At 48.2% G+C, this 249101-nt stretch overlaps 5 protein-coding genes and 1 non-coding gene across 9 annotated transcripts in view; 2 read left to right on the forward strand and 4 right to left on the reverse strand.

Annotated features, from left to right (window-relative positions):
- Positions 1-773: 773 nt before the first annotated feature.
- FTSJ3 (FtsJ RNA 2'-O-methyltransferase 3) lies at positions 774-49521 on the reverse strand. The gene is made up of 21 exons (XM_060256119.1): positions 49365-49521; positions 46902-47007; positions 45820-45866; positions 42396-42475; positions 41870-41969; positions 39214-39408; positions 36767-36882; positions 36286-36390; positions 36021-36121; positions 32053-32133; positions 30704-30859; positions 29564-29699; positions 28666-28865; positions 25245-25356; positions 23903-23996; positions 22166-22337; positions 17062-17144; positions 16837-16939; positions 14587-14770; positions 11945-12039; positions 774-1251 (listed from the first exon to the last, which is right to left on the reverse strand). Exons 1-21 carry the CDS (start codon positions 49429-49431, stop codon positions 1056-1058), a joined length of 2529 nt encoding a protein of 842 aa, XP_060112102.1. The 5' UTR covers positions 49432-49521; the 3' UTR covers positions 774-1055.
- Positions 41575-41649, reverse strand: TRNAP-AGG (transfer RNA proline (anticodon AGG)). Its single transcript has one exon. It is a non-coding gene; the product is annotated as a tRNA-Pro (tRNA).
- Positions 49522-54224: 4703 nt separating the features above from the next.
- PSMC5 (proteasome 26S subunit, ATPase 5) lies at positions 54225-71874 on the forward strand. The gene is made up of 11 exons (XM_060256116.1): positions 54225-54310; positions 58714-58783; positions 61604-61701; positions 64893-64949; positions 65076-65306; positions 67552-67678; positions 68979-69169; positions 70245-70343; positions 70432-70542; positions 70745-70831; positions 71714-71874. Exons 1-11 carry the CDS (start codon positions 54239-54241, stop codon positions 71765-71767), a joined length of 1197 nt encoding a protein of 398 aa, XP_060112099.1. The 5' UTR covers positions 54225-54238; the 3' UTR covers positions 71768-71874.
- Positions 71875-73043: 1169 nt separating this feature from the next.
- Positions 73044-130710, reverse strand: SMARCD2 (SWI/SNF related, matrix associated, actin dependent regulator of chromatin, subfamily d, member 2). Its single transcript, XM_060256114.1, has 13 exons — positions 130556-130710; positions 109688-109875; positions 96396-96438; positions 95347-95469; positions 94678-94797; positions 93763-93858; positions 88610-88711; positions 87229-87390; positions 86507-86604; positions 82447-82582; positions 79839-79961; positions 77873-77974; positions 73044-74295 (listed from the first exon to the last, which is right to left on the reverse strand). Exons 1-13 carry the CDS (start codon positions 130577-130579, stop codon positions 74242-74244), a joined length of 1371 nt encoding a protein of 456 aa, XP_060112097.1. The 5' UTR covers positions 130580-130710; the 3' UTR covers positions 73044-74241.
- A 16575-nt stretch (positions 130711-147285) lies between these two features.
- LOC132584361 (zinc finger protein GLI4-like) lies at positions 147286-160059 on the forward strand. Of its 3 annotated transcripts, none has more exons than XM_060256227.1 (4): positions 147286-147405; positions 151299-151373; positions 154144-154392; positions 157040-160059. In XM_060256227.1, exons 1-4 carry the CDS (start codon positions 147372-147374, stop codon positions 158536-158538), a joined length of 1857 nt encoding a protein of 618 aa, XP_060112210.1. In that variant the 5' UTR covers positions 147286-147371; the 3' UTR covers positions 158539-160059. The 3 variants fall into 3 exon arrangements, with proteins under 3 accessions (XP_060112210.1, XP_060112211.1, XP_060112212.1); XM_060256228.1 differs by having other exon boundaries at positions 157043-160059; XM_060256229.1 differs by having other exon boundaries at positions 147293-147405; positions 151302-151373.
- Positions 160060-164579: 4520 nt separating this feature from the next.
- Positions 164580-249101, reverse strand: part of CRHR1 (corticotropin releasing hormone receptor 1) — a 146335-nt gene continuing 61813 nt past the window's right edge. Inside the window, exons 3-13 of one of the 2 annotated variants that reach the window (XM_060256115.1) lie at positions 212925-213044; positions 206408-206493; positions 198830-198936; positions 197733-197853; positions 195581-195734; positions 193776-193836; positions 187088-187160; positions 171734-171819; positions 171069-171204; positions 169523-169564; positions 164580-165675 (exon numbers count right to left, since the gene is read on the reverse strand). In XM_060256115.1, the coding sequence (XP_060112098.1) occupies positions 165535-165675; positions 169523-169564; positions 171069-171204; positions 171734-171819; positions 187088-187160; positions 193776-193836; positions 195581-195734; positions 197733-197853; positions 198830-198936; positions 206408-206493; positions 212925-213044 (1127 nt within the window). In that variant the 3' untranslated portion in view covers positions 164580-165534. The remainder of the gene's footprint in view (positions 165676-169522; positions 169565-171068; positions 171205-171733; positions 171820-187087; positions 187161-193775; positions 193837-195580; positions 195735-197732; positions 197854-198829; positions 198937-206407; positions 206494-212924; positions 213045-249101) is intronic. The other variant, XR_009556242.1, reaches the window with a different exon arrangement.

The following is a 249101-nucleotide window of genomic DNA, read 5'->3' on the forward strand; positions in this document are numbered from 1 at the left end:
GGTTCTCAGACTACAGGAAATCCTTCTCATCTCTCCTGTCATGGTCCCCAAGATTTTGTCAGGCACTAGCCCATGTACTGAAAACTCATCTTTGTAGGTCTAGAACAAGGGTGTCAAACATGCATTTCGGGGTCCGAATCAGGCCCCTGAAGAGCTCCTATCAGGCTCCCGAGCAACTGGCTGTCATTTGCTTCCTTCTCCCTATATCTTGCTTCTTTCTGCATAACAGCTTGCTTTTGATCGTCTCTTGACCTGAAAACCACATGGGTTCATCATAGGTCAGCTCTGACTTGACAGCAAAACACCAAAACAAACTTTTATTCATCCAAAAATAATTTTGTCATATGTGACACACAATGAAAGACTTACACACAATTGTCTACAAAATCTTCTCTCCTACAGTTTCCCGCTATCATATAGCCTGGATGGCCTCATTCTGAACTATCAAGGAAACAGAGTTCATAAAGAAGATGATACTGGATTTATATCCCACCCTATACTCTGAATTTTAGAGTGGTCACAATCTCTTTACTTCCCCCCCCCGCCAACAGACACCCTGTGAGGTAAGTGGGGCTGAGAAAGCTCTTATAGCAGCTGCCCTTTCAAGAACAACTCCTATGAGAGCTATGGCTGACCCAAGGCCATTCCAGCAGGTGCAAGTGGAGGAGTGGGGAATCAAACCCAGTTCTCTCAGATAAGAGTCTGCACACTTAACCACTACACCAAACTGACCAAGCTAAAGAAGATACAGAGAGTCAGACATACACTTCATGTGGAAATAAAAACAATTTAATGACAAAGAGCACAACCTCTGAAGGGAAGGCACCTAAGAGGTGAAACTGCCACATTTACACACTTCATACCTGCCATCACCTCAAGCGATCCAAATACCAAACCCACCACATCTGTGAATGTCTTCTCTTGGTTCACCTAAAGCACAAGGCAGGGACTAGTCCTTTTATTGCTGCTGGGCAAGTTCAGCATGTTCTACCGTTTTGAAGCATCTGAGGCCTGCAGAAGAGGCACTCACGACATCGTGGTACCACAACGGTCCTTTACTTCTGCCGCCGGCGCTTTGGCTTCTGTTCCTTCTTCTTCTGGGCTCTCATGTCCTTCTTCAGACGGCTATCGACCACCTTGAACTCGCCTTTCACTCCTGCAGGGCGGCGGACCTTCCGGCCTGCACCTTTCTTGGCCACAACATAGGTTACCTTCCGTTTTTCCTTGCCTAATTTTGCCTTCTTGTAGAGGCTGCAGGTATGGGGAGAGGAAAGAAACAGGCATGAGTGTCTTTTCTCCTCAGAAATGGTACTCAACTCTCACCCCCGAGGAAGCCTTGGGAGCCCTGGCCCTAGTGTGGGCCAGAATTCCCTATTTATTCACATAGAATATATTTGTGCCAAGAAACCTGTTTGAGGTGGCTCACAAAGTTAATATGACAAAACAGCATACACACGTGCGCGCACACACACACAAAATAAGTGAGCCACATGATGGAACACCCAGCAACAGCATAAAAATACCACATATAAGCATCCTAAAATGGCCCTCATAAAAAATAGTAATCATAGTAACGTAATTGATATTTTTATATGTATCTTTACATATATTTACAGCCCCGTGGCACAGAGTGGTAAAGCAGCAGTAGTGCAGTACTGTGGTCTGAACTATCTGCTCATGACCTGAGTTCGATTCCAGCGGAAGTTGGATTCAGGTAGCCGGCCCCAAGGTTGACTCAGTCTTCCATCCATCCGAGGTCAGTAAAATGAGTACCCAGCTTACTGGGGGGAAAGTGTAGATGACTGGGGAAGGCAATGGCAAACCACGCCGTAAAAAGTCTGCCGTGAAAACGTTGTGAAAGCAACGTCACCCCAGAGTCGGAAACGACTGGTGCTTGCACAGGGGACCTTTCCTTTCCTTACATATATTTTAATCTTGTACTCAATATGTTCATAGTTTTTCCTTGCTTTTATAAATTGCTTGGTGCCATAATTAATCTTACTACTACTACTTATACTACTACTAATAATAATCATGGTAGAAGCAGACTGACATTAGCACATCACTTCCGCATGATGTCAGTGCATTGGTGATGTCACTGTCTGGGGGTCGGGTTCCCCCACTAGCTGGCAGAAGCCCCCAAACCTGGGGGATCAACCATGGGGAACTGGGGAATTGCAATCCTAGAGGAGCCACTGGTGAAAAAGCCAAGTCTCTAGCCTTGCTTCTGCAGAGAGGATGGGAGGCAAGCCACTTTGTGAGAAGCATAGCCAGCTTCAAGAGGGGATTGGATAAATATATGGAGCAGAGGTCCATCAGTGGCTATTAGCCACAGCGTATTGTTGGAACTCTCTGTCTGGGGCAAGTGATGCTCTGTATTCTGAGTGCTTGGGAGGGGCACAGTGGGAAGGCTTCTAGTGTCCTGGCCCCACTGATGGACCGCACCTGGTTTTTTTTTTTGGGCCACTGTGTGACACAGAGATCAAGTTACAGAAAGAGATCAAGTTACAGAATACCCGAGCACGGGCCTTTTCAATAGCGGCCCCCACCCTATGGAATCAGCTTCCTGAGGAGGTGCGGGCCCTGTGGAACCTTGATCAGTTCCGCAGGGCCTGCAAGACTGCCCTCTTTAAACAAGCATACACCGACTGCTGAGTTGCTGTTAATTTAAGGATCCGCCAACATGGTCCTGTCCAAGGACCTATGTCATTATGGAATTAATTACACTGGCAGAAATTAGCGTCAGAATGCCATCATTGCTGCCAGATTAGACTAATTTATGAATTTTAATGCATTAACGGGTTTTTATGATGTTAAATTTAAGTTTTATTGTTAAATTTAAAGTTTTTGTATTTATTATTGTATATATATAATATGTTGTTAGCCGCCCTGAGCCTGCCTAGGCGGGGAGGGCGGGATATAAATAAAATTTTACCTTTTACCTTACCTTACAGAGCGTTGGACTGGATGGGCCACTGGCCTGATCCAACATAGCTTCTCTTATGTTCTCTTAAGAATCTTAAAATGGTAGGCTGAACAAAAGGGGAGGAGGCAGTTCTAACGTGCCCCGACCCCAATCCATTTGAAGGGTCTCCTCTCACTCTCACATTATGGTGCCTCAGCTGACCACTTAGGGACCCACTTCTGTCCGTCCAAACTCAGGCCCGTAAATATGACCCACCAAACAACGTTTTAAAAACATCATTGGCCATAGCTGAGGAAGAGCATGCTTTTGCTCTAATTCATCTCAGAGGGTTATGAGGAGGATAAAATGAGGGTGGGGAGAACCATATATATACCACCCTTGGTTCCTTTGGGAGAAAGTGAGATGGGAATGCAACAGATAATAGAAGAAGATAGAAGATATTGGATTTATATGAACATATGAAGCTGCCTTATACTGACTCAGACACTTGGTCCATCAAAGTCAGTATTGTCTTCTCAGACTGGCAGCGGCTCTCCAGGGTCTCAAGCTGAGGTTTTTCACACCTATTTGCCTGGACCCTTTTTTGGAGATGCCAGGGATTGAACCTGGGACCTTCTGCTTCCCAAGCAGATGCTCTACCACTGAACCACTGTCCCTCCCCTTCTATCCTGCCCTCCACTCCGAATCTCAGAGCAGCTCACAATCTCCTTTATCTTCCTCCGTCACGACAGAAGTGGGTGGGGCTGAGAGAGCTCTCCCAGAAGCTGCCCTTTCAAGGACAACTCCTGCTAGAGCTAAGGCTGACCCAAGGCCATTCCAGCAGCTGCAAGTGGAAGAGTAGTGAATCAAACCTGGTTCTCCCAGATAAGAGTCCGAAAACACTTAACTACTACACCAAACTGGCTCTCACAATGGATCACAAGTTCAAGCAGACAATGAACCAGAAGAACTATGAGTTGAAATCAGAGATATTATCAGGGAAGAATGAGCAAAGATATCCTGCAGCCAAAAGAAGTGAAAAAGCCTTGATGGATGATTCATGAAACTCTCAAAATTGCTAAAGGCAGATGAGAAGAAAAAGTAAAATGTGACAGAAATATAATCAGAAGTCTAAATGCAGTGTTCCAGCGACTTGGACATTGAGACAAAGAGATGTATTATAATAATCAGTGTAAAGAAATAGAAGAGAGCAACAAAAGGAAAAACAAGAGATCTGTTGTACAAGATCCAAGAAATGAAAGGCTCCTTTACCTTCCTCCCCCACAACAGACACCCTGTGAGGTGGGTGGAGCTAAGAGAGCTCTCTCAGAAGTTGCCCTTTCAAGGACAAGCTCTGTGATAGCGATGGCTGACCCAAGGCCATTCCAGCAGCTGCAAGTGGAGGAGTGGGGAATCAAACTCAGTTCTCCCAGATAAGAGTCCGCACACTTACCCACTATACCAAATTGGCTTGCTAATTTAAACCATGCTTAGGTGCGCTGAAAGATCAACATGGAGAAACATTAACTGAACAGCACAAAATGAAGACAAGATAGGAACAATACACTGAAGAGCTATACAGAAGAGATGAATGGCTGACAGATTCCTTCAAAGAAGAAACTTTTGAAATAAAGCCTACAGGTTCAGAAAGTCAAATAATAGCTGCAGTAAGAGTAATTGGGTGAACTGAAATTACCACAAGTAGCTGGGTATCAACAGAACTATTCCAAGCCACAGAAACAGAATTCATCAAAATCTTAACAAGAATATGAAAAACAAAACATTGGCTTACAGTTCAGAAACGATCACTTCACATTCCGTTCCGCAAAAAGGAGACATTAAAGACTGCAGCAACTATTGGACGTTGCATTAATTTCTCAGACAGTGAGTAAAGCGATCCTCAGAATCTTACAACAAACACTGTTACAATTTATGGGGTGAGAAATGCCAGATGATCAAGGTGGATTCAGAAAAAAAAAGAGGCACTGGAGAGCATACTGCAAATTTACAGTGGCTGCTGGGACCAATGAGATAATTTCAGAAGAAAATCAGCTTGTGGTTCACAGATTCCAGCAAAGCTTTTGACTATGTGGATCATGAAAAGGTTTTTAAAGAAATGGGGGTGCCACAACATCTGATTGTTTTGATGTGCAACCTGTACTTTGGACAAGAGGCTACTATTAGGATATACTATGGCGAAACAATGGTTTGTGGTTGGCAATGTGTCAGACAAGGATGTATCTTATGCTGTCTGTATGCAGAACATATAAGGAAAGATGGACTAGATTAGGTGAAGGATAAGCAACAACTGGTGGAAAGAACAATAACAATTTTATTCAAGTTGGGTAGCCATATCGGTCTGAAGCAGCAGAACAACGTTTGGGTCCAGTGCACCTTTAGGGCCAACAAAATTTTATTCCGGGTATTAAGCTTTCGTGTGTGTGCACACTTCTTCAGATACAGTGGAACAGAATTTCCTCAACCATTACATACAGGAGGAGAGGGAATGGGAGGGGTTGGTTGTCAGGAAGGGCCACAGAGTCAAAATGCGTAATAATGGGAGATTATAGAAGATATTGGATTTATATCCTGCCCTACACTCTCAGAGTGTAGGGCAGGATATAAACTCAGAGCGGCTTACAATCTCCTATCTCCCCCCACAACAGGCACCCTGTGAGGTGGGTGGGGCTGAGAGAGCTCTCCCAGAAGCTGCCTTTTCAAGGACAGCTCTGCAAGAGCTACAGTTGACCCAAGGCCATTCCAGCAGGTGCAAGTGGAGGAGAGGGGAATCAAACCTGGTTCGCCCAGATAAAAGTCCGCACACTTAACCACTACACCAAACAGGCTCTCCAGCTGAGACTGGATCAAGGGTTAACTTTTTGAGCTATGCAGATGACACCACATTGCTTACAGAAAACAGTGAAGACTTGAAATGACTATGGATGAAGGTCAAATGAGAAAGCACCAAAGCAGGAGGTCTCAGCCAAGCATGTCTGTGCTAACCTGCCTCAGGCTCTTTGGGGTAAAAAATGTGATTATATCCTACTTCAATAGCATTTTCATCTAATCTGACAAGTTGGTGCATGTTAGAAAGTTGGTGAATCTGGACTGGGAACGGGTCGTGGATTCTACTACAAAATGGCTGCCATGGGGCCAGTCATGGCTTTTTTTGTAGCAGGAACTCTTTTGCATATTAGACCACACCCCTCTGATGTAGCCAATCCTCCTGGAGCTTACAGTAGGCCCTGTGATAAGAGCCCTGTAAGTTCTACATCAGGGGTGCGTGGCCTAACATGCAAAATTGGCTACATCAGGGGTGTGTGGCCTAACTCCTCCACTTGCTCCTGCTGAAATGGCCTTGGGTCAGCCATAGCTCTGACAGAGGTTGTCCTTGAAAGGGCAGCTTCACCCACCTCACAGGGTGTCTGTTGTCGGGGAGGAAGATAAAGGAGATTGTGAGCCGCTCTGAGACTCGGAGTAGAGAGTGGGATATAAATCTAATATCATCTTCTTCTTCTTCAAAGGAGTTTCTGCTACAAAAACGGGCTCTGGTTGCAGAGTTCTGGAAGGTTCTAAACTAAGGGCCTTCCTGTGACAGAGGCACAGCATATGCAAAGGTGATGCCTCCTGGAAGTTTTTGAAGGACCTCCTTTTCTGGTGAGATGGAGGAAAGTCAGATGGGCTCTATGACATAGCGAAGAAGGAAACGGGCATCAGGGAACACATCAGCAGCCACTGTGGTGTCTGTGGGCACCAGGCTGAGGATCACTGGTCTACAGTCTGTTACAGTGGTGGCCAAACTGTGGCTCGAGAGCCACATGTGGCTCTTTCACATATATTGCCTGCAACGTTCCCTCTAAGGTGCAGAGTCTTGTGAGCAAAAATTCTACTTTGTGAGCTACTGGTATTAAAGTTGTGAGCTACTGCACAAATTATTGTGCTCTGGGATCATCCTTCCTGAGCTAAGTCAAAAATGTGTGAGCTGGAGGCTAAAAATCTGTGAGCTAGCTCACACTAACTCAGCGTAGTGGGAACACTGATTGTCTGATATATCATCAGCCTGTTTGGAGAAAGATTTGTCTCTTTAAATCACTTCTCCAAGCCAAACCAGCCAGCGGCTTGGAAAATTCACTTACAGTTAAAGTTGCTTTCTTTTCACCTCCCCCTCCATCTTCCTTCCTGTCTTGCAGCTCTCAAACATCTGATGATCATGCCTTGTGGCTCTCAAACATCTGACATTTATTCTGTGTGTCTCTTACATTAAGCAAGTTTGGCCACCCCTGGTCTGTTGTCATGGGTACGCTTAGCTGTGAGATACAGTTTGTCAAAAACCTAAGTCGGCTTATGAGCTAAGGGCAACTAAACGTCCTGGCTACAGGTGATGAAAAGGACGAGCAGAGAAACAAACATTTCCTGGAAAACCACTTATCCTAAATAGGATTAATTGGGTTTGGCGATAAAGTAGCTTCCTACAGCAGTCTTTGAACTGTGATTTAAATTAAAGGCTTAAATTAAAGGTCAACACAGAGCGTGTGCATACCTTGCTCAAGAGCCTGGGAGCCAGCGGTGACTGCTTATCACTGCACTCACAGGTTCAGCACTTGCTATTTTGCAAATATGCTATTGTAATTTGCAGCTTGAAAGCTGACTCATGTATGACAAGCTGATACAATGAGCCCAGCGTGAGGGTGAAGGAGAGCCCCTGAATAATTAATTAATACCCCCAATAATAATAATATTTGTCATATTGAGTAAAAATATGCTTTGTCTTCAAACAAAGGGGTCTGTTGTAAAACTGCCGTTAGAAACTGACTCTACTGCCCAGTGGGTGTGAGCTCCAGCTGTAAGATTAGATAAGGGAACAGCGACTTGCTGTGACAGATAAGTAAAGAAACTTAGTGGAGACGGGGCCTTTGAAATCAGATAAGCCCGTGTGCCTGCCTGCTTGTTTTCTGTGTGAATAAAACTGTCTGTATGTAGAATGATTTTAACTCAGTCATTCTGGGGACCCATGCCCGACTGGGTTCTGCTTATGGTACCATAAAGTAAACCTCGCTTCAAACCAGTAAGTCTGTGTGGACCTCGTTATTTCTCTGCTTCAAGGGCTCCACGGCTGTCCGAAGAGAAGGAGAAGAAGGAGAGCTGGTTTTATATCCCTCCCTCCACTTGGAGTCTCAGAGTGGCTTACCATCGCCTTCCCTTCCTCCTCTCACAACAGACACCCTGTGAGGTAGGTGGGGGTGAGAGAGCTCTGAGAGAACTGCTTGAAAGAACAGCTCTGAGAGAACTGTGACTGACCCGAGGTCACCCAGCTGGCTGTACTTAGAGGAGTGGGGAATCTAATCTGTTTCTCCAGATCAGAGTCCACCATTGTCATGATCCTGGGCCTAGTGAGGCCTACAGGCTCCAGAGTTATTACTGAAAACCTACATTTCCCAGGATCCCTCCTGTCCCTCTGATTGGGTGGCAAGGTTTTGGAGGGAAACTAGCCCAGAGAGGGGTGGAATCTGGGAAGAGAGCATAAAAGAGCCAAGCCCAAACAGGGTGTGTTCTTTCCTGGAAAGGCTGCAGGCAGAGAAGGGAGGGCTCTCTCACCAAAGGGATCCCTTACCAAAGGGAAGTGTGGTGAATTCTGGTATTAGAGTAGGCACTGTATAGCTAAACACGTCAGGGCTTTTTGTTTATTTGCACCAACCTTTACTGTTTCATATTCACTATAGCACTAAACCTTTGTTACCCACTTATTGTTTTAGAGCACTAATAATAATAAACTTCTTTTTGTTGTTATACTGCCTGGTTCTCAGGTCTCCTTGGTCATAATTAGGAGGTATTTATTAATAAGGAAGACAAGGCTGGTTGGGTGCTCTGGATCCTCCATACAGGCCCTTACCAGAGTGGTGTCAGCCAAAAGAAAGCCCTGCTATAGGCCCCTGCTATGTGACAGCCACTCTTAACCACTACGCCACACTGGCTCTCAACACAAACTGAGGGAGGAAGGGAGATCTGACCCAGGGCGGCTGAGATGGAAGGAGGAGGGAGAACCATAAAGGATGAGATAAGAACGAGTTTTTGTTTTTGTTTTTTTTAAAAAAAGTGATCAGCTGAGGTGAAGGAAGAAGACAGAGCAGAAGAGACGAGTGCGATCAAACTGACACTGTAGCGCGGAAGGAGGTTACAGCTGGACCAAAAAAAAAAAGACAAGACAAGCTAAAGAGGGAACTTCCGGTGTGAGTTTTCAACAGAGCTGCAGCCCTCTGAATAAGGGGGGAGGGGGACGGGACTTAATCCTTTGTTCAGGGTAGTAAAGAGCCTTTTTGGGGTTCTCTGCCTGCATCTCTCAGTTAAGAGATTTGCCCAAGATGACGCCAGACTTGGGGCCGTTGATCTCAGCTAAAGATTGATAACGAAGGTTGTCTTTCTGAGGCTTCGTAGAGCCGGCAAGGAAGGGGAGCGTCGTTCAGCATCCACAAGCTAAAGAGGATGCTTCTGGAGAGGACAAAACAGACAACGTAGAAGATGGGGGTGGGAGGAGGTTTCCTCAGCTGGGAGCACACGAGAGGCCATTCAGCAAGACACTGATCAGTTAGTGCAACTTTTCCTCTCCGGCTCAGGGTTCCCCAACATGGTGCCCGCGGACACTACCCAGCTCTAGCTTGCCAGGTGTTTTTTTACAAAATGCAAGGAGCCAACTGGGGATCTGCCCAGCAAGGCTTCTGACTGGCCTTTGGAAATCTGATTGGCGGTGTAGATGCTTTAACACGTTATGTTGGCAGCAGCTGCCACCACAGCACAAGGAACTTCACTGTGACCCAAGGTAAGCTGTGGCACCCATTTTATGGCTTGCGCCACCTCCAGCGGCAGCTATTTTTTTTTTTGCATTTTGTGGCTCCACCTGCTGGGCTGAGTCAGAATTCCAAAGATGCCCACAGGCTCAAAAAGGCTGGGGACCTCGCTGTTTTGGCCTGTCTAGAAGACTCTTGCCTTTAGCTTGGAGCACTTTCACTTTCCCACTGTCTCTGCTTTGCACCGCTGCTCTCTCTAGGTAACAGTTGAAGCATTCCTTTCTGCCCAGTCTCAAGAGTTACCAAGGCTGCTCTTGCCTGATCATGTCTGCACCTGCGAGGGACCTGGGAAGAACTTTGGGGGGAAGGACTGCTTGCTTCCCGCTTTGCTTTGAATGTGTAAAGATCTAGGCCAGGGCTATAAGAGAAGGGCAAAAGCCCGCCAAAGCCAGTTTTCGCAAGGACCGTCTTGCTCTAACATGTCATGTATCAATAAACAGCTATTCTTATAATGGACTGTCTCTGAACTGCCGGAGTCTTGACATGGCCCATCTCCTCAAACACACGAGGACATCTGGCTCAAGATTAATACTGCTCTGGTGAACGATATTTTCCAAGCCTGGACTTTGGGGATTGCGTTTGCTGCCCTTACACACATTTTTAAACTTCTTTCTCCCTTTTTAAAAAAATTAATCTTGAAGTACTACATTATTTCAATTCACTTGTGTGATCCAGACAAACTGTTGCTCAAAATATGCAAAGCAGCCCATAGCCCTTCTGGGTAATGCAACCCTTGAATAAAGACTTCTGCTGTAAGTGTATCAAGGGCCTGCCCAGTCACAGGTCCTCGGAATAAAACAGCCATGGACCTCAGGTAATAAGAGAACGTACGGCTATTTTTTCTGTTTCTTTTTTCATAGCTACAGAGCAGGGTTTTTGTTTTACTGCAGATCTGCCGGTTTATTTTTGGAAAAAAAATTTTTTTAATTAAATGTAACATATGAAATTTAAAATAATAGTTTGTGTGCGTAACCACACTGATACAACAGCAAAAGAAAAACTGCAAATATAATTATTAAAGTTATATACAGAGAGTATTAAAAAAATCTAACATAAATCTATCTGCTTAATGGTAAATCCGATTACCGACAAAGATACCATTAACGATGTCAGGAATCTCACCTTGAGAGATTAAATATTCTAACACGGACTCAAAATTTGCATTCTGAGGTTTATTTAATGAGCAGCTAAGATTGTCAGAGATTTTACTCCTTGTGTAAATGCGTCAGAGTTTTTAATGCCATAAATCTAAGGAGGGTTTCTTTTTTTATTCTTCCATTTTAAAACTACTGTCGCCTTGGCTGCATTGTTACAGACCTTTTCACACTAGAAGGGAACCTGTCATCTTTCCTTAAATTAAGTAATACAGATTCCAGGCAGACTTCAATACAATATCCAGTAATATCTCTTGTACGTTAAGAACATATGAGAAGCCATGTTGGATCAGGCCAATGGCCCATCCAGTCCAACACTCTGTGTCACAGAAGAACATAAGAGAAGCCATGTTGGATCAGGCCAATGGCCCATCCAGTCCAACACTCTGTGTCACAGAAGAACATAAGAGAAGCCATGTTGGATCAGGCCAATGGCCCATCCAGTCCAACACTCTGTGTCACAGAAGAACATAAGAGAAGCCACGTTGGATCAGGCCAATGGCCCCTGCAGTCCAACACTCTGTGTCACAGAAGAACATAAGAGAAGCCGTGTTGGATCAGGCCAATGGCCCATCCAGTCCAACACTCTGTGTCACAGAAGAACATAAGAGAAGCCGTGTTGGATCAGGCCAATGGCCCATCCAGTCCAACACTCTGTGTCACAGAAGAACATAAGAGAAGCCATGTTGGATCAGGCCAATGGCCCATCCAGTCCAACACTCTGTCACTCAGTGGCAAAAAAAAACAGGAGCCACCAGGAGGTCCATCACTGGGGCCAGGACACCAGAAGCCCTCCCACTGTTGCCCGCCCCCACCCAAAGCACCAAGAATACGTAGCATCACTGCCCCAGACAGAGAGTTCCATCAATATCCGGTGGCTAATAGCCACTGATGGACTTCTGTCTAGTTAGTAGGTTTTAATAGGGCAATATTTCTTCTGATGGTGCAGGTGAGGTGACTCATGCTCATATTTCTCAGGGCACCCTTCTGAGTTGTTACATGAGGACCCCCCCCCACCCCGCAATTGAAGTCAAAAGACCCACCTGCGCAGCTGGGCAGCCTTTTCCCGCTCCGAGATGTCTACAGTATTCACCACAGACTCCGCCTTCTTCCTCAACTGCTCCATTTTTTTAAGCATCTGTGGATAGAAGGCAGCGTGTTCAGTGCACCAGAAGATGCCCCGGAAGAGAGTGAAAGGGGTGTGCACGCGTGGAGGGGTCTGTGGTTCAGAGGCAGGGCATTTGATTGGCGTGCAGAAGGCCCCAGGTTCAATTCCCAGCATCTCCAGTTAAAAGTTAGAACGTGATGCGAATGACCTGCACCTCAGACCCCGGAAAGCTGCTATCAGCCTGAGTAGACAAGACTGATTTTGATGGACTGAGAGCCTGATTCAGTACAAGGCCAGCTTCAAGTGAACAAATCTACCCCAGGTCCTTTCCCATTGCGAGGATGGATTTTGGCTCTCAACCACCCTGGAACAGGAACTGATAGCTTAGAACATAAAAGAAGCCATATTGGATCAGGCCAGTTGCCCATCTAGTCCAACACTCTGTGTCACACAGTGGCCTAAAAAACCAGGTGCCACCAAGAGGTCCACCAGTGGGGCCAGGACACCAGAAGCTCCCCCACTGCTGCCCCAGGCACCAAGAATACAGAGCATTACTTGCCCCAGGCAGAGAGTTTCATCCAGGGATTTTTTTGTAGCAAGAACTCCTTTGTATTTTAGGCCACACACCCTGATGTAGCCAATCCTTGAAGAGCTGACAGCAGGCCTTGTAATAAGAGCCTGTAAGCTCTTGGAGGACTGGCTACATCAGGGGTGTGTGGCCTAATATGCAAAGGAGATCCTGCTACAAAAAAAGCCCTGGTTCCATCTATACCTTATGGCTAATAGCCACTCATGGACCTCTGCTCCATATGTTTATCTTGAAGCTGTCTATGCTTGCAGCCGCCACAACCTCCTGCGGCAGTGAATTCCATGCGTTAAGCACCCTTTGGGTGAAGCAGTACTTCCTTTTATCCACTTTAACCTGACCGCTAAGCAATTCCATTGAGTGTTCATGAGGGAGAAAAATACTTCTTTGTCTACCTTCTCTATTCCATGCATAATCTTGTAAACCTCTCTCACGTCACCCCTCAGTCGATGTTTCTCCAAGCTAAAGAGCCCCAAGCATTTTAACCTTTTTTCATAGGGAAAGTGTTCCAACCTTCTAATCATTCTAGCTGCCCTTTTCTGGACATTTTCCAATGCTATAATATCTTTTTTGAGGTGTGATGACCAGACTGTACACAGTACTCCAAAGGAGGCCGCACCATCCAATTTATACAGGGGCATTATGATACCGGCTGATTTGTTTTCAGTTCCCTTCCTAATAATCCCCAGCATAGCGTTGGCCTTTTTAAATTGCAGTCGCACACCGTCTCGACATTTTCAGTGAGTTATTTACCATGAAAGCTTCCCCACGTTTCTCTCCATTCCTGCAACCCCTTTCGACCACCAGAAAGACCATTCCCGGGGGTCATAGGACTCGCACTGAGAACTAGCCACAAAGGGCTGGGGCGGGAGGGCTCGAACAAGAGCAATCGAGGCGGGGGAGTGAAACTGCTCCTCTTCCGCACGGGCTGCTCCGCCCACCTTTCTGGGGCTGGAAACAGCAGCCGAAATGGAGAGGGACGCTGGAAAAATTCCAAATGCTTTCCATGCCTGGATGCGGGCCCCATTTTGGGCAGGGGCTCACAGGAGTGGCGTTCCAGAATTTCTAAATTTTATTGTGCTCTTTCTTTCTTACTCACACCCTGCAAAAAAAATACTTGCTTCTGGACTCCACTGTTCAAGCCCCCTGGGAGAATTTTGCTGAACTCTTAAGATTTGACAAACTTTCTAATATTTCCCCCCACAATAAATGGGGAAATAACTAAAACATATAAAACAGACAGATGGAAATCTTCATCGTGCCACTGTGGCCACATTAGGAGAAAGTAATTTTAAAAGCATGGGAAGAAGGTTTTCTTATGACCAGTGTTCCCTCTAAGCTGAGTTAGTGTGAGCTAGCTAACAGATATTTAGCCTCCAGCTCACACACTTTCATCTTAGCTCAGAAAGGATGACCCCAGAGGGCAATAATCTATGCAGTAACTCACAACTTTAATGTCAGTAGCTCACAACTTTAATGCCAGGAGCTCACAAAGTAGAATTTTTGCTCACAAGACTCTGCAGCTTAGAGGGAATACTGCTTATGACAATTAGATATAGAAGAAGATATCCTGCCCTCCACTCCGAAGAGTCTCAGAGCGGCTCACAATCTCCTTTACCTTCCTCCCCCACAACAGACACCCTGTGAGGTGGGTGGGGCTGGAGAGGGCTCTCACAGCAGCTGCCCTTTCAAGGACAACCCCTGCAAGAGCTCTGGCTGACCCAAGGCCATGCTAGCAGGTGCAAGTGGAGGAGTGGGGAATCAAACCCGGTTCTCCCAGATAAGAGTTCGCACACTTAACCACTACACCAAACTGGCTCTCCAATTAGAATTCAAGAAGCATTTTAACGTAGCTGCTGAGCTGATATAATTTAGCATACTTTCTGGTGATGTCATCTGCAAATGTGTTATGCAAATGAGCTGTGCTAATGAGCCTCAGCACCTCTCTTTCTACGCAATGACCCCTGCCTGGATGGATGTGAGCTGCTTACCCGGCGCTTTTTGCGGGCTTTGGCTTCGGCTACTTTCTTGATGGGCCGGGCGTTGATCTCCCGCCAGCGCTGGCGATACTCTTCCACGGCCTGCTTGTCCAGCGGCAAGGGTTTGCGCCGGTACTGCTGCTCATTCTGGACAAACCATTCGGGGAGCTCGCCTTCCTCCTCGTTAAATGTGTATCTGGAGGGGGCGGCAGGGGGAACACATACTCAGAAGGCAGATTAGGGCAACCTCCTCATAATTCTGATGCGGAAGCAGCACTCCCTCACCCCCGAATTAAAATAGAGAAGCAGACCTGCCCTGACTTTTTGGCAAGCCTGATCTCATCAGATCTCAGAAGCTAAGCAGGGTCAACCCTGGCAACTGCTTGGGTGGGAGACCTCCCAGGAATACCAGGGCTGGGAGGCAGAGGCAGGATGAATCAAGTCACTTCTCTGAATGTTCTCCATGCCCCAGTAGGGGTTGCCAGAGGTCGCCATGAGTTCCAGGCATGCATGCACTCACAGACTCACAACGTACAAAAATACCAACAACACCACACCACTACCAACAACAACAAAATTGGGAAGCAGTCCTGATTCTTGCGCACACACACACACACACACACACAAATGGCTGATTCTTAGCCCCCCTGATCTGAAGGAGGCAAGTCCAGAGATGTGATTATACAGAGATGTAACAGGTAACTCTGAGGGTGGGTAACCTGGCTGTGTTTCTGCAATGGGAATGTCCGAATGACCTACTAACTTCGGATGCAACTGCTGCTCTGAACAGAGGCAAGCTGGAAGGAGCCCTTAAGTCAGAACAGAAAGTGATTCAGAGAAGCAAGAGGCAGCCTCTTCTATTTATTTATTTATTTAGTTTTCTATCCCCACCCTCTCCAGATGCGGACTCAGGGTGGCTAACAATTTGCACTTAGGGGTTGTAGGAGCAGCTGCTGGTACCTCCTTCAGGTCTCTCATAGCATATAAGCTGGTCATTATTAAATTATTTATTTGGTTATGTTATTTCTAGTCTGCCTTTCTCATTGGGACCCAAGACAGATTACACAAAACAAGTCAATAGGATTGGCAAGATGTGACATTTGATAAACAATGAAGTGGAATAGGGCAGGGGTGGCCAACGGTACCTCTCCAAATGTTTTTTTGCCTACAACTCCCATCAGCCCCAGCCATTGGCCATGTTGGCTCGGGCTGATGGGAGTTGTAGGCAAAAAAAACACATCTGGACAGCTACCGTTGGCCACCCCTGGAATATGGTTTGGGTTGTAGATGCAACCAGAAGTTTAAAAAACAGAACCAAAGGTTAGAGACGAACATGCTGTCCCAGACATCCTTTGAAATCATAATGTTACACACAGGTAATCTGATGAGAGACGAATTTGCTTCTGGGAAAATGTTAGTCTAAGAGTAACCTTTAAACGAATTCTCTCTCTCCAAGCTCAACCCACACGGGAACACTGGCTTCCATGCTTAAAATTCCACACCGATGCAATTCAAACTCGGCGTCAAGGAAGTAGAACCTGGCAGCCTTCCAAAACTCTGCACACTGAAGCAATCTGCAGTTTTGCAAATCACAAGGCAGGGCGAGAACTTGCGCAAGGTACGGAAGCACCAGGAAATCTCGCCACCCACTTTGGAGGTTTCAGTGATGCTGCCGTCCTAATTGTAACGGCTAGAAGCTTGGGGGTTTTGTGTGCTTTCTTAAAAAGGAAAACCCCAAATGTAATATTGTAAATGTAATGTAAGTTGCTTTCTTTCCACCTCTCCCCCTCCCCCATCTATTTTCCATCCTTTCTTCCTTTCTTCCATCCATCCAACCACCCACTTGGTGAAGAAGTGATTTAAAGAGACAAATGCCTTCTCTAAGCTGGCCAAAAGGATAATGGGGGCTTCGAGAGCCACACGATGTGTGTGAAAGAGCCACATGTGGCTCCCGAGTGCAGTCTGGCCACCCTTGGACTAACATTTTCCCAGAAGCAAATTCCTCTTATCAGATTAATGAGGTTAGAGTCTGCTCCTAATGCTATACTTTGTGCTACTTCTGTGTGACCGCATCCTCGAGTGTCTCCATTGAACTTCGTTAGTTTCCAATGTTTCACATTAAAGATGACTTCTGTGGCCCCAGTATCTCTGGAACAGACCATTCCCATATCACCAGTGTCCCCAGAAGCCCCTGGCAATTTCCTCCAGTCCTCCCACTTCACGAAGGACTTTTCTGGATTCTCCCCCATCCCCCAAAGTTACCTGTTGAAAGAACCGTCGATCAAATCTCTCTTGGCCTTGCGGGATGTGGCAATGACCGCCCCCAGCGCCAGTCCTTCGGCATCCAGAACCCGAGCTCGTTTCACTGGGGAAAGAGATGAAAGTTTCAGTTGGCTTCCAGGCTAGTGCCCAGCTGTGCTCATGAGGAAGCAGAAAGAAGCATGAATAATGGGAAGGTGGGAACCTGCTTCTTCTCTTTTGGCTCACCTGGATCTTCAATAGGAACCACCTCAATATCGCCGGTCTCTGCCAAAGAATGCTTTGCTCCTGCACGTGGAGCTGACGGCACCCTGAATGGGGAAACAGAAGGAGATGAGTTGGTTTTTACACCCCACTCTTTTCACCCCTCTCAAAGCCGCCTGCAATCTCCTTTCCTTCCTCTCCCCACAACAGACATCCTGTGAGGCAGGTGAGGTGGAGAGAGCTCTTTTGAGAACTGCTCTTGAGAGAAAGCTCTGAAAGAACTGTGACTGACCGAAGGTCACCCAGCTGGCTGCGTGTGAAGAAGTGGGGAATCAAACCTGGTTCTCCAGGGTAGTGTTTGCTGCTCTTAACCGCTACACCAAACTGGCTCTCTAGGGAGCCAGTGGTCCTTCTCCCAGTGGCTCACAGAACTCAAAGGGTGCAATATATGGACAGAATCGTGTGTAAACAGGACATACAAGAGCAATAACTACCCAAAGATGACAGGGTAGGGAAAATTAGGGGAAAGATCAGACTGAAAATATACCAGGAATCTCCAACATTTTTTGAGCCTGCAGTCATCTTTGGAATTCTGACACAGTCTGGCAGACACATCTACAAAATGGCCGCCACAAAATAGCCACCGTTTACTTTGGCACCTGTTTGTGTGGGTTTTTGGGTTTTTTTGCCATTGTGTGACACAGAGTGTTGGACTGGATGGGCCATTGGCCTGATCCAAAATGTTCTTACTTTCTGTCGCACAGTGAAGATCCCTGCCTGGTGGCGGCAGCTGCTACAAAAGCAACATTTAAAACGGTTCTTACAATCTCCAGTGGCCAACTGAATCTTCAATGGCCAATCAGAAGCCTTGCTGGGCAAATGCCCCACCTTGCCCCATCCATTTTCTAAAAACACCTGGCGGGCCACAGGAAAGGTGTCAGCAGGTGCCCTGACACCCACAGGCACCCTGTTGGGGACCCCTGATCTATAGGCTGACTCCTGCCCTACACCGATGACCAAGAACAGGGATCTGTTTTTTAAATTTCCCTGACCTGGAGAGCCCAGGCAAGCCTGATCTTATCAGATCTCAGAAGCTAAGCAGGGTAGACTCTGACAAGCACTTGGATAGGAGACCTCCTTGGAAAACCAGCAGCTGGGAGGCAGAGGCAGGTTTTGTTCAGCCGCCTGCCTGAATATCCTCCAGGCCCCCGTAGGTGTCAGTCACCACGACTTCCAGGTGGACATGTCAAGGCTAACTCATGGCAAACCAGTGGTTTTCAAAGCAAGAGACATTCAGAGGTGTTTTGCCACTGCCAGCCTCCGTGCCACGATCCTAGTATTCCTTGGTGTTCTCGCACCCAAATACTGACCAGGGCTGACTCTGTTTACGTTCTGAGATCTGATGAGTTTGGTCTAGCCAGTTTGGTGTGGAGAGCCAGTTTGGTGTCGTGGTTAAGTATGCTGACTCTTATCCGAGAGAACTGGGTTTGATTCCCCACTCCTCCACCTGTACCTGCTGGAATGGCCTTGGGTCAGCCATAGCTCTGGCAGAGGTTGTTCTTGAAAGGGCAGCTGCTGTGAGAGCCCTCTCAGCCCCACCCACCTCACAGGGTGTCTGTTGTGGGGGTGGAAGGTAAAGGAGATTGTAGGCCGATCTGAGCCTCTGTCCTTGAAAGGGCAGCTGCTGTGAGAGCCCTCTCAGCCCCACCCACCTCACAGGGTGTCTGTTGTGGGGGAGGAAGGTAAAGGAGATTGTAGGCCGCTCTGAGCCTCTGTCCTTGAAAGAGCAGCTGCTGTGAGAGCCCTCTCAGCCCCACCTACCTCACAGGGTGTCTGTTGTGGGGGAGGAAGGTAAAGGAGATTGTGAGCCGCTCTGAGCCTCTGTCCTTGAAAGGGCAGCTGCTGTGAGAGCCCTCTCAGCCCCACCCACCTCACAGGGTGTCTGTTGTGGGGGAGGAAGGTAAAGGAGATTGTAGGCCGCTCTGAGCCTCTGTCCTTGAAAGGGCAGCTGCTGTGAGAGCCCTCTCAGCCCCACCCACCTCACAGGGACTGTTGTTGAGGAGAAAGGTAAAGGAGATTGTGAGCTGCTCTGAGACTCTTCGGAGTGGAGGGCGGGATATAAATCCAATATCTTCATCTACCTCACAGGGTGTCTGTTGTGGGGGAGGAAGGTAAAGGAGATTGTGAGCCACTCTGAGACTCTTCGGAGTGGAGGGCGGGATATAAATCCAATATCTTCTTCTTCTTCTAGCCCAGGCTTTCCATGTCAGGCCGAGTAACAGACAGCTTTCTCTGTTTTTCTACCTGCAAAGCCTTCCTTTGAACTGACCAGAAAAGTCCCACGGCTCACTTCCAGATAGAGCACTGGCCACTCGTACTGCGGAGGGTAAGGACGCCCCTGCTGACACAGAGCATCTTCTACCCACTCTCAAAATTCCTCAGAGTCCTCCAGAGGTTCCAGCAGGTTGGGAGACCGGGCCAAGTATTTCTGCCCCAGGGCCATTTCCGCACTGCACACCCAAGGACTGCTCTGAATTTCAAAGTCATCTCTCAGCAAGAGTCAGTGTAGATTCTGCCCCCCTGTTGTCGCGAGAGCCTTTTCAGTTTATACAAAGAACGAGCCCGTGCCTTGTTACGGAACTGATGGGGAAGGACTGGTTCCACTTTAAGCCACAAGTCTTGACAAAGGCAACGAAACATATCACATTGGTTTTACGTGGACTGACTGGCTTTATACGAATCGACTTTACTTCTCACACATCTGTGCCACACCGGAAGACTGACTTGTGAAATATCTGCTTTAAGGATTCTGTAAAATTCTTTGTAGCACCTTTCAAGAAATGCCAGTTTGAGCAAGTTTTGTAAGAGTTATCTTATGGACTCCCTTGTATGTTTTTTGTGCCTGTGATTTATAGTGTATGTTTGTGATGAACTGTTGACTTTTTAAATAACCTTTTGTGATTGATGAAATGGAATAGACTTAACTTGTCCTCATTGGGAAGGATAGCTGCAATTAAGATGAATATTCTGCCAAGAATAATGTATTTGTTCCAAACTATCCCGATTGTGAAGGATACAAAACAATTTAACAAATGGCAAAGGAAGATTTCTGATTTTATATGGGCTGGAAAGAAACCAAGGATTAAGACGAAGATTTTAATAGATGCCAAAGAAAGAGGTGGTTTCCAGCTCCCGGATTTAAGATTGTATCATGATGCGGTTTGTTTGACATGGATTAAAGATTGGATAATACTGTTAGATAAAAAACCTTTACGGTTAGAAACTCATGGGAATAAATTCGGCTGGCACGCGTATTTGTATTATGGAAAGAAGAAGATGGATGGTTTTTTCTCTCACCATTATGTCAGAAATAGTTTGTTAAACACTTGGGTAAAATATAAGAAATATGGTGATGAGAGAAAACCGCTTTGGATAGTGCCAGCAGAAGTAATAAAAATAACAGCTGAATCTGATGAAGAAAGAGCGATGTCATATAATCAACTGTTCAAGATACAAGGGGACAAAATTGAATTAAAATCTGCAGAAGAGTTAAATAACAAGTGTGACTGGTTTCAAATGCAACAAATTAAAAGCTTAATGGAAAATGATATTAAATCGGATGGAATTAGACGTGAGCAAACAGAACTGGAAAGGGGTCCTGCTTGGGGATAATGAAAAATTAATATCGAAAGTATATAAATTATTATTGAAATGGTCTACAGAAGAAGTCTCAAATGGTAAAATGGGCAATTAATGTGAAGAGAGAAATACAAATGGATACATGGGAGCACCTTTGGAAGAACTCGATGAAGATCTCAACTTGTCAGAGTATTAAGGAGAACTGTTTTAAGATGATGTATAGGTGGTATATGACTCCGAAAAAGCTGGCTAGGATGAGTAAAAAGATGTCGGATAGATGTTGGAAATGTAGAAAACACGAAGGTTCTTTCTTTCACATGTGGTGGACTTGTGAAAAAGCGAAAGAGTACTGGAAGATGATACAACAAGAAATCTCCAAAATTTTGGGCTATGACTTTAAGAAAACTGCAGAGACTTTTTTGCTTGGATTACAATTAGAAAAATTTCCAAAGGAAGATAGGACTTTAATCTGGTACTTGCTCTCAGCTGCTAGAACACTGTATGCGCAGCTGTGGAAACAAGGGAAAATACCAGAGAAATGGGATTGGATTGTGAACGTTTTATCGTGGCGTGAGATGGACAAATCAACTAAAACTTTAAGAGACTATGACATAGACATATTCAAAAAGGAGTGGAAGAAATTTAAAGGATATATGGAGAAAGAGTGGAAAGCAAAACGATATTGGACAATTTTTTAGTATTAGTGAGAAAAGAAAAGCATTGAACTTTGAGAGATTAGTGGTACCTTTATAATGGAACTCAAATTAATAACTTCGGGGAAGTCAAATATTGGAGGGAGCGGGGGGTAGAAATATCATATGGGTTAGTATAGAAAATGACAATTAAATATTGTAACCATATGTTATTCATAAATTGTTAAAACACAAAAAGCAGCCGTTTCCTCCAGGGGAACTGATCTCTGTCATCTCTGTAATACCAGGAGAGCTCCAGGTCCTACTTGGAGGTTGAACTAAGAGAGAAGTCACTATGGAGATAATCAAAAACACAAAAAATTTGAAAATCCACAGATTTTCTAAAAACATGAAAAGAGATCTCATGCTACCTGATAAATAATTAAGGTCTCTTTTCGTGTTTTTAGAAAATTTGTGGAATATCCCCTGTTGAAAAAGAATTGGAAACAGGTGGGGCAGAAGTGGATGACCTGTCCAGGGATTTCCAAGCAACATTTGGAAATCCATATTTCATTGAAGAAAATTTCACTGAAGAAATCACTACGTGAAGATGTTCTCATGTTGGACTTTTCCCATGTGTATCTACTCTAAGGACTTTATTAGGGACTTATGTTTCTTTGTGTTTAGGGTTAATAATACATTTGTTAGTTAATTGTCAAAAAAAAAAATAACCTTTTGTGATAAACTTTCAGGCTTAGTAGTAAGCGGTATCTCCCAGTGTTTCTTTTTTGGAATCCCCGTTATCTCAGCAGCCAAAAAAAACGCTCACACAACCCCGCACAGCATAATTCCTTCACCTTTCCTCATCGCTGTCGCTGCTGTCGCTGCTGTCGCTCTCGTCTGTGTCAGAGTCCTTTGCTTCCAATGGGGTTCTGGTTTCTCCAGAATCCTGGCCTCCTTCGGGGGTTGGCTCTGGCACGGCCTCCTGCTTCGGCGCTTGTTTTGGCTTCTTTTTCGTCTTTCGGGAAACTAGGTAAGAGAAGGGTGCGGGTCAAGAGAGGGACCTCCCCTCCCTCAAAGCACCCTGTACTCACGAGTGAAGACCTTCACTGTGGAAATTCAGACAAGGCACCTGCCCCAATTCCCAGCCCCTGTAGACATTTTAGCTACGGGAGGGGGGCTTGAAACAGAAGGAACACCCCAGGGTCAGTGAAACCTCCTGTCCCACAAACAAAGGGAGGTGCCTCAAGGACCCTTCAACAGAGTAGGGGGAGTATACATTAATAAGTCTTTGGCCTGGTGTTTTACCACAGTGGTCTCCCAACCTTCCTTGACCCAGGACCCACCTTTACCCTGCAGTGGCAGCATAAAGAAAAAGAAGAGATTGGATTTATACCCCGCCTTTCTTTACCTGAAGGAGTCTCAGAGCAGCTTCCAATCTCCTTTCCCCTCCCCTCCCCACAACAGACACCCTGTGAGGTAGGTGGGGCTGAGAGAGCTCTGACAGAAACTGCTCTTGAGAGAACAACTCTGAGAGAGTTATAACTGACCCAAGGTCACTCCAGCAGGTGCAAGTGGAGGAGTGAGGAATCAAACCCAAAATTCTAGGCTCTTGGAAGAGGGAGAAAAATTTCTCTTTGTCAACTATCTCCATTCCATGCATAATTTTAACTGAGGGCCTTTCCCTTGGAAGGAGTGGCACAGTATCTCGTCAAGCAACCAGCCATCAAGCAATGAGCAAGTTTTTGGAGAGCTCTCAACGAACCGCTGTGGTGCAGTGATTAGAGCGCAGGACCAGGATCTGTGAGATTCAGGTTCAAATCCCACAGGGCATCTGTGAGGATAAAATGGAGGATGGTGATATAAAGCACTCTGGGTCCCCTACTACATACAGTCAGACTCTTGATTCCCCACTCCTCCACATGCAGCTGCTGGGTGACCTTGGGCCAGTCACAAGTTCTCTCAGAGCTGTTCACTCAAGAGCAAATCTCTCAGAGTTCTCTCAGCTCCACCTACCTCACAGGGCATCTGTTGTGGGGAGAGGAAGGGAAAGGAGATTGTAAATTGCTGTGAGACTCTGAAATCTAATCTCTTCTATGTAATCTCTATGGTTATATTCCACTTCTGGCTTCTTCTGTTCCTGATTTTTATTATCCTGTTGGCTTTTTTTAACGTATTACCTGAGAGTCAGTTTGGTGTGGTGAGGTGTGCGGACTCTTATCTGGGAGAAATGAGTTTGATTCCCCATTCCTCCACTTGCAGCTGCTGGAATGGCCTTGGGTCAGCCATAGCTCTCACAGAGTTGTCCTTGAAAAGGCAGCTTCTGGGAGAACTCTCTTAGCCCCACCTACCTCACAGGGTATTTGTTGTGGGGGAGGAAGGTGAGCCGTTCTGAGACTCTGAGATTCAGAGTGAAGGGAGGGATATAAATCCAGTATCATATTATTATTATTATTGTACGTGTGCTGTGGTTTTAAAAACATTGCTGGACACTTTGAATAATCAAGAGGGTCAGGAGAGATCTCCTTCCTCCCCTCTTTATATTTTCATCTCCATCACCAGGCCCAACAATCCCCGGGAACAAAGGGGCTCACCTGTAGCAGGCGCCACCTGGCTCTGGGACAGCATCTGGGCCTGCCCAATCTCCAGATCTTCATCGCTGTCATCATCGATCCCAGCAAAAGCTTCCTGAACAGCAGGAAAGAAAAGTGCACAAAACAAAAGGGTAAGAACGTAAGAAAAGCTACGTTGGGTCAGGCCAATGGCCCATCCAGTCCAACACTCTGTGTCACATAAGAACATAAGAGAAGCCATGTTGGATCAGGCCAATGGCCCATCCAGTCCAAAACTCTGTGTCACATAAGAACATAAGAGAAGCCATGTTGGATCAGGCCAGTGGCCCATCCAGTCCAACACTCCGTGTCACATAAGAACATAAGAGAAGCCATGTTGGATCAGGCCACTGGCCCATCCAGTCCAACACTCTGTGTCACAGAAGAACATAAGAGAAGCCATGTTGGGTCAGGCCAATGGCCCATCCAGTCCAACACTCTGTGTCACATAAGAACATAAGAGAAGCCATGTTGGATCAGGCCAATGGCCCATCCAGTCCAACACTCTGTGTCACATAAGAACATAAGAGAAGCCATGTTGGATCAGGCCAATGGCCCATCCAGTCCAACACTCTGTGTCACATAAGAACATAAGAGAAGCCATGTTGGATCAGGCCAATGGCCCATCCAGTCCAACACTCTGTGTCACATAAGAACATAAGAGAAGCCATTTTGGATCAGGCCAATGGCCCATCCAGTCCAACACTCTGTGTCACATAAGAACATAAGAGAAGCCATGTTGGATCAGGCCAATGGCCCATCCAATCCAACACTCTGTGTCACATAAGAACATAAGAGAAGCCATGTTGGATCAGGCCAATGGCCCATCCAGTCCAACACTCTGTGTCACAGAAGAACATAAGAGAAGCCATGTTGGATCAGGCCAATGGCCCATCCAGTCCAACACTCTGTGTCACATAAGAACATAAGAGAAGCCATGTTGGATCAGGCCAATGGCCCATCCAGTCCAACACTCTGTGTCACATAAGAACATAAGAGAAGCCATTTTGGATCAGGCCAATGGCCCATCCAGTCCAACACTCTGTGTCACACCGTGGCAAAACCCCCCCAACAAAACAGGTGCCATCAGGAGGTCCATCAGTGGGCCAGGTCACTAGAAGCCCTCCCACTGTTGCCCCCCAAGCACATGGCCAAGAATACAGAGCATCACTGCCCCAGGCAGAGAGTTCCACCCTGTGGCTAATAGCCACTGATGGACCTCATGGAGGGAGAACCATTCCTCCCTGCATGTCTCCAGGATGCACGGTATCCATTCCACTGGCAGAGAACCCCCCTATACGCTTATCGGGGAAAAGACACCCACCTTCCCAAACCACAGGTGGGCCTGATGTTTCTCACGCTCCTCCTTGTCCTCCAGAGGCACCAGCAGGGGATTCCCGGCCTCTGCATCCTCCTCCTCCTCTTCCTCAGCAGCCCTATAATGAATAATCAGAACCCTGGTGAAGCACAAATCACATCCCCACCCCCTCTGTCCTTCAGGCTGCAGCCGGCTCTCCCCCTGCACAGGTGAGAGAGGCTCAACATGGCAAAGGGAGAAGAATTCTCCCTTGCAAGCACGTTCTTGCTGCCCTCCAGAGGCCAGAAACTTTACTACAAGATGCAATGCGAGCCCACGATAAGATACGCAGAGGGAAACGCGTTAATGCAGGAGTGTCAAATGTAAGGCATATGGGTTGGAGGAACCCTCCATCCAGGGCTCTGATCCAGCTCGCAAGCAACTGGTCATTACCATGGAGGAGCTGGAACCAAAAAAAGAGTGGTGTGTATTGCCAGATGACAGCGGCTATGCGTGATGTCCCTGTATACCAGGTGTGGCCAAACTATGGCTTGGGAGTCACATGTGGCTCTTTCACACATATTGTGTGGCTCTTAAAGCCCATTGGCCAGCAGCTTGGAGAATGCATTTAAAGTTGCATTCTTTCCACCTCTCCCTCCCCCCCCCAATCTATTTCCTTCCTTCCTTCCTTGTGGCTCTCAAACATCTGACATTCACGTCTTGTGACTCCCAAACATCTGACGTTTATTCTATGTGGCTCTTACGTTAAGCAAGTTTGGTCACCCCTGCTGTATACTGTCCAAGTGCTAATGACTTAACAGGCATACCCTAACACAAGAAGCCTTCCTTCAGTGATGAGGGCGAGCAGGATACAGCTTTCAGACCAGCTATTCATATTTTAACTCGTTCTAAGCATTGTATTATTACTTTGCAGGGTGCATGAGCATAGGCCCCCGATTAATACCCACCCTAAGATAACATCAAAAAAACTAAGACCATGGTATCCGGCCCCATTACTCCTTGGCAAATAGAAGGGGAAGACATGGAAGCAGTGACAGACTTCACATTTCTGGGATCCAAGGTCACTGCAGATGGTGACTGTAGTAATGAAATAAAAAGACGTTTGCTCCTTGGGAGGACAGCTATGGCAAACCTGGGCAATATAATAAAAAGCAGAGACATCACCCTGCCAACAAAAGTCCGTATCGTCAAAGCGATGGTATTCCCAGTAGCAATGTATGGCTGAATGTATGTAGTAATGATTTCCAGAGAACAGCAAGGAGAGATAAGGAGACCTTCCTGAAGGAACAATGCATAGCAATAGAGGAAAATAACAGAATGGGAAGGACAAGAGATCTCGTCAAGAAAATTGGAGAAATCAAGGGAACGTTTCATAGTTCATATTCCAATCCCAAAGTAGGGTAATGCCAAGGAATGTTCAAACTATCGCACCACTGCACTCATTTCACATGCCAGCAAGGTCATGTTAAAGATCCTACAAGCTAGGCTTCAGCAGTATGTCGATTGGGAACTACCAGAAGTTCAAGCTGGGTTTCGGAGAGGTAGAGGAACTAGAGATCAAATTGCCAACATTCGCTGGATTATGGAGAAAGCATGGGAGTATCAGAAAAACGTCTATTTCTGTTTCATTGACTACGCTAAAGCCTTTGATTGTGTGGATCACAACAAACTGTAGCAAGACCACCTCACATGTCTCCTGAGAAACCTGTATAAGGGTCAAGAAGCAACTGTCAGAACAGGATATGGAACAACCGATTGGTTTAGAAAAGGAAAAGGAGTTCGACAAGGATGTATATTGTCACCCTGCTTATTTACTTTATATGCAGAGTACATCATGTGGAGTGCTGGCCTGGATGAAGCAGAAGCCAGAATTAAGATTGATGGGAAAAACATCAACAACCTTAGATATGCAGATGGCAGAAAGTGAGGAAGACCTAAAGAACCTCTTGTTGAGGGTGAAAGAGGAGAGCACAAAAGTAGGCTTGAAACTCAACATAAAAAAACTAAGATCATGGCATCTGGCCCCATCACACCTTGGCAAATAGAAGGGAAAGATATGGAAGTAGTGACAGACTTCACATTTCTGGGGTCCAAGATCACTGCAGATGGCGACTTTAGCCATGAAACTAAAAGACGTTTGCTCCTTGGGAGGACAGCTATGGCGAACCTGGGCAGTATAATAAAAAGTAAAGACATCACCCTGCCAACAAAAGTCCGTATAGTCAAAGCGATGGTATTCCCAGTAGTAATGTATAGCTGTGAGAGCTGGACCATAAGGAAGGCTGAGCGCAGAAGAATAGATGCTTTCGAACTGTGGTGCTGGAGAAGACTCTTGAGAGTCCCTTGGACTGCAGGAAGATCAAATCAGTCAGTCCTAAGGGAAATCAACCATGACTGTTCCCTGGAAGGTCAGATGCTGAAGCTGAAGCTCAAATACTTCGGCCACCAAATGAGAAGGGAGCACTCACTGGAGAAGACCCTGATGCTGGGAAAGACAGAAGGCAAAAGAAGAAGGAGATGGCAAAAGATGAGATGGCTGGACAGCATTACTGATGTAACATACACGAATTTGAGCAGACTTCGGAGGATGGTGGAAGACAGGAGGGCCTGGCGTGACTTGGTCCATGGGGTCACAAAGAGGCTGACTCGACTGCGCGACTGAACAACAAGATATTCTAGCACCAAGACCTCTGGTCTCCTAAAGTTTCTGGCCTCTCAATGCCTTGTTCCTCTCTCCAGGTCAACACTCACAATACACCTGAGTGAACTGATGGTCTGCTGAGGGTGATGGAAGAAGAAGAGTAGGATTTTATACTCCATTTTTCTCTACCTTACAATCGTCTTCCTTTCCTCTCCCTACAACAGGCACCTTGTGAGGCAAGTGGAGCTGAGAGAGCTCCGAGAGAACTGTGACTGGCCCAAGGTCGCCCAGCGGTTTCCATGTGGAGGAGTGGGGAATCAAACCCCGAGACCACTGCCGCTCACCACTACACCACACTGGCTTATGACTGGGAATGCAAAAATCATTTCAGACCACAGCACATACACACAATTCCTGATTTTCCTCCCTTTTTTATGGAAGGATAACTGCAATTGTGCACAGTGTTTGTATGGCTCTCCCCCCCCCCTTGTATGATGCCAGGGGAGGGACGGTGGCTCAGTGGTAGAGCATCTGCTTGGTAAGCAGAAGGTCCCAGGTTCAATCCCCGGCATCTCCAACTAAAAAGGGTCCAGGCAAGTAGGTGTGAAAAACCTCAGCTTGAGACCCTGGAGAGCCGCTGCCAGTCTGAGTAGACAAGACTGACTTTGATGGACCCAGGGTCTGATTCAGTATAAGGCAGCTTCATGTGTTCATATATTTTCCTCAAGTTTGTCACATCAATGGAAGTGACTGTGCCTCGTGTCTGTATCCCCTTGTCCCACTCACCTCACAGGGGCACAAGGTGGCTTCAGCTGGCTCGCCCGCTCTTCGACCTCAGCCAGTTCCTCGTCGTCCAGTTCGCTGGCTAGAGAGACGTCATCACCGGATTCTTCCCCCTCGGAGAGGGACAGGTCATCTACGCCTGTGGTGGTCTCCACAAAGGAGTCTGCTGCCGCCATATCACCCTGGACCATCTCATGGAGTAGCTGGAATTAAAAAAAAAAAGGGTGGTGTGTATGCAGGGCTTTTTGCACATTAGACCACACTGTTAAGCGCCTTGCCATTTTTTTCTGTTTTGCTGAAAAGTTTTCACTTTTGTCTCCTTGCTTCTGCTGCACCTATCCCTTTTGTAACAGTTATCAAATTCCTGCACACTGGTCTGAGGGGTTACTAGGGAAACCAAGGTCGTTCCCCCAGACCAGGAGCACCTGCAAAAGGGGCCTGGGAATGACTTGGGGGGAGGGGTTGCTGCTTCCCGCTTTCCTTTGAAAATGTAACGGCATCAACGAAATCTATATAAGGGGGCAGAAAGCCCGCCAAGTCAGTCTTTGCGAAGTCTGTCCTGCCTATAGTCAGGAGTCAATAAATAACCACTGATCAAGTGGATTGTTTGTGCTCTTTGAACTACTGAGGTCTTGACAACCACACACCCCTCCAACATCACCATTGTGTCACACAGGGCTTTGGGGTAGAAAAAGCCAGCAGGAACTCATTTGCATATTAGACCATACCCCGACACCAAGCCAGTTGGAACTGCATTCCTGCTAAAAAAAAAAAAAGCCCTGTGTGTATGCATGACAGGAAAGCACGATCTGTTCCATTGGGTTTCTTTCCAGGAGTTAGATCAGCAGCCCCCCACTCACCATCCAAACTCACGTTTGCTGCTGGCTCCCTCTGTCCTCACCTGACTTTTCCCAATGGCCCGGAGGGAGAACATCCCCGTATCGCCATCATCAGCAACAGAAACACCCGGAAGGTCCATCTTGAGCTCGACGCGCTCTCGTTGCCGTCGTCGCTCACGTAGGATTTTGCGTTTCTTCCTGAGGAGGAACAAAAAAAGCAAGGTTGCAGCAGTTAGATGCCATAACACCCCCAGGCAGCCAGGGCCGTTTTAAAGAGGCTTCTGCTTGTCCTGCCCTCCCAAGAAACCAGCCCTGAAAAAGAGTTCTTCGAAAGGGCTAAAAGGATTTCTCCACAATTCTTGCAAATACAAGCATCTTGTGCATTCTTAGGAACGTAAGAGAAGCCATGTTGGATCAGGCCAGTGGCCCATCCAGTCCCACACTCTTTGTCCCACAGTAGCCAAAACCCAGGGGCCAACAGGAGGTCCACTAACAGGGCCAGAACTCCAGAAGCCCTCCCACTGTTGCCCCCCTCAAACACCAAGAACACAGAGGATCACTGTCCCAGACACAGGACTCCATCTATAAAAAAAAAAGGTAAAGGTAGTCCCCTGTGCAAGCACCAGTCACTTATGTCTCTGGGGTGATATTGCTTCACGACGTTTTCATGGCAGCCTTTTTTACGGGGTGGTTTGCCATTGCCTTCCCAAGTCATCTACACTTCCCGCCCCCCCCCCCCAGCAAGTTGGGTACTCATTTTACCGACCTCGGAAGGATGGAAGGCTGAGTCAACCTGGAGCCGGCTACCTGAACCCAGCTTCCACCGGGATCGAACTCAGGTCGTGAGCAGAGAGCTCAGACTGCAGTACTGCAGCTTTACCACCCTGTGCCACGGGGCTCTATACCTTGTGCCTAATAGCCACTGATGGACTTCTGCTCCATGTATTCAGTCCCCTCTTGAATCTGTCTGTGCTTCCTGCAGCAGTGAACGCCACAGGTTTTGTGGCCAAGCTACTAAGTCTAACGTTAGGTTTCTATTCACGCGGGTGAAATATGCCCCACCACTCATCTTGGATGCCCTCGTGTGGATGTCCTAGCGTACAACTCTCCTTTCCCCTCTTCCGCGCTGCAGCTCCTTGCCGCCAGATCCAAGCCGAGGAGGCGGGCCGCAAACCTCCCCTCCGGTCTCCTCCCAGACTTACCGCTTGAGTTCCGCCATCTCCTGAGCCTTGAGGTCGGCCAGCTGCCTCTCCAGTTGCTCCTCCTCTGCTTTCTCTTCTCGCTCCTCAACGGCACCCTGCGGCTCTGGAGCCGCTCGCCCAGCTTGTGTCGCTTCCTCTTCTTCGCCGGAGCTCAAGCTGACAAGTGGGGGGAAAGAGATCCTGGGAAAATCCGGGTGGTTTCCTCTCTCCCCCCCCCCTCACCGGTAGTGCTAGGCGGGGGGGCCGTCACTCAGCAGCAGAGAACGTCCTTTCCATGCAAAAGGAATTGCCCAGCTCAAGGACTTGGGTGGCAGCAGCTGGGAAAGATCCGCACCTAAGAGCCTGCAAAGCTACTTCTGACCAAAGCGCTGTTGGTCAACAGTGCAGAGCCCACATGGTGCAGTGGGTAAGAGCATCAGACTGCGACTGGAGAGACATGGCTTTGGATCCCCACGCTGCCCTAAGCCTTGCCTAAGGTAAGCACTCTCTCTTGGCTTAGCCAACCCTGCAAAGCCATTGGGAGGATGAAAGAAAGGGGGAGACTGCATTCACTGCCCTGAGTTGAACCAGGGGTGGCCAACGGTAGCTCTCCAGATGTTTTTTTGCCTACAACTACATTAGCCATGGCCAATGGCCGGGGCTGATGGAAGTTGGAGGCAAAAAACATCTGGAGAGCTACCGTTGGCCAACCCTGCAAGGAAGGGCAAAATAAAAGGAGCAACTGGGCTAGATGCCTTGTCTGGCTCAGCCAAAGGCAGCTTAGAAGAAGAAAGAAGAAAAGGGAAGGAGAAGGAGAAGAAAAAGCAGGAAGGAGGAGAACAAGGGAAAGAAGGAGGGAGGGGAGGAGGAAGAAGAGTTGGATTTATACCTTGCCCTTCATTCAGGGTCTCATAGCAGCTTACAATCTCCTTTCCGTTCCCCTCCCCACAACAGACACCCTGGGAGGTAGGTGGGGCTGAGAGAGCTCTGACAGAAACTGCTCTTAAGCAGAACAGCTCTGAGAGAACTGTGAGTGACTCAAAGTCACCCACCTGGCTGCATGTGGAGGAGGAGTGGGGAATCAAACCCGGTTCTCCCAGCTTAGAGTCCGCACACTTAACAACTACACCAAACTGGCTCTCATACCCTGCAATGGGGACCCAAGGAGCTTACATTGTTCTTCTCTCCTCCATTTCACGACAACCCTGTGAGGCAGCTCAGGCTGAACTGACACACCGCCACCCCTTCGAGTTCACCCATCAGCCTGGGGACTCCAACCTAACTTTCCCAAGTCCTGGTTTGACAATCTCACCACCATGCAGGCCATCCCCACACGGAAAACACCCAAGGCAGCGCCTCCTCCTTCTTACTCGAGATTCATTTCCTTGGCTTGTTCTTTCAACTTCTTGGCAAGGAATCGCCGGAGCTTTGCCCTCCAGTTCAACAGAGTCCTGAGAAGGAAAGAGGACAGTTAGACTCCGACCGTCCCCTCTCCCCACCCAAGCAGCCTCCCCGTGCAGGAACCGCAGCCTGGAAGAGGCACCAAGTCCCACCATCAGTGGACAGCGACCACGAGGTTGCCGCCAGCTTGTCACGGCAGGGCCGGCCACGAGACATGCGCAAGCACCTTCCGAGATCTCCATCCCCGTAGACGCAGGAGCAGAGTCCAAAAGACTGTCTGTAGAATCCCCATTTCGAAAACCAAACCAAACCCAACAAACAAGTTTCTGGTCCTTAAGAACGAAGAGCAGAACGAGGGAAAGAAGAAGAAGATGATATTGGATTTATATCCCGCCCTCCACTCCAAAGAGTCTCAGAGCGGCTCACAATCTCCTTTATCTCCCTCCCCCACAACAGACACCCTGTGAGGTGGGTGGGGCTGAGAGGGCTCTCACAGCAGCTGCCCTTTCAAGGACAACCTCTGCCAGAGCTATGGCTGACCCAAGGCCATTCCAGCAGGTGCAAGTGGAGGAGTGGGGAATCAAACCCGGTTCTCCCAGATAAGAGTCCGCGCACTTAACCACTACACCAAACTGGCTCTCTTTTTTTTGCCTACAACTTCAGAGAACGTCCCTGAAGCAACCCACACCGAGTGGACCCTTGTGGAGCAACGGAGGCGTTGCTGCAGGGGCCGGTCTGCCCAGCGGTTCCAGCAACGGGCATTAGCTTACCCGCTGCTTTCCGTCACAAACTGAGAACAGTGGGAGAGGAAGCCACCAGTGAGCTGATGCCAACTCTCCCTGCCGATGAAGGGTGTGTGCCAAGCGGGCCTCGAAGCAGTGGCAGAGCTGCTGGGGCTCGGCTGTGCTTGTTCCTGGCTACCGGTGGCCCCTTCAGGCAATGTTCCCCGTAAGTTAAGCAGCTATCCTGCCCCAGCGAAGGTGTGTTTTGGAGGTGCATGAGCAAGCAATGCTCTCTCTGAGCGGTGGAGTCTTGTGAGCAAAAATTCCACTTTGTGAGCGACTGCCATTAAAGCGGTGAGCTACGGCATACATTCATTTGCTCTGGGGCCATCTTTCCTGAGCTAAGACGCAAACGTGGGAGCTGGAGGCGAAAAAATTCGCCTGGGGGAGGGACAGTGGCTCAGTGGCAGAGCATCTGCTTGGGAAGCAGAAGGTCCCAGGTTCAATCCCCGGCATCTCCAACTAAAAAGGGTTCAGGCAAAAAGGCATGAAAAAGCTCAGCTTGAGACCCTGGAGAGCCGCTGCCAGTCTGAGTAGACAATACTGACTTTGATGGACCGAGGGTCTGATTCAGTATAAGGCAGCTTCATATGTTCATATATGTTCATATGTTCAAAAATTGTGAGCTGCCTCACACTAGCTCAGCTTAGAGGGAACCAGGGGTGGAATTCTAGCAGGTGCTCCTTTGCCAATCCTCCAAGAGCTTACAAGGCTTTTTTTTTTGTAAGCTCTTGGAGGATTGGCTACATCAGAAGGGTGTGGCTTAATATGCAAAGGAGCTCCTGCTAGAATTCCACCCCTGGAGGGAAAACTGTGAGCAAGACCTGTTGGATTCTCAGAAGTGGGAGAGGCGGGGCACCTTTTGGGGGGGCTACCTCTGCCCCAGATTTGTAAGGTAACAGAAAAGGAAAACACAGTATATTGAAGGGCAAGATCAAGACAAAACCACCGTTGACTCTTGGCTGATAAACGAATGAAATGTATCTTAAACAGTGTTTCCTGACCTCTTGTTCAATAACTCGTTGCATTAATTGTATAAAGTCTTTAAAAGTTAGAAGAACTGCAAAATTAATTAACACCGAATATAGACGTAACTGTCACAGAACACCACAATGCGGTCAAAAAAAATAAATAAATCACCATGCAAATCAATTTTGCAATTCTTCCGGCTCATAAAGGCTTTATACAATCAGTGGAATTATCAGTCAAGAGCTGCAGCGGTTTGGTTTTTGTCTTGTCTCTGCTGCGGATTTAAGCAAAGACAGGATGACAAGAGTTAAACAGGGGCAAAGCTACACTAAGAGAACCTACAGATCGATTTACAGAACTGATGCGGGTCACAACTGTCCCTGGTGCAGAGGTTTCTTTTGCTTGTTGTTTTAAGCATGAAATGCCCATGGCGGCAGCTGCAAGTTGTAACTATGTGCTCTCAGAGCTAAATAAAAATAATATTAAAAAATTGACGTCGAGAAAAGGTATGGGTAAAAAAAGGCCTACAGCTCTGAGGCTAGAGGACCTGCTTTACTGGTAGAGGGAGGGACGGTGGCTCAGTGGTAGAGCATCTGCTTGGGAAGCAGAAGGTCCCAGGTTCAATCCCTGGCATCTCCAAAAAAGGGTCCAGGCAAATAGGTGTGAAAAACCTCAGCTTGAGACCCTGGAGAGCTGCTGCCAGTCTGAGAAGACAATACTGACTTCGATGGACCAAAGGTCTGATTCAGTATAAGGCAGCTTCATATGTTCAAAGTCCTGGAAGCAGCCTTTGCCGTCTCTTGCTGGAAGGGTCAGCAGGGCCAGAAATGACCTTCCCTCCTTGGAGAACTACGGCAAGTCGGAGCAGACTGTAATGGGTTGGTGACATCCAACTGCTTACCCTGCGAGAGAAAAGGACGAGCTGGGTCAGGGATCCCTGACCTTTTTGCACCGGCAGGCTCATTTGGAACTGTGACTCGGCATGGTGAGAGCAGCAACAAAATGGCCGCCGCAGGAGGCGGAGCCAGCCATAAAATAATTGCTGCAGTTTAACTATAACGGGTGGCCAAATTTGCTTAACATTAAGAACCATGTCGAATAAAAGTCAGATGCGGGAGGGAGGGAAGAATATATTTATATCCTGCCCTATACTCAGGCACTGTCTCAGAGCGGTCACAACCTTTCCCCCCCCACAACAGACACCCTGTGAGGTAGGTGTGGCTGAGAGAGCTTGCATGGCATCTGCCCTTTCAAGGACAACTCCTACGAAAGCTATGGCTGACCCAAGACCATTCCAGAAGGTGCAAGTGGAGGAGTGGGGGAGAAACCTGGTTCTCCCACATAAGAATCCGCACACTTAATCATTACACCAAACTGGGAGGGAGGCAAACATGTGGGGGAGGAGAGGTGGAAAGAAAGCAACTTTAAATATATTTTTCCAAGCTGCCGGATGGCTTGGCTTGGAGAAGTGATTTAAAGACAAATGCCTTCTCCAAGCTGGCTGATGGGATGGTGGGGGCTTTGAGAGTCACACAATATGCATGAAAGAGCCCCATGTGGCCCCCGAGCCACAGTCTGGCCACTCCTGAACGACAGTAACACAGTGCAGAACCTTGTGCTGTGGTGGCTGCCATTAAAAAAACAAATCTGCACAGCTGAACAAGTCTCCTGAAGCCACACCAAGCAAAAGCCCTACCTGGCCCCGCCCACTTCCTAAAACACCTGGAAAAGGTGACGGCCACAAGCACCATGCTGTGGGTCAGGGGTAGCCAAACTGTGGCTCGGGAGCCACATGTGGCTCTGTCACACACCTTGTGTGGCTCTTGAAGCCCCCACTTCCATGACAGCCAACTTGGAGAAGGCATTTGTCTCTTTAAATCACTTCAAGCCAAGCCAGTCAGCAGCTTGGGGAATGCATTTAAAGTTAAAGTTGCTTTCTTTCCAGCTCTCCCTCCCTCCCTCCCTCCATCCTCCTTCCTTCCTTCCTTCCTTCGGCACTCAAGCATCAGATGCTCATGACTTAGAGCTCTCAAACATCTGACGTCTATTCTGTGTGGCTCTTGCGTTAAGCAAGTTTGGCCATCCCTGCTGTGGACCCTTGATTTAGGTAGATCGCTGACGCAATGCGGCGTGGCAGCTCTTATATTCTTGCCACACGCAGTGAAAGGCTGGCATCGGTCCCATACCGGAGCTCCTTGCGGCCCAGAACGCGGATATCCTGGCAACAGTGGCACAACTCCTCGGTTGTTGTGCTGTGACGTCGTAGGTCTTCATTGTCTATGATGATCTAGGCAGGGAGGAGAGCAGAGAAAAGCGGTCCGATCCTTCTGTCCGTCTGTGTGGCTTCAGCCCCATCCAAGCCATCCCATGCCTAATGCTGCCACCATCTTGATAAGCCAGCAGCTTCCAAAGCTCAGCCCAGTGTCACGGAACCCGCTGCCCTGCCCTCACCTCGCTGGCCTTGGACAAGAAGTCCACGGGATTGGAGGCCTTGAGAAAGTCTGTCAGCGTGCAGCGGTTGTAGAGAACCGTGGCTCCGTCTTCGTAGCCCTCCGCCTTTTTGAAGTAAAGAGAGACACAGTGAGGAAGAAGCTAAGCACAGCACTGAACCGTCTCCAACAGCCTATTTCCACGCTGCTGGTTTCTAAAGAACAAGATTCAGATCTTTGCAGTTGCAGGCAAAAAACACAACATTTTTCCCCCTCAGGTTGTATCTACAAAACTTTACAAGGCAGTCAGGTGAGAAGGCAGATTCTTCAGGTCACAGCGCAAAGGTCTGGTTCTGTGTGTATCTTGCTGGGGGATGCAAGGGCACTCGGTGAGCTTCGTGGCCACACTGGGGATTGAACTGGGGTCCCCCCAGATCCCAGCCCCAACGCACTAATCGCTGCACCCCACTGGCTCTTTGCAAAATGTCCTCGCGCGCACTGACCTTGGGCTTTTTCTGGGACACCAGCTCACTCACGGACTTGGCCTGGACCTCCACTTCCTTGAAAGCAAACTTGGGGTCAAAGAACTTGCTGTCAATTTTTTCTGGGGCTAAGTAGCCTGCGGAGGACAAAGAGAAGAAGGTCATTAAGAGCAAGACCAGCTGAGACACATGAGAAACTGAGACCATTCCGGACTAGTATTAACCAGTGTTCCCTCTAAGCTGAGTCAGCTAGCTCGCAGTTTTTTAACCTCCAGCTCACACATTTTTGTCTCAGCTCAGGAAAAAAAATGGCTCCAGAGAAAACTAATTTATGCAGCAGCTTTATAAGAACACCCTTATGGACATTTATGTTTTGCACATTTTGCATAATGACGGAAGTGTGTTTTGAGGGTGTTTTCTTGGTAGCCTCAGGCAGACTATTTATATAAATACGGGATCCACCACAGAGACCGTTCAGGTGAAAACTGAGACCATTCCGGACTAGTATTAACCAGTGTTCCCTCTAAGCTGAGTTAGCATGAGCTACCTCACAGTTTTTTAACCTCCATAAGAACATAAGAGAAGCCATGTTGGTTCAGGCCAATGGCCCATCCAGTTCAACACTCTGTGTCACACATGGGCAAAAAATTTTATACATACACACACACTGTGGCTAATAGCCACTGATGGACCTCTGCTCCATATTTTTATCTAAACACCTCTTGAAGGTGGCTATGCTTGTTGCCGTCACCACCTCCTGTGGCAGTGAATTCCACATGTTAATCACCCTTTGGGTGAAGAAGTACTTCCTTTTATCCGTTTTAACCTGGCTGCTCAGCAATTTCATCGAATGCCCACGAGTTCTTGTATTGTGAGAAAGGGAGAAAAGTACTTCTTTCTCTACTTTCTCCATCCCATGCATTATCTTGTAAACCTCTATCATGTCACCCCGCAGTCGACGTTTCTCCAAGCTAAAGAGTCCCAAGCGTTTCAACCTTTCTTCATAGGGAAAGTGTTCCAGCCCTTTAATCATTCTAGTTGCCCTTTTCTGGACTTTCTCCAATGCTATAATATCCTTTTTGAGGTGCGGCGACCAGAACTACACACAGTACTCCAAATGAGACCGCACCATCGATTTATACAGGGGCATTATGATACTAATAGTGATACTCCAGCTCACACATTTTTGTCTTAGCTCAGGGAAAATGGCTCCAAAGAAAACAAATTTATGCAGCAGCTTTATAATACCCTTTATAAAGGGTATTATCAGTTTCCCCCTGAACGGCCTCAGATCCACCACTTTAATGCCAGTAGCTCACAAAGTAGAATTTTTTGCTCACGAGACTCCGCAGCTTAGAGGGAGCATTGGTACTAGCAGCTAACTAATCCGGTTTTACAATTCAATTCATTCTCCCAACGCTTCCAGCTACATCTTGTGAAAACTTTAGATGCCTTTTTTTTTTTTTAGGGCATCAGATGCTACTTTACTGATGCTAAACAGGCATAAGCCTGACCAAGGCCCAGATGGGATGCGACTGTGACGTGCTCCCCTCCCCAATCAGTCGGCAAAGGGAAGATAAAGAAATAACAATGTCGGGAACATTCCTAGGCATCACCTGAACATATACATATGAACATATGAAGTTGCCTTCTACTGAATCAGACCCTGGGTCCATCAAAGTCAGTATTGCCTACTCAGACTGGCAGCGGCTCTCCAGGGTCTCAAGCTGTGGTTTTTCACACCTACTTACCTTTTTTCATGCCTACTTGCCTTTCACGCCTATTTCCCTTTTTAGTTGGAGATGCCGGGGATTGAACCTGGGACCTTCTGCTTACCAAGCAGATGCTCCACCTCTGAGCCACAGTCTCTCCCCTAACCTGGATGAAAAGACAAATGGTGCAAGGAAAGGATCTTTAATGATTGCATAACCCCTATGGGTTTTGCATACAGGTTCACCATGGGGGATCTTTCAGACTCTCAAAGTTCCGCTCCTGAAATACACTAAAGTTAATAATCTGAGCGATTCCCCTGATTGAAGTTGCACGCAAAATCCATAGGGGTTATGCAATCATTAAAGATTCTTTCCTCGCACCATCCATCTTTGCATCTTTGTTTTGCCTTGATGTGGCCCCCTTTTTTCTTCACTGATTAAAGGCAACACCTTGCCATTTTGATAAACATCTCTGCAAGGGGAAAAAAGAATATTTAGCATTTTCCATCTCAAACTGTAGAAATTGGAAGGGAGTTTCTGTAATCCACCTTGAGTCTCAACAAGAAAGGTGGACTACAAAGGAACGAACAAATAACATTCTCACATCATATTAGGGCACCGAGGCAGACACTGCAATTTCTAATCCCCAGATCGTCCACCGTGCTGTTCCCTTGAGTTCAACCAGTAACAGCCAGCCTCCCGCTCACCTTCTTCTGTTCACACCCAAACCGCCCTCGACCCTTCCCGCCGACTCACCCTGGCAGACCACAAAGATTTCCGCCGACTCGTTGCGCGAGGCCTGTGGCTTTGTGGCTTGCACCTTGTGGAAGAGCTGCTGGAAGATCCACAGGAGGGGCTGGTAATCCCGGGAACGGAAAACCTTGGTGATGAACCAGCCGCCCTTGGACAGGAAGTCGCAGGCCAGTTTGAGTGCAGACAAGGTAAGGGTGGCTGCGGGGAGCAGAGCACAGCACAGGAGCAGGGGAAGTGAGAGGAGGCCAAGGGAAAGTCAACTGGGACTGCTGCCCCACAGTTCCTTGCAAGCCACTCTTACACACACAAAGTACCTGTTTAGTGCTTTCTGCCCATGAGGCACCTCCCTGCCCAAAACGGGGAGTTTTGAAATCACTAGGTGGGCTTAAGGAAACAGATCCTATCCCTCTACAATAATAATGCTGCCCTCCCTCACAGGGCTGTGCTAATGTGAAGTGCTCTGAATGCTCGGAAGTGCCACATTAGCACTAAGCAGCAATATTTCATGAAAAGGAAGAGCCACGCACCATCCTCTATCTGGAAGCGACGGGTGGCTCTCCAACACATCGGTTACAAAATCCACAAAAAGGGAAGAAAACAGGATTAGTATGTGTGTTTCTGCAAAGAAGGAATAACTGCACTTTCCAATTTGCCAAACTGGGAGACAAATAAGAAATGGAAGATTAACCCAGGGGTGGAATTCTAGCAGGGCCTCCTTTGCATATTAGGCCACACACCCCTGATGTAGCCAATCCTCCAAGAACTTACAGGGCTCTTTTTTGTAAGCTCTTGGAGGATTGGCTACATCAGGGGTGTGTGGCCTAGTATGCAAAGGAGCTCCTGCTAGAGTTCCACCCCTGGGTTAACCCCCTAACAAAGCAACAAATGACATGCACGAGCCCACGCGGTGCACTGCTTACGATGGTCGGGCTAGGATTGGGTTAAGTTTGCCGGCCTCCTGGTGGTAGCTGGTGATCTCCTGGGATTGTGGCTGATCTCCAGGCAATAGAGATCAGGTCCTCTGGAGAAAATGGCCGCTTTGGAAAGTGGGCTCTGTGGCATTGGAGCCTGTTGAAGTCCCTCCCCCAGCCCCAATCTCCAGGGGTTTTCCAACTTGGGGCTGGCAACCTTAGATCTGGTAGACTCAGGTCCAAATCCCCACTCTGCCACAGAAGCTTGCAGGAAGACCCCAGGCCAGTCATAGTCTCTCAGCCTACCCCACAGGGTTGCTGTTGGAAGGAAAGAACGGAGGAGGGGGAAACAGTGCTTGCAAGCTGCTTTGGGTTCCCATTTGGAAGAAAAACAGGGTCAAAATATCTATCATCTATCAATCATCAATCAACCATCGACCATAAGAGAAACCATGTTGGATTAGGCCAGTGGCCCATCCAGTCCAACACTCTGTGTCACACAGTGGCCAAAAAAATCAAGTGCCATCAGAAGGTCCACCAGTGGGGCCAGGACACCAGAAGCCCTTCCACTGTGCCCCCCCCCCCACAAGCACCCAGAATACAGAGCATCACTGCCCCAGACAGAGAGTTCCAACAATATGCTGTGGCTAATAGCCACTGATGGACCTCTGCTCCGTGTGTTTATCCAACCGCCTCTTGAAGCTGTCTATGCTTGCAGCAGCAGCCGCCATCTCCTGCGGCAGTGAATTCTACGTGTTAATCACCCTTTGGGTGAAGAAGTACTTCCTTTTATCCATTCTATCCTGACTGCTTGGCAATTTCACTGAATGTCCACGAGTTCTTGTATTGTGAGAAAGGGAGAAAAGTACCTCTTTCTCTACTTTCTCCATCCCATGCATTATCTTGTAAACCTCTATCATGTCACCCCTCAGTCGACATTTCTGCAAGCTAAAGAGTCCCAAGTGTTTCAGCCTTTCTTCAACCATCAATCATCTCTCTATGTTAAAAACTCCAAAAGTGCAGAAACGTGTGGGTTTGGGAAGTAGATAGTAAGCCCTGGGGTGGAAACTGGGAGACTGAGTGAGTGTGGTGAATAGCGGACAACCGGGAAAGAAAGAGCCAGACCCAGAGCAAGAGTGGAGGAAGTGAAGGCTGATGGAGAGGATGTGATCCCCCCCATCCTGATGCCCTCATGGGTCCCCTTCTTATTATCACCTATAGGCTAAGAGCTGCAAGCTTAGCAGTTTTTCTGAGGGGAAAATTTAAGAGGCCCAGAAATGAAAATGCAGGTGAAACACAGCAGTACAGTTCATAGTAATTGAACATATGAAGCTGCCTTATACTGAATCAGACCCTTGGTCCATCAAAGTCAGTATTGTCTTCTCAGACTGGCAGCGGCTCTCCAGCGTCTCAAGCTGAGGTTTTTCACACCTATTTGTCTGGACCCTTTTTTTGGAGATGCCAGGGATTGAACCTGGGACCTTCTGCTTCCTAAGCAGATGCTCTACCACTGAGCCACCATCCCTCCCCTGCTCTCCAGGGTCTCAAGCTGAGGTTTTTCACACCTATTTGCCTGGACCCTTTTTTGGAGATGCCAGGGATTGAACCTGGGACCTTCTGCTTCCCAAGCAGATGCTCTACCACTGAGCCACCATCCCTCCCCTAATTGTCCAATGTCAGCTAGAAAACCCACCCCTTCCATAGCACACACACACATGCACAGGCGCGGTGCATTACAGACCCCATACCTTGCGAAAAGGCATCATGCACCCAGCTGGCTCCCACATTGGGGGCCCCGTCGTTCAGCACCACATCCACTTTCCACGTCTTCAACTCTTTGCGCAGGGCCTATGGAGAAGCAAAAGAGACACACCTTGAGCATGGGCCCCCGCTTTCCCTCCATCCAACAGAGTGCCTGCCACCTGTGGAGCAAGGCCAGAAAATCTCACTGACCAGAGCAAAGCGGTCTGGGACAGGAATAGGGGAGAGAAAAGATTCCCAATTTGCGACAGGCACAGATGAGGTGGAGAGCCATCCCTAAAATGTGGAGGCAACCAGGGCTCTTTCTGCAGCAGGAACTCCTTTGCATATTAGGCCACGCCCCCCTGATGTAGCCAACCCTCCAAGAGCTTACAGGGCTCTTCGTACAGGGCCTCCTGTAAGCTCCAGGGGGATTGGCTACATCAAAGGGCGTGGCCTAATATGCAAAGGAGTTTCTGCTACAAAAAGAGCCCTGGAGGCAACAGTAGGCAGTTCTAGAAAAAGATCCATTACCTGGCGACACTTTTCAGTGGTGATGTCTTCCTGCAGGGTGACCACGTTGGGGATGGGCTTGATGGGAACCAGGTCAACCCCTGAAGATAGAGAAGACGGGAGATGTGAAAAGACAGGAGAATGAGTGAAATACAGGAGAGAAGAAGAAGAAGATATTGGATTTATATCCCGCCCTATACTCTGAATTTCAGAGTCTCATAGCAGTCACAATCTCCTTTACCTCCCCCCCACACAACAGACACCCTGTGATGTGGGTGGGGCTGAGAGACCTCTCCCCAGAAGCTGCCCTTTCAAGGACAACTCCTGCCAGAGCTATGGCTGACCCAAGGCCATTCCAGCAGCTGCAGGTGGAGGAGTGGGGCATCAAACCCGGTTCTCCCAGATAAGAGTCCGTGCTTACTACACCACCACACCAAACTGGCTGGGGAGGGGGAGCAGTATGAGGAACAGCTCTCATTTGCAATGCAGCCACAAAGCTAGCCCAATGGCCCACCAAGCTAGTGCCGTCTACTCTGACCAGTGGTGGTTAAGCAAGGTCTCAGGCTGACCTGGTTCTTTTACCTGAGACTTTCTTAACTCCCTTGGGCCAAAAAGAAGCACAACCACCCATGAAGATGTTGCAAAAGGAGATGGAGGAGAGATGCATGTGTGTTCTTATAAACTTCTACTAACTTTTGTAGAAGGTTCGATCAGGGGAAGCACAAGATCTCTTTTTGGCAGCCAATTAATGCAGTTGAGGGAAAAGTAGAATCGCAGCTTTTTAATTACTAGCAAGTGTTACATTTAGCCTTTGAAATCTGGCTGCTGAAAGTTAATGAGCCTTATGAGATCCAGGGCTTCTTTTTTTTGGAGAAAAGGCCCAGCAGGAACTCATTTGCATATCAGGTCACACCCCCTGGTGTCACCATTGTTTTGCATGGGGCTTTTGAGTTGAGAAAGCCCAGCAGGAACTCATTTGCATATTAGGCCACGCACCCTGCCACCAAGCCAGCCGGAACTGCGTTCTTGTGCGTTCCTGCACCAAAAAAAAAAAAGCCCTTATGAGATCTATTTCAACACACCTGTGCATGACCTCATGATTATTTTGAGAACCATCACGTAATAAACGTATAGAGCAGGGGTCCTCAAACTACGGCCCGCGGAGGACGTTTATGTGGCCCGCCGGGTTATGGCAAAATCAGACCGGAAGTGACGTTCAACCTAAACTCGCGTTAGCAACGCACACTTCCGGCACTGGGCTGAGGCGGCGGAGACAGAGTGTGAGGTGATACCGAGGTGAGGCGAGTTCCCAGGCTGGGGTGTGTGGTGTGGGGAAGGGAGAGAGATGCAGAAGACGGAGAACTGACGGCCCGCGGCCTTGTACAGTAACGGCAGTCCGGCCCTCCAACAGTCTGAGGGACAGTGAACTGGCCCCCTATTTAAAAAGTTTGAGGACCCCTGGTATAGAGACTGATCCAAGTTGGTGGCTGTCGTACCAGGGGTTCTCTAGATACCAAGGACAGGACCGACCTGCATGCAAAACTATGCACAAAGTAGCCAGAGGCTCACCTTCTTGCCCTTCACTCCCACCCTTCCAACATCCATGCCCAACCCCTCCTCTGCAGCTTCCAAGCTATTGAGAGGAAACCCGTGTGGCATAGTGGCTGAGCCACAATTTAGAATGTTGTTAAGCAAATTTAAGAGCACCAAACTAGAATCTTGGAGACCCAACTGCAAACGCCCATCCTGTCCTGGAAGCTCGCTGGGTGACCTCGGCCCAGGCACAGCCAACCCGACCCCACAGGATAAAACGGAGAGGACGCTGATAGTGGCCTTGAGTCCCCGCAGGGCAGAAAAGTGGGATATAAAATAAGTAAACAAATTTGATTTGTAGTCCACGCTCCATTGTACATAGGGCTCAGGGCAGTGAACAACAGCTTGGTAAAACACATTTATTTAGTACATTTATAGCCCGCCCTTTCCCATGAAGGGCTCAGGGCGGATTCCAACAAGCTAAAACATTAAAACCAACAATAAAACATCAAAGTAGTTAAAACAATTAAACCAATACATTAAGTCAATCGGTTAAAACAATTAAACCAATACACTAAGTCAATCATTTAAGATGGCATGGATGGCATAAGAACTTGAGGCGTAATTATTGTGGGCAGCCTAAGTTGCCCCAAGAGGTCAACAGTATTGGCCCCAAATGAAGTGGCAGTCATTGCTGGGAGGCCAGTTGGATGGTGTAGTAGGGTAAGGAGGTCCGCTTGCCTCAACCATAGACATGGCAGAACAACTCCGTTTTACAGGCCCTCCGGAATTGTAACAAATTTACAAAACAGAATTTAAAATAGTTAAAACAGTAAGACAATTCTATGACCATTTCTGACGGTGCTTAAAGGATCAAATCGCGTCTTTACCCCATGGGGAGGAGAGAGGAGGAAGCCAAGCTCAATGGAAAACTATTGCTGTCCTCAACCATAGCCAATGGAGTGTTTTGCCTGCTACAGACAATTGTGGAGACCTTTTGGTCCCATGGGAATAGTGCAAATTTGTGTCTTCACTGACATTTGGATTTTCTAATAATCCCAGGCCTGAGGAAATTATTGAAATGGGAAGTGAAAGCTGACAGTCCTGTCGCATATTGTCATTCAAGGAATCAATGGCAGTCGTGGGGTTTTTTCCATGTAGCAGGAACTCCCCTGATGTAGCCTAATATGCAAAGGAGTTCCTGCTACAAAAAAAAAAAAAGCCCTGATGGAGATGAACTCCCTCCTGTGAATTTCATTTGTGGACAACATTGTTGAAACTGTATATTAGATATTGTACGAAATTGTGCATCGGATGTTGAAGGCTACGTATTTTTAACCATACACCCGTTCCATCCAATGGTATTAAATTGTATTTCTTGTTTTGTTCAAATTGTCATTCATAGTAATTTTGAGTCACAGCAGCCTTTTTTAGGCCAGTGGTTGCCTCGTCCTCAACCACAGGCCTGGAGGAACATTTCCACCTTACAGGCCCTATGGAATTGCACGAGGTCCCATGGGCCGTGGATGTCATTTGACAGAGTTCCACCAAGCCCAAAAAGGCCCTGGCTCTGGTTGAGAACAGCAGGATATCTTTCAGGCCAGGGATCACCTGAAGGTTCTTTTTCCCAGAGTGCAATGCTCTTGGCGTATATCAGGAGAGGTGGTCCCGTAGATATGTGGCCTTGGGCCAGCCATTCTTTCTCTTTCTCAGCCTTACCTCCCAGTTGCCATACGGGAATAATACCCACCAAAAAGATAATGGATGAGATTGCTTTTTCCTGTGCTTGGTCATCAAACCTCCCCCGCCCCCCCCATTCCACCTCTCCCTACACCTTCACTTTGGCACTATACTTGTCCAAAGTTGGCGTCTCGCCCAGCACTCATTCTCTTTGCCACCACCGGTTACTCACCAACAATCAGACTGGAAACCGGCATGAACTTGGAAGCCACCTGGAGCCTGCGGGAGGTACAATCAGAATCAACACCAGAGTCAAACCACCACAGCCGAGGGACGCAAACAAAACACCTCCTCGGTGTAGGCAACAATTCAGAGTATGTTGCCTGCTTAGAAACTTTGTGGAGACCTTCAGTCCCAAACGAGCCTTTACTATTGTATGGATTCATGATTAATCCTTTGCCTGATGAAGAATTTGGAAACAGAAAGATATCTGGCTCGCCTGTTGCATTATTTTCACGCTCTTTCCTGAATTGGAGAATTGAGAAGTACACATCCTATCCTCGACTGATTTTCTTTAATACTGAAGGCTTTCAACAGCAGCTGCACCACAACGTATGCCTTTCTTTGATGCTTACGGCATGTTATTTATCTGTTGATGACTTTGAAAAGGAATTGTATGTCTAATATCCTGCAAGGAGCTTTGGTTATATTAATCATAGTAAAGGCTGTTGCATTTTTTTTTCATTTAAAGCTGCATATCGAGTATTCGTAGTAATAAGAGATCACAATTTTTCGCTTTCATTATTCTCTCGTGACTGCTCTCATTTTTTGCAGCCTTCAGATCTCCCGTTTTTACAACTGATCACCAGCTGGCAGAGATCAGTTCCCCTGGAGAAAATGGCTGCTTGGAAGAGTGGCTTCCAAGGCAGTGTCCCATGCTAAGGCCCCTCCCCTCCCCTCCCCAAGCCCTGCCCCCTTCCGGATCCACCCCCAAAGTCTCCAGGTATTTTCCAACACAGACCTAGCAACCCAACCTTGCCCTGCTGCTGGAACCAGCACACAGTCCCGTGTTTACAACCTTCAGTGTGCAGCAAGACTGCTATGCCCCTTGAAAACAAAACAGGCATCCAGCAGCACCTTAAAGGCCAACAACATTTAATCCAACATGAGCTTTTGTGAATCAGAGCCTCGCATGTCATTTTTACCCCTGGTGCTACCGGGCATCTCTTTATTTTGCTGCAACAGACCAACACGGCCACCCCCTGGAAGCACCCCTAAAAAGCATCCTCCGTTCACCCGACGCTTATCACTGACCATCCTCCAGGGGCGGCACACAGATCCAAGAGAGCCCGTGACTTTGGGAGGAACTGGAATTTACGGTTCAACTGGATGAGCTTGAAGGATGAACGAGAGCGGAACCCTAGAAAAAGAGACAGATTCTCAGTATAATAATAGCTAGAATCCAGGCCTTTTTTGTAGCAGGAACTCCTTTGCATATTAGGCCACACACCCCGATGTAGCCAATCTTCCAAGAGTTTACAGGGCTCTTAGTACAGGGCCTACTGTAAGCGCCAGGAGGATTGATTACATCAGGGGTGTGTGGCCTAATATGCAAAGGAGTTCCTGCTACAAAAAAAGCCCTGGCTAGAATAATTGAACCCAAAGCTAGGAAGGGCCCAGGAAGTGGTTATCTTAACCTAGCCATTTCCAAATGGTGTGACCAGAAGCATTTCTATATAACAAAATGGCTAAAGTAGGACTTAAATATTAAGCTATCGTATTGGATGTACATACCAACCTGTGCAGCATTTATCTCCTCCGTTCCCAACCTGAGCAGTTATTGTTCTGAGACACAGAATGGACACACTGGGATTCTGTGATGCAGCTCAAGGCATGGAGAAATCCCAGAAATGTCATCATGAAATGCAAAGTACAGCTGCATTCCTGAGCCACAGTGCTTTCACACATACCATTCCAATCTACTTCAGCGAACATTTGCAAGTGAATTTTGCCATTTCACACAGTAAAACCCAGTTGCAAAATGCACTGAAAGTGTATTGAAAGTGTGTTATTTAGTGTGTGTGAAAACACCAATGGTTGTCAAAGAGGAAAGAGAGACACTGGGGTGGGCAGGAGGGCAATACTAACTGATCTGTCACAGAGACACAAGAAGGGGGCCTGCCCCTCATTCACACAGTTGATCAAGTATAATTTTTACTGTATAGATCAGAGGTAGCCAAACTTGCTTAATGTAACAGCAACACAGAAGAAATGCCAGATGTTTGAGAGCTGCAAGAGAGGAGGGAGGGAGAAAGGGAAATGGAATGAGAGGTAGAAACAATGCAACTTTAACTTTAAATGCATTCTCTAAGCCTTTGGGCTGGCTTGTTTAAATAGAAATGCCTTTTCCAAATTGGCTGATGGGACGGCAGGGGCTTCAAAAGCCACACAATATGTGTGAAAGAACCACATGTGGCTCTCAAGCCACAGTTTGGCCGCCCTTGTATAGACTGAGGTGTGTCTCCAATTTTTATCCAGAAAAGGCTGCTATTATAGTTTGCTTCTAGCCTAAGAACATTTTAGGCTGCTGAATACTGTTTCAACGATCCTGGGCTTCGCTTTATGGCTGGTTTCATTACTGATTGTTCTTATACTGCCACTCTTATTATTATGCTGTATTTTTATTATTGTATAGCACTGTATGTATTTTGTGAGCTACCTCAAGAAGGTCTCTGGAGAGGCAGCACAAGCCATTTCTAAAGAAACAGAAAGGGGTTAGATTTATTTTTTAGGTCACTCCACCAGGGCTCAACCAAGGGCCCATTACGAATGTTTTTTGCAAAACATGATCTAAAAAAGATGTGGCAACCTTTTTACAAACGGGTTGAAAACTGTAAACTGGAAGAGCTATAAGTATATGAATGGTATATTTAACGATGGTATTGAGTCTATAATGTTTACACTATGATAGCCATTATTAATTGGATCAAGGATTAAGCTATGTGTAAAACAGATATTTTGGTGGAGAAACAAAACACTGAAATGTATATTTTTTATTTCTTTTCCCCTTAGCCTTTTCCCTCCTCCATTACTCCCTTTCCTCCCTAAATCCCCCCCTGAATGAAACTTAATAAAAATGTTAAACCAGAAGAATGCTTGTTGCACATAGCAGATTTATGGCGGTCGTAGTAGTGGAAAGTGCCACCAAGTCACATTTGACTTATGGCAGCCCCATAAGGTTCTTAAGAGATTAGGAGGTGGTTTCTCATTGCCTGCCTATGCAAAGTAACCCTGAACTTCCTTGGTGATCTCCCAAGTCATACAAGGGGTCGACCCTGCTTAGATCTAACGAGACTAGCCTGACCTATTCCAGGCAGGGCCGAAGCTGATTTATAGGAGGACCTTGATACGAAGAAAAAGAGCCCCGTGGCGCAGAGTGTTAAAGCTGCAGTACTGCAGTCCTAAGCTCTGCTCACGACCTGAGTTCGATCCCTGGTGGAAGCTGGGTTTTCAGGTAGCCGGCTCGAGGTTGACTCAGCCTCCCATCCTTCTGAGGTCGGTAAAATGAGTCCCCAGCTTGCTGGGGGGAAAGTGGAGATGACTGGGGAAGGCAATGGCAAACCACCCCGTAAAAAGTCTGCCGTGAAAACGTTGTGAAAGCAACGTCACCCCAGAGTCGGAAATGACTGGTGCTCGCACAGGGGACCTTTCCTTGGTACGAAGAACTGCACAGAGTAGCACATCAAACATGGTTAATGGAATCAGGATTTTTCTCACCAGTCTCCTTGGCCAAGTGATAGAACTTGTCCCTTCGGCTCTTCCCCACTTTCCCCTTCTTTCCCATCTTGAACGGGAAATCGCCGCTGCGGCTCGACGCCAAACACCAACCGCGCACGTGCGCAAAGCTCGCTAAGTCCCTTGCTTTCCCCTTTCCTGGTTCTCCGCCGGATGTACAATGTCCGGCTTCCTGCCACCATCTTGAGTGTGGCGGAAACCAAAATTTACAGACTACATGGTACGTTCTTTCCTCTCTGAAGTCAGAGAGCTGTGCCTTCTCGACCACCTTACTTTAACTTCCGAATGGCTCGTGGTTGGAGCCAGTGCAACCCTTTTACAATCTGTGGTCCAGAAAGGCAAAGACCCTACCAAGATGGTGAGTGACTCTTTACCTGGGCTTCCGTCGCGTGAAAAAGACCTCCGAGGGAGGCGGGACGAAGAGGAACCAAGTCAATATATGCTTTAAAGTTTCACTGAGCATTCCTTCCGGTTGCTATTTGGAGAGGGAGGAAATTCTTTCTAGGCGGAGTAAGAGGGGTGGAAAGGATCGAAAATAGGGTTGCCAAGTCCAATTTAAGAAATATCTGGGGACTTTGGGGGTGGAGCCAGGAGACATTAGGGGTGGAGCCAATATCAAAGCTGTGGCAAGCATCATTGAACTCCAAAGGGAGTTCTGGCCATCACATTTAAAGGGACCACACACCTTTTCAATGCCTTCCTTCCATAGGAAATAATGAAGGATAGGGGCACCTTCTTTGGGGGCTCACAGAATTGGACCCCCTGGTCCAATCGTTTTGAAACTTGGGGGATATTTTGGGGAGAGGCACTAGATGCTGTGCTGAAAATTTGGTGCCTCTACCTTAAGAAACAGCCCCCCCCCAGAGCCCCAGATATCCGCGGATCAATTCTGCATGATTTTCTATGGGAATAAATCTCCATAGGGAATAACAGAGTTCCCAGCAGACATTTTCCTCCCCTCCCCCCGCTTTCTGACGACCCTGAAGTGGGGGGAGGGCCTCCAAACCGGGGGATCTCCTGCTCCCACCTGGGGATTGGCAACCCTAATCGAAAAAGCCCTTGAAGGCTGGTTCGTTTGCTGTAGAACAGGGGTGGCCAAACTGTGGCTCAGGAGCTACATGTGGCTCTCGAAGCCCCACTGCCCTGTCAGCAGGCTTGGGGAAGGCATTTGTCTCTTTAAATCACTTCTCCAAGCCAAGCCAGCCAGTGGCTTGGAGAATGAGTTTAAAGATGCTTTCTTTCCACCTCTCCCCCCAATCTATTTGCCTTCCTGCTCTAAAACATCTGATGTTCATGTCTTGTGGCTCTCAAACATCTGTCGTTTATTCTATGTGGCTCTTCCATTAAGTAAGTTTGGCCACCCCTGCTGTAGAAAAAGCGTCTTACACGAGGGTGCTTTAGGCCGGCAAGCTGGAATGCTAAATACTGGTTCTTAAATTTTACTTCTTCAGCAACAATGTACGCAAGACTGGAAACAGCCGTACGGAACAGACTTATACATTTTAAATAAATGGGCATCTGGTACCTTTTGAAAAGACTAACGTAATTCTATTGCGTAACAAAGTTTTCTTATACCTTGAATAAAACTTGGTGCCACTGGACTCAAACTTTGTTCTGGAATTATTACAGTTTGTTAAAATCCCCATGTGCCATCAACGAACAACAATTTGTTGTTGAAGAAAGGTGACGCTCAGATCTGTTAATCAGGGCCTGGCAGATTTGAGTGCAATTCTAAGCAAAGCTACACATCTCAAAGCTCATTGACTTGAACTTGCAAGGGCAGAACTGAATTGTACTGTAAACATTTATCCTCTGGATTTTACTTTTTTTTTTAATTATCCTTTTTGGCCTATTTAATAAGCCCATTTATTTATTTGGTTCACTTATACACCGCCTTTCTGCTTTAAGAAGTGTGTATGAGACGGCCCACAGATTAAATACAGACAGAAATATAGCAAAAGGATTTAAAAAAAAAAAAATAATGCAAAACTGTAAACAGATGCCTGAGCAAAACAATACTCTGGAGAACGAGTCTAATAATGGCAAACAAGAACATATATCGCAGTTCATTGAATCAAAGGTTACCATATTTGGAAAACAAAAAAAGAGGACAGATTTCTGGACTGACTCCTCCAAACAAGTGATCCCTATTGACAAATCTTTTAAATATCCCTTCTATTTAAACTGTGATAATTGCTTCTGAGAATACTCCTAACTTTCCCACCCCAAGAGAGACCATTTTCATCAGCTTAAAAAAAAAAAAAAAGCTCCAAATTGGACGGACACCATAAAACACCATATCTGGTAACCATCCTGTTCTCTCAGCATCAAAACAACAATGCCTTAATGGGCGTTCCATAGCAACCTTCTTACTCAGGAAGCAACTTCGGCCATATTGGCTAAGGGCAAGGAAGAGGAAAAGGAAATACACTCTTTCCGGCTTCCCTATGAGGCATGCGCACCGGCTATACCGGTGAGAGGGTAAAATGGCGGCCGAAGTGCTGGAACAGGTAGGAATCTGGCTCAGATTGCTGAGTCACTTTGGGATCCCCTTTCCCCGGGGGAAAGGCAGTTCTGGGGCTGGGATGTCATTGAAAGGAGCTTTTAAAAAGCGGAGCAAAAGGAAGGGGCGTGGCGCGGGGTTTAATTGGACAGGGGCGCTTGTTGGCATGTAGGGTTCGAATCAAACCTATTGGGAACGATGCAGTTATGGTTGACAAGGGGAGAAAGGAAGGAAGAGGAAGCGGCTCGACGGTAGAGCATCTGCTTTAGTGGGAAAAGCCTTAGATTCTGTAGCCTGCAACTCCATTTAAAAGAGCCCTGTATGTGAAATATAGGACTGCCAAGTCCAGGTGGTAGAATTGCTGGAGATTTTGGAGGTGGAACTTGGGGAGGGGTCGCAGCAGAGTATCATGCCATAAAGTGCACTGTATAAAGCAGCCATTTTCTGCAGACCCTGTTCTGTTGTTTGGAGATGAGTCCTAATTCCAGGAGATCTCCAGGCCCCTTCTGTACGTTGCCAGCCGTAGTGCAGCCGTAGTGAAAGATCTTGAGTTGAGAGCCTGGAGGACCACTGCCAATCAGAGTTGATAGTGCTAACCTTGATAGACCAGTGGTTTGACTCTGTGAAAGGCTACAGAATGAAAAGGTCAAGGAAGTAATCTTAAACCAGGGGTGTCAAATGTGCAGCCTGAGGGACGGATCAGGCCCAGAAGGCCTCGAATCAGGCCAGTGAGCAACACTGTCATCTGCTTCCCTCTTTCTCTTGTTTCCATTGGCATCACAGCTTACTTTGCCAGGCACGCTCAGTCACACAGGAGCTGCAGAGCAAAGCCTCTTATATTGTCCACTGGTTGACTAGTACATGAAGCAGCTTATGTACAAATGCCCAGCTGTTTCATGTTTTCCTCTGGGTCTTAGGTTCAAAGCATTGACCATGAGATTTCTGTAATGAATGTCAATAAATCAAAAGTAGGCTGGCAACTTGCAGACACACACCTAAACACCTGAACAGCATACTCAAGATTGCTACAGCACAGACACAGTCTCAAGATTTTGATGCAGTAATTCAGAGCTAGAGGTGTTACTTTACTTTGCTTTGCTTTATTTGATTTATATCCTGCCCTCCCCGCCAAGGTAGGCTCTGGGCGGCTCACAGCATGTTAGTTACCAGAAACTGTTCAATAAACAAAATATTACAAGAGTGCTAATCTTTTAAGTATATTTCATTTTAAGTTTTAAAAACATATTGAAATGTGTTTGTGTCCTTTATAAAGTTTATATCTTTACCACCTGGCATTACATTTTCTGACGCACATGGCCTGGCCTGACAAGGTTTCATTTATATCAGATCTGGCCCTTGTAAGAAATGAGTTTGATACCCCTGTCTTAAACAATCACAAAGTTAGTAAAACCAAAAGTTTAGTACTGTACTTACATAAGTAAATGTATGAGCTTTGAAATTAGAGACCACTCGACACCAGCCTCTTCATCAGTGGTCTGTTGAATATGAATACCTGTGTAATACAGAATTGAGACTTCCATTGGATGTTTATGAACAATTTACAAGGCTATTTCAACACACACAGAGCAAGCTATAAATAATTCAGACCATGCCCAGCTTGTGTTCCATCAGAAACTTGTTTGCAGTAACCTAGAAATACAAACAGATCAAGATGGGTAGCTGTGTTAGTCTCTCTGTAGCAGTAAAAAGAGTAGGAGTCCCGTAACACCTTGAAGGACTAATAAAATGTGTGATAGGTTATAAGCTTTCATGAGTTCAAAAATACTTCAGGTATTTTTTTCTACTGCGAGAAATACAAATGACTTTTTAATAAAAACTTATGCGCAAAACATTATCCCTAATGAATATATCAAATCTTTTATTGACATCATAAAACACAATGTAGGTATTCAATGTAGTAAAATTAGGTACTTGTGATATTATTAAAAAATACCATGGGGGACCAGGTTTGGGGGTTTGTTCCACAATAACAATGCAGTCCTATGTGGAGTTATTGGACTTAGACTGGCGTAACTTTGCGTAGTACTGTGTTGTAAATTTTAAAAATGCTACAAGATTGTGTTTTTTAAAAAAAGAGAGAGAACACATTACTCATACAGTGGGAGAAAACTGACAGAGTGAGGGGATTGAATCTCAACGACATTTTATTTGAAAGATTTATTATCATGCAGACTGGATTATAATCGTATTACTAACTGTAACTTCAACTTTGTATTTCCAACTTCCCTCTCCCCTTTTCTTCTTTGGAAAGTTAATGAAAACTTTAAACCTGAGTCTCACTCGTTCGAGCTGACCAACCTTTTTTGTCCCTCCTTGTTTCTCTCTTGGATAGATGGAGCTTGAAGAGGGCAAGGGGGGAACAGGGCTGCGCCAGTATTACTTGTCCAAGATCGAAGAGTTACAGGTAAGATTATCCTACCCTTTGGGGAGCGTTATGAGTAGGGATTGCCGTGTTTTCATCTTTTCCCCTGCAGGCCAAGCAATATAATTGTTACCCTCTTCTGGGAAGCAGTTGAATTAATTAAGATGGTTTCGATTTTTTAAACGATGATTTTAATTAAGATGATTTTTTTTAAAAAGCCAACTGCAAAAGTATCTTTGAGGTGAGTTCCAACTCATCAGTTCGTTGCTTTTCTTGGTGTTAGGCCAACAGTGCCCAAGATGCATTTTGTGGCGTGGTGGTTGTGGGCCTGAGACCCATTCTCTGCATGTCAAAGATTCTGTCTTCAAAATATATCCGCCAGGCTTAAGAATGTATCTTCGTTTACCCTAACCCCCTCCCCCAGAACAAAAAACCCTAATGAAAGAGAGGCAGGGAGGTCATTATGACTAGTTATTAACAGGCTTTACATCCTTCCTCATTATTTCATATTATATATTCATATTTATTTATTTATGATTTGTATCCCGCCCTTCCCACAAGTGGCTCAGGGCGGCTCCCAACAGTTAATCAAACATGGAATTAAACAATTATTTGAATAAATAAACAATTAAAACAGATAAAACCTTAAAACCATTAAACATTCCAAAGCTATGTAAACAGGAGTCTGGCAAGCTACATTGAGTTTCTCGTCTCAGCTAGGTATAAGCTAGCCGGAAGAGGGTCGTCTTACAGGCCCTGCGGAACTGAACAAGGTCCCGCAGGGCCCTCACCACCTCCGGCAGCTGATTCCACCATGTAGGGGCCATAACAGGCCCCTGTTATGTAGGCCCTGTCTCTAGTGGATTTTATTATATGTACATTTATAAATGTTTGCAATTGTGCATTATGCTTATATGGTGTTACCCACCCTGAGCCTCTTTGTGGGGGAGGACAAACTATTAAGTCCAGTGGAATAAATAAATAAATAATTTAGGGCTGAGGTGATCTTTATCTGACTGGGAGCTGCCCTGTTGTCTTTGGTCCCATGGCTGGTGCCAGAGCAGCCTCTTCCCTGCCTCTGCGGTCACGTGACAAGGAAACTTTACGTTAGGGATTATTAGGACAGGGATTGAAAAGAAAATGGCCAATATAACGCCCTTGTATAGATCTATGGTATGTCCTCATTTGGAATATTGTGTATGGTTCTGGTCACCGTATCTCCAAAAGGACACTGCAGAGTTGGAAAAAGTACAGAGGAGGACAACCAAGATGATTAGGGGCCTGGAGCATTTTCCCTATGAGGAAAGGCTGAAGAGTCTGGGACTTTTCAGTTGCGAAAGGAGACAGCTAAGGAGGGAGGGATATGATGGAGGTTTATAAAATTATGCATGGGATGGAGTCTGTTGACAAAGAGAACTTTTTCTCCCTCTCCCAAAATACTAGAACTTGAGGGCATCCAATGAAGCTGATGGGCAGTAGGTTCCGACGGACAAGAGGAAACACTACTTTCCACAGAGAGTGATTACAGTGTGGGATTTGCTGCTAGAGGATGTAGCAATGGCCACAGGAATAAATAGCTTGAAAAGGGGGTTAGAAAGATTCATAAGAACATAAGAGAAGCCATGTTGGATCAGGCCAACGGCCCATCCAGTCCAACACTCTGTGTCACACAGTGGCAAAAAATTTTATATACACACACACTGTGGCTAATAGCCACTGATGGACCTCTGCTCCATATTTTTATCTAACTCCCTATTGAAGCTGGCTATGCTTGTGGCCGCCACCACCTCCTGTGGCAGTGAATTCCACATGTTAATCACCCTTTGGGTGAAGAAGGACTTCCTTTTATCCGTTTTAACCTGTCTGCTCAGCAATTTCATCAAATGCCCACGAGTTCTTGTATTGTGAGAAAGGGAGAAAAGCGCTTCTTTCTCTACCTTCTCCATCCCATGCATAACCTTGTAAACCTCTATCATGTCACCCCGCAGTCGACGTTTCTCCAAGCTAAAGAGTCCCAAGTGTTTCAACCTTTCTTCATAGGGAGGATCGGTCTGTCAGTGGCTGCTAGCCATGGTGACTGAGGGGAACCTCCACATTTAGAGGCACTGAGCTTCTGAATCCCAGAGCCAGGAGGCAACATTGGGGAAGGCCTCATCCTCTGTGTCCTGTTGTTGGCCCTCCAGATGAACTGGTTGGCACCTGTGTGAGACAGGATGCTGGACTAGATGGACTGTTGGTCTGATGCAATGAAATTGCTGAGCAAGTTGCGTTAGAACTCATAAAAGGAAGTCCTTCACCCAAAGGGTGATTAGCACGTGGAAGTCACTGCCACATGAGGTGGTGACAGCTGCCAGCATAGACAGCTTCAAGAGGGGATTGGAGAAACATACGGAGCAGAGGTCCATCAGTGGCTATTAGCCAGAAGGTATAGATCAGGGGTGTCGAACTAATTTGTTATGAGGGCCGGATTTGACATAAATGAGACCTTGTCGGGGTGGGCCATGTGTGTCATAAAATGTAATGCTAGGTAGTGGACATATAAACTGAATAAAGGGGGCGCAGACAAACACATTTTTTTCCTTAAAACATTAGCACTCTTGAAATATTTTGTTTTACAATCCGATAAATGTCATTTGCTGCTATGAATTATTGCATCAAAAAACGGCAGACAATGTCTGTGCTGTGCCAACCTTGAATATGCTGTTCAAGTGTTGTTCAAGTGGGCACATCTATAAGTTGGAAACCTACTTTTGATTTATTGACATTCGTTACAAAGATCTCAGAGTCAATGCTTTGAGCCTCAGACCCAGAGGAAAAGATGAAGCAGCTGGGCATTGGGAGCTTTTGTATGTAAATTGCTTCATATGTTGGTCAAGATTATGTGAAGGCGCCATGGCACAGACTGAGGGCTATGTGCTTGTCTGCAAAACTATAGTCTTCTCCAGAAAAATAACTACAACTCCTGTGTGGCAGTACAAGAACAGAGACAGCCATGTACAATGATTAATATCGGCCTATTATCTGGGAAGTCTAAATTCAAGATTCCCAATCAAAGGAAAATGTGAAAGAAAAAGCAATGGAAATTTCCTGGGTAAACCTGGGCTAGACACACACACACACTCAGCCTAATGCTAGCTTGTTATTTCTTTTCTAAATAGTTCACATACTTTCCTATTGAGAAAGACTGGAGGGCATAAATACAGTGAAAAAGATGACAGGAACCCAGCTGCACCCATAACAAGCCCAACAAATCTCTCTCCCTCTTTCTCTGTAGCAAGGCAAAAAGCTCATACCTTCAATAAAACATTGCTAGTCTTAAAAGTACTGTTTGTATTTCTTCTGATGATGAGGACTGGGCAAAGGAAGCTGGAGCTCTTTCCTTCCTTTCCCCAGGGCACAAGGAGAGGGAGGAGCCTCAGCCAGGAAGGAAGATAGAAATAAAAATTATTATAAGAGAGACTGGGCTCAGTAGCTCTGCAGGGTGATTAGTTGAGTCTGGCAAACTTAATCACCCAGCAGAGCTATAGAGCCAGGCTCTTTCATTGGCTAAAGCTCCTCCTCTCTCCTCCTCCCTTTGGGAAAAGAGAGAGGGGAGAGAGAAGGAGCAAATAAAGGCTGCTTTGCTGGCAGGCTGATCGCTGGGGAGAAATACAAAATGGCGACTGAACACAGCAGGGAAGGGAGAATGAAGCAGACAACAGCCAGTTGTTTGAGGGCCTAATTGGAGCCTTCTGCGGGCCGGATACGGCCCACGGGCCACAGGCTTAACACTTCTGGTATAGATGGATCTCTCTGCCTGGGACAGTGATGCTCTGTATTCTTGGTACTTGTGGGGGGCATAGTGGCAGGGCTCCACTGGCTCCACTGATGGACCTCCTGATGGCACCTGTTTTTGGGGGGGTTTTTTGACCACTGCGTGACAGAATGTTGGACTGGATGGGCCATTGGCCTGATCCAACATGGTTTCTCTTATGTTCTCTTCTTACACTCTTATGACAGGTGGGTTATTTCTCTGCTTTCCTCTTCCAAGCCAGTTGTTGGAGGGCCTAATTGGAGCCTTCTGCGGGCCAGATACAGCCTGTGGGCCACAGGTTTAACACCTCTGGTATAGATGGATCTCTCTGCCTGGGGCAGTGATGCTCTGTATTCTTGGTACTTGTGGGGGGGATAGTGGCAGGACTTCACTGGCTCCACTGATGGACCTCCTGATGGCACCTGTTTTTTTTGGGGGGGGGGCCCACTGCGTGATACAGAATGTTGGCAGAGAGGGATGAAGCAAGCTGTCTGGAGTGGCTCATTTTCTGACTGGTGGCTGCAGCCCAGCTGGCCTTCCGCTTCGCTGGGGTGCTCTTCCTGGAAGGGAATGGGTGCCAAGTTCCTAACGGCCGTTAGGTAGCCCTGTGGTTTTGGGATGATTTGTCATTTCTCTGCTTTCCTCTTCCAAGCTGATAGTCAATGAGAAGAGCCAGAACCTCCGGAGGCTGCAGGCTCAGCGGAACGAACTGAACGCCAAGGGTAAGCTGCAAGATAGTTCTGCGCTCTTCCACATAGCCCATGCGGATGGGTAGCAGGAAGGCAAATTGGGGAGTGGTTTGGCATGCATCAGTGCCCCACAAGCTGAACAAGTCCTTGAAGTGCAACTGTAGGAGAGGAAGAACATATAAAATGAGCCCTGCTGGCTCAGACCAGCGGTCTGTCTAGTCCAGCATCCCATTTCACGCAGACGTCAACCAGTTGCCTCTGCGGATTGCTGAACATGGCGTAGAAGTCAAACACTTGATGGGCTGTCACACAGAAGATGGTGCGGAGTTGTTCTCCTGTGGCCCTAGAACGTCAGACCAGAACCAGTGGGTTCAAATTAAATCAGAAGAGTTTTTGACTAAGCATTAGGAAGAACTTCAGTGGAACAGGTTTCCTCGGGAGGTGGTGAGCTCTCCTGTGGAGGTTTTTAAACAAAGGCTAGATGGCCATCTGACAGCAATGCTGATTCAGTGAACTGGGAAGATCATGAGAGGGAAGATGATGATACTGGATTTATATCCCGCCCTCCACTCCAAAGAGTCTCAGAGCGGCTCACAATCTCCTTTCCCTTCCTCCCCCACAACAGACACCCTGTGAGGTAGATGAAGATATTGGATTTATATCCCGCCCTCCACTCCGAAGAGTCTCAGAGCGGCTCACAATCTCCTTTCCCTTCCTCCCCCACAACAGACACCCTGTGAGGTAGATGAAGATATTGGATTTATATCCCACCCTCCACTCCAAAGAGTCTCAGAGCGGCTCACAATCTCCTTTCCCTTCCTCCCCCACAACAGACATCCTGTGAGGTAGATGAAGACATTGGATTTTTATCCCACCCTCCACTCCGAAGAGTCTCAGAGCGGCTCACAATCTCCTTTCCCTTCCTCCCCCACAACAGACACCCTGTGAGGTGGGTGGGGCTGAGAGGGCTCTCGCAGCAGCTGCCCTTTCAAGGACAACCTCTGCCAGAGCTATGGCTGACCCAAGGCCATTCCAGCAGCTGCAAGTGGAGGAGTGGGGAATCAAACCCGGTTCTCCCAGATAAGAGTCCGCACACTTAACCACTACACCAAACTGGAGGGCAGGAAGGGTTGCATCAGGGCTTAGTTCTTGTGGCCGTTTCTTACATGCCCAAGGAAATACTAATCACCACTTTGGGGTCTGGAAGCAAATTTTCTACAGGCCAGTTTTGGCCAGGGATCCTAGAGGATTTTTTTGGCTGTGTGTTGGGGGGGGGGAGGGGGAGGTATTGGTGAATTTCCTGCATTGTGCAGGGGGTTGGGCTAGATGACCCTGGGGGTCCCTTCCAGCTCTATGTTTCTAAGCCCTTGTCCGATGTTGTCTCCTAGTGCTAGTATTCAGAGGATTCCTGCCTTTGAGTATGGAGCAGTAGAAACGAGCAAGAGTCCAGAAGCACCTTCAAAACTAACAACGTTTGTGGCAGGGGAGGAGCTTTCGTGAGTCACGGCTCACTTCTTCAGATACGGAGTACGAAGGTTCCCTCTAGTCATCATGGCTAGTAGCCACTGATGGACCAGAGAGCCAGTTTGGTGTAGTGGTTAAGTGTGCGGACTCTTATCTGGGAGAACCGGGTTTGATTCCCCACTCCTCCACTTGCACCTGCTGGCCTGGCCTTGGGTCAGCCATAGTTCTTGCAGAGTTGTCCTTGAAAGGGGAGCTTCTGGGAGAGCCCTCTCAGCCCCATCCACCTCACAGGGTGTCTGTTGTGGGGGAGGAAGGGAAAGGAGATTGTGAGCCGCTCTGAGACTCTTCGGAGTGGAGGGCGGGATATAAATCCAATATCTTCATCTACCTCACAGGGTGTCTGTTGTGGGGGAGGAAGGTAAAGGAGATTGTGAGCCGCTCTGAGACTCTTCGGAGTGGAAGGCGGGATATAAATCCAATATCTTCATCTACCTCACAGGGTGTCTGTTGTGGGGGAGGAAGGTAAAGGAGCTTATGAGCCGCTCTGAGACTCTTCGGAGTGGAGGGCGGGATATAAATCCAATATCTTCATCTACCTCACAGGGTGTCTGTTGTGGGGGAGGAAGGGAAAGGAGATTGTGAGCCGCTCTGAGACTCTTTGGAGTGGAGGGCGGGATATAAATCCAATATCTTCATCTACCTCACAGGGTGTCTGTTGTGGGGGAGGAAGGTAAAGGAGATTGTGAGCCGCTCTGAGACTCTTCGGAGTGGAGGGCGGGATATAAATCCAATATCTTCATCTACCTCACAGGGTGTCTGTTGTGGGGGAGGAAGGTAAAGGAGATTGTGAGCCGCTCTGAGACTCTTTGGAGTGGATGGCGGGATATAAATCCAATATCTTCATCTACCTCACAGGGTGTCTGTTGTGGGGGAGGAAGGTAAAGGAGATTGTGAGCCGCTCTGAGACTCTTTGGAGTGGAGGGCGGGATATAAATCCAATATCTTCATTTACCTCACAGGGTGTCTGTTGTGGGGAGGAAGGTAAAGGAGATTGTGAGCCGCTCTGAGACTCTTCGGAGTGGAGGGAGGGATATAAATCCAATATCTTCTTCTACCTCACAGGGTGTCTGTTGTGGGGGAGGAAGGTAAAGGAGCTCGTGAGCCGCTCTGAGACTCTTCGGAGTGGAGGGCGGGATATAAATCCAATATCGTCTTCTTCCTCCATTCAACTTTTTAATCTCCTTTTAAAGCCGTTTACGCTTGCGCTCACGAACTACATCAACAGGCAGCAGACTGCACAAAGCTGAGTGAAGAAGCTGCACGTGTCCCGGTGGGTGAATCTGGAGATAGTCCCTTTCTGAGGCTGTCCTGTCTTTTCTCCCTGCCTAGTTCGCTTGCTGCGTGAAGAGCTCCAGCTTCTGCAGGAACAAGGTTCCTACGTGGGTGAGGTGGTGAGAGCTATGGATAAGAAGAAAGTTCTAGTCAAGGTGAGGTCTTCCTCCAGTAGGGTTGCCAGCTCCCAGTGGGCCTGACCCCCAAACAGTGAAATTGTCACACAATGTCCCCAATGCAGTGACGTCACTTCCGGGTGACATCATCATGCCGGGGACATCATGTGGTAATGCTCTGGTTTTGGGGCAAATTCTATGATTTTGAAGTTAAAAAAACCGTGGAGCTTTGCCCAAAAGTCTGTGTTATCTTTGACATAGCCAATGCAATGATGTCACTTCCAGGCTCCACCGTTCTCCAGTTTGACAAAAGGGATTGTCCTTGATCAAGGAGTGTAGGTAGAGAATCATAATTCGTTAGCATTTCCTCAGTGCTCGTGAATGTTCAAAGCGCAGCACTGCCCGTATTTCATTAACTCTTAAAGCTTTCCAGTAGTATTCTTCCTACATTTATTAGGATGCTCATAGGCTGTGCTTTCCCCCAAGGCAGCCTGCATTTTAATATGTAAAAAAATAAATAAATCCCAAACCAATCAATCAAAGAATCAATTAACAGAAATTGAAAAACAGCCGATAAAACACCGTTACTGTATGAAAAAAAGATGAATATTAGCCTGGAAAAATGGCTCAGTAAATAATCACACACTAGGCTCCTGAGGACTAATGAATTCAGTCAGGGCTTTTTTTTTTTTTGTAGCTGGGGCTCCTTTGCATATTAGGCCACACACCCCTGATGTAGCCAATCCTCCTGGAGCTTACAGTAGGCCCTGTACGAAGAGCCCTGTAAGCTCTTGGAGGATTGGCTACATCAGGCGTGTGTGACCTAATATGCAAAGGAACCCCTGCTAGAATTCTATCTCTGGACTCTGTACGAAGAGCCCTGTAAGCTCTTGGAGGATTGGCTACATCAGGCGTGTGTGGCCTAATATGCAAAGGAACCCCTGCTAGAATTCTATCTCTGGCCCCTCTACTAAGAGCCCTGTAAGCTCTTGGAGGATTGGCTACATCAGGGGTGTGTGGCCTAATATGCAAAGGAACCCCTGCTAGAATTCTATCTCTGGACTCTGTACTAAGAGCCCTGTAAGCTCTTGGAGGATTGGCTACATCAGGGGTGTGTGGCCTAATATGCAAAGGAACCCCTGCTAGAATTCTATCTCTGGCCCCTCTACTAAGAGCCCTGTAAGCTCTTGGAGGATTGGCTACATCAGGGGTGTGTGGCCTAATATGCAAAGGAACCCCTGCTAGAATTCTATCTCTGGACTCTGTACTAAGAGCCCTGTAAGCTCTTAGAGGACTGGCTACATCAGGGGTGTGTGGCCTAATATGCAAAGGAACCCCTGCTAGAATTCTATCTCTGGACTCTGTACTAAGAGCCCTGTAAGCTCTTAGAGGACTGGCTACATCAGGGGTGTGTGGCCTAATATGCAAAGGAGCCCTTGCTACTGAATTCAGTGCAAACTACTGTGTAGAGGGCATTCCATCATCGGGACTCTGCCATGGGCCCTTTTGCAAAACGTTGCATTAAAGAATCCAGTTTCATACAACAGCCAAATATTTGCCCTGAAGGACCAAACAACAGGACGTGGAGGCCTTTCCACTGATGCTGCCTTTCGGCAATGACATTCAGACATAAACAGAGGCTCCCTTTGGTCACCATGGCTAGTAGCCATTAATGGACTGCTCTTTCAGCAATCTGTGGCATTCTACAGACTAAGATCTCTGATGCTGATTGTAGCTGGCAAACAGATTTCTGTCGGGGTTGGCGGTCTTTCCAGATCCACGCCCCAGGCCGTTGAGCACTTTCGCTGTAAATTGTGCTTGGAAACTAATTGGAAGCAAGCCCAGGTTTCTGAACAGTCGTCAAAGACAGCCCCATGTGGAGTGCGTTGCAGTGGCCTGACTTGGATAAGATCAGATCCTGAATAATTATGCCGGATCTCGCCTCTTAAGGATACGTGGTATGCCAGCCAAACTTGGTGAAACAGGCTAAGCGTCACAGAAGAACGTGAGCGTCCATCTTTATATAAGGCCAGGGTCTAATGTCTGCTCAGAGCTTTCAGCCTGCTCCTTTTAAAGGAATGCGACCCCATCCAAAACAGGCTGGCTTTTTAATTCTGAATTGCCAGTGCTGTGCACCTGAATGTTACCTGGAGTTAGCTTCAGCATTGGAGAGTGGGGGGCTTGCCCAAGGCCACCTAGTGAGTTCGTGGCAGAGGCCATATTTGAGTTGGAGACTTCCTGCTTTACAGCTCACGTTCTTACCTGCTGTTCTAGCTCTGAGCTGCAGGAGCAGCAAAGGGGACTCTGCTGCGAGGTGCTGAGCAACTCCAGCTTTTGACCCAGCCTGTAAAATCCATAGGGTTCTGCTGTATGTTCAAAGTTTCTGTTGCTACCAATAGGTGCTTTTGTTCAGAAATGGTGTTTTCAGGGCATTTTATACCATAAACTAGATGTTTGTTTGTTTGTTTTACTTGGCTTATACGTCGCCTTTTCCCGCAAGCGGGCTCAGAGTGCAGAACAACATAATTTGAACCGCATGCATACATACTAAAACAACATAATAAAACCATTAAAACAGTAATGTGACAGCAGAGGCGGCACTTCCAATTGGGTACGCTTGGCGAATCAATGTAGCCGTAGGCTTGAAGAGAACTAAAAGGATGGTATTACTAGAAAAATATCACAGCAAGGGAAGGGGCAAGTAGATGGAATATGGATGCCCGCTGCCTCAACTGAAGGCCTGGTGGAATAGCTCCATCTTACAGGCCCTACGGAAAGGTAGTAAGTCAGGTAGGGCCCGGATCTCTACAGAGAGCTGGTTCCACCAGGCCAAGGCCAAAAAAGGCCTGGCTCTGGTTGAGCCAAAAAAGGGCATCGTACATAACAGCAAGAAGGGATTAAGTGATTGGGGAGGGACGGTGGCTCAGTGGTAGAGCATCTGCTTGGTAAGCAGAAGGTCCCAGGTTCAATCCCCGGCATCTCCAAAAAAGGGTCCAGGCAAATAGGTGTGAAAAACCTCCGCTTGAGACCCTGGAGAGCCGCTGCCAGTCTGAGAAGACAATACTGACTTTGATGGACCCAGGGTCTGGTTCAGTATAAGGCAGCGTCATATGTTCATAGGATGCGTGTCACAGCGAGGTACCCTTCCCGCTTATTTCGTGCACTCGACGCACGCGTTGTCGAGGACGTGTTTGGTTCTCCCTCTGATGACCGGGCTTCCTCCTTTCCAGGTTCACCCAGAAGGCAAGTTTGTGGTCGACGTAGATAAAAACATAGACATCAACGACGTGAGTATTACAGGCTGGTTCTAGCCTTCTCGTGTCAGGGAGGGGTTTTTTTCGCTTTCCTGCTTCATACTTCCTTTGTCGGATGGGGCGGTGCTTCATCTCCCGCCGCCGTTCTTTGCCAACCAGGTGACCCCAAACTGCCGGGTCGCTCTGAGGAACGACAGCTACACCCTCCACAAGATCCTGCCAAACAAGGTAGACCCCCTGGTCTCACTGATGATGGTCGAGAAGGTGCCCGACTCTACCTACGAGATGATCGGCGGCCTCGACAAGCAGATCAAAGAGATCAAGGAGGTGATCGAGCTGCCCGTCAAACACCCGGAGCTTTTCGAGGCTCTGGGGATCGCTCAGCCCAAGGCAAGTATGAGGGGGGGTTTCCACCGAGGGTGCGATTCAAGACGTCTGTTCCTCCTTATCTTCCACCGCAAACAAAATGGGAATGCTAGAACTCTGGCTCAGACCAGCTTTAGGACGGGTAAAGGTGTGACCGTCACAGAGAAGCCGCCGTTTGACACTGCCTCGGGGGGGGGGGCTAGCAGAACACTAATGGTGAGAAATGAGACTAATACTAATGGTGAGAAATGCATGGGATGGAGAAAGCAGAGAAAGAAGTCCTTTTCTCCCTTTCTCACAATACAAGAACTCGTGGGCATTCGATGAAATTGCTGAGCAGCCGGGTTAAAACGGATAAAAGGAGGTACTTCTTCACCCAAAGGGTGATTAACATGTGGAATTCACTGCCACAGGAGGTGGTGGCGGCCACAAGCATAGCCACCTTCAAGAGGGGTTTAGATAAAAATATGGAGCACAGGTCCATCAGTGGCTATTAGCCACAGTGTATGTGTGTATATAAAAATTTTTGCCACTGTGTGGCACAGAGTGTTGGACTTGATGGGCCGTTGGCCTGATCCAACATGGCTTCTCTTATGTTCTTATGAGACACATACTGTTCATACTCTTCGGGGCCCTTTCTTGTCGAAGGGTGTATCTCAAAGCTGAGCGGGGTCAAAGCTCAGTGGAGACCATCGCAGGCGGCTTTCCTTCATGGCATCGCCAATAAACTAGAGTAAGACCCTTCTAGAGACTTTGAAGAGTCGATGTCTGTCAGACCTGGATTAACCACTATAGGGCAGTTTCCTGGTAGTTTCATCTGCTTTTCTTCCTATTCCCTTCCCCCACAAAGGCAGTAGACAACTCCTCAAGCATGGTGCTTGATGAGGCAAAATCGCATCTTCACGTTTGAGTACCCTGCTCCTTCTCTGTCTCGCACGGGTGGGGCTATCTTTACGGTTGGTCAACAAGATTTATACATCTTCCCTCACAGTCTAGTCTTCGTCTATTTCATGGCCTGGGGTTCTAAGCCGACAGTTGGTTAAGCCCCAAGGATCCCCAACTTTTCTGAGCCTGGGGGTACCTTTGGAATTCTAACAGCGTGATGAACATAGCCACGAAATGGTTGTTGCAGGAAGTGGAACCAGCTACAAAACAGTTGCTTCAGCGTACCTTCAAGTTATGCAGTGAAGATTCTGGCAGCTGGTTTTTAAAAATTCTGCATAGTCAAATCTCCAGTGGCCAATGGGTGGCCAGTTTGGTGCAGTGGTTAAAGTGTGCAGACTCTTATCTGGGAGAACCGGGTTTGATTCCCCACTCCTCCACTTGTACCTGCTGGGATGGCCTTGGGTCAGCCATAGCTCTCATAGACCTTCTTCCCCTGTAGTGGTTAAGTGTGCGGACTCTTATCTGGGAGAACCGGGTTTGATTCCCCGCTCCTCCACTTTCAGCTGTTGGAATGGCCTTGGGTCAGCCATAGCTCTCATAGAACTTCTTCCCCTGTAGTGGTTAAGTGTGCGGACTCTTATCTGGGAGAACCGGGTTTGATTCCCCACTCCTCCACTTGCACCTGCTGGAATGGCCTTGGGTCACCCATAGCTCTCATAGACCTTCTTCCCCTGTAGTGGTTAAGTGTGCGGACTCTTATCTGGGAGAACCGGGTTTGATTCCCCACTCCTCCGCTTGCACCTGCTGGAATGGCCTTGGGTCAGCCATAGCTCTCATAGACCTTCTTCCCCTGTAGTGGTTAAGTGTGCGGACTCTTATCTGGGAGAACCGGGTTTGATTCCCCACTCCTCCACTTTCAGCTGTTGGAATGGCCTTGGGTCAGCCGTAGCTCTCGTAATTGTCGTCCTTGAAAGGGCAGCTGCTGTGAGAGCCCTCTCAGCCCCACCCACCTCACAGGGTATCTGTTGTCGGGGAGGAAGGTTGTAAGCCGCTCTGAGACTGATTCAGAGAGAAGGGTGGTCTTCAAATCAGAAGCCATGCTGGACAAAGACTCTGCCTGGCATCACCAACTTTCTAAAAATATATGGCAGCCGCCATAGGCCCCACATTGGAGACCCAATTTAGTGGATTCCGTGCTTACTCCCTCTGCCTCCTGACCTCCTCTGGCACATGCCGCCCCCATTTCATTTCCCCAGCTGGCAGTTGAGGAAGGGTAGAGATAGGACTGGACGTTGCAGGAAACTGCCGTGAATTTCTGTCTTCCCTGAAGCTGCCTCCTCTCCCTGCCTGCCTCTCTTTAATCTTGTACTGCTGCCGTTTCCAGGGCGTGTTGCTGTACGGACCCCCTGGCACTGGGAAGACTTTGTTGGCCCGAGCAGTGGCGCATCACACCGACTGCACCTTCATCCGCGTCTCAGGCTCTGAGCTCGTGCAGAAATTCATTGGAGAGGGTGAGTGAGGAAGACAGGTGGGGAAGGCCGCTCAAAACACAGATGTTTTCCTAACTGTTCGCTGGCAGCCTCGGAAGGCAGCTAACAGTTTCAAAATGCTGAGAGGGGTTCTCACGGCTTGGGCAGCAGCTTCCAGCACCTGGGGCCATGCATTCCCGCCATCTTCTGTCCTGGCAGCGCCCCTTAAATAAGCACTGTATTTAGGTTTGGCGAACTGTTTGGGAAATCCCTGGCAATTTGGGAGTGATGCTTGGGAGGACAGGGAGCTTAGCAGGGATGCGATGGCATCCTCCCAAAGCTGCCATTCTCCTCCAAGAGGACCCAGTTTGGAGTAGTGGTTAAGTGCGGAGACTCTTATCTGGGAGAACAGGAGTTTGCTTCCCCACTCCTCCACTTCCAGCTGCTGGAATGGCCTTGGGTCAGTCATAGCTCTCGCAGAGCTGTCCTTGAAAGGGCAGCTTCTGTTAGAGCTCTCTCAGAGGATAAAAATTTAGGTGCGGGGGCACTGGGTGAGGGAGCTAGGAAAGTGGTGGGCGAGGAAGGGAGGCGAGGGCAGTGGGCGACTGAGAAAGGCGGTGGGTGGGCGAGGAAGGTGGCGGGAAGGAGAGAGGCAGGCGAGAAAGGCGGTGGGTGGGCGAGGAAGGCGGCGGGAAGGAGAGAGGCAGGCGAGAAAGGCGGTGGGTGGACGAGAAAGGCGGCGGGAAGGAGAGAGGCAGGCGAGAAAGGAGGTGGGTGGGCGAGGAAGGCGACGGGCTGCCAAGAAAGGCAGCAGGAGACCGAGGAAGGCAGGGGGCGAGCGAGAAAGGCAGTCGTGGAAGGTGGCGGGCGACTGAGAAAGGTGGCAGACGGGCAAGAAAGGCGGCAGGTGACAGAATGGCCATGGATGGGCAAGGAAAGCAGCAGGCAAGGAAGGTGACGGGAGGGTGAGAAAAGCAGCAGGGGAATAGTGGAGGGGCCAGAGAGGTAAAGCAGGGGGAAGATTAGTGGGGTCTGCCCCCCCCGTAGCTACGGGCCTGTCCACCCACCTCACAGGGTACCTGTTGTGGGGGAGGAAGGTAAAGGAGATGGCGAGCCAGTCTGAGATTCAGAGTGGAGGGTGGGATATAAATCCAATATCTTCTTCCAAGAGACCAATTATAATTCCAGGAAGAACTCCAGGTCTTACCCGGAGGTGGGCAACCATAAGCTTTTAAAAACGCAGTTCTAAACTGCAGTTTGGGGCTAGCAGGGTACAAACGAGGGGACAGAACAGGACGGAGGCATGCTTTCTGTTGCAGTTGTCGCCATTTCACCGTAACAGGTGCACGGATGGTGCGTGAGCTCTTCGTCATGGCCCGAGAACATGCCCCCTCCATCATCTTCATGGACGAGATCGATTCCATCGGCTCCTCCCGCCTGGAGGGCGGCTCTGGTGGGGACAGCGAGGTGCAGCGCACCATGTTGGAGCTGCTGAACCAGTTGGACGGTTTCGAGGCCACCAAGAACATCAAGGTATATTGAGAGGAGGGGAAGCTGTGATACCTCCCAGCAGTTTTAAATTCTATGAAATAAACTAGTTTGCTTAATTTTATAGAGGGCGGAGATTCTAACTCTTCCCGGCATAATGGATTTTGGGGGCGAGACAAAGCACCTACTGTATTTTTGTGGGATAAGGCTCTCAGCTATTATATGACAAAGTACGCAGTGTCAAGTAGCTGCAAAACAAACTGCAAAAGTGTACTTGGCTAAGAAGTATTGAACATATGAAGCTGCCTTCTACTGAATCAGACCCTGGGTCCATCAGAGTCAGTATTGTCTACTCAGACTGGCAGCGGCTCTCCAGGGTCTCAAGCTAAGGTTTTTCACACCTATTTGCCTGGACCCTTTTTAGTTGGAGATGCTGGGGATTGAGCCTGGGACCTTCTGCTTACCAAACAGATGCTCTGCCACTGAGCCACCGTCCCTCCCCTGCTCTCCAGGGTTTCAAGCGGAGGTTTTTCACACCTATTTGCCTGGACCCATTTTAGTTGGAGATGCCGGGGATTGAGCCTGGGACCTTCTGCTTACCAAGCAGATGCTCTACCACTGAGCCACCGTCCCTCCCCTGCTCTTCAGGGTCTCAAGCGGAGGTTTTTCACGCCTATTTGCCTGGACCCATTTTAGTTGGAGATGCCGGGGATTGAACCGGGGACCTTCTGCTTACCAAGCAGATGCTCTACCACCGAGCCACCGTCCCTCCCTACAAAATATATTACAAAATATACATTCTCTCTTTAAAGTTCCACATCAAATAATTAGGACAAGCAGCACAACATTCCATGTAGCTAGGTGAGCATAATAAATATCAGAGCTTGCAAGTCCATACGTAGACACAAGAACAGATCCCCACGTCTGAGAGATTATCAGCCTGTGCCACAAACTGATCATCTTTCAGACACAGGGATTTGTTCTCGGCTATTATCAGGAGCAGCACCAGGGAAGAGGATAATGTCAGGAGAGAAAAAAGGTGATCCACGGATGGCATATGTGGGGGTGTGGAGAATAATTCTCTTCGAAGGCTTGCGGTCAGACAATCTGTTCCTTGCAGGTGATCATGGCCACTAACCGGATCGACATCTTGGATTCTGCCCTGCTTCGCCCCGGCCGCATTGACAGGAAGATCGAGTTCCCTCCCCCCAATGAAGAGGTGACGGAGAGCTGGCGGGAGGCGAGCGGTCCTCGCCTACCATCCTCTTAGCATCAGTTCATTCTACCTCGTTGTCCCCCTCCCATAGGCCCGCCTGGACATCTTGAAGATCCACTCTCGCAAGATGAACCTGACCCGGGGGATCAATTTGCGGAAGATTGCTGAGCTGATGCCAGGGGCTTCCGGTGCCGAGGTCAAGGTGAGAAGCCCAGTGTGGGCGGTGGAATTCTACTCCTGACTACCCCTTGTGGTCATGACAGTGTATTTGACCGTCATGGTCAACCAGCAGTCCTGGGGGTAACACTTTCTGCTGTTCAGACTTACGTAGCAGAGGCCTGCACATTTTTGGGGGGGTTTGTGGACTGGCTCAAGGGAGTTTCCTTACAGCCGTGTGTTTGCAGGGAGTGTGCACAGAAGCAGGAATGTACGCCCTGAGGGAAAGGAGGGTACACGTGACACAAGAAGACTTCGAAATGGCAGTCGCAAAGGTACAGCCGGTTACGGGCAGGGGAGGGGGGAAGCTGCCGCCAGGAGTGAAGGGAGGACAAAAAAAAGATCTAGGGCCTAAGAGCAAGGCCCCCCCCCCAACCTTTTTGAGCTTGTGGGCACAGCAACAACACGGGAGGTGCCGCCGGAGGTGGAGTCGCCCACAAAACGATTGCAGCGGTTTAACTTCAGTAATGCAGCGCAGCTCCATAGGCTGTGGTGGCAGATGTTGCCAAGACATATAAGAAGAAGACCACAAATTTATACCCTGCCCTTCTCTCTGAATCAGTCCCAGAGCGGCTTACAAGCTCCTTTATCTTTCCTGTGAGGCAGATGGGGCTGAGAGGGCTCTCACAGCAGCTGCCCTTTCAAGGACAACTCCTACAAGAGCTATGGCTGACCCAAGGCCATTCCAGCAGCTGCATGTGGAGGAGTGGGGAATCAAACCCGGTTCTCCCAGATAGGAGTCCACGCACTTAACCATTACACCAAACTGTTCCTGCTGGGCAAAAACCCTACCTGGCCCCACCCACCCGCTTCCTAAAAACACTTGGCAGGCAGGCACCCAGGGGCTGCACGTTGGGGACCCCACCTGTTCCGTAGTTCCAAAGCATTTGAAAAGAATCTTTTCTGCTGCGGCGGCTGGGACAGATCGCTGCTTCTAGTGGGAAATGTGGCATAGGTGGGGTACGCTTTACTGGAGCTTTGGTGGGGGGGGGCGGTAGCTCAGTCTTCTGTGAGAATGCCTTGTCTTCAGGGCACAGCATCTCAAAGTAGCCAAGACCAGCTTTCAGAAGCTACAAAGCTACTCCAGCAGCCCGGTGATAAGACAGTTCCTCTCCCCGCCTTTTCTGTTTCAGTGACAGTATTCTCTTCTTGCACAGGTAATGCAAAAGGACAGTGAGAAGAATATGTCCATCAAGAAACTCTGGAAGTAAAAGTCCCGTCTGTGTGGCATCTGCGCTTTCTTACACGCTGCGGGCACGTTACACTGTTAATTCCCTGTTACTTTTTTCCCCGTTAATAAAGTTAAGTGTTAACAGTCCCGAGTCTTATAGAAAACTGAGGGGGAAGAACACGGTCACGTCGTAACACACATACCTTTAGTTCTTAGAATGGATTGCGCTGCAAACTGCTTTTGGCACAGGAGGTTCAGGCCAAGCTAATGGGCAGAGCTGGCCTCAGCAGAAGAGTCCTTTCAGGTCATTGCAAGAAGGCGACAAAGACTGATTTATACCCCGCCCTTGTCTCTGAATCAGAGACTCAGAGCAGCTTACAATCTCCTATATCTTCTCCCCCCACAACAGACACCCTGTGAAGTGGGTGGGGCTTAGAGGGCTCTCCCAGAAGCTGCCCTTTCAAGGACAACTCCTACGAGAGCTATGGCTGACCCAAGGCCATTCCAGCAGCTGTAAGTGGGAAGAGTGCGGAATCAAACCCGGTTCTCCCAGATAAGAGTCCGCACACTTAACCACTACACCAAAATAGCTCTCTGAAAGCGCCAGAAAGTCATGTTGGATTGCTAATGAACCTATCCTGGAAGATAGGCTTGTGTTCCCTCTAAGCTGAGTTAGCATAAGCTAGTTCACGGATTTTTAGTCTCCAGCTCACAGATTTTTGTCTCAGCTCAGGAAAATGGCCCCAGAGCACAATTGATGCAGCAGCTCACAGCTTTAATGCCAGTAGCTCACAAAGTAGAATTTTTGCTCACAAGACTCTGCAGCTTAGAGGGAACATTGCTAGGCCCCACAAGTGAGATAACTCTGCCACTGACAGTCTGGTGCAAAAGCATCCTTTCTAGGTTTGCTTGGGGGGGGGGGGGGGAAGAAAGGTTGCTTACCTGTAACTGATGATCTTCAAGTGGTCATCTGTGCAGTCACACACATGGGTCTCCGAGGTACGGATCCATTGCCTGCTGCAAGACCCATGTGTGGGACTGCACAGAGACCACGAAGAAGATCTGAGAAATGTTCTAGTGAATGGGGTGGGGGGAAGAGCCTGACTCACATTCGCTCTCCCCTCTCGCCAACTTGCTAAGGTGTAAGACCTTCCAGTGGCAACCAAACGCAAGCCACACCTTTCGCAAGGCGTCGTTTCAGTCAAGGACAGCTGTCTGTTACACTCAATGTTTTTTCCAAGCGGTGGCTCAGCTTTGGAACGGATCCTCGGCTCGCTCGGCGCTAGACCAAAATCATCTGACTCGGCGCAAGCTGCTGCTTGAGAATGTGTTTTTTATTAGAAAACATTCAACATGGAAACCGATCACAACATCTTCACTGGAACGTTCCCGTCCCCCCCCCCCCCCAGTGCCCGCTCGGCCAGCTGTACATCTCAAGAGGCGGACCCCCAGAAAGGGCATTTTTCCCGATTTAAGTGCTGAGGGGGGGGGGGACCTTGGGGGAGCAAAGGCACTTGAGAAGACTGGGAAGGCTGAGACAGAGGTTACCCCATCTCCCCACCCCACCCCCCCGCTTGGCTGACGGCCCAGGGAATGTTTTCGAGAGCGAGGCCTCTGCAGGAAAAACAAAACCGGTCCCCCCACCCCGCCTTCCGAAAAAAAAAACCTTGCACGCTTCGGGGAGCCAACAAACAGCGACTGATTGTCAAAACAGGAGCGCAAAAGGCCTGAGCAAAACCCCTCCCCGCGCAACACCGGGGTGTCTTAAATTGGGAGGGAAACAAAACCTCGCACCTTTAACAAATCTTTCCCTCTGTATAAAACCCCCACAAAATTATAGTAAGAGAAAAAAACTGCCCCCCCCCCCGCCCCCAAAAAGAAAGATAGTGCAAAAGAGCCAGGGCTCCTTCTAGCAGGAGCTCCTCTGCATATTAGGCCATGCCCCCCCCCCCGATGTAGCCAATCCTGGAGCTTACAGTAGGCCCTGTAAGAAGAGCCCTCTAAGCTCCAGGAGGATTGGCTACATCGGGGGGGGGCGTGGCTTCATATGCCGAAGAGCTCCTGCTAGAAAAAGCCCTGCAAAAGACTTAAGAGGCCAGCAAGGCTGGCGGATTGGAATGGACAAAGCTTTGGTTAGAAGTGAGCAGCGGCAGCCACCGCCTCGCCAAGGAGGCTGCTGAGACCTTAGCCAAGAGGTAGAAGGTAAAAAACAACAGAACAACATTTCCTCGTGTCCCAGAGGCAAAGCACAGAGGGGAGGCGTGGTGGGGGTGGGGTCTAGTGAGGGGAGCTCGCTGCCGCCTTCTGCAAAAAGAGCTTTTTCGCCTTGCATATTTCCGGGAGGTTAGCGATTAACCCACTCCTTGACCTCCCTTTAAAAAAAGAAGAAGTGCTCCCAAGAGCAACGGGCAGCCAGCAGAACTCCTCCCAGCCCCAGCAGGGACCGAAGCTTCCAGACAAGCGCCTGTCCAGTTCGAAGTACCACGAGGTGCGGGAGAGCTGGAGGCGAGGGCACTAAGTGAGACGGACGCCGAGCACTTGTTCCAGTTCTTGCCTGCGCTGCTGAACCTGGAAGAGAGGGAGCAGTTACCAGGATGGAGGGGGAGAAACCTCCACATGCTCGTCTACCATCGACAGCAAAACACACCCTGCTTTCTAAGGCAGTGGTGTCAAACATGCGGCCCGGAGGCTGAATCAGGCCCCCGGAAGGCTCCTATCAGGCCCCTGAGCAACTGCTTTCCTTCTCCCTCTCTTGCTTCCTTCTGCATCACAGCTTGCCTTGCCAGGCTCGCTCAATCGCACAGGAGCTACAGAGCAAAAGCTCTTTTTCCATTGGCTGAGGCTGCTCCCTTGGAAAGAAGTGGGGAGGCAGAGCTTGCTTTGCCCAGGTCTCTGGATTACACAGGAGAGATACCTTTAAGACCCGAGTGCTAATGTTTTAAGCATGTTTTAATTGTGTTTAAAATCTTTAATTGTGTTTATATCTCTGCTGCCTAATCTTAAATAGGTACACACGGCCCAGCACAACACGGCCTGGCCCAACACAGTCTCATTTATTTCAGATTCGGCCCTCATGACAAATGAGTTTGCGCATCAGTTTCGTAACACCACCTGCTTGGGGTGGAAGTCGTAACCTGGGGCAAGGTAGGGAACGAATAAACCCTTATACCAGGGGTGGCCAACAGTAGCTCTCCAGATGTTTTTTTGCCTACAACTCCCATCCGCCTCAGCCAGCATGGCCAATGGCTGGGGCTGATGGGAGCTGTAGGCAAAAAAAACCATCTGGAGAACTATCATTGGCCACGCCTGCCTTATTCAAAAGTCGACACCCAGAATACCCAAATGGAGGAAGTCAATTTACTTTGCAGATTTTACTCTGCCTCCAAAACCTAAAGAGTTAGGAAGCTTCTGGGTGGTAGAAGAGGGAATGGAGTGGCAGCATGGGACGCATTTGCTGTGGGATATATCTGAAGAACGGTGCCTCTTGCTGAGCAGACTTCCAAGCCGAACACCTGTTTGATTCTACAAACCCAAACACCTGTTTCATTGGCATTTTCAGAAACAGAGCTGGACCGTCCACTCACAACATATGTAACATAAGAACATAAGAGAAGCCATGTTGGATCAGGCCAATGGCCCATCCAGTCCAACACTCTGTGTCACACAGTGGCAAGAAAATTTTATACATACACACACACTGTGGCTAATAGCCACTGATGGACCTCTGCTCCATATTTTTATCTAAACCCCTCTTGAAGGTGGCTATGCTTGTGGCCGCCACCACCTCCTATGTGTTAGGGATTATTAAGAAAGAGATTGAGAACACGACGCCAACACTGTAATGCCCCCTGTAGAGATCGGTGTGCCTGCCCTGAGCCCATTTTTTGAGAAGGGCGGGATAGAAATCTAAAATAAATAAATCCACGGCGCAGCCTCATTCAGAATGCTGCATACAGTTCTGGTCGCTGCACCTCAAAAAGGACATTGCAGAGCTGGGGAAAAAAACCAGGAGGGCGACCAAGACAATGAGGGGGTCGGAGCACGTTCCCTGCGTGGAAAGTCTTTGATTGTTCAGTTTACAAAGGAGACAACCAGCGTTCCCTCTAAGCTGCAGAGTCTTGCGAGTAAAATATTCTACTTTGTGAGCTACCGGCATTGACGTTGTGAGCGACTGCATCCATTAGTGTGCTCTGGGGTCATCCTTCCTGAGCGAAGACAAAAATGTGTGAGCTGGAAGCTAAACATTTGTGAGCTGGCTCACGCTAACTCAGCTTAGAGGGAACGCTGGAGACAACGAAGGGGAGATGCGATAAAGCGGTAAAGAGAGGACCCAGCTTGCTGGGGGGGGAAAGTGCAGACGACTGGGGAAGGCAATGGCAAACCACCCCGTAAAAAAGCCTGCCGTGAAAACGTCGACGTCACCCCAGAGTCGAAAACGACAGGCACTCGCACAGGGGACTACCTTTACCTTTAGAAAGAATAGACAAAGGGAACTTTTTCTCCCTCTCTCCAAATCTTAGGGCATCCAGTGAAGCTGATGGGCTGTAGGGTAGATTCAGGATGGACAAAAATAAATTTTGTTTTCTCTGCTTTTATGCTGGGGGTGATTGAAATCTGGGATTTGCTGGCAGAGGACTGAGCGATGGCCATAGGAATAAAAAGCATGAAAAGGGGATTAGATCGATTCATGGGGGATAAGCCTATCAGTGGCTCCTAACCATGGCAGCTGAGGGAACCTCCACATTCAGAGGCACTGAGCCTCTGAAGCCCAGAGCCAAGAAGCAGCACCAGGGGAAGGCCTTGGCCTCTGTGACCTCTTGCTGGCCCTCCAGAGGAACTGGTTGGCCCCGTGTGAGACAGGATGCTGGACTAGATGGACCCTCATTGGTCGGATCCAGCAGGGCTCTTATCAGGGGAAGGCCTTGGCCTCTGTGACCTTTTGCTGGCCCTCCAGAGGAACTGGTTGGCCCGTGTGAGACAGGATGCTGGACTAGATGGACCCTCATTGGTCGGATCCAGCAGGGCTCTTATCAGGGGAAGGCCTTGGCCTCTGTGACCTGTTGCTGGCCCTCCGAGGAACTGGTTGGCCCGTGTGAGACAGGATGCTGGACTAGATGGACCCTCATTGGTCGGATCCAGCAGGGCTCTTATCAGGGGAAGGCCTTGGCCTCTGTGACCTTTTGCTGGCCCTCCGAGGAACTGGTTGGCCCGTGTGAGACAGGATGCTGGACTAGATGGACCCTCATTGGTCGGATCCAGCAGGGCTCTTATCAGGGGAAGGCCTTGGCCTCTATGCCCTGTTGTTGGCCCTCCAGAGGAACTGGTTGGCCACTGTGTGAGACAGGAAGCTGACCTAGGTGTACCCTCATGGTCTGATCCAGCAGGGCTCTTCTTATGTTCTTATGGAGGCCTCGGCCTCTCTGCCCTGTTGTCAGTCCTCCAGAGGAACTGGTTGGCCCCTGTGTGAGACAGGATGCTGGACTAAATGGACCCCTGGTCTGATCCAGCAGGGCTCTTCTTATGTTCTTATGAAGGCCTCGGCCTCTATGCCCTGTTGTTGGCCCTCCAGAGGAACTGGTTGGCCCCGTGTGAGACAGGATGCTGGACTAGATGGACCCTCATTGGTCGGATCCAGCAGGGCTCTTATCAGGGGAAGGCCTTGGCCTCTATGCCCTGTTGTTGGCCCTCCAGAGGAACTGGTTGGCCCCTGTGTGAGACAGGATGCTGGACTAAATGGACCCCTGGTCTGATCCAGCAGGGCTCTTCTTATGTTCTTATGGAGGCCTCGGCCTCTCTGCCCTGTTGTTGGCCCTCCAAAGGAACTGGTTGGCCCCTGCGTGAGACAGGATGCTGGACTAGATGGACCACTACTCTGATCCAGCAGGGCTCTTAATATCTGGGCTCTCTGAGTGGCTGAGAGCAGCTGCTAAGAACCAATACAAGGGGACCTGATGAGAGGGGCAAGCAACGGGGAAGAAGCCAGATCCAAGCAGCCCCTCCTCTAGTAGCCAGATAGGCTAATATACTTGAAACACAACTCTCTCGCCCTCCCTCCCTGCAACTGTCAGGGTGCAACGATGCTGCGCCACCCGGAATTCCAGGAAAAATCTCGGACCGGGGTAGTGTCAGGTCAGTCTCTCCAAACCTTGGCAAAGATGTGTCTCCCAACAGCCTCCTGCATCCAGGGTTGCTGGTAGAACTCGGCCCGTCTCTCCTCTTCGGGGTTCCCGACCACGTCTGTGATGATCTACGGCAGAACAGGGATAGGACACGCTCAGGGGAAGTGAAACGTCTTGGCTGCTGGTGTCCACAGGGCAGGGGACGGCAGCAAGGACGAACTGGAGGGTGGGTGAGGACAGGGAGAAGAGTCAAAGTCACCAGTCAAGCCAAGGTCAGTCTAGCCCAGGGGTAGCCAAACTGCAGCTCAGCAGCCACATGGGGGAGGGACGGTGGCTCAGTGGTAGAGCATCTGCTTGGGAAGCAGAAGGTCCCAGGTTCAATCCCCGGCATCTCCAAAAAAGGGTCCAGGCAAATAGGTGTGAAAAACCTCAGCTTGAGACCCTGGAGAGCCGCTGCCAGTCTGAGAAGACAATACTGACTTTGATGGACCAAAGGTCTGATTCAGTATAAGGCAGCTTCATATGTTCACACACGGCTGTTTCACACTTATTGTATGGTTCTTGAAGCCCCCGCTGCCCCGTTGGCTGGCTTGCAGAAGGAATGTCTCTCTTTAAATCCAGCAGCTTGGAGAATGCATTTAAAGTTGCTTTCTTTCCCCTCTCCCTCCATCCCCCTTCTAACCTTCCTTCCTTCCTTCTCCCAAACATCTGACATTCATGTCTCGCGGCTCTCAAACATCTGATGTTTATTCCACGTGGCTCTTACGCTAAGCAAGTTTGGCCACCCCTGGCCTACCCCGGTTAGGCGCATCTTAACAGTGGTTTGCCACAGGCCTGGCAGAGGCTCCCAGACAGGTCCGTGTGCGGCACCGCCTGCCTCTCACCCTTATTCAAAAGTTGACACCCAGAATAAAATAATGCAAGTGGAGGAAGTCAATTTACTTTTGCAGATTTCACTCCGCCTCCAAAAGCGAAAGAGAAGCAGAAGAAGGAGAAGAAGGAGAAGGAGAAGAAGAAGGAGAAGGAGAAGAAGAAGGAGAAGATGATGATGATATTGGATTTATATCCCGCCCTCCACTCCGAAGAGTCTCAGAGCGGCTCACAATCTCCTTTCCCTTCCTCCCCCACAACAGACACCCTGTGAGGTGGGTGGGGCTGAGAGGGCTCTCACAGCAGCTGCCCTTTCAAGGACAACCTCTGCCAGAGCTATGGCTGACCCAAGGCCATTCCAGCAGCTGCAAGTGGAGGAGTGGGGAATCAAACCTGGTTCTCCCAGATAAGAGTCTGCACACTTAACCACTACAGGGGAAGAAGGTCTATGAGAGCTATGGCTGACCCAAGGCCATTCCAGCAGCTGCAAGTGGAGGAGTGGGGAATCAAACCTGGTTCTCCCAGATAAGAGTCTGCACACTTAACCACTACAGGGGAAGAAGGTCTATGAGAGCTACGGCTGACCCAAGGCCATTCCAGCAGGTGCAAGTGGAGGAGTGGGGAATCAAACCCGGGTCTCCCAGATAAGAGTCTGCACACTTAACCACTACAGGGGAAGAAGGTCTATGAGAGCTATGGCTGACCCAAGGCCATTCCAGCAGGTGCAAGTGGAGGAGTGGGGAATCAAACCCGGTTCTCCCAGATAAGAGTCTGCACACTTAACCACTACACCAAAGTGGCTTATGGGTGGCAGAAGAGGAAAGGGAGCGGCAGCATGGGACGCATTTGCTGGGGGATGTCTCTGAAAAACTGTGCCCGTCACTGAGCAGACGTCCAATCCAAAGACCTGTTTGACTGGCGTTTTCAGAAACAGAGCTGGACTGTCCACTCACAACCTACACAGGCCGCCCCTCTTTTGATTCTCAGTTCTGAAAGGGAACTGGATACCTCAGCCCGCCTTTGGAGGAGCTGCTGGACAAGGAGAGGAGGGACACCAGACAATCCAGCTGTGTCCTCCCCCCCGGCATGGTTCCTCCACGGTCCGCTCTTAGCAGACGTTACCTTCAAGTCCCTCTGCTGAGATCGGATCCATTCCTGGATGAAATCCTGGGGGCTGTTGCTGAAACTCAGCATGAAATCTCTCTGGGTCTTGAGCTGGTTGATGGACTCGATGGTTTCATGGATCTGAAAGGAAAAGTACGCTTTGGGGGAGGGGATGGAAAAGGGTACCAGGAGAGCCCGCCTGGCAATTTGGTCCTGCCCCAGCTGCCTACTGCTGAGATGGTGCTATCACTCGGGGGGGGGGGGGTTCATCCTTCTAGATCAGTGCACACTCTGCCCAAAGCCACAAAGCAAAGGCTGCAAAGAAGCCTAGACCTTGCATTCTGGACAAACCAGTGGTTTTTCTACTGGAATACTCTGGGAGCAGACGACTGGGGGTTACGGAAGGCATGGAACCTCTGCTGCAAAGCATCCGCTTCAACCAGAGGATCGGTGGTCAGGGAAGGAGGAAAAACCCCCGGAGTCCAGTGACTTCTTAAAGACTGCTGACATTTATTAAAGTATGAACTTCCCTAAGCTGCCTCCTAGAAAGAGGCGGCACCTCGCTTAAGCTCGTGTTTAAAGAAACGGCAGTGGTCTTTCTAGTGCCGCTAGACTTTTCTTATTTCGCTACAACAGACTAGCACGCCAATCCTTTGCAATCAATCAGAGGAGGAGAAGCTGTAGAAAGAATGATAACAGGCCTTGCTTTTGTAGACTTCTTCAACTCTGACCCGCCCTGCTCCACAGTGGGAACTATCTCTTTAGATACACTGTTAACACCACCACCCCACAGACAACACATGCAGCCACTGTTTAATAACATGGCCCGGCTCTTTGGAGATACGGCAAACTGCATGACACAATTACGTCCAGAGATTCAGGGATGCGCGTCTCTTTTCTTTTTCTCCAGCATAAATCCTTGATTATGCAGTAGGTTTGCCTGGCCTCCCCGCCTTTTTGGCAGGAATCAGCACGCAGGGGAAGAGAGAGGAGTGAGGGAAAGTGTGGAAGGAGCGGCAGCATCTCATTTTCCGACTTCTCTCTACAAACGGGAAGTCTAGACGCTAATTTTATTTTCCTTTGTCAGAAGATCATCGTGATCCTGTCTAGGCTAATTCCAACCTGACGCTACAAAGCTGAAGTCTGTGCCTAGACCTTCCGTTCAGCAAAGCAAGCCACCCAGGGTGGGGTTTTCCCCCCCCCTGCCGGAGCACACAAGAGCAGAGCTCCACCAGGGCTGGCCTGACCCGCCATGCAGCAGCCACGTGCTCCCAGACCTGGGGGTGTGGCCTAATATGCAAATAAGCTCTTGCTGGGCTTTTGCTACGAAAACAAGCCCCATTGAAGCCACCCGGTCCCCTGCTCTCACATAACAAAAGCCCATCCAGTTTTCAAGAAAAAAGGATCCATACTCTTCCAGTCTCTAACAACCATTACTTGAACACACAGGCGCAATTGATACAAAATTGGTTCGAGGGAGAATATGGACGCACGGCACACACGCAATGTGATCTGCACCATTTGCCATTGATCTTGCTTCATTTGCTCAGTCACATTACAATTTTAAAAATTTAGGTTTCTGTACCATAGGACTGCATAACTCCGTTCCATGCTGGATAGGTAGCTCCATCTCTGCTTGCAAGATCTAAGGGAGTAAAATTTCCCAGTCTCGGATGCCTGCTCTGCTATCTGAGATTCTCAGGAGACCCCTAACACCAGCCTGAATTTGGAAGACTTTCATCCTCTCAGTTGCAGGACCATAGAAGTTTGCTTTGGAAGCCATGACTGATGAAGACATTAGGGCCAACTTTTTCAAGCCTGTGGGCAACTTTGGAAATCTGACACTGCATGGTGGGTGCAACCACAAAACTGCAGCCGCGAGAGGCTTAGCCAACTACAAAATGGCTGCCACAAGAGACTTGGCCAACTACAAAATGGCTGCCACAAGAGGGTTAGCCAACTACAAAATGGCAGCCTCCAGAGGCTTAGGCAACTACAAAATGGCAGCCACCAGAAGCTAAGGCAACTACAAAATGGCAGCCACCAGAGGCTAAGGCAGCTACAAAATGGCAGCCACCAGAGACTTAGCCAACTACAAAATGGCAGCCACAAGAGGCTTAGCCAACTACAAAATGGCAGCCACAAGAGGCTTGGCCAGCCCCAAAATCTCAGAGAGTGAGGTCATGTATATTTCAGGCAGGAACTCTTGTTTAACAGGATGCCTTTTAAAATGAATGTATTGTTTCAATTATTCTTGCACTCACCCAGCCTATTTTTAGCCATGCAGTGAAGATCCATGTGGTGGCAGCTGCTGCTGAAGCAACTCTAAAAAAAACTGCACAGCAAATCAGACCTCCAATGGCTGGTCAGAGGCCCCAGCTGGCCCCGCCCACTTTCTACAAAACTTGGCCGGTGCCAGGAAAGCGTCCGCGGACATCGTGTTGGGGAACTCTGCTCTAGTGCTAAGCAGCGTGGCTCCCGAAAGGACAAGGAGAACTGCGTACCCAAAGGAAAGCCGCAATCATAATCGCTGAATGAGGCACCTCCCACCCCACATCGTCCACCGAACTGTGAAAGGTCACGTGCTCGGTTCTCATCCTTGCTCCACGATTGGTGGGGGCCCTACCTTGACGTCCAAGGAGGCAATCTCCTGCTGGTTGGTGGTGGAGGCCAAGAAGTTGCTCATTTGGGCCTTCAAGGGGTCGTCCACTTCCACATCGATGTCGTAGCAAGCTGTCTTCTTCTGATCATTGGGATCCACACTGGAGAGTTTGGGGACAGGAGGCTGGGGTGAGGGCCAAGAGCACATACCTCACTACGAGCTGCTCCTTCACTGCTAGCCCACAAGCAGCAGGAGCAGGATTAGAGTCTTACTTCTCTACCCTGAATGGATTCAACAGAACTTCCTTTATTTTGCACATTTTTATCCCGCCGTTCCTCCAAAGAGCTCGGGACTGTATAAATCATTCTCCCCTCTTCCATTTCATCCCAATAACCAGGTGGGAGCCGGGGGATCCCCCAATTTAGCAGGCTCCAATCCTCTGCTGGTCACCTGGCTGGTGGGGGAAGCCTTGCCCCTCCTCCTGCTGCAACATCCCCAGGGTGATGACGTCACATGGAAGTGATGTCGTCACGCTGGGGATGCCATGCAGCAGCACTCTAGTACAGGGGTGCTGACCATGCGGCCCAGGGGCCGAATCAGGCCTCCAGAGGCCTCCTATCAGGCCCCCGAGCAACTGGCTGTCATCTGCTTCCTTCTCCCTCTCTCTCGCTTTCTGCATCACAGCTTGCTTTGTCAGGCTTGCTCAACAGCACAGGAGCTACAGAGCAAAGCTTCTATTTTTTTCCATTAGGTGAGGGTCCTCCCCCACTTGCTCCCATGGGGAAGGAAGAGCCAGAGCTTCTTCCGAAGAAGAAGATGACTGCAGATTTATACCCTGCCCTTGTCTCTGAATCAGAGACTCAGAGCAGCTTACAATCTCCTATATCTTCTCCCCCCACAACAGACACCCTGTGAGGTAGGTGAGGCTGAGAGGGCTCTCACAGCAGCTGCCCTTTCAAGGTCAACTCCTACGAGAGCTATGGCTGACCCAAGGCCATTCCAGCAAGTGCAAGTGGAGGAGTGGGGAATCAAACCCGGTTCTCCCAGATAAGAGTCCACGAACTAAACCACGACACCAAACTGGCTCTGCCCAGTTCCCTGGATTGCATGGGAGAGATACAAAGAAAGCACCTTTAAGACCAACAAGGGCTAATGTTTTAAGCATGTTTTAAGTTTTTTTAAATTTTTACTAGTGTGTCTGTGTCCTTTATAAAGTTTATATCTCTGCTACCTAATCTTAAACAGGTACACACATGGCCCGGCCAGACACATACCATTTTCGCACACAGTTTACCTCACAGTCACAATCCTGTTCCCTCTGCAGCATCTGTCGGATTTCCCACCATCTGCGCTGGAGTTACAGGAAGTGCCGCAGCTTTTGCGTAGCAAACGTAAACTGGGTTTTAGCGGTTTACACAAAAGCTGCGGCACTTCCTGTAACTTCGGCGCAGATGGTGGGAAATCCGACCAGACGCTGCGCAGGGAACAGGATTGTGACTGCGAGGTGAGCTGTGTGCGAAAACGGTCAATGTCTCATTTATGTCAGATCCGGCCCTTAACAAATGAGTTTGACAACCCTGCTCTAGTATTCTAGTCAAAACCCTATGGAAACCATAGAGTTTTGCCCAAAATACTAGAGCGTCATCGCATAGCATCCTCATCATGATGATGTCACTTCTGTGTGATGTCATCGTGTCAGGGGCGTTGTGCGCAGCATGAGGGAATATAAAGAGGACCTGGCAACCATATCAGTGATTCAGGTTAAGCTGATGAAAATAACTGGCCCAAGATCATCCAGTGAGCTTTATAGCCAGTTAGAGATGGGAAGGCCCGGAAAAAATACACAGAAAAAGATCTGACCAAAAGTATGTACATACTGCTGAAGACAGGCTTCCGAGATACAGCAGCAGCAGCATCACCTACAAGTTCAGGGGTCCTCAACCTTGCTGGATTATTAGGCAGTTTTGGAATTTGGGTAAATGATATTGGGTGCCACAATGAAATCATAGAATCACAGAGTTGGAAGGGACATCCAGGGTCATCTAGTCCAACCCCAAATGACTGCCACAGGAAGGCTGGGGGAGAGCACAGTGTGCAATCACAAAATGCTGCGAGCTTCTGCAATGGAGGCAGCTGTTTCTATACTACTGCTTCCTGAAGGCCAGGTGGAATGGCTGTTCTGTGAATTACCCCCTGGCTCCAACTAAAGGGAGAAAAGTCTGGACTGGTGCTTAGCTTTAGGGGGAAGAGATGCTTGGACGGGAAACCAGGGGGGCACCAGCAAATACATCAGCAGGTGCTGTGATACATCTGGCTGCCACACTGAGGGCCGCTGTCTAGATCAGAGGTCCCCAACCTTTCTGAGCCTGTGACCGTATCTGGAAATCTAACACTGGTTGCGGGGCACAACCACAAAATGGCCGTTGCGGAAGACAGGGCCACGGGCATGGTGGGAAGCCCAAGGGCAGGAGAGAATAGGGGCAATTAAAAACACACTGGACAAGAGAGATGGTCAAACCAACATGGAAGTGGCAGTTGCCACTGAGATAATGCTGTTTTAATCTGCACAGTCGATCAGATTGTCAGGGGCAATCAGAAGCCCAACTGGGTAAAAGACCCAGCTGGCCCCACCCACTTTCTAAGGCCACTTGTTGGGCACCAAGAAAGGTGTCAGTGGGCTCCACTGTGCGAGGTGACCAGGAAGAAGACCCACCTCACCCTGATGCTATTTCTTTTTTAAAAAATTATTATTTATAAATTTTCAGTTACAATACAACAAACTTCAATACTTACAACCAGGGCTTTTTTTGTAGCAGGGACTCCTTTGCATATTATGTCACATCCCCCTATGTAGCCAATCCTCTAAGAGCTTACAGGGCTCTTCTTACAGGGCCTACTGTAAGCTCCAGGAGGATTGGCTACATCAGGGGTGGAATTCTAGCAGCAGCTCCTTTGCATATTAGGCCACACCCCTCTTTTGTAGCCAATCCTCCAAGAGCTTACAGGGCTCTTCTTACAGGGCCTACTGTAAGTTCCAGGAGGATTGGCTACATCAGGGATATGTCGCCTAACAAGCAAAGGAGTTCCTGCTCCCAAAAAAGGCCCTGCTTACAACAGTAATAAAAGTACAAGACATATTACTCAAACATCAACATTTACAATGATAAATTGTGTTAAACATCTACATTCTTAAAGCCAACCTATACTAGTGCTAGAATAATGCTATGCATTTGTAATGATCTGGGATGGGTATGTCTTGTGATTCTGTTTCCAATACATGATCTAGGGAAGGGGACCTTTTCTCCAAAAAAATTAAATGGGAAAGAGATTGTGATATATGGATTTTTTCCCCAGGTATCTTATCCAAAATGATATGGTTACCCATACCACTGAGCTATTGTTGGAGTTGTACTATTCTTCCAGTATAAAGCAATCAAAGATGTAACTGCTGTAAGACCGCTATGAGGTCTTTCCTTATTATTGGAATGTTCCAGTTCTCTCACAAATTTAACAGTCCTGAAAAATTTGGGAGTTTTATAGTTTGTGATTAGCTCAATCTGTATCAAAAAATTTCCCCCCCCAAAACGTTACAATTATTGGGCAATCCTACCAACTGTGTAAGAAGGTACCCTTATTTCCACATCTCTTCCACTAATGCTATTTCTTACAGGTCTTTTAACTGGCTTTCATAGTTTTCTATCAAGCGATCCAACGTCATTCCCACTTCACCGATGAGACACCGGCAAGCATGAAGGTCGGGAAGACCAATTAAAAGGAAACAATCACTGGGCAATCCTGCCAGCTGTGTAGGAAGGTACCCTTATTCCTACATCCCTCCCACTGAGACTATTTCTTACAGGTCTTTTAATTGGCTTTCGCGGTTTTCTATCAAGCGATCCAACGTCATTCCCACTTCACAGATGAGATACTGGTAAGCACGGAGGCTGCGGAAGACCAATTAAGGACCATGCTGGCTCTTAGTTCCTTCATGCAATGCAGGATTCGAGGGGAAAGCTGTGTGCGCGCGGGCAAGGACAGAAAGACATGAGTTGCTCCCGCGCAAGCCTTGCGTTGCCAGCCCTACCTGATGATATGGTTGATGACGATGGGATCTGGGTGCTGCAGCAGCCCCGCCAACTTCATGGGGATCTCAGAGAATCGCATGCGGATGCAATTGAAGATCTGCGGGGGAGGAGTCAAGGGGCAAAGCCATTAGTGACGGTGCGCAGTATCACTGGCCGTTTGGAAAAAGAGGCCCAAAGAATCTGAACTAAAAGAAGAAGAAGACTGCAGATTTATTCCCCGCCCTTCTCTCTGAATCAGAGACTCAGTGGCTTACAATCTCCTATATCTTCTCCCCCCACAACAGACACCCTGTGAGGTGGGTGGGGCTGAGAGAGCTCTCCCAGAAGCTCCCCTTTCAAGGACAATCTCTTGCCAGAGCTATGGCTAACTCAAGGCCCTTCCAGCAGCTGCAAGCGGAGGAGTGGGGAATCAAACCCGGTTCTTCCAGATAAGAGTCTGCACACACTTAACCACTATAGGGGAAGAAGGTCTATGAGACCTGTGGCTGACCCAAGGCCATTCCAGCAGCTGCAAGTAGAGGAGTAGGGAATCAAACCCGTTTCTCTCAAATAAGAGTCTACACACTTACCCACTGCACCAAACTGGCTCTCCCTCAAAGCACCTCAAAGGGGAGGCGGGTAAGGTTTCTTCCTCCTCAGAGGCATGTGACTGGAATGCACTGACTGGTAAAGCGTCCGACAGGACAGCGGTTACTCACCCAAGGCCGTGTGGCCTACTGACCTGGCGGAAGTAGCGGTTGCAGTTGATGTACTCCTTCTCGTGGCTGTCCTGAAGTTTGTTGTGTTTGATGTACAGCCAGAGGGCCTGCATGATGCTGGCACGAGTCTGGGTATGGACGCCCAGCAGGCGAGCCAGGCGAGGGTCCAGCTTGTATTGGGGGGGCTGCAAGGGCAACGCTGCCTGATTACATTTCTGTTCAAGCCAAACGCTGCAACCCACTCCCACCCTTCAAAACGAAAACGACTCAAGGCGGGGACCTTTTTCAGCAGCTAACAAGGGAAGGATTGTCTCTATAAACTGTGGAGGCTGTTGGGACACACATCTCGGGTGGACAATGGTCAGACTTCAAAACTCCCCTCCAGTTCTAATCTGTAGGCCTTGAAGGTCAGGGACCAATGTATTTACGGAACAGTCTCCTCCAAGATGTCCCCGGGAGGGCACTGAGCTCTTCAGGCAGAAACCTGCTGACGGTCCCTGGCCCGAAAGACATCAGGCTATCCTCAACTAGGGCTAGGGCCTTTTCAGTCGTAGCCCCAACCTGGTGGAACTCTCTGCTGAATTCCATCAGGGCCCTGAGGGGCGTTAAGCAATTCTGCAGGGCCTTCAAGGCAGAGATGTTCTGCCAGGCTTTTGGCTGAGGACAGCGATGGTTTCCATCTTGGCTAGCACTCTCCCCCTGTTTTTCAAGCTCGCTTTGCCCCCCGCCGTCTGCAGAACGGCTGGCAGCCTGTGGATGCGGATAATTAATGCATCAGCAGTCGCCATCTGCTTTTGTAATATCATGTTTAATGTTTTATCAGGCAAATCTTTGAATGTTACTGCCCGCTGCCCAGAGCTCTGTGGCAGCAGGGATTGGGCAATTCACAAATCAATTTATGGTTGATGTTGTTGTTAATAATAACAATAAGACGAGACCTTTCTGAGTACCTAACAAGAGTAGGATCATTTCTATAAGCTGCAGACTGGGGGGTGGGAGACACATCTCAGATGAACAACGGTCAGACTTCAACCCACACTTCTGCCTCCCAGCTCTAATCTGTAGGCCTTGAGCAGTGAGGGGGCCAATGGGACTGCTTCCTCCTCCTTCATTATCAAATCATCATTAGCATCGTCATCTATACTAATGGTCCTATTTTTGCACACCAGAATCCTGTGCGGCAGACAAACTACTGAACAGCGGCTCTGTACGTCCGAATACAGAGAGGTCTCTCTCCTCACCATACTTCAAGGTAGTGGAGTTCAAGGCCAGAAAAGAGCAGAAGAAACCTACTGCTGGACTCCTTCCCTCCCAAAGTCCAGCTGTCTCTACAGTTAATGTGACCGGGATCCTGAGAAAGCGGGGTGTTGTACCCTGCCTGCTCTGAAGCCTCTTTGCAGTTACCTGGTGGTCCAGCATGAGCAGCAGAGTGCATTTCACATTGACGTCGCCCGGACGCTTGACCTGGAAGCCATCCGTCTCCTGGGTTGTGGCGACCCGGTGCCACTGTTTGAGGGTGAGACGTGAGCAGGTGAGATGGAGCAAGACACAGGTTCAATTTTACTCTGTAGCGCTTTGTTTTAAATTCTTTTTTCAAAGCGTGTTTAAGTACTGCTTTCATACTTTGATGGGAAATGCTGAAAGCCATTAAAAACAACACTTTCCCCAGCTAGAGTCTTTAAGACCAAACAGTCACGGAATGAAGACAGAGACTGGCCCTGCCACATCCGACACCTTTGCCCTGCGCTTCATCTCTACAGTTTAGGGGCCTCCATTACCAGCCATGCATCATATTTTGGCTGCATTCAAGAAACAGTCAAATAAGCCATTTTACTGTTGCACAGTTAACTCTGAAAGAGAAGAAGAAGATGATGATGATATTGGATTTATATCCCGCCCTCCACTCCGAAGAGTCTCAGAGCGGCTCACAATCTCCTTTATCTCCCTCCCCCACAACAGACACCCTGTGAGGTGGGTGGGGCTGGAGAGGGCTCTCACAGCAGCTCCCCTTTCAAGGACAACCTCTGCCAGAGCTATGGCTGACCCAAGGCCATTCTAGCAGGTGCAAGTGGAGGAGTGGGGAATCAAACCCGGTTCTCCCAGATAAGAGTCCGCACACTTAACCACTACACCAAACTGGCACTGAGGGCACAGAGGGCACTGAGATGGCCTAATACGTTTGTTAAAGGTGAAGGGAGACAGTAAAGAACAAGAATTAGATTTATACTTCACTCCTCACTCAGTCTCAGAGCGGCTTATAACTGCCTTCCCTTCCTCTCCCCACAACAGACACCCTGTGAGGTAGGTGGGGGTGAAAGAGCTCTGAGAGAACTGTGACTGACCCAAGGTCACCAAGCTGGACTCACGTGGAGGAGGACTGGTGAAATCTCCAGATTAGAGTCCACCACTTTTAACCACTACACCAGCTGCAATGGCACCCTTTCAAAGGAAAAGTAATTATATATTGTATTGTATTCATTTAATTTATACCTCCCTTTTCTCCCCAAAAGGGAAACTGACATACTTTGCCCTCCTCTTTTCCACTTTTATCATCACAACAATTCCATAAAATAGTTTAGGCTTAGAGTGCGTGACTGGCCCAAGGTCACCCAGAAAGCTTCCATGGAAGAGCAGGAATTTGAACCTGGGTTTCCCAGATCTTAGTCCTGCCCTCTAACCAAGTTGGCTCTCAAATGGCACACATAAAATGAGGCAACTTCTGAACAGAGATTTTTGCTGGGATTTCAGCAGAGGTGGAATTCTAGCAGGAGTTCTTTTGCATATTAGGCCACACACCCCTGATGTAGCCAATCCTCCAAGAGCTTACAAGGCTGTAAGCTCTTGGAGGATTGGCTACATCAGTGGTGTGTGGCCTAATATGCAAAGGAGATCCTGCTACAATTCCACCCCTGGATTTCAGCACTCTTTTTTTTGGGGGGGGGGAGAAGGCAGTGTCACCATACCTGAGAATATTTGCACAGAATGCATAACCTGAGACAGCAGCCTAATGGGTAAAGTGGAGGGCTGGCCATTAAGCAGTGAATAACCTTGATTACCCCACTGTTTTGCTGTAAGAGCAAGGTGAAAAAAAGAGCTTTGTAATCCATGAGAAGCACTACAGAAGTTAATGAGAATGGTTAGGGGTGGCCATATTGCCAGGATAGATGCCAGTCGATGCTCGCTGAGCACAGACAGCAAAAGTTCTAATTCTGTTCATTCTGTTTGACGAATATGTTGACCCATAAAGAAAAAACAACTAAAGAAAAAACCGAGCATGTCAGAAATTAAAAATGAAATAAGCATGTTACAACATCAAATACACGTAATATACCTGGAGGAAATGGAGAAAAAGATGAGATTTGTGAGGCAAAATTTCTTTGAAAGGGCAAATAAGCCCGGAAGGTGGCTAGTGTATAAAATTCAGAAAGAGAAAAAAAAAAGACTGATAAATACACTGAAGGATAAGGATGGGAAGCAGAAACACCAATTGCAAGATCTTAAAGAAACTGTCAAGGAATATTATATCCAGCTATATAGCAAAACCGAAATTGATGAAACAAAACAAAAAAGGCTACTTAGCATCTAGGGGCCTCCCAATTTTAAAAGAAGGACAGAAGAAATTATTAAATAGCCCAATAACAACGCAGGAACTGGATGAAGCATGGAACAAGCAAAAAAAGAGTAAGTCTGCAGGTCCCGACGATCTTCCAGCCGAGTATTATCTCATTTTTAAAGAATGTCTTACTTCCATTTAAACATCTGATGGAATATATTTGGGCCCAGGTGGACTTACCAGAAACATGGCAACAGGCGGATATAGTTTTGATCCCAAAAGAAAACACTGATCTGGAAGAAGTTAAAAACTACAGGCCCATATCTCTCCTTAACGTGGACTATAAAATTTATACAACTATCCTGGCTGCTAGACTGGAAAAGGTCCTGATAAAAATAATACATCAAGATCGAACCGGGTTCCTCCCTAAAAGACAAATGAGGAACAATATGAGAATTATTTTAAATGTTTTAGAATATTATGAAGTCCATCCGGATAAGCAGGTAGCCTTAATACTGTTCTGTGCTGAGAAAGCATTCGACAATCTAAATTGGAGTTTCGTGACTGAACAGCTGAAGGTAATGGAATGGAATTCATAAGGTTGGTCCAGACTATATACAGCAAACAAAAAGCTAAAATCATAGTAAATGGTGACCAGACAGATGTGATCAGCCTGCTAAAGGGTACAAGACAGGGGTGTCCTCTTTCACCCTTGCTATTCATATTGTCATTAGAGGCTCTCAACATAACAATTAGGAATAATAGCGGAATTAAAGGACTCAAAGTGCCGATGACATAATATTGATTATGCAAAACCCACTGGAATCCATCGACAGGCTGTTGGCAGATTTAAAAGATTATGGACAAGTAGCAGGCCTGAAATAAAGGGAAAACCAAAATGTTAACCAAAAATATGACGGACTCCATGGTGAAACAATTAACAGAAAAGGCAGGTTTTCAATGTGGAAAAAAAGGTTAAATATTTAGGAATATATTTAACCAGTAAATGCAGCACTCTTTGTGAAAATAATTATTTGAAGCTTTTGAAAGAAATAGAAGGAAACTTTAAAAAACTGGGGAAATTTGCAGTTGTCATTCATGGGGCGTATTGCTGCAATAAAAATGGCCATCCTTCCAAGGATAATGTTCTTATTTCAGACCATCAATATGACTCTAAGAAAAGATTTCTTTCTAAGGTTATGTCTTTCATATGGCAGGGCAGGAAACCTAGGATCATATGTAAAATTTTGTGGGATAAAAAGGAAAATGGCGGACGGCTCTGCCGGATTGGGAGACATACTATTTGGCAAATACGTTGGTATGGCTAAGTGAATGGGTTAGACTGGAGAACAAAAGAATTTTAGCAATAGAAGGACATGATCTTCAAACAGGGCGGCATGCAAACATGTGGTATAACATCAAAGGTCACAAATACTTTAGTAACCATCTGATACGTAAAGCATTATTGGTATGTTGGGAAAAGGTAAAAAAGAAAAAAATATAGCAAGACCCCCAGATGGCTCTCCCCTACTGAAGCATCTATTCAGCCACAATTGTTTTTAAAGCACAAAACTTTAAGATATCAAGACTTATTAAATGATGATGATACCCTAAAAATGGTTGAAGAGCTAGGAAATCAAGGTGTAAAAATGGATTGGTGGTTAGTAATGCAGATTAAATAGAAATTTAATAAAGATAAAGTAATTGGTTTTTATAAAGAGAATTTTGATTTTGACAAATTGTTAATGGGTAAAGAGGATAAGCTTATAAAGAAATTTTATAATCACCTGATGCAGCTGAAATTGGAGGATGAGACTGTAAAAGAAGTTATGATAAAATGGTCGCAAAACCTAGGACAAAATATAGCGCTAGAACAATGGGCACAATTATGGCAGGTTAACTGTAAGATAACTAATTCGGTCAACTACAGAGAAGATCTATTTGAGATGTTCCATAGATGGTACATCTCACCAGCTCGGTTAGCCAAGATATATTCAGGAGTGTCGCCAAAATGTTGGAAATGTGGTGTGAACACAGGTACGTTTTATCATTTGTGGTGGACGCGTAGTAGGGTGAAAAAATACTGGACTAAAGTTCATTAATTCCTTCCAAAAATGCTTAAAATGGTAATCCCGTTTAATCCTGAATTTTTTTTTGTTAAATTTAGTTAAGAAAAGATGTGGGGAATCTGGTAATCCATGTAGTCACTGCCGCTAGGATACTGTATGCAAAGTATTGGAGACAGGAAAAAACCCCGGTGATGGGAGAACTAGTAGAAAAAGTCTTTCAAGTTGCAGAATCAGACATACTCACGGCATTATTGGACGGAAAATCAAAACAATCAGAAAAATGGATTAAATTATATGAGGATACAGGAAAGAGTAAGTAATGAGGATACTAGCAAGGGTTAAACTTGGAGTAATAATTGATAAAGAGAATAAATTAATAAATGTGAAATGAAGGTATAAGTTTTGTAAGTACTATAAATATTATAAATGAAATAACTACCTTTGTACTCTGCTTTTTAATTAATTATGGTTTTGTTTTTTGTCTAATGGATTATAAATTTGAAATGTAATGTAATGATAATGTACATTCAATTTATAACCCAAGATAATTCAATAAATTTAAAATATTTATGAATTAAAAAAAAAGAGAAGCACTACAGAAGTTAATGAGAATGGTTAGGGGTGGCCGTATTGCCAGGAAAGATGCCAGTCGATGCTCCCTGAGCCCAGACAGCAAAAGTTCTAATTCTGTTCAGCCCTGGGGGCTAACATCCTTGTCTGGCTACTGCTAGAGCCACTGTACCCAGCAGCGATTGCACAACTCTGGAGAGAGAAGCCATTCCGGGGAATGAAGAGATCAGCACCACCCCCTGGAGAGAGATGTGAACTGATAGGCTGGCTTGCTAAGGCAAGGGGTGTGTCCTCCTGAGCACTAAGTCACTCTAAGATGCTTACCGCTCCCCGCCCCCCCCCCCCCACCACACATAGGCACCTACCTCCACCAAGTGGTTGTCCGGCCCATACAGTTCTTTGTCCAGCTCAATGACCAGGCTTTTGAAAAAGGAGGAGAATTTTCTCTTCTGCTTACTTGGCTGAAACAGACAGAAAAGCTGGATGAGGGACCACACCCCGATATCCGCATCTACAGACAGCACTCTTTTGACAAGTGAGCCTCTAAAACTAAGGGGTGAGCCTTTCTTCGATGAGCGGTACCACCACCCGACATGAGGGACATAATCCGTTTTGGACTATAATAACTGTATCTTTTATGGAAGAAGAATTGCAGATTTATACCCCGCCCTTCTCTCTGAATCAGAGACTCAGAGCAGCTTACAATCTCCTGTATCTTCTCCCCCCACAACAGACACCCTGTGAGGCGGGTGGGGCTGAGAGGGCTCTCACAGCAGCTGCTCTTTCTATGGCTAACCCAAGGCCATTCCAGCAAGTGCAAGTGGAGGAGTGGGGAATCAAACTCAGTTCTCCCAGGTAAGAGTCTACGCACTTAACCACTAAACCAAACGGACTCTTTTATACAGCACTTCTTTGCAGTGCTGATCATAAAGGTTTTTTGTGAGACAGGAAGAAAAGCATGGGGACAGAGGGAAAAACTGAAATTTTGTAGAGCCAGGTCATATTAAAGACCAGGAACAAACGCTGCATCTGAAAGTCAGCTGTGTCTTCTTTACTTTCTATGGTGACGAGATAATTTGGAAAAGAGGACAGTCTAAATTCGACAGCCCAAACTCTGGAAGGGAGAACTGGACTGAGACCCGGTCTGAGGTTAGGCTATGGTGAAGCCCTGACCAGAGCTGAAGAAGCTGCTATCAATTGCCCTTCCACCACCATAAGAGCCACGCTAGATAACTAGCCAAGAAAAAAACGCTAATCGGAAATAAGGTTTCAAGTCTTACATCATCCAAAAGTTTGCCCTCCACACGAAGTTCCCATGATGCTATCCGCTCACTACCGTCGCAGTCCTCCTTCCCAGGAGTGAAGGTATTGGAGATGTAAATCCGTAGCTTCCGCTTTTGCTGGAGGTTTAAGAAAAAATATTTGTTGGGACAGCAGAGGAATGGAGTTACTGCACAGACCCCCAACTCCACACTGCCTTCCTAAGGTGAGTGTAGTTAGCAGAGCAGCACATGCTATTTGAACCATGGGTGGCCAAACTGCAGCTTGGAAGCCTCGTGTGGCTCTTTCGCACATATTGTGTGGTTCTTAAAGCCCCAACTGCCCTGTCGGCCAGCTGGAAAAGGCATTTCTTCTCTTTAAATCACTTCTCCAAGCCACTCCGCTTGCGGAGTGGGCGACATTTAAAGCCAAAGTAAGCAAGCAAGCAAATAAAGGTGGCTTTCTTTCCATCTCCACCTCCCCCACCTATTTTCCTTCCTTCCTGCTCTCAAAAATGTGATGTTCATGTCTCAAGGCTCTCAAATATCTGATATCTATTCTATGTCACTCTTACATTAAACAAGTTTGGCCACTCCTGATCTGTACTAAGGCCCCAGGCTGGCAGGGATTGCCCACTGAAGTGGATGGAAAGACCTGGCAAACCACGCCTCTCCTCCAGCCCTCTGTACCGTCAAAGGTTTCTTGATCGCCTCCTGGATCTCCATCCTTTTGCGGGCGATCGTCTGGTCCAGCTTGCGTTCAAAGGCCAGCAAATCCATATAGGCCTGAGACTCTGGGACGAGCTCCCGGATCTATAAAAACAAAGGCAGCCCATCAGAGGCATGTCTCTTCAATTTGTGTCACCAGATTCAATTTACACCAGACTCCTATGCCGCTGAAGCAGCTGCACATAAAGAGGATTTCAATAGGCATTAATTTCTCATGATCTTACAAACAAGGAAGGTCACATTCTCTAAGATCTCTTCTGAAATCCTCGCCACCCCCCAAAGCCGTATCTGGGCCCTGCATTTTATTGGGAGAGAGGGAGGCAATAAGGGTTTGCCTCCATTCAATTAAGGACAGATGAGTTTCAGTCTCAGAAATATTACTGCCCTGTCATCAGATTGCAGCGTGAGTAATGAAAGGAGGCTGAATCACTTTGTAAATTAAAGAAAACTGAAACGTCGCAATGAACAGGACTGCTCTAGGATGAGTGAAACTTCTGAGACACTTCAGGGAGAACCAGATGCCATCCAAATAGCATAACAATTCCTGGTCCCTTAGAGGAAGCCGTCATGCAAGAGAATAGATTCATCAAAAGATGAGCAGAAACGCCAAACTTCCCAAGGGGAGGGACGGTGGCTCAGCGGTAGAGCATCTGCTTGGGAAGCAGAAGGTCCCAGGTTCAATCCCTGGCATCTCCAAAAAAGGGTCCAGGCAAATAGGTGTGAAAAACCTCCGCTTGAGACCCTGGAGAGCCGCTGCCAGTCTGAGAAGACAATACTGACTTTGATGGACCGAGGGTCTGATTCAGTAGAAGGCAGCTTCATATGTTCATATGTTCCCTTGTGGATGAATACACAGGACGCATCTTGTTTCCCTTCACCTGTTCTCCCAGAGGTTGTGGAACAAGGTGGTGTGGAGAACCACTTCAGGACCCAAGATCTCTTTTTTCTCACTTCCACGAACCAGTATCTAGCCTTTCGGGGTTAAAAACTCTCCGAAAATGAATGCTTACCCTCTGTGGCAGGACCTTGTCAGCCATCTTCCTCCGTTTCAGCCTGCAAGAATTGTGCAGAGTGGTTAGCTGTTACAGAGAGAAGCAATCTGGCTTAAGACACCCGACTGATATAACCAATCCCCAGACTCTGCAATTAGACTGAATTATATAAATTTAGATCTCAGGCAGCAGAAAAGAGTAACAGTCCAGTAGCACCTTAAAGGCTAACACGTTTTGTGGCAGGGTAGGAGCTTTCACGAGTCCCTGCTCAACGTGAGTCCATCTGTCCTATATATTGGAAAGCAGAGTGATTTCAGATGCGAAATGACATTAGCAGGCAAACGACAATAGCAGGTGTAATTGGATTCGGTGTGATATGCAGGGAGTGAGTAGGCATCAGCCCTGGTAATGAGACAGGAAACCTACGTCTCGATTCAGTCCAGGTTGATGCACTGTCTTTTTTTTTTTGAAGTTTAAACTTTTTATTAATTAAAAACAAAAATACATTCCAACAAACATCAACTATAATACTAATAACCATAGAATCTACCTTACAAGCCATCCTGTTATGAATACAATATGCAGAGTGTATTTCTAAGCTTGCAGTTCAGCAGTCTCTTTTTAATCTCCCCTTGAAATTCCGTTATGAGATAACTGCTACATTTATGTCAGCAACTGAATGTCTTGGAAGGTTAAAATATTCTCCCACTGGTTTCTGAATGTTGTAGTTTCTGATGTCAGACTCATATCCACTTAGTTGTTTGTCAAAGGGACTGCCTGTTTGTCCAATGAAGAGACTGGAAGGGCACTGCTGATTCGTGATGGCAAAAATCACAGTAGAGGATGAGCAGGAGTGGGAACCTGAGATGGTGCGGTTAACGTTGGTGGGTCCAGTGATTATGTTGCTAGGATCTTTTATGAGACCAAAGTTGGCATCCTGGTTTGCTGCAGGCCTTGGCACCAGAGTCCATGTTACTGTTTGGTAGTTTATCACCGCAGATGAGAAGTTGTTTTAGGTTAACAAGCTGTCTGTAAGCAAGAAAAGGTCCCCCCTACCCCAAGTGCCTGTGTGAGGAAAGTGTCACTATCCAGCATAGATTGAAGGGTCATTAACAATGTGCTGAACTGGCTTGAGTGGTGAGCTGTAGGTGACCACCGAGGGTGTTCTATTGTCGTTTTCTTTGGGCTCGCTTTGTAGCAAGCCGTCCCTGGGTATCAGTCTGGCATTGGCAATCCTCTGAGGGGTTGGGAAAGATGCAATTACAGCACAACAAACACAAAGGACCACACGGAGACAGACCAAAATCCAAAAACAACTGAACTGTGTAAACACACACACACAACTAACAATGAAGCTATGCATAAATAAATATATTTGAAAATTATCTCAACATGTCTGTGTCTAATTCATCAAATGACATAGTACTGTCAAATTAAGACATGACAATGTTGTACAATATGAGAGTTCCACAATATCCAGACTCCAATGACTGCGCACTCCTAATAGCTCACAAGTTTACAAAGCGAAAATATGACACAACCATGTACATAACAGTAACCCTAACCGTTTCTGACATCAAAGTCCCATTTCGAGGGTATAAATTTTAGGGAATTGAAAACAAATCAGCCAGTATCATAATGCCCCTGTATAAATCGATGGTGCCGTCTCATTTGGAGTACTGTGTGCAGTTCTGGTCGCCGCACCTCAAAAAGGATATTATAGCATTGGAGGAGGTCCAGAAAAGGGCAACTAGAATGATTAAAGGGCTGGAACACTTTCCCTATGAAGAAAGGTTGAAACGCTTGGGGCTCTTTCGCTTGGAGAAACGTCGACTGCGGGGTGACATGATAGAGGTTTACAAGATAATGCATGGGATGGAGAAAGTAGAGAAAGAAGTGCTTTTCTCCCTTTCTCACAATATAAGAACTCGTGGGCATTTGATGAAATTGCTGAGCAGCCAGGTTAAAACGGATAAAAGGAAGTCCTTCTTCACCCAAAGGGTGATTAACATGTGGAATTCACTGCCACAGGAGGTGGTGGCGGCCACAAGCATAGCCACCTTCAAGAGGGGGTTAGATAAAAATATGGAGCAGAGGTCCATCAGTGGCTATTAGCCACAGTGTGTGTGTGTGTGTATATATATATATATATATATATATATATATATATATATATATATATATATATATATATAAATATATAGAAATTTTTGCCACTGTGTGACACAGAGTGTTGGACTGGATGGGCCATTGGCCTGATCTAACATGGCTTCTCTTATGTTCTTATTTTATTTTATTAGATTTACATCCCGCCCTCCCCATAGCGGAATATAATCAGCTGCTTAAATAACCTTCTTAACTGGATGGTGCTATGTCATTTGATGAATTAAAAACAGACATATTGAGATAATTTTTCAAATATATTTATTTATATCGGGGGTGGAATTCTAGCAGGAGCTCCATTGCATATCAGGCCACACACCTCTGATGTAGCCAGTCCTCCAAGAGCTTACAAGGCTCTTTTTTTGTAAGCCCTTGGGAGGGTTGGCTACATCACGGGTATGTGACCTAAGATGCGAAGGAGCTGCTGCTAGAATTCCACCCTTGTTTATATATAATTTCATTGTTATTTTTTTTTACACAGTGCAGTTGTTTTTGCAATTACAGCGCTGTCTGCTCCAGCCCCTCAGACAGAGATGCACACTTGAAGGATCTGCAACAGGCATTTTTTGCAACCACAGCATCCTCCCGTTATCCTCGCCCACCAATGTGATTTATGCCATCATTGAGTCAGCAGTGCCCTTACACCCTCTACAGTGGACATTCTTTTTTAAAAAAAAACAACCTCCAAAGGCCATTTTGTTCACAGTAACTGATTAACTGCTCTTAAAGATTTAGGTTTCTCACGTGTTTGACACCACAAGTGGGGTTTCTGGAGTCTAAAAAAGACGCATTGTATGTGTGAAAATAAAAATGACTTGCTGCAGAGGAAGGAGTTGTCAGAGCAAAGCCAATTACAAAGTGCTCTGTAAATCTTAATTGTGAGAACTACAGATATGAAGAGGCAGGAGGGCAGGGTAAGGGTGGGTCAAGGTGACAGAGCTGAGCGTACTTCAGGCATCTTAAATCACACACACACACTGAAGAGCACAGCATACTTCAGGCATCTCTACTCTGTGTGGGGCTGAGCACGCTTCTGGCATCACTAACCCCCACGTTGCCCGGAACCTCTCTGGTACATTTTTAAAGTACTCATGAAGATTATAATGCTTGGGTGTGAAGGAGCCCTCAAAGAGCTATTGGATTCAGCAACACAGACCAGACCTCTCATTTCCAAGACGATCCAGTAATTAGATGTGGACCAGACTGGCTCGGATGAAAAACTGTCTATTCCCGGAAATGTGAACACCTTCCGAGGTCCAACCACAGAAACCTTGAGTTCGTGTTCTCATAGAAGCAAACACAGCAATAGCACAACAATGAAAATAAGCCTCAAACATCAACCGCTACAAAAAGGGACTCTGCTATTATGGAAAAGTCCGCTCGTCAGCTTAAAAATTCTGCTTGGACCTAATTTATATGATGAATAAATGCAATAATTTATTAATCTAGGCTAAGGAAGACAGTGGGATGAAAAAGAACGGTTGGCGAAGGAAGATAGTGGGATGAAAAAGAATGGTTGGCACTTTTCTGAACAAAGTTTATTTACGTATTTGTTTATTCAATGCTTTTCTTGTAGCAGGAACTCCTTTGCATATCAGGCCATATGCCCCTGATGTAGCCAATCCTCCAAGAGCTTACAGGGAGTACAGGGCCTACTGTAAGCTCCAAGATGATTGGCTACATCAGGAGGGGTTTGGCCTAATATGCAAAGGAGTTCCTGCTACAAAAAAAAAAAGCCCTGTGTTTACTAAAATATTCAAACCCCTTTTGGCTCAAACTTGAACCCTTCCCTCCAGTGTAAGGACTCTTCCTCCAAAGTAGGTGGCTCTTCAACTGGAAAAAGAACAATCTGAATTAGAAGAAGTCTCCTTAGGCTCGGGGGTGGTTAGCTTCACCCCACTATGGATAGAGAAAGAACACGGTTTGTCGGATATGATCCACAATGTCTGAATTCTGCAATGAGTTTAATATTGTGAAGACTCACTGTAATCTAATGGGCTGGATCCAGCCAGCTCTTCTGATCAGCCTTGTCTAATTCTCCTCCTTACTTGCAGCAACCCCCCCCCCATCCCACAGTGCTTTTGTCCCTGAAGGTCCCATAAGCCCCAGCACAGCCTTTTTGGATGGTCAAAACAGACCCCCCTCCTTCTCCCTAGAGAGAGATCAAGATGGGCAGCCATGCCAGTCTGTCTCTCGCAGCCAAAATGAGCAAAAGTCCCGTAGCACCTTAAGAGAACATAACATAAGAGAAGCCATGCTGGATCAGGCCAATGGCCCATTCAGTCCAACGCTCTGTGTCACAGAAGAACATAAGAGAAGCCATGTTGGATCAGGCCAATGGCCCATCCAGTCCAACACTCTGTGTCACAGAAGAACATAAGAGAAGCCATGTTGGATCAGGCCAATGGCCCATCCAGTCCAACACTCTGTGTCACAGAAGAACATAAGAGAAGCCATGTTGGATCAGGCCAATGGCCCATTCAGTCCAACGCTCTGTGTCACACAGTGGCCAAAAAAAAAACAGGTGCCATCAGGAGGCCCACTAGTGGACTCTAGAAGCCCTCCCACTGTTCCCCTCCCCAAACACCAATACAGAGCATCACTGCCCCAGACAGAGAGTTCCAACCTTAAAAGACTAACACAATTTGCGGTAGGGTAGGAGTTTTCATGAATCACTGCTTGCTGCTTCAGATACAGCTAAAATGTGAGTCCATCGGTCCTATATATTGGAAAGTGGGGAGATTCTTCTGAAGAAGTGAGCAGTGGCTCACTAAAGCTTGTACTGTACCACAAATTTTGTTAGTCTTTAAGGCGCTACCGGACACTTAGTTTTTTATAGTCCTCCTCTGTGTTTACTAGCAGGAAATCTTGTTGGATCCAACCCACTATATGGGTTTCCTCTAAGCTGAGTTAGTGCGAGCTAGCTCACAGTTTTTTAACATCCGGCTTGCACATTTTTGTCTTAGCTCAAGAAAAATGGCCACAGAGCAAACCAATTTCTGCAGGGGCTCGCAGCTTTAATGCCGGTAGCTCACAAAGTAGACTTTTTGCTCACAAGACTCCACAGCTTAGAGGGAGCATTGGTTCCAACGTTTCCAGCTGTTTGCACGCACTGATTTACCTGGGGCTTTTCTCCCTGCAACAATTGCATTGGGAGAGTAAAAACTGAAGTGAGTGCTGTCTACCCTGCATGCCTGCAGACTCGCTCCACTGTCTTTATTCCCTTGCTTCCTTCATTCTCACTGCGAAGAACTTGGCCCCTGAAGAAGAACTTGGCCCTTGAAGCCTGGACGCCAGATGTCTGCAGCTGCTTCTTCCTTCATGCAATTCCTGCCTTTGAGCAAGAAGTGGGGGGCGGGGGGGAGGGCAGGGCTTGCCAAGAAGCTGAGTGTCATTTGTGCTATATTTGTTTTGAAAAACAGCTGGCAAAGCCCACTCCGAGCAGGGCCTGAGAGGGACTAAAAGTATGCATGAGAGAACAACAATTGAGCGCAGGCCGCTTATATAAGCAGAGCCTGGAGGAGTGGCACGAAGCTGCAGAGGCAGCGTTCCCGTACCAAAAGGAGAGCGGAGAGGAACGAACGGGAGGCGACTTGTCCTCAGTTCCCACAGATAAATCGGCAGCAAGAGCGGCAGGATCTGGAACCGGAAGGAGCGCCAACCACATTGTCCAGCTGTCTTTACAGGCACGCCGGTGACTTCCCTACAGTTAGAGCGGTTCCTCAGTGGAACTGGCTTCCTCAGGAGCGGGTAGGCTCTCCTTCCTTGGAGATTGTTAAGCAAAGGCTGCATAGCCATCTGACAGCAACGCTGATTCTGTGAGGAAGCGGGAACAGCAAGTGGCAGCACAGGACAGAACAGAGGAAAAAAAACCCGTGCAGTAAGAAATCCAAAAAACCTTAGTACTTATTTATTTTATTCCATTTATATCCCGCCCTCCCCGCCGAGGCGGGCTCAGGGCGGCTGACATAGACATGCATATAATGGTGTGACATTAAAACTGGAAAACGTAGAGTAATATAAAACATAAAACACATAAACAAATTTCAGTGCCATGATCTTTAAGTTTTCAAATTTACAGTTCTCTGTAAAGCAGATCTTAAGTTGTCCTCTCCGCAGCTGCTGTACAGCAGATTGTAAGGGGTAGTTCGTATGTTGCCCGGAACTGTAGTGGCCAGCAGTCTAGTTTACAAATGCTTGGTGGAAGAGTGCCGTCTTACAGGCCCTGCGGAACTGTATGAGCTCTCGCGGGGCCTTGACCTCTTCTGGCAACTCATTCCACCAGCGTGGAGCCACTACAGAGAAGTCTCTGGCTCTAGTTGTCATGAGCCTGGCCTCCTTAGGGCTGGGGATTGTAAGTAGATTTTGTGATCCAGACCAAAGTGCTCTCCGGGGAAACATGTGGGGAAAGGCGGTCCCGAAGGTATGCAGGCCCCTGGCCATATAGAGCCCTAAATATCTAAAATATTTAACTCTAAAATATCCGACTCTATTAACATTCACAGAAGAAAATTCCATGCATTAGGGGAAGACCACTGCAGAAAACAACACAATCTTGTCCCAGTACATATACAAAAAGCTCATGAAAAACACTCAATTTCTTCAAAATCTTTCACAACTTCTGCGTGGATTCCAATTCCCTGAAGGGGTCTCTGGCTGCAAAGGAAAAGGTTCTCCTTATGTGTCAGTTGGCTCAGGACCACATTTTGCATTAAGATGCTTTAAGAGGGGATTGGATAAAAATATGGAGCAGAAGTCCATCAGTGGCTATTAGCCACAGTGTGTGTGTGTGTGTGTGTGTATGCATGTATATGTGTGTATATATATATGTATGTATGTACACACACACATATATTGGCCAGTGTGTGACACAGAGTGTTGGACTGGATGGGCCATTGGCCTGATCCAACATGGCTTCTCTTCTGTTCTTATGTTCTTATATGACTCAGAGTGTTGGACTGGATGGGCCATTGGCCTGATCCAACATGGCTTCTCTTATGTTCTTATGTGACACAGAGTGTTGGACTGGATGGGCCATTGGCCTGATCCAGCATGGCTTCTCTTATGTCTTTCTGTGACACAGAGTGTTGGACTGGATGGGCCATTGGCCTGATCCAACCTGGCTTCTCTCATGTTCTTCTGTGACACAGAGTGTTGGACTGGATGGGCCATTGGCCTGATCCAACATGGCTTCTCTTATGGTCTTCTGTGACACAGAGTGTTGGACTGGATGGGCCACTGGCCTGATCCAACCTGGCTTCTCTTATGTTCTTCTGTGACACAGAGTGTTGGACTGGATGGGCCACTGGCCTGATCCAACATGGCTTCTCTTATGGTCTTCTGTGACACAGAGTGTTGGACTGGATGGGCCATTGGCCTGATCCAACATGGCTTCTCTTATGTTCTTACGTTCCTGGAGCAAAACTGTCCTGAAAAATTCCCAATTTTGACGTCCAGAAAAATACTTATTTCATTCCCATCGGCCGACACATAAGGAGAACCTTTTCCTTTGGAGCAGGACCTCTTCAGGGAATTGGAATCCACGCAGAAGTTGTGAGAGATTTTGAAGAAATCGAGTGTTTTTCATTAATTTTTTTGTATACGTACTGGGACAAGATTGTATTGTTTTCTGCAGCGGGTCTGTGAATGTAGGCAGATCACGTGAAGGAGGGCAGGAAGGGCTGCGTCACTGTTTAGTTCTTGTGGCCCCTCTTACACACACAGGGAAATGCTGATTGCCACAGGGGGTGGAGGGGTCAATTTTTTCCCCTCCAGGCCAGATTGGCAATGGTTCCTGAAGGTTTTTGCCACCTTCTGGGCACGGAGCAAGGGTCACTGGAGACGGATGTGTTGCTTGGGGGGGGGGGGGTATTTGTGAATTTCCTGAATTGTGCAGGGGGTTGGACTATGTGACCCTAGAGGTCCCTTCCAACTCTATGATTCTGTGATTCCATTGACAGGGTCAATTCCCCTAGAACAGGGGTCCTCAAACTTTTTAAATAGGGGGCCAGTTCACTGTCCCTCAGACTGTTGGAGGGCCGGACTGTTGTGTTGGCTGCCGTTACTGTACAAGGCCGCGGGCCGTCAGTTCTCCGTCTTCTGCATCTCTCTCCCTTCCCCACACCACACACCCCAGCCTGGGAACTCACCTCACCTCGGTATCGCCTCACACTCTGTCTCTGCCGCCTCAGCCCAGTGCCGGAAGTGTGCGTTGCTAACGCGAGTTTAGGTCGAACGTCACTTCCGGTCTGATTTTGCCATAACCCGGCAGGCCGCATAAACGTCCTCAGCGGGCCCACATCTGGCCCGCGGGCCGTAGTTTGAGGACCCCTGCCCTAGAACAACAGCTTCTGGAGCGCTTTAAAACGTAATTCACTTGCAAACGTGGGTCACAGTTCAAAGAAAGGAAACAAGAGTAGAGCAACAAGCTCATAAACAACAGCGGCATCCTCATCTCTGGCGGGCCGAGATCACCTTCTGCCAGAAGGGCACGAAGAGTGTCCAAGGATCCAAGACAAGTGAAACAAGGAGAGAACATCCAATGGTTTCTTTTCCCTAGACTAATTCAGGAGGAGCGATATAAAATGCAATACGGGTGGCCGAAATTCCGAGCCCTCTGTCCACCGGCACGCCTCCACTTCGAGCTACTTTCTCCCAGCTATTTTCCTCCCGGTTGGCGTTCCTTGTAGTTTTGGAGCATCGCTGGGACAAACACAGATGGCGCAAGGCAGCTGATGAGCAGAGAACGGGCAGGCGGTTTCAGCCCCCGCCTCCCACCTGCGCTGTGCTTTATGCACACATTTGATACCGATTTAGCAGCAACCCAATGAGTCTGTCACTGCTTGCTTGTTTGTTATATTTGTGTGCATGCCTGGAAGCCATGGCTGCCTTCTGGTGACCCCTACTGGGGCTTGGGCATTTTTCAGAGAGGTAGTAAAGAGTCCCGTAGCACCTTTAAGACTAACAAACTTTATTGTAGCATAAGCTTTCGAGAAACAGCTCTCTTTGTAGATGCATCTGATGATGATGAAGAAGAAGACGACATTGGATTTATATTCCGCCTTCTACTCAGAGTGGCTCACAATCTCCTTTATCTTCCTCCCCCCACAACAAACCCCCTGTGAGGTAGGAGGGTGGGACTGAGAGGCTCTCACAGCAGCTGCCCTTTCAAGGACAACCTCTGCCAGAGCTATGGCTAACTCAAGGCCATTCCAGCAGTGCATGTGGAGGAGTGGGGAATCAAACCCGGATCTCTCAGGTAAGAGTCCACGCACTTAACCATTACACCAAACTGGCTCCCAGAATGCTACCCCTGCTGGTCTCCCATCTGATTTCTTTCCAGGGCTGACCCTGCTTAGCTTTCAAGATATGATGAGATTGGGCTAGCCTGGGCTAATCTAGGTCAGGGCATTTTCACCCTGATGTTATTTAACAAGGGAGTGGTTTTGTTCTAAGGTTTCACACACGCATACCCTGGAGATAGAGAGCTTGGCACACACTGTGTGGGTTCCCTATGAATTAATGTCCTACCAACTGTCCTATCTTTAACAGCCATCTATTTTGCACGCTACAGCCGATTAGACTACATTCATGTTCTAGCTTTAGGGCAAATTCCTTCTTTAATTGGGAGGGGGGGGAGTACACTCTACCCAGTGAAATGGAAGGATAAGGGAGTATATCTGCATAACAATGCAGGGGTTCCCAAGTGACAAACCCAAGCCCTCCAAGGAGACAGATCAAGATGGGTAGCCCTGTTTGTCTGTAGCAGTGCATCTGACGAAGAAGAGAGCTGTGTTTCTCCAAAGCTTATGCTACAATGAAATGTGTTTGCCTTAAAGGTACTACTGGACTCTCTAGTATTTTGCAGCAATAGACTAATGCGGCTAACTCCTCTGCATCTGCAACAGCAGAAAAGAGACCTTAAAGACTAAGCATACCTTTTATGACTCACTGCTCACTTTTTCAGACAGAGCTAGAATGTGAGTCCATCTGTCCTAAACACAGGGGAGTGGAGCGATTTCAGATACCAAATGGCATTAGCAGGCAAATGACAATAGAAGGTGTGATTGGATTAGATGTGATATGCAGAAACGGGAGTAGGTGTGGAGAAATCAGCAATGGTAATGAGACAGGAAGCCGAGGTCTTCATTCACTCCAGGTGGATGCACTGTCTTGAGCTTTGTTGTCAGTTGCAATTCAGCAGTCTCTCTAATCCCCCTTTGAAATTCTTTGTAAGACAACTTCTTACTGAACGTCCTGGAAGGTTAAAGTGTTCCCCCACTGGTTTTTGAATACTGTGGTTTCAGATGTCAGACTTCTGTCCATTAATTCTTTGTCACTGTCCTGTTTGTCCAATGTAGAGAGTGGAAGGGCGCTGCTGGCATGTGATGGCGTAAATCACATTAGAGGATGACCAGGAGAAGGAACCTGAGATAGTGTGGCTGATGTTGCTGGGTCCACTGATGGTGTGGCTAGGGTTGATACGAGAGCAAAGCTGGCATCTTGGTTTGTTGCAGGCCTTGGCACCAAAGTCCGTCTTACTGTTAAGTAGTTTATCATTGTTAAGTAGCTGATCGTTGCGGATGAGAAGCTGTTTTACGTTAGTCTGTAAGCAAGAAACGGGGATGGCCAACTGCGGTTTGGGAGCCACATGTGGCTCTTTCACGCACACTGCGTGGCTCTTGAAGCCCTCACCACCCCATCGGCCAGCTTGGAAAAGTGATTTCTCTCTTTAAATCATTTCTCCAAGCCAAGCCAACCAGTGGCTTGGAAAATGCATTTGAAGTTGCTTTCTTTCCACCTCTCCCTCCTCACCCATCGACTTCCTTCCTTCTGACGTTTATTCCATGTGGCTCTTTAGAGCACGCGAAAGCTGACATTCTGAATAAAACTTCGTTGGTCTTAAAGGTGCAACTTGACTCTTACTTTGTTCTACCGCTTCAGACCAACACAGCTGCCCGCTTGGATCTATATACCCAAAATTGTGTTAGTCTTTAAGGTGCTGCTGGACTCTTACTCTTTTCTACCCATCTTGAATCCTGTGGATTACTTTGCCATGCTGCCAAATAACTACAGCAGGGTGGATATTTATTTGGGGGGGGGGGGGGGAGTTACCATGCTTCTTCTTAGCAAGCTGCCCCATTTCGACACTGTTTCAATGTCGATGCTTTACGCCAGCAAGCACTGAAGGCAAAAAGCTTAAAACAAACAGAACATAAATTTTTGTATCCTGATTCCCTCATTGCCACAGGATGCAGCAATGGCCAGGAACGCAACCGAGTTCCGATGCACATTGGGGCTAAGAATCCCAGCTACAAATACAAGTTGATGGGGTGTGAACTGGCAGAGACTGATCAAGAGAGAGATCTTGGGGTCATGATAGATAACTCACTGAAAGTGTCAAGACAGTGTGCGTTTGCAATAAAAAAAGGCCAATGCCATGCTGGGAATTATTAGGAAGGGAATTGAAAACAAATCAGCCAGTATCATAATGCCCCTGTATAAATCGATGGTGCGGTCTCATTTGGAGTACTGTGTGCAGTTCTGGTCGCCGCACCTCAAAAAGGATATTATAGCTTTAGAGAAGGTGCAGAGAAGGGCAACTAGAATGATTAAAGGGCTGGAGCACTTTCCCTATGAAGAAAGGTTGAAACGCTTGGGACTCTTTAGCTTGGAGAAACGTCGACTGCGGGGTGACATGATAGAGGTTTACAAGATAATGCATGGGATGGAGAAAGTAGAGAAAGAAGTACTTTTCTCCCTTTCTCACAATACAAGAACTCGTGGGCATTCGATGAAATTGCTGAGCAGACAGGTTAAAACGGATAAAAGGAAGTACTTCTTCACCCAAAGGGTGATTAACATGTGGAATTCACTGCCACAGGAGGTGGTGGCGGCCACAAGCATAGCCACCTTCAAGAGGGGTTTAGATAAAAATATGGAGCAGAGGTCCATCAGTGGCTATTAGCCACAGTGTATGTGTGTATATAACATTTTTTGCCACTGTGTGACACAGAGGGTTGGACTTGATGGGCCGTTGGCCTGATCCAACATGGCTTCTCTTATGTTCTTATGAAGTGGACCAAGTAGTGGGTTATTAGTGGTTATTTAGCACCTCCGATTGAATGAAGGAAATCTCCTCCCAAACTGAGCCCCAAAACCCTAGTCAAGGGTCTGGCAGCCTAAAACTAGATTCACTTTTTATATTGAAAGAGAAGCTAGAAGAGATTCAGCGAGAACAGGAAGCCCTCGATAGATGCTGGTAACTTGAACAGCGTTGTGTTAAAAGAAAGACGAGAGAGGAAGATATGGGAGCAAAATCTGAGAGGTGGAGAAGCAGGGTTCTCAGCTCGGCTTGGAAAACGCTCAAAAGATTTTGCGGGGTGGAGCCTGGGGAGGAGAGGGACCTCAGCAGGGCATAACGCCATCAAGTCCACCCTCCGAAGAAGCCATTTTCTCCAGGGAAACGGTTGTGTATGTGGACTAATGTTGTGTGTGAATAACAGTGTTCCTGCCTGGCTCATTGGCGCCTTTAGGCCTGAGCTTGGGGACGCAGGAACAACGGGCAGGAGGAGCCAAATCTCTCCAATCACGAGCCTCCTGCTGGTTTGAATGGTCCAATGGCTTCCCAGCGCAGGACCCTTGAAATGTATATAGTTGGCTCCATTGACCCAGTTCACCAGACTTAGAGTTCAGCCGTCACTATGCTGTACTGAACAAAGAGAGCTATGATCACCACTACCTCGCCTCTTCCTTGCGTTGAACCCACGGTATTATAGGAACTGATCTTGGTCACCTGGATATTAAGTGTAATGGAAGATCTCCAGATACCACTTGGAGGTTGGCAATGCTATGGAGAAGGAAGAGTGGGCTAAGAAAGTACCCTCCACAAATATCTGAAACCTGTTTGTGTACGTGTGTGTGTGTGTGTGTGTGAGTGAGAGGGGGGGGGGAGGAGGAGGGAGGGGGGAGAGATAATGAATCCATTGGCATCCTGAAGGCATTTATCCTCACAAAGACTTCTGTGAGATCACTGGGGAGTGACACATACCAAACGTTAGGTTCCACCTTCAGCAATTTCTTCTATTCTGCTTTTTCCGCTCTCACACACACATTCTCCAGTTTAAAGGCCACACACACATTCTTACCCTCGCCTTTGGGTTAGCGCAGGGGACGGCTGGGCCTGCGGAGGCAGCAGGCGCTTCCGGAAGGGATCCATCATGGACTGCGGCATTCCAGATCTCATCGGAGAAGGCGTTCCATAGAGAGATCCTGCGGCGGATCCCATCTGCATCCCTGCCATGGGCATGCGGCCGCCAGGTAACATCCCGGGGCGCTGGTGAGAAAGAACAAAAGACATGCTAAGAAAACTGGATCTCGCAGCCAACAGGAATTCAGGCCGGCTCCAAGTTCAGAGGGAGCCTAAGCAAAAGGATCCCCACTACCACCCTTCCCACTAGTGGCTCCTTTTAGACCCAAAAGAGCATCTCAGATACGGTTGCCAATCCCCAGTTGGGGGCAGGAGATCCTCCCGCTCAGGGTTTCTTTTGTAGAAAAAGCCCAGCAGGAACTCATTTGTATATTAGGCCACACTCCTGATGTCACCATTGTTTCACATAGGGGGGGTTATTTGTAGAAAAAGCCCAGCAGGCTTGTTTGCATATTAGGCCATACCGCTGGACACTAAGCCGCCCGGAACAGCGTTCCTGTGCATTCATGCTAAAAAAAAAAAAAAAAGCCCTGCTCCCGCTTCAGGGTCATCAGAAAGCAGTGGGGAATGTCTGCTGGGCACTCCATTATTCCCTATGGAGACCGATTCCCATAGGATATTATGGAGAATTCATCCATGGGTATCTGGGGCTGGGGTGTGTGTGTGTCTGTTTTTTGAGGCAGAGGCACCAAATTTTCAGCATAGCATCCGGCACCTCTCCTTGAAACACCCTCCAAGTTTCAAAAAGATTGGACCAGGAATCCAATTCTGTGAGCCTCCAAAGAAGGTGCCCCTACCCTTCATTCTTTCCAATGGAGGGAAGGCATTTAAAAAGTGTGCGGTCCCTTTAAATGTGACAGCCAGAACTTCCTTTGGAGTTCAATCGTGCTTGTCACAACCTTGCTCCTAGCTCCACCCCCAAAGCCTCCTGGCTCCACCCCCAAAGTCCCCAGATATTTCTTGAATTGGACTTGGCAACCCTCATCTCAGAGGATTTTTTTTTTTTGCCTCTGAATTTCTCCCCATAAATAGAAAAGCTAATGCAGAAAAGGCAAGGGAGGGGTGCTCAAAGGGAAAGAGGTAATCACAGTTTCCCCCCTCCCCTCCCCAGGTCAAATCTGGTGAAGCTGATATTTTAGAACAGAGCTGGCCAAACTGTGGCTCTTTCACACATATTGCGTGGCTCTTGAAACCTCCCCTCCCCCATCAGCTGGTTTAGAAAGGCATCTGTCTCTTTAAATCACTTCTCCAAGCCAAGACAGCCAGTGGCTTGGAGAATACTTTTAAAGTTAAAGTTGCTTTCTTTCCACCTCTCCCTCCCCATCTTCCTTTCTTCCTCCCTCTCTCCCTCCCTCTTCTGTAGCTCTCAAACATCTGATGTTTATGCTATGTGGCTCTTACGTTAAGCAAGTTTGGTCACCTCTGTTCTAGAAGTTTAGGGGGGGGGAAAGAAGCCATGCAGTTTAAGCTTTGGTCTCAGCGAGGTTCAGGCTTTGTTGCCTGAACTTTGCTGAAACCAAAGCCTAAACTGCATGGCTTCTCCCCCCCCCCCCTAAACTTCTAGAACATCAGGCTCACCAGATTCAACCTGGGGGAAAAAATCCTTGTGATTACCTCTTTCCCGCTGGGTACCCCACCCCACCCCAACTAAAAGTTAGACTGCAACAGTGGCAATAAAAAGAGAAGAGGCTGCGTGACTCAGTGGAAGAACTGCTGCTTCGCATGCCAAAGCTCCCAGGTTCAATCCCCAGCATCTCCAGTTAAAAGGGCCAGGTAGAAGAAGGTGACATGAAAGACTTCTGCCCGAGTCCCTGAAGAGCTGCTGCCGGTCAGAGTAGACAATGCTGACCTTGATGGACTGATCACCTGGTTCAGCATAAGGCAGCTTCTTGCGTTCTAACAGAGAAGCACCCAGGGGGAAGGAGCAGCCTACATGTTCTTGCAGTCTCCTCCCTCCTTGTAAGGTTTGATCACGGGCCTTCCCAAGGTCCAGGCACGCCGGTCCTAGTGCGATATCTAAAGACAACCTGTAACTTTGCAAGGATGCTGCACTTCTCAGAGCACTCAAATCAGCTGTGTGTGTTAAGTGCAGTTGTCACTTCTGACTCACCATTGGGTAAATCTCATTCCATGCCTTTTGACAAAGTGTGCTTGCACACGAAAGCTCACACCCTAAATAAAACTTGGTTGGTCTTACAGGGGCTAGGGGACTTTAACTTTGTAGCCTTGCTCAAATCTGGTAAATTGAGGGCCGTGGTTGCCTTGACTTAGGCTGTGATCACACACACTAAATAGTGCACTTTCCAACAGGATTTTGCCAGTTCACGCAGTGAAATCCAGTTGGAAAGTGCATTATTTAGTGTATGTGATCCATCTCAGGTTGGGTCTTCCTCTTTTCTTGCTGCCTTCCACTTTGCCTAGCATTACTGTCTTTTCCTGTGACTCTTGTCTTCTCATAATGTGACCCAAGTACGATAATCTCCATTTAGTCATTTTTGTTTCTAGGGAGAGTGTGGACTTGATTTCTTCTAGAGCCCACTGATTTGTCTTTCCGGCAGTCCACGGAGTCTATAAAACTCTCCTCCAGCGCTACATTTCAAATGAGGCCAAGCCAATTAATTCTGCTGAAATCTGGAGCGCAAGACAGGCTAGAAAGAGGAAAAATAAAAAGAGCAGGGAGCTCTAGGAACACCTCCCCTCCGTAAATCACGAGCTAGCTTCTTTAACACTTATCCCGCTGTGCCAATAAAAGTCACACTGATGATGTTAATGACTCCTCTCCTCTACTGCAGTCCCATGAGGCCCTCCACCAAGACGGGCCCTGGTCTTTCAGACATGTGTAATGCCTCCGCTGGTGTCCCCCTTATCTCTCATAACATGAGAACATAAGAGAAGGAATGCTGGATCAGGCCAGTGGCCCATCTGGTCCAACACTCTGCATCACACAGTGGCCAAAACCCAGGTGCCATCAGGAGGTCCACTAGCAAGGCCAGAACCCCAGAAGCCCTCCAACTATTGCCCCCAAGCACCAAGAATTCAGAGCATCGCTGCCCCAGACAGAGTGCTCCCTCTATACCTTTTTGGCTAATAGCCACTGATGGTCCTCTGCTCCACAAATATAGTTACAAATACAGGAACACAGAACAGCGGTTCGGGTTGCTAACTAACTTCCAGGAGACTTATTTTGAGCTAACAAAAAGCAAAGCTGCTTCTTCAGTGGATACCGAGGGGTTGCAGAATGGAAGGGAAGGAAGTAGAGCCCAGTTCTGCAATTTCAGAAGAGCGCTGTTATGTCTTCCCTTTAGCCAAAAGCATGCGACTGGCCCAAGGTCGCCCCAAAAAGCTTCCATGGCAGAGTAAGGATTTGAACCTGGGTCTCAGTGTGGCCCCGGGGCGCAGAGCGGTAAAGCAGCAGGACTGCAATACCGTGGTCTGAACTCTCTGCTCATGACCTAAGTTCGATTCCGGCGGAAGCTGGATTCAGGTAGCCGGCCCAAGGTTGACTCAGCTTTCCATCCTTCTGAGGTCGGTAAAACGAGTACCCAGCTTGCTGGGGGGAAAGTGTAAAAGACTGGGGAAGGCAATGGCAAACCACCCTGTAAAAAGTCTGCCGTGAAAACGTGAAAGCAACGTCACCCCAAAGTTGGAAACGACTGGTGTTCGCACAGGGGACCTTTCCTTTCCTCAGTTGAAACTTGGTTCAACCTGGGTTCAATACTCTAGGCCCTATGCCACATTGGCTTGTTCTTGGCTTCACTAAACATGGCCCCCGTCATTTTTAACACCCTGAAAACAGGAACACAGAACCACAAAATTGACAGAGCCACTTTCCTGTCCTATTACTGAACAGACCTACTTGATTCTTATTATGTCCGGGAGAACTACGTAGGCTTTAGGGTGCCTAGCCATGCTGCTAATGCAGCATAAAGATTAAAGGCACGAGCTGTGGACCAGGGCAGTGGACTAAGTTAGGGCTGCCGAATAGGTTGGGGGGAAGTGTCCTGTGCCTTTAATACTGGCTTTTCATGGAATGGAAGTAAATAATTCCAGTCATCATCAGACAGTCTTTATTGGCATGCATAAAAAAGGCAAAGGTAGTCCCCTGTGCAAGCACCAGTCATTTCCGACTCTGGGGTGATGTCTCCTCACAACGTTTTCGCAACAGTCTTTTTACAGGGTAGTTTGCCATTGCCTTCCCCAGTCAGCTACATTTTACCCCTAGCAAGCTGGGTACTCATTTTATGGACCTCGGAAGGATGGAAGGCTGGGTCAACCTTGAGCCAGCTACCTGAACCCAGCTTCTGCAGGGATTGAACTCAGGTCGTGAGCAGAGCTTGGACTGCAGTACTGCGGCTTACCACGCTGTGTCACACAGTATAGAGTGAGATATGCAATAGAAGGCCAACCAAATCACAAATTAGGAGAGTACAGAGTCCATACAAAGTAAGATTAGAAGTACAAGATAAAAACAGAAATAACAGCGTAATAAAGCCTAATACATAGTATTACTTATCAGGGTGTGTAACCATAACACTACGAAGAAACTCTGCTACTGTTTCAGTCATTTCAATATTAAGCAAGAAAAGAACCTTAAAATCATCAAAAGTCTCTAGGAGGGGGGCTAATATGGGATATACAAGAATCATAGAGTTGGAAGGGACCTCTAGGGTCATCTAGTCCAACCCCCTGCACAATGCAGGAAACTCACAAACACCTCCCCCCTAAGTTCACAGGATCTTCATTGCTGTCAGACGGCCATCTAGCCTCCGTTGACGGGACACCAAATAAAAAGGGCACTGAAGAAGAACACGGAAGACAGTTTCAACACAGTCCTTTGTAGAAGAAGAAGAAGAAGAATTGCAGATTTATATCCCGCCCTTCTCCCTGAATCAGAGACTCAGAGCGGCTTACAATCTCCTATGTCTTCTCCCCTCACAACAGACACCCTATGAGGTGGGTGGGGCTGGAGAGGGCTCTCCCAGCAGCTGCCCTTTCAAGGACAACCTCTGCCAGAGCTATGGCTGACCCAAGGCCATTCCAGCAGGTGCAAGTGGAGGAGTGCGGAATCAAACCTGGTTCTCCCAGATAAGAGTCCACACACTTAGCCACTACACCAAACAGCACCTGCTAGAGTAAGGTAAATAATTTCTCATTAAGCTTCTAGTAAAGGAACAGGACGTTTCACCCCAGGCCAGCCGGGAACCCAACCCTCAGTTCAGACCTCACCTTAAGCTCTGAGCTCAGTAGGTGGCTGCTGACAGAGCCCTTATCTCTGAGCCTCAGTTCCCAATCTGCAATTTAAGTACAACACTGAGTTGCATGCACGGCAATTATAGAAATAATAATACACTAGAATGTTCAAAGACTTATTCCCAAACCCTCTGAAATCAAGGCTTTGGACAGGAAAGACAGACAGTTATACAAATGGACCACAAAACGCCCATCAGTTGTCCCGGCATGTGACAGAAGGCAAACCACAGGCCAAATCAAGGCCCAGCAGGACAAAGCCCCCGATGACAGAAGAACAAGACCAGCAAGGACGTCCGTCATCACCCAGGGGACCACAAGTTTTACGCCGGGCTCGGCAGCCAAGCTAACCTTACTTTCTAGCCACCTTTGTGGCGTCTGCTCCACCCCCTTTTTGTATCTTCTGCCCAGCAAGGTGGTTTTAAAAAAGAAACCAGCGAGAAGCAGAAGGCAGAGAAAGAATGTGAGTTTGCAGCAGTGAACCACCCATGAACCGATGCGGCAGCCAGGAACTGCTGCAAAAAAACAAGCTGCCCTCCGCCACTTGTAGCTTTTCCTGTGGCAGAGCGTGCTATAAGCTAGCCTCGCTGGTGGCCAGAATTGAACTCCTAGTTGCAAAGGGTGACTGTGTTTGTGAACCCCTGCCCTTGCCGGAGGTCCACAATCCCTTACCAGAGTCTGGAGGTCTCACACCCCAGTGAACATTTTGCCTATGAGCTGTTTCACCCCGATGGACCCACTCTCAAAGCCACCATTCTTTTTGACACAGCAGAAGATGAAGAAGATATTGGATTTATATCCCGCCCTCCACTCAAGAGCGGCTCACAATCTCCTTTACCTTCCTCCCTAACAACAAACACCCTATGAGGTGGGTGGGGCTGAGTGGGCTCTCACAGCAGCTGCCCTTTCAAGGACAACCTCTGCCAGAGCTATGGCTGACCCATGGCCATGCTAGCAGGTGCAAGTGGAGGAGTAGGGAATCAAACCTGATTCTCCCAGATAAGAGTCCACACACTAAATCACTATACCAAACTGGCTCTCTACACTAAACCACTACACCAAACAGCAGCCAAGCAACCTTCTCTGGAGTTGCCAGCTTGATCCACCCCCCCCCCCACCATTTATTTTCAGGAGCACCTATTCAATGAGTCTGGGCAAGCTGCCGCTTATAAGCTATGTCGGGGTGGCCAGACTTGCCGAATGTAAGAGCCACATAGAATAACTGCTGGGGAATTTGTTTAAATTAGAGGCGATGAGTTTGCATAAAGGAGTCAAAGACTGTTGCTTATCAAAAGAAATAAAGTTTACTAGCTTAAAACATCAGGTTAAGGTACTTGGGATTCAAAGAAAATAAAACTTAGCATTCTACATGGCTATCTACGTCCTATCAGTTACATGGCTATTGTACAACTCTTTGTCTACTGGCTTCTTCTTCCCAGAGAACTTTGGGGAAGGAAGAAGTCAATTCACCTTGCATATGAGAGCAATAACATCAGATGTTCAAGAGTCACAAGACATGAATGTCAGATGTTTGAGGGAAGGAAGAAAGGAAGGAAGGAAGGAAGGAAGGAAGGAAGGAAGGAAGGAAGGAAGGAAGGAAGGAAGGAAGGAAGGAAGGAAGGAAGGAAGGAAGGAAGGAAGGTAAACAGATGGAGAGGAGGGAGGGAGCAGTGGAAAGAAAACAGCTTTAACTTTAAATGCATTTTCCAAGCTGTTAGCTGGCTTGGAGTAGTGATTTAAAGAGAGAAATGCCTTCTCCAAGATGGCTGATGGGGCATTGGGAACTTTGAGATATGCATGAAAGAGCCACATGTTGATCCGGAGCCAAAAAATTGGCCACCCCTGTGTTAAGCCATCTTTCTCTTCAACTGCTTCTCACATCTCAAGAGGTTCAGATGTGAATCTGGCCTTTCTAAACAGAAGAAGCTGAAGAAGAGGGAAAGCGCCTTCTTCTCGGCCTCCTCCATAAACTCCAGCTAGGACTGCCAGGTCATAAAAGCAAGTCTGTGAGATGATTCACAGCAAAAAATGCTAGCTCCTACAATGGCATTTAGAGAAGCCAGCCAAGTCTTCTCATTTGGGGCTTCAGCCGTGGGGTGCTGGGAACCTTTGTCCTGCTGTGCCATTTCCCCCTAGATATTCTGGAGCCGGTTCTCCTGGGAATAGGCCCAAGGCTGTTGGACTGCTGACAAGACAGGACTGCTTCGCTTTTAATCACGCTGCGTGTAACGGCTTAGACAGAAGACACTCCTCCCAATGCAAAAAACCCCCAGCTAGATCAAGGGAAGCAGTACCTGCCAACATTTCTCCCATCCGTGCAGCTATTAAAAAGGGCACGCCCAGGACCGAATCAAGCAGCCTCGAACTCCCACTGGCTGCTGATTCGACTGGAGAAACGCAAGCTAGAGCCTGCCAGTTTTCATGGCTCTCCTTAGCTCAGGTTGCCTATGGAAAAGAGCTTGTTTATGAAGTCCAGGAGGGTCCTTCGCTTGTGCATACGCACGCATACGCACAACCCGCACCCTTGCCCTCCCTCATCTGCTTCGGCAGGGCTCACGCTCCCTCGCCCTCTGGGACTGAAACAAGCTGCAGCTGCCAAGGAGCCGACGAGAGCTGCCAAAGTCGCCGAGCCAGCAGGGCAACATTTCAGCCCTCTCTCCGACAGGCCCGGGCAGCGCTTGGAGCCGGCTGCCCCTCCTGCCCTGAACACGACAACAGAGGAGGGTGGGGCGGCACCACACCAGCTTAACCACCAGGAGGACAGCCTGCAAGTCACCGTGAGCACCAAGGAGGCAGGGGGGGATTCCGCTGGCGGCCTGGAGGACAATCGACAGGGTAGAAGGAAAACCACACACAGATCATCAGGGTAGAAGGAAACCACGCACGGAACACTGGAAAGGCAAAAAGTGGTTGCAGAAACATAACACTAAGGGACGTGTCGTGACGAGTGTTCCCTGTGTGAGCTAGCTCACAATCTTTTAGCCCCCAGCTGACACATTTCTGTCTTAACTCAGGAAGAACGGCCTCAGAGCAAGCTAATTTAAGGAGTAGCTCACAGCTTTAATGCCAATGGCTCATAAAGTGCATTTTTTGCTCACCAGACTCCACAACTTACGGGGAGCATTGGTCACGACTAGGGTTGCCAAGTCCAATTCAAGAAATATCTGGGGACTTTGGGGGTGGCGCCAGGAGACATTAGGGGTGGAGCCAGGAGCAAGGGTGTGACAAGCAGAATCGAACTCCAAAGGAAGTTCTGGCCATCACATTTAAAGAGGCCTCACACCTTTTACATGCCTTCCCTCCACTGGAAATAATGAAGTATAGGGCCGCCTTCTTTTGGAGCTCACAGAATTGGACCCCCTGGTCCATTCCTTTTGAAACTTGGAGAATACTTTGGGGGGAGGCACTGGATGCTGTGCTGAAAATTTGGTGCCTCTACCTCAAAAAACAGGCCCCTGCAGAGCCTCAGATACCCATGGATCAATTCACCATTATACCCTATGGAAATTGGTTTCCCTAGGGAATAATGGAGTGCCCAGCAGACCCCCCCCCCTCCCCGCTTTCTGATGACCCTAAAGTGGGGCGGAGGGCCTCCAAACCAGGGATCCCCTGCCCCATTTGGGGATTGGCAACCCTAGTCAAGACTGTGTTCAGACATCTGGAAAAGGGCCAGAAAAAGAGAGATGCTCCGTTTGCCTCATCCAGTACAGTGAAAAGCTGCTGTAACACAAGAGGCTTCAAGAGAAATGGTTCGCTTTCTTGCAAAACAAGTCACATGGCCGCTTTCCTCAATGAGGGGCTGGCCTCCTTTCTTTTCTCCTTCCTCTAAAAGTCCTTAAGTAGTTGGGCCAATGTTGACTTTGGCTGAGGAAGGAGATAAGATGCCATTGTCCTGGGCATTCCTTGGTGGAATGAAGCAACCTGTACCAAATTTTGTTCGGCCGTGACAATTAATATAACAATCCCCCTTCAACAGAAAAGAACAAGAGTCAAGTAGCACCTTAAGGATTTACCAGGTTTGTGGCAGGGTATGAGCAGTGGTTTGCAAATTTGGTTAGTCCTGAAGGTTCTCCTGGACTCTTGCTCTTTTCTATGGCTACAGCTAGAGTCACACGGCCACCCATCTTGATCAATCTCCCTCCAATTCTCTCATCTGTACCACCCATGTGCAATTTCATTCAAGTTAACTGCAGGGGTGGAATTCTAGCAGGAGCTCCTTTGCATATCAGGCCACACACCCCTGATGCAGCCAATCCTCCAAGAGCTCTTTTTTGTAAGCTCCAGGAGAACTGGCTACATCAGGGGTGTGTGGCCTAATATGCAAAGGAGCTCCTGCTAGAATTCCACCCCTGGTTAATCGTATCCTGCCGTTCCAGTTAATGCAAGTTTCCGAGGCCAATGTAATTTTTTGAGTACATTCCCCAGTTTTCCATGTTTGATGACAGTGGGCGGATATTCCAGACTTCTGCAGTTGGGCGGCGGGGGGAAATACGTGAAAATAATCTATTGATAGTTCTCTCACACACAGCGGGTGACTTCGCACATTATGTTTTCAGGTGTCCTCAGATATTTTAAGCACGCGCTAAAAATAAAGAAGTGTGAGTGATAAGCTCCGTTTGCAAACAGCTGTATCATACAGATATGATCGCTGTGTGTATACAAACAGGCAAACTTGGTTTTTTGCCCCCCCCCCCACGTAATGTGTAGAATGGCCCGGGGTGGGGGTGGGGGGGAGGATGAATAGGCTAATCAAACTGATTAGCATGCCTGGCAAGAGTGAGGAAGAATACAAGCACATGGTTCAGTTCACTGGCCTAGCTTTCCCTGCAGGAGTACCTTTTGTCCTTGTGACCTGGAAAACATGGCCTGGATCCTACTGATCCACCTGTCAGCAGTAGGGCTTTCTGCTGGCACAAGGAGCCTTCCCGTGGTGTAAGAGGCCTCTTCCATCAGAAGAAAGTGCCTCAGCTAATGGAAGAGTTTTCTGGGATCCAATCCCACAAACCAGGAGTGTCAAATGTGCAGCCCGAGGGACAGATCAGGCCCCAGAAGAGCTTCTATTAGGCCCGCGAGCATTTCACTGTCATCTGCTTCCTTCTCCCCTCTCTCTTGCTTCCTCCTGCATCACAGCTTGCTTTGCCAGGCTTGCTCAATCGCACAGGAGCTACAGAGCAAAGCCTCTAGTTTCTCCATCGGCTGACCAGCACATGAAGCAACTTCCAAAAGTCTCGATGCCCAGCCAGTTCATGTTTTCCCCTAGGTCTTAGGCTCAAAGCACTGACCACGAGATTTCTGTAATCAAAAGTAGGTTTGCAACTTACACAAATACCTGAACGGTATACTCATGATTGCTACAGCACAGACATTGTCTCCAGATTTTGATGCAACATTTCACAGCAAGAGGTATCAGTTAATAAACAAACTATTTGCAAGAATGCTAACCTTTTAAGCATATTTTATTTTAAGTTTTAAAAAAACTTTGTGTTTGTCTGTGTCTTTTATAAAGTTTATATCTCCAGTACCTGGCATTACATTTTATGACACACATGGCCTGGTCCGACAAGGTCTCATTTATGTTAGATCTGGCCCTCATAACAAATAAATTTGACACCCCTGCCATTAACAGACATGCAAAAAGCTGATGTAGAGGACACTCTTGACTTGTGCCAGGGAAGATAGATCCAAGTGGGCAGCCATGTTGGAGCAGTAGACAAAGTAAGAGTCAAGTTGCGCCTTTAAGACCAACAAAGTTTTATTCAGAATGTAAGCTTTCGTGTGTGCATGCCCACTTCTTCAGACGAGGAATCAGGCACAGTGAGCAGAACTACATATAGCTGGTAAGCAGCGGTTTAGAATGCAAAATGGTACAAATTTAAAATCCAGTGACAGACTAGAAGGACCAGGTCAAAGGTTTGCTCAATTTGTTAAGTTCGCTATTCTGTCATTGGATTTTAAATTTGTACCATTTTGCATTCTAAACCACTGCCGACCTGCTATATGTTGATTCAGCCTTCCCTCCTTCCGAGGCCAGTCAAATGAGTACCCAGCTTGCTGGGGGGAAAAGTGTAGATGACTGGGGAAGGCAATGGCAAACCACCCTGTAAAAAGTCTGCTGTGAAAATATCGCGATGCGACGTCACCCCAGCGTCGGAAACGACTGGTGCTTGCACAGGGGACTGACTACCTTTACCTTTTTATCAGCTATATGTAGCTCTGCTGACTTTACCTGATTTCTCGTCTGAAGAAGTGTGCATGAACACATGAAAGCTTAAAATTCTGAATAAAACTTAAGTTGGTCTTAAAGGTGCGACTTGACTCCTATTGTGCCAGGGAAGGTTTAATCTGACAGCCTTCCAAACCCCATTGTTCAGTCTAGATACCCTTGAAAGAGGGGAGGGGAAACAGTGTGGGTGATTAAACATCTGCCTATGTGCTTGTTATTGCTCAAACCCTCACGCTTCTCTCAAGGGGCAGGCTTGGTTACATATTCACCAGCAGTTTATTTTTTTTTCTTCCTACCCCAAGAGGAGCACTCAATTAAGAGAGATTCAGACAGAAGGCAGCCTCCACTGCCACCCAGTTTTCCCCAAAGGGTTACACAACCATCTGCAGTTTAAAAGAAAACATCTATTTTCTTTATTCGCCGCCCTATTTACAGCAGACCCCTTCTCCGATCTCAGAATATTTGCCCTAGTCCCGTCCTGGTCGCAAACCCATCAGGGACACTGGAAACCGAAAACTCAGCTAGTCTGTTCTCCTCCTGCGCAAAACAAACACACACCAAAATATCATCCTAAGGGCATGACGTAAGACACATGGAGTTGCTGCCACCTAATTTGCAAATACTGGCCAGAAGCAAAGCGGAGGAGAACGAATCTAAAGGTGACAAAGTGAACATTTTGCCGATTAATCAGGGACAATATGTATCTTCTGCCCCAAGTAAATCACTGTTCTGCTTTTAAAGATCCTTAGCACACAAGTGAGCTCTTCAGGTTTCGGGCTCCTCCCCTAGGCCCTGGAGTTACATCTGAAGACTGATTATTTATTGTATGGCAAGGGGAGAAGAGAATTAGCCTTGATGCAAGAGTAAGCATGAGTCCTCATGCAAACATGTGGGACACAAAAAATACCAGTTAGGTTGCTATTTTTCCAGAGAGAAGAATTCACCAGCAGAATAATCCAAAGAGGAAGCCCTGCTGGATATGCTTAAAAGGTACAGTAAACTGAGTGGTTTGAGATCAGTCACTGGATCTTCCGTCACTTTAACGTCCATAAATAACAGCCATTGGGGGAGAGGAGAACGTGAAACTGGGGTTTACTGTGGCACTCCCTGTGAGCGGGTATGTGCTAGCCCCCAAATCGCAACCAAAATCCCCTCCTGCCAAAGTCTCTGTTTTGTCCCTGAGGAATCCTCGTCTGATGAAATGTGCTTAGAGCACACAAAAGCTTGCATTCTGAATAAAACTTTGTTGGTCTTAAAGGTGACACTTGTCTCCTACTTCGTTCTACTGCTTCAGACCAACACGGCTGCCCACTTGGGTCTTGTCCCTGAGTTGTAGCTACCTTAAAAGTACAAGCAGTTCCGCTGTGGGAGCGATTCTAGACATTCTTTGGATTAAAAAAACCACCATTTTGTTCAGTTTAATAATACACCTGCTTCCGCAACCAGCGCAGGATTAGCTATTACAGAGTTAAGGAACCGGGGTAGAGCCTTTTGCAGTTTTCGGCACGAGGATGTGAACTTTGCAAGTACACCAGAGTTCCTGTTTTCCTCCGTGAGGCGTTAGAGAGGCTAAGACACCAAGCACCAACTTCACCCAAGGTGATTTATCAGCAGCTTCCCTTTGGAAGGCTCATCCCCATAGCAACGATGATCTGGTCCCACAGCTGGTTGATAAAGAAGCTGCATCCCTCCTCCAACGGCAAGCCGCACACAGCCGTTCTCCTGGTAATCGCCATCACCCTGAGCATTTGTTAGTGACTCCATGGGTGAGTCAGCATTCGGTTCCCATAGGTGTTATGCAATTAAAGCTACCGTTTAGAAAAACCAAGCAGGAAGAAAAGAGGACACGACACTCGGTATCAGAGAACAGCATTGGGGAAAAAAGTGCTTGTGTTTAATATCTGGCTGAGCTTTCACGCTTTTACAATATTATCTTACTACCTTTGTGCCTATGGAGATCGTCTAACGAAAATTCCTCATACAGAGCACGCTACCTTCCCTCCTGCACGCTAGTTCAGAACGTTGACAACTGCAGCTTTGACTAAGAAGGGGAAAGGCTTCTAGCCCTCATGATGCAAAAATGCAAGGAATGTCTGCTAAAGATTCCAAGATCCAAGGAGTCTCTCTGCCCTATAATCCCTAAGCCACATAGTGTCTTACCGCAATACATTCGCTCAAACGCTTATCCTACCATTCACTCTGTTGTCCATCTCCCAGTGTCCACGTTCTATTCAAACATCGTGTTTCATTTAAAGTGCCTCTCAAGCAAAGCTGTGCGAATTAGTAACTTCAACGTTACCGATCGATTTGGATATTTACAGCATATAAGGTTGCTTTGATGGGCTGTTGGCATAGCCTGTGCGAACTTTCAAGTTACACAGAGCTCCTCATCTGACTGAGGGGAGCAAGCTTTGACAAAGCGCTGTGTCACTGACGGTCTGCATACTCTGACGCTAACAGAAGGTGGCATGATGAGGGAGTTTGCCCTACCCGTTGTAAATCGATTCTTCGACACCAATGGTAGCAAGCTCGTCTACTGCTAATTCTTTTGTCCCGGGTCAAAAGCGGGGCACAAAGACAAGCACGACAGGAGTCCTTTCACGGCATCTTTTCCCTGCCCAAAATGCAAAAGGGCTCCTGCTGTACTTCTAAGTCTTGCAAGACATCACCCAGTAGGTTCATGAGGCTGATACTTCCTAAAACAGTCACTGCTGTACTGGGCGGCTTCTGCTTCCTGTTTTCTTGCTACAGAAGCACCGCTGCGGGAAGTGAAAGGACATGCAGAGGCACAGCCTCCCTTGCTGCCAAAAACTCAAGCCAACACATGGAAGGCAGATTTTAGCTTAGCTTTCCTCAGTCGCTGAGCAAAGCCAAAACTTCTTGCCCACGGCATCCACACAAAGCATGCATCTTCCTGAGCAATAACTTCAAGGGTTAAGAGCCGCCGACCCAGGACCTTCCTCCTAAACTTCAAAGCAACTAGGTGACATTTCTGATTGGATAAGGAAAGCGGTGCTGAGGGCAGGGCTTTATAGAACTTCTGTACCTATATTGTAGCATAATTTGCAAAGAAGAAGACGACTGCAGATTTATACCCCACCCTTCTCTCCGAATCAGAGACTCAGACCGGCTTACAATCTCCTATATCTTCTCCCCACCCCCCACCCACAACAGACACCCTGTGAGGTAGGTGGGGCTGAGAGGGTTCTCATAGCAGCTGCCCTTTCAAGGACAACTCCTAGGAGAGCTATGGCTGACCCAAGGCCATTCCAGCAGCTGCAAGTGGAGGAGTGGGGAATGAAACCTGGTTCTTCCAGATAAGAGTTCATGCACTTAACCACTACAGGGGAAGAAGGTCTTTGAGAGCTATGGCTGACCCAAAGGCCATTCCAGCAGCTGCAAGTGGAGGAGTGGGGAATCAAACCCGGTTCTCCCAGATAAGAGTTCATGCACTTAACCACTACAGGGGAAGAAGGTCTATGAGAGCTATGGCTGACCCAAAGGCCATTCCAGCAGCTGCAAGTGGAGGAGTGGGGAATGAAACCCGGTTCTCCCAGATAAGAGTTCATGCACTTAACCACTACAGGGGAAGAAGGTCTATGAGAGCTATGGCTGACCCAAAGGCCATTCCAGCAGCTGCAAGTGGAGGAGTGGGGAATGAAACCTGGTTCTTCCAGATAAGAGTTCATGTACTTAACTACTACACCAAACTGGCTCTCTACAGTCCTCTACACTCCCTTAAAAAAAATCCTGTAAGATAGTCAGATCCTTATCATTTTCATTTTGCAAATGGGGAACTGAGAACATGTGTCACTACAGATTGCACAACCATGACAACAGGGATGAGCCTTGAGACTAAATCTAAGCCCAACTGCCAGCCATGCATTGCCAATAAAAGGAGGAAGGTACACACTAACCACACACCCCTTTCTTTTTTTGAGACCATGCTAGTAGCTCCCATGTAGGAAAAGACACGGTGTTTTAATTTCTCAGCTTTTGAGGGGGCAAAGAGAACCATTTTCCAACAGAAACGGTCTTTACAACTTTTTGCAACGCTCAGTTTGGTGTAGCGGTTAAGTGTGTGGACTCTTATACGGGAGAGCCGAGTTTGATTCCCCGCTCCTCCACTTGCAGCTGCTGGAATGGCCTTGAGTTGGCCATAGCTATTGCAAGGAGTTGTCCTTTAAAGGGCCACTTCTGTGAGAGCTCTCTCAGCCCCACCCACCTCACAGGGTGTCTGTTGTGGGGGGAAGAAGATATAGGAGACTGTAAGCCGCTCTCAGTGATTCAGAGAGAAGGGCGGGGTATAAATCTGTAGTCGTCTTCTTCTTCATAGGCAAGAATCTTCCTACCAAAGATAAGGCAGCAGACTTGAGCATAACCACTTCAAAAAATGAAGGCTGACTTGAAAAAGTCCCCTTAGGACCAAGCTACATGTTAAATGTTTTTAAAGACCCAACTCAGGTTCTCAATCAAGAACTAAAAAGATTAGTGCAAGCCAAATTTAGGGCATTTTATCAATAACAGTACATGTAACTTCCAATGCATTCAAAAATACATGTATTTTTATATGGTTAAAAAGCATTTAAGGGCCCAACAATAGCCTCATTAAAAATTAAAATACATAAAACACAAGCGGAAACCGATGTGACCTAACGTGTTTCAGCCTTAAAAGCCCCTTTTCAGTGGTCACACATATTGTACGTATACAGGTTTATATAGAGGACCAAAGGGAAGGATGTCTTTATAATAAACGTAAATCAGAACAAGGCTTAAAGAGGTTAATCAGGCCTCTTGCAGTAAAGCCTTACGTCCGAGTCAAAGGCATATGCATTTAATAATGTTTCTATTGTACGCCTCCCAAATTTGTTCCCAGAAGTACAACGCACATCCCTGATCGGAGCCACAGTAACATATATTGTATGCAGTCCCCCACAGGAAAACACCCTGGGAGGGGGGAAGGCAGGGTCCCTTTCTCCCCCAGCAGCAAATGTTCTGAGCCCATTTTAAATAAGCCATTCCCCACGGCTGCTGTGGGGCTGTAGGAAACCCAGACCCAACTCTTCGCAAACACTAATGCACAGTTTGGCCCTTACAGCAGGTCTTACGTCTTAGACACAAAGCACTGTGGTCATTAGCACTGAAAGGGTTCATCACGACAGCTGCCTTTGGAAAAATGGCATTACTCAACCCACCAGGAATAACAGACTCTTTCCCTACGCAGCAGTGCGTTTTTCTACATTTTTTTTTTTTTGCTGCTTTTTCGCTTCCTCTCATTTCTGATGCCACTTTGTGGCCTTCTGACTAATGGGAACCATTAATTATTCCAAAAGGAAACATCAGCGTTTCTGCAAAGCACAAAGGGTGCTGGAAACCATAACCTTGCACTCTGGTACAAATTAATCCAGAGGAACAACCACTCCTTGGCTCGGTACTAATAAATCACCGAAATGAATTAGGAGCCTGGAAAAAAAAAAAATTCGGGTTCCATCAAGCTGAATGAAGCCAAGAGGCCAAATATTGGACCCAGTCAAGCGTTTGACAGCTCCTCTGCTCGGTTTTTGCAGTCCCGGGGAGGCAGCAAACACACATAAGCCCCTTGTGGATCACAATACACAGTTCAGGAGCAACAATTAGTAAGGCAGATCCTGTATAGGCTTCAGAACCCCTGTTTTTCCACAAGCGTATCTAAAGTTTCCTGTCAACCCATTTGTCTCCACCGCAAAAGCACATATTTCAAACATAAAAGAAACCAGGGAGGGACGAGTGGCTTAAATTTCAGGTTCCTAGTGCTCTAATAACCCACCATTCTCCCCCACCACTAAAACTAACATAAGGGGCCCACAACCATGTGTAGAAAAGGGACACTCTGTGTCTTTGACATTTTGAAGGATTTAATGGAGATGGGGTGGAGGACAAGGCTAGAGAAATATGTCTAATTTCTATGTGCCTCAGATACTGATAGTCCTGAAGCAATCAAGGTGCATGCGTCGTAGCAACCCGTCACACATTTGTAGAACGGCCTGCCTCACACATGGCAAACTACAGGTTCTTAAGCTACATTCTTGTTGCCAGACATCTGTGAAAGAAAAGTTTTTCCGTCACCAAACTCACAAAAGCAAAGCATTTATTTCTGAAAGGCATGCTATTATTCCCTCCCCACAAAACGTTTTTAAAGAAATCATTATAAACACCATTCTGGGATTCTTTGTAGTGTCTGAGATAATTCTCTACAATATTTTTAGTCCGTCCCTGCTTCTGATATTAGAATAACTGTAGGAGGGGTTTTTTGTACACCCCCCCCAAAAACCACCTGCCTCCGTCCTTTTCAGTGCTGTGCTAGCCACCTCGTATCTCAAAACCCCTGCCAAGGAAAGAATTTGTGCATTACGAAGAGGTCCAGAAAGAGGACAGCACAACCCACCCCAGACAACAAATCAAAGACACAAACTTGAGTTTCAGACGGAAGAGGCCCAATCCTTCTCAATTCTGGTTTCCCTCCACATTCTCTTCTGCTTAATGAGGCTAGAAGGACAGCTCTGAGAACTCATGTGACTTGTCCTCTATTGACACGGCAGCCCTAATAAGAAAAAGCCAGCTCGGGCCTTCAAAACCAGTTTCAACGCTGGTGCCTCGACAACAGCAAGAACTGACTTTCTCTTCAAGATCCTACCCCACAATGTGACTCCAGGCCCAGAGTTTGCACGGCGAACTCTTCTTTCCTGGCAATCAATCCTGGCAGCCCAGCTGGTGCAGTCAAGAGTTCAATACCCCCTCCGTGGAACTTGGAAATCACCTACCTCCACTTTTATTTATTTAGATTTCAGCTCACAGATCGAGAGTTTTGAAGCAGGTAACAGCTAACCCAGGGTAATCAATTACTCAATATACAAAATTAAATGTGCATCGGACCAGCTCAACCTGGCAACCTACACACGGTTTTAAAATAACTCCAGAACAAACTTTTGCTTAGATTTTGGCAAGTCCCTGGTGGGGAAGGAAAGATTTCCACAACTGCTTCTCTCCTGTAACCACCTGATATTGCTCTCTCCCCCTATTCCACCCTAAAATACAGCAGCCGTCTCACATCTGCAATGTGCATGCCACATAATCTCCTTTCACATATCTAACAGCCCTCAAGACATCCATCCAGGAGTACTAAACTTCTTCTTCCTCACCAACAAAAGCCACTTTCAGTAGAACTTAGTCCCCATTCAACACCTACCTCTCTGGGCAACTTACCTGTGTGTGTGTGTTTCTATCCCATCTTTTCTCCAATAAGATCAGGGTGGCATACATGGTCTCCCTTACCTATTTTATCCTCCCAACAACCTTGTGAGGTAGATTAAACTGAGAAAGAGTGTGCAGGTGACTGGCCTACAGGTTAGCCAGTGACCTTCTTGGGTGAGTGGTCTTCTTCTAACCTGACACATTACCACTCTGACCCTCTGATTCATAGCCCTCTCATGTACCACCCCTCCCAGGTGTGGAGCAGTGTTCCTGCTAAGCTTTTAGTGTGAGCTAGCTCACAGTTTTTTAGCCTCTGGCTCACACATTTTTGTCTTCGCTCAGGAAAAATGGCCCCTAATTTATGCAATAGCTCACAACTTGAATGCCAGTCACTCGCAATTTTTTTGCTCACAAGACTTCACGGCTTAGACAGAGCATTGGTGTGGAGTGATCCTTTGTGTCCCCCATAATCCCCCAAACCCAACATACGATATTACATTGCCTTGATTAGCCTTCGGTCTTAAGGATTAAAAGCAATTCATAATATTTATCAGTAATATAACTACTGATAATATATACATTTATGTTACCTAACACACACATGCAAACAGATAAATTCAGGTTGGCAGCCATATTGGTGTGAAGCAGCAAAACAAAGTTCCAAGACCAGTGACAACTTTACGATCAAAAAAGTTTTATCCAAGATACACTTTGTTGGTCCTAAAGGTGCCACTCGACTCAAACTTTGTTCTTATATATACTTAATTGAACTAATATATGTGGGTATATATACACCCAAGCCTACATACATCTGAAGGTGAGCAGAGACCAGTGTTCCCTCTAAGCTAAGTGTGAGCTAGCTCACAGTTTTGGGCATCCAGCTCATACATTTTTGTTTTAGTTCAGGGAAAATGGCCCCAGAGCACACTGATTTATGCAGTAGCTCACAACTTTAATGCCAGTAGCTCACAAAGTGGAATTTTTGCTCACAAGACTCCACAGCTTAGAAGAGGGAACACTAGCAGCGACTCACGGAAGTTCTTACCCCGCCACAAATTTTGTTAGTTTTTTAAGGTGCTACGGGACTCTTGCGCTTTTTCTAGTGCTACAGACAGACAAGGCTACCCATTTTGATCGATTTACAAATATCAATTCCATATCCTCATACATGCAAGCACTACATTCACATGTATATCATACTCATATCTTATGTTTATGTATACGTATCTACTATACAGCAGTTAGAGTGTAGGACTAGGATCAGGTATGAATCCCCCTCTGGCATTTCTTTTAATACAGATTTTTATTAACAGAGTTTCAGTTCACAGTAAAGAATACTGTAATCTATCACCTCAAATAATGCAGCTGTAGTGAAGATATAATTAACAATTACATTAACAATTAGGAGCCTGCTTCGGCCGGGAGGGCAGGATATAAATGGAATTAAATATTTAAAAAAAAAACAAGAAAAAGAAAAAGTAACTCATAAAATAGAGAACTAAGGAGCAGTCATACAATTATATTGAAGAACATCCAGTGAAAATACATTCCATTGACTGATTCTACTGCAGAAACGTACAAAGAACTGTCCCCGATATCGTATTAAGAAATCCTATTAATCAAACTCAACTATGTAGAGCTCACAAGTTTTTTGTGTTCAGACCAGAGGAGAGAAAGTGAGTCCAGAACATATTAGAAATAGAGCATATCATGATAAAAAAAAAAAAAAAACCCCAAAAAACCCTCTTCCATGGAAGTTTGCTGGGTGACCTCGGGCCAGTCACACGCACTCCGCCTAGCCCACCTCACAGGGTCGTTGTGGGGAGAACACTGTAAGCCACTCCGCGCCCCCACTGGGGAGAAGGCGTAAGAAGTCAACAAAAACGACGCACGCACCCATCAAAGAAACACGCGCACGTAGCCCTATCTCCTCCAGATCTCATTTTTATCGCTACGGACGCATGCATGCATGCATGCGCGCTGGGCGGCACGGCCCTGCCCGACGCCTCCGACGCCCCCCCCCCCCCTCTGCCCAGGCTGGCATCGCGCCCCCCACCCACCCACGTGCCAGCCACCTCCGTGGCGCTTCCCTTCCTCTCGCCCTACCTGGAACTGCGCGGCGGGCCCCATGGGCCGGTACGCGTTGGCCCCGGCTGGGTTGAGCCCTCGCAGCAGCCCCCCGCCTGGCCCAGGGGGGAGCGGGCCGCCCGCCAGGCACCCCAGGACCAGCGAAGAGGCCGGCGGGACCCCCGCGGGGGGCGGCGTGAGCGAGAAGCCGCCGCCGCCGCGCCCGGCCATGGAGGGAGGGAGTTCTCCGCGCTGGGGAAGCGGCGCTGGAGGAGCCTCAAGCGCGCCCGACCCAAGGCAGGCAGGCAGGCAGGCGGCGGCGCTGGCGGGCTGACGAGGCCAGCAGCTCCCTCAGCCAGCTCCGCCTCCGGCCCGCCCCGCTCAACCGCCGAAGCCCGGCCCCGAGGGAGGGACTGCGCTGGGGGAGCGCAGTTAGGGCCCTGCGGACACTTCTGGGCCGCCGCCGCCGCCACGCCTCGAAGGGAGGATGCCAGCCTCCAGGTGGGACCTGGGGATCCCCCGGAATTGCAGCTCCTCTCCAGGCGACGGCTGCCAGCATGGACAGAGTCAAGAGGGGATTGGATTATGTTTGGTGTGGAATATCTCACCAAACATAATATCCCCCCCCCCCCCCCAAAAAAAGTTTTTATCATGATATGCTCTATTTCTGATATGTTCTGGGCTCACTTTCTTTCCTCTGGTCTGAATACAAAAAAACCCTGTGAGCTTTGAATAGTTTTGGGTTTGTTTTTTTTTTAAATTAGGTTTTTATTAACAGATTTTCAGTAAACGGCTGAGTTTGATTAACTGAATTTCTTAATACAATATTGGGACAGTTCTTTGTACATTCCTACAGTAGAAGCAAGCAATAGAATGTATTTTCACTGGATGCTCTTCAGTATAATTGCATGACTATTTTATATGTATTTTATATGTATTTTATGCATTTTATTGTATAATTATTATTATTAATGTATTATTGATGTATTTAAATTGATTTTGTTGGTTTTTATGTTGTAAGCCGCCCTGAGCCCACCCCGGTGGGGTAGGGCGGGATATAAATCGAATAAAATAAATAAATAAATGACTGCTCCTTGGTTCTCTGTTTTATGAATTACGTTTTCTTTTTCTTGGGTTTTTTTTTTAATTTGTTAATTATATCCTCGCTAAGGCTGCATTATTTGAGGTGATAGATTACAATGTTTATTGTAAACTGAAATCTGTTAATAAAAATCTGTTTTAAAAAATAGGAGATTGGAAAACATATGAAGTAGAGGCCCATCAGTGGTTATTAGCCACAAAGTATAGATGGTACTCTCTGTCTGGGGCAGGGATGCTCTGTATTCTTGGTGCTTGGGGGTGGGGAATAGCGGGAGGGCGCTGGTGGACTTCTTGGTGGCATGTGGGGTTTTGGGCCAATGGGTGACATAGAGTGTTGGACTGGATGGGCCGCTGGCCTGATCCAACATGGCTTCTTTTATGTTCTTCTGTGACACAGAGTGTTGGACTGGATGGGCCGCTGGCCTGATCCAACATGGCTTCTTTTATGTTCTTCTGTGACACAGAGTGTTGGACTGGATGGTCCATTGGCCTGATCCAACATGGCTTCTCTTATGTTCTTCTGTGACACAGAGTGTTGGACTGGATGGGCTATTGGCCTGATCCAACATGGCTTCTCTTATGTTCTTATGTGACACAGTGTTGGACTGGATGGTCCATTGGCCTGATCCAACATGGCTTCTCTTATGTTCTTCTGTGACACAGAGTGTTGGACTGGATGGGCCATTGGCCGGATCCAACATGGCTTCTCTTATGTTCTTATGATGGAGATCAGTTCCCTGGGAGAAAATGGATGCTTTGAAGGGTGGACTTTGGGGCCTTGTACCCCGCTGAGGTCCCTGTCCTCTCCAGCTGCCACCCCCAAATCTCCAGGAGTTTCCCAACCTGGACCTGGCAACTCTACCTCCAGTAGAGTGTACCAGAAAGTGGCCAGTGTGAGTTGGGATGCCAGCCTCCAGGTGGGACCTAGAGACACTGGAAATACAGCTCATCTCTCAGACTGTAGAGATCAGTTCCCCTGGAGAAAATAGCTGCTTTGGAGGGTGTACTTTGGGGCAGTGTATCCCAGTGAGGTCCCTATCCTTCCCAGCCACCATCGCCAATTCTCCAGGAGTTTCCCAACCTGAAATTGCCAACCCTACCCCACTCTATCCTCCCACTGGTGGCAGGAAGGACCTGGCAACCCTACTATACCTTCCGTAAGCTTCACAGCAACCCTGTGAGGTAGGTTAGGCATGACACACAGAAAGAGTTCAAATTCACACAAGGCCTGGAGATCTGGAATTACCGCTGCTCTCCAGATGACAGAGATCAGTTTCCCTGGAGAAAATGGCTGCTTTGGATGGTATTACTGCTTGAGGTTCTGCTAGGATTGCAGAACCTATAAATTTCCTAGAATTACAACTGCTCTCCAGATGACAGAAATCAGTTCCCTTAGAGAAAATGACTTCTCTAGAGGGTGTACACTATGGCATTTATGTCCCAGTGAAGTTACTCTGCACAAATCTCCAGGAATTTCCCAAACCAAAGCTGGCAACTCTACCCAAGGCTAAAGGCAACAAGACATTACATAAGCAGTGCCATCCTTTCCTGAGTTACTCCTCTCTAAAGCCATTGATTCCAGTGGGTTTAGACTGGAGTAATTCTGCGTAGGATTGTGCCACAGAATTACCAGTGTGGCTCACAAAAGCTCATGCTGAAATAAGCATTCCTAAGGTGCTAAACTGTTTGTTTTTGCTTGTTTAATTTTGCTGGACTCCTGTTTAATTTTGCTAACACTGCCAAGCTCCAGGTGGGTATAACACAGAGAGTTCCACGGAACAAGATGAAATCCAAAATAAAGAATAACCATGGAAAGATAATATTTTTTTACAAATATTCTATCTCCTATCTATTTCCAACATGGTGAAGTCCAGTTGCTAAAGTACATTGATGTCGACAAGAATTAAATGGACAAAAAGTCCATTTAATTAATGTCAAACTCAATAAAGCATTTTATTGATTTTGACAAGAATTAAATGGGCCTTTTGTGATATTTATGGATGTACTTTAGGAATTGGATTTCACCATATTTGAAATAGACAGTAGAATATTTGTAAAAAATTGTGTTCGTTATTTTTTCACTGTTCTTTATTTTGGATTTTAAACTCCAGGTGGGGCCTGGAGATCTCCCAGGATTCCAGTTGGTCTCTCCACACACCGGAGATCCGTTCCCCTGGAAAAAATGCAAGTTCTGGAAGGTGGACTGTTACGGCATTATACCCTGCTGAGGTCCTTTCTCCAAACTTCACCTTCCTCAGGCTCCACCCCCAAATCTCCAGGAATTTATCAACCTGGAGTTGGCAACCCTTGGGACCTCTCTGGAATCACGATGATTTCCCTAAGGATAGATTCAGGTGGGTAGCTATGTTGGTCTGAAGCAACAGAACAAAACTTGAGTCCAATGGCACCTTTAAGACCGACAAAGTTTAACTCTGGGTATAAACTCTCTGCTCACAACCTGAGTTTGATCCTGGCGGAAGCTGGGTTCAGGTAGCCAGGTTGAGGTTGACTCAGCCTTCTGTCCTTCCGAGGTCATTAAAATGAGGACCCAGCTTGCTGGGAGGAAAGTGTAGATGACTGGGGAAGGCAATGGCAAACCACCCCGTAAAAAAATCCGCTGTGAAAACGTCATGATGCGACGTCACCCCAGAGTCGGAAACGACTGGTGCTTGCACAGGGGACTACCTTTACCTTTTACAAGCTTCTGAAGCCCAGGTATCTGAAGAAGTGTGCATGCACACACAAGCTTATACCCAGAACCTTATACCTGTAACCTTATATGCGTACCAGGGCGTTTTTCCTGGAAAAAGAGGTGTCGGAACTCTCAAGAGAGAAATGAAGGAGAAACGCCATCAGTGCCCCTCATGAACTTTTAAACATTTTGTGAGAATTTTGTTTCCACAAAAAGTTTTCGGAACTCCGTTCTGCAGCATTCCCCCGGGGATGCGGGGTGTGGGGTGGGGTGGGGGAGCCCTGCCTGTTAGTTACTCTCTTTTGACAGGATCATGCAGCTGCTTCCTCACTTTGGAGCAGGTTGGTCATCTTTGTGACCACAGTGAAATCTAATCTGTGGAAACAAGATTTAAGGTTGAAATGAGGTTTATGGGCTTTTTCATCTCAGTTGATTGCCCAGCCGTTTCCTGTGTGCCAGTGGGCCAAAATTAGCAGGATCCTTACTGGCAGGGCTAGGTATTTCCTACTGCAATCTTAGATTCCTCCCCCTGCCCCCAGTTGTTTTATTTATTAAATAGGGAGTTAGGAAACAGGTCAATAATGCCTCGCATCCTTAATATCCTTTTATTATGCTATTGATGAAGTCTCTTTTAGTGATATGGCCAGATGGCTACCTGCCAGCCCTGATGACTGACAGGAAGGCCAAATAGAGACCACTCAACCAGAAGGGGAGGCAGGCCAAGCCAGGCCAGAGAAGACAGAAGTTGCTGTAAGACGGTCACTTTTTGTTGTTCAGTCGCACAGTCGAGTCCGACCTTTGCGACCCCATGGACAAAGTCACACCACGCCCTCCTATCTTCTACCATCCTCCGAAGTCTGCTCAAATTCGTGTTTGTTACATCAGTAACGCTGTCCAGCCATCTCATCTTTTGCCGTCCCCTTCTTCTTTTGCCTTCTGTCTTTACCAGCATCGGGATCTTCTCCAGGGAGTGCTCCCTTCTCATTTGGTGGCCAAAAGATTTGAGCTTCAGCATCTGACCTTCCAGGGAACAGTCTGGTTGATTTCCCTTAGGACTGACTGACTGGATCTTCTTGCAGTCCAAGGGATTCTCAAGATTCTTTTCCAGCACCACAACTCAAAAGCATCTATTCTTCAGCGCTCGGCCTTCCGACAACGGTCACAGAGAAGCAATAAGGAAGTTCCACCAGAGAAGTTTTCCAGAATCCAATACCTATGTTGCTGTTTGGGGGTTTGAAAAAAGGTAAAGACAAACCGGTTTTGTGGCATAGCCTTGTTCCTTTTTGGAGAAGTTTCTTTCTTTCAGCTGCCTCCCCCCCTTTCATTCCCTCCCCCTTCGTTTTGACAGGGATGAGAAGACTTACAAAAAGCAACACAAGAACAAAATTCAGGAATATTACTTCATAACCATTTGTAGCTTTTGAAAGTGAAGGCAAGAGGAATTCACACCAGGTCAGTCGCGCAAGATGTGGACAAAGTAGTACCAAAAAAAAGTCTAAATATAAACAACCCCATTCATATTATAGGTTAAATATAAGGAAATTAATAAAATCACTTAGCATTTACTTAGTATTAGAGCGGGGGTGGCCAAACTTGCTTAACATAAGAGCCACACAGAACAAACATCAGATGTGTGAGAGCCGCAAGACGTGAACATCAGATGCTTGAGAGCAGGAAGGAAGGAAGGCAAATAGATGGGGAAGGGAAAGAGGTGGAAAGAAAGCAACTTTAAATATATTCTCCAAGCCATTAGCTGGCTTGGCTTGGAGAAGTGATTTAAAGAAACACATGCTTTCTCCAAGCCGGCTGCTGGGGGTGGTGGGGGCTTTGAGAGCCACACAACAGGTGTATAAGAGCCACATGTGGCTCCCGAGCCACAGTTTGGCCACCCCTGTACTAGAGTGTTCAAAATGCTGTATTTATAATTGTAATTCTTATAACAACCCATTAAGTAAGGCAAATCAGGATAAAATAGTATCTCTGTACTGTAGATGGGGCATTCCTGAAGTCCGCAGGTGGACTTTCCTAAAGCTCACTAGCAAATTTTTAACCTGCGCTTCCTGGTTAGTAGCACAACCTCACATGCTCTCAGACACCGAAATCACACAATATACCAGGGCTTTTTTTTTTTTTTAGCAGAAATACACAGAAATGCAGGGTGTGAGACGGTCAGGGTGTGTGGCCTGATATGCAAATGAGTTCCTGCGTGAAACAATGGTGACCTCAGCGGGTGTTGCCTAATATGCAAATAAGTTCCTGCCTGGCTTTTTCTACAAAAAAAAGCCCTGCAATATACAACAACCCAACATACAAAGAACAGAATTATGTTTCCAAACTCATATCCACCTCACAATTCTTATGTAAGGTGAGGGAACATTTGCAGGGAAGAATGCTCTGAAGAAGAAGAAGAGATTGGATTTATACCCCACCATTCACTAATTGAAGGTGTCTGTCAGAGTGGCTTACAATCTCCTTTCCCTTGCCCTCCCCACAACAGACAGTCTGTGAGGTCAATGAGGCTGAGAGAGCTCTCCAAGACCTGCTCTTGAGCCGAACAGCTCCGAGAGAGTTATGACTGACCCAAGGTCACTCCAGTAGTTACGTGTGGGGAATCAAACCCGGTACTCCCAGATAAGAGTCAACGCACTTAACCCCTACACCAAACAGGCTCTAGATTTTTCTGTCATCTGATTCTCCCCTAAAAATGTATTTTGGCTACATTTCTGGTTTTTCTCCTTGCCAGACTCTGAAGACCAGAAGTTTCCTGGCTTGCAGGGGAAAATGAGGGTGTGGAAAGGCAGGTTTTAAGGGGAGAATCAATGGACAAGAGGACTAAATGTATCCTCTTCACTTGCCAATAGTAACCAGAAGAATTTAAGACAGGGGTGGCCAAACTTGCTTAATGTAAGAGCCACAGAGAATAAACATCAGATGTCTGAGAGCCGCAAGGCATGAACGTCAGATGTTTGAGGAGCCACAAGACAGGAAGGAAGGAAGGCAAATATGTAGATGGGGAGAGGGAGAAGTAGAAAGAAAGCAACTTTTAACTTTACATGAATTCTCCAAACTGCCTGCTGGCTTGGTTTGGAGAAGTGATTTAAAGAGACACACACCTTCTCCAAGCCAACCAACAGGCTGGTGAGGGCTTTGAGAGCCACACAATATGTGTGAAAGAGCCACGTGTGGCTCCTGAGCCGCAGTTTGGCCACCCCTGGTTTAAGAAATGTGGAGTCAGTTTGCTCACATTTGGAAGGCAATTCCAGATGGGGACCCTGTTAGCCTGTACCAGCAAAACAAAATTGTTACCCAGAGTTGATGTTGGAACAAAAGAGCTTTCACGGGGGACTTTGTTTGGGCTCAGGATTTCATTGTAACTGGGGTGCAACATACGAATGGTGAGTGATCATGCTGCATTGGCACGCCAGAACAGTGTCTGCCGGGGCTACCAACTCTGGCACGCAAACGAAGCGCACATCCTTGCTTTGTGTGGGTTGCAGCCACACCTGTGAGCCTCTGCAAAGTTGTGCAGGGAAAGTCTTTTGCCTAGCTATTCTAATGTCTGAATTTAGCTGCAGCATCGAGCAATGCGGGGCACTGAGCTGTGCCTACATAACGGGACATTCACATGAGCACCCGCTTCAGCGGTTGTCTCGTGCCCACGCGGAGGTGCCAGATCTCAAAAGGTGTGAAGGTGAGAAGCAAAAGTTGTGTTCCTGGATTGCCACCTGCTGCGTAAAGTGTGAAGCGGCTCCCGGAGAGAACAGCTTATGAAACAAACACACACCCAGAAGTACTGAGCCAGAAATAGATACACAATCATCACCACAAATGCATCTGCCCACTCCAGGCGCCCACAAACAACAAGGCATCGAATCTCAGAAATATACCCTCTCCCAGTACCAAAGTCATTTCCCTACAAGCTGCAGCCCCTTCCCTTCGTAAAAGTAAAGGTAAAGGTAGTCCCTGTGCAAGCACCAGTCGTTTCCGACTGGGGTGATGTCGCATCACGACGTTTTCACAGCAGACTTTTAAATAGGTGGTTTACCATTGCCTTCCCCAGTCATCTACACTTTCCCCCCAGCAAGCTGGGTTCTCATTTTACCGACCTCAGAAGGGTAGAAGGCTGAGTCAGCCTTGAGCCAGCTACCTGAACCCAGATGTAAAAACTCAAGTGCATTGGTAAAGACAGCTACTTCCATGAATTACAACAGTCAGCTCCGTTAGAGCTAATGGGAAATAGTTTCCCTAGCACTATTCATCTGACTGTTACGATGTTAATTCCAGGTTTCTGTTTCATCCAGTATTTTAGTTTAAGGGGAGGGACGGTGGCTCAGTGGTAGAGCATCTACTTGGTAAGCAGAAGGTCCCAGGTTCAATCCCTGGCATCTCCAAAAAAGGGTCCAGGCAAATAGGTGTGAAAAAAACCTCAGCTTGAGACCCTGGAGAGCCACTGCTGGTCAGGGAAGGGACGGTGGCTCAGTGGTAGAGCATCTGCTTGGGAAGCAGAAGGTCCCAGGTTCAATCCCCGGCATCTCCAAAAAAGGGTCCAGGCAAATAGGTGTGAAGAAAACCTCAGCTTGAGACCCTGGAGAGCCGCTGCCAGTCTGAGAAGACAATACTGACTTTGATGGACCAAAGGTCTGATTCAGTATAAGGCAGCTTCATAGGTTCAATATTTCAGGACAAGTATACAAGGTTAAGGCCCATGAATGCCTAACATGGCCAGATATGGATGCTTCAGTATTCTTTCTTGGCAAAGTTTATTCACACCTTTGAGCTGGTTATATGTTGCTGTGCTAGCCTGTTAAAAAATCATCCTGTATCGTCTCAAAAAGCCTTCTGGATATATAGATCAAGATTACCTCCCTCAAGGAGAGGACATAGATGATAATGTATCGCACCATTTGCAAAGGGGTCATTTGAATCAACACCCTGACCTGGATGGCCAAAGCTAGTCTGATCTCATCAGATCTCAGAAGCTAAGTAGGGTCGGCCCCGACTAATATTCAAAACGGAGACCCGTAATGCCAGGGTCATGTGACCGAAGCAGGCCATGGCAAACCACCATCTCCCTGGGAGTAAGCCCCATTGAATAAAATGGGACTTCGTTCAGAATAGACTTGCTTAGGGTTGTTTTCTTTGTGTCTCGCAGTAGCTCATAGAAGGAGCTGCACCAATTAACGCTTAGAATTTCTTTTTTAGAAACTGAGCACAAATTGTACAATGATATAAAAAGATCCACAGTTAGACGGCTTGTTGTTTGATACAACAACAAAAAAGATGTCTCTTCCCCCCAAAACTTCTGAAAAAAGTCTTCCTGATGTTAGGTTGCTGTTTTAATTTTTGGAAGGTTTTATTGCATTTTTAAATTTTATTTATTTATTTATTTAGATTTATATCCCACCCTACCCCACCGAAGCGGGCTCAGGGCGGCTCACGACACAAAATTCTAACAATAAAATCAAGAATTAAAATACATTAATAATTTACACAATAAAAATAAACACAATTTGTCAGCGTACTATCCTACAATCTTCCTTAAAATTCAGATAATCAGATATTCAGATGCCAGTCAGTTGTATGCCAACCGGAAGAGGACTGTCTTACAGGCCCTGCGGAACTGCCCAAGGTTCCGCAGGGCCCTCACCTCTTCCGGCAGCTGGTTCCACCAACGGGGCTGTGATCGAAAAAGCCCTGTCCCTAGTTGACTTCAGACCTTTGGCCCGGGGATTGTAAAGAGATTGTAATTGCAGTGAAGAATTTAAAGATCCAGTCCTATCAGTTACAGGACAGCAGAGATGGATTGGCAGGCCCAGACTATGGATTCACACAGGAAAAATACGCAGACCTTTATAGATAGAAACTCTGGCTTCCTGGGAGCATATAATCATATCCTGACTTTCCTCTTGACTCCATGTCTTCATATAGTCTATGTTGAGAAGGCTGATTGATCCCCTCCCACCATTGCTTTTTAATGTCAGGGTTTCACTAAGAAAAAAAAAATCCTCCCTGCTCACCTGGAGCCTAAGGAGGGGCAAATGAAACCTTGTACATCATAAGGTTCTGATGACTTCTAATCTAGCAAGCCCAATCCCATCAGATCCAGGTGCTAAGCAGGGCTGGCCCTGGCAAGTACTTGGATGGGAGATCTCCAAGGAATACCAGGGCTGGGATGCAGAGGCAGGCAAGTAAGCCACCGCTCTGAGCATCCCAGCCCAGCCCCCACTAGGGGTTGTGCCAAAAGTCAACCATTACTTCCAGGCACACACTCTCTCTCTCGGCTTGGCTTCGCGAATGAAGATTTAAGAAGGGTGCAATAGTCCATGTCTTCTGCAGGCTCGCTGGTGGCTGACAAGACCAATGCGGGACAGGCAGGTCCGGCCACAGTGGCTGCAGGGAAAAGTCTGATTTGGGGTTGGTGCTGTAGCAGTGCGATTCTTCCTCAATCTCCTTTTGTCCTCAAGACCAGCTATGCGTGCGTTCTCAAAGGAAGAGACAGCCTGGTGGATGGTGTGTCTCCATGCTTTGCGATCTGAGGCTAGGTCAGACCACTGGTGATGGTTGATGCGACAGGTGCCAAGGGATTTCTTCAAGGAGTCCTTGTACCTCTTCTTTGGTGCCCCTCTATTTCGATGGCCGGTGGAGAGTTCGCCATACAGGGCAATCTTGGGAAGGCGGTGGTTTTCCATCCTAGAAATATGCCCTGCCCAGCGCAGCTGCGTCTTCAACAGCAGTGCCTCGATACTGGTAACCTCCGCCCGCTTGAGGACTTCAGTGTTGGTCACAAAGTCACTCCAGTGGATGTTGAGGATGGTGCGAAGGCAGCGCTGATGAAAGCGCTCGAGGAGTTGCAGGTGATGACGGTATAAAACCCACGATTCGGAGCCGTAGATGAGGGTTGTCATCACAACCGCTTTGTAAACATTGATCTTTGCAGGCACACACATACACACATAATAACCCCCACCCCAAGTTTTCTTCAAGGTAAAAGCTTTCGTATTAACACAAGCTTCTTCCGAGACAGTCAGCAGAACAAGGCTTGAGTCCAGCAGCAGCTTTAAGACCAGCAAAGGTTTATTCAAGGTATAGGCTTTCATGTGCACGCACACTTCTTCACATCCAAAGAAGTGTTTGCACACAGTAAAGTTTATAATCTTAAATTATTATTATAATCTTTAAGTGCCTTTATCTAGGAGTTAAGTGTCCAGATCACGTGATGTGATGGTATCGCTTTACTCTGCTCTGGTAAAACCTCACCTGGAGTATTGTGTTCAGTTTTGGGCACCACATTTTAAGAAGTATATAGACAAGCTGGAACGGGTTCAGAGGGGAGTGATGAAGATGGTGAGGGGTCTGGAGACCAGCTCCTATGAAGAAAGGTTGAAGGAGCTAGGCATGTTTAGCCTGGAGAGGAGACGGCTGGGAGGCGATATGATCACCATCTTCAAGTACTTGAAGGGCTGTCATATAGAGGATGGTGTGGGATTGTTTTCTGTGGCCCCAGAAGGTAGGACCAGAACCAATGAATTGAAATTAAAAGAGTTTCTGGCTCAACATTAGGAAGTACTTCCTGACCGTTAAGAGCGGTTCCTCAGTGGAACAGGCTTCCTCAGGAGGTGGTGGGCTCTCCTTCCTTGGAGGATTTTAAACAGAGGCTAGATGGCCATCTGACAGCAATGAAGATCCTGTGAATTTATGGGGAGGTATTGTGAGTTTCCTGCATTGTGCAGGGGGTTGGACTAAATGACCCTGGAGGTCCCTTCCAACTCTATGACTACGATTCTATGAAATAAAACTTTGTCATTCCTCAAGGTGCCGCTGATTCAAACATTGTTCCCTGCGAGATGAGTAGTCAGATTCTTCAGATGTGAAGAAGTGTGCCTCCCCACAAAAGCTTATACCTCGAACAGAACTTTGTCGGTCTTAAAGGTGCCACTGGACTCGAATTTCTGCTGCTTCGGACCAACAGGGCTACCCCTCTGAATCCCAGGGCTATTTCTTTTTTTCAAAGGACAGGGCTGATTCCCCACCCGAAGACTCAAATAGTTCAGTCCCTTCTCCCTCTTGCCAAAACTCTTATCGCATCTTTGGGCTCTCCGAGCAAAGGCACTGAGTTTGAATTCAGTGGCGCCTTATTCAAGGCATGAGCTTTTGTGCGCAAGCACAATGAAAAAGTATGCTTACTTGCGCATGAAAGCTTATATCCTGCATTAAACTTCATTGGTCTTAAAGGTGTCACAGGAGTCGAACTTCGCCCTGCTGCTTCAGACCAACATAGCTGTCCACCAGTGTTCCCTCTAAGCTGAGCTGGCGTGAGCCAAAGGTCGTTTTGTAGAAAAATAGGTGGTGGAGCTCATTAGCTTAACTCATTATCATATGCCACCCCCCCCCCACCAGTCCAAAGCAACCCGCCGCAAGAAAGGAGAGCCCCAGGCGAGCGAGGCCTGCTTGGGCTGGCTAGAGATCCAGCCAGCCCAAGCAAGCCTAGCTCACCTTGGCCACCCCCAGCCCAGTCACAAGGCCAGCAAGCCACCTGCCACCCAAAATCACATCAGAAGTGGAGAAAGGGTGGTGTGGGCTTCTCCAGGGGCTAATGAAGGCTGCTGGAGCTATGGCAAAGCTCCTGGTGGCTGGCTGGCTGGCCGCTCTCCAGGGATTGTTATGCAGCTGCACCTACTATTCAATGGACAAGGTAGGTGGGGAGGAGGAGGGGGAACCCTCAGAAGGGTTCAGGAGCCGTCTTCCTGTGCTGAGCTCCTGCTGAATTCAAAGCCTGGTGTGAGCGAGCCCTCCGTTTTTTTTATCCTCCGGCTCACACATTTTCGTCTCCGCTCAGGAAACACGGCCCCGGAGCAAAAAAGATTTATACAGCAGCTCACAACGTTTATTGCTTTCGCATGCTCACGCTACTCGGACCAAAGGTTTGCTCGATTTGTTCATTTTACTATCCTGTCCTTATTTGTACCCTTTTGCCTTCTGAGCCGCCGCCTACCAGCTATGCGCGGCTCTGCTCACTGCGCCGGATTCCTCGTCCGATGAAGCGCGCTTAGAGAGCACCCGAAAGCTTACGTTCTTCATAAAACGAAGCTGGCCTTAAAGGCGCAACTCGCCTCCTATTTTTGCTCCGCTACTTCAGACCAACGCGGCTGCCCGCTTGGATCTAACTTCAATGCCAGCAGCTCAGAAAGCAGAGTTTCTGCTCACGCAAGACTCGCACCTGGATCTATCTTCAGGAGGCATAAAATGGGGACTTGGCCAGCCAGGGGAGGGAGGGCGAGAGGCGGGCGCGCCGCGTTCCTGGTGGACGCCAGAGGCCCGTCGGCCGCAAGAGGGCCTCGCTTTGTCGCTGGCGGAGAAAGGGAGGTCTTTCTCTTTCATTCTCGTCTCCAGCCAGGATGTGGAATTGAGCTTCCTGGGTTTTTGCAGCTCGCAGCTGCTTCCCCCCCCCATCCCTCCAACCCCCCCTTTCCTCCCAGCTCCCTGCAGGGGGGCCCAGCGAGCCCTCCCTCCCCAATCGACCATCACCGTCGCCGGCCAGGCCTCACGCACCCGGGGCTAGCTGCAGGTAAACCGAACTGGAAGGGAATCGGTGCCGGGGCTCAAGGGAGAGGGGGGCCAAGAGCGCCCCGGCCTGGGCGATCGGCTGCCGACGCCGCCTTTTTGGCAAGGTCCGATGCGCACAAGGAGGAAACAATAGGAGCCGCGCAGGGCGAGGATGGATCGGAGCGGTGCTGGGGAAGGGGGTGGGGGGCGCTGATCGGTGAAGCGCGAGCGTTTCCCGCTTGGATCGCCGCCGGTGCGGTGCGCAGATCCTACCCCTAGAATTGGGGGGTGGCTGGGGACGGCTGGGGGGGGTTTGCATTGTGGAAGGAGGGTCGGTCAGTTGGAGGGGGTGGGGTTGGAAAGAAGCAGCGTCCAGTTCCGCCGGCCTTTCCACCCGCGGCTCCAGATTTCAACAGGCAGCAGCAGCAGCAGCCGCCCCTCCCCGCAAAGTCTCCCTTCCGATTTCCACTTCTTTGTCGGAAACCTCCGTCCATGTGCGTAAAACTCGGGCGCGCAGAGTAGACCCGGGCTTCGCGTTCCCGCTCTGTAGTTGGGGTTTTTCCTGCCGTCGCGTTGAACCGATGCCCGCGCCTAGCCTGGGTTCTTGAGGATCAGGATTCTGGGGGGCGGGAAAAAATCAGTCCTAAAAATCCAGGAGAGTTTGGGGCAGTATTAACCTGGCCATTGTATTGCCTTTTGCTGCGCCCGCTGGAATCTGGGTTGGGCTTTGAGGGGGATTTTTATTTTCCCCTCCCCGGGATATTCACCTTTTTTTTTTTTTCATAGGCCTGTGTTTTTAACAGCCCTGAATTGGGGACGCCAGCCTTCAGGCGGGACCTGGGCAATGTTCCCTCTAAACTGCAGAGCCTTGTGAGCAAAAAAATTTACTTTGTGAGCTACTGGTATTCAAGTTGTGAGCTCCTGCATAAATTATTTGTGCTCTGGGGGCATCCTTCCTGAGCTAAGACAAAAATGTGTGAGCTGGAGGCTAAAAATCTGTGAGCTAGCTCATGCTAACTCCGTTTAGAGGGAACACTGGACCTGGGGATCCCCTGGAATGACATTTCCTCTCCAGACTACACAGATTAATTCTCCTGGAGAAAACAGATGCTTTGGAGGGTGATAGTCTGTGGCATTGTGCCCCACTGAGGTCCCTGTCCTTCCCAGGCTGCATCCCCCAGTCTCCAGGATCTGTGAACCCTAACCCCTCATCCCTTGAGAGGCAGTTTGGTGTAGTGGTTAAGTGTGCGGACTCTTATCTGGGAGAACCGGGTTTGATTCCTCACTCCTCCTCTTGCAGCTGCTGGAATGACCTTGGGTCAGCCAGAGCTCTGGCAGAGATTGTCCTTGAAAGGGCAGCTTCTGTGAGAACTCTCTCAGCCCCACCCACCTCACAGGGCGTCTGTTGTGAGGGAGGAAGATAAAGGAGATTGTGAGCCGCTCTGAGATTCGGAGTGGAGGGCGGGTTATAAATCCAATATCATCTTCCTGCTATGGCAAGGGGAGAACCTGTCAACCCTAACCCTCGGGAGGAGTTTCAACAATGCACTAAATAGTAAATAACGTTACAGTGAAACTTAAGAGCCATTTCACACTTTAAAAAGGTAAAGGTAGTCCCCTGTGCAAGCGCCAGTCATTTCCAACTCTGGGGTGACATCGCATCACAACGTTTTCATGGCAGACTTTTTAACAGGGTGGTTTGCCATTGCCTTCCCCAGTCGTCTACACTTCCCCCCAGCAAGCTGGGTACTCATTTGACCGACCTCGGAAGGATGGAAGGCCGAGTCAACCTGGAGCCGGCTACCTGAACAGCTTCCGCTGGGATCGAACTCAGGTCATGAGCAGAGCTTGGACTGCAGGACTGCAGCTTTACCACTCTGTGCCACAGGGCTCCTTAAAAAAGCCTGGGAAAGCTATTACTCATTATTATTATTAATAATATTATTAATAATAATACTTATTATTAATTATTCACACATTAGGGAGCACCAAACCTGGACATGCCACCCAGTGTGTGCTCACAGGGAACTTTCTTTGCTCACTTTATTTGTACTCAGCTGTTCTCCCCAATGGTGTCCCAAAACAGCGTACAACATTCTCCTCTCCTCTATTTTATGCTCAGCAACCTTGTGAGGTTGTGTGACTGACCCAAGATCGCCCCGCAAGCTTCCGTGGCACCAGTGGGGATTCGAACCCGGATTTCCCAGCTCCTAGTCCAACACCTTCAACCGCTACACCATGTAGTCAGCCTCAGATCGCTGGCAGGCATTCCTGTGTGACGGACACATATTTGAAACCACGTGTCAGGTTCACACGACACATTTTACGTGGCTGCTTTAAAACACTTAACGAAAGAATGAGAAATCGCTTTAAAAAATAATGAGAAACCTACAAATGAAAAAGTCTTTGGGAAGATTCTGCAACACGATTCACTTATTCTGTGTGTTTCTGTGGGCTAATATTTCCAGTCGTTTGTGGCGGGGTTCACTGTTCAAACTCTTAGGAGGATTAAAATTAATCAGAGCAAACGCCAATCTTGTAGTCCGGGTGTGTGGCCGCATGCGTGCTGTACGTGTCCACAAACCATCCATGAACATGCCAGGAGGAACAGACATAATTACATCAATAAGTGTGGGCATGTCTTGTTTCACCTCTTCCCAGAAGATGCTGCAGTACAGTATTCTCGGTTTTAAACAATTTATTGGTAGCATATGGTTACAAAGCTTTTCTATTTCTTAATTTTTTTTTCTTTTTTCACATTAACCCATATGACATTTCCATCCCCCCTCCCTCCAATGTTGACTTCCCCGAGGTTATAAGTTCAAATCCATACTAAAGGCACTTCTGACTGCACAAAGTTCCATATATATATTCTTACAACTAAAAAATTGTCCAATATTTCTTTACTTTCCAAGTTTTCTCCATATATCCTTTAAATTTTCTCCACTCCCTTTTGAATATCTCTAGATCATATTCTCTTAGTGTTCTGGTTAATTTGTCCATTTCACACCACGATAAAACTTTCATGGTCCATTCCCATTTCTCTGGTATTTTTTCTTGCTTCCAAAGCTGCGCGTACAAAGTCCTAGCAGCTGATAACAGGTACCAAATTAAAGTCCTGTCTTCTTTTGGGTATTTTTCTAATTGTAATCCAAGTAAAAACGTCTCTGCAATTTTCTTAAAATCATAGCCCAAAATTTTGGTGATTTCTTGCTGCAGTACAGTATTCTCATTTCATACATTGCCCCTGCTTGAAGCCTTCTTGCTTGGTTTAGACCAGTTCCTTTAAACAAACAAAAAAACCTCCTTATTGGCACATAGCAGGGTTCACAGTTCACACAATGTTCTTTCGTTCCATTGCGCCGTTGAGTAGATTGCCACCACATCACCAGCGAAATCGATTCCGTGGCGCAAACGAGCCTAACTTTTTTTATTTTCATAGAAGCAGACAGCCGCCTCTCTCGAGGAGGGGAGAAGACGTCCGGGAGCTCTTAGGAAAGGGCGGTCCTGGGAGTCGACATGCAGGAGAGCTACGAAACCGTGATCTCGCTGGGTAAGGGGAAACGTGTCACAAAATGTGTGTCAAACAATAACCCGGATTTCAACTATTCTCACATTGGCAGGTCATTAAAAAAAGGAGGCCTGTGTTGGGGGTAGGGGGGGGGGAGAAGCTTGCTTCATAAGACGTAAGATGCAAACCTTGGCAGCCACTGTGCCCTCCCACCCAAATGTTCAAATTATTTGTGCTGCAGGGTGAAATGTTGGCTGAGTTGGCGGCTTGGTCCTCATGGTTGGCAATGCGAGATGCAGGGCTTTTTTTGTTGCAAGAACTCTTTTGCATATTAGGCCACACACCCCTGATATAGGCTGTCCTCCGGGAGTATACAGGGCTTTTCGTATAGGGCCTGCTGTAAGCTCTTGGAGGATTGGCTCCATCAGGGGTGTGTGGTCTCCTGTGCAAAGGAGATCCTGCTCCAAAAAAAGCCCTGGCCAGATGTAAGCTTCAATCCACTGCTCAGTAGTGAAATCCCAAACTGGTCACTTTTTCAGTGTAGTACAGTGGAATTGTCCTGAGCAGGATAGCCGCGGCTTGCTTGATCTTTTCAGACCACGGATGCTAAGCAGGGTTGACCCTAGCTCGTTTTCGGATGGGTGATCTCCAAGGAATACCAGGATCATGACGCGGAGGCAGGCAATGGCAAACCACCTCTGAACATCTCTGGTCTTGAAAACCCTACAGGGCCACCATAAATCCGCTGTGACTTGACAGCTCTTTCAGGAGAGCCAGTCTGGTGTAGTGGTTAAGTGCGCGGACTCTTATCTTGGAGAACCGGGTTTGATTCTCCACTCCTCCACTTGCACCTGCTGGAATGGCCTTGGGTCAGCCATAGCTCTCATAGACCTTCTTCCCCTGTAGTGGTTAAGTGCGTGGACTCTTATCTGGGAGAACTGGGTTTGATTCCCCGCTCCTCCACTTGCACCTGCTGGAATGGCCTTGGGTCAGCCACAGCTCTGGCAGAGGTTGTCCTCGAAAGGGCAGCTGCTGTGAGAGCCCTCTCCAGCCCCACCCACCTCACAGGGTGTCTGTTGTGGGGGAGGAAGGTGAAGGAGATTGTGAGCCGCTCTGAGACTCTTCGGAGTGGAGGGCGGGATATAAATCCAATATCATCTTCGTCATCTTCTTCTTTCCACCCCTGACGCTGAATTGTTCTGAATAAGGCAAAAAACTTTCCCCGTAGTTTGTTTCCTTGACTCTGACCCACCATATGAACTTGAGACAAGTACTGATGCTCAAAACTAAGCTCAACGGGAGAAACTGGTGGAGGGACCCACTAAGAATTGTGAAGAGGATGAATTCCTCCCTCCTCCATCGACCCCGTTTTGCAGCTGCCTCTCCCAGCTTTCCCCCGCCTGCCACCTCCTGTGCTTCCTTCAGCTTCCCTCCCCACTCCTGTCCCCCTGTCTGCTCCCCTGTCCACCTGTCCCCGCACAGCAAGGGGGAAAGGCAAGCTGGAGCAGACCTCCCTTCTTCATCAGGCTTTTAGCACTTTAATTTGTAGCCAAGGCTAGGCTAGTTTTGCCGTATTTAAAACATCTGCATCGGGGCCAGCTCTTGATTAAGCTGGGAGGGGGCGTGCGACATGGCTCGATGGCAGAACATCTGTTTTGCATGCAGAAACTCCCAGGGTTCAGTCCCCGCTAGCTCTGGTTAAAATGATCGACTAGAACAGGGGTGGCCAAACTTGCTTCATGTAAGAGCCACACAGAATAAACATCAGATATTCAAGAGCTGCAAGGAAGGAAGGAAGGAAAATAGAGGGGGGAGGGAGGGGGGAGGTGGAAAAAAGCAACTTTAAGTTTAAATGCATTCTCTAAGCCACTGGGTGGCTTGGCTTGGGGAAGATTTAAAGAGACAAATGTCTTCTCTAAGACAGCCGATAGGGTGGAGGGTGCTTTAAGAGCTGCACGATATGTGTGAAAGAACCGTACGTAGATGAAGAAGAAGATATTGGATTTATATCCTGCCCTCCACTCCGAAGAGTCTCAGAGCGGCTCACAATCTCCTTTATCTTCCTCCCCCACAACACCCTGTGAGGTGGGTGGGGCTGGAGAGGGCTCTCCCAGCAGCTGCCCTTTCAAGGACAACCTCTGCCAGAGCTATGGCTGACCCAAGGCCATTCCAGCAGGTGCAAGTGGAGGAGTGGGGAATCAAACCCAGTTCTCCCAGATAAGAGCCCACACACTTAACCACTACACCAAACTGGCTCCTGAGACTCCTGACTCCTGAGCTACAGTTTGGCCACCCCCGGAGTAGAAGGTAATGAAACACCCCCTACCTAAGGCTCCAGAGAGCCACCGCTAGTCTGAGTAGAGCAGGCCGACCTTGATAGACCAGTGGGTTGGCTTTAGTGCAAGGCAACTTCATGGGTTTACTGGATATTATTTGTTGGTTTATTTGACTGATAGATAGACCTCCCTCCCCTATGTACAGGGCTCAGGATGGGGAACAACGTCTCAATAAAATATTCCAATCAAAGCTATTCAATCAGTTTGACATTTTAAAGCCCCAACAATTATGATCCTATTTCAGATGGCAATTGAAATCAGTTATATCAGGGGTGGCCAACGGTAGCTCTCCAGATGTTTTTTGCCTACAACTCCCATCAGCTCCAGCCAGCACGGCTGGGGCTGATGGGAGTTGTAGGCAAAAAACATCTGGAGAGCTACCGTTGGCCACCCCTGAGTTATATCATACCCTTTTGGGGGGAGGAAAGAAAGAAGAGGCCAGGCTCAATGGAAAATGTTGCTGTCCTCCACCTGGCGAAACATCATTGCCTTGCAGGCCCTGTGGAACTGGATTAGGTCCCGAAGGGCTCGGGTGTCATTTGGCAGAGACGTTCCACCAGGCCAGTGCCAGGACAGTCGGGTATCTTTCAGGCCAGGGATCATCAGAAGACGCAGTAATGAGTCTCAAGAGCAGCTTACAATCTCCTTCCCTTCCTCTCCCCACAACAGACACCCTGTGAGGCAGGTGAGGCTGAGAGAGCTCTGAGAGAATGGCTCTCAAGAGAACAGCTCTGAGAGAACTCGGTCTGGCCCAAGGTCACCCAGATGGCTGCATGTGGAGGAGTGGGGAATCAAACCTGGAGCAGCGACAACTTCTGTTTTTTTTGCTGAGATAGAGGGTAGAATGATTGAATGAGCTTTCTCTAACGGCATGTAGGTTTCTTTAATTTTTTAACCCATACCGGAGGGCCTTAATATACTGTGCCAGAAAGGTGAGGGAACAAAAGACTTAGCAGGAAATCCTCCCCTTTCCCCCAACAAACTGGAGGAAATTGGGCCGATATAACTGACATCCTTCGGAAATCTAAGGACGTCCGTGAACTTAAGTGTCTACCTTATCCATGCCGCCTTAAGTTAAATCCGAGCTCAACTGTTTTAATTTTTAATATGTTTTAATTGTTTAACTGTTTTGCTGTTTTATTTATTGGTGTATTGTTGGTTTTAACTGTTTGACATGTTGGAATCCGCCCTGAGCCCTTATGGGAAAGGGCGGAATATAAATTCACAGAAATAAATAAAATAAATAAATAAAAGTAGACTCAGCTGCTTCTTGCCCTGGAGGGAATAAGAGCTGTGGACCTTATTCTGCGCAGTTGTTGGGGGTTTTTTTTGGCCATTTAAAAGTTGCTTTGCTACCCTTCCCTGTAATGCCATCTCCTCTGCAAGCAAAGCTGGCCCCGCCACTAGAAGACGAACTAGGCGATTGCCTAGGGTGTCAGCCTTCTGAGGGCAACAAATTGGGCGCCCCCCCCCCCACGTGACACAGTGACATTATCAGTGTGGAGGGGAGTTCCAGAAGTTAGCCTTGCCTAGAGCCAGCCCTGACTGTGAGCATCTTTTGTGGCTTGACTGACCCATTGCCTGCTCTCCTTCTTTTAGCAGAAGAAATTGCCATCAGTTGGCCCCGCATTGCGGCCTTCACGGAGACCAGAGGGCGGCGAGGCCTGGCTCCTGGTAAGTCCTTGGCAGAGAAGAAACACTCCCCGCCCTGCCACGGAAAGTGCTGTTGAGAATCCCCGTTTCCCCTTCTCCCCGTACCTTGGAAGAGATTAAAGCTCTTAGGAACATAAGAGAAGCCATGTTGGATCAGGCCAAAGGAGCATCCAGTCCAACACTCTGTGTCACACAGTGGCCAAAAAACCCAGGTGCCATCAGGAGGTCCATCAGTGGGGCCAGGACACTAGAAGCCCTCACACTGTTACCTCTCCCAAGCTCCAAGAATAAAAGCATCACTGCCCCAGAGAGAGAGTTCCAATGATAAGGTGTGGCTGATAGCCACTGATGGACCTCTGCTTCATATGTTTATCCAATCCCCTCTTGCAGCCATCTATGCCTGTAGCTGCCACCACCTCCTGTGACAGTGAATTCCATGTGTTAATCATCTGTTGGGTGAAGAAGGGCTTCCTTTTATCCGTTCTAACCCAACTGCTCAGCAATTTCATGGAGTGCCTACGAGTTCTTGTATTGTGAGAAAGGGAGAAAGGTACTTCTTTCTCTACCTTCTCTATCCTGTGCATAATCTTGTAAACCTCTCTCATGTCACCCCGCAGTCGACATTTCTCCAAGCTAAAGGGCCCCAAGCGTTTTGATCTTTCTTCATAGGGAAAGTGTTCCAACCCTTTAATCATTCTAGTTGCCCTTTTCTCTTCCCCTTCAGTCAGAAACTTCCTCCTCCCAGCCTGTATTGAACACGAAACCGGAGCTCAGGGCCAAATCAGATCTGACGGTAACCTGGCGGCAGCAATAAAAATGCCACCATACAGGACTGTCATTTCCCCTCCCTGCATGTTTCCAAGGGGAGAGGGGAATGACTGTTTGCTATAGTGGTTAAGTGTGTGGGCTCTAATCTAGGAAAACCGGGTTTGATTCCCCACTCCTCCACTTGCAGCTGCTGGAATGGCCTTGGGTCAGCCATAGCTCTCGCAGAGTTGTCCTTGAAAGGCAGCTTCTGGGAGAGCTCTCTCAGCTCCACTTGCCGCACAGGGTGTCTGTTGTGGGGGAGGAAGGAAAAGGATATTGTAGGCCACTCTGAGATTCAGAGTGAAGGGTGGGATATAAATCCAATATCTTCGTCTGCTATGGGTCCTTGCAGCATTTTAAAATTGCTTTCAAATGGCAACAGAGTCTTTCTGGATGCTGTCTCATCATTTGGCCCTCGTTCACTGGCTAGAGGTGAGAAATACCTGGGGTAGAGAGAGGGCAGGTTGGCAGAAAAACCACCAGCCACATAGCTTCCCTTGGCAAAAATTTCCCCAGGATCCAACCAAGCGTGGAGATTTATAGCTGGCTGCAAAACAGAGTTGTCTCTCTGGGTTTCCTTGCTTCTCCGGATCTGAAGGACTGGGGTCTGCAATGCCAGTAGCCCATGGGGTTGCCTGCAGTTCCCTCCACCAACCAGTAGCTAGGGTTGCCAACCTGCAGGTGAGGCCTGGAGATCTCCTGCTGTTAGAGCTGCTCTCCAGGCAATAGAGATCAGTTCCCCTGGAGAAAACGACTGCTTTGGAAGGTGGCGTCTACCGAGGTCCCTCCCTTCCCCAAACTCCAACATCTCTAGGTATTTCCCAACCCAGAGCTGGCAATCCTACCAGTAGTCCTGGTAGCACAGGTCTCCTGGCTCTAGCTAGGGATGCCAGCCTCCAGGTGGGACCTGGGGATCTCCTGGAATTACAGCTCTTCTCTAGATTACAGAGATCATTTCCTCTGGGGGCAAATGGATGTTTTGGAGGGTGGACTCTAGGGCAGGGGTGGCCAAACTTGCTTAATGTAAGAGCCACACAGAATAAACATCAGATGTGTGAGAGCCACAGGACACGAACATCAGATGTTTGAGAGTGAGAAGGAAGGAAGGAAAATATATGAAGAGAGGGAGGGAGAGGTGGAAAGAAAGCAACTTTATCTTTACGCGCCTTCTCCAAGCTGCCAGCTGGCTTGGCTTGGAGAAGTGATTTAAAGAGAGAAATGCTTTCTCCAAGCCAACTAACAGGGCAGTGAGGGCTTCAGGAGCCACACAATATATGTGAAAGAAGAAGAAGATGATATTGGATTTATATCCCGCCCTCACTCCCAAGAGTCTCAGAGCGGCTCACAATCTCCTTTACCTTCCTCCCCCACAACAGACACCCTGTGAGGTGGGTGGGGCTGAGAGGGCTCTCCCAGCAGCTGCCCTTTCAAGGACAACCTCTGCCAGAGCTATGGCTGACCCAAGGCCATGCTAGCAGGTGCAAGTGGAGGAGGGGGGGAATCAAACCCGGTTCTCCCAGATAAGAGTCCGCACACTTCACCGCTACACCAAACTGGCTCTCCCGTGGCTCTCACACGTGGCTCCCGAGCCGCAGTTCAGCCATCCCAGATCTAGGGCATTGCCCCCAGTCCCTGTCCTCCTCAGGCTCCACCCCCAAATCTCCAGGAGTATCTCCACCTGGAGCTGGCAACGCTACCCCCATCCCCTCCCAGTGCCAGGGGGGAACTGGCAACCTTAGCTCCTGCCCATCCCCCAAATCCTTTTTACATTTAATTCTGGAAACGGAAAAGAGCACACTTCAGAACAAGCAGATAGGGCCGTTATTTCCTAAATCCCTACCCCGGTGGCCAAACCAAGCCAACCTTACAACAGGATTTCATGGCCAGAGCAGGGAGCAGCGAGGTAGCCGGTTGTGGGGCCCGTCGGTCCCTGGGCCGAGGATAGAACGTGGTGTTCTTTTCTATGTCTCCCCTCCCTTTACAGGGCTAGAAATGGAGCCAGAGCAAGGGCAGCTGGCACCCGTGCAGGGCCAAGCGACAGCCGCCGCCGCCACTCCGGCCGGCTCCAGCGAAGAAGGGATCCTGCCGGACTTCCGGAGGCAGCTGGGGGTGATCCTGCAGACCGTGGGCAAGGCTCAGGTGGAGAAGATGCTGAGGGAGCTGGTGAAAGAACAGGAGCAGCAAGGCAAAGTCAGGCGGCGGAAGAGAGTGGCCAGGAGCCCCCGGCGTGGAGGTAAAGAGGCCCCCAGGGAGGGCGGCTAAGGGAGGGACCGTGGCTCAGTGGCAGAGCATCTGCTTGGCACGCAGAAGGGCCCAGGTTCAATCCCCGGCATCTCCAGTTAAAGGGATCAGGCAGTAGGTGACATGAAAGGCCTCAGCCTGAGATGCTGGAGAGCCACTGCTGGGCTGAGTAGACAGTACTGAGCTTGATGGACCAAGGATCTGTTTGGGTAAAGGCCATGGTTCAGCGCAGGGGTGGAATTCTAGCAGGAGCTCCTCTGCATATTAGGCCACACCCCCCTAATGTAGCCAATCCTCCAAGAGCTTACAGGGTTCTTAGTACAGAGCCTACTGTAAGCTCCAGGAAGTTTGGCTACATCAGGGAGGTGTGGCCTAATATACAAAGGAGCTCCTGCTAGAATTCCACCCCCGGTTCAGTGGTAGAGTGTTGGCATGGAGAAGAGACATTGTGCCCACTGACACCTTTCCTGGAAGTCCTAGAGCCAGGATTTTTGGGGGTGTGTGTGTGCTGGGGGTGCTAATTAAATTAAAATTAATTTTAAGTTAATTTTAAAATTAAATTTCTAAATACAACTTTTTTTTTGGTCTTTCCACTGGATTCTAACTTTGTTCTGTTGCTGCAGACCAAACGTGGCTGGCCCACCTAGATCTGTTTTCAGATTGAATTTAATGACCAGAGAAGGCAGGAGGCATAGCGTCGTCACGTGACCTGGGCCAGCAGCTAGTGAGCTTCTCCCCCACCGCCCTGCCTGCCTGGCTGGCTGCCTCCTCCAATGTGGCTGTCCCCACATGCCATCTGAGGCAGGGGTGGAGGAGGAAGGAAGGGAGGGGGTGAAAGAGGGAGGGAGGCAGCTCAGCAGTGCTCCCCACCACATACACCGCTTCTTCCAACAGTAAGGAACAGTAAGCACAGGGATCTTCACTGTGTGGTTGATGGTAAGCTGGGGCAGCCATTTTGTGACTGACTCCCCCTCCTGTGGCAGCCGTTTTGTGACTGACTCCCCCTCCTGTGGCAGCCGTTTTGTGACTGACTCCCCCTCTTGTGGCAGCCGTTTTGTGACTGACTCCCCCTCCTGTGGCAGCCGTTTTGTGACTGACTCCCCCTCCTGTGGCAGCCGTTTTGTGACTGACTCCCCCTCCTGTGGCAGCCGTTTTGTGACTGACTCCCCCTCCTGTGGCAGCCGTTTTGTGACTGACTCCCCCTCTTGTGGCAGCCGTTTTGTGACTGACTCCCCCTCCTGTGGCAGCCGTTTTGTGACTGACTCCCCCTCCTGTGGCAGCCGTTTTGTGACTGACTCCCCCCTCCTGTGGCAGCCGTTTTGTGACTGACTCCCCCTCCTGTGGCAGCCGGTTTGTGACTGACTCCCCCCTCCTGTGGCAGCCGTTTTGTGACTGACTCCCCCTCCTGTGGCAGCCGTTTTGTGACTGACTCCCCCTCCTGTGGCAGCCGTTTTGTGACTGACTCCCCCTCCTGTGGCAGCCGTTTTGTGACTGACTCCCCCCTCCTGTGGCAGCCGTTTTGTGACTGACTCCCCCCTCCTGTGGCAGCCGTTTTGTGACTGACTCCCCCCTCCTGTGGCAGCCGTTTTGTGACTGACTCCCCCTCCTGTGGCAGCCGTTTTGTGACTGACTCCCCCTCCTGTGGCAGCCGTTTTGTGACTGACTCCCCCCTCCTGTGGCAGCAGTTTTGTGACTGACTCCCCCTCCTGTGGCAGCCGTTTTGTGACTGACTCCCCCTCCTGTGGCAGCCGTTTTGTGACTGACTCCCCCCTCCTGTGGCAGCCGTTTTGTGACTGACTCCCCCTCCTGTGGCAGCCGTTTTGTGACTGACTCCCCCCTCCTGTGGCAGCCGTTTTGTGACTGACTCCCCCTCCTGTGGCAGCCGTTTTGTGACTGACTCCCCCTCCTGTGGCAGCCGTTTTGTGACTGACCCCCCCTCCTGTGGCAGCCGTTTTGACTGACTCCTTCTCCTGTGGCAGCCGTTTTGTGACTGACTCCCCCTCCTGTGGCAGCCGTTTTGTGACTGACTCCCCCTCCTGTGGCAGCCATTTTGTGGTTGCACCTGCCACACTGTGTCAGACTTCCAAAGGTGCCCGCGGGCTCAAAAAGGTAGGGGGACCCCGATTTAGCCTGTCTGGCAGCAGCTGCCCAGAGGTTTTACTACATGAGTTAGAATTGAACCCAAGCTTTTACATGCATTTGCTGCACCACTAAAATATAGCCCCTCTTGTGATCTGTAGGACTGCCCAACTCTGCCTCCTTAACCATAAAAGGAGAGGTCTGCCTAAATCTTTTGTACATTCTCAGGTTCGCCCCTGGCCTGGATAGCCCGGACTAGCCTGATCTCACAGATCTCAGAAGTGAAGGAGGGCCAGCCTGGCTAGAAGGGCGACCTCCAAGGAATACCGGGGTCTGGACGCAGAGACAGGCAGCGGCAAACCACCTCTGAAATGTCTCTTGCCTTAAAAACAAGACTAGCTCGCCACCTAGTGGTGCATAACACTAAAACAGCTAGAATTCCTGGCTGCCAGACAATCTTAGGATCGGCTGGCTATTGTGCGCACAACGGCGTGTGGTAATAATCTTATTGCTGTGTTCTGTCCCCTGAGTGCAAAGATTTGTCCTCCTTTCTCTTTCAGCAGGCGATGGCAGGCAGAACACTTTGGAGGCCCCGCAGGAGATTCGCACTGGACTGTTCGAAGGATCCGCAGTCCTGGCCAGGAAGCCCCCGGAGAATGAACTGCAAATGCCCCTTTTGTATCCAGGGCCATTGGCAGGGCAAAAGCCAACCGTTTCAGGGAAGACGGGTCAAGGAGACGCCAAAGAGTACAAGAACAGCCTTTCCCATCAGCAGAGCCCTTTGGGGGCAAGGTGGGGGGTAGGTTCCGAGCCACGGGACAGCATCGGCTGCAGTCTTTTCGGCAGCATCGACGGCGGGAGGGGCTGGCCACCGTTTGGTGAAAGAGCCCAGTTTTTGTCTGGGTGGCAGAAACCACGCTACGTCCAGAGACGCCGGCGCCCGCCTGCGGGAGAGAAACCCCACCGCTGCGGCCCATGCAGAAGATCCACTGTTGCTACGCCGGCAGGATCTGATTCACCGCTAAAGTCCGCCCTGAGCCTTCCGCCGGACCCTGCCTCAGCGTCTTCTGCAGTTCTGCTGCTAAACTCCACAGAGCCACCGACCTCTGCCCAGCCCTCACCTGTGAACTCTGCCATGGCCCTGCCTCGAAAACCCCACGCCTGCGAGGAGTGCGGGAAGCGCTTCCGAATCCTCGCCAACTTGGAAAGGCATCAGCAGCGCCATGCGGCGGAAAAGCCGCACCAGTGCCGGGACTGTGGGCGGCGCTTCCGCTGGGGCTGCCACCTAGAGCGCCACCGGCGCTCCCGGCGCTGTGTGGAGTGTGGCGGGGGCCTGGCAACGCCTCCTCCGCCTCCGTCCCCACCCCCAGAACCGGACCGGCCGTACTCCTGCGGAGAATGCGGGAGGCGTTTCACACAGCGCTCGGCCCTCAGCAAGCACCGGCGGCTGCATTCCGGGGAGCGCCCCTACGGCTGTGGGGAGTGCGGGAAGCGCTTCCTGCAGCGCTCTGACCTCACCATCCACGTGCGCTCACATTCCGGGGAGCAGCCCTACGTCTGCACAGAGTGCGGACGTCGCTTCAGCGTCAGCTCCAACCTCAGCAAGCATCGGCGCATGCACCGTGGCGAGCGCCCCCACGCCTGCACCGTGTGCGCCAAGCGCTTCCTGCAGCGCTCTGAGCTCCTCATCCACCAGCGGGCTCACACCGGGGAAAGGCCCTATCCCTGCACGGCCTGCGGGAAGCGGTTTGCTCGCCGGGCTCATCTCAAACGCCACCAGCGCACCCACGGCGGGGTGCCCGCCGCCCCCGCCGCCTCTCGACACCAGAGTGCCCGACTGCTCACCACCTCTGCCACGGACACTGGGTCTCTTCTCGAACATCAGCAGCATGAACGCGGGGGTGTGTCCGATGGCCTTGAATCGCGGTCCCGTACCAACACGCCTCCTGTGGCGGGGCCCACAGTCTTTGCCCGAGGTGTTGCGGGCACTGCCTCGTTGGGCCTGCCCTGGGCTGTATCCTCTTCTGCCCGCCTCTCTTTCTGCTCCAGCCCTCTCTGATCACTCGAGTGCTTCCTCTGCTGCAACTGTGCCCTTCATCAGTCTGCCACGGCCAGTGGGTACCCTTAGCTGAACCTCGGTTTCGCGGACAGGGGTCTAACCCTCGGTAGATGGCGGGAAGGTTGATAGGGCACGGGAGCAGTTTACATTTTGGAGCCCGGCTGTTGTTTGCCGGGTAACCCGGCAGCTTTGTTTCTTCGCGTGGCCTCCTGCCAGCCTTGCTTCGAGCATCTGGCGTACGGACGGAGCGGGTTGTAGACAGGCCACCACAGTCCCCATGTGGGACATTAAGCAATATTCCCTGGAGTCGCCATTGCGCTCTTTGAACACCAAGTCAGCAGGATTGTGCCGGACACATTGTTAAGTGTAGGAGTGTGTGTGTGTGTGGGGGGGTGGGGTCAGTTAATCTCCTTGTCTGCAGGAGAGGGGAGGGGGGAAGGAAGCACTCCCAAGTCGATCGTAGCAAAGAGGTGTCCGCAAGCAGTTAGTGCACCACAGCGCGATCGCAGGCACACGCTTCCTAGACACACGTAAAAATCTCCACCCTCTTGCCACTGGCCACCACGCAGTCGCCCACCTTTGGCTCACTTCTTTTCCCTCCTCCATCAGAAACATTAGCGCTTCCCGCTGCCCCCCCCCCCTTGCATTATTCCTACAGAGATTTCTTGGCTCCAGATCTCCCTTTCTTTGGTCAGCCTACCCTTGCTTCCTTTTTGTGGAAGAGAAGTTTCACCGGGCTTCATTGAGATGCTGAGCGTCCCCCATTTCGGGCAGCAAAAACAGCCCATTGGCCCAGAGGCTCTCCCGCCACCTAGCGCAAACGTTGGGGCAGGTTTCATGTGTGTTTGGAGTTGATGCGTCTCGTCAGTAGACAACTCTGAGATCCAGGCGCTGGCAGGGCACAGAACCGCATGGAAGGAAGGAAAGGAGGCACGCTTGCTGATCTTTTCCAAAAAGTTCATCAGCGCAGCCGGGGGGCTGAGGTGGGATCGAACCTCTGCCGCTGCTTGCCGAATCCTGGGTGACGGCCGGTGCCTTCGAGAGGAATCGCGGGGGTTTTTCTTCGTTGCCGGTCCTGAGAAAACAGATTGACGGAGGAGGAAAAGCAAGAGGCACCTCCGACGGGAACCATGGACGTGAACGACGTGGCTGAAAAGGGGACAGAGTCCAGTCTGGCCAACTGCAGAGGGTTTTAAGCGAGCGTCGAGAGAGCAGAAATGCTGCCGTCGAGAGAACGTTCAAAAGCCCTTGGCTTGGCCGGCTACTTCTCTTCCGCAAAACCCACACACAGAGCCTGCGCCCAGTTGCGTTGCCGTTCACCAGAGCCGTGGTCTTTCTCCAGCTGTTTGTACATTCCTGTGACCTTCAGGACTGGTGCTTCATTGCGGGGGGCGGGGGGATCAAGGGGGTGGGGCAGGCCACAAAGGTTTGTGGCTTAGCCTGGACTGGACTCTAGAGTAGGGAGGGGTTAATAATACCTGGTTTAGAACTAAATATAGTAGAACTTTTGTTTTACCAAAACCTTAGCATGGCATTCCTTCGACTGTTTTTGGGGGGGAGGGGACGGTGTTTGAATCCAGAATCATACATGTGCATGACACCACTGGAAAAGTGTGCGCCTCCCTCTCCCAATACAAGCGGCCCCGTGGCGCAGAGTGGTAAAGCAGCCGTACTGCAGTACTGTGATCTGAACTCTCTGCTCACGACCTGAGTTCGATTCCGGCACAAGCTGGATTCAGGTAGCCGGCCCAAGGTTGACTCAGCCTTCCATCCTTCTGAGGTCGGTAAAATGAGGACCCAGCTTGCTGGGGGGAAAGTGTAAAAGACTGGGGAAGGCAATGGCAAACCACCCTGTAAAAAGTCTTGCCTTGAAAACGTTGTGAAAGCAACGTCACCCGAGTCGGAAACGACTGGTGCTTGCACAGGGGACCTTCCCTTTCCTTTTCCTCCCAATACAGTATTTTGCAGCTCACAGCTTACAACTGGGACACATGCAAGCATTCTGGGGTTGGTGAGGACAAGTTTATTCCTCCCCCCCCCCCCCCCCCTTCACATCTTACTAGATTCAGGGCCTTCCTCTCCACTTGAAATATTTTTGAACTTCACAGAATTCATCACACTTTGAATCGGATCTATTAATCTCTGCAGTGTGTGCTATGGTTGCACTTGAGCTTTCTGATGCACATCTTCAATCCCCTGGCCTAGACGCATTTCTAAAACATGCAGGCCTCAGATTCAGCAGGAGCTCACAGGAACCTTTCTGACGGTTCCCCCTCTTCCTCCCCACCTACCTTGTCCATAGAATAATAGTTGCAGCTGCATAACAACCCCTGTATTAGGAGAGCGGGCAGCCAGCCAGCCACCAGGAGCTTTGCCACACCCCCAGCAGCCCTCATGAACCCCTGGAGAAGCAGGCATCACTCTCCACTTATGTGATTTTGGGTGGTGGGTGGTTTCCTGGCCTTTTGGCTGTGGGGAAGGGGTAGCCCAGGAGAGCCTCAGGCAAGCGAGGCCTGGTTGGGCTGGCGGGATCTCTAGCCATCTCAAGCAGGCCTCCCTCTCCCAGGGCTCTCCTTTCTTGCATCGAGTTGCTTTTGGCTGGGGGTGTGTGTGTGTGGCATATGCTAATGAGCCCCACCACCTATTTTTCTACAAAACGACCCCTGAAAACGTGTATTGGGAAAGAGGTTGTGCTGAAATGGCCTTAAGGACTTGCGTGGTGGTGAAGCAAAGAGTTTGCCAAAGGATGGAAACTCGGCTTTAAAATCTCCTCCCTGGATTTTCTTGCCACTGGGCAAATTAAGAGGTCATCTTGCTTCAGCAAAAGATCTTCTCATGCCCACTCTTGTCTTCTAAATGATCTGCAAGGATGTGGAAACCGGGGAATGCCTCCCAGGGACCACTGAGGTCAGATCTAGAGCCGGGAGGCAGTCAGAATAGAAAGTGAGATTAAGCTGAGGTTTTCAGAGGGCATGGAGCACCATTCAGGTGCTGCAAGATTTGAGGTGAGTGCCTGCGTTCGTCTGAAGCAGTAGAACAACGTTTGAGTCTGGTGGCCCATTTAAGACCGAGAAAGTTTAATTCTGGATCTGAATTAAATCTGAATAAGTGTGCACGCATTTGAAAGTTTATTAAACTTTCTTGGTCTTAAAGGTGCCCCCCTGGGCTCAAACTTTGTTCCATTCAGAAGTTAGTAATAGTGGGCGGACAGATTCAGCAGAAGTTAGAACTCTGTGTGCGTTTGTATGGAAAGAGATTCCAGGACTTGGATGTGTACATTTCTGCCAGTGTCTTTCTCCCTATGTGACCCTGAGTAACAAGTTCCTGTAAATATTCGTTTCCACAAGAATATTAGCCCAATTGATTGCTAAAGGTTTTGAGTTCAGTTGGGCAGTGCTTTAATTGCACACAGACAGCTTGAAATATTCTAAGCAGAACCGCTTGGGAGCCAGTTCAGCCCATCAGCCGTGAGTCTGTTGTCTGCTTGAGACACCCACCCACCTCACATTCGCAGTTCCAGGCAGGGGAACAAGATAAGGTGCTTTACTGATCTACATAAGAACATAAGAGAAGCCATGTTGGATCAGGCCGATGGCCCATCCAGTCCAACACCCCGTTTCACACAGTGGCCAAAAAAACCCAGGCATCAACAGGAAGTCCATCAGTGGGGTCAGGACACTAGACGCCCTTCTATTGTGCCCTGCCCTCAAGCACCAAGAATATAGAGCATCACTGCCCCAGACAGAGTTCCAACAATACACTGGGTAATAGCCACTGATGGACCTCTGCTCCATGTGTTTATCCAGTCCCCTCTTGAAGCTCTCTATGCTTGTAGCTGCTGCCACCTCCTGTGGCAGTGAATCCCACGTGTTAATCACCCTTTGGGCGAAGAAGTACGTCCTTTTATCCGTTATAACCTGACTGATCAGCAATTTCATTGAATGTCCAGGGAAGTGTGGAGTATTGTAGGTTGTATAATCCAGCTTGAAAGGAATTTGCAGGTATAGATGGGTGTGGGGTAGAAATTGCTGCCCCCTATCTGGAAGAGTTATGGCCTCTAGAATTTCTGGGCCTGTAATTCTCCAGTATCCATTCCTGATTCACTTAGGGCTTCCTTTGGCCATAGCAGACTTTTTTATAAGATTCCTTTCGTAGAGGCCAGCTTTGATGGCTTACTGAGAAGGGTACTCTCTGCACATCCAGAGGCACTGGGAATAACCATCCCAGATACCTTGTTCAACAAGGGACAGGTCTGGACGTGTGAAATACCCCGGCCAAAAATTCTGGGACTCAGCAGTGGTGACTTTCAGTATAGGCTAAAATACCGGCAGTTCCGTTACTGAGAGGGATCTCAGCCCAACAGCTAATGCAAGAGATGTTGGGTTCACTGTATTGGTCCTATACCAAGGTCAATTCTATCCTGCAGCCTGTTGAAGTCATGAGCAGCTTGCGTGGCATGTATAAACAGAATTGCCAATGTCCAGGTGGTACCTGGAGCTCTCCTGGGATAAACAACTGATCTCCAGATGCCATAGATCAGTTCACCTGGGAAAAAATGGCCACTTTGCAAGATGGACTCTATAGCACTATACTGCATTGAAGTCCCTCTCCTCCCCAAATCCCAACCTTCTTAGGCTCCACCAACAACTGAGAGCCAGTTTGGTGTAGTGGTTAAGTGTGTGGCCTCTTATCTAGAAGAACCGAGTTTGATTCCCCACTCCTCCACTTGCACCTTCTGGAATGGCCTTGGGTCAGCCATAGCTCTGGCAGAGGTTGTCCTTGAAAGGGCAGCTGCTGTGAGAGCCCTCTCCAGCCCCACCCACCTCACAGGGTATCTGTTGTGGGAGGAGAAGACATAGGGGATTGTAAGCCGCTGTGAGACTGATTCAGAGAGAAGGGCGGGATAGAAATCTGCAGTCTTCTACAACATCTCCAGGTATTTCTCATCTCAGAGCTGGCAACCCTTATACACACACACACAGAGACACACACATACAGGGCAAGCCCTGCCACTAGGCAAACTAGGTGATTGCCTAGGGTGCCGGCCTTCTGGGGGTGTCAAATTGGGTGCCCCCCATGTGACTTGGTGGTGTTATCAGTGTGTGTGGGGTGTGGGTGGGTTAGGGTTGCCAATCCCCAGATGGGGGCAGGGGATCCCCCGGTTTGGAGACCCCCCCCTGCTTCAGGGTCATCAGAAAACGGGGGGAGGGGAGGGAAATGTCTGCTGGGAACTCTATTATTCCCTATGGAGATTTATTCCCATAGAAAATCATGGAGAATTGATCCGCGGGTATCTGGGGCTCTAGGGGGACTGTTTTTTGGGGTAGAGGCACCAAATTTTCAGTATAGCATCTAGTGCCTCTCCCCAAAATACCCCCCAAGTTTCAAAACGATTGGGCCATGGGGTCCAATTCTATGAGCCCCAAAGGAAGGTGTCCCTATCCTTCATTATTTCCTATGGAAGGTGTGCCGTCCCTTTAAATGTGATGGCAAGAACTCCTTTTGGAGTTCAATTATGCTTGTCACAGCCTTGATCTTGGCTCCACCCCCAAAGTCTCCTGGCTCCACCCCCAAAGCCCCCAGATATTTCTTGAATTGGACTTGGCAACCCTAGGGTGGGTGGCGGCACCAGAAGTTAGCCTTGCCTCGGGTACTAGACAGTGTAGGGCTGGCCTTGTGTGTCTGTGTGTGTAGCAAACTGGCTTCTCATGGAGAGAAGCGAAGAGCAACAAAGGCCCTCCTGACCCCGGGAAATCGTCACTCCTTCCCGCTTAGAATTCTGATATTTAACCATGGAACGTCTGTGCATTTTCAAATCTCTCATTGCATGTATACGCAGAAGAAGCTTGCTTTAAAAAAAAAAAGAAAGCCACAGGTCTCTGTAAGTTAACTATTGTGGCCGGTGCTATTTTATCTCCTTGCGAAGCCCGATTAACAGAACAGCATGCGACTGTCTAATATTTCTCCGGGTGGGGAAGGGCCTAAACTAGACGACTTCTGTATCACCCTTGCAGAACAGAGAGGTACACTGCCTTTGCGCTGGGGACAGCAGCACCCTTTATTAAGAGACACCACAACAAATCCATCAGTCTCTCCCTCCATTTTGAGGCTCCGAGTAGAGTCTCCGGGGTCAGAAAAGTTGGCGGTGGGAGCGTCTTAGCTGAGATTTGGTCCTATAACTACGGAATGGTCCTCCCAACTGGCGGGCTGCTCTGCTCCTTGACAGTTCACCAGCTCTTGGTTTATCTGCTACTGCTGAATAAATACGAGGAAGATTATTGCGACGGCACTGCTGGATCTGGCTCAACGACAGCGCGAGAGACGTCCCCAGAAGGAAAGTTCACAAGCAGGGCCAGACGGCAGTATCCGTGTAAATGCCCACAACTGGGTTAAGTCAGAGGCCCCCGAAATACGGAGTTTGTGCTTTTTGGCTATTAGGGATATAAGCCACTGATAAGCAGCCATAATAAATTCACAAAATCCTTTTCAAAAAGCCATTTATGCTAATGGCGGCTTTGACATCAAAGAGTTCCCAGGGTCCACCCTCCTACAGAATCTGTTCCTTTTGGCTTGGGCAGATGAGGAGGACACCCCCAGGGTTTCTGTGTTTTGAGAATGAATCATCAGCCCGTTTCTGCTCCTCATGCATCACTCGTGGTTTGATGACCCTCTCGCCGTTCTGTAAGCGAAACAACCAAGAGCTCCAGATGAAACAAATGCACGAAGCCACCCCTTCAAGGGGAAGGTTTTCTCCCAGATGAGATTGGAATAGTGGTGTGGTAGGCCTCGGAATTTCCCACTGTTTCACAGCCGCTGAGTTTCACTACGACTGCAGTTCCCTCCAGGGACAAGGCTTACTTTCGGTGCACTTAGCTTCTCAGCAAGAAGGCAGCCATTGTCTCGTGGGGACTTCCCCGGCTCACAATTCTGGGCGAACAAAAGTCCTGCCCCGCTGGGCCCAGTCCCCACAACTGCCGTGACATTTCAGGAGCTGCCTCAAAGCGCTGACGACTGCTTGATGCTGTGGAAGCTGACGCGGGTTGGTGACGTGGGAATGGACATGGCCCTGGCCACCCTGGCCCGGATCGAGTGCTTGTCCTGCCACCGGTGCCACCTCTTCCGTACTGCAGAACGGACCTGGGAAGACACATTGCAAAAACTCACTCAAAGGGCAACATGGCCTTGGCATAGGGTTGCCAAGTCCAATTCAAGAAATATCTGGGGACTTTGGGGGTGGGGCCAGGAGACATTAGGGGTGGAGCCAAGATCAAGGCTGTGACAAGCATAATTGAACTCCAAAGGGAGTTCTGGCCATCACATTGCAAAGGATGGAACACCTTTTCAGTTCCTTCCATAGGAAATAATGGATAGGGGCACCTTTTGGGGCTCGTAGAATTGGACCCCCTGGTCCAATCTTTTTGAAACTTGGGGGGTATTTTGGGGAGAGGCACTAGATGCTATACTGAAAATTTGGTGCTTCTACCCCAAAAAACACCCCCCCCCGAGCCCCAGATACCCGCGGATCAATTCTCCTTGATTTTCTATGGGAATAAATCTCCATAGGGAATAACAAGAGTTCCCAGCAGACATTTCCCTCCCCTCCCCCCGCTTTCTGACGACCCTGAAGCGGGGGGAGGGCCTCCAAACCAAGGGATCCCCTGCCCTCACCTGGGGATTGGCAACCCTACCTTGGCAGCAGTCTACGTGTATCAGTTACACAGCAAACCGTTATGGCTTCTCCAAAAGTATCTTCGGAGTTGTAGTTAGGGTTGCCAACCCCAGGTGGGGGCAGGGGATCCCCCGGTTCGGAGGCCCTCTCCCCGCTTCAGGGTCGTCAGAAAGCGGGGGGTAGGGAGGAAAATGTCTGCTGGGAACTCTATTATTCCCTAGGGAGATTTATTCTCATAGAAAATAATGGAGAATTGATCCATGGGTATCTGGGGCTCTGTGGGGGCTGTTTTTTGATATAGAGGCACCAAATTTTCAGTATAGCATCTAGTACCTCTCCCCAAAATACCCCCCAAGTTTCAAAAAGATTGGACCAAGATTCAAAAAGATTGGTCCAATTCTATGAGCCCCAAAAGAAGGTGCCCCTATCCTTCATTATTTCCTATGGAAGGAAGGCATTGAAAAGGTGTGCCGTCCCTTTAAATGTGATGGCCAGCCCTCCCTTTGGCGTTCAATGATGCTTGTCACAGCCTTGAACTTGGCTCCACCCCTAATGTCTCCTGGCTCCACCCCCAAAGTCCCCAGATATTTCTTAAATTGGACTTGGCAACCCTAGCTGTAGTTCAGCAAAAGTACTGAGGGCCCTCAGCCTCCCCTCCACAGACCCAGAGGGCCTTGTGGAACAGAATGGCTGTTAAGCCACTGAAAGTCTCTAATGCAGGAATTCCCACCGGCCACTAGGTGTTCTGTATGTTTAAACACAGAACAGAGGGCCAGTGGGGTTAGAATTCACACTGGCTTACAGTGGGAGACCACCAGCTCATTGTATCCCAATGCCTACCCATCTTCTGTTGATCAGTGAGTAGAAATTGGGGCCACACGTGTGTGTGGTGGGGGGGCCATCTTAGGGAGAAAAATTAAAAAGAAATTAAGGTCTCATATACATGCAGGAAGTTCTAGCCATAGAGTTCCTGATGATTCCAAGAGCTACCCAGAAGTGCTAAAGGCAGCTAGCAACTGCCAGGAACGCTATGGTATAATCAGTAACAACGTTATTGATGGTGAGTTCCAAGCCAAAGGGCTGCTCCACTTGACTTGTTCCAATTTGAGCAGTCGAACCTAGGGTTGCCAAGTGCAATTCAAGAAATATCTGGGGACTTTGAGGGTGGAGCCAGGAGACATTGGGGGCGGAGCCAGAAACAAGGGTGTGGCAAGCATAATTGAACTCCAAAGGGAGTTCTGGCCGTCACATTCCAAGGGACTGAACACCTTTTAAATGCCTTCCTTCCATAGGAAATAATGAAGGATAGGGTCACCTTCTTTTGGGGCACACAGAATTGGACCCCCTTGTCCAATCTTTTTGAAAGTTGGAGGGTATTTTGTGGAGAGGCACCAGATGCTACGCTGCAAATTTTAGGCCTCTACCTCAAAAAACAGCCCCCCCCCCCCAAAGCCCCAGATACCCGCGGATCCATTCTCCATTATTTCCTATGGGAATACATCTCCATAGGGAATAATAAAGTTCCCAGCAGATATTTCCCTCCCTTCCCCCCGCTTTCTGATGAACCTGAAGCAGGGGGAGGGCCTCCAAACCGGGGGATCCCCCACCCCCACCTGGGGATTGGCAACCCTAGTCGAACCACATCTGAGTTATACCCACCAAAGTGCCGTCACAACACTGTTTGGCCTTCGAGGCCCTCCTTTCAACCTCAAGCCATTCCACGGCTCCCCACAGCCCAAACAAAATGGGAATAAGGGGGAAAATCAGGCAAATTCTCCTATTTGTAATTTGCTTGTGATACACACACACACTTGGATTAATTTTTTTTTAAAAAAATATATGGCTATAGATGCCAGTGGGTTTGAATTTTAATTTTTTTTAAAAAAAAATAAAAATTAAAAACTAATAGATGATTAGTATTGAATTTGGCAGATTGCTGTTACCTTGCCTTAATGCGTATATTGATTTATTTCAGGACTATACCCTGTCTTTCTATATTAAAGGAACTCAATGTATTCGAGGCGGTGTGCAGTAACTACAATATGATTAAAACCATTAACAACAAATACACAACGCATACAAATGCAAAACCACATAAAAAGCAAACTAGAAAAAACAGATAAGCGTAAAATAGACTTTTCGATGTTGCTGGTGAAAACTTTCAAACGCAGAAGCTGTCACATACAAAACTTTAGAGCTGTGGAATTTTTAAAAGAAAAGCTGAGTCAAAGCCCAATGTGGAACTGAATCTATGTTCTTCATGAACGTTAAGGCTTAGGGCTTTTACAAAAGCTTTCCTCAGAATACAAAAGCAGCATCCAATATTCCAAACAGCACAGTTTCAGCCGCGTTTTGAAGCTGGTTCCACCTTTCCAGCCGATGCATCAATTTGACTGCCACTGCAAGCCCCTGGAGATTCCCCTCCCCTCCACCCACCCCCTGCCCATAACTGCCTCCTTCCACTCACAACCATCCCCAGCATGGTGACTGAAAGGGAGGGTTGCCAACCTCCAGGAGGTAGGGGAAACAAAGCTACACGCTACTGTGATTACCAGCCTTAGAACATCAGACAAATTAGGAAGAATATAGCAAAGGAATCTTTTATACTAATTAATGAAAAACACAGTCATAAAACGTTCAGAGACCTGAGGCCCGGTAGCAGTAGGGATTGCCTGCTTGCCTGGAGGGGGAAAAATTGCCTTGTCTGTTTAACAATAGGGTGTATTTTACCAGGCTATATGTTTGTACCTCCAGGCCACAAAAAGCCATTTTCTTCCAAGCTACTAGCAACTGTAGGGGAGAGTCACAATCATCCTGCTTCACATACACTGGGGCTCTTTCACACACACTAAATAACGCACTTTCAAGCCAGTTTGCAGCTGAATTTTACTATGTGCAAAAGACGTGTTCGCCGGATACCAGTCCCACTGTTTCTGTAGCACTACCGTGCTGATTCTCCTTGGGGATGATCCCGATGCATTATGCTGTGATTCTCTATTTTGGGTTGCCCGACAGCCAGGTGGTGGCTGCAGATCCCTGGGATCACAACTGATCTCTAGGTGAGAGAGATCAGTTCCCCTGGAGAAAATGGCCACTTTGGAATGCGGACTCTGTGGCATTATATCCCACGGAAGTCCCTCCCCACCACAAACCCCGCTCTCCTCAGGCTCCACCTACAAACACTCCAGGTATTGCCCAACCTGGAGCGGGCAACCCTACTGAAAGGGCCCACCCCAGGCACGTCGCACTGGCTACACGCAAACCAGAAGGTCTCCATCATCAGGCCCCGCCCCCCCCCCCCCAGCCGCAACTCACCTCACTGTTCAGGAAACAATAGAAGACAGAGACAAAAAAGCCCTGGAAACAAAGAAGAATCCAGAGTTAGTCAAGTCCTGGGAGAAAGTACACACAGCCGTTGGTCCCATGTCTGTTATGGGGCACATCCAGTGGTTTATTTCATAAACAGGTTTTGGATCTTGTCAACCTCATCCCCTATAATCCAAGATGTCTGAAGGCTAGACAGTGCTTAAGACGATGAGGAAACAAGATACACTCTGCGCATGCTCAAAAGCTCACTTTAATATTTTGTAGGGGATTCGATGAAATTGCTGAGCAGCCAGGTTAAAACGGATAAAAGGAAGTACTTCTTCACCCAAAGGGTGATTAACATGTGGAATTCACTGCCACAGGAGGTGGTGGCGGCCACAAGCATAGCCACCTTCAAGAGGGGGTTAGATAAAAATATGGAGCAGAGGTCAATCAGTGGCTATTAGCCACAGTGTGTGTGTATGTATAAAATTTTTTGCCACTGTGTGACACAGAGTGTTGGACTGGATGGGCCATTGGCTTGATCCAACATGGCTTCTCTTATGTTCTTATGATGCACACAGACATTTACTTCTATTTCAGCTAATTTCGTATCTGCAAAGTGTCATGGGGAAGGGAAGGCGGCATGGTATTATAGCTCGATCTTGCCAGACCTTGGAAACGGATCAGAGTTGGTACTTGGGCAGGGACCACCAAGGAAGGCTCTGCAGAGGAAGGCACCATTGTCAGTTAAATTATCTGCTGAGCCATTCTCTCCTTTTGCTTCCCTGTCTAGAACTATGTAAACTAGTGGGGTTTCAGAACTGTAGGTTTCTAGAGATTACCAATAACGGATAGTTTTAACAATTGCATTCAATAAATTAAATAACAAAGGATATTTGGTGAGGATTTTGTTTAGTTAATATCTGAATGTATATCCATTATTTTGCATGGCCTTCTCTGTTATGGCCCCTGCATGGTGGAATCAGCTGCTGGAGGAGGTGAGGGCCCTGCGGGACTTTATTCAGTTCCGCAGGGCCTGTAAGACGACCCTCTTCCGGCTAGCTTACACCTAGCTGAGATGAGAACTAAATGTAGCTTTGCCAGACTCCTGTTATACACATTTTGTTTAATGGTTTTAAGGTTTTAACAGTTTGAAATGTTTTAATTGTTTATATATTCAAATTCTTGTTTAACTTTATGTTTGACTAATTGTTGGGAGCCGCCCTGAGCCACTTGTGGGAAGGGCGGGATATAATAAATAAATAAATATTCTGGACCCGAGCACTGGCTTTGTGCACAGGTTCCAGAACTGAGATTTAGGAGAGCTGCTGGGGAAACCGGGAGAAATGGGCGGGGGGATATTAGCAATGGCAGCTTGAATAGTTAGAAAATTATTTGTGAGATGAGGATGTGGATGGGGAATCGATTCTCAGAGAACCCAAGCAGAGTATTGCACAAACTGGAAAACAGATTTAAAAAAAAAAAAAAAGAGTTTCAAATTTGGCATTTGAAATGTGACCACGCAGCTCTAGTTCTATGAAGGTTTCCATACCTGGAAGGACTCCAAGAGGGAGTTGAAGTAGATGAAGACGATCCGGGATATTTCATCTTCTCCAGGGTTGACAAAGAAAAGCATGTAAGTAATGCCCAGTAACGGAAGGAGCACGAGAGTGGCCTTCACGGCTTTTCTGATAAAAAGAGGAGAGACACAGGAATCACCAGCCAGCCTAATCCGAAATGGCCCGATGCAGCCGTTTTCCCCTGAGCGCAAACACATCTGACCTCATCACAACTGACTCACTAGGACAGCGCTTCTCTTTCCGGTGGAACTTCTGTGCCTTTAACCAGGGCCTGTTTTTGTAGCAGGAACTCCTTTGCCTATTAGGCCACACCCCCTGATGTAGTCAATCCTCCAAGAGCTTACAGGAGGCCCTGTAAGAAGAGCCCTTAAAGGACTGGCTACATTGCGGTGGGGGGGAGGTTTGGTTTAATATGCAAAGGAGTTCCTGCTACAAAGAAAAAGCCCTGCCTTTAACAATGGTGGACTAGGCAAGAATTTCAGCTCTGTGGCCAAGGCCCCCACTCCCAGGGGTCTGGCTAGCAGAACTGGAATAAAGTAATGAGCCTGGCTTCATTAGCATAACAAATCTGGAGTGTGGCCTTAGAAGTGCCCTCTCCACACCCCCTCCATCCCGTTGCTTCTCATCCAGCCGATACCTGTACTGGATAGTCTCTGAGGTGGTTGAGGCGCGGAGCTTGGTCATCAAGATTCTGACAATATTGAACAGAAAGATAAAGTTGATCTGGAACAAGACACAGAAATCTGGTTAATGGGGAGGTGGGCAGCGCCAGCCCTGAGGACTCCGTCCCCTCGTGATTTTGCACCACAAACTACGCCCATCCCTTCAGTTCTGCTCCTCATAAAACGTTCAGAGACCTGAGGCCCGGTAGCAGTAGGGATTGCCTGCTTGCCTGGAGGGGAAAAAATTGCCTTGTCTGTTTAACAATAGGGTGTATTTTACCAGGCTATATGGTTTGTACCTCCAGGCCACAAAAAGCCATTTTCTTCCAGGCTACTAGCAACTGTAGGGGAGAGTCACAATTATCCTGCTTCACATACACTGGGGCTGTTTCACACACACTAAATAACGCACCTTCGAGCCACTTTGCAGCTGAATTTTACTATGTGATATGGTAAAATCCACTTGCAAATGGCCACTGAGGTGGATTTAGCTGCCCTGAGCCACTTGGTGGGAAGGGCGGGATATAAATCATAAATAAACTAAACTAAAACTAAACTAGAATGTGTGAAAATGGCAAAAACGCACTTTCAATCCACTTTCAGTGCGCTTTGCAACTGGATTTGACAGTGTGGAATGGCTGAAGGGCAGGGAATGGCGGGCGGCCTGCTGAGCGAACGGTAGTCTCTCTGAGGCCTTGTTTTGTCAAGCCATGCCTGAGGCACACTTTGAACTAGGCTCAGCTCATTAAGCTTCCATACCCACTTTCTCCAGAAACGCATCTCCTCAATGGCCTTCTTTCAATCTGGATTAACTCTTCTCTGTAACCTTTTCGCAAACACTAATGAAGATTAGATTGGAGCTGTATAACCAGCGACGGTTGCTGGCCCCCAAGTCCCAGTGGGGAATCCCCCGATTTTGGGGGCTTTTCCCTACTGCAGACTAGCTGGCCAGCAGGGGACACCTCTCCCCTAAACAGCGACGTCTCTGGCATGATGATGTCACTTTGACGTCCCTGCCCACCCCAAGAATGCCCCCCAAATCCCCTGCCAAACCGGCAAGGAGACCTGGCAATCCTATAACCAGTGTGCATGCTTTGAAAACGCACAGAAAATTCAGCTGCAACCACAACAGGAACAGTGATGAGGGATATAGAGGTTCAGCTTTCTGGGGGAGATATTCCTTTCAACGAGGACAGCACTGCTTTCAGTACAGATGGACTGCAGAATGCTATAAACTGGAGATGGGGTAATAGGCTGAGACCCTTATTTTATCTCTACGTAGGCAGGGCTGCCAGCCTCCAGGTGGTGACTGGATATCTCCTGGAAATACAATTGAACTCCAGGCTACAGAATATGTTCCCCTGGAGAAAATGGCTCAATAGCTTCAATCTCTGCTCTCCAAACCCTACCATTCCCAGGCTCCACCCTCCCTCCCCCGCAAACCTCCAGGAATTTCCCAACCCAGAGTGGCAACCCTAGTAGGTAATGAACTTCTATTCACTCTCCTCTTATGGCTCACCCACTCAGGTGCTTAAGGGAGCAGAGGCGTTCTTTTCAGCACATTTGATCTTCAGAGCTGAGAGGACTTCAAGGTAACATGGCTGACAGATAGGGTTGCCAGCTCTGGGTTGGAAAATTCCTGGAGATTTGGGGAGCAGAGTAGTTTGGACAGAAGAGGAACCTATGCATGGGATAGAGAAGGTAGAGGAAGGAACACTTTTCTCCCTTTCTCACAATACAAGAACTTGTGGGCAAAACGGGAAATTGCTAAGCAGTTGGGTTAGAACAGATAAAAGGATGTCCTTCTTTACCTAAAGGGTGATTAACACATTAAATTCACTGCCACAGGAGGTGGTGGCAGCAACCATAAGCATAGATGGCTTTAAGAGGGGATTGGATAAACATATGGAGCAGAGGTCCATCAGTGGTTATTAGCCACAGGGTACAGATGTAACACTTTGTCTGGGGCAGTGATGCTTTGTATTCTGGGTGCTTGGGGAGCAATAGTGTGAGGGCTTCTAGGGTTCTGGCCCCACTGATGGACCTCCTGATGGCGCCTGGTTTTTTGGCCATTGTGTGACACAGAGTGTTGGACTGGATGGGCCATTGGCCTGATCCAATATGGCTTCTCTTATGTTCTTTTGTGACACAGAGTGTTGGACTGGAGAGGCCATTGGCCTGATCCAACATGGCTTCTCTTATGTTCTTTTGTGACACAGAGTGTTGGACTGGAGGGGCCATTGGCCTGATCCAACATGGCTTCTCTTATGTTCTTCTGTGACACAGAGTGTTGGACTGGATGGGCCATTGGCCTGATCCAACATGGCTTCTCTTATGTTCTTATGACCTCAGCGGGGTATAATACCATAGAGACCATCTTCTAAAGCAGTCATTTTTGCCTGGGGATCAGTTGTAATTCTGGGAGATCTCCAGCCACCAGCTGGAGGTTGGTAACCCGGCTGCACAGGTTGCAAGCACATTTGGCTCTGGATAGCTAGAGCAAGACAGGAACAGGGAAAAGGACATTTCTCTGCTCAACAGCTCAGCAGCAAACATTTGCCGTTTGGATACGGCCCAAACGCATCATTATTTTTTCTGGATAATTTAACACAATGATTACAAAAAAAGAGTAAAATTATCTTTTCTAAAGCTCATCGACTTCAGTGGATTTAGAAGAGCCCAATTCTGCTTAGGACAGCATTACTGTAGGTCTTTGAAACAATTTTGTGTCTATACTGCGCTCTTTAAGCTTAGAAAAGCTGACCAGTTTCCAACATCCAAGAGATTAATACAACAAAGATTTCAGGTTTTCACGGCTGGTAACATTATTAGGATTTGTAGAATCTTTCGGGCTCAAGTGCCGTGTTCTACTGGAGAAAGTTTTCCTTCCAGACGTTTCGTTCTCAGCTGCGGAGAACATCCTCAGTGGCGTTGCAGCCAGAGCAGGCGCTCAGACCTTCTTGGCTGCTGTGCATTGAGTGGGGCCAGGGCTTCTGGAGAGCTGCTATTTCTAGGCTGGAGGGGGTGTGGTTTCCTTATCACTACCCTTCCAGGAAGCCCCACCAAACAATGGGCACATCCACAAACCAATTGCCCTTTCACCACACCCCCTCCAGCCTAGAAATAGCAGCTCTCCAGCAGCCCTGGCCCCACTCAATGCACAGCAGCCAAGAAGGTCAGAGCGCCTGCTCCGGCTGCAACGCCACTGAGGATGTTCTCCGCAGCTGAGAACGAAACGTCTGGAAAGAAAACTTTCTCCAGTAGAACACGGCACTTGAGCCCGAAAGATTCTACAAACCCTAATTAATACAACACTCCAGAAAATATATCATTAGGAATGTAAGAAGAGACCAATTCTTCTTGGAGGGCCAACAACAGGGCATAGAGGCCAAGGCCTTCCCCTAATGTTCCTTCCCGGCACTGGGATCCTGAGGATTAGTGCCTCTGAATGTGGAGATTCCCCTCAGTCACCAGGGCTAGTAACCACTGATAGACTTCTCCTCCATGAATCTGTCTAATCCCCTTCTAAAGCTGTTTCTTCCTGTGGCTACCACGGCATCCTCTGGTACAAATTCCACATCTGAATCACTCTCTGCATAAAGCAATCTTTCCTTTTGTCTGTCCTGAACTTACTGCCCGTCAGCTTCATTGGATGCTCTCGAGTTTGAGAATTTTGGGAGAGGGAGAAAAATTCTTCATATAGAGCAGAGGTGCCCAAACTTGCTTAATGTAAGAGCCACATAGAATAAATGCCAGATGTCTGAGAGCAACAAAACATGAACGTCAGATGTCTGAGAGCCACAAGACATGAACATCAGATGTCTGAGAGCGGCAAGACATGAACATCAGATGTCTGAGAGCCACAAGACATGAACATCAGATGTCTGAGAGCGGCAAGACATGAACATCAGATGTCTGAGAGCCACAAGACATGAACGTCAGATGTCTGAGAGCAACAAGACATGAACGTCAGATGTCTGAGAGCTGCAAGACACGAACATCAGATGTCTGAGAGCCGCAAGACATGAACATCAGATGTCTGAGAGCCACAAGACACGAACATCAGATGTCTGAGAGCCGCAAGACATGAACGTCAGATGTCTGAAAGCCACAAGACACGAACGTCAGATGTCTGAGAGCCACAAGACACGAACATCAGATGTCTGAGAGCCGCAAGACATGAACGTCAGATGTCTGAGAGCCACAAGACACGAACATCAGATGTCTGAGAGCCACAAGACACGAACGTCAGATGTCTGAGAGCCACAAGACATGAACATCAGATGTCTGAGAGCCACAAGACATGAACGTCAGATGTCTGAGAGCCACAAGACATGAACTTCAGATGTCTGAGAGCCACAAGACACGAACATCAGATGCCTGAGAGCCGCAAGACATGAATGTCAGATGTCTGAGAGCCGCAAGACATGAACGTCAGATGTCTGAGAGCCACAAGACATGAACGTCAGATGTCTGAGAGCCGCAAGACATGAACGTCAGATGTCTGAGAGCCACAAGACACGAACATCAGATGTCTGAGAGCCACAAGACACGAACGTCAGATGTCTGAGAGCCACAAGACATGAACATCAGATGTCTGAGAGCCACAAGACATGAACGTCAGATGTCTGAGAGCCGCAAGACATGAACGTCAGATGTCTGAGAGCCGCAAGACATGAACGTCAGATGTCTGAGAGCTGCAAGACATGAACATCAGATGTTTGAGAGCCGCAAGACATGAACATCAGATGTCTGAGAGCCACAAGACATGAATGTCAGATGTCTGAGAGCCACAAGATATGAACATCAGACGTCTGAGAGTTGCAAGACATGAACCTCAGATGTTTGAGAGCCACAAGACAGGAAGGAAGAGAGGGAGGGAGGGAGGAAAGCAAATAGATGAGGTGGGAGAGGTAGAAAGAAAACAACTTGAACTTTAAATGCATTCTCCAAGCTGCCAGCTGGTTTGGCTGGGGCAAGTGATTTAAAAAGACAAATGCCTTCTCCAAGCCAGCCAACAGGGCAGTGGAGGCTTCAAGAGCCACACAATATGTGTGAAAGAGCCACATGTGGCTCCCGAGCCACAGTTTGGCCACCCCTGATATAGAGATTTCCAATGGAGAAGAAATGTGCTCTAACTATCCAGTAATGCATCTCAATATGGGTTTGTGCAGTGGTTTCCAGTCATTTTGGTATGGTGACCCACGAGTCCAAAAGAGCAAGAGTATCTTCAGTATATGAAGTGAGCAGTGAGTCAGGAAAGCTTTTCCCCTGCCACAAATGTTGTCAGTCTTTAAGGTGTTCCTGGGCTCTTGCTCTTTTCTACTGCTACAGACAGACTAACATGGCTTCCCAATCTTGGTCCACCCATAAGTCCAAAGTTACTTTGTATAGTGATCCATCTAGAGCAGACCCAAGGGTTTTTGGCAACCTAAGCCAGTGTTTTCCAACGTGCGGCTTCTACCTTCTTTTCTCTTGCTTTCCTATGCACTGAATACCTCCTACCAGCTCTTCAACATTTGCCTCCCACTTTCTTCCAGTATTACCATAAAGTTAACTAGTTACCAGATTCTCCCCACTCCCCCGCATTGTTAAAAATGGAAGGCAAGAATGTGAGACGCTGACAAAGAGGACAAGGAGAGAAAGAATAATGCAAAGGGTGGAAGTGGCCATTAGGCAACTCACTTTCAGAAGCTCTGTGTGACCCACTTTTGGGTTCTTCTGACCCACAGGTGGGGAAACACTGGGTGAATGAACAATACCAGGCCATTCCAAAGATCCATCCAAACAAGGCTCTCTTGAAGTAACCTTTGCAAGACACTAGAGGGAGCTACTCTCTCAGACATCATATAGCCACCATTTTAAAAAAAAACTGAAAAAAGAACATTTTTCTTGCATTTAATCTTCCCGAGCTGGAAGGTTTTTAGGTAGGGATACCATATTTTGAAAAGCAAAAAAGAGGACCTTATTTCCTGACAAGTGATCCCTGTGACAGATCTCATTTTAAAGACCCCTACTATTTAACTGTTTAACCAAAGGGTGATTAACATGTGGAATTCACTGCCACAGGAGGTGGCGGCGACTACAAGCATAGCCAGCTTCAAGAGGGGTTTAGATAAAAATATGGAGGTCCATCAGTGGCTATTAGCCACAGTGTGTGTGTGTGTGTGTGTGTGTGTGTGTGTGTGTGTATATATATATATATATATATATATATATATATATATATATATATATATATATATATATATTGCCACTGTGTGACACAGAGTGTTGGACTGGATGGGCCATTGGCCTGATCCAACATGGCTTCTCTTATGTTCTTATGTGACACAGAGTGTTGGACTGGATGGGCCATTGGCCTGATCCAACAGGGCTTCTCTTATGTTCTTCTGTGACACAGAGTGTTGGACTGGATGGGCCATTGGCCTGGTCCAACATGGCTTCTCTTATGTTAAGAACATAAGAACATAAGAGAACATAAGAGAAGCCATGTTAGATCAGGCCAATGGCCCATCCAGTCCAACATTCTGTGTCACACAGCGGCCAAATATATATATATATATATATATATATATATATATATATATATACACACACACACACACTGTGGCTAATAGCCACTGATGGACCTCTGCTCCATATTTTTATCTAACCCCTTCTTGAAGGTGGCTATGCTTGTGGACGCCACCACCTCCTGTGGCAGTGAATTCCACATGTTAATCACCCTTTGGGTGAAGAAGTACTTCCTTTTATCCGTTTTAACCTGTCTGCTCAGCAATTTCATCGAATGCCCACGAGTTGTTGTATTGTGAGAAAGGGAGAAAAGTACTTCTTTCTCTACTTTCTCCATCCCATGCATTATCTTGTAAACTTCTATCATGTCACCCCTCAGTCGACGTTTCTCCAAGCTAAAGAGCCCTAAGCGTTTCAACCTTTCTTCATAGGGAAGGTGTTCCAGCCCTTTAATCATTTTAGTTGCCCTTTTCTGAACTTTCTCCAATGCTATAATATCCTTTTTGAGGTGCGGCGACCAGAACTGCACACAGTACTCCAAATGAGACCGCACCATCGATTTATACAGAGGCATTATGATACTGGCTGATTTGTTTTCAATTCCCTTCCTAATAATTCCCAGCATGGCGTTGGCCTTTTTTATTGCAAACACACACTGTCTTGACATTTTCAGTGAATTATCTACCATGACCCCAAGATCTCTCTCTTGGTCTGTCTCTGCCAGTTCACACCCCATCAACTTGTATTTGTAGCTGGGATTCTTGGCCCCAATGTGCATTACTTTGCACTTGGCCACATTGAACCGCATCTGCCACGTTGACGCCCACTCACCCAGCCTCAACAGATCCCTTTGGAGTTCCTCACAATCCTCTCTGGTTCTCACCACCCTGAACAATTTAGTGTCATCCGCAAATTTGGCCACTTCACTGCTCACTCCCAACTCTAAATCATTTATGAACAAGTTAAAGAGGATGGGACCCAGTACCGAGCCCTGCGGCACCCCACTGCTTACCGTCCTCCACTGCGAAGACTGCCCATTTATACTCACTCTCTGCTTCCTATTACTCAGCCAGTTTTTGATCCACAAGAGGACCTGTCCTTTTACTCCATGACTCTCAAGCTTTCTAAGGAGCCTTTGATGAGGAACTTTATCAAAAGCTTTCTGGAAGTCAAGGTAAACAACATCTATCGGGTCTCCTTTGTCCACATGTTTGTTCACCCCCTCAAAGAAATGTAACAGGTTAGTGAGGCAAGATCTTCCCTTGCAGAACCCATGCTGAGTCTTCCTCAATAACCCGTGTTCATCAATGTGCCTACTCATTCTGTCCTTGATAATGGTTTCTACCAACTTTCCCGGTATGTTCTTATGTGACACAGAATGTTGGACTGGATGGGCCATTGGCCTGATCCAACATGGCTTCTCTTATGTTCTTATGACTATTCCTAACCTTCCAAATCAGAAAGAGGACATTTTCATCATTGTTTTTAAAGCAGCCCAAATGAGGACAGACACCAAAAAAGAGGATATCCGGTAACCCTACTTTATGGCTATACAAGAGGATTCCCTGTCATAGATGCATGAAGATTTTCAACTTTACAAATGCAAAACAAAAATTTCTCAGATCACACCTGCCGTGAAGTAAATGCACCAGGGTCTTTTCTGAGTGCCGAGGCTTGTGCATGCAGTTTCAAGAGCATATATACAGTTTCTTCTAAAATAGTTTACTGAGAAACGGAATTGTCAGCTTGGGAAATGCCTGGAGACTTTGGGGGTGGAGCTGGAGGAGGGTGGGGTTTGGGAAGGAGTATAATGCCCCAGAGTCCACCTTCCAAAGTGGCCGTTTTCTCCAGGTGAACTGATCTCGGTTGCCCGGAGTTCAGTTGCAATCCCAGAAGATCTCCAGCCACCACCTAGAGGCTGGCAACACTACCAAGGTCATGGAGTCAAGTACCTTTAAGACCAACAAAGTTTTATTTAGTCTTAAAGGTGCGGCTTGACTCCTACTTTGTTCTATTGCTTCAGACTTACAGGGCTGCCCATTTGGATCTAAGTTCATGGAGGTTTACAGGGTGTCAGGTCGACATTAAAGAGCTCAGTCTATGGACAGAAACCAGCTGCTTCAAAGTCCTCTGGATGACCGTAACTGGAGTCACATCTCTCTTCCCCCTGCCCCGTCCATCATTCTTAATTTAGCAAGAGCCAGCGATTATTACATTGCATGTTAAGAAGAAGGTACAGACAGAATCTGGAAATTCAGCACCATCTAATCATGTCATGCTACGATCCTCTCTGCCTTTGCAATCCTCTCAACCTGCCAAGAATTTCCAGGTTCCAGGCCTCCAACAGCTTTAGAAAGTTATATATATATATATTTAAAAAATCAGACTGACAGATTGCTGAATTCCATCGGTGCTGAAGTACTGCAGAAGCTCCATCTGGCTTCCGTTCCTTCAGACTGCCCACTGGTATGTGACGATGAGGAGAAAAAGGTAATCCGTTTCAGTCAGGGCTTTTGTACTTGTGTGCCAACCGAAAGACTGAATTTCTTCTTGCTGCAGAATTGTCTGTAAAAGCTAACGTGATTGATCGTTCCGCTGATAAGCTGGATAAACGACATTTTGCTTTATTTGCAGCAGTTTTGTATTTGTGTAGACTGCTTTGTTATGGCCTGTAGCTAGAGGTGAAAGACAGATGTATCATTTTAAAGGGTTGAGATGGTTTGTCAGCACTTTTGCTACACTTAAAGCACATCTGTTCGTTTTTCCTAAACAGGAGATACCCAGGGGAGGAAATGAACCTTCCAACTTTTAATTTTGCATTGCTTATAGTATGCATTACATTGTCTTTGTTTTATTGCTCTCTAATTTTGTATCTCAGCTTGTTTATTTTTTGCATTGTTTGCTGTATGTACTATGCAGGCTGATTTCGGCATTGTTTTTGAGCTCTAAAATCCACCTCAAGTCTCAGCAAGGAAGCTGGATTAGAAATGAAGTAAGAACATAAGAGAAGCCATCTTGGATCAGGTCAATGGCCCATCCAGCCCAACACTGTGTCACAGAAGAACATAAGAGAAGCTATGTTGGATCAGGCCAGTGGCCCCTCCAGTCCAACACTCTGTGTCACACAGTGGCCAAAAAACCAGGTGCCATCAGGAGGCCCACCAGTGGGGCCAGGACACTAGAAGTCCTCCCACTGCGCCCCACCTCAAGCACCCAGAATACACAGCATCACTGCCCCAGATAGAGAGTTCCAACAATATGCTGCGGCTAATAGCCACTGATGGACCTCTGCTCCATATGCTTATCCAATTCCCTCTTGAAGCTTGCTATGCTTGTAGCCACCACCACCTTCTGTGGCAGTGAATTCCATTTGTTAATCAAGTAAAAAAGAAAATAATTCAGACTGAACCAAGAAAATGCCAGCTCGGGTAGGGATCTATTGGCATCGCTGACACATTCCTTCTCCAACTCTACCTCAATTCCTGCTGCAGTTTTGAAAATGCTTTTAAAACATTCTTGAAATTGTATTTTAGGGGCTGGAAGAATGCAAACCTCTCTTTTTCTTCCTCTTCTTTAAAAGGTTGTAAAAAAAAAAATGGAGAAACTGCCGGATATACTAACTCACCTCACTCGCAAAAGAGGCTACTGACTGATGATCTTGCATTTCACTTGTCAGTATCTACGCTGGCAACACCAGTGGTGAAGACTGCTTCACATCATGGGAAAGAATCCTACCATTAACTAGGGTTGCCAATCCCCAGGTGGGGCAGGAGAAGGTAAAAACCGCCGTGAAAAACCAGCCTCAAATTATATACAAAACTTAACCGTGCTTTATAAATAGAAAACAATATGGAAATATCAAGTGAAATTAATCATGAAAAGGAACGCTAGCCACGCCCTCACCCCAAGTCTCACAAAAAGGCGAATCCACGCCAAGCAATGCAATGCAATGGCAAAGGTAGATTCTTCCAAGGAGTCCAACGCTCCAATGTGTCTTCAAAGACGCAAGATGAGACGGTCCGGTGCAGCCAGGCACATATAGAACGTGACAGGGTTGTACTTGATCCCCTGTTTCACATAAGAGCTTCTACGAGCTTCACAATGCCATTACACATTTCACAAAAGAGCAGAGCTTCAGAATTCTTAGCAATGGAAGCTCTTATGCGAAACGGGGGATCAAGTACAACCCTGTCGCGTTCTATATGTGCTTGGCTGCACTGGACTGTTTAAGGACATAAGAGAAGCCATGTTGGATCAGGCCAATGGCCCATCCAGTCCAACACTCTGTGTCACAGAAGAACATAAGAGAAGCCATGTTGGATCAGGCCAGTGGCCCATCCAGTCCAACACTCTGTGTCACAGAAGAACATAAGAGAAGCCATGTTGGATCAGGCCAATGGCCCATCCAGTCCAACACTCCGTGTCACATAAGAACATAAGAGAAGTCATGTTGGATCAGGCCAATGGCCCATCCAATCCAACACTCTGTGTCACATAAGAACATAAGAGAAGCCATGTTGGATCAGGCCAATGGCCCATCCAGTCCAACACTCCGTGTCACAGAAGAACATAAGAGAAGTCATGTTGGATCAGGCCAATGGCCCATCCAGTCCAACACTCCGTGTCACAGAAGAACATAAGAGAAGCCATGTTGGATCAGGCCAATGACCCATCCAGTCCAACACTCTGTGTCACATAAGAACATAAGAGAAGCCATGTTGGATCAGGCCAATGGCCCATCCAGTCCAACACTCCGTGTCACAGAAGAACATAAGAGAAGCCATGTTGGATCAGGCCAGTGGCCCATCCAGTCCAACACTCTGTGTCACAGAAGAACATAAGAGAAGCCATGTTGGATCAGGCCAATGGCCCATCCAGTCCAACACTCCGTGTCACAGAAGAACATAAGAGAAGCCATGTTGGATCAGGCCAGTGGCCCATCCAGTCCAACACTCTGTGTCACAGAAGATAAGAGAAGTCATGTTGGATCAGGCCAATGGCCCATCCAGTCCTTACTCCGTGTCACATAAGAACATAAGAGAAGTCATGTTGGATCAGGCCAATGGCCCATCCAGTCCAACACTCTGTGTCACATAAGAACATAAGAGAAGTCATGTTGGATCAGGCCAATGGCCCATCCAGTCCAAAACTCTGTGTCACACAGTGGCAAAAAAAGGGAGATTCACAAGTGGGGCTAGAAGCCCTTCCACTTTGCCCCAAGCACCAAGAATACAGAGCATCACTGCCCCAGACAGTTCCAACAATATGCTGTGGCTAATAGCCACTGATGGACCTCTGCTCCATATTTTTATTCAAATCCCTCTTGAAGCTGGCTATGCTTGTAGCAGCCACCACGTCCTGTGGCAGTGAATTCCACATGTTAATCACCCTTTGGGTGAAGAAGTACTTTATTTTATCCGTTCTAATCTGACTGCTCAGCAATTTCGTTGAATGCCCACGAGTTCTTGTACTGTGAGAAAGGGAGAAAAATACTTCTTTCTCTACTTTCTCTATCCCATGCATAATCTTGTAAACCTCTATCATGTCACCCCACAGTCGACGTTCCTCCGAGTTAAAGAGCCCCAAGCGTTTTAACCTTTCTTCATAGGGAAAGTGTTCCAAACTTTTAATCATTCTAGTTGCCCTTTTCTGGACTTTTTCCAATGCTATAATATCCTTTTTGAGGTGCGGCGACCAGAACTGCACACAGTACTCCAAATGAGACCGCACCATCGATTTATACAGGGGCATTATGATACTGGCTGATTTGTTTTCAATTCCCTTCCTAATAATTCCCAGCACAGCGTTGGCCTTTTTTATTGCAATCGCATACTGTCTTGACATTTTCAGTGAGTTATCTACCACGACCCCAAGATCTCTCTCTTGGTCAGTCTCTGCCAGTTCACACCCCATCAACTTTATTTGTAGCTGGGATTTTTGGCCCCAATGTGTATTACTTCGCACTTGTCCACAATGAACCTCATCTGCCACGTTGATGTCCACCCACCCAGCCTCAACAGATCCCTTTGGTGTGCCTCACAATCCTCTCTGGTTCTCACCACCCTAAACAATTCAGTGTCATCTGCAAACTTAGCCACTACATTGCTTACTCTCAACTCCAAATCATTAATGATTTCATGTTGCATCTTTGAAGACACACTGAAGTGTTGGACTCCTCGGAAGAATCTACCTTTGCCATTGCCTGGACTCTTCTTTTGGATAAATTGGCGTTGATTTGCCCTTTGTGAGACTTGGGGGGGGGGGGGAAGGGGGGGGAGGGCGTGGCTAGTGTTCCTTTTCGTGACTAATTTCATTTGATATTTCCACATTGTTTTCTATTTATAAAGCACGATTTAAGTTTTGTATATAATTTGAGGCTGGTTTTTCATGGAGGTTTTTACCTTTTTCCTGCTCCACTTTTCCGTGTTTCTGTTTTGGTTGCCTTAATCCCCGGGTGGGGGCAGGAGATCCCCTGGTTTTAAGGCCCTCCCCCCGCTTCAGCGTCATCAGAAAGCAGGGTGGGGGGACTGTCTACAGGGCACTCCATTATTCCCCATGGAGACCAATTCCTAAAGGGTACAATGGAAAATTGATCTGTGGATATCTGGGGCTCTGGGGGGGGGTGCTGTTTTTTGAGGTAGAGTCACCAACTTTGCAGCACAGCATTCTATGTTTCTCTTCAAAACACCCTCCAAGTTTCAAAAGGATTGGACCAGGGGGTCCAATTTTATGAGCCCTCAAAGAAGGTGCCCCTATCCTTCATTATTTCCAGTGGAGGGAAGGCATTTAAAAGGTGTGCGGTCCCTTTAAATGAGATGGTCAGAACTCCCTTTGGAGTTCAATCATGCTTGTCACAACCTTGCTCCTGGCTCCACCCCCAAAGTCCCCAGATACTTCTTGAACTGGACCTGGCCACCCTCCCATTAACTGCTCCTAAAATGCCGTGTTTCTTCATCCCTACAACAATAACCTTTAAACTAATCTGGGGAACAGGCAACGCTTAAAACTGAAATGGTACTTTCTGGGTAACAAAACCCACAAAAGGTTCTTGAATATCAGAGGGCACAAAGAACTATGTAAAAACAAAGATTTCAGGTTTTCACGGCTGGTAACATCATTAGGGTTTGCAGAATCTTTCGGGCTCAAGCGCCGTGTTCTACTGGAGAAAATTTTCCTTCCAGACATTTCGTTCTCAGCTGCGGAGAACATTCTCAGTGGCGTTGCAGCCGGAGCAGGCGCTCTGACCCTCTTGGTTGCTGTGCATTGAGTGCCCACTCAATGCACAGCAGCCAAGAAGGTCTGAGCGCCTGCTCCGGCTGCAACGCCACTGAGGATGTTCTCCGCAGCTGAGAACGAAACGTCTGGAAGGAAAACTTTCTCCAGTAGAACACGGCACTTGAGCCCGAAAGATTCTACAAACCCTAATATGTAAAAACAAATGGCTATTAATTGATCAATGGCCATTTGTTTTTAGACAGTTAAGGACAATTGCTCTTTTGCTTTTTTGTGGTCTCTGGTACTCAGCATCCTTTGTGTTTTCTTACAGAGGGATCTCTCCTCTTTGCTCCTTACTTTTTTGAGACTTTTAGAACAGGCCGGCACCTCTGGCTCACCTTTGACTATAATGAGCTAACGATCATATCCACAACAAAAAGAAAAAAAATCAAAAACTCTCCGTGTGAAATGCAATTTTAACTTCTTGTGAATAATAAGTTATCAGAATACAAACCAAAGAATATCAGTACATATCACCAAGTTAAAACCTCGTACGTTATTCAATGCTCCTACTGTCCTGAGAGCCAGTTTGGTGTAGTGGTTAAGTGTGTGGACTCTTATCTGGAAGAACCGGGTTTGATTCCCCACTCCTCTATTTGCTCCCGCTAGCATGGCCTTAGGTCAGCCGAAGCTCTGGCAGAGGTTGTCCCTGAAAGGGCAGCTGCTGTGAGAGTCCTCTCAGCCCCACCCACCTCACAGGGTGTCTGTTGTGGGGGAGGGAGATAAAGGAGATTGTGAGCCGCTCTGAGACTCTGAGATTCGGAGTGGAGGGAAGGATATAAATCCAATATCTTCATCTTATGTGGCTGAAAGCCACTAAATAACATTCAGTCCAGTGTTAAAAGCAGGTGATCCAACAGAGAATCGGTCCGCTTTGCAAACCATTTCGGATCTCAGATCCATCTTCCAGGGACCATTCTTATAAGTGTTGTACAATTTCCCAGGTTCAGTAGTGCCACAAGAACATATGAAGCTGCCTTTTACTGATTCAGACCCTTGGTCCATCAAAGTCAGTATTGTCTTCTCAGACAGGCAGCGGCTCTCCAGGGTCTCAAGCTGAGGTCTTTCACACCTATTTGCCTGGACCCTTTTTTGGAGATGCCAGGGATTGAACCTGGGACCTTCTGCTTCCCAAGCAGATGCTCTACCACTGAAGATGAAGATATTGGATTTATATCCCGCCCTCCACTCCAAAGAGTCTCAGAGCGGTTCACAATCTCCTTTACCTTCCTCCCCCACAACAGACACCCTGTGAGGTAGATGAAGATATTGGATTTATATCCCGCTCTCCACTCCGAAGAGTCTCAGAGCGGCTCACAATCTCCTTTCCCTTCCTCCCCCACAACAGACACCCTGTGAGGTGGGTGGGGCTGGAGAGGGCTCTCACAGCAGCTGCCCTTTCAAGGACAACCTTTGCCAGGGCTATGGCTGACCCAAGGCCATTCCAGCAGGTGCAAGTGGAGGAGTGGGGAATCAAACCACTGAAGTGCCCCAAAACTGGTTGGGGGAGGGGCAGGAGGGAGGGGTTCCACTCTCACCAGCAGCACCAGGATCATGGGACCTTGATAGATGTAGTCGGTATAGATTCCTGCACGCTTCCCAAACCAGCACCTGCAAGTCAAAATGCAGAAGAAAGAAAAAGAAAATCATAATTGAGGCTCTGTCTCTACCCAGCGTTCCCTCTAAGCTGAGTTAGTGTGAGCCAGCTCGCAGATTTTTAGCCCCCCAGCTCACACATTTATGTCTTAGCTCAGAAAAAAAAAATGCCCCCAGAGCACACTAATTGATGCAGCAGCTCACAACTTTAATACCAGCAGCTCACAAATAGGGTTGCCAAATCCAATTCAAGAAATATCTGGAGACTTTGGGGGTAGAGCCAGGAGACTTTGGGGGTGGAGCCAGGAGACATTAGGGGTGGAGCCAAGATCAAGGCTGTGACAAGCATAATTGAACTCCAAAGGGAGTTCTGGCCATCACATTTAAAGGGACGGCACACCTTTTCAATGCCTTCCTTCCATAGGAAATAATGAAGGATAGGGGCACCTTCTTTTGGGGCTCATAGAATTGGACCCCCTGGTCCAATCTTTTTGAAACTTGGGGGGTATTTTGGGGAGAGGCGCTAGATGCTATACGGAAAATTTGGTGCCTCGAACCCAAAAAACAGCCCTCCCAGTGCCCCAGATACTCGCAGATCAATTCTCCATGATTTTCTATGGGAATAAATCTCCACAGGGAATAAGAGTCCCCAGCAGACATTTCCCTCCCCTCCCCCCGCTTTCTGACGACCCTGAAGCAGGGGGAGGGTCTCCAAACCGGGGGATCCCCTGACCCCACCTGGGGATTGGCAACCCTACTCACAAAGTAGAATCTTTGCTCACAAGATTGCAGCTTAGAGGGAACGTCGTCTCTAGCCATGGCTGAATCTGAACGAGAGTTCAGCCACCAAGTCCTTCTCTGGTCCTGTTCTCATGCAGATTTTCTTGATTTTTTTTTTTTTTTGCCTCTTTAACTTTATTGTACAGAACAACAGACAGGCTATTGCATTAATCTGGATTAAAGTTAGAACAAGACACTGTTCCTGAAACAATTTTTCTTAACATCAAAACCAAATACACAACTTCTTGTCCGGTAGTGAGGCTCACTTCTCGACTTTCTGCGGTTGGCCCCACCTTCTGCAGAAGCCATTTTCTGTTTGCCCCCACCACCCTCAGAACTACAGAGGTGCCCACAGAATCAAAAGGTTTGGAGACCCCTGACTTAGTGGCAGGGCTGAGGGCCAGTTTTAGAAACCCCCCTCCCAATATACACCCCAAGTAGTTCCACAAGACCGCAGATGCTGCGAACAGAAGGAAAAGGGGAAGAGACCCTCTTAACCTAATCAAGGATGATTTTTTTAAGCACCTTGTAAACCAAGAGAAGGGGGGGGGGTGGTCTGGTTTCAGCCAGAATTTAGCATGGAAGTGAAAAAACCACCGCTAACAATGAAGGGAAATGGCGGCTGCCCGAAATCGATCCCAGGTGCCTGCATGATTAATGACTATAGAAGAGACTCGTCAGGGGCCTGCTAAGCCCTCCATTAGCAAGTCCCTGGGAAAACAGGATCAAGGCACACGGAGGAGAACACCAGAGGCCCCTCTCATTCACTCCCAGCCTTGTTTCCCTTGGCCGGGCCTCCCAGCTTCACCGCTCCATCAGCCTTGACTGGCGCTCCGCTTGCTCTGCACTTAAAAACAAAAGGAAATGCGCGGCACCAAGTAAAGTCAACTCTGCTACTCAGGGCTTTTTTGGTAGAAAAAGCCCAGCATAAACTCATTTGCATATTAGGCCACACCCCTGGACAGCAGCATTGTTTCGCGCAGGGCTTTTTTGACAGGAAAAAGTCCAGCAGGAACTCATTTGCATATTAGGCCACGCCCCTGACCACGCCATTGTTGCGCACAGGGCTCTTTTTTTGGTAGAAAAGGCCCAGCAGGAACTCATTTGCATATTAAGACACATCCCCTGATAGTACGATTATTTCACGCAGGGCCTTTTCCTGCAGAAAAAGCCCAGCAGGAACTCATATTGGACCACACCCCCTGACAGCACCATTGTTTCTCACAGGGTCTTTTTCTACAGAAAACCCCATCAGGAACTCATTTGCATATCAGGCCACATCCCCCGACAGTACCATTGTTTCACACAGGGCTTTTCTGCATAAAAAGCCCATCAGGAACTCATTTGCATATCAGGCCACACCCCTGACAGCACCTTTGTTTCACACAGGGCTTTTCTGCATAAAAAGCCCAGCAGGAACTCATTTGCATATCAGGCCACGCCCCTGACAGCACCATTGTTTCACACAGGGCTTTTCTGCAGAAAAAGCCCAGCAGGAACTCATTTGCATATTAGGCCACGCACCCTGACACCAACCAGCTGGAACCAGCCCTGCTGCTACTTTAAATTAGTTGTGCTGCTTTGCAGGATTTCCCTTAAATAATTGCGCTTCTGCATTCAGTCTTAACTTTTGCAAGCCCATGCTCATCCCCACTCTCTATTTTGAAAGGACTGCCCCGGAACATTTCCAAGTATCCACGAAGGCTAGAATACTGCTGTTAAAAATAGCAGCAATCTGAGCACTTAAGAATGGGGTTCCTTCTGCTTTTGATCACACAGTGCCGCCTTACCCTAACAGACAAGAAAATAATGCTTCTCCTGCAAGTTTGCACAGCCTCAGTTTGCCTCAGGGCAATGCAGGGAAGAGACAGATTTAACTCTTCAGTATCCATTTGGTTTTGCTCTTAGAAACTGACAGCCTCTTTTTCTGCTCTTATTCGGATTGGGAGCAGTTCTCTTGCAGAGGTTCTTCTCATCCTCAGATCCTAGTGCAGAGATGGCACCAGGATTTCTCTGGGCTTCAGTTTTTCCTCCTCTCCCCAAAGGTAGAAGGCTTCATACTCTTCTTGCATTATGATCTGAACTGGCATACCTCTGTTCGGCAGACAATTGCTAAGCAGAACATAAGAGAAGGCATGTTGGATCAGGCCAATGGCCCATCAAGTCCAACACTCTGGCCGTTTTCCCACTTACCTTACCCAGGAGCGACGTCCCTCTTCACCGCGCTGCATCTGCACGGATTTCGCACAAACTGCTGCGCAGCACCAGGAAGAGCCGCGTAGTCCCGGGGCTTTTGCGTCGCAAATGTAAACCGCCAAAAAGCAGGTTTACATTTGCGACGCAAAAGCCTCGGGACTACGCGGCTCTTCCTGGTGCTGCGCAACAATTTGTGCGAAATCCGCGCAGACGCAGCGCGGTGAAGAGGGACGTCACTCCTGGGTAAGGTAAGTGGGAAAACGGCCTCTGTGTCACACAGTGGCCAAAAACCCCCCAGATGCCATCAGGAGGTCCATCAGTGGGGCCAGGACCCTAGAAGCCCTCCCACTGTGCCCCCCCCAAGCACCAAGAATAAAGAGCATCACTTGCCCCAGACATATGTTTATCCAATCACCTCTTGAAGCTGTCTATGCGTGCAGCCTCCACCACCTCCTGTGGCAGTGAATCCCATGTGTTAATCCCATGTGTTAATCACCTTTTGGGCGAAGAAGTACTTCCTTTTATCAGCTGATTGGCTGCCTAATAACCACACGGAAGAGATGATTTTATTTTTTTTACCTTCCTCTATTTCTTGGACTGGTCACTAGCCTGACCTATCTCACGTAGTGGTTGTAAGGATTTTTAAAAGAAATGGCGTGGCTGTTTATATGGCTTCAACTCTTTGGGGAAAGCTGAACAGGGGTCACTGTGTATGTGCGTGTGTGGGAGGTATCTGAATTTCCTGCACTGTGGAGGGAGTTGGACTAGATGACCCTGTAGGACCCTTCCAACTCTATGATTCTACGAGTTGGATTTATACTCCACCTTTCACCGGAATTCTCAGAGCAGCTTACAATCTCCTTCCCTTCCCCGCAACAGACACCCTGTCAGGCAGGGTGAGGCTGAGAGAGCTCTGCGTGAAGTGCTCTTGAGAGAACAGCTCTGAGAGAACTGTGACTGACCCAAGGTCACCCAGATGGATGCATGTGGAGGAGGAGCGGGAAATCAAACTTGGTTCTCCTAGATTAGAGTCCACCGCTCTTAACCACTACGCCAAACTGGCTCTCTGGACAGGATAGAATCAATACAGATAGAATTTTAGCAGGTCCATCTTCTTCCTTCCCTGCCAAAAATGTGACAACACTCTTTCTTCTGAGCCTTCCACTCTACTGAACTCTAGCATAGCCCCACAGCCGTACTTTGGGGGGCAGGCCTGCAGGAGAGCAGAACAGAGTTCAGGTTCTAGTCATCCGAGGAGCACTGTGACTAGACAGCAGCTCTGCACTTTGCGATTCCACCACTTGGCGGAGAAGGAGATGGAATACAGGCACAGATGTTTGTCCTTATTCAGCCTACAAATATACAGCCCCTTTGCCTTCACAACAAGCTGTCAATTAGGTGGCACTGAGGTAGCAAGTAGGAGGGCCTGGAGAACTTGTGAACATATGAAGCTGCCTTATACTGAAACAGACCCTCAGTCCTTCAAAGTCAGTATTGTCTACTCAGACTGGCAGCAGCTCTCCAGGGTCTCAAGCTGAGGTTCTTCACACCTACTTGCCTGGACCCTTTTTAGTTGGAGATGCTGGGGATTGAACTCAAATCCACTCTTCTTTTAAGTCACTTTTTTAGGAGAGGGGCGGTGGCTCAGTGGTAGAGCATCTGCTTGGTAAGCAGAAGGCCCTAGGTTCATAAGAATATAAGAGAAGAGAAGGCATATATTGGCCATTGTGTGACACAGAGTGTTGGACTGGATGGGCCATTGGCCTGATGCAACAGGGCTTCTCTTATGTTCTTATGTGACACAGAGTGTTGGACTGGATGGGCCATTGGCCTGATCCAACATGGCTTCTCTTATGTTCTTCTGTGACACAGAGTGTTGGACTGGATGGGCCATTGGCCTGATCCAACATGGCTTCTCTTATGTTCTTCTGTGACACAGAGTGTTGGACTGGATGGGCCATTGGCCTGATCCAACATGGCTTCTCTTATGTTCTTCTGTGACACAGAGTGTTGGACTGGATGGGCCATTGGCCTGATCCAACATGGCTTCTCTTATGTTCTTCTGTGACACAGAGTGTTGGACTGGATGGGCCATTGGCCTGATCCAACATGGCTTCTCTTATGTTCTTCTGTGACACAGAGTGTTGGACTGGATGGGCCACTGGCCTGATCCAACATGCCTTCTTATGAACCTGAGGCCTTCTGCTTACCAAGCAGATGCTCTACCACTGAGCCACTGCCCCTCCCCTAAAAAAGTGACCTAAAAGAAGAATGGATTTGAGGGAAGCTGTCTTCTGACCCGCTGCAGTGCCCTCTCGTGAGGACCCGTGCCTCCCACAATTCCCTCTGGCATCGCTTCACATAGCAGCCTCTTCCCATCTTGTCACACTCCTAATGGATTGCTCTGCAGTTCTGGGCAGATGCTAGAACTTTGCTCGATGGGATGATGTCACTTCTGGCCATGCCGGAAGTGACATCACCACGTCGTGACATCACCAGCAAGGGCCGCTCACCACCCAGTAAGTCTCTTGCTGAACTCCAGGACGGAGGTTTATAAAATTGTGAATGAAGTAGAGAAAGCAAATAGAAAGAACTCCCCCCCCCCGCCAAAAAGAATCCACTAGCATGTGGGGGCACCTAATGAAATTGATGGGCAACATATTTAGGATAGACAAAAGGAAGCACATTTCTGCTCAACAACTAATTACATTGTGGATTTCACTGCCAGTGGATGTAGCAGAATCAGAGTCGGAAGGGACCTCCAGGGTCATCCAATCCATCACCTTGCACAATGCAGGAAATTCACAAGTACCTTCCCCCACATACATTCCCAGCGACCCCTGCTCCATGCCCAGAAGATGGCAAAAACCTCCAATTGCTGACTGAACCTAAAGTGGTAAACATCATTTCCTGGACGTGTAAGAAAGGGTCACAAGAACAAAGCAATGATGCATGTAACCCTTCCTGCTCTCCCTGTCATGATCTGCCTACGTTCACAGAATCAGCATTGCTGTCAGATGGCCATCTAGCCTCTGCTTAAAAACCTCCAAGGAAGGAGAGCCCACTACCTCCTGAGGAAGCCTGTTCCACTGAGGAACTGCTCTGTCAGGAAGTTCTTCCTGGAGAGGGACGGAGGCTCAGTGGTAGAGCATCTGCTTGGTAAGTAGAAGGTCCCAGGTTCAATCCCTGGCATCTCCAACTAAAAAGGGTCCAGGCAAATAGGCATGAAAAACCTCAGCTTGAGACCCTGGAGAGCCGCTGCCAGTCTGAGTGGACAATACTGACTTTGATGGACCGAGGATCTGATCCAGTATAAGGCAGCTTCATATGTTCATGTTCATATGTACCTCCCAAGGCTGCTGTTGTGGGGAAAGGAAGGGAAAGGTGCTCGCAAGCTGCTCTGGAGCAGAGAAAAGCAAAGTATAAAAACCGACTCTTCTTCTTCTGCTCTTCAACTAGTCTGCCGAAGTAGCCTCAGTCTCTTCCTTGTTTGGGAATTTAAAAAGAGCACTTCTTGGATGCCTGCAAAACGATCCAGCTCCCCACCTCCAGATCCTTCTGCAACACCCACTCCAAGGCTGCACTAGGCCTGCTCGGGAAGCCATCGCCATAGCAGCAGAGAGCTGGGTGGGTGGCGAGGTGGGACTGACTTACTTCTCGTTGTCATAGTAGAGCTTCCCAATGGCCCAGGCGATGATGATGGGGAAAGGGATGCCTGCAAATAAAACAGAGATGTATCTCAGCAGCTCTGCTGGCGAAAGACCCCAGAACAGAAGGGCAGAGGATGGGGAAAGCATATTTGGGTTCAGCTCCCAGCACCTGACTTCATCCCCATTCCAGAGGTATTTTCAGAATTTAGCCCCAGGGCTTGTTTTCCATGCAAGGGCTCAGCTCTTCAACATAGTCAATAATGAAAAGTTTGAGCATGTACAGAGTGCAGGGCATAATTTGAGGTCCTGTAATCACTATGGGGCGGTCCCAGATCCTGTTTCTAAAAGACCAGAGTACAGGATGGTGTTTCTGAATACATATGTAGCTGTGGGACTTTTATTTCACCTAGGCTTAGCTCCATATTCTTAGCCACGTGAAGTGGCTCTGTGGGACAAACTGCCATTTCAGGGAAGAATTTGACCATTTAAAAACGATGTGGACCAGGTCAGTGGCATGGAGGGAACCAGACAATCGAGTCCTCCCTTCCCATACCTGCAAAGACATATGGGGGGGGGGGGGAGATCACTTGGTAACCTGTGCCACAGCCTTCTGGCATTTTTAAAATTGTCAGATTCCTTTTTAAAATAGCCATGGTGGTTATGGGTTGACCTTGAGGCTGCCATAATGTCTAGTGTGGCCTAGATTATAAACTGAGTTTAGGCCCAGTTTTCAGTGACAAAACTAAGCTCTGAAACGGAGGAAGTAAATTGAAAACTCTAAGCATGTAAAGGATGCCTTTTCCTTAGTATGTACTAGCTGTAAATGGATGGATGGAGAGAGAGAGATGATGATGATGAAGATGATAGATAGATAGATAGATAGATAGATAGATAGATAGATAGATAGATAGATAGATAGATAGATAGATAGATAGATAGATAGATAGATAGATAGATAGGAGATAAAAGATAGAAGATAATAGATAGAAGATAATATAGAAGATAAAAGAAAGATGATGATAGATAGACAGACAGACAGACAGATGATAGACAGACAGACAGACAGACAGATAGACAGATGATAGATAGATGATAGATAGACAGACAGACAGACGATAGACAGACAGATAGATAGATGATAGATAGATAGATAGATAGATAGATAGATAGATAGATAGATAGATAGATAGATAGATAGATAGATAGATAGATAGATAGATAGATAGATAGACAGACAGACAGACAGACAGACAGACAGACAGACAGGTAGATGATAGTTAGATGATAGATAGATAGATGATAGAGAGATGAGAGAGAGAGAGATAGAAGATAATAGATAGAAGATAAAAGAAAGATGATAAAAGAAAGATGATGATAGACAGACAGATAGATGATAGATAGACAGACAGATGATAGACAGACAGACAGACAGATGATAGATAGATGACAGACAGACAGACAGACGATAGAAAGACAGACAGATGATAGACAGACAGATAGATAGATAGATGACAGATAGACAGACAGACAGACAGGTAGATGATAGTTAGATGATAGATAGATGATAGAGAGATGAGAGAGAGAGAGAGAAGGTCTGAATGAGGAAGGAATGAGGACATTTTGTGTCCCTTGTCCTTTGCCCACATGTTACTAGAGATCACATGTTATTAGGTGTGTAAGCCTGTCATAGGTCTCCCTTCTATTCATCCGTAGGACGAGTCTAGGGAATTCCTCTCAAGAAAAGGCTCCCACTGCCCTTTGGTTACCCCGCCCGGATATGATTCACCCATTCCTCCCCCTGGTACTCACACCAGCCAATACAGATGAACATCCATTTCCGCAGCTTGTCGGTGGAGTAGGTAAGGACGATGGCTGTGTGGAGGTAACATCCTTCCCCAAACATCCAGAAGAAATTGGTGACATGGAAATAGTTGTAGGCAGCAGTGACGAGACGACACCAGGCCTACCAGGTGGGAAACAGAGTGGGGTCAGGAGAATGGTTGGCCACTGGAGATTTGATTGATTATTCAGGAGGCCTCTAAACCCCCAAACACTATCTATGACCAGGCCCTCTTTAGAAAGTGAAGACCAGGGATCCCCAATGTGGTATCCAATAAGTATTTTTAGAAAATGGGCAGAGCCAGGTGGGACTTTTACCCAGCATGGCTTCTGGTTGGCCACTGGAGATATGATTGGTTCTTCAGATTTAGCAGCTACCACCACTGCACAAGGATCGAAAGTAAGCTGTGGCGGCCATTTTGTGACTGGCGCCACCTCCCACGGCAGCCATTCCGTAACCATGCTGTGTCAGAAAGGTGCCCAGAGGCTCAAAAAGGTTGGGAATCTCTTGTCAAGACTGATCTGTGACTACCTGCATATCAGTTCCCACCCCCATCCCACCTGCCATCTTCTAAAAGTGCGGAAGAACTCGATAAACAAAACATCTGTCCCTCTCCTATAGGGCAAAGTAGAGCAATTTCTTAGGTAGTAAACTTAAAATGGAGTTGATTTGGGGCTGCTGCTGCATAGTGATGGTTCTCCATGCAGTTTTCATGGCTGCTACGGATTACAGAAGTGTCTGCAGCAGCAATGGGGTGTCCGGGGGGCAATAGACTGTCACAGCAATAGATCATTATAATGGTATACTGTTATAGTAATCAGTTGCTGATTTAAAACAAAGCCCTCTGGGGGTGCAGGGGAAATGGCAGCCATGGGGAAGGGGCTGAGACAAGAAAAAGGCAGTAAAACGGGCCACCTTTTCAAAAATGCTCACCTTCCTATCCACGCAGCATTCAGGGATGCTTTGACTGCAGTCTTCCCACAAAGGTTGTTATCAAACCAGGTTTGGGAAAGAGCATAGCAAAGGAGGGGGGAATCTGCGATCATCCACTTTCCGGTTTCCCACATTTTTATGCACCTGGTTTGATGCAATCTTTTTGGATCTCTAAACCAGGGGTGGTCAAACTTGCTTAGCATAAGAGCCACATAGAATAAATGCCAGATGTTGGACAGCTGCAAGGGAGGGAGGGAGATAGCTGGGGAGGGCGTAGGGAGGGAGAGGTGGAAAGAAAGCAACTTTAACTTTAAATGCATTCTCCAAGCTGCTGACTGGCTTTGAGAGCCCCACAATTGGTGCATTCACACTATGCTAAATCATGCATTTTACATCTGGATTTCACTGTGTAAGAATAGCAAAAATCTGGATGCAAAACACAGCTCCCAGCATTTCAGTTCCAATGCTAACCAAAACAGTGTCGTCTTGCAAGCCTTGCGGAACTGGGCAAGGGTGGCCAAACTGTGGCTTGGGAGCCACGCGTGGCTCTTTCACACATACTGTGTGGCTCTTGAAGCCCCCACCACCCCACCAGCTGGCTTGGAAAAAAGCATTTTCCTCTTTAAATCACTTCATAAGAACATAAGAGAAGCCATGTTGGATCAGGCCAATGGCCCATCCAGTCCAACACTTTGTGTCACACAGTGGCAAAAAATGTTATACATACACACACACTGTGGCTAATAGCCACTGATGGACCTCTGCTCCATATTTTTATCTAAACCCCTCTTGAAGGTGGCTATGCTTGTGGCCGCCACCACCTCTTGTGGCAGTGAATTCCACATGTTAATCGCCCTTTGGGTGAAGAAGGACTTCCTTTTATCCGTTTTATAAGAACATAAGAGAAGCCACTACTAGAGAATGTGTTTCAAGTTGCTTCTCCACCCCTCCCTCCATCGTTTTGTGGCTCTCAAGCATCTGACATTCATGCACTGTGGTTTTTCAATACCTGACGTTTATTCTTCAGGGCTCTTCCATTAAACAAGTTTGGCCACCCCTGGTGTAGCGTGAATGCACCAAATGTGTGTGAAAGAGCTGCAGTTTGGCCACCCCTGCTCTAAACTCTGCCAGGCCAGCAGATCCAATTGCAGGTCTCACAGTCATCAGCGCTGACCCAGGTGGACCTACCACGTTGCTTTCGTGGACATCTGGATTCATGGTGAGCTGCACCACAAACCACGTGGCATTCCGCAAGATGAAGGCCGTGATCAGATTCCAGTGGATAATATTTCGCAAGCAGCGAATGCTCCTGAAGGAGGATAAGGACGGCTCAGAACGACAGGGTGGAGAGGAACCCAAAAGTCCATTAATCCCAATCCCTCCCAAACTAGAGTTGCCAGGCCCCCAGGTCTGAGCAGGAGCTCCCCTACTTTTGTGGGCCTCTCTCTGCAGCCAGCCGATTGGCCTGAAGGGAGAAACCTCACTCACAAATGCCCCCGAACGTGATGTAATGACATCACCCGAAGCGTACACACTGCGATAACGTCACATGGAAGTGTTGTCATCACATCGCCAACATCAGGGGGTGACGCTCTAGTTTTTGGGCAAAACTTTATGGTAAAATTGGGCTCAAATCAGGAGTTTTGCCCAAAAAACTAGAGCATCACCATCCCTTGACCTAGATGATGTCACTGTGGGGTGCGTGCTTTGCATGTACACCAAAAGATCCCAGAACAGACCCTGGAGCCCTCCACCGGCAGCCAGGTAGACCCTGGCAATCCTATCCAGTGCTAGAGGTTCCTGCGGCTATCCTGCATCCTATCCAGTGCTAGGCCTGGTGCTTTAGGTTCCTGCGCCCCAGGCCAAACCCCGCTCCTCTGCCACCCCCCAGCGGTATATTCGCACGTGTGAAGCGCATGCGCCTTGATGATGTCACTGTCACACACCCTCCAACTTTGCTAAGGCTTCCTGAGCCTCGGGAAGCCTGGCGAAGTCTGGAAGGCAGCGGCCGTGCTCAGAGCTGGGCTTCGAGTACGCTCGCTGCCACGTTCGACTTTGCCTCAGGAGGCCTTGGCGAAGTCTGGAAGGCATCAGGTGCAGGGCGTGAGGAGACGGGGTGCCTCGTGGTGCCCTGAGGCCAGGTGGCAACCTAGGCGGCCGCCTACCTGGCCTACTACCGCTCGCCAGCCCTGACTCTATCCCAGCCTCAAGGCAGGATCCTCCTGGCGTCCTCTCCTATCCTCTGTGCTTAAGACGGTGGGACTCCTTCCGATAGCTTCGCTCACCTTAAGCGCATGAACAGCACAAAAGCCGCCAGCAAGGCTCCTAAAGAGATGCAGTGCCCCAGATAGTTGATGACGACCGCGACGTGATAATGGAGCTTGCTTCTTTTCTGTCCAGGAGGGAAAGCACAAACAAAAAAGAGATTATTCTAAATACATCTTGTTTCCAAACTTTGGAGCGTACAGATTGGGCAAATAAGATTGCTGGCTCTTTCATTCCAAAGATGCTGGGCACAAGTACCAAATTTCTTGAGGCGAAGACAGGTGGTGGAACCAGGCCAAAATCATGGGCCTCAGGGCAAAGCTGGGTGCATGCGTTGGGGGAGGGGCAGGGGGGGAAATGGCAGATAAAGGCAGAGATTCCCTGGTGGAACCCAGCAGAATCTAGATCAGTGGCACCTAAAGGGGCCATGATGCCCGATGCGATTTCTGCTGCTAACTTGCTTCTTCCTCAAACTGGAGTTAATCCTGATCCTCCTCTTCCTCACTGAAAGAGGAGGCACTTCAGAGATCAGCAGAGTCTATTAGGCATCACCTTTCTTTCTGCACCAGGCAGACATCAGCTGGCTCTCTACGCCTCTTCCGGGAAAATATACAGAAGTGATGTAGGATAGCTCTAGGAATCGCTGGAAACTCCAGCGATTCCTAGAGTGACGCTGTGTCACAATGGCAGCAGGCAACTAGAACTGCTGGTGGATCCAGATCTGACCTGAGAACTGTGCATTGAATGGCTGTGGTACCAATTTCTAGACTGCTGGAGAAGCGTGCAATTAAAATGCTGGCTTTCAGCTTCTCAAATGGCAACTAGCTCCCACCTTGCCCCACCCTGCTTCATCCCACCAGCTCCACTTCACTTAATTGCAATATGTCCTGTACAAAATCATAAGCACTTGCCTCACACCCCTCCCTCTTCCAAAATACTAGAACTTGAGGACATGCAATAGGGCTGCAGGGGGAACCTCCCCTTACGTTGCCAGCGTGATGCCATCACCCGGAAGTGACGTCATCGTACTGGCGACGTCACACAGCAACCACTCTAGGCATTTCCGGGAAAACTCTATGGTTTTCCCAGACGCTCTAGCCATTTGGGAGGGAAAATCCCCCGCTCCAGAACACAGGGGACCTGGCAATCCTAACATCCAATAAAGCTGATGGGTAGTGGGTTCAGGCTGGACAAAAGGAAATATTACTTGACACAGAGAGTGATTAAAACGTGGAGTTCACCGTCAGACGATGTAGTGATGGCCACAGGAAGAAACAGCTTGAAAATGAGATTAGATAGGTAAATCTATCAATGGCTACTAACCATGGTGACTGAGAGGAACTTCCATATTCAGAGGGACTAAGCCTCTGAATCCCAGAGCCAGGAGGCAACATCAGGGGAAGGCCTTGACTTCTATGCCATGTTGTTGGCTTTCCAGAGGAACTGGTTGGCTACTGTGTGAGACAGGATGCTGGACTAGATGGGCTAGTGGTCTGATCCAGCAGGGCTCTCTTTATGTTCTTATCAGGGGAAGGCCTCAGCCTCTATGCCCTGCTGTTGGCTGTCCAGAGGAACTGGTTGGCTACTGTGTGAGACAGGATGCTGGACTAGATGGGCTAGTGGTCTGATCCAGCAGGGCTCTCTTTATGTTCTTATCAGGGGAAGGCCTCAGCCTCTATGCCCTGCTGTTGGCTGTCCAGAGGAACTGGTTGGCTACTGTGTGAGACAGGATGCTGGACTAGATGGACCACTGGTCTGATCCAGCAGGGCTCTCCTTATGTTCTTATCAGGGGAAGGCCTTGGCTTCTGTGCCATGCTGTTGGCTGTCCAGAGGAACTGGTTGGCTACTGTGTGAGACAGGATGCTGGACTAGATGGGCTAGTGGTCTGATCCAGCAGGGCTCTCCTTATGTTCTTATCAGGGGAAGGCCTTGGCTTCTGTGCCATGCTGTTGGCTGTCCAGAGGAACTGGTTGGCTACTGTGTGAGACAGGATGCTGGACTAGATGGGCTAGTGGTCTGATCCAGCAGGGCTCTCTTTATGTTCTTATCAGGGGAAGGCCTCAGCCTCTATGCTCTGCTGTTGGCTGTCCAGAGGAACTGGTTGGCTACTGTGTGAGACAGGATGCTGGACTAGATGGGCTATTGGTCTGATCCCCCGGGGCTCTCTTTATGTTCTTATCAGGGGAAGGTCTCAGCCTCTTTGCCCTGTTGTTGGCCCTCCAGAGGAACTGGCTGGCTACTGTGTGACAGGATGGACTATTGGAATGATCCAGCAGAGTTCTTATACATTTCTTTCATTATGTTCTTATACATTTCTTTCAGCAAACTTCAATTTTTTTTTTAACCTTCAGTTTGATGGAAGAATTCTGGAGAACAGATTATTAACAGTTGTGGGATATTGTAGCTGGTCCTAAGAAAAAGTACTATATACAACATTTGCAGGGGGGATTATTTTCTCCCTGTGGACCAGGAAGGCTACCGGCAGGCTCTGATCAGTATCTAGTAGAACTGTTTGGCAATGGATTCAATGGATTTTTTTCTGACAAAAACCCCAACAGGAACTCATTTGCATATTAGGCCACTCCCACTGACATCACCATTGTTTCACACAGAGCTTTCCTGTAGAAAAAACCCAGCAGGAACTTGTTTGCATATTAGGCCACACCCCCTGACACCAGGCCAGCCGGAACTGCATTCCTGCTCAGAAAAAGCCCTGAATTCAAGACTGTGTGTGTTTGTGAGAAAGAGAGCTTATAACAAATGGAAGAGGGCAATGGTTTGGAGGAAAAGAAACTGTTAGTACTGAGGGGAGGAGGTCGGATATATCTGAGAGCAGCCTATGTGCCCAGAATGTTGTTGAAGCGCTGGAATTATATGCTCTGAGTGGCCAGTCCCAAATGAAAGCCTTGCTGCTGCAGTTTGTGCCCACGGCAGTCATTTGCCCCATGCAAAGGGTGTTGTGGTGGAAAGTGCCATCAAGTCACAGCTGACTTCCAATGATCCCACAGGGTTTTCAAGGCAAGAGAAGTTGAGAGGTGGCCCATAGAATTTCTTGGTGGTCTCCCATCCAAACACCGGCCAGGGCTGACCCTCTTTAGATCTCAACAGGGCTTTTTTTGGTAGCAGGAACTCCTTTGCATATTAGGCTACACCCCCTGATGTAGCTCAAAGGCAAACAATGCAGCGTAGCTCAAAGGGCAAACAGTCATTCGTTACCTTGCTGATGTTTACCAGTAAGGAGTACCTCTCCCATGGCAGCCTTTCCACAGAAACAGCCAAGGAGCTGGGACAGAACTGGGATTGTGAGAAGGACATACAGAGACGCTGCGCTGGGACCAGAGAGGGCCTCCCTGAGGTGATGGAGACGCTCTCAAGAATGAACATAAATCCTTACATGTGCAGAAGATGTGGGCGGTATGTGTGTGGGGGGGATCAGTTTTCAGTCCTCTGGGGTTCAAGGTGTCGCAGTCCTCTTGCGAAAGGGGGCGGCTCTTTTTCCCCCCCCATTAATTGCTAATTCACAATTGCTGGATGTGAGCTGCACAGCAAGGCAATTGACTAATTTAATTAGTCGGCCCTTCTCTCCTGTGACTCCTCTCCGAGTCTCCCCTCTCTCCTTCCTACCCCCGGGGACAACCAAACTTAATTGCCACTGCGGATATATCATGTTTCCAGGAACCTTTGCTAAATTCTAATTAAGTGTCAGCCTTCTGGGATTTTCCAGATAATGGCTACGGAATAAGAACTCTTTGCACTCCCCTCCCTCCCACACTCTGCGCCACACACACACACACAAGGCTGCAGAGTCAAGAAATGTTTGCACCCACCACAAGCAGCTATCACACCGACTATCAAACCACAGTAAATTCCAACTATGAAGAAGTCAAGTTTTCCACTGGCAGAGCTGCTTTAAAAAAATAAAATGGCCAGATGCCAGATTATGATGATGTGATTTTACCTCCACTCTGTAAGTGAGTGAACAGAAGTGAGAGGGCTAGTTTTTTAACAGTTTTGTATGTTTTCCAGCACCATTTCTTCTTGAAATCCCTGGGCCAAAAGAAACTAAATTAAAAGCTACCAGAGAACAGGCGTTCTCTACAAAGGCCCCCCAATGGTGGAATCAATTGCCGGAAGAGGTACGGGCCTTGCGGGATCTTAACCAGTTCCGTAGGGCCTGCAAAACTGCCCTCTTCCAGCTAGCTTTTTAAGACAGAACTCCTGATAAGATCAGTAATACCGAGCCATCTTATATGCCATTTGATTGTATTTTAATGTCATACTGTTTTATTGGTTTTATTGTTTAAATTATTAATTATATTATTTATTGTTTATCTGTATCATGGTTTTACCATTTCTTGTTAGCCGCCCTGGGCCTGCCTAGGTGGGGAGGGCGGGGTATAAATAAAAGTTTATCATCATCATCATCATCATCATCATCATCATCATCATCATCATCATCATTATTATTATTATTACCTTTAAGAACTCTGCAGCATTTTGGCAGCAACTGACTGAGTTCTAACTTCCATTTTCTCCTCAGGCTTTTCTGTGCCTCAAAAGGAGCTTCTCTAAACACTGCAGCTATCTTTGGCTGCATTTTCTGCTTCTCTTTCCCTCTTGTAGGGTCGTTGTCAAACCCAGAGGCAAGGAAAAGACAAGTATAGTTCAAGATCTTTATTCCAGCATCATGAGCAGATAAAGGCCTTGTCGGAACTGGCTCTCCCGCCAGTTCCTTGCTCTTACAAACCTTTGCTCGGACCATTATAACTCAAGCCAAGCGCGCCAAGCTAAAGCGGGGGATTTTATGCAGATTTACTATTATGCTCTCATCACCTCAGGTGTTCGTTATCAGCCCCTTGGTTGCATCTCTCCAGCTCTCCTGATCTTGGTTGCATAGTAACGAGCCAATTCGCAGGCATGCCACCCTCCCTTCAGATAAGCAACAAAAAGCTTCAAAGCCAGCACAGCAAAGCACGGCGTTAGCATTGTATAGCTATTCAGATACATATGGCAAGAGGAACAAAGATGGAGTGACTCTTGACGTTTGCAGGCAGGGCTGGAATTCTATCGGGAGCTCCTTTGCATATTAGGCCACAACCCCCTGATGTAGCCAATCCACCGAGAGCTTACAAAAAAGAGCCTTGTAAGCTCTTGGAGGATTGGCTGCACTGGGATGTGTGGCTTAATATGCAAAGGAACTCCTGCTAGAATTCCATCCCTGGTTGCAGGCCATAGGTAGGACACTGATGGGAGAAATCAGTGGGCCAAACATGAGTCAATATCCAATGGTTCTGTCCTTGGCACCTGGGCTCTGCTCTTTAACTCCGCTGGTTTTACTTCCGGGTGGGTGAACCTTGAGAGGAGCCTGTCTCTTGCCAGATTTCGACCTTTCAAGAACTGGCAACCTCTTCTGGGACAGAAGTGGTCTATCATGAGCAGTGGTGGAATTCTAGCAGGAGCTCCTTTGCATATTAGGCCACGCACCTGATGTAGCCAGTCCTGGAGAGCCAGTTCAGTGTAGTGGTTAAGTGTGTGGACTCTTATCTGGGAGAACTGGGTTTGATTCCCCACTCCTCCGCTTTCAGCTGTTGGAACGGCCTTGGGTCAACCATAGCTCTGGCAGAGGTTGTCCTTGAAAGGGCAGCTGCTGTGAGAGATCTCGTAGCCCCACCCACCTCACAGGGTGTCTGTTGTGGGGGAGGAAGGTAAAGGAGATTGTGAGCCACTCTGGGACTCTTTGGAGTGGAGGGCAGGATATAAATCCAATATCTTCTTCTTCTTCTTCTTCTCCAAGAGCTTACAAAAAAGAGCCTTGTAAGCTCTTGGAGGACTGGCTACATCAGGAGGAGTGTCACCTAATATGCAAAGGAGCTCCTGCTGGAATTCCACCCCTGATCATGAGGAAAGATGAGGCATGAGATTTCAGGCATGCAAGAAAAAGAGGTCTGACTCATAAGGTGGAATCCATTGAGAAAACTCTTCTGCAAATCTCACTGAAATGACCCCTGGTGGCTTGTTCTGATGCCTGTGTGAGCCAGTGTGGTGTAGGGAAAAAGATTCAGAGCCCACTCAGCAATGCAGCTCATTTGGTAAGACTCTCAGCCTAACTTACCTCACAGGGCTGTTGTGTGGGTGCCTGGTGGAGAACTATTTGTGTTCACTAGAGAAAGGGTGTGGTACATGGACAGTGAGTTATATAAAACAGGGGTCCCCAACCCCCGGTCTGTGGACCAGTACCGGTCCGTGGCCTGTTAGCAACTGGGCTGTAAGTTGCATAATTATTTCATTATATATTGCAATGTAGTAGTAGTAATAAATTGGATTTATATTCTGCCCTCCACTCCGAATTTCAGAGTCTCAGAGTGGCTCACAATCTCCATTACCTTCCTCTCCCACAACAGACACCCTGTGAGGTGGGGCTGAGAGAGCTTTCCCCAGAAGCTGCCCTTTCAAGGACAACTCTGAGAGAGCTATGGTTGACCCAAGGCCATTCCAGCAGCTGCAAGTGGAGGAGTGGGGGATCAAACCTGGTTCTCCTAGATAAGAGTCCGCACACTTAACCATCACACCAAAGAAATAGAAATAAAGTGCACAATTATATAATCCCAAAACCATTGCCTTCCCCACCCCACCCCGGTCTGTGGAAAAATTGTCTTCCACAAAATTGATCTCTGGCGCCAAAAAGGTTGGGAACTGATGATATAAAGCATATTAACAATATAATCAAATAGAGAACTAGCATTGTGTAATAGTTGGGCTAGGATCTGGGAAGCCCAGGTTCGAATTCCACTCTGCCATGGAAGCTTGTTGGGTGACCTTGGACCAGTTACACACTCGCAACCTAGTCTTCTGTTATTGTGAGGATAAAATAGAGGAGGGGAGAATGATGTTTGTAAGTTTGTTTGGGTTGCCATTGGGAAGCAAAGCAAGGTACGGATAAGAAATATAAAGAGCTCTGATTTTAAAAAATAGCAGAATTCTTTGGGACCATTTCCACAGTACTGAAATCCCCTGCATTGATATTTTTAAAACTGCGCATCATGTGAAATTTTCTGCAGTAGGTTTTTCCTCACCAGGTACAAACCCAAAGTTTTCTCCTTCTTACCGTGGGTTTCCGAAGCCTCCGGTTTTAGTGAGTTCAAAAAATTCGGGGTAAGAAGGAGAAAATGTGGGGTTTGTGCCTGGTGAGGAAAAATCTACTGCAGAAAATTTCACGCAACTCGCAGTTTTAAAAATGTCAATACAGGGAATGACACTACTGCAGAAATGGTCCTGGAGAAACAACGGTGAAACCAATTTTGATTTGCGGTGCGGATGTAGATCTTTATAGAGGGGCAGGGGTGGAATTCTAGCAGGAGCTCCTTTGCATATGAGGCCACACCCCCTGATGTAGCCAATCCTCCAAGAGCTTACAAGGCTCTTTTTCGGGTGTGTGGCTTAATATGCAAAGGAACTCCTGCTAGAATTCCACCCCTGTAGAGGGGACATCCGGCCCACTTCCCACTCACTCCCCCTGACTGGATAGCAGTGTTATTTATTCACATCCACTCACAAAGAAATGCATGCTTAAATTTGACATGTAGAAGAGAGTCCATACCTCCTCGTGGAGGATCTCCTGACACTGGGAGTAATTCACACGGGTTGCCCAGCTCCCATTCGCAAAGCACTCTCTGTAAACGTTGTCTGGAAGAGAAAGACGTGGGGAGAGATTTAGCAATCCAGGCTGCAAGGAGCTTGAAAGAATTCAAAGCAGTGCTAGTCTGACCCACAGAGGTCCGAGCCCTAGAGATGCCAAGTCTGGGTTGGGAAATTCCTAGAGATTTGGGGGTGGAGCCTAAGGAGGGCGGGGTTTGAGGAGGGAACTCAGCAGGATATAATGCCAACAGAGTCACCCCTTCGAAGCAGCCATTTTCTCCAGGGGAACTGATCTCTGTTGCCTGAAGGTCAGTTGTAATTCTGGGAGATCTTCAGGCTCAGCCTTGGAAGCTGGCAACCCGAGATGGTTGGGTTTGGAATGGTGAGGATCCTCTATTGCAGAGGTGGCCAACGGTAGCTCTCCACATGTTATTTTGCCTACAACTCCCATCAGCCCCAGCCAGCATGGCCAACGGCTGGGGCTGATGGGAGTTGTAGGCAAAAAAACATCTGGAGAGCTACCGCTGGCCACCCCTGCTCTATTGCATTGAATGTAATGGAGTGCTGCACTCCAAAGCAGCTATTTTCTCAAGGGGAACTGATCTCTGGTGATCAGTTTTAATTTCTGGGAACCTCCAGGCCCTCCATGGAAGTTGGCTTGAGAATTTCTCCGTGGTTTGGTGCTGTGCGCAAGCAGTTGGCTGTAAAATTATAATAGTGGGGTATGCCTCTCTGAAGAAGGGTTTTCTCGGAAACAAAAGTAAAGGCACGTTCCTGTCAGAGGCTTTTGCCATACCCACGTCAAGTTGTGAGAAAAAGTTCTCTCTTGAAATTTGAAAGCCATGCATTTGGGCGTTTAAGAAGAATGCTGAAGCCATGAACTTTTTTGTATTGCCACATTTGGAGCACCAGTACTTTGATTCGGCCCGTTGGAGCGGGTGAATAATTTTGAGTTTCCAAAGTCGGAATCAGACGTCTGTATATGGGCTGAAATGAATAAATTTGGAATACTACTTTGGACGTTTATCTTTAGGATCGTAACTGTAGGATTATAGTAATGTTTTTGTAATATAGATATTGTAATGCTGTAACTGTTTGTTATTAGATAAATAAGTGTTTTGAATTTTTTTTGTTATTTTTCACAGTTTTCTGTTTTGTTTATCCTACATGGAGGTTGACAACCATACCACCCACATTGCAGCCATTTTCCTTGTCACTGCTTCTTACATGTATCTCTTACGCAGAATCACCCAAGGGCTTTAAAAAGAAATTGGTGCTTGCCTAGAGCAGTAAAGCAATAATGATCGATGGCCATGATGTACCAGCTCTTCTTATTTTCCAGCTTTCATTAAAAAAAAATAGTCTCAAGCCCTTTTTGTTATTGCAGTTTATTTGGGAGCACACTGCTAATTCTCACCCCCCCCCCCCCCCAGAATCCTCCCAAAAACTGGATGCTTTCACACATGCTAAATTATGCATTTTCAATCCACTTCAGTCCAGTTTCAATCCACATTGGGGTTCCACCACTGGCACCCGAAAAAACCACATCATTTCCCCTCACTTCAAGTCAGAGTAGGATTGCCAACCTCCATGTGGGGAGCCTGGAGATCTCTTGCTTTTACAACTGATCTCCAGATGTCAGAGATCAGTCCCCCTGGAGAAAATGGAAGGTGGACTCTCTGCCAATATACCCTCCCCAATATACTCTCTGCTTTAGAAGATGGACTCTCTGCCAATATACCCTCCCCACCCAAACCCCACTTTCTCTAGTCTCCACTCCACCCCCAAATCTCCAGGTATTTCCCAACCCACAGCTGGCAAACTTAGGCCAGAGTCGTTCTGGAGGGCAATCCATAGCTTAGTCCAGGGGTGGCCAATGGTAGCTCTCCAGATGTTTTTTGCCTACAACTCCCATCAGCCTCAGCCAGCACGGGGCTGATGGGAGTTGTAGGCAAAAAACATCTGGAGAGCTACCGTTGGCCACCCCTGGCTTAGTCGACAGAACCTGCCTCTTCCAGTGGTTCGTTTCATTTTGTGGTTCATTGGTTTGCCCACTTCGGTTCATTTTAAAAAAAAAATTTTGAATTGTGGTTCATTGGTTCGTTTGATTCAGGTACTCATGCTATGCACGACTCGCAAAATGAAGCAGCTTGCTTTTTGGATGGTTTATCTGTGTTGCTGGAGGATCCTCGTGCACTGCAATGCGCCCGGAAGCGACACTATCAAGCCAGGCACATCACCCCGGAAAACATGCCCAGCGCAACAGCATCACTTCCAGGTGACATCACAATGCCAAGCATGTTGCAGTGTACGAGAAGGATTCCCTACCAATAATGGCACAAACGAACCACCCAAAAAGCTTTGTTTTGCAAGTTGTGCATAGCATGAGTACCCGAACTGATTTGGAACAAACCATGAACCGGCTAGTTTAGGCCTAAATTGTGATTCGTACTTCAATTTGTGCCCATCCCGAGCTGTTATCTCTGGGGCTGGGCATACTCACCAAATGGATCAAAGTCACCCTATGAGCAGGATGCAAGTCCCAGAGGTTTCGGAAACATTTGAGATGAGGGAAGGCAGCAGCTAAGATTCTTCTCCCCCAGTTGCGGTGGTGCTTTTTTTGTTATCTATCAAGAGCATTTCCTGGCGGTCCAATTTTAAATCCTTACTTGTGCTCACACATGGAAAGACTACGTTGGAAAAGGATTAAAGTTTGCAACCAGCCTGGTCTCCCCAAGGCCAAGAGCACAGCCGGACACTGCTGAATAGGGCTGCCAGCTCCAGGTTTGGAAATGTTGAGGGTGGAGCCTGAGGAAAGCAGGGTTTGGGGAGGGAAGAATCTCCAGTGGGGTATTATCCCATAGAGTCCACATTCCAATGTGGCCATTTTCTGCAAATCAGGGCTTTTCCCGAGCAGGAACGCACAGGAACGCAATTCCGGCTGGCTTGGAGTCAGGGAGTGTGGCTTAATATGCAAATATGTTCCTGTTGGGCTTTTTCTACAAAAAGCCCTGTACAAAACAATGGTGGTATCAGAGGCATAGCCTAATACACAAATGAGCTCCTGCTGGGCTTTTTCTACCAAAAAAGCTCTGCTTCAAATGAAGCCGTCTCTGTTGTCTGGAGATCAATTGTTATCCCAGGAGATCTCCTGCCACCACCTGGAGGTTGACAACCCTACTGCTGAACAATGCAAAAAAAAGGGGCTCAATCAATCAATCAATTTATGCATAGATTCTCAATTTTAGAGATATCTAATTGGTGTAGATCTTAAGTTTTTACATACGGACTTTAAATGTTAAATCTTGGAGATATTTCTGTTATTTTTAGACCAATTTTATTCTTAAATGTTTTACTGAAGAGCTCTTGCTTCTGACTTGTACTGGTCATTGGCTGAATAAATTGATGGATTGAAAAAAAAAGGTTGTGGGTCCCTAATGGGGATACGCTTTCCTCCGCTTTCTCTTCAACTAGTCAGAATAAGGTTCCATGTGTTTACGGGTTGCACGTGGCCTGGTTCGAACAACAAGCAGCAAGAAGTGACAGCTTCTTTGTGCCAGTTCTAAGTACAAAAAACCCATCCGTAGCCATGAAATCTCCCCCCGAGGAGAAATAATTCCCATTTCAGGCCTCCTCCTCAAAGGCTTGCTGACTAAGAAGCAGCGCGAGAAATAGTCAAAATGACATTTGACACCATTAAATCCAATGTTCCCAAATCACGGGCATCAGAAGCTTCTGAAATAATGCTGCAAACTCCCCTCCTCCCCCCCAAAATTTTCCCATGGGGGGGGAGTCTTTGTCCAGGTGTGGTAATTCATAACTCTCATACATTTTGCGGCTTTGTGATTGGCAACAATCACCACACTGAAGGACCAAAATAGTGCCTTCTGCGCTCGCATCTGCCTGGCCCAGAACAAAGGAGCTGAGTGGGAAGTTTTCTCTTCTTCGGCTTCAGTAAGTGCCAATTTTCAGCAAAACGTTTTGTTCAAAAAGAAATATCCAAAGATACTAAAGAAGATATGTGAACTTCAGTCCACAATACATGTGCCACAGAATGTACTGTTGGAGTTGGGGAGGGGGGGGTTCCTACAAAAGACTCAAGCATCTATCTTCCCCAGCCCCCAGAATCAGAATGTATCTCCAAGAGGTCCATCGATTTCCATCTTGTACAGCCCTGGACTGAGCCATACAAAATGGAAATCGATGCAGCTACATCTGAACTTCAGGAGACCACTGCCCTTCAAAACATGATATGCACACTGCATTTACTAGAAGAAGAAGAAGAGCTTGGATTTATACCCTGCTTGGTGTCGCAGAGCAGTTTACAATCTCCTTTCCCTTCTCCTCCCCGCAACAGACACCCTGTGAGGTAGGTGGAACTGAGAGAGCTCTGACAGAAATGGCTCTTGAGAGGAACAGCTCTGAGAGAGTTATGATGGACCCAAGGTCATACCAGCAGGTGGATGTGGAGGAGTGGGGAATCAAACCCGGTTCTCCCAGGTTAGAGTCCACACACTGACTTGACCACTACACCAAACTAGTGTCTAAGGTGGGGTCCTCAATCTGTTTGAGCTTGCAGACACCATTGTAATTTTGATGTGAGGTGGTGGCCGTAGCCACAAAATGGCTGCCGTAGAAAGTGAAGCCAGGCGGCAGGAGAAGGACAGTCCAGCTGGGCTCGCTGTGTGCGGGGAGTTGACGGCTCCAGGCAGGTGCAACACGACGCTGTGGTGAGAGAAGCCTAGGGTTGCCAGGTCTGACTCAGGAAATATTTGGGGACTTTGGGGTGGGGCCTAGAGACTTTGGGGGTGGAGTCAGAAGCAAGGTTGGGACAAGCAGGATTGAACTCCAAAGGGAGTTCTGGCCATCACATTTAAAGGGACCGTGCCCCTTTAAAATGCCTTTCCTTCCATTGGAAGTAATGGAGGATAGGGGCACTTTCTTTGGCAGCAGCTGCCACCACAGGATCCCCTGGCCCATGGGGGATTGGCAACCCTAGCAGAGATCAGCCCAGCCAGGCTCACTCTGCATGCAGCTTGGTGCTGCTTTCTCATTTGGCCCAGTTCAAACAGGGTGGCAGGAGAGGGCAGACCAGTGGGGTGTCTTTTTTTTTTTTTTTACAAGCAGCACAGGACTAGTGGTCTCCTACTGCTAGACTCAGGCTGCTTGAAAAAAGATTTAAAATGTAGGTGGGGGAGTGACCTACAAGGGCTGTGGAAGGTGTTGAACATATGAAGCTGCCTTCTACTGAATCAGACCCTCGGTCCATCCAAGTCAGTCTTGTCTACTCAGACTGGCAGCAGCTCTCCAGGGTCTCAAGCTGAGGTTTTTCACGCCTATTTGCCTGGACCCTTTTGGTTGGAGATGCCGGGGATTGAACCTGGGACCTTCTGCTTCCCAAGCAGATGCTCTACCACTAAGCCACCATCCCTCCCCTTCATCATTTAGTTGCCCTTTTCTGTACCTTTTCCAATGCTATAATAGCTTTTTTTTTGAAGTGCAGTGACCAAAATTGTACACAATATTCCAACTGGGGTCACACCATAGATTTATATGGGGTTGTTATGGCAACTTCCTAATAATCCCCATTTAACCGAATGCGCCAGGTAGGGTTGCCAGCTTCCAGATGGGGCCTGGAGATCTTCCACTTTTACAACTGAGCTCCAGCTGGCAGAGATCAGCTCCCCTGGAGAAAAAGGCTGCTTTGAAGGGTGGGCTCTAGGGCATTGGACCCTGCTGAGGCCCCTCCCCAAACCCTGCCCTCTCCCACCTCCAAAGTCTCCAGGTATTTTCCAACACAGACCTGGCAACCCTAGTGCCAGGGATTAAATCTGAGGCCTTCAGCACACAAAACAGATGTTCTACCACTGCTCCCCTCTGTGCGGGGTGGCCAAACTTTCTTAACGTAAGAGCCGCATAGAATAAATGACAGATGTTTGAGAGCCACATGACAGGAAGGAAGGAAGGAAGGAAGGAAGGAAGGAAGGAAGGAAGGAAGGAAGGAAGGAAGGAAGGAAGGAAGGAAGGAAGGAAGGAAGGAAGGAAGGAAGGAAGGAAGGAAGGCAAATAGATGGGGAAGAGGGAGGGAGGTGGAGGAGGAAAGAAAGCAACTTTAACTTTAAATGCATTCTCCAAGCCACCTTGGTTTGGGGAAGTGATTCAAAATGAGAAATGCCTTCTCCAAGCTAGCTGATGGGGTGGGGGGGGGGGTGGCTTTGAGAGCCATACAATATGTGTGAAAGAGTCACATTTGGCCACCCCTGACTTTGGGGGTCTCAGCACACAGTTCCAGGTAGCTCACTACGCTTCAGGTCCCAATTTTCCCATTCCAAGCTCTGGTTTCCTGAACACAATACAAGTTCCTATCCTTCCAAACTAGTCTACATCCATGATCTTTTGGTTCGCTCTGGCCTTTGGCCTTTGAGACCCTTCCCTACCAATCCCACATCAGACGTCCCTCCAGCCACTGCCCCGCTTACTGGTGGTGTTGTATCTCACACCGAAGAAAAACTCAGGACATGGGCGGGCCACCAGTTGTCCTGCAGCGCTCCGAGGCCAACACGTCCCAATCAGGTCCACCAAGGCATTGCAGTGGGGGCCTGCAGGGACAGATGCAGAAAATAAGCACAGTGTCCAGAAGCTGCCACTCTCCATCTTGCTACATTCACGCAGTCTGGAAACCCAGAAGGCTGGAAGAAACACAATGCGGTTAAATATTCTGACGCTGGACAAAAGGAACACACTTAGGAATACGATCTGAATGGAGAATTTATTACATAAGCAAAGATTTGATTGCACGAACACACGAAGCTGCCTTCTACTGAACCAGACCATCGATCCATTGAGGTCAGTATCGTCTACTCAGATGGGCGGTTGCTCTCCAGAGTCTCAGGGGGAGGTCTTTCCCATCACCTCCTACCTGATGGCAGAAATCATGTTGGGTCTGGCTGATGGCTCGACAGGTCAGGCAGCTTTCCTTACCTTCACGTAGCAGAATACTCCTTCTGAGCTTCAGCGCAGCAGCGTGGCCTAGTCTAATGGTTGCCACACTATCTCACAAATTGCACAGAGAGCCCTTGCTTTAAGTTAAGAAACCAATGCTGGTGGATTTATTAAAGGAAACATAACGTATAACCGTAGTGGAGAGAAAGAGTGTCTAAACTAATCTAGCTAACTGGAGAGCTTTGGATTGTAGTAGGCCATCTGCTTAGTTCAGATCAGGAGGAGAGACACCACGCTGTTCCTCCTGCTGCATGCAGGGAAGAAGGAGAAGGAAGAAGAGGAGAACAAACAGGAAGAAAGTTCCCTGAGTTGCATTCTACTGGTTAGAGAGGGTGAGTGATAGTAGAGTAGACAGGAAGGAGACTGATATGAACCTATCTATTTAGCTTGCTCTATGGAGTCTGTAGTCTTGGAGGACTGAGCAAGAGACATCGTACGTCTGTTCTTCTAACACAGGGGTCCCCAAACCCCGGTCCGCAGACTGCTACCAGTCCACGGCCTGTTAGCAACCGGGCTGCACAGCCCCGCCCCCCTGCGGTGCCTCCCCTCCCCCTCCGTTTGCACAAGTTTAAAGTCGGAGAAGGGGCAGTGAAGCACCTCCACGGCTCTTTAAAGGCTGATAAGCTAATTGGTGGGGAAACTGCAGCAGCAGCACGAGTGACCCACTGAAAAAGTCACGCTGCCCTTGCCTCCTCCCCACACCCAGGAAGGAAGTGGGGAGGAGGCAAGAGCAGCACCTCTTTTTCAGTGGGTCACTCGTGCTGCTGCCGTGGTTTCTCCGCCCATCAGCTGATTGGTGGGGGTGGAGGGTCGGCCTTTAAAGAGCCAGGGAGGCCCTTCACCGCCCCTTCCCCGGCCTTAAACTTGTGCAAACAGAGGGGGAAGGAGGTGCTGTGCGGGGGCCCGGAGGGAGGCTGAATTTGGTGTCCCCACCCTGCCAGCCCTGGGGCCATAGTAGGTGGGCTGGCCCTGGGGCTGGTCCCTGGGGCCAAAAAGGTTGGAGGTCACTGTTCTAACATATCAAGCCACATATTTCTCTTGGAAGCACTTTTACCTCTGGCGAGCTCACTGGGTCCACACACAGATTGTCGTTTTCGGTTGCTGTTGTCTTTGCTGCCAAGTCGTGGCCGACTTACAGCGACCCTGAAAGCTTTCCAAGCCGAGAGACGTTCAGAGGCGGTTTGCCTTTGCCGGCCTCTGCATCGTCACCTTGGTATTCCTTGGCGTTCTCCCAGCCCAACACAGGCCAGGGCTGACCCTGATTAGCTTCCGAGACCTGATGAGATCCAGCTAGCCTGGGCTACCCAGGACGGGGTCTGATTGTCATTACAAACAAGCAAATGGATCTAGAGAATGCATCGCCCCCTCAGGACACTAAAGCTGCCCATTCGTTCTTCAAAAATTAGCCAGCTCTCTTGTAGAGATGTTATTGTGGGCAGTTCTGAAACGTTAAGCCTGCGGCGTGCGGCACATTCACAAGGAAAATCTGTTTAGCGCAGCCCGCACAGAGGCTATAGCACCCCAAAAAGGATATTATAGCGTTGGAGAAAGTCCAGAAAAGGGCAACTAGAATGATTAAAGGGTTGGAACCCTTTCCCTATGAAGAAAGGTTAAATCGCTTGGGGCTCTTAAGCTTGGAGAAACGTCGACTGCGGGGTGACATGATAGAGGTTGGCAAGATAATGCATGGGATGGAGAAAGTAGAGAAAGAAGTCCTTTTCTGCCTTTCTCACAATACAAGAACTCGTGGGCATTCGATGAAATCGCTGAGCAGTCGGGTTAAAACGGATAAAAGGAAGTACTTCTTCACCCAAAGGGTGATTAACATGTGGAATTCACTGCCACAGGAGGTGGTGGCGGCTACAAGCATAGACAGCTTCAAGAGGGGGTTAGATAAAAATATGGAGCAGAGGTCCATCAGTGGCTATTAGCCACAGTGTGTGTGTGTGTGTGTATAAATTTTTTTTTGGCCACTGTGTGACACAGAGTGTTGGACTGGATGGGCCATTGGCCTGATCCAACATGGCTTCTCTTATGTTCTTATGTTCTTAAATTGGAGCTCACTGGAATTATAAAAGATTCTTCTCACGTTCTTGGGGGTTCATCCCCTTCTTCTGTTCCTAATTAGGGAAATGCTGCTCAGTCACCTTACAAATGTTCTTTCAGTGCTTCAGATGCCAGACATGTTCTACATCAGCAGTCCCTGACCCTCTTGAGCTTGTAGGCACCTTTGGCATTCATGCACAGTGTGGTGGACACAGCCGTAAAATAGGTACCTCAAAATGGCTGCTGCAGGAGGTGGAACCAGCTAAAAAATGGTTGCCTCAGCTTACCGTCAGTCACTCAGTGAAGACCCTACGGCTGTAGACCAATCCCCAGCTGGGGACAGGGGATTCCCTGGTTTGGAGTCCCTCCCCCTGCTTCAGGGTTATCAGAAAGGAAGGAAGAATGTCCACTGGGCACTCTATTATACCCTATGGAGACTGGTCCCCAAAGGGTATAATGGAGAATTGATCCATAGGAATTTGGGGGTTTTTTGGGGGGGCTGTTTTTTGAGGTAGAGGCACCAGATTTTAAGCATGGCATCTGGTGCCTCTCCTCAAACCCCCTTCCAAGTTTCAATAGGATTGGACCAGGGGGTCCAATTCTATAAGCCCCCAAAGAAGGTAAGAACATAAGAGAAATCATGTTGGATCAGGCCAATGGCCCATCCAAGTCCAACACTCTGTGTCACACAGTGGCCAAAACCCCAGATGCCATCAGGAGGTCCACTAGTGAGACCAAGGCACTAGAAACCCTCCCACTGTTCCCCCCTCAAGCACCAAGAATACAGAGCCTCACTGCCCCAAACAGTGTTCCATCTACATCTTGTGGCCAATAGCCACTGATGGTCTACTGCTCCATGTTTACCAATCCCCTCTTGAAGCTGTCTATGCTATGCTTGTAGCCACTGCCACCTCCTGTGGCAGTGAATTCCATGTGTTAATCATCCTTTGGATGAAGAAGTACTTCCTTTTATCTGTTCTAACCCGACCGCTCAGCAATTTCATTGAGTGCCCATCAGTTCTTGTATTGTGAGAAAGGGAGATCCTCCACTATTTCCAATGAAGGGAAAGCTTTTAAATGTCATGGCCAGAACTCCCTTTGGAGTTCAATCGTGCTTGTCACAACCTTGCTCCTGACTTCACCCCCGAAGTCTCCTGGTTTCACCCCCAAAGTCCTGAGATATTTCCTGAGACAGACCTGGCAACTCCATGCTGACCTCTGTTCTACATGGATGGCATAGGTATACATTTCACTAGATATCTATGAGAGAAGGAGTGACTGCTGGATGAGGCTTCAAAGAGCAGTAACACCATATTTACATATTTACGCAGTGGTGATCTAACTTGAGATTTGTTTGCTAATGTGTACATGGAAGTCCTTCCTGCAGAGAATCATTTGTAATGTTGGAATAAATCTTCAGGACCAAACTACATGGTACACTCTCTCACTCCGTTCGTTCGTTGGTTCCTTCCATCCATCTAGGGAGAGCCGGTTTGGTATAGTGGTTAAGTGCATGGACTCTTATCTGGGAGAACCGGGTTTGATTCCCCACTCCTTCACTTGCACCTGCTGAGATGGCCTTGGGTCAGCCAAAGCTCTGGCAGAGGTTGTCCTTGAAAGGGCTGCTGCTGTGAGAGCCCTCTCGGCCCCACCCACCTCACAGGGGGTCTGTTGTGAGAGGAGAAGTTATTGTAAGCCGCTCTGAGTCTCTGATTCAGGGAGAAGGGCGGGGTATAAATCTGCAATTATTCTTCTTCAGTCCTATGAAGTGTGCTGAGAGTGGTGAATTTGCCAGTCCCACCAATTTTTGAAGTCCAATTTAAGGGCCAGACAGGCCTGGCTTGCATTGGGACATGATGCATAGGGACCAAGGGCTTAAGCCTCTCCCCAACGTTTTACCACTCTGAAGTGATTGGCACTATTGATAGCAGCAGCGCTATGCTTAAATTTCCCCAACAGAACACGCAGTGACTCCGCAGAGCCATTTCAGGCAGGCGAAACGGCACACGAGGGAAGGCTTAATACTCCTTTCCTTGCGCAGCATAGTTCCATTCGGAAGTAAGGCCCCAAATGCCTTAAAACTGAGCTTAAAGAAAACTGCTAGAACTCCAGCACCTGTCTGGCTTTACAGGACCAATGGTGGATTTGTAAAAGGAACTGAGGAAGCTGACACACTGCTGTGCTGATACACATGCAGCCCCAAATGGGGCAAACTGCATCTTCCTGGGTCCATTTCAAGCCAGGGAAACAATGGAGGAGCCATCATTTGCCCCATTAACTTCTGTGTGGCTCATCAGTATATGTAATAGGGTTGCCAGCTCTGGGTTGAGAAATACCTGGAGATTTTTGGGGTGGAGCCTAAGAAGGGCAGGGTCTGGGGAGGGGGGGGTATAGTGCCATACAGTCCACCTTCGAAAGTGGCCATTTTCTGCAGGTGACTTGATCTCTGTTTCTCTGTCCAGGTGTTTCCCAACCCACAACTGGCATCCCTAACTTTCTATCTCCACTTGAGCCCTGAAGATGGACCTAAAATTTGGACCGATTCCTCACTAGCCTTATGCCGCTCTCACGCTCCTCTTCTCTGCGGGGCTTCCGTCGGATTTCACGCTATCCGCCCTGGGGCTGCAACTCACTTTGCCTTTTGTGCGCGGCAAACAGAAACTGGTTTTTAGAGGATTTTGTTTGTTGCGCGAAAAAAGCAGAGCGAGAGCCCCGGGGCAGATAGTGTGAAATTAGGGTTGCCAATCCCCAGGTGGGGGCAGGAGATCCCCCGGTTTGGAGGCCCTCCCCCCGCTTCAGGGTCGTCAGAAAGCGGGGGGAGGGGAGGAAAATGTCTGCTGGGAACTCTGTTATTCCCTATGGAGATTTATTCCCATAGAAAATAATGCAGAATTGATCCACGGATATCTGGGGCTCTGGGGGGGGGCTGTTTCTTAAGGTAGAGGCACCAAATTTTCAGCACAGCATCTAGTGCCTCTCCCCAAAATATCCCCCAAGTTTCAAAACGATTGGACCAGGGGGTCCAATTCTATGAGCCCCCAAGGAAGGTGCCCCTATCCTTCATTATTTCCTATGGAAGGAAGGCATTGAAAAGGTGTGTGGTCGCTTTAAATGTGATGGCCAGAACTCCCTTTGGAGTTCAATGATGCTTGCCACAGCTTTGATCTTGGCTCCACCCCTAATTTCTCCTGGCTCCACCCCCAAAGTCCCCAGATATTTCTTAAATTGGACTTGGCAACCGTATGTGAAATCCAACAGAAGCCCTGTGGAGAAGAGGAGAGTGGCATAGGGCTAGTGGGGAATCGGTGTTGGTTTGGTATAATTCCACTTTGTACGTTCACCTATGACAGTGTCTGGCCTGGGTGGGTACATCCGAGCACAGGGCTGTGGGCCTTTGATACATTCCAAACCACCAAGCCCTATGAATTTTGATGGCTTTTCTACGAAGCTGAGAATGCTCAAACTCTTCCCCCTTGTCCAGTTCAATATTGGAGACCATATGGCTCACAATATTTGCAGAAAGCCCTCCGGGGCCTACAGTTTAACAGTGCCGCTTTATGGTTCCGTCCCCTCCCTCTGGAATGCTGAGTCTAATTAGCCTGCGGCCTCTGTTATTAAGTGAATCATTTCTGAAGGCTTCTGGAATTAGCTTCTGCAAATTACTTACCACCCAAAGCTGCAAACAGCAGTCTCTCCTCCGGCGTGCCCCAGAACAGGCAGTTCTCCAAAAAACTATCATATCCATCGCCAAGAAAACTGCATCTCTGAACTTCAGCCCACGAGCTGTTCGCTCTCTTTCAAGGTGAGGACTCAAAGCCATCCCAGTTTTATCTTCATTTGGAAATGCGTCGCCACCCAGACTCTCTCGGCAGCGTTACAAACACTGTGATAACAGTTGCCGCTGCCCCACCAGCCCTGCCGGTGGCATTCTATACAGCAGAGGCCCCCAACCTTTTTTGTCCCAGGGACCGGCCCCAGGGCTGGCTGGCCCATCGTGGCTCCAGAGCCGGTGGCCACCCCCCATGGCACCTCCTCCTCCCCCCATTTCCTACTCTGCCCCCCCCCCAGTCTTGTCGTCCACCCCCGCGCAGCCTCACCCTCCCGTTTTCACCGCTTTAAGGCCAGGGAAGGTGAAGCGCCTTCCAGACTGACCTCACCCCACCCCCGCCGATCAGCTGATCCAATCGGCCGGGAAAACCACGGCAGCGTGGCTGTTTCAGCAGTCGCTCGCCACTGCTGCTGTGGTTTCCCCTGCTGATTGGATCAGCTGATCAGCAGGGGGCAGGGGGAGGTCGGCCTGGAAAGCGCTTCATGGCACCTTCCCCGGTCTTAAAGTGGTATAAACGGGGGATGGCGAGGCTGCGCGGGGGATAACGAGGCTGCCGGGGGGTGGGTGGGCTGTGCGGCCCACTTGGAAACAGGCCCCGGACTGGTACCGGTCCGCAGCCCGGGGGTTGGGGACCCCTGCTATACAGACAGCAGAAAACTCGGGAGATGAAATTAATTGGGGTGGAGGAGCAAATTCTAACGTTTGCTTTGTTTGTGAAGATCCAAGTTACAGATTCTCTTAATGAGAATGAGGGAAAATGTCACGCTAATACCAAGCAAGGGTTATGTATTTAGGGAATTTATATGCAAGCTTTCTAAAGTCCCACTCCAGGCGGCTTACGAGCAAAAGGAAACCACAAGACTGCAGCATCATCCTAACGGTTGTTAACGTTGGGTTGCATCCAGCCAACGTTTTTGCTCAGTCTTACCCAATCCCTGTCCTTATTACAGCCTATGGCCCACATGATTTTTATACACAGAAGTTCCCACAATCCCCTTAGAGATACCAGTGAACCCCCCAGAATTACATCTTGCCTCTAGACTATAGGGATCAGTTGCCTTGGAGAAAATGGCTGCTTTGGAGGGTGGGACTCTGTGGCATTATACCTCACTGAGGTCCCTGGTCTCCCCAGGCTCCATCCCCAAATCTCCAGGAACATATGAACATATGAAGCTGCCTTATACTGAATCAGACCTTTGGTCCATCAAAGTCAGTATTGTCTTCTCAGACTGGCAGCGGCTCTCCAGGGTCTCAAGCTGTGGTTTTTCACACCTATTTGCCTGGACCCTTTTTTGGAGATGCCAGGGATTGAACCTGGGACCTTCTGCTTCCCATGCAGATGCTCTACCACTGAGACACCGTTCCTCCCCTAAGGAGTTTCCCCCCATTGCCTGTCAGTGACTGGGGGGGGGGGGGGGACTTAGCAACCCTGGATTCACCTCCACAGACTTTTTTCAGGTGATCAGTGAGGACCAGTGTTCCCTCTAAGCTGAGCTAGCTCACAGATTGTTTAGCCTCCAGCTCACACGTTTTTGTCTTAGCTCAGGAAGAATGACCCCAGAGCACAATCATTTATACAGTAGTTCTCAGCTTTAATGCCAGTAGCCAGGGCTATTTTTGTAGCAGGAACTCCTTTGCATATTAGTCCACACCCCCACGATGTAGCCAATCCTCCTGGAGCTCACAATAGGCCCTATAATAAGAGTCCTGAAAGCTCTTGGAGGATTGGCTACAACAAGGACGTGTGGCATAACATGCTAAAGAGTTCCTGCTACAAAAAAAGCCCTGCCAGTAGCTCACAAAGTAGAATTTTTTGGTCACAAGACTCTGCAGCTTAGAGGGAACACTGGTGAGGACCTCTTCTTCCTTTTTTAACAGTAGAAAAGCTGGTTGGATCCAAGCCATGATTTTCATTTTGTTAAAAAGTCCAGCGTAAGCCGGGAAGACCTCACGCATTAAGATGAAGATGATATTGGATTTATATCCCGCCCTCCACTCCGAAGAGTCTCAGAGCGGCTCACAATCTCCTTTCCCTTCCTCCCCCACAACAGACATCCTGTGAGGTAGATGAAGATATTGGATTTATATCCCGCCCTCCACTCTGAAGAGTCTCAGAGTGGCTCACAATCTCCTTTACCTTCTTCCCCCACAACAGACACACTGTGAGATAGATGAAGATATTGGATTTATATCCCGCCCTCCACTCCGAAGAATCTCAGAGCGGCTCACAATCTCCTTTCCCTTCCTCCCCCAAAACAGACACCCTGTGAGGTAGCTGAAGATATTGGATTTATATCCCTCCCTCCACTCCAAAGAGTCTCAGAGTGGCTCACAATCTCCTTTCCCTTCCTCACCCACAACAGACACCCTGTGAGGTAGATGAAGATATTGGATTTATATCCCGCCCTCCACTCTGAAGAGTCTCAGAGCAGCTCACAATCTCCTTTACCTTCTTCCCCCCCAACAGACACCCTGTGAGGTAGATGAAGATATTGGATTTATATCCTGCCCTCCACTCCGAAGAGTCTCAGAGCAGCTCACAATCTCCTTTCCCTTCCTCCCCCACAACAGACACCCTGTGAGGTAGATGAAGATATTGGATTTATATCCGCGCTCCACTCCGAAGAGCCTCAGAGCGGCTCACAATCTCCTTTTCCTTCTTCCCCCCCAACAGACACCCTGTGAGGTAGATGAAGATATTGGATTTATATCCCGCCCTCCACTCCGAAGAGTCTCAGAGCAGCTCACAATCTCCTTGACCTTCCTCCCCCACAACAGACACCCTGTGAGGTGCGTAGGGCCGGAGAGGGCTCTCCCAGCAGCTGCCCTCATGCTCTGGCTCTGCTTCTACAGATACTCTGGATTGGGGTCGTCACCCAGAGTGACCCAGAGATAGCTGAGTAGAATTCAATCTGAGGGCTGAATTAAACCTTTCAGACCTCCCGGTGATGTCTTTGTACTTCAGGCTCCTGCGAATTTCCCAGACAGTTTCTTCTAAAGTCAGACCAGAGCAATGGGGGCAAAAGAGGACACCATTTAATCCACAGCCGGATAGACTTGCTTTTAGAAAAGCATTTAACTATTGTGTTCAAGCGCAGGCTGTAAGTAGGCAGGATCCGTTGCGCAAACGGTTTACCCACTTCCCAGTCGTGCTCTCAATTCAATCCCTGTGCTTGAGATGGGTAGCAGAAGGCAGGCACGGCTATTTCTGAACCCGCTTTTTGAAACGACTGGAACGGAGGATGCGTGACAAGCCAATTGGCAGAGAGTGCTACTTTTCATTTGGCTCCGAATCTGCCACTCAATCGAGAGACCTAACGGCAGCCTCTGAATGCATGCGTTTCTTTGAGAGAATCCCTACACAAAAGGAGCATACAGGCTGAGCAGCGGCACAGCGGCTAGCAGGAACGTACAAAGATGACCCTGACATTGATCCTGAGAGCCAGTACTGATTAATAGCCTGGACTCTAATCTGGAGAGCTGGGCATGATTCCCTACTCCTCCACATGCAGCCAGATGGGTGACCTTGGCTCAGTCACTGCTCTCTCAGAGGTCTTCTCTCAAGAGCCGTTCTCTCAGAGCTCTCTCAGTCCCACCTCCCTCACAGGGCGCCTGTTGTGGGGAGAGGAAGGGAAGGGGATTGTAAACAGTGTATAAAACCAACTCTTCTTAAGGTTTACCTGTGCTTGTTTAGGAAATTCTTGGAAATATGCGGGTGCTCCCCGTGGAGCAGGGCTGCCAGCTTGGGAAATTCCTGAAGGTTGAGGGGTGAAGCCTGGGAAGGTTGGGATTTGGGGTAGGAAAGAATCTCAGTGGGTATAATGCCGCAGAGTCCACCATTCAAAGGCGCCATTTTCTCCAGGGGAATTTATCTCTGTCACTGGAGATCTCCTGGCCTTGCCTTGAGGCTGTTAACTCTACCAAGACCGAAGGCAAGAACTCTATCTCAGGCTCACTGCAGTTGTAATGAAGAAGAAATTGGATTTATACACCACCTTTCACTCTGAATCAGAGTCTCAGAGCGGCTCACAATCTCCTTTACCTTCCTCCCCCACAACAGACACCTTGTGAGGTGGGTGGGGCTGAGAGAGCTCTCCCCAGAAGCTGCCCTTTCAAGGGCAACTTCTGCGAGAGCTATGGCTAACCCAAGGCTATTCCAGCAGCTGCAAGTGGAGGAGTGGGGAATCAAACCCAGTTCTCCCAGATAAGAGTCCACTCACTTAACCACTACACCAAACCGACTCTCAATGGAAGTACAGGCATTTGAACTTGGGACCTCTTACATTACAAAACCCCGGGTTCTACTCTTCAGCTGCTGCTTCTCCTCTACAGGGCAACATCAGCCCTCCCCCCCCCCCGCCCCTCCCAAATCAGTTTTCCACCTGCCAAATTAGCAGTTGCTGATCACTTTCCACACAGACACTCGAGGGAGAAAAATCTGGCTTCAGTTCTCACCCTGACAGGTAGATGCAATTCGTATTTGAGATATTTAACTGCTCATTATCCCCCGTCAAGTCTCAATTTGCACCCAAACCTAAAGGGAACAGACTAGATGGTGTCAAACAGAATTATTCAAAAGGGCATTTTTATAAAGTGAATAAGATTGTACTTTACATCAGTGGAATTTAAGGCAATCCTCGTTTCTATTATGCAGTGCTTACTGAATCATCTTATTAAATTTTGCAATCCAGTTTTTTAAAATAAAAATTGCCCATTGTAACATGTTCTTCACTGCATTGTTCCCCAATTTTATAACTGCTACTTTACTACCCGTGTTTGAGTACAACGTTCTCTTATTTCGTTGACAATTACTGTGTTCTTCCTGCATTGTTCTGAGGTGTAATCTCTTGAATAAATACAACAATGAGTCTCAGCAAGAGAGGTGATCTACGACAGAAATAAATAAAACAAATGACAAACTCTGTGGATCTTCTAATTGGTTCTATATAACTCAGGTGGATTACTGGAGGTTGAAAAACAAAGAAACAAAACAAAAGAGAATATTTTTAAAGAAATAAAACAAAAAGAGAGCCTGGGGGTGTCAAACACGCAGTTTGGGGACCGAATCAGGCCCCCTAGAGGGCTCCTATCAGGTCCCCGAGCAACCTCCTGTCATCTGCTTCCTTCTCCCTATATCTTGCTTCCTTCTGCATCACAGCTTGCTTTGCAAGGCTTGCTCAGTTGCACAGGAGCTACAGAGCAAAACCTCTATTTTCTCCATTGGCCGAGGCTCCTTCCTTCAGGAGGAAGGGGGGGATAAATAGCTTGCTTTGCCAGGCTCTCTCAGCCGCACAGCACAGCTACTGAGACAAGCCTCTCTTCCTTCTGTTGGCTGAGGCTCCTCAGTCCTCTGAGGAAGGAAGGGAAAAGCCAGAGCTTCCTTTGCCCAGTTCTCTGGATCCCATAGGGGAATACAAAGAAAGCATCTTTAAGACCAATGAGTGCTATCTCTGCTACCTAATCTTAAATAGGTACACACATGGCCCAGACTGATATGGCTCGGCCCAGCAAAGTCTCCTTTATGTCAGATCTGACCCTCATAACAAATGAGTTTGACACCTCTGCTATAAATGATTACATCTATATGGAACTGGGTTGTACCAGTCCATTTTGAAAGCACTACTTGTTTGCATAAGAAAATGCGAGCATGTATTGTTTATTTAACTGGAAGACTGCATTTCACCTTTGTTTCGCCGAACGAGAGCCTGAAGGCAGCTCACAGAGCTACACGTAGAACAAAACACTAACATCAAGCTAAAACTAGTAAAATAAGTACACCAAATAGATTAAAAGCAGGGGAAGAGTTGAAACGTGGTAAATATGACAGAAATGTGGTAACTATGGGATCGCAAAGAGTTGGACTCGACTGTGCGACTGAACAACAACAAAAATATGACTGTTGGGGTATTACTTGTTACCACCCCACCTTCCAATTGTAATGGGCCACCGATGTTGGTGGAAAGGGCTGACAAGCAGTTTACAACTTCTGGTGGTCCCATAGGGATTCAAGGCAAGAGACAAACACAGGTATTTTGCCACTGCCTGCCCTGCATTAGCAACCCTGGACATCCTTTATTCCCAGTCTTCCTTTGAGGAGCTCAGCGCAACATACATAATTTTCCTTCCCTCAACAGTCTTGTGAAGGAACGGGTGGAGAACTGCAGTGCAATCAAGTTTGCTACTTGCGTCCTAGCAGTGGGCAGTCCTTTTCCGAGGAGGAGGAGGAGGAAGAGGAGGAAGACGAGAAGGAGGAGAAGGAGATGGAGGAGGAGTTGGTTTTATACCCCGCCCCTCACTACCGAAAGGAATCTCGGAGTGGCTTACAATCGCCTTCCTTTCCTCTCCCCACAACAAAGACCCTGTGAGGTAGGTGGGGCTGAGACAGCTCTGAGAGAACTGTTCCGAGAGATCAGCTCTGAGAGAACTGCGACTCGCCCAAGGTCACCCAGCTGGCTACAGATGGACGAGTGAGGAATCCAACCTGGTTCTCCAGATTCGAGTCTACCACTCTTAACCCCCGCACCATGTGCTCTGATCTGAGGAGATGGCTGGTGTACACCATCCAGGGCCTTTAAAAACTGCAAATGGCAAAGCTTGTGCAAAGCCAATCAGAGACGTTTATTTTAAACCGAGGTTTCCGCTTGCCATTGTAATGAAGGTTATTTCAAAATTAAGCACTTTAAATGTCAAACCATTAATCAGAACTTCTAATTTGCATCTCCCAGGAAAATAAGCTGACCAGCTCTCTCCAGAGTATAAACAGACCCTTGAGGGTACTTAAAGCTAAATGGGCAGCTATTAGTTAGGCAAGATGGAAAAGGTGGGGACTGAAATTTCATTCAAGTACACATTCATCCTAAAATCACCTGGTGCGGACAGGTCCAGGCAGTACACGGTAAGAAAAACATGCTTTGCTAACCCCCAAGAATTTTGCTCCTTTGGAGTGCAAGGCAGTAATGTCACACTGGTCAAGATTTTGTTGTCCGGGATTTTGTTGTCCCTCCCTGTATAATCTGCCACCCCTCCGTAACGATTGCACGACCGTATTACAATTTTAAATCCCAATTTCAAGTCTAGATAGGCTAATGAGGTCTGAACTTGCTGAGACTGAGAGGGGGGGAAAAAATCTTGGGGTTGTAGTGGATAACTCAGTGAAAATGTCAACCCAGGAAAGAGAATAAAATGGCCAATATTGCAATATCCCAGAAATAGGTATATGGCGTGGCCTCATTTGGAATACTACGTACAGTTCTGGTCACTGTATCTTCAAAAGGACTTTAAAAGCAAAAAGGTAAAGGCAATCCCCTGTGCAAGCACCAGTCGTTTCCGACTCTGGGGTGACGTTGCATCACGACGTTTTCACGGCAGACTTTTTTACGGGGTGGTTTGCTATCGCCTTCTCCAGTCATCTACACTTTACCCCCAGCAAGCCAGGTACTCATTTGACCGACCTCGGAAGGATGGAAGGCTGAGTCAAACTTAAGCTGCCTACCTGAACCCAGCTTCCGCCGGCATTGAACTCAGGTCGTGAGCAGAGAGCTCGTACTGCAGCACTACCACTCTGTGCCACGGGGGCTTTGCAGAGCTGGAAAAAGTGCAGAGGAAGGCAAGCAAGACGATGTGGGGCTTGGAGCAACTTTGCTATGAGGAAAGCCTGAAGAGTCTGGGACTTTTCTATTGAGAAAAGAGGTGACTAAGGGAAGACATTATAGAGGTTTATGCATGGGGTGGAGAGAACTGCAAAGTGACATTTTTCTTCCTCTCCCCAAAGACTAGAACTTGGGGGCACCCAATGAAGCTGATAGGCAGTAGATTCAGGACAGACAGAAGGAAATACTTCTTTACATGGAGAGTGATTAGAATGTGGGATTCCCTACCAGAGGATGTAGTGATGGCTACAGGAATAAACAGCTTTTAAAAGGGGGATAGATTTCTGGAAGATAAGTTTATCAATGGCTACTAGCCATGGTGACTGGTGGGAAGCTCCACATTCAGAGGGACAAATTCTCTGAATCCCAGAGCCAGGAGGCAACATCAGGGGAAGGCGTCAGCCTCTCTGCCCTGTTGTTGGCTGTCCAGAGGAACTGGGTGCACACTGCGTGAGAAAGGATACTGGACTAGATGGACCACTGGTCTGAACCAGCAGAGCTCATTTTATGTTCTTACATCCTTAAATTCAGCTGCAATTGGAACAGACAGGGCATTTTTTTGCAGCACAAACTCCTTTGCATATTAAGACACTCACCCCTGATGTAGCGAATCCTCCTGGAGTTTACAGCAGGCCCTGTACTAACAGCCTCATAAGCTCTTGGAAGATTGGCTACATCAGGGGTGTGTGGCCTAATATGCAAAGGAGTTCCTGCTACAAAAAAAGCCCTGAACATGAACATATGAAGCTGCCTTATACTGAATCAGACCCTTGGTCCATCAAAGTCAGTATTGTCTACTCAGACTGGCAGCGGCTCTCCAGGGTCTCAAGCTGAAGTTTTTCACACCTATTTGCCTGGACCCTTTTTAGTTGGAGATGCCAGGGATTGAAACCTGGGACCTTCTGCTTACCAAGCAGATGTTCTACCACTGAGCCACCGTCCCTCCCCTCACCGTCCCTGGGAATAGATATGCTAGCTGTTTCTAGTATCAACTTCTGTTCAAACTTTGGGAACATCTCATGTCCCACTTAGCCCATAATGGTATTTCTGAACATCTTGGATTACTTTAAGATTAGTTTCTGAGCTTCTGCTCTGGTATCCCTGACATCAAAGGTTAGGCAAATAGAAATCAGGGACAGGGCCTTTCCTGCAGTGACACCAGTTTGTGGAACATGTTCTTCAGGTATAGTCATATGGCATTGAAGGAAAAATTATCCTTTAGAACTTGCTTAACATAAGAGTCACATAGAATAAATGTCAGATGTTTGAGAGCCGCAAGACATGAATGTCAGATGTTTGAGAGACGGAAGGGAGGACGGAGGGAAAGCAAATAGATGGGGGAGGTGGAGATGGAAAGAAAGCAACTTTAAATGCATCCAAGCCACTGGCTGGCTTGGTTTGGAGAAGTGATTTAGAGAGAGAAATGCCTTCTCCGAGCCAGCTGATGCGGTGGTGGGGGCTTCAAGAGCCACACGATATGTGTGAAAGAACCACATGTGGCTCCCGAGCCACAGTTTGGCCACCCCTGCTTTAGAATGACTAAAGCCATATTATAATGCTGCTTGCTTAAGAATGAAATTCTTGTGGCCTGGGAGCTGGCAATATAGCCAGAAGTTTCAGAAGCCGTTTCAGCTGCCTGAGTGTAGCTTCTTATTGGCAGATAAGATGCCAAGAATGTGGAAAAATCCTCTTAGACATCCACAATATGCTATAGCTACACTAGCAAACATCTGCAGATTGCCTGGATATATCCAGTTGCCAAACTATGTAACGAGTAGGAATGAAACTGATATAAAGACGACGGTAGTATGAATGTAAGGTGTCGTGGGAAAGAAGCAAGAAAAACGCTTTCGTAACTTTTGAAATAAGGAAAGATTCTTTGGCCATGGCACAATAAAGCTCTTGTAGAAATTTTTCACTCCCTCAGTGTGACTACTGGATTAAGAACCCCTAGGGTTCCCATTCCACAGGTGAGGGTGGCGGATCTCCGATCCCTCGGAGAGCCAGTTTGGTGTAGTGGTTAAGTGTGCGGACTCTTATCTGGGAGAACCGGGTTTGATTCCCCACTCCTCCACTTGCACCTGCTGAAATGGCCTTGGGTCAGCCATAGCTCTGGCAGAGGTTGTCCTTGAAAGGGCAGCTGCTGTGAGAGCCCTCTCCAGCCCCACCCACCTCACAGGGTGTCTGTTGTGGGGGAGGAAGATAAAGGAGATTGTGAGCCGCTCTGAGACTCTTCGGAGTGGAGGGCGGGATATAAATCCAATATCTTCTTCTTCTTCTTCTTCTTCTTCTTCGATTTTAGGGATTTCTGCCCACCACCAGCCAGCTGGCCAGCAGAGGAAACTATATCCCCAAACAGCAACGTCCTTGACGCAATGACCTCACGCAAAAATGAAGTCATCACATCATGGACATTGCACACGGACATGGACATGACGCTCTGGTTTGAGGGCAAAACTCTATGGTCGCATGACAATGTCACTGTTTAGGGATAAAGCCCCCACCTGCTCCCGGAACACTCCCTCCTACCCTTTGCTGATGAGTCACAGGGACCTAGCAACCCTACCTGGGACCCAGATATTTCACCATCAGCATCAACACTACTATCTTTTGAAGCTGCCTTATTTTGAATCGAGAGCCCCGTGGCGCAGAGTGGTAAAGCTGCAGTACTGCAGTCGGAGCCCTCTGCTCACAACCTGAGTTCGATTCCAGTGGAAGCTGGGTTCAGGTAGCCGGCTCGAGGTTGACTCAGTCTTCAATCCTTCTGAGGTCGGTAAAATGAGTACCCAGCTTGCTGGGGGGAAAGTGTAATGACCGGGGAAGCCAACGGCAAACCACCCTGTAAAAAGGTCTGCCGCGAAAATGTTGTGAAAGCAGCGTCACCCCAGAGTCGGAAATGACTGGTGCTTGCACAGGGGACCTTTCCTTTTCCTAATTTGAATCAGACCCTTGGTCCACCCTTGTCAATATTGTCTACTCCAGGGCTCCCCAACCTTTTTGAGCCTGCAGGCAATGTTTTCTCTAAACTGTGGAGTCCTGTGAGCAAAAATTCTACTTTGTGAGTTACTGGCACTAAATTTGTCGGCTGGTGTATAAATCAGTTCGCTCTGGGGTCATTTTCCCTGAGTTAAGACTAGAATGTGTGAGCCAGAGCTTAGAGGGAACACTGCCTGCAGGGATCTTTGGAATTCTGATACAGTGTGATGGGCACAGGCACAAAATGGCCGCCATAAAATGGCTGCTGAAGGAGGTGGAGCCAGGCACAAAATGGCTGCCGCAGCCATGTCTTTAAAAATCTGCACAGTCAATCAATTCTCCATATAGACAATCAGAAGCCTTGCAGGGTAAAAAACGCTACTTAAAAAAAAATTTGTTTGGTGGATGCTGCAAAAAAGGAGCTGTCAGGTGCCATTAGGCTTCCCAATCCCCAGGTCCCAGAGGGGGATCCCCCGGTTTTACAGGCTTCCTCCCTCCCCCAGCCAGCTGGCTGGCGGGGGAAGCCCCACCCCCAGAGCCATCATGCACCTCCAGGAACAATTCCCATAGGGAATGATGGGGAATTGATCCGCGGGTATCGGGGGCTCTGGGGGGGGCTGTTTTTTGAGATAGAGGCAATTTTCAGTATAGCATCTAGACCTAGTGCCTCTTCCCAAAATACCTCCCATGTTTCAAAAAGATTGGACCAGGGGGTCCAATTCTATGAGCCCCAAAAGAAGGTGCCCCTATCCTTCATTATTTCCTATGGAAGGAAGGCATTTCAAAGGTGTGCTGTCCCTTTAAATGTGATGGCCAGAACTCCCTTGAAGTTCAATTATGCTTGTCACACCCTTGCTCTCGCCTCCTCCCCCAATGTTTCCTGGCTCCACCCCCCAAAGACTCCTGGCTCCACCCCCAAAGTCCCCAGATATTTCTTAAATTGGACTTGGCAACCCTAGGTGCCATGGACATCATATTGGAGACCCCTGGTCTACTCGTAGAGGGCAACTAAAAAAACCTGTTTTATTCACCCAAGCATTTAGTGGAAGGAGTCTTTTATTTATGTATTTGAAAGATGTCAATACCTCCTCGCAGAGTCCTGATCAAAGTGGCTTACAATTAAAATAATAAGTTAGCAACGCAAAATCAGCAAACTATTTTAAAGAATAAAAAATAAAACAAGCCCATGGAAATAAACAGCATGAAACCATCCATATATTTTAATGGTCTCCTCCTGTTTTATGGATAGCTTTTATGCTGGTTATATCCAACGGCTTGTGTTTTACTGACTGGCGTTTTAATATTGTGTGTGTGTGCTTTAATTGTAAGCCACTTCGAGCAGGACTCTGAAAAGGTGGCATGGAAATATTCTAAATATAAATATACTGAACAGTCTTCAGACCATGAGCAGACTATTAGAAACCTGGAAAGAAACTCCTAATTACAAGCCTGGGTAAAAAGAGACATTTTGGCCAAGTGCCTAAAGACAATAATGTAGATGCCAGGCGAGCTTCAAATCTTTCTGCCTCTGGTACATTTTAGCTGATTTTGTTGGATTTTTATCATATTCAGATCTTACAACTGCATATCGTGAGCCAGCCTGAGGGCTTGATAAGAAGAAAGACAGTCGACAAATATTTGAAATGAATACCACTGACTTTGTATTAGGCTTCCCAATCCCCAGGTCCCAGAGGGAGATCCCCCAGTTTTACAGGCTTCCCCCCTCCCCCAGCCAGCTGGCCAGAGGGGGAAGCCCTGCCCCCACAACCATCATGCACCTCCATGAACAATTCCCATAGGGAATGATGGGGAATTGATCCGCAGGTATTGGGGGCTCTGGGGGGGGCTGTTTTTGAGATAGAGGCACCAAATTTTCAGTATAGCATCTAGTGCCTCTCCCCAAAATACCTCCCAGGTTTCAAAAAGATTGGACCAGGGGGTCCAATTCTAGGAACTCCAAAAGAAGGTGCCCCTATCCTTCATTATTTCCTATGGAAGGAAGGCATTTAAAAAGATGTGTAGTCCCTTTAAATGTGATGGCCAGAACTCCCTTGAAGTTCAATTATGCTTGTCACACCCTTGCTTTTAGCTCCGCCCCCAATGTCTCCTGGCTCCACCCCCAAAGTCCCCAGATATTTCTTGAATTGGACTTGGCAACCCTACCTCGTATTGAGCACAAAGCTGGTTTGTGTCTGGAAACGTCCAAGGGATTTGTTCAGAGAGCTTTCAGCACTTCCATCTTCTTGGTATGCAACAGGGAGGCCAGCCTTTAGGTGGGACCTGAGGACCCCCCCCCCCCCCCCCGAATCACAGTACATCTCCAGACTACAGAGATCAGTTCTAGGGTTGCCAATCCCCAGGTGGAGGCAGGGGATCCTCCGGTTTGGAGGCCCTCCCCCCGCTTCAGGGTCGTCAGAAAGCGGGGGGAGGGGAGGGAAATGTCTGCTGGGAACTCTGTTATTCCCTATGGAGATTTATTCCCATAGAAAATCATGGAGAATTGATCTGCGGGTATCTGGGGCTCGGGGGGGGGCTGTTTTTTGGGGTAGAGGCACCAAATTTTCAGTATAGCATCTAGTGCCTGCCCCCAAAATAACCCCCAAGTTTCAAAAAGATTGGACCAGGGGGTCCAATTCTATGAGCCCCCAAAGAAGGTGCCCCTATCCTTCATTATTTCCTATGGAAGGAAGGAATTGAAAAGGTGTGCCGCCCCTTTAAATGTGATGGCCAGAACTCCCTTTGGAGCTCAGTTATGCTTGTCACAGCCTTGATCTTGGCTCCACCCCTAATGTCTCCTGGCTCCACCCTCAAAGTCTCCTGATATTTCTTGAATTGGACTTGGCAACCCTAATCAGTTCCCCTGGAGAAAATGGATACTTTGGAGGATGAACTGGATGGCATTGCAACCCACGGACGTTCCTGCCCTCCCCAGGCTCCACTCCCAAATCTCCAGGACTTTCCCAATCTGGATCTGGCAACCCTACACCTCATCCCACACTGGTGGTCGGGAGTGTGGCGGGGAGACTACTATGCAGATATCCAGGGTTCTTTAACCTGTCTTTGTCTTCACCAGGGCTTTTTTGAAGGAAAAGGTCAGCAGGAACTCATTTGCATGTTAGGCCACACCCCCTGACATCACCATTGTTTAACATAGGGCTTTTTGTTGAAAACCCCCAGCAGGAACTCATTTGCATGTTAGGCCACACACCCCTGACATTTCCATTGTTTCACACAGGGCTTTTGTAGAAAACCCCCAGCAGGAATCATTTGAATATTAGGGCACACCCCCTGACATCACCTTTGTTTCACACAGGGCTTTTTTGTAGAAAAAGCCCAGCAGGAACTCAATTGCATATTAGGCCACACCCCCTGACACCAAGCCAGCTGGAACTGCGTTCCAGTGCATTCCTGCTCAAAAAAAAAAGCCAGTCAGTTTGGTGTAGTGGTTAAGTACATGGACTCTTATCTGGGAGAACCGGGTTTGATTCCCCACTCCTCTACTTGCAGCTGCTAGAATGGCCTTGAGTCAGCCATGGCTCTCGCAAGAGTTGTCCTTGAAAGGGCAGCTTCTGGGAGAGCTCTCAGACTCACCCATCTCACAGAGTGTCTGTTGTGGGGGGGAGAAGAAAAAGGAGATTGTAAGCCGCTCTGAGACTTTGATTCAGAGAGAAGGGTGGGGTATAAATCTGCAGTCTTCTTCTTCTTCAGTCGGGCAACCACTAGGCAATGACATCCATGAGGTGTGCTCTTCATTAATCAAGGATTCGGTGTCCCAGAAGATACAGCCCCTCCCCCCTCCGAAGTCCTAGTTCTACATTTACACATCATTGCAAGGATACTGGACGCTCCGTCTCCTACGTTCCTTAGAAATGTGTGTCAGTAATCACTCAGTGCTTCTGGCAGATGGGACAAACAGATTAAAAAGGCTTCCTTTTGCAGGTAATTGCCCACTTAATCAAATTCAATCAGTCTCTGTCAGAATGGGGGACATTCCTTCACACTTGGTAGGCGGAAATCCATAGCTATTACAATATGTAAATGGACAGGATCAAGAAAGGGGGCAGGAGTGGCTTTACCCAAACATTGGTTTGTTTTTCTCTGCACATGGGTGGATTCTTTCCATTCTTTTTATCGTCTACCTATCTTGCCATTCCTGCAAGGATTGAAAGGCCACATTGCATGGGGTTATTCACGACATCCTTCAAGAGTAGGGATGCCAGCCTCCAGACGGGACTTGGGAATCCCCTGGAATTACGGCTCATCTCCAGATTACAGAGATCAGTTCCCCTGGAAAAAATGGATGCTTTGGGAAGTGGACTCTGTGGCACTGTGCCCCACTGAGGTCCCTGCCCTCCCCAGGCTCCACCCCCCCCCCAACGTCCAGGAGTTTCCCAACCTGGAGCTGGCAAATGCAACCTTATCTCCTCCAACACCCACCGGTGGCTAAGTGGGACCTGGTGGTAACCCTACTCAAGGGAATTCAAAGTAGCAATCCAAATTAAGGAGAAGGGCCAGTTTCTGATAATGCAAAGGCCAGGGGAAACACTATTGAGAAAAAGAAGAGTTGGTTTTTATACCCCGCTTTTCTCTACCTTTTGGAGTCTCGAAGGGAGTTTGGGAGGCGTTCCAAAGTGGGCTGGCTCAGAAAGAGCCATCCTGAAGCCTTCACACGCTCCCCAACGAAGTGCTTGCATCCTGTCTGCCAAGAGGCCTCAGAATCCAGACTGCTCTTTCTTCCCCCAGCAAGTTAAGAGCTCAAGCGGTCCTGACAGTTTTTAAGCAGAAAAAAGGCAGAAGCGGCTTGAGGCGGCTTGCTTTCACACAGTCAAGTCACCTCGCATCCACCCTGCTGCTTCCAGATGGTAAGGTGGTGACTGGCGGTTGGCTCAAAGATTTGCTACCACTTTGAGCTTTTTTGAGCCACTCTGTGGAGTCTGAAGAATGGAGTGAGTACAGGACGGGAATGGGTGGCAGATGTTGCCATCTGGAGGGATTTTCTGGGTCAATTTCAGAAGTGTCTCTGGGTAGGCCCAAAGTGCTGATTTGTAATCACCCACAGCGGCTTACAATCACCATCCCCTTCCTCTCTCCACAACTGGCACCTAGGCTTCCCAAACCTCCCGCTCTGGCGGGAGACTTCTGGGTTCCCAGCTTCATCTCCCGCTCTCCAAAAATTGGGAAGCGGGGGGGGGGGAGGGGGGGAGAACATACCTGTAGGCTTCATGCTGTTAGCTCCTGAGCAGTTTGTAAAATGTCTGCCCCTTTAAGGCTGGGCAGGAAGCAGGAAACAGGAAGGGCTTTGCAGAACGGCCCCTCCCTTTCTTTGCTTTCGTTTTCACAGCAGGTAGAGTTCTCCGGAAGAAGACCCAGTAAGTATTTGTGTGTGTGTGAGAGAGGGAGGGGGCAGGGAGGGGGGATTCCCTGGTATGGAGGCTCTCCCCCCCTTTAGAAAGCGTGGGGGGGGGAGGGAAATGTCTACTAGGCACTCTGTTATTCCCTATGGAGAACGATTCCCATAGGGAATAATAGGGAATTGATCCGTGGGTATTGGGGGCTCTGGGGGGGCTATTTTTTGAGGTAGAGGCACCAGATTTTTAGTATAGCATCTAGTGCCTCTCCCCAAAATACCCCCCAAGTTTCAAAACGATTGGACCAGAGGGTCCAATTCTATGAGCCCCAAAAGACGGTGCCCCTATCTTTAATTATTTCCTATGGAAGAAAGGCATTTAAAAAGGTGAGCTGTCCCTTTAAATGTGATGGCCAGAACTCCCTTGGAGTTCAATTATGCTTGTCACATCCTTGTTCCTGGCTCCACCCCCAAAGTCCCCAGATTTTTCTTTAATTGGACTTGGCAACCCTACTGGCACCTTGTGAGGTAGGTGGGGCTGAGAGAGTTCTAAGAGAGAACTCTGTGACTGGTCCAAGGTTAACCAGCAGCTGGGAAACCAGCCCTGTGGAAGCTGTTACCACTGCAAATGCCTCTGCCTTCTCAGCTGCCGTAAGTGTCCCACAACAGCCGTTTAGTGGCAGCCATTTTGTGTGGAGATAAGTCTGCGAGCCTGTGAGCTACAGGAGCTTCTTCTGCACATTTGCACTCACGGGAGGGCCACCAGCTCTGTCCTCAGGTGGCCTTCCATAGTGAAGGTTCTGTTACCTGGCTGGCAGAGGCAGGCCCCGTTTCCAGTCCATCCCTTACTGTTTCCACCCCTCTCACAAAGCAGTCCCCCACATTGCATGCGCATGTGCGGGAATTTAAGAGTACTGCAAAAGAGCAAAAAATGCTTTTGGTACGGTGCGCTAGACAATGTGGAAAATGTATCACTTGCTGTAGAGGGCCACCATAGAAATGAGAAATTAAATCAGAATTCCAAAAGACTGTACATTATCAAGCACTAAAGCAGGGCCCTGATGCCCTTGGGCACCAGGGTTGCCAGACCCCCCAGTATGGGTGGGGTTTCCCATGATTTTGGGGGCTCCAATCTGCTGCTAGCCAGCTGGTCACTGGCTCCGCCCCCAAACAGCCCCCTGCATCCACATTGCCGGCATGATGATGTCACATGGAAGTGATGTCATCACGCTGGGCGTGTCACACAGTCACGCTCTAGCATTTTGGCAAAAACTCTATGGTAACCACTCGATGATGGCAGCAACATTTCCCTGCCCTCCCCGCTCCTGGAAGGCTCCCTCCCGCCTGCTGACACCTATCCTGGTGCCCACCAAATGTTTTTGGAATGTGGGTGGGATCAGGTGGGCACCAAGCAGGGCTTCTGATGGCTCAACAGAGATTGGATCGGCTGTGCAAATTTTTAGATGCTTTGGCAGCAGCTGCCACCAGAGCACAAAGCTATTCACTGCGTGACTGTAGGTAAGCTGCAGCAGCCTTTTTCTGGCTGGCTCTACCCACAGCAACTATTTTGTGGCAGCCGCTTTGTGTCTGAGCCCACCGCGCTCTATCAGAATTCCAAACGTGCCCACAGACTCAAAAAGAGTGGCGAGACCTCTGCAAGAGAGGAACAGCTACTCAAATGCCCCAAAATAATGAATAAATCTATGAATGATGTAAGCCGTGTCAATATATATATATTTGCCCTCTGCTCTGCGTAACCAGGGCTTTTTCTTTTCTTTTTTTAGCGAGAATGCACAGGAACACAGTTCCGGCTGGCTTGGTGTCAGGGGTGTGGCCTAATATGCAAATGAGTTCCTGCTGGGCTTTTTCTACCAAAAAGCCCTGTGTGGAATAATGGTGACATCAGGGGGTGTGGCCTAATACGCAAATAGGTTCATGCTGTTTTTTTCCTACAAAAAATGCCCTGTGCTTAACCACTCTTGCTTTCCCCCCCCCCCCCAGCCAGCTTAAAAGCCAATGTTGCCATGGCAGATGCTCAAAGCTATCCAAAAGCTACACATTCTTTTTTCTCCCTGCAATGATTACTAATGAAATAAACACAGTACAAAGGATTTACCTTGAAAATCATTGCACTAGGTGTGAATGAAAAGATACATCCACAAAATGAATTTCACAGAAATGAAAACAGATGAAGTTCTAAAATGATTAAGCAAACTGTCATTTCACTGAAGAAAGCAAGAGTCAAGTTGCACCTTTAAGACCAACCAATTTTTATTTAGAACGTAAGCTTTTGTGTGCTCTTAAGCACACTTCATCAGATGAGGAATCCAGCACAGTGAGCAAAGCCATACATAGCTGAGCAGAGCCATACATAGCTGGTAGGCATCTCACTGTTTAATTACAGACCATTTTTATCACTTCTGCATTCTGCAACATCAAATACAGAGGGGGGGGGGAAACAAGTGAGTTGACTAGACATCTAATTGCTACAAGAAATATAGAAATAAAGACTTGGATCTAGCAATGCACAAGTGGAAACATTAACAGACTTGAAGTAGTTCTGCTTGTGCAAGATCTTCTGTTACTCTTGGCACTTTCCTCTCTGTGCCCAGAGGACTTTGTGCAAATAGAAGCACAACTGTGGGTACAATAAGTAGCAAGCAGCTACTGTGGTGTTTTTCTTGGGTTTCTGCTTACATGAGAAGCTCTTTTGCAGACAGAAATTTCAGGGAGAGGTTGTGGCTCAGTCCTCTGCTTGGCTTGCAGAAGGCCCCAGGTCAAATCCCTGGCATCCCCATCTAAAATTCTTTTAGATATCTAATTTTGATTTGGTTTGGTTTCTCTATATTACTTATATTTCTGGCTTAGATAATCCATCGTAGCTATCTACTTTGGCAAAGGCAATTATCCTTATTTGAAATATGGTTTTCATCTTTCCTTATTATTTCTTTGCTCAAAGTGAGTAAAGAAAGCTCTACTTTTTTTTCTGATTACAAGGATAAAGACAATTTATAACTTTGTTAACTTTCCAAACTGTAAATTTGCAGATTTGAAATCTGACAGTATTTTTTTATTGTGTATTCTCATGTCTGTACACAATTCTGCTACCAGTGATTTGTATTACCACCCATTCTTTACTGTTAATACTATTGTGCTAACTATACGGTAAAAACAAATAAAATACATATTTAAAAAAAACCCCTAGCATTCTCTTTCTATCACACCATAGCAGTCATGCCATTGTTAACTTACACCTCACTCCAGTCCTGATGGGTCTTGAATTTGTTTTTTGTCTTGGGCTGTTTTTGAACATCTACTAGCCATTTTGGTGGATTACTCTTCTGAGGCTTACCCAGATCCTGGATAGCTGGGGCACGCTACTTTTGCAAATTAAATCAAAGGCACCTAGAATCACAGAGTTGGAAGGGACTTCCAGGGTCATCTAGTCCAACCCCCTGCACAATGCAGGAAACTCACAAACACCTCCCCCTAAATTCACAGGATCTTCATTGCTGTCAGATGGCCATCCAGCCTCTGTTTAGCAACCTCCAAGGAAGGAGAGCCCACCACCTCCCGAGGAAGCCTGTTCCACTGAGGAACTGCTCTAACGGTCAGGAAGTTCTTCCTGATGTTGAGCCTGTCATTCCTTTTTTAAAAAAATTGTATTTGTGCATGCACACACATACGAACAGATACCTGGAACTCATGGCAACCTCTGGTGACTTACCTCTACTGGGCCCCTGAAGGATATTCAGAGAGGTGGCTGAATGAAGCCTGCCCCTGTCCTCCTGAATGCTGGTATTCCAAGGAGGTCTCCCATCTGAGAATTAACCAGAGTCAACCCCGCTTAGTTTCCAAGATCTGACAAGACTGTGCTTGTCTGGCCTATCCAGGTCAGAATCAAAAGTGCCAGTTATTCTTATGCTTCGCAAGGTTTACAGTTAAGACTGAAATAGTAAAAACCTACCCTCAAGGTAGCCCGTCCTCATCTTAGTAGTCTTTGGAGGTGAGTCTGGAACAGGGACTCATTCAGAAATGCAACAGACAGCCTCCTAACAGCAGGCAACTCGGCTGAATGCTGGGAGTGACTGAGTGGGCCCTTCCCACTCCACGCAAGTTGTAGCGATACTGCCTGATTCAGGCAGAGGCTAAATAGGGAAGAGGAAAAACCTCTCCAGTGACGACATAACAAGCAGCCTCTTCATGGAAGCCTTTAACTATCTAATTAACATGCTTCTGTCAGAACGTTTCTCACATCTCATTAGTGAGCCTCTGCCGATGGCATGACAAATAGTGTAATGGGACCTGTTCCATATTTGATGTTCCCAAATGTGACAAAAAAGAGAGAAAAATACTAAAATTTCACTTTGCTTTGTAACAGTGCTCTGCTTATTATACAGTAAAACAGTCCATCCTGTTTCCTTTGGATCCTTCCGAAAGCCCCATGATAATGAAGAAGGAGAAGGAGAAGAAGAAGAAGAAGAAGAAGAAGAAGAAGAAGAAGAAGACCGCAGATTTATACCCCACCCTTCTCTATGAATCAGAGTCTCAGAGCGGCTCACAATCTCCTTTACCTTCCTCCCCCACAACAGACACCCTGTGAGGTGGGTGGGGCTGAGAGGGCTCTCCCAGCAGCTGCCCTTTCAAGGACAACCTCTGCCAGAGCTATGGCTGACCCAAGGCCATGCCAGCAGCTGCAAGTGGAGGAGTGGGGAATCAAACCCGGTTCTCCCAGGTAAGAGTCCACGCACTTAACCACTACATCAAACTGGCTCTCCATTGTTATCATGGCACCGCAAATATGTCCTTGTAACTATTTGTTTTGCCCTGGTCTGAATAACCCAGGCTAGCTGGATTTAGTCAGACCTCAGGAGCTAAGCAGGGTCGGTCCTGGCTAATATCTGGATGAGAAACGTCCAAGGAAGTCCAGACCCGGAAGCAGGCAATGGGAAACCACCTCTGAACGTCTCTTGCCTTGAAAACCTTAGCAGGGGAGTCAAACTCATTTGTTACAAGGGCTGGATGTGACACAAACGGGACTTTGTGAGGCTGAGCCATGTGTGTCATAAAATGTCATGCCAGGTAATAGAGATATGTAATCTTTATAAAGGATACAGATAAACACAATTATAGATGTTATTTTTTTAACTTAAAATGCAAACACGCTTAAAACTCTTTTGATATTTTGTTTAAAATGGAAAGGTGGGGGAATTCTGGGATTTGGCACGGCAATTAAAAAAAAAACACACAGAAAAGGCAGAAGGATCACAGCGGAAACTAAAAATGTAAAATGCTCTAAGTCTAGAAAAGCATGAAATGGCTGGGCATTGCAAGCTTCTCCCCTTGCCCCACCCCCATTTACTCAGATTGGCAATGGCCCTGCAGTGTAATATCCCCATATGACCTTCCCAGGTAGCCATTTCTCCAAGTGAATTGACCTCTGTCACGCGGAGACCAGCTGTAATCCCAAGAGATCTCCAGTCACCACCTGGAGGTTGGCAACTGTACTAGCTGCCCCCAGCTTTCTCTGCGAGTGGTGGTGGGGAGCTCACAAATGGAGGGCTGAACATTATGGGAGGAGGCTATCCTTCAGTTAATAGATCCACCCATTATAATAGATAAGAACCCAAATTGTGTTTGTCTGCCTTCTGTCTAAAGGCCCCTGTTTCTTTTTGTCCTTGGCTGCGGGACCTCTCTCACCATTTCCGCCAGGCCTTGTGACCGACAGCCGGATTTGGGTTGGGTTTGTTCGTACGTCTGGCTGGTCTTTTGCTGTATCGGTCTCAGGAGCAAGCAACAGGTGAGTAAGCACATCGCTCAGGCAGTCCCTGGGAATGTAATGGATGGGGAGCCCAAAACGCTGCCGACGCTATGAGTTTGGGAAAGATAAATAACAGCAAAACCATGCCCATCCATCACCGCCAGTGCTCAAGGGTACAGGGCAGCTACCGAAGCAGAGAAACAAGATGCTTTTTGGGGAAAAAAAACAAATGAACAGCAAGTCCAGTTCCCGACCCAGCTGGGGGTGGGGAGGGGGAAGCGTTCCATCACACTTTCCCTTGGCAGGTGGTTCTACTTCGGAGGGGTTGGAGAACTGCCCAAAAGCCGCAGGCCGCTGACAGGAAGGAGCTGTCCCTCCAATATAGGTCACTTCCACACAGGCCAGGTCCAGACTGGCAGCTTGGGGCACATAGGAGGCATTTCAAACTGGGCCAGTTCAAAATAGGGTTGCCAAGTCCAATTCAAGAGATATCTGGGGCCTTTGGGGTGGAGCCAGGAGACTTTGGGGGTGGAGCCAGGAGCAAGGGTGTGGCAAGCATAATTGATCTCCAAAGGGAGTTCTGGCTGTCACATTGGAAATGTGGATAGGGGCACCTTCTTTGGAGGCTCATAGAACCAGGCCCCCAGGAGAGTGTTTTGGGGAGAGGCACTGAATGCTATCCCGAAAATTTGGTGTTTCTACCTCAAAAAACAGCCCCCCAAGAGCCCCAGATACCCGTGGATCAATTCTCCATGATACCCTAGGGGAATTCGTTTCCATAGGGAATAATGGCATGCCCACCAGCAGACATTCCACCCCCCCCTGCCGCTTTCTGATGACCCTGAAGTGGGGGGAGGGCCTCCAAACTGGGGGATCTCCTATAACCACCTGTGACTGGCAACCCTAGTTCAAAATGGAGCTGCTGAATCCCAATCAGACACTCCCACGGAAGTCGCCCGTTTCCAGTTTGGGTTTCTTGTTTAATACATGCACTCATGCTCTCTGGGCAGTTTTTTAAAAAAGAATACTGGTGAACAGGGCTCATTTTGTAGCAGGAGCTCCTTTGCATATTAGGCCACACGCCGCTCATGTAGCCAATCCATTAAGAGCTTACAGTAGGCCCTGTAAGCTCTTGGAAGATTGGCTACATCAGGGGCAGTGTTCCCTTTAAGCTGAGTTAGCTCACAGATTTTTAGCCTCCAGCTGATACATTTTTGTCTTAGCTCAGGAAGGATGACCCCAGTAGCTCACAACTTTATGCAGTAGCTCACAACGTAGAATTTTTGCTCACAAGACTCTGTAGCTTAGAGGGAACACTCATAAAGGGGTGTGGCCTAATATGCAAAGGAGCTCCTGCTACAAAATGAGTCCTGCTGGTGAATGCCTAGAACGGATTGGCGGGTTCACACCACCAATCCATCTCGCTTGTGGTCTCCTGTGTTCAGACGTCCAGAAAGACAGATGGGAGTGCAGCAGAAGGATTTGCTAGCACTTCCTAAGTGGTAGCTTTTTGAGCCACCTCAGAGATGCCGGAGGACGGGGTGAGTACAGGAGTGGGATGGGAGGCAGAGGTGCACATTTGGACTTGATTTTTTAATCTGTCTGTGAGCCATCCCTGTGTTGGCTTAAAACACCGGTCTGGACCCAGTCACAGAGATCTTTCTCAGCTTCAGCTACCAAAATGGCAGAACTTTTTTGTGTTGGGGGGGGGGGGGAGCATCCACAGAGAGCCAATTTGGTGTAGTGGTTAAGTGTGTGGACTCTTATCTGGGAGAACCAGGTTTGATTCCCCACTCCTCCACTTGCACCTGCTGGCATGGCCTTGGGTCAGCCATAGCTTTCGCAGTTGTCCTTGAAAGGGCAGCTGCTGTGAGAGTCCTCTCAGCCCCACCCACCTCACAGGGTGTCTGTTGTGGGGGAGGGAGATAAAGGAGATTGTGAGCCGCTCTGAGACTCTTGAGTGGAGGGCGGAATATAAATCCAAAGTCTTCTTCTTCTTCAGATAGGGTGCCCCCACCTGGAGATTTCCTGGATGCGTGATGTGCTCAGCATGACGATGTCACTTCCATGTGAGGTCATCACACATGCGCACAGCAACATCCCAGAAGAGAACCGGGAGCCCCCCACTGGAAGCCAGGCAAGACCTGGCAACTCTAAAGGTCATGCCCTCTTTGTCACCATGTCCCATCCTTCCACTTCTTGTGACTACCCCTGAATCAGTGCTTTACAGGGGCTTCACCACAGCATCTCAGCAGTGGTCTTCCCACCTTCCCCCCCCCCCACACACACACACCTTTCCCCCTTGGAAAGTGAAGGGAATGGAGGAATAAACGCCTCTGCAAATTCAGGGTCTTTGTAGAAGAAGAAAAATAAATAAATGGGGGACTTGCAAATAATATTGGGGGAAGGAAAGAATTGATGAGCCCTGCTTAATGCGCAGTAGTGAAGGGGGTCATCTAAGCTGCAAGGCAGTAGGACGGCCAAGCTCCTGCCAGGGGCAGGAGGGTGCCCCAGCTTGGGGGGCCCCCAACCCACTGGCACGGAGGAGGCCACTGGAGGGATCCCCTGCCCCGAAGGGCCCTGTTGCACACAGCACAATGATGACACCCACAAGTTAGGGGGAGCTGTTTGTGAGTTTCCTGCATTGTGCAGGTGGTTGGACTAGATGACCCTGGAAGTCCCTTTCAACTCTATGATTCTAAGTGACGTCATCGCGTTGGGCTAGGGTTGCCAAGTACCTTTCAGCCCCCAGCAGGGGACTCTCCTGTTGTACCAAATGGCTAGAGCGTCCGGGAAAACCATAGAATTTCCCCAGAAATGCCTAGAGCAGCCACCGTGCCACATGGCCGGCGCGATGACGTCACTTCCGGGTGATATCATCGTGCTGGCGATGTCGGGGGAGGTTCCCCCTCCTGGCCCAAGGTGGGCCGGTGGGTTAGGAACCTCCTGGGTGGGGAAACCCCCGCCCGGACCGGGGGCTTGGCAGTCCTACGTCGGGCATGTCGCATAAGGGACACTCTAGCAATTGTGATAAAATTCGATGGTACCACAGTTTTTATTGTGATTCCTAGAGAGTCCCTCCATACGACATGCCTGGCGCGATGGAAAAGACTTGTCTGTTAAGGGAAACTTGTGTTTTAACAATTTATGAATAACATATGGTTACAATATTTAATTGTCATTTTCTATACTAACCCATATGATATTTCTACCCCCCCCTCCCTCCAATATTTGACTTCCCCGAAGTTATTAATTTGAGTTCCATTATAAAGGTACCACTAATCTCTCAAAGTTCAATGCTTTTCTTTTCTCACTAATACTAAAAAATTGTCCAATATCATTTTACTTTCCACTCTTTCTCCATATATCCTTTAAATTTCTTCCACTCCTTTTTGAATATGTCTATGTCATAGTCTCTTAAAGTTTTAGTTAATTTGTCCATCTCACTCCACGATAAAACTTTCACAATCCAATCCCATTTCTCTGGTATTTTCCCTTGTTTCCACAGCTGCGCATACAATGTTCTAGCAGCTGAGAGCAAGTACCAGATTAAAGTCCTATCTTCCTTTGGAAATTTTTCTAATTGTAATCCAAGCAAAAAAGTCTCTGCAGTTTTCTTAAAGTCATAGCCCAAAATTTTGGAGATTTCTTGTTGTATCATCTTCCAATACCCTTTCGCTTTTTCACAAGTCCACCACATATGAAAGAAAGAACCTTTGTGTTTTCTTCATTTCCAACATCTATCCGACATCTTTTTACTCATCCTAGCCAGCTTTTTCGGAGTCATATACCATCTATACATCATCTTAAAACAGTTCTCCTTAATACTCTGACAGGTTGAAATCTTCATCGAATTCTTCCAAAGGTGCTCCCATGTATCCATTTGTATTTCTCTATTCACATTAATTGCCCATTTTACCATTTGAGACTTTACTACTTCTTCTTCTGTAGACCATTTCAATAATAATTTATATACTTTCGATATTAATTTTTCATTATCCCCAAGCAGGACCCTTTCCAGTTCTGTTTGCTTGCATCTAATTCCATCCGATTTAATATCATTTTCCATCAAGCTTTTAATTTGTTGCATTTGAAACCAGTCATATGAACATATGAAGCTGCCTTATACTTAGGGTGGCCAGACCGTCCCGGTCTCCCGGGACATTCCCGGTTCTGGCCACCCAATCCCGGCTCCCGGGCTGCCTATACCGGGACCATTAAAGGTCCCGGTTTAGCCAGCCCCGGAGGCGGTGGGCCGCGGGCGCCGGCGGGGAAGGCAGCGAGGGAGGGAGGGAGCGTCCCTGCGCCTGCGCAGGGCCCCTGCGCACGCGCAGGGACGCTCCCTCCCTCCCTCGCCGCCTTCCCCGCCCGCGCGCGGGGCCCGGCGGCGGTGGCGGAGGCCTCCCCGTGGCCTCCGCTGGTCCCTGGAGGCCCTCCAGAGTCTCTGGAGGGCCTCCAGGGACCAGCGGAGGCCGCGGGGACGCCGCGGAGCACCCGGCGCTGGTCCCGGAAGGCCTTCCAGAGCCTCTGGAAGGCCTTCCGGGACCAGCGCCGGCCAGCGAAGGCCTCCCCGCGGCCTCCGCTGGTCCCTGGAGGCCCTCCAGAGTCTCTGGAGGGCCTCCAGGGACCAGCGGAGGCCGCGGGGAAGCCGCGGAGCAGCCGGCGCTGGTCCCGGAAGGCCTTCCAGAGCCTCTGGAAGGCCTTCCGGGACCAGCGCCGGCCAGCGAAGGCCTCCCCGCGGCCTCCGCTGGTCCCTGGAGGCCCTCCAGAGTCTCTGGAGGGCCTCCAGGGACCAGCGGAGGCTGCGGGGAAGCCGCGGAGCACCCGGCGCTGGTCCCGGAAGGCCTTCCAGAGCCTCTGGAAGGCCTTCCGGGACCAGCGCCGGCCAGTGAAGGCCTCCCCGCGGCCTCCGCTGGTCCCTGGAGGCCCTCCAGAGTCTCTGGAGGGCCTCCAGGGACCAGCGGAGGCCGCGGGGAAGCCGCGGAGCAGCCGGCGCTGGTCCCTGGAGGCCTCCAGAGGCCAGCGCCGGCAGCTCCCTCCCTCCCTCGCCGCGAGGCCGCCGCCGCAGGCCCGCAGGACTCGCTGCCGCCGCCGCTGGACTCTCCACCGCCCTGAAATCAGGTAAGGGGGCCGAAAGCGCGGGGGGGGGGGGGGCGGGGGGCGGCCTTCCTTTCTTCCCTCCCTCCTCCCTCCCTTCCTTCCCTTCCTTTCCTTCCCTTCTTCCTTCCTTCCTTCCCTCCCTTCCCTCACTCCCTTCCCTTCCTTCCTTCCCTCCCTCCTCCCTTCCTTCCTTCCTTCCTTCCTTCCTTCCTTCCTTCCTTCCTTCCTTCCTTCCTTCCTCCCTTCCTTCCTTCCTTCCTCCCTTCCCTTCCCTTCCCTCCCTCCTTATGTTCTTATGTGACACAGAGTGTTGGACTGGAGGGGCCACTGGCCTGATCCAACAGGGCTTCTCTTATGTTCTTATGTGACACAGAGTGTTGGACTGGAGGGGCCACTGGCCTGATGCAACAGGGCTTCTCTTATATTTTTATGTGACACAGAGTGTTGGACTGGAGGGGCCACTGGCCTGATCCAACAGGGCTTCTGTTATGTTCTTATGTGACGCAGAGTGTTGGACTGGATGGGCCACTGGCCTGATCCAACAGGGCTTCTGTTATGTTCTTATGTGACGCAGAGTGTTGGACTGGATGGGCCACTGGCCTGATCCAACAGGGCTTCTGTTATGTTCTTATGTGACGCAGAGTGTTGGACTGGATGGGCCACTGGCCTGATCCAACAGGGCTTCTCTTATGTTCTTATGTGACGCAGAGTGTTGGACTGGATGGGCCACTGGCCTGATCCAACAGGGCTTCTGTTATGTTCTTATGTGACGCAGAGTGTTGGACTGGATGGGCCACTGGCCTGATCCAACAGGGCTTTTCTTATGTTCTTATGTGACGCAGAGTGTTGGACTGGATGGGCCACTGGCCTGATCCAACAGGGCTTCTCTTATGTTCTTATGTGATGCAGAGTGTTGGACTGGATGGGCCACTGGCCTGATCCAACAGGGCTTCTCTTATGTTCTTATGTGACGCAGAGTGTTGGACTGGATGGGCCATTGGCCTGATCCAACATGGCTTCTCTTATGTTCTTATGTGACAATACTGACTTTGGTGGACCCAAGCACTGATTCAGTGTAAGGGAGCTTTGTGTTTGTGACTGGAGTGGACAATACTGACTTTGGTGGACCCAAGCACTGATTCAGTGTAAGGGAGCTTTGTGTTTGTGTCTTCTGGTGCAATTTTGTTCTCAGATCCTGTATTTACTTCATCAGTATATGGGATAAGGCACTTTCTCAACTGTGCTGCATAATGCAGCCTATTTATTTTGTCCTGTTTGCTCTGTTGGCTCTATCTGCGCCACCTTCATCACTTTCGGGGTGCGGATCCCCCAGTGGGGTGGTCTCCCGACTCCCTCCGCTGGCTGTTTCTGATAGCCCTGCGCCCCCTCTTTCATTTGATATGTGTCCCGTGCGGGTGCCACCCTCCCGCCGGGAGATGCCGCAAAATGAGCCCCCTTGAGGCTTATGGCGGCAGGGCTCGGGGGAAGCGAGCTAGACTGCTGTTCTTTTGAGGGGTTATAGAGTGTTTCGAGCCCGTCCCTGTGGCATCGGTCCCATCGTTGTAGGGCCCAGGGGGCCGGCGCAGCGGCCTGCTGAAGCAGCCTGTCGGTCACTTCCGGGTTCCTGTCCTGCATCTCGACCTGTGTTATTAGTGACAGGCTGCTTCGGCGGGCCGCTGCGCCGGCCCCCTGTGTCCCACAACAATGAGACCGATGCCACAGGGACGGGCTCGAAACACTCTATAACCCCTCAAAAGAACAGCAGTCTAGCTCGCTTCCCCCGAGCCCTGCCGCCATAAGCCTCAAGGGGGCTCATTTTGCGGCATCTCCCGGCGGGAGGGTGGCACCCGCACGGGACACATATCAAATGAAAGAGGGGGCGCAGGGCTATCAGAAACAGCCGGCGGAGGGAGTCGGGAGACCACCCCACTGGGGGATCCACACCCCCGAAAGTGATGAAGGTGGCGCAGATAGAGCCAACAGAGCAAACAGGACAAAATAAATAGGCTGCATTATGCAGCACAGTTGAGAAAGTGCCTTATCCCATATACTGATGAAGTATATACAGGATTTGAGAACAAAATTGTTTCCGGCGGTGATATTTGGGGGATTTTTGGGGAACGTCACAGGAAGTGCTGTGAAGTCACTTCCTGTTTCCGGCAGTGGCATTTGGGGGAAATGATGTCATTTGGGGGAAGTGATGTCAGAGGAAGTGATGTCACTTCCCGTTTCCGGCAGGTGACGCGGGGAAATGATGTCACAGGAAGTGGTGTCACTTCCTGCTTCCGGCGGTGGCATGCCATCACCGGAAGTGACGTCACTTCCTGTTTCCGGCGGCGCGCGCGAAGCACGCGCGCACACCCCTACCTCCCCCCCCCAGGTGTCCCTGGCTGGCCTTCAGACATTATGGTCACCCTACTTATACTGAATCAGATCCTTGGTCCATCACAGTCAGTATTGTCTTCTCAGACTGGCAGCGGCTCTCCAGGGTCTCAAGCTGAGGTTTTTCATACCTATTTGCCTGGACCCTTTTTTGGAGATGCCAGGGATTGAACCTGGGACCTTCTGCTTCCCAAGCAGATTGCTCTACCACTGAGCCACCGTCCCTCCCCGAAACTTGTTGTCATACTTGTTATTTAACTCCTCTGTTAAGGGAAACTTGATCAGATATATACAAATGAGTTCTTCTGAGTTTTTCGAGTGTGTTGGAGACTGGTTCATCACGGAATCTGGGGTTTTCCTGCTCCCCACCTGGGGATTGGCAACTCTAGGCTGCAGAAGAGCCTTTCTTGGCTCACGGTCTTAAAGAGTGATGGACTGCGGCTGGGAAAGTCTCAGACGAGAGGAGGCTGAGGCTCATGCCCTCTTGTCAAGACTGACATTAAATCTCTCCCTCCTTTATACAGACATGGAAGAAGTCTGGGAAAGGAACAAAGCTGTCTGCTC

The sequence above is a fragment of the Heteronotia binoei genome, chromosome 15 (genome assembly GCF_032191835.1).
Source record: "Heteronotia binoei isolate CCM8104 ecotype False Entrance Well chromosome 15, APGP_CSIRO_Hbin_v1, whole genome shotgun sequence".
Classification (NCBI taxonomy): domain Eukaryota; kingdom Metazoa; phylum Chordata; class Lepidosauria; order Squamata; family Gekkonidae; genus Heteronotia; species Heteronotia binoei.

Bases quoted from the DNA above. Each gene is read 5' to 3' on its own strand.
- SMARCD2 (XM_060256114.1), bottom strand. From the start codon at position 130,579: ATGGGGCCCGCCGCGCAGTTCCAG. The intron at 87,391-88,609 runs GTAACTGCAAAG...TTGCCCTTGCAG, and splicing joins TGCTCATGCTGGACCACCAG to CCCCCCCAATACAAGCTGGA. The intron at 82,583-86,506 runs GTAGGGCTGGCA...CAAACTCTCCAG, and splicing joins GTCATCAACCATATCATCAG to TGTGGATCCCAATGATCAGA.
- LOC132584361 (XM_060256227.1), top strand. From the start codon at position 147,372: ATGCAGGAGAGCTACGAAACCGTGATCTCGCTGG. The intron at 147,406-151,298 runs GTAAGGGGAAAC...TCCTTCTTTTAG, and splicing joins CGAAACCGTGATCTCGCTGG to CAGAAGAAATTGCCATCAGT. The intron at 154,393-157,039 runs GTAAAGAGGCCC...TTTCTCTTTCAG, and splicing joins CAGGAGCCCCCGGCGTGGAG to CAGGCGATGGCAGGCAGAAC.
- PSMC5 (XM_060256116.1), top strand. From the start codon at position 54,239: ATGGAGCTTGAAGAGGGCAAGGGGGGAACAGGGCTGCGCCAGTATTAC. The intron at 61,702-64,892 runs GTGAGGTCTTCC...CCTCCTTTCCAG, and splicing joins AGAAGAAAGTTCTAGTCAAG to GTTCACCCAGAAGGCAAGTT. The intron at 64,950-65,075 runs GTGAGTATTACA...TTTGCCAACCAG, and splicing joins AAAACATAGACATCAACGAC to GTGACCCCAAACTGCCGGGT.
- FTSJ3 (XM_060256119.1), bottom strand. From the start codon at position 49,431: ATGGGAAAGAAGGGGAAAGTGGGGAAGAGCCGAAGGGACAAGTTCTAT. The intron at 36,883-39,213 runs GTGAGTCGGCGG...TGTCCTCCGCAG, and splicing joins AATCTTTGTGGTCTGCCAGG to GCTACTTAGCCCCAGAAAAA. The intron at 22,338-23,902 runs GTGAGCCCCTTT...TCTCTTACCTAG, and splicing joins CCAGGTGGCGCCTGCTACAG to TTTCCCGAAAGACGAAAAAG.